This window comes from Silurus aristotelis (genome assembly GCF_946808225.1).
Source record: "Silurus aristotelis genome assembly, chromosome: 19".
NCBI classification, from domain to species: Eukaryota; Metazoa; Chordata; class Actinopteri; order Siluriformes; family Siluridae; genus Silurus; species Silurus aristotelis.
In genome coordinates, this window is record NC_139592.1 from 19,078,337 (window position 1) to 19,366,694 (window position 288,358).

Genomic DNA, 288,358 nt, shown 5'->3' on the forward strand with positions numbered 1-288,358 from the left:
TATGGCTGTGAAAGAAGAAGATCAGCAATTTCTAATACAAGCTTAGCACCAAAAAAACATATAGAAGGTCCATTCTTTTTCCATTCTGATGTTTAATGTGAACTGAAGCTTCTGACCTGTAGTTCCATCATCTAATGGATTGTGCTGTTACAGTATTATTGGCTGATTGAATTGTATGGATGTGCTCAGCACATGTACTAGGAGGCGGTAGCTCAGTGGTTACGGTGTTGGCCTTTGGATCGGAAGGTCACATGTTCAAATCCCACCACCAAGCAGCCACTGCTGGGCCCCTGAGCAAGGTCCTTAACTGTACTAAGTATTTTAGACTTTACAAGAACAGTAACCTGTCATGCACATGTATGATTTTCCTCAGTCAGATAAAAATCAAACATTTCTTTATTATTATTGTTGTATGTAACACAAGAAATTAGTTTTGGGAAAACATGTCACAATTTCCCCCTGAAATTATATAACATTATAATACAAAATGACAATGTTTGCATACATTATTGCACTTTAATAAATTACAATATCAATAAGAAAAAGCTCGGAAATCCGTTCACAAATGCAGTAAATAGGGGAAACTGCGATGAGCCTCAAATATAACTAGGGTCCATGACTGCAAGGTAATTGCACATTTCGTCTGCAGTGACATGTAAGGCACAATGTTACTCTGACATATTTATTTATTTTAATTGATTAAATACTAGCTTTATACATTAAATCAGTAATTCCCAATTAAGTGTATATGAGCATGGTCAGTTCAGTGGCGGCCCGCTAGGGGTGGTCCCCAGATGGAAAGTTTATTTTTTTGTTGCTATTTTTTACTAATAGTATTTGAATACTATTCAGGTATGCAATTCATTATTTTAATATATTTACTGCCATTTACTCAGTTTCCCTTTTGGTTTGTGTTAACTGTTACACTTCTACATCAACAGAAAGCGATAAATGATTGAAAAAGTTGGCTGCAATTTTTCCAAATAGTAGTAAAACTCTAAATTTAAACTCTGGAGAAACCTTCAAAGGAAAGTAAAAAGAACCAACATCCAAACATCAACACTTTGTCAGGTACTGATTTAAAGTGTGGAGGACTGAGGTGCAGTCGGTGTTCCAATTCATTCCAACGGTGTTCGGTATGGTTGAAGTGAAAGCTTTATAGCAGGCCACTACCACATCAAAAAAATATCTCATACAGTTGTGTGCCTCCATCTTTGTGATAATAGTTAGAGAAAGAACTGCATATGGCTGGAAAAGTCAGGTGTCTCAGTACTTTTGTTCATATAGTGTATGTCTGAATGGATTCTTGAAGAAATTCAATCTGTGACAGAGAAGATGTGAAGATGGAAATGTAAGTTTTTTTTCATTGCTTGACAGCTTATGGACACTGTCTTAAGTTCGAAAATGCAATTTGCATGTGGCCTCTTTTCTACCAAAGTGCTGATGCAGTTGATAGATATGATATACAGCTGTCTCATTAAGTTCTCAATGTAAAATACATTTAATTAATCCATTATTTCATAACCTTTTATTCTTTCATTTAGTCTCAATGAAGGGACACTTGATAAGGTTAATGATGGAGTAATGGGGTACTTATTGCTAAAACAAAAATATTGGGAACCACTTCATTAGATTATGTTTACAAAGGCTGCATGGTCCAATAAATCATACAACAGAGAGTGTATGTGAAAGAATATCCCACAGATGTCTTCAAAACAGTCAAGCTAAAGATCCCGTGTAATACTACATGAGATAAACTGGTGCAACACTGGTATTGTGTTTGTTAAATAAACTGTGATTCAAACCCAATTATCCCTGATGTCTTCAGTGTGTAGTTCTTGTGTAACTTGTATCTTACGCTGCTTTCTTTTCTCTCTCTATCCATATTCCATGTGCATTCATTTCTTGTTTATTACATCATTCATCGCCACTTTCTCATGTCTCTTTGATGGAGTTTCCAATGCCGGAGTCATTCTTCTCACTGATGCTTTCCATCAAGCTCAAAAGTGAGAGTTTTTTTGTAGCAGAAAGACTGATAAGGAGTAACAACAGAGTGATAAATGATGCTCGGGAATGACTGGGGCAAAAGACTTGGTAAGGCATGATTTCGCTTTTTTCCATCAAGAATTCTTAAGCAGTCTTCACATGCTCTTGGTTTAGGAGTTTTTTGATTTGATAAATATATATATATATATATATATATATATATATATATATATATATATATATATATATATATATATATATATATATATATATATATATATCTAGTTCTTTTAAAATGTAGTGTTTAAAAAATAATGATATGCTCTTCATATGTTCAGAGTGAAGTGTCTCAAGTATCTCCATGTTTTTGTAGACATGACATAACATTTATCTTATTGTTCCCATCATGACTATGTTCTTCACTTCATGTTTGTGTCCTACTTGGCCTTTGTGGTAAATTCCACAATGCGATTAGGCCAATCAAGCACGATATCTCCCGACAGTAAATCTCTCGTTGCATGGCTCATCTTCTTTTGTCTGCTGCTTGGCTCTAATTTGTAAATCAGCTCACCCGTGTGTGTGTGTGTGTGTGTGTGTGTCAGTGGCTCAGAACGGGTAGTCCTTGGTGGTGCTGGTAGTGTGTATAGCACTAGAGTCATCAGGTACAGAGCCCCTGCGAGCCATTAGAGGCCGGCAATGCAGAAGGGAAACGAGTTCATGAGAGACGCTGCTGGAAAAGGCGGTGTAGATCCAGGGATTCGTGCAGGAGTTCAAGCTGGCCAGCAGCATCAGGATAGTAAATGCCACCCCTGAGAGAGAGAGAGACAGAAGCAGAGAGATAGATGGGTTGTATGCAGATACTGAATTTATATATTTATATATTTTACTATAAAAGACAGGCACTTTTTTTACTTGTTGTCTCAATTATCATTTTTACAAATTAAATTTCCCTGGATAGGGCATTATATTATTATTGTATAAGTCCTAGCTGTTGTATGGAGCTAAAAAGGTCATTTAAAAACCCAAACAAGACCCAGTCTTGTGATCTGGTGTGGGTATAGAATTTCAAGCTAGAGAAAACACCTGATTCCACCAGATGTCTTTCACTAGACTTTAACATGTGTCTTTTGCTTGGTTGGAATAAATAACCTAACCTTTTTTTTTTCTTTTTTTTTTTTACAAGGAACACACCTTGGTACTGGGTCAGATTAAAAAAAAAACTTGGCCAGGGAAGACTCAACATGCTGTCAGTGCTGTCTTTCAAGATAGCGCTTGTTCATATTGCATATGTTAGGCTGAGAGGGCAGTCATGGCTCCATGCATTGGTCCATGTGAAGCAGGATGGTAAGAAGAAGCCCTGCTTAGGTTTCTGCTCAGGACTCTATTATTACTAATCTGTCCCTGAAACAACATATTGCCAAATGCATGGTGATTTATTGGCTCTGGTATGCATTGGAAAAGGGGGGGTGGGGTAATGCATTGCAGTATTAACCAATTATTGAATGTATATTTTAGGTGACATTAATTTGGTGGGTGTATATTTGACTTCACATTCAGTGAATCATCTTGCAATATTTTGTTATACACTATACTGCCAAAAGTTTGCAGACACCTGGTCATAAGTACGGTATGTGCTTTTTGAGCATCGGATTATACATTTAGACCCAATTTGCTGGGAATTCTTCTGGGAGGATTTTCCACTAAATTATGGAGTGTGCTTGTGGGTTTCCAAGTTACAAGTTAATGAAAATGTGTGTCATACTGCATCCAAAGACGTTATAAACTATTGTGTGCCTCCAGCATTGTGGGAACAACCCACAAGGTTTCGAGGTTTTGAGAAGAACCACATATGGCAGAAAAGGTATGTGATGAGATTTAAAGGTTCAATTAGTGGACTCACCTTGATCTGGTGGGTTTGGGTCCCAAGCGGCCCAGAGCTGCACTGTAAAGAAGGGTGACCAGCACATGGTATAGACCAGCACTATGACTAAGGTCATCCTCAGTGTTTTGGACATTGCCCTGGATACACCCGGAGGGGGAGGAGTCACCGGGCGTGAAATGGACACCGAAGCCCTGACAGAAGGAACTGAATTACAACTCTTCATAGGGGTCTCAAATGACTTGGCGTAGGGCTCAGAGTAATCCATGGAAGTCTGATAACAATCAGCAGCACCTTCAGGAAGAGGCCCGTGAACTGCTGAGTTGCTCTGATTTATGGTAGAGTGTGTGTGGGTGAGTGTGGGATGCAGTACATCAGGGGACTTAGTGTTGTATTGTAGCTCATGTGTACCCTGACTGTTCTGAAAGAGACAGTTGCAGCAGTCTGGCTGCAGTGTATGCTGGGAGTCACGAGCATTGCAGAATGACTGGGATGAGTCACTTTTATTCCTCCGATGGAATCCTCTTCTGGAATCTTTCAATGTGGATCCTCTTCCTCTTTCTTTTTCTCTGCTTTTGTCGTTCTGATTTCGCAGACTGGGTATTCTGAAGAGAACTAAATTTCTCTTCGAGTCGGCCGACACCACCCGCTTCGACTTCAGGTAGATGTTGTCATGGATTTCCCTAAAAATTCGCACCTGGGAGGAACACAGTTGCGTCAGTGTTAGCTAGAGGATATGACTTTTTATTAGATCAATTAAAATATAAAGGGTGTCTTTTTTCAATGTTTTTATCTATTCTATTTTCCATTTGACTTTCGTAGGTAAAATGCTTCTGGGAGTACTTGGAAGTTGCTAGGATGTCACACGATAGCCCGCTTAGTCACTTGGCTTTGTTTAACATGCTTAGAGATTGTTTACCAATGTTGCGAGGAGGCCTGCATGTTTTTCCATTTACATGTTTTTTCCTGGAGATCTCAGATTTCCTCCCATTTGCAAAAAAAAAAAATTCCTGTATGTATAGATAAACTACTGTACTGAAAATTGCCCGTAGGTGTAAATAAGCATGTAAATGTATGTGTGCATGGTTGCCCTGCAATGGACTCGAGTCTCATCCAGGGTGTATTTCCAACTCACATCCAATTTTCCAAGGATAAGCTCAAGATCTACAACAAGTCTGACTGAGATGATGAGAATAAATGAAAGAACAGTATGTCACTGATCAAATCAATTTAACATTAATTGCAGTTGGGAATAAAAATATGAGGCCAACACTTTTTGTTTTTTCCTTATCAAAACAAGTCATGAATTAAATAATATAGCCTTTACATAAAATAATCATAAAATGGTCAAAAGATATTTTAATGTCTAGTTGCAACAACATGAAAATATCATTAAAAGAAATAAGTCTAAAGAAATAGCAAATAGCTATTTAATGTAATTTAATGTATATTTAGAAAATGGCTAGTTTTCTCAAAAATGAAGATAATTACAAGATTACAAGATAAATGTTATGCCACACAAAATATTTGAGATGTTTCAGTATTATAGTTATGAAGGTCTTGAAATAAACCTTGCTAAAGAAAAAGGAATATGATGAAAAGCTAGTAACGTATTCAAGCACTCTGTTTTGCCAGTATGATTTTTCGCTAGATGGCTAATACCAAATGCGTTTGACAGGCTGGAAAACAAAACAAACACAGAAAACCATCAAGCATTAGAAGTTTCAAGTATCTACACTCCTTTTATCTAGCTAGCAAGCATTAGAAAGTTTGATTACTTCTATACTTTGGAGAGTGACAAGAGGCTAAGGGGCTTGTACATTTTAGCTAGCTAGCAAACCGTAGCCAAATAGTTTGTTCTGTAGGTTATTTGCAGTTCACAATGCTGCAGAATGAACACAATAAGGTCATGCTACTGTAGCTGGACAACAGGCTAATTCTCGCTGAAAGACATGCTTTGGTTGAGATGTGTTGCTTTGTATTGGATACTCTTTAGACTTCTAACAGTTACATCCATATGTTATGTATAGTCATTCTCACAGAACTTCTGAAATATTGAGTTGGCAATAAAACACTTTTTGTCCTCACAACACACGACTACTAAGTAGTATGTTGAGACAATGTAGTACAGTACATTATGGGTTTTATTATCATACATTAGTGTGCATGATGTGCTTTGAGACACTGTCTGTAAAATCCTGTAGCTTTATCTTTAATTTACCTGCCTGTAAAGCAATCATTCCTCTGTGGATAATATAATTATGGTCAAGTTAATTACCTCATTAGATACCTCATGACTGTATTATCAACACTTAAGTTACAAATCTATGGAGAATGGTTTTGCCCTCTGACAGCAACCGCAGAGGATTCAAGAAGAGTTCTATTACCTGGCACACTGTGATGATGAAGGTAGGAAGGATGAAGACAGCCAGAGTCATCCATGTCACATAAGCTTTCAGACCCCATGGCTCGGCAAAGTGTCCCCAACATTCGAATTCCCCTTTCCCTACTTCAGACCTGGAGAAAATGAACACCTAAGGAAAGACAAGTGGTTTCATCAGCGAAATATGGTACTAAGTGCAATAAAATGTAAGGCTAGTGTTACCCCAGACAGCAACTGTTTTCTGTAGTCAGTATTACATTACATTACACCTTCCACTGATTCAATACCCCGAATAAAAATATAGGACATTTTTATGTGCCAATTATGAGCTACTATATAATAATATTTCGAAATATTTGTCATAATAGCAATTAATACCAAACTGAGAATATACGATGTATGCATTTAGACATGTTTCTCAATTACGTAGGTCACTAAAAAGTCGAGTGCACTCACATACCTGCGGTACACTAAGTACAAGAGACAGACCCCAGGCCACCATGATGGGTGTGTTCCAGCGTGAGATTGCCCCTAGTCTGTAGGCCTGAAGGGGGCAGCATATGGCGTAATGGCGGTCTACTGTCATAGCCACTATCATGTAGGAGGATGCAAACATGCCCACGATTTGCATGTACTTCACTGAGCGGCACAGTGCATCAGGCCCCTGGAACCTCTCTGTAATGTCCCATACCAGCTGAGGGAGAACCTGGAGGGTAGGAATGTAAGAGGGTGAATCTTTATTTTATTTGTTGTATTTTTTTTTTTACAATATATTATTTGTTCAAACCATATTTTATTGTATTTGGTTACTATTTCAGATTTTTTTGTAGATGGCATGAAGCTGCTAGAACATTAATTGAGATTTTTAATTTATCAAAAAATTTAAAAACACAATTTACTCCAATTTATATATAGTATGTTAAATACCTTGTTGCAAATTTTTAATAAAATACCATACATAGATGCCACAAATGTCCTGTAATGTACTGTGATGACTAATGCAGCAACATCTTGACCAGTATAGCATACAAATTCAATTATTTCTGAATTTTGTTTAAACATATACATTAAATATAGCATCATATATAAGCCTACATGAACATGTACATGAACTTCTTTAGTTGATGCATTACATAAGACTAGTAATATATTAAAATGTGTTTTTTTTTCTTTTAGAAAAAAAAGTTTATTATGTAATATTGCTTTCTTCAAGAAGGGAGTCTCAGGTATCGTGGCATTGGAACAGTACACTTTCCACTTTGGGGAAAAAAAATGGAATAAAATGTTGAATGTTCCACAGCATCGGACGTATTTATAAAAGGAGAGATGGAAAGTATGACGTGTTGTCCGTCAATTAAATGAGTGTAAACAACCTCAGATTGTTGTGGTGTAAATAATTTTTCGTGGCATACACTTAAATGTGATGGTAACAGCATCACGCCATCCAGATGTTTTTTTTCCTACAACAGCACTAATGCCATTGTGTTTCATCCCCTATGTATTCCATTCTTTAAAAATGAGAACTCTGTGGCCATCAAAAAAGTCTGAGCTTAAATTAAAGAAATCTGTGGTTTAAACCAATATTGTGGTTTGGTGGCGTATTATTTGATGGTGTATTAAACACCAGAACAAACAAACAAACTTTTGCTAAGCAATAGACCTTATGACTCACTTTACCAAGATGATTTTTTCTTAAACTGACGGTTTAAATTAATGGATTTGCTGTCTTAATTTGTCTGATTCGTGGCCCAGAGCGGGCGCCAATAATTTTGTGCAGGCCACAATTATTACTCTCCAGCTTGAAAGAAATGAGATTATTCAAAAATGTGCTAAAAAACTATCCTGAATCAAATATGCTGACATATATGTGTGTGAGTGTGTATTATGATGTATTCAAGAAAAGATGATCTCTAGTGAAGCCCACCTGAAAAAAGGCCACTACCAAGTCAGCTATACAGAGGTTAACCATGAAAAGGTGCATGGGTGCATTGTGCTTGCGTCTCCTTAGCAGAACCCACAACACAAAGCCGTTGCTCAGCGTGGTGAGCGCCAGGACCAAGCTCAGGATGCCGATTTCAGCCTGCGCCAGTGCCATGTTCCGGACCCTGGCTGGAAGCGGGGCATTAGTGGTCCCCGCTGAGCTGTTCTGAAGCAGCCAGAAATACGATCCGCCACCATACGAGCCGTTTTGTCCACTGTTTTCACGGGAGGGAGTTGTATAGGAGTTCCACGCAGATTCTGTGCCTGCTTCAGGTCCATGCCAAGTTGGTTCTGCTGCAGCATTCTCCATGCCTGTGGGACAAATGGCAATTTTACATTGCTGGATTTATGGAACATGCAACAGATCAGCTGCACTGGTGACCGCTTGAAGCTTTAAGAATACAAGTGGCAGTTTTCGGTCTGGCCAGTTAGTTTGATAGCTTGGTGTATCTGGTGTATCAAAGTTAAACAAACCCTTATTGATTAAAAAGTGTGTAAGTAGTGTTACATGAAGTAATGTCTGATTTCTGATTAGAAAAGATTATAGATTGTTGTAAGAAAAGCCTTTTTTACAAAATGATCCTTAGCTATCATTGGATTTGTGCATTTGTTATGATGTCCTGATGTCACAATAATCTCTCTCTCTCTCTCTCTCTCTCTCTCTCTCTCTCTCTCTCTCTCTCTCTCTCTCTCTCTCTCTCTTATCTTTCTTTCTCTCTCTTTCTCTCTCTCCTAATTTCCAAGGGCCTCCTTCCCAAAATGTTACCATCTGTGGAAGACTCACAAATCTGCCATTATGAATATGCAGGAAAAAATTGCCCCCCTGAGGACTGACTTGAGTTCTCACAAAGGCTTAAACAGAGACAAACCTCCTCTTTATATTCCCAATTGAACCTTCAGCACAAATTTAACCCTCCACCCATGCATTTATATTAACTGTGTTTAAACCAATCTTGATTTAGACATGGGAAATATGATATGATTTTTCCTCTAGATCAGGATAAATAAAGCCTTTATATTCTCGATTTAACAGCAAGAGCAGACATCTTTTTCAGTGCCGTAGATGCACCAAAAAAGTGTTTTGAAACAATCAAGCCTATTGAGTGAAGAAAAAGTAGACGCACTCAATATTAGCCAACTATTGGAACTATGATCTTTACTGGCGGTAAACTCAACCAAATGCTTTCTGTAGCTGCTGATCATTCCTGTGCTGCAATTAGGAGGTATTTTGGCACGTTCTATTATACAAATCTGTTTCGGTTTGTATATAATTTTAGGACGTCTTGCTTCAATGGCCTGCTTCAGATCATGCCACAGGATGTCAGTGTGATTGAAGAAAGAACCCTTGGCCATTCATATATATATATATATATATATATATATATATATAGATAGATAGATAGATAGATAGATAGATAGATAGATAGATAGATAGATAGATAGATAGATAGATAGATAGATAGATAGATAGATAGATAGATAGATAGATAGATAGATAGATGACATAACGATTGTGTAACGTTACACAAAATTCAGGGTTCGGTACCTACCTCGGTTTTTAAGTTATAGTTCAGTTCAATTTCGCTATGGTTAGGGGAAGAATGCTTGTCATTTTTTTACTAACTTAATTTATTCTTATGAATTTATTATTATTATAACTATTTTGAATAATTGCTCGGTTAAATAATATATAAAATTATGTTTAATACAATTTTATAAAAATAAAATTGTGTAAATCAAATTAATGCAATACACTTCATTATATTGATTAAATTGAGTAATCATTTAAATTGGCACAAATTGAATTGATCAAAATAAATTAAATAAATAATAATAATACAGACATGTAAGTATGTGTGTGTGTGTGTGTGTGTGTGTGTGTGTGTGTGTGTGTGTGTGTGTGTGTGTGTGTTTCTCATTTTAAGCGAAATTCTTGAAGCTGGATATGAAAACGCTAAAGAATCCATAGCTGTAGCCACTTCCTGGTTAGCGGCTAACACTAGCGCTATGGGGATTTCATGTATGCACAAAACAAATGTTATTTCCGGTATGGAGTGTGTAGCCATAGTGACACTGCGCTAGTTAAGTTTTTATACCCCTGGCATTGTTGGGTATGTTTACAAGTTGAATAATAATTTAAAAACACACCTAAAGTGCGGAAAGGAGAGTGAACAAAGTTGCGGTCTGCCACTTAAAGTTCTCTTAAAACTCATACTTACAAAATTCTAATATTTAACACTTAAAATTATGTTCTGCAAGTTAAAATGATTGCATTCGCATACAAATGTGTACTGAACCTGTGTGTGTGTGTGTGTGTGTGTGTGTGTGTGTGTGTGTGTGTGTGTGTGTGTGTGTGTGAGTGTGTGTGTGTGTGTGTAAACCTTTTGTTCTTGAAACACTCTGGTGTTGATTTACCCCCTGTGTTTTGAATCTTGCATGACAACTTCTTTTGTTGTAGTTGTAGATAACAGACCGACTGCCTGCTATAGAACTTTATCTACTGTACATTTCAGTGGCCCCCCGGAGTAAGGTTTCACTCTTGGTATGCATTGTTTATTTCTGCACATATATCTTTCTAAGAAGTCTGTCTCATCAACGCACACAGCACTTTGGACATTCTACTCCCTTAGCTGTCAGTCCTGCATTCTTGATGGAGTGCCTAGAAACCAATCTGGGTATGCATGCCTATTATTATTTTTAGGAAGTTGGTGATTTACTTTCTAGGTTTTCTTTGACAGACAATGCAGCAGTGGAATAAAACAGTAACTTGGATTCCTGGAAAAAGCCTTTAGTTTTTCATTTACACTCGTCTTGGAGGTAAAAGAGTTACTGCTTATGAACTTTACCTTGATACTGTAACTACAGTTCAAGCTTCCAAATATCACCACCTGCGATATTGAAAAATAACCTTTTCAGAAGCAAATTCTAATTTTATTTGTCACTACACGATATAAACAGTATTGGGACACCTGACTTTCCCAGCCATATATGTTTTTTCCCCGACGGTTACCACAAAGCGGAAGACACACACGTTTATGCTGTCTTCACTTGAACTAGGTAACTCATACCTGTTACAGCATCACAACAGCCCTGTGCACAGTGCACACTACATGAAGATTTACTTTACATAGGTTGGAGTGGAAGATCGTGAGCAGAGTGATGTAAAGTTCTAACATTACCCTTTGGGATAAATTGGAACACTGACTGCACCCCAGATGTCCTCACTCTACATACATTTTTGCTAATACCCTTGTGGCTGAATGAGCACAAATGTCCACAAGCACAGTTTAAAATCTAGTGGAACATCTTCCAAATAGCAAATGGGGACTAAATATAGAATGGGATGAAAATTCACAACTTATTGTCAATTGTCCACAAACTATTGCACATATAGTGTACATAACTATACACAATACAATTACAGACATATTAACAGATATATAATAGAATATAAAAATGAAAAGTTGAAATTAACAGGTTGAAGAATAAAAATTGAATAAATAAGTTAAGTGTAAAGACTTTATAATATTATACAAATGAAGTAGAAGTTACAACAAAAATGCAGATAGAATGACAAAACTAGAAATTGAATTATAAAATGATTTTGCTTGACACAAAGCCTTTTTTTTTAACACATTAAAAGATATAAAACAAATATGGCAGCCTCAAACAACATCTTTTAAGATGCAAGCTGAGGACAGAACAAGCAAACACACTTTTTTTCAGTGACTTGTATTTTTTGATCGATGGCGTAAAGACGGTTTCTTGTAGTCTTAATTAACTCCCGTAACTAGCGAAGAATTCGCTTACCATAAATTATTACATCACATTTGATCAGCTACCACTTTTGAGTCATCAGGTTTCCAGGCTACAAGACACATGCCATGTCAGGATATGGTACATAAGGAGCACTTATGGATTGGAGTGAACGGTAAATTCAAAATCTGTAAAACACAAAGCAAGCCAAAGGCCAACCCTAAAGATGTTACCGAAAGAAGAAAAGGCTACACATGAAATCCAAGGTCAGTAAAGGGGTTAAGGAATGAAGGGAGGCAAGAAAGGTCAATTGAACTAAGAAACACACAGGAACAGCAAAACCAAGAAAAGAAAAAACTGACTAGGTTTGAAACACAAAGGCGCAGTTAACACACAGACCGAGCGCATTCAACAAACAGCTCAGTAAATTTTCATCAGAGCCAGACAAACAAAGTGGGATAAGTGTAGAGACTGATGAGGCCAAATGAGACAATTAAACACAGGCGCAGACAGAAAAATCATGGGTGTGCACAGGAAGGGTGAGGAGATGAAGAAGCGTTAAAACCCAGAAGGCATACAGGAAACGTCAATGGCACTGGTTTCTTGTAAAGTCGTAAACCCTTTTAAACTATTGTGAACTTCAACTTGTTCCAAAATGTTTTTCTTTATTAGAACAAGTATTAGTTCCTTTTTGTTATCAATGGCATTGTTTATACAGTTTGGAAGCAATTTCTGAAATTTCTGAGTCGCCACCGGCTTGCTCATCAGGGACAAACTTACCTATAAAGAACATATTCCCTTTTAATCACTGAAATGATTCATCTTCACCATTCATGTTCAATAACTGCTTTAAGTGAAGGGTTGTGGTGTGTCCAGTGGAAGAATATACCCCTGGACTCACACTCAGGGTGAATTTAACATAGCCAATCCACCTAACTGTGTGTTTTTGGATTTTTTTTTGTAGGAAACTGGAGAACTGTGAGAAAACATACAGTAACATGAGGAGAACATCCAAAACTTTGCAGATCTTAAATCCATGATTTCGATCCTGAAGGTGGCCTATGAGGTGACAATGCTAAAAACTGCACTGTTCACTGGTCTACAAACCTGGCTGGCGTTCTGCACGGGTGCTTTCCCTTAAAACTGCCAACTATTACATATACATTATAACTTACTGGCTTGCTCATTACAGATAAGCTTACAATTATGTGGAACAAACTTACAGTATAGGCACTAAACCTATACACTATGTTACAGAACTTCATAACCACTTTAACTCTGTAAAGCTTCTTTGAGACAATGTCCATTGTTAAAAGTGCTATATAAATAAAAATAATTGAATTGAACTGAATAGAATTAAATTAAACTAACTAACAGGCAACAGAAGAAGACGATCCTGGACACCAGTGGAAGATTGGTTCAGAAAAGACAACTCCTTTGTTGATTTTGTTGTTACCCTTTTTTTGTTGTTACCTTTTTTCACACAAATAACAAAGAAGAGCTTCACAGGAAAATGATCAGTTTCCAAGGGATCAAAATATTCATTCATTCATTCATTCATTTCTTCTCCAAGTTCACTTTAAACAGCATGATCAAATATATTTTTATTTTTTCATGCGATGATTAAATTAGCCAGTGTATAAAATCATGTAGATTCGGGTCAAAAACTTGTTGTCTCTATTTAGCTAGACTTTGGTTGTTGGTTCCAGGTTCATATTTTTGGATTTAGACAACTGTCTGTAGAGTTGAAACCAAATGGTGTGGGAAAAAAACATTCAAAAAAAAAAAGAATGCACAAAAGAGAATGCACTGGTTTCAACTCCTGTTCGGCAAGAACAGGAATCTGAAGACTACATTTGGTGAAGTTTCACTGAAACTGAATTGATTAAAGATTTGGTAAAATTTCTGCTGGTCTGATGAATATTATGAGAATTTTTTTGCAGTAGCTACATGAATCCATAAACACAGGCTTTAAGTATAGCATTTGACGCTTTGTGTACTTCTCATCAGATGTGCTAAATTTCTTTTCAGAAAGTTTTAACACAAAAAGGTCCAGATCCTGTACATGCAATGCTTTGCATGTCGAGCTCTAAGCAAGTAAAATGGTTAAACAGCCACAATAGTTACCTTTTAATGCTGAACCATTAACTGTTAGTTTGTGACTATAAATACACATCGTTTTGATGTGGTTATGTTTTTGTCTCCCGACGGAGCCTCATGTTACACAACACACTTTCTGTTCTGAATGAGAATCGGAGAATAAACAAAAAATAAATGCATAGTTAATTTTCTAATCATGATTCAAAATAATAATCGAAGTCAGTGCTTTTAAGTAATTTTGAAAATAATAATAAAAAAAAATCTGTATATATGAAAAGTAATAATAAATTGATAAATTGCCCTGTGGTATATAAAAAAACACTTACATAAATAAGCCATAAGACAAAATGTTAAAAATGTTCATGTTTTAAAAACCTGAATCGTTAAACTATTACGTAAAAAAGAAAATGTAAAACAACTCCAGATTTTTTTTCAAGTTTTCATTTCGATCTGCCGAAATATTTTTCTTGGTCCAAACCTTGGTCCAGCAGCTGATGACTGGTGACTTAAACCATTTGTCCAATAAAAATGGTGCATAGGCTGTTTATTAACAGAGGGTTCACAAAGTTTTGGTCACAGCTGCATCTTTTACCCTTCAGTAAAGCCGTTTGTCGAGTCAAATGGCTACAGAAAGTAGTAAACAAAGTCTGCGTTCAGAGGCAGAGCGCTGTCTGAACATAACAAATGAGAAGTGTTTCATTAGCTGTACAGCAGAAAGCTGTTCGGCTCTGCAGCTGGACCATCTCACGGTTCTTCTGAAGGACATTTGCTAAGAGCTGCTGCATGCAATGTGAGTTCCTCATGTGTGTGCTGATTGTTTCTGCTCAGTGTCTGACTTTTACCTCAAAGTTTGGAGTGATGCACCTCCGTCTGCTTTCTTTTCTTTTTTCTTTTTGTAGTTCAGATGACTTATTCGCTGAGGTCTCTCAAATACGAGCTCTCTGAACGTTTCAGCACAAATGACAACACACTGAAGGGTTTTACTTAATGCTCTGATAAAGCAACTGATACGGTGGCACAAGGCAGTGTGGGAAACGATTGGGTCACGGTTCTTGCCAGTGTTTGAATTGGGTGTGACAGTTTTATAAAGGCAATATAAACACGGCTTTCCCACTTAGTAGCAAGTAATTATATTTGAATCATGATAACGATCTTGATATTCAATATTTAAGCGTAATACTGTAGATTAGGCAAAGTTTATCAAATGAGATTATTGGCTAACAATACGGTGCAATACATCTTTAATCAGTAGTTAATCATTAGTGCTCTATCTCAGGGATTTCCCAGGATTGTGATGCGTGAAGACACCCTGGATAGGACATCCGTCTTTCACAGGACATGCATATGCGCATTCAGGCTCTGTGATATACCGTGATACATTTTAGACATTATCTTTCAGCCTGACCCAACCTGACCTGACCGCCTGCTTTAAGTGCCGCTTCTGAACGCTGCATGACTGATGACATAGCACTCCAATGCACCCGCTCAGCGCAGAGCATTAGCACAAGCTGTGTACACATGGTCAAGACAGGGTTAGACAAATATCTGTCCCTTCCCTGTTTTTTTTTTTTTTGTTGTTGTTTTTGTTTGTTTTTTTTACTTTACTTAATGCTAAATCGTACTCTGTCTAAGAACATGGCATAAAAAATTAAAATTCATAATCACACATTAATTAGAATGAATAACATCTTTACAAAAAATACTAATTAGTTTTTTTTTTTCTTTTAGACAAGCACGTGTCACGTCAATCTCCTACACGTGAGTCATACAATACAGCTGGCTCGAATAAGTGAACTTCCTCAGACAAACTTGTTAAAAATTCACTGAAACCTTAAAAAATATCACATGCTTCACTGTCAGGTAAAAAGAATGCGCACTGCGATGCCACCCAGCTCTTGTTTATCTTCCGGTAATAACCAGCCTATTTTCTTTTTTTAGGTTAGAAAGTAGAGCAGGTAAATACATAAGTGTCACAGTGACACTAGCAAAATAAAAAAGCTGATTAGATCTAAAGCTTTTACGTAATGAAGGTTCCCCTTATGAGCTGTTGTCATCATGGGTCTGTCTATAGGTCATGTCTTAAAACAGATAAATCAATAGCACAGAATGTCACATCCAGGAAGATGAAGTGTATTTTATTCCAACCTGGTTTATAAAGCATAGTTACGTTTTTTTTTTTTTACTCAAAATTTCACAGAGGTGACACGTAAAGGTATTTTGAAACAATAATTCTCACATTTGGACCAAATTTGCATTATTGTGCCAAGGTTTTGCCATGTTACGGGTTAATCTTTTGTTATTTTTAATGCTTATCTAATTTGCACCTGTGACTATTTACTGCACAGTAATTACTTAGTAATTACATTACTCAGACAGCATTCGACAATACACCCGGGATGCATTTTTTTGAAGTGCATGCCGGTCTTTCAAAAACCCTTGAAAGGACATTGCATTTATTTTTTTTATCTCCTTTTAAAAGAATCTTTAATTATTGTCCTATTGTATTTCAGGTCACCAAGGATTCCTATAATATTATACAGTATAACCACATAGTCACCTGTCATACTACATATGCATTTACTCACCTGTCCACCAAAAATTTATGAGTTTTTGAAGTGCATTAAGAATTAGTTTTCCATTGTTAGCCTACAGAAGACAAAAGCAAACTTACCGTTTGTGCTCGTCTTGTTCCGGGATTGTTGATGGTTACCAGGTATGACCCTTTTCTTTCTCGCTCTGTCTACCTGTCCAGCCTTATGCAGTGCACGTGATTTCCACAGGATTGGTGAAGAGAGGTGTGTTATTTCAGCAGTCTAACAGAAATATCAACCAAAAAACTCGTTGGGTCATGTTCTGATTCAAGCTTTTGCGAATCCAGTTGTCATCCCAGATTATATCAAATCAAAATATCCTTCAGTTGACTGGAGTGCTCGGACAAGTCCTTGGGCTATATCCCAGTCGAAATGGTACTACTGCACTAATACAACTGAATTTGAGCTCAGACTGCACTCTCTCCCTCATTCTCTCGCTCTGTCTCGCTCTCTTCCCTCCCCTCCCTGGTTCTCTGAAAGGAAATAGTTAAAAAAAAAAAAAAAAGGTGTACTATTACAAACTCTCCAGCATCAAACGTCCTGACAGCTATCCTAGGTATAAGGTCAAATATATTCTTAGGTTTAAATCTGCTGAGAACACAGTGATTTATGTTTGCAGTGTATACTTCCTTTAAACCATCTCAGGTGTGAACTACATACCTGATCTGTGAGAAGAGGAGGAACCAGTAAATCAGCATTACACATTATGTAATGTGGGATTGCTGATTTGCATGGTTAATTTTAAATGAATTTATTCGGAGCTGATTGATTTCTTTTAGCAAATGAGCAGCCACTTTGGAAGAAGGATGTGTTGTGGGTCTGAAGGAGAAAACAAGGATGAGAGGAGATGTAAATCTGGTTCAGAGCCGCCGTCATATCCTTGTCTCTGGCCTGGATCAAGAGCATAATGGCGTGTTGTGCCAGACAAGTGGAATATGTGATTCGCTACAGGAGGTGACACATGTAACCTTATGCGCAACAGCTCTCTTGGGGTAGAATAACACATAGCGCCTATTGTCCTTTCTCCACAATCTGACAGATATGTCTATGACATAATACTGCAGTGTTCGCATGCACAAAGTGACATTACCCAGCAGTCCACGATCGTTTGCCAGCAGGTTTTTTTTGAAAGTCTACCAAAATGAGAGTAGAAGATGCCAATATTGTGTCTTCCTAACTCTTTTTTTTTTTTTTTTTTTTTTTTTTTTTTCAATGAAGATCTCAAGCCATCTTGAGTTAATCCACCACACCAAGCCAAATTTCCCAGATGTTCTCACCAGTGGCTAGAAATAAAACTGATTTCCTTAGGGGGAATGAAAAGGTTTCTCTGGTGATTTTTTTTACTACCCTAAGTTTGCTACATGGGATGCTGAGTGACCCAAAGCACATTTGCAGGCAGCTTTTGACAATTCATAAGAAAGTCATTCGATTAGACAGTTTGCCAGGAGGGACATAGCGCAGGCTTGTAGATCTTAAATGTCAGTAATTTTAGAAACTGGATTCCCAGTGGATTTGGCCATCCTGAAGAGATTTGAAAATTGTACCCATTGTATAAGGGTTCCGAACAAACACAGAGATGTCATGAAGTTGCTTGAGGCTCAAGATATCAGATATCTACTGGACTCCGAAGCTTAACACAAGGAAGAAAAAACACAAGGCATCATTTATTCATATTCATTCATACTATCCTGGTGTAAATATTTCATCCTGCTCATTGTCAACAAACCCTGGGTGGTATCACAGGGACGGAATCGTACACATATACACATTAATTTACATTTTTGCATTTTACTTGAAAAAAAAAAAAAGCACACAAAAACACACATGGACATGGGGAGCGAGCAAAACGTTTCAGTGTGTGAAAAAAATACATGAGCACAATGGATAGTATAATGCATACAGCAGATTGTGAAAGAATTATTAAGTTCACACAATGATTGGTCTCAAAATAGAGAACAAAAGTGTTACAAAAGCATTGTGGTAAAAACAGGAACGGCCATGTAACCAAAGTTCCCTATGCGATCAATAAAGTTCTACTCTACTCTGCTCTACTTTACTCTACTCTACTCCTATAGATATAGTTATAGATTTCGGTGCCACACTTATATAATGTTAATATCTTGGGCAATTATGTGCAATAATTTTAGTGCAAAAACAATAATAATGATTGTTACATGTGCAAAAACTTGCATATATTTCATACAGTACATCTCAATAATATTGGAAATTCATTTATTGTACAGCATCTATACTTGATATATAATATAATATGTATATTTACTTTTACATTTCGTATACTTTATTTTACTTTAACCTGTCAGCAACTTCAACCCAACAATTTCCTTGTGAGAACAATAAAGTATTCTGATTTTGATTCTGATTCTCAACACTAATCTTTTATACTCTACTTTTGCTTTATGAAACATGGACTTTTCCTATGTTTTTATTCTGAAGAATACATTTAAGACCACCGAAACCTTAAAGACAGCAGAAACACTAAAAGGGTGATCAGAGAAACACGCAACATCCCATGCTGTCGGCACACGCTCTCTCTTTCTCTTATTAAAGGTATACATATGATAAAGTTACCTGGCATATCAACAGTTTCTTCGTGAAGGAGACGCTCTGGAACAATTAGCACTTAAACCAAGATTCATAGGCAGTTTATGCACATCAATAATCTCAATAGGAACACTTCAAAACTTTCAAACACAGACATCTATTATTATTGTACTGCGCTGTTGGACATATGGCACTTTTTAAAACATTACACAAACCAGTTTTTACATTATACAGTACATGAAATCTTTGGAAAAAAATCTTTTGCGGTTGAATGGCGAATGAATGGTGTGTCAGGAATTGTTATGTGTAGTTTCGAGGCATGACAAGTAAAAATTTCATGATACTGTACACTGATGTGCCCATGACAGTAAAGAACTTTAATGTTACTCTAAAAATGAGCTTACTGGTAAGAACTCGCACAGAAAACATGCATGAAGCATTATGCTCTGCCACAAGCTATGATATTCGGGAAGATGTCCTAAGCCAGGATTTGTATTACACATTAATAATGCATGAATGATACACAAAACCAAAGGAATCTAAGCAAATAGGGCATTTTACTCTCGAAATAAATGTCATCAGTCTCATAAGGTTAGTACAATTAGCACACATCCTTTGGTTATCATACCGAAAATATTGTATATATTAAATATTTTGAATAGGTTTTTTGTTTAAAAACCACCACAGAGCACCACAGGATATAATTTTTATAAACTATATAACTCCCACCTCTGAGTGTTAAACAGCTAGTCTAAGGTATAGATATAAACAATGTAGTTATACATTCCATACAGTTAAAATATTAATATCTTTGGCAATTATGTGCAATAATTTCAGTGTGATTATAATAATTGTTATATGTGCAATGACTGGTATACTGTATCAACGTATCATAGACCGTTTTCTGCCATCTGTTTTACTGCTGCTACACATTTTATACAGTATATTTCAATAATATAAAACATATATTTAGTGTACAGCATATATATTTAATATATAACTTAATATATAATAAATATATGGTTTTTAACATTACAAGTGTATGATATTAATATTATAAATGTATGGCATGAAAATGTGTATAATGATGTATATTTTATTTTACACTTCTTATATTATATTTTACTTTTTTTTTTTTTTATAATGTACATCCTTTCTTATTGGAGTCTTCGTTCAAAAATACTGAATATCAAACTCCTACAGAAAGCTGGACCACTCAAATAATATATCCTTAAAAAATGGCCATGTACGGCGTCTGCTATGTCACGCTGTTACTATGAACACGATAATTTATTGTAACAAGCAACAAATCCTATAGCAACCACATAAAAAGTGATGTGTGATGTAAACTTTCCGTATAAATGGATTGGAAAAGAAAAAGCATCTCAACGTTGATGTGGTGGAATTCTTTCATTTGACATTAACACCGATCATAGAGTCAGGGGTCACTGTATATGCATCTTTTATTTAATACTGACCAGTCAGATTTGAGAAATCAGCCCCACAGTGTTATGATTTTTTTTATTAAACAAAGTCTTTAAACAGCACTCTATTTAGCTAGACAGACACTTAGACATTGCAGCTTACACTGCTTGAATGTAAACATGGGAAACATGGCATTCTCCTGTCAGCCAAGAAAAGGAATTCTAAGGCTATAGTTAACATGGACTTACTGAAAGCTATGTTTTATTGACAATGCACCATTATTTACGGGCTGATGCTACATACAATCCATGATGCTGGTTTAATTTTAGCACCTCCATCCAAACACAATTCAGTCTAGAAAAAACCCCACATGAGGCACTTGATTACCAAGTTTAGAAATAAACGAAAAACCTAATCTATCCAAGGTTTGATCAGAGAAACTCTGTTAATAATGAAAAAGTAAGTCAAGAAAGACAAAGCACTGTCCTCAAAGAAGAAATAGAAAGAAACTAACAAGAGAGAGAGAGAGAAATACTACAAAGGGCTAAAAAAAAAAAAAATAAAAAAAAAAAAAACCATATATTTGACTAATAGTTCTTGTGCCTGTATCGCATTGCACAGAAAGTAAAACCAAACACAATCGCACAAGCACAGACCCAAGAACACTAATCAAGCAATGCCTAAATCTGACATGAATAATTTGACTGAATTATGTTCATGTTTCACCGGGCAATGCGAAACAGACCACAGCATTAAGTTTGAATCCAGCAACATAAAACAGATTAATTTCTGTGTGTAGAATCATGTGACGCAAGATTACACATCATTTGACATGAGGGTAAGTCAGGTAATAAAAGCTTGTTAGTAAGCAATAAAACAAGCAGACACATTGTGTGTGTGTGTGTGTGTGTGTGTGTGTGTGTGTGTGTGTGTGTGTGTGTGTGTGTGTGTGTGTGCTGTAGTTAGAGGCACCCAATTGCAGTGTTGGGCAATAACGCGTTAATAGTAATGTGTTACTGTAACGCAGTTACTTTTGACAGTAACTAATACTGTAACGCATTACTTTTTAAATAAAATAACTCCGTTACCGTTACCGTATGGTGCGTTTGCCTGCTCATTATTTCACTTTAGTTGAGCATAAAGACAAAAACCTTTTAGTCAAATGTAAGCTGTGTCTTTCTGGTTCGAAGGTCGTATCTACTGCGATAAACAGCAACTCCAATCTGTCGAAGCTCCTCCAGAAACTCCATGCCTCGACGAAGCAAGAAGCTAGAAGCTAACCCGGTGTTCTGTTCTACATTGAGGATAGTTTTCATACTTAAGCTGTAAGAGAAACATTTTTAAGAGCTCAACACAACAGCTTTTATGATGCAGAAGCCACTTTAGTTTTTAAATCTGAATATATTATTCAGCTTGTTTTGTTATTTATTTCAGAAATCCTTGTGATATATTAAGTTTGTGCTGGTCTGACTTAAATAAAAGTGTTTAAAAATTACCTTGTGTTTAAGTCAGTTTTGTGTTTGTATAGACCATAATACATAAAAGGGCATTATTGGGAACATTAAAGAACGTTCTTTAAAAAAGTAACTAAAAAGTTACTTTTAACGGTAACGCATTATTTTTTGGTGTAAGAAATCAACAAAGTAATTGAATTATTTTTGAATGAAGTAACGAGTAACTGTAACTAGTTACTATTTCTTAGTAACTAACACAACACTGCCCAATCGTATAGGATGAATTCAGTGACTCAAACCAGCATGACAATTGACATTGTCCCAAAGCAGTCCCCAACTGTGCACAAAGCGAGCTACATAAAGATATGCTTTACATATGTTGGAGTGGAAGATCTTGGATGAATTGGAACACTGAATGCAACCCAGACCTTTTCACACTACATCAGTAACTGACTTTACTAAGACCCTTGCTGCTGAATGAGCACAGATCTCCACAAGCACCCTCCAAAAGCTAGTGGAACATCTTCCCAGAACAGTGGAAGTTATTACAAAAGTAAATAAGGACTATATGTGGGAAGGGATGATCAGAAAGTACATACGAATCATTTAGACAATAATAATAAGCACAAACCTCCAAAATCTCGAAGAAATTGGGGGTATTATAGTATAATGCTCTAATGATCAAGCCAAAAAATATATCTACCGTATGTCATACAAACTACAATTTATTCTTGAATAAATGCCACCAAACAAACGCCAGTTGGTGTGATGGTAAAATGGACATTAGAAATTAGTTTTATAATTATTCATGTAAAAATCATGAAAATGAATTGAATGTTTTTAATGTGGCAATATAACCTAATTCAGTAATTCATTCATTAAAATTTGTTGAAATGTTTGTGCGTTTTCTAATATGTTATTGTTTCCAGCAGCTTACAGTGTGGTGTGTATGGTTGACTTTTTATATAAATGGATTAAAAAATGTGCGAAATCACTGATACAGTGACCTACTTTGGGGAGTAACCCTTATGCCAAAAGCAGAGTTAATTCACAACCTGTTCCTGGAAAACAAAAGAATCGAGTGATGGATTTGTTTTTATTCTGTGGTTATTCTTTGCTCCACTATCAAAGTTATTTTACATTAGTAAAAAGTAATGTAAATGATCTGATATGCTTGGGAGACTCACTGCCCTTGACCCTGTTCCTCAAGGGCATCCTCCAAAGAAAAGTAAAGGAAGAAAGAGAGAGAGAGAGTGTGTGTGTGTGTGTGGGGGGGGGGGGGTGTCATATGATTAAATAGATTTCGGAAACTCGTATAGTTTTCTGCTCATTCAGCCTCAAAAACATTAGTGAAGTCAGGTACTGATGTAGGTGAGGTGAGGAGGCCTAGGCTGTAGGATTCTTCCAGTTCATCCCAAAGGTGTTCAATAGGCTCAAAGTCAGAGCACTATAGCAGACCAAGATATTCTCAAGACTCAAGATATTCCACTCCAACACTTGTAAATCATATCTTCCTGGAGCTTAAGGGCATTGTCATGCTGGAACAAGTTTGGGTCTCATATTTCAAGTGAAGAGAAAATGTACCACTATGCATCCAAAGACATCCAATACAATTTTGTGCCAGTTATGAATTGTGTGCCAAGATTTTTTATACACACTTTTAAATTACAAAAGCCCTTCAAGAAGATGCATACATATGATTTTCTCTAGCAGTCAGCCTGTTTGTGACCATGTTACAAATTGCAAACCCACAAAAAGAGGCATTTTATTATTAATCCAATCGCAACTGATTATACAGTTAAAGCTGTGTCTTTATTATAAAATTTTCCAGGAAGGAGATTTTGATGTAGCGCAATCGGCAGGGTTGCCGTATGTTCAGGGTATTGGAGCAAGAGCTGTCACCGTGCAAATAGGATGCTGACAAAGATGTTTATTTGTCTTCAGGATGTGAAAAGGTATGGGTGAAAGACATCTCAGTGTATGAACAATGGATGAAGAAAAGGTACAGGAAGAGCGATGAAAGAGAGGTGAATAGGTCTCTGTGATAAGAAGGAATTACACAAGAGAGGGAGCCTTGTGGTGTGTTTTAATGTCAGCATTTTAGAATAATCGTGTCTGGCTGGCCTGATGTGTGTGTGTGTGTGTGTGTGTGTGTGTGTGTGTGTGTGTGTGTGTGTGTGTGTGTGTGTGTGTGTGTGTGTGTGTGAGAGAGAGAGAGAATATAATAGAAATGCAACACAATGATTACATGATGGAGTGTTGAACATCATTCATCTTTGAGCATTAAACATCATTGAGCATTTATTTCTATTGTCGTAATTAACGGCCATTATGCATCCGAATGAATCAAAGTCATAGACGCCACTCCTGACTAAAAAAAGAACGTGATTCAAGGCAGTGGTGATTAAGCATTGCCAGCATGCCCAGAGAAAAGGGAGAAGACATTCGTTTTGTATTTTAATATATCCCGAGGTGCTCGCCATGATCTCATGTGTAATATGGGAACAATTAATGCTGGCCTTAACTAGATGTGATGGATTCCTAGGAGCAGGGCATAATAGCGCATGCTTTTCATTAGTTTCCCTTCGCATTAAGAGAAGGACGGAGAGATAAACACGATATATATATTTTATTTCTGTTTTCCACATTTTTGTAAAGGAGCACATTGAAAGAGCGAGTAATAAGAAGGTCAATGCTGCCACAACTGAGAACTGTCTGAGATTGCATGAGATGGCAAGAGCTTTTTGATTGCACTGAATTAAGCAATCGGTTCAGTAAAAATAAACCGTATAGCAAAGCCGGGATAATGTTGGACAAATTATGTGGTGAGTGCCTAATAGATGAAATTGGAAAACATTGACAGTGGCCTTCAGCTCGTTTGCATTTTTTGGTCTCTTGTTTCTCATTTTCCTCTTGACAATACTTCATAGATTCTCTGTGAGGTTCAGGTCTGGTGAGTTTGCTGGCCAGTCCAGCACACCAACACCATGGTCAACATTTGGTGCTTTTGGCAGTGTGGGCAGGTGCCAAATCGTGCTGAAAAATGAAATCAACATTTCCATAAAGCTGGTCAGCAGAGGAAAGCTTGAAGTGCTCTAAAACTTCCTGTTAGACGACTGTGCTGACCTTGGACTTGATAAAGCACAGTGGACCAGCAGATGACATGACTTCCCAAACCACCACAGACTGTGCAAACTTTACACTGGGCCTCAAGCAAATTGGATTGTGTGCCTCTCCTCTCTTCTTCCAGACTCTGGGACCTTGATTTCCAAATGAAATGAAACGTTCCTTTCCTTTCAACTGAAAAGACGACTTTGGCCCACTGAGCAAAGGTCCAGTCCTTTTTATCCTATGTCCAGGCAAGGCACCTCTGACATTGTCTCTGGTTCAGACACAGGGAAAGCGTCAGTTGTAGCCCATGGATATGTCTGTGTGTGGTGGCTCTTCAAGCACCTACTCCAGCTGCAGTCCACTCTTTGTGAACCTCCCCCAATTCTTGAATGGGCTTTGTTTCACCTTTTTCTACCACATTTCTTCCTTCCATTCAACTTTTCATTAATGTGCTTGGATACAGCACTCTGTGAACACCAGCTTCATTAGCGATGACCTTTTGTGTTTTGCCCTCCATCTGCAGGGTGTAAATGATCGTCTTCTGGACAACTGTCAAGTCAGCAGTCTTCCCCCATGATTGTGTAGCCTGAACCAGACAGAGACACCATTTAAAGGCTCCGGAAACCTTTGCAGGTGTTTGGATTTAATGAGCTAATTAGAGTGTGACACCACGAGTCTCCAATATTGAACTTTTTCACAATATTCAAATTTTCCAAGATACTGAATTTTTCATTAGCTGTAAGCCATAATCATCAAAATTAAAAGAAATAAACACTTAAAAATAGATCAGTCTGTGTGTGATTAATCTATATAATATATGAGTTTCACCTTTTATATTCAATTACTAAAATAAATCAACTTTAATGATATTTTTATTAATTGAGATGCACTTGTATATAGATTGGAGTGGAAGTTCTTGAGTGGTCTGCTATAGAACACTGACCTCAACCCTATTTAATACCTTTGGGATGCATTGGAACACTGACTGCACCCCAGGCCTCCTCATCTCACCTACATCAGTACCTGGCTTTACTAACACCTTAGTGGTGAAATGAGCCCAAATCTCTACAAGCAAACTCTCGAACATCTTCCTAGAAGAGTGAAAGTTATTATAACAGAAAATTGGGACTAAATATGAAATGGATTTTCGAATATGAATCTTCTGATCAGGTGTACACAAACGTTGGTTCATGTAATGTATACATGCATGGAGGAACAGAGAAAGAAAGAGAAAGTAAAGCATTTTGTTTCTTTTTCTTTCTTTTGCCTGATGTAATTATTGCTATTAGCTTTGTTGGAAGGTTTAGGATTACGACAACAAATCTCAAGGATAGATGGAGTAGAAGGCATAGTGCCGAACACTGATTAAGACATTATAAGTATGCCATGAAAGGTGCTGTATTAGTGACTGAATGTGTGTGTGTGTGTGTGTGTGTGTGTGTGTGTGTGTGTGTGTGTGTGTGTGTGTGTGTGTGTGTGTGTGTGTGTGTGTGTGAGAGAGAGAGAGAGAGAGAGAGAGAGAGAGAGAGAGAGAGAGAGTATAGTATAGTGAGCCTGGGTGGAGGAGGAAATGTAAAACAGGGAAGAAAAAGGGTTCTTATCGGAAACATTGTCATTGGTTCTTCTCGTCACTTTGACATAAAAAATTTTTTCCTGTATCTGTGTGCAACACACATGCCACACTGCACACAACTGTTTTCTTGTTCCCAGTTTACAATGCGAACATTAAAACCTCTTTCTTATATTCAGCAGGCACATGCTCTTAGACCTTGCACTCTGACTGAATGATGGCCTCAGTGAATCTCAAACTGGCTACATCTAGCTGCTTGTATTGTAGCCTGGATGTCATGATGTATCAAATGTATCAGATAAGAAAACAAGCATTGGTCAGTCTATAGCTGAAAGTAGCCAGTTTAAAAATATATGCAGGGACTTAAATAGTGCAAGTCTCGTTGCAGAAACGTTATTAAATAGACGTGGGTTCACAAGAAGTGCACACGAAGTTTCACTAAAATAGCTTTAAAAACCTCGAGAAATATCGCATGTCTGCAAATTAGCTTACAATAACAGGAATGCTGAGAGGCAACCGGAAGATACTTTCTGACAGGTCGTCAGTCTTAAATGGAATTTCAATAACAACACAGGGTATTAAATTTAGTAACAACATTTGGATGTAGTTGAACAGAATAAAAAAGCTTTTTACGCCAAGGTAAATTGTGTCACTGTACAGACGGATTAAGACTTTTTTTTGTTTTTTATTCCACTGGAAAACAAAAGAGTAAAAGAAAAGTGACTAGCTGACATTTCTTTACATAACTATTTTTCCCATTATTTTTTCCATAATGAGTTTATTTGAATCAGATTTTCTTGTGATTTTTGCATAATATTCTTTCAACGACGTTTTTCGAATTTATTTTATTTATGCGTGATTTTGTTTTTAGTGAGCCTTGTAAGAATAAAAGGTGAGGTTGGTGGTGTTAATCATCCTTTACACCACCAGGCAATGATTTTTCATCCTATAACTTTAACGTTTATTCTTTATTTTAAGTTCTTGTAATCACAATGACTTCAAATATGATTCAATGACTCAGCAAGGTTGTAAACAAGAACTAAGAGAGAAAGACAACAAGTCTGGAAATAATAAAATGATTCTAAGCAGATGATTAGAAAATTGTTTGTAATTATTTATGTGTTTATGAATAATTAAATATGAATATAGTGTTAATGAGGCTGCCTTTATTGTGCCTGTCAAAAAGAAGCATCTAGTCTGGTATGGTTTTTGAGACACATGCATGTTCCAATGTTTTATAGAACAAAAGAGGTAAAAAGACACACAAGAATTGGACAGTAAATGAGTGGAGATGAGTCCAAGTTTTACATTTTTGCTCAAACAAAAAAACTTGAGATAAGATATATAAAATAAGAGAAGATACGATATAAGATGGAAAACAGGAGAGAAGACGTTAGCTGACCGCCTCACCCTCGCATTCAAACATGGAGGTTGTTAAGGAAGTTAAATATTTTGGAGTTGTTTTGGGGCAGGGAAGGTTGGAGGTCTATTCTGAGAAAAAAAATAAATGGTTACCATTCCAAATTTCAAACCATGCAATCAGGATTGCGGCTCATTGGAACCGACTTCACCAAACAATACAACAATAACCCAAAGCTAAAGTCCAAACTCTATTAGCATTATTTAGAAAGCAAAAAGTCTGCTGGAGTGTCATCTATCATGGCATGGCCTGTCCAGTCACTACATCTAAATCCTATTAAACTGCTCTGGGATAAACTGGATTGCAAGGTCAGAAACAAATATCCAACTAGCGACTTGGAGAAACGAACTGTACAGATGCCTAGATTGTGTAAAGCTGTTTTTCATGCTAAGGGAGGATTTTTGAATGAAAATAAAGTTGAATATCTGTACATGTATACGTATGTGTTTGGTCAAAGAAAATCGTCATTCTATTTCATTGCCTATTCTTAAGCAACCGTTATAGATTATATTATATTATATTATATTGTAGATATTAGAACTTAAACTGATGTAAACAGAACACTAAAAGTGAGATAGGAAATATGATACATTCAATCTACATGTTTTGTTGTCACCCTGAGAACACGAGAAACTGACAGAAAATTGACTATAAGACACATATGTCCACGTTTAGTCCCCATTGGCTGTTCTAATAAGATTTTTTTTTAGATCTTTAAGTGTACTTGTGGAGATTTGTGCTCATTGAGTAACAAGTCTTAGTAAAGTTAACTACTGATGTACAATGAGGAGGCCTGGAATGCAGTCAGTGTTCCAATTCATTCCAAACCTTTTCAATGAGGTTGAGATCTGAGATCTATAGCAGGCCACTCAAAATCTTTGACTCCAACCTATGTAAAGCAAATCGTCATGGAGCTGGCTTTGTGTACAGGGGTATTATAATGCTAGAACAAGTTTGGGTCTTCAAGTTCAAGTGGAGTGGAAAATGTAACACTACCAAATCCAAAGACGTCCAATACAATTGTGTGCTTTTAAATTTGTGGTAACAGTTTTGGGAAGAACCACACATGGCTGAAAATGTCAGGTGTCCCAAAACTGTCCATATAGTGTACATCCAGTTTAGCATTATCGTTTATAATGTACATGGGGTGGCGGTTCAACTAGATGAATCATGTGGGAGAGGGGTAGGTGTTGAAATTAAATGAATCAAGGGTCGAATTCAGATGTGAAAATAAATGACTCATGGTGGAAAAAACATAAATGAACCGTGTTGAGGAAAGACTTGCATAAAAATCACGTTTGTAAAAGCATCATAGAAATAAAAAAAAAATTATAAAAAGAAATTGTATGAAAGTAATTATGGGCACATAATTTATAATAATACAAATCTGTGTAAAAAAAAAAAAAAAACGAAGACAAATTTATTCGTGTTGGGAAAAATATGAAAAGAAACCAATCATGAGTTTAAAAAAATCACATGATAATAATCAGTGTGAACATAAAAGGAAAAAGGACCAGATTTTCACAGTAGGTCCACAGAGGCAATAAACTCCAGTAAGTAAAGTTAGTAAAGCTCAAAGATTCCCAGTGTGCTCAAATGAGGAAACATGAGATGGACACTAACTAGGACCAGAAGGAACAGACAGCTGCCGGACATGTTGGCTAAAGCACCTAATGTGACTGAAGTAGGACTGGTTTCCTGAAGCATTAAAGAAAAAAAAATACTTTTTTTTTATTTTTGCTGTGTGACATACAGTATTTAAGAAGAACCAGTTGGGATGTATATTATGTAGACCACACATTTATTTCTCAGTTGTGCACAGAATCCTAAACAACTGTTGACAGCTTAATAAAGCATGTAAGTAAGGAGTGTATTCTAATTTACAGTGGTTGTTGGGAGTCTATTCGGGGGAAGAAGGTGGGAATGCGATAAAATAGGATGTTTTTGACCTGGGGCAAGGAAAAGCTGTCAAGTTAACTCAGAAAACATTCAAAAACATATGTCCAGTCACTGTTAATTGTACCACTGTCCTTGCAGGAGCTTTTGTTCCAAATTGTCTATATTGTGTGCATTTTAAATAAAATGTCTTCTAATGTAATAAATTTTCGTTGTACCATTGTCATATTAAATAACTGACACTTTCATTGACATTGGTTTCCATTCATTCGTGTATACATAAAGTTTTTTACACACCATTTGCAATTTTTTGATTTTAACTTATCATAGAGTGCATAGTAGAATTGTGGACAGACAATAAAAAAACATTTACAAGCAAAAACAGATATTGCCATTGATTTTATGTTCAAGTTTCAAGTCTATTTTTCATATGTACAGATGTCAGTTATATTGGTAGAAGAATGCTGAGGATGGAGCCACCAGGAAGGAGGAAAAGAGGAAGGCCTAGGAGGAGGTTTATGGATGTGGTGAGGGAAGACAGTTGGTGTCTAAGATAGTTGGTGTGAAAGAGGCAGATGTAGAGGACAGAGTGGGTATGGAGACGGATGATCCGCTCTGGCGACCCCTAATGGGAGCAGCCAAAAGAAGAAGAAGAAGAAGAAGAAGAAGAAGAAGAAGAAGAAGAAGAAGAAGAAGAAGAAGACAAATGCCAGTTACAGTTTGTTCAATGAAATGCTTAAGTGAGGCTACAGTCGATCTACAGGAAACTACAGCAAATATTATACATTAAACAATATTATATCCTAAAGAAAAGAATAGTAATACTAATATTGAGGCATAAGAAAGCTTTTTTAACATTCCATTTGACATTAAGTCCCCATTTGCTGTTATAATAACCTCCACTCTTCTGGGAAGATGTTCCACAAGATTTTGTAGTGTGGTTGTGGACATTTGGGCTCATTCATTCACAAAGGCATAAGAAAAGTCATACACTGGTGAGGTGAGGTGAGGTGAGGTGAGGTAAGGTGAGGTGAGGTGAGGTGAGGTGAGGTGAGGTGAGGTGAGGAGGCCTGGGGTGCAGTCAGCATTCCAATTCGTCCCAAAGGTGTTCAATAGGGTTGAGGTCAGAGCTCTATGGCAGGCCACTCAAGATCTTCCACTCCAACCCTTGTAAACTATGTTTTCTATGTATCTCGCGTGGTTCACAGGTGCGTTGTCAGTGTTGGAACAGGTTGGGTCTCCCAGTTCAAGTAAAGATGCAATTCTACTTCATCTGAAGACATCCTGTACAATTGTGTGCCTTCAACTTAGTGATAACAGTTTGGGGGGAAAAAACACATATGGTTGAAGAAGTCAGGTGTCCCAATAGCTTTGTCCAAGAACAGCAGCTACACTAAGATCACAGAGCAATGAACTTCACTGCAGTCATCTCCATGCCTAAGAGCCACTTAAAATTAGTTTAAAAACTAAGCACAGAGATGCATGTTTAAAGGAATTTAGACAAATCAGAATAGAATTATGGTTAGAATTTAGCTTGTCATGTTTGGAGACAGAAAGATTGTGTGAGTATGATCCCATGAACACCACACACACACACACACACACACACACACACACACACACACACACACACACACACACACACACACACACACATACAGAGTGTACAGAAGTACAGATGCCAAAATAACTTGAGAAGGCATGGTCTAGCCAATCTCCTGCCTTGATTTCCATTGAAAATTTATGGAGAATTTTGAAATTGTGAGTCCATTAGAAAGAGCTCTCATATCCTTGTGTAATTGAAGATGATTTGCCAAAACGAATAGCCAAAATTAAGCCACAGTGCTTCAAGAACCTGATTACTTCTTACCATAGACATCTTGAAGCTGTAACTGTCAACAATAGCTTTCAACTAAGTACTAACATTATTCATTCATGATGTCCAAATGCCCTTTTCCCTATCATTTTCAATGTTTAAAACATATCTGTTTGCACTTATGAATACATAGTTTTCAAAAGTCAGAATATATCACCATCTCCAAAGGTTGTTTCAATATGCAATATTAAAACTGCAGTTTGCATGACCTTTAGAGCCATTAAGGAAAAAGTCCTTACGACATCACAGGCTTCACGATTTTTATGATCATCATGGTGCACCAAGACCCCCGTAAAAGCATATGTTATTTACGACCACATGTAAACATGTCAGAATGTCACCTTTTGAAGGTTGCACTTGGAAATGAAGGTTTTGATTTACTCTGAACGTGCGGTGGAAGGAAAGCCAATGCAACTGGACTTGCAACATCATTTTTTAAAACATTTCAATACTCGCCCAAGAGACTTCATCAGTTCTACTGAGTAGTAAATCTTCTTCTCTCTCTCTCTCTCTCTCTCTCTCTCTCTCTCTCTCTCTCTCTCTCTCTCTCTCTCTCTCTCTCACTCTCTCTCACTCTCTACCTTACACAAAAAAAACCCGAGAAAATAGACATAAACTTAAATGTAAGTAAGCCAACTCAAAAATCATTTATGACAACATCATCTGAACTATTTTTACCAGTTCAACACTCCAAATAAACTGACACAATGTGAGAGTGTGAAAGCAAATATTTAAAAGCTGGATTTAATATTGTATCTTTTTGTTTAATATTTACTGCTTAGCTTTTATCCCACCATCATCCTTTATAAATCCTCTTTTCTGAAGTAATTCAATAAGAAACTACTAAGAGAAAAAATACAGTAATCCCCCGTTTATCGCAGTGGTTACGTTCCAAAACCGCAGACGATAAACAAAAAACCGCGATAAACGGACGCCACCTCTTAATGTTTAAGCCGTAAATCATCCCCCCACACACTTTAAACATACAGAAAACATTTGCAAGAATATAGCGAGATAAATTTTGTGTAAATTTGAAGAAATACATGTACAGATGGTCCCCGAGTTACGATGGTCCGACTTACGATGACGAGAGCGATACAACAAAATTGTTTCGTTTTCTCCCGCTTATCCGTATTTCGGGTCGCGGGGGCAGCAGTCTAAGCAGTAACCCCCGCCTTCGACTGCTGCCCAATCCTCACAGCACCGTCCCTTACGGTCCCTCCTGCAGGTGGTGAGCCCACGGGAAGGCGGCCCTACGTCACTTCGACGTTACGGACCTTGATGTTTCCCTCGCAAGGGACCCCCGGAGCATAGAGGGTTAAGGGCCTTGCTCAAGGGCCCAAGGGTGGCAGCTTGGCGATACCGGGGCTTGAACCCCAGACCTTCCGATTGGCAACCCAGCGCCTTAACCGCTGGAGCCACCACTCTCACAACAAAATTGTAATAATATAAATTATTTTGTGCAACAGGCATCAGTGTACGATGAGCTGGGATGAGCGTATCTTTCGCCCTGTGAGATGCCCCTAGTAAAGTTGTCTCAGTGTGTATTTTTTTCTGTTTCAAACGGTTTCTAACTGCAATTTTAGTGATAAAAGCATGCCTCCAAGCACCCAAGTATGTCTCCTGCTTGTAGTAAAAAAAAAAAAAAAAGAGGAAAGCGAACAGTTTAGAGCAGAAAATGGAAATTATAAATCAGCATGAAGCAGAAAAGACTGTCACAATCATAGTACCATCTTTGACTTACGATATTTTTTACTTACGATGGAGTCGTCGTAATTAGAGGACCTGTACACTGTATCACATTTATAGTGAGTACATTTACTGTACAGTACACAGATCTGTAGTAGCATAGCCTATGTGTAGTTTCTCTGCTTGTTTATTGGTTGAAGTGTCCTATGATGTAAAAATAATCGGCTGAGTTAAAGATACACGTCACCACATTCTTTACTTACTGTACTGTAATGTTCATACATTTGACTTCATTTTATAATAAATTATTGTATTACTTATTTAATAAATTTTACTATTTCAACATAAAACTCCATAAAAAGTGAGGGACCGGGAAAATCAGATAAACAAATAAGTTATTTAGCAAATGCATTTCCACGATAAAAGCAGGAGATTACTGTATTGCATCAGCTGCTCAGTGTCCTGAGTCTAATGCCATCCTGATAGCGTTCACATTTGTATATACTGTCCAACATATACAATATCCAAGACTTACATACACTGTAGTCTGTAATGGAAAGTTACCTTAGGATAACTTGCATCTGTTGACATCCTTTGCTCATAACTGGAAACAGCTCAGTACTGACTGACTGAATACCAATTCCTGCTAGGAAAGATTTTGGCCTAATTACCCAAACAGGTAGCACCAAAGCAGTGCATAAAAGCATGTAAATATTGGTCAGAAATATAAGGTTTTTTGGGCTGAGTATTCCAGAAACCTGCAATTTGTGAATACACGAGTTAAGATTAATTGTTTGCACAGAAATGTGTAGACTGAGCTACTGAGAACTAACACAAATTACTACTTTTTACAGCTGTGGTAAGCAAAAAAAGCATCTGAGAATGCACCACATGTGAAACATTGAAGCAGATGTTGGGTTACAACCGCATCGGATTCTACCATGTTAGCCATGAACAGGAGTGAGAGGCTTTAGTTGGCCAGTTGAAACTGGACAGTTGCAGGTTTTAAACAAGAGTACTTTGTACTTAGCAAACAATCAAAGAAACAAATTTTAAAAAGGTACAAAAAAACCTTTGAAAATAATATTTTCTTAAAAGTGTCAATATTTTTCAGACTTTCCACTGATTCTACATGTTTTACTTATATAAACTTTATGTAACGTCGGTAATAGTGAAAATCAATAAAATGCTCTCAGTGGCTTAATTGTTCAACTAATGTTTATAGTATATTTATTTCTATTTTCATTTGGAAAACTCACATCAGTTTTTAAAAAAGTAGTGATGGTCAACAGCTGTTGCAATACTTTTTGTTATTATTAGTTGGGATATAGTAGGCAAGAGAACGTCACATATTCGTTCTCTCCTTCTTGTTCTTTGGGGACTCATCATGGCAAACAGCATTTTACCATGTGCCAAAATCCCTCTCTATTACTTAACCGCTACAACCTACAAAAACAGAAGGCAACCTGTTCTTGTAACCAGGCCGTAGCTGCAGTTGGACTTGAATTCGCACTAGTGGTCGGACACAAAAGGCTGCGGCACAATTTTATTAACTTTTGGTGTGGCTTGTATACAGTCAGGTGTGAAAGATTCTTCTCAGTGGGAAAATGCAGAGGGAAAACATAAGGGCTGAAGATACTTTTGGAAAGTTTGGAAAAAGCCAAGCTATTCCAAGATTCCAAAACAAATCAGCAGAGTAAATTCAGATGGGTCAAATTACTACAATTTAGCAGAACAAGTTTATCTGCTCTCTAGTATCCTGATTATTTTGTAACATTATTCTATTTCACTACTTTTAAATGCCAGCAGCTGAAATATCCTGAATGTTCTGATTAGCTGCAGCTGGCAAAACAAAGACCAAACTGGTCAAGCTGGTACCTTTGCTGGATAGTTGGTGGATTTAGTTGACACCAACATGTCTGTAAAGTGTATTCTTTATATTCTCGTGTCCCAATCTACATCCTTCATTTGAGTAACAAAGCAGTCAACACTTAAAATTTGTAGAAATGAAGGCATCAAAATGTATTTTTCTTTGTCTATTGGGTGGTACCATTTTAGTATATATTTTGTGCCTTTCATCTTGAAAATACAGTGGTGAAGTGAGACAGAAGCTTTGAGGATGGATTTGGACTGTAGTTAATGTCAACAGTCTGCTTCACTGACTCAGGACTTCAGTTTGCATCTGATCACCATCACTGCACACCTCAACATCATTTAGCTGTAAAATATGGACATTCGGTGCAGCCCAGATGAGGATATGTTCCCTCTTGAGTCTGGTTCCTCTTAAGGTTTCTTTCTAATGCCATCTCAGGGAGTTTTTCCTTGCCACAGTCGCCACTGGCTTGCTCACAAGAATAAACTTACACTTATATATACTTCTGTGTGGAGTTTCTGTGTCAATGTTCTCCTCATGTTTTTGTGTGTGTATATATATATATATATATATATATATATATATATATATATATATATATATATATATATATATATATATATATATATATATATTTTTTTTTTTTTTTTTTTTTTTTTCCTAGAGGTATTCTGGGTTATTTCATAAGGTGGATTGGTTAAGATAAATTGCCCCTAGTTGTGAATGAACTTGGGTGTAAATGGTGCCTTGTGATTAAATAGATTCCCATCCAGGTTGTTCTTTTGCCTGGTACCCAGTGTTCTAGGGATAGACTGTGGATTTGCTGCGAATCTGACAAAGGTAAAGCAATTACTGAATATGACTGGAGTATTCGTGTGATACATCTTTAAGCTTTAAGGTACATAACCTCATGTAGCGTCAAAGCCTTAATTTAAAAGCCAATTAACAGTACAACAAATATATCTAAACACCTGTGAATCGCCTGTGAATTAAGTCAAGCAATAAAGACCCTAAAAATAATTAACCAGCTGGCAAAGTTGATCTACCAGCTTGGCCAGCTTGGCAGCTGGTAGCTAGACTGGAACTCTCTGCCTCACACAAACCATGGAGATGCATGGAGAGTCACAAATGCCCCTGGTAGGCCCCCTGAATGGTGTGCCCCAGACACCCTTTACTTCATGTGTTCTGGTTGGCTTACTTCCAAGTTTATAAGGGTAATGGTTTTCTTTCAAGTCTAAGTCTAAGAGGGTTAAAAGTTGTTTTTTTTCACATTATGGGTGTCAGATGCTGTTTAATTACAGGTCTGGCTCACATCAGTGGATGAGTGCCATGCTTATTTTCCTGTTCCTATCCCCCTCGGAAGACAGATGCGTTATAATGTTTGTCTTCCAAGAAAAGACATTCCATTTTCAATTACTACCATTTGTTCCTGTTTTGAATAGGGAGTTTTTTGGAGATGTATGCAGGTAGCCTATACCATGATAGGCATTGACCTCAAAATATTGGCGTTCCTGAACAACTAGCTTTTATGTCCCCCTTCAGGGAAAAGGACAGTTTGCTTAGCTAGGTTTTAGCCTCATAGGGATTTCAGAAAAAAGCAAACATCAATGCAGACCAAAAAAGTTCAAAATGGGATTGTTTGTTTGGGGAGTAATTAGTATGCTGATTAAATAAATAAGGAGGGATAACTGGATTGACCAAAGTACAGAAAGGCTGCAGTGTATACATATGGTCCAAGCACCATGGATAGAACCTCTCTGGGGACTTCTTATTATAGCCTTTCAGAAAGGGGCAAGGCTCACGATCTGCCATGGAGATCTCCATCTCCATTTGCCCTGATTCTCTTGAAATCTGAAACCACCCCAGTCATGTATGCTTGGGGTGATACTGTGGTGCAGTGGGTAGTGTTGCCTTCTCCCTGGTTCGACGCAGAGCTCAAGTTTATGTTTCTGCAGAGTTTCTGTGCATTTTTTTTTCAGATTATCTGGTTTCATCTGCAACTCCATAAAAACATGTTATTTAGCTATGCTAAATTGCTCCAGAATGGAAACGTGTGTGCATGTGTGTGTGTGTGTGTGTGTGTGTGTGTGTGTGTGTGAGAGTCCTGCGATGGACTTGTTTCCCTTACAGGGTGTGTTTCGATCCACTCCCCGCGATCCTTCGCGTTCACCAACACTCTGAGCAGAAGGAACACTCTGAGCTCTGATAAATAAATTAGCATGTTTTCACTCTGCGATGAAATTAAGCAATAGTAGTGTGTAAGCAGTCACCAAAAAAAAGGTTTGTGGACAGTTTCTTGCAGCAGGCCTACACCGTGATTTAAAACCTTCTTGAGAATGGTATTTAGACAAACTCAGCATGAGTCCTGTTTGTAGTTTGTAGTTCCATGCTGAAAGGAAAAAAAACTTTGAAACTTGAAAGCACAAGAGTTAGTGAGGATGTAGCCCTAAAATGATGGCCAATACTCTGTAGGGAAACAAATGACCTTTCATCGTCCAAAAACTGTGAGTAAACCGAACTGAGGAAGGATAGAATTATACTGCTCAAATGACGTGTCATCGGTATTACTACCTCGTCTTGCTGTTATATCGCCTAAAAGCACCAGGGGGACCAGTCAGTGATAACATACAGGATTAGGTGTAAAACATCTCCAGCTGTGTGCAAACCTGTTAGAATGTGATGAAGCAAACCTCTGGGCATGTTTACATCTGTTTTAAGATACTTGATAAATGGACTGTAGTATATGGGTTTATGAGCCTGTGACACACACACACACACGCATTATTTATACTTCTTAACTTTATTGGTATTGCTGAAAGCATTACAATGCCAGCAGTGATGTGCCAAGTGATTGATTTCCCAATGTTGTTACTAATCATTTTAATGAATAACATAACACGGTGGTCTTTTAAAAAATGTGGGGTTGATTGTAGCTCTTGCAATGATGGGTAATAAACAAAATAGCAATTTACTGACATTCACTTTACCCTGAATCGATATAAAGTATTTGCATGGATGGTTGCTGTCCCAATGCAGGATTATGGTGCTTTGCACAAATATTCAACCCCTGAGACACCCCAAGTCCTTTTCAACCTTAGAAGGATGAGGTAACTGAAGTGAAATGGACTCAATTTGAATGATCTGCATTAAATACCAAAAATGATAAGTGTGACTGCATAAGCATTGTTGTCTTCAATCCAGTTCCAGGCTGTAACTCTAAATTCTGTCAAAGGTGGTGAACTCATGTGCAAGCGACTGTATCTCCCAGTGAAATCCTAATCCTTTGGTTGAAATTTAAGTAGTAAACTGAGCGTTTAGTACTGGACTTTTACGGCTTAAACTGTGATGTAACATGGAAATGGATTATAAACAAAGTCTTTGCAAATGGGGCCTAATCACTGAACAAAAGATCAATGTGTGGGAGCCAACGATTCACCTCTCAGTGACTTGCGAGTTCCAGGAAATGAAAGCCAAAACACTTGGTCGCCTCCTAGCAGTCTGTATATTCTTTACTAACCTGATGTCTCGAATACAGGCTTCCTACCTCAAAGTTCCACCGTCATAAATCCAAACAAGTTCACAACATTCAAAACAAACTCAATGTCAGTTGGACCGAGACCAGTCCATGTTCTCCTTTTGTAAGTGTTTGGATTACTAATTCATATTTTGCTTATGATATCTACAATCTGACAAATTTTATAATAAAAAAAACTTTCCCCCATCCTGATAAATATTCGAAAATTGTCGAACTCCCGATCGACAGCTCAGAAACGCTAAATAGGTCTATAGTGTCTTCCTTGTTTTCCACCAAGAGGTTCACAACCATTAATTTGTTTTAGTGTTAGCCCATGTTAGCAGTTAATTGCAGTAATTATGTTATGGAGTTTCACTTTGGTAAACTTGGCTGGCGTGTGTGGAATTGTGCCATTCATTACTGGCGAAAACAGAACCGCATTCATCAGGCTCGTAATGGTCGCCCCCTGGTGAGGCGTTCGAAAACAAACACTTCAGTCTTCTTGTTACGGTTTTGTCATAAGCTGAAAATTGCCAGCGATTTAGTTCCTTTTGCAGCACATCCTCCACATTTTTAATCTTTGTGCTTTGAGCTAAAACGGAATTACAAACCGTACTGGCACCCTCGCCCTTATTAGATAAACCATGTTAACCTTCAAATAAGCACTGAATAGCAGGAAAACTGGCAGCGACGCAAGTAAACCATTGCAAATGGAGGTATGTTTGGGGGGGGGTGATCCTCCTGCCTCATAGAGAGCTATTTCTCAAGAGCAATCGAAGCGAGTACAGAAAACGTCAGCTCGAATTTGTCCTGTGATTAAACTTTACCCCACGTGCTCTATCCATGTGTTAACAACTTGACAGCTACTTGCGATTTTTCACAGCTTATGAAGAACAGCGATCATTAAGAATACGGAAGTTTATAAACCACAACTGATGCAAAATGTCAAACCTGGTCTTTTTATTTATTTTTTTTTAATGGACTTGTGCAACAGTGGAAATACAATAAGATACAATGAATCAAACAACACTCCAGTTCACAGATAAATATTCTGACAGAAAGGCATTAAAATAGTAAGCATAAGATTTATGAATGTTACTGTACTAATAAAGCAAATAAGGTCACTTGGAATTGGGAATTCCAGTTTTACATTATGGAAACATAATATTCTACATTTTATTGGCATACACATTGCTTTTTTTGTTTTGTTTTTTAAATACCGAATATTAATAAGTGCAATAAACAAAACAAAAAAGCAATAATTTTTGCTTGTGTCTATAGTTGGGACAGAACAACAGAATCAGGAATGTTTATAGAAAGCGCTCCAAAATGACTTGCATGCATGAAACGTATTCTTGTGCCTCAAAATTGTTTAACTATGAAACATTTTTAACATCATAAACCACACTTGCACAATGGCTCTACATAAATATCATATTAACACATAATATAACTGTTATGTTGAATGACTCGCGAATGACCCTAGATGGAGGCACCAAATAGGACTGAATCCAAACAAAGTTCCAGGTCTTTTAATACAACCTGCTCACAGCCTAAATAAATCTTGATCCGCTGTCTATATGTTGGAGTGCTGATGTTCGGGATTCTGTGGAGAACATGAAAGCACAAAGCCATGCATTATGTAATCAAACTCCACCTGTTCATGCACATTATAGGAATTACTGTTTCTATGCAATGATGGATGTTGCAAAGGGTTAATCGTAGATGACTAAACCTCAAGCCAGCTCTTCCTCATTACAAAATGATTAATCATTTTAGACAAGGTTATGACACAGAGCTTCTTTACCTTTTATGGCTGTTGTGCTGTCCAGTTACGACATTAGAACTCTGCAGTGAGGGGGCCGCAGCTCTTGATGTTCCTCATGATGGACTGCACTACCTCGGAGGTAGTGCCCTGCCCCCCGATGTCTGCTGTATGCAACTACAAGACGACAAACATTGAAATTTGACACAAGTGCCATCTTACTTCTCAAAAACCTAATATGCCCAAGATGTACCTTTTCAACCATTTTTTAATATTCCTATAATTGTTCATACAGTCAATTAATCCTGTCACGATTTAAAAAATATCCCGGCATTTCAGATCAATTTAACCTTGACCTAAAAGGACAAGCAATACATATTCAGTTATTAGTAGTCTAGTCTCAACAAGCCCCAGCTGGAGCCTCAGATTCCTCACTCTTGGCTGACAGGAGTGAAACTTTGTGGGGTCTTCTGCTGCTAAAGCACATTTATCTAAAGGTTGAATGCACTCCAGAATTGCTTTTCTGCTCACCACGGTTGCAAAGAGTGCTTATTCAAGTTCTTATCAGCTCATCAAACCAATCTGGCCATTCTACTCTGACCTGTCTGAACAAAGAGTTTCGTCTACAGAGAGACTGCTCCCTGGAATTTTTCTTACTCCCGTTTCTAAAATCACACCCCATCCCGATTCGGATGTTTTATTTAAACATAGACTAAAGGTCTTGACCAACATGATTTTACATTCTTACACGTTGCACAATTGCATGAATGACCTGGAAACAAGTGACTGGTGAACATATTTCGATATGCAGCCTTTTTTTTTTTTTTGCCTATGACTCATTTGTACAGGACTTTGGATAAAAGTAAATAAATGTACTTGCAAAATCCAGTGTGATATAAACATTACCGAAACAGAGTATCCAATTAACTCGACACAATTTCTAAAACAAATGGAAAGGAACCAGTTTTCTTACATTTCGCAGTTACACTAACGATTTCCTTATGTGCCATTCAATTTCCCAGACAATAGTTTTGAGCCGAATCTCAGTGGGCCTCATTAATCACAATAAATATGAATGGAAAGTCATTTGCTGGAGCATTTACACAAAAACTAAATGAATAATAAGTTGATAGTGTTAGTAATTAATTTCAAATGGGACAAATGTTTTGAGAGACAAAGTCAATAATTCAGTATGAATAATGTCAAAGAAAGTATGTATATACTGTATATATATATATATATATATATATAATGTGTGTGTATGTATGTAAATATATATATATATATATATATATATATATATATATATATATATATATATATATATATATATATATATATATAACACACATGTATGTGTATATATACACATGGCTGCATTGGCTGAGCTGCATTACTAAGTTGTCGTTTTGAACTTTTCAGCACTTTGTGTACTTGGCTTCTTTTAAAGAAAAAGAGAAAGAGAAAGAGAAAGAGAAGAGAGAGAGAGAGAGAGAGAGAGAGAGAGAGAGAGAGAGAGAGAGAGAGAGAGAGAGATTTGTCATTGCATAGTACAGGTAAACAGCAACGAAATGCAATATAGCATCCATTAGAAGCTGAAATGGTAGTTAAGCTTAAAAACAAATAGAAAGTCTATGGCAGTGAAAAATGTGCATAAGCTGTTGAGTAAGTACAACAGATAACTATAAAGGCTTACAGGTGCCTACGTTAATCCGTATATGTATAAGAGAACGAATGCCAGTCAAAGTGTTTACACTCTTATTTTAAAGAAAGAACAATCCTGATTATCTATGATTTCTGCCTGAAACTTGTTATAAAAGTCCGGCCGGGTGGCTGATTAAGGAAACAGAGCAGTGGAGGATATTTAGATATGATAGGGGATAATATCCTCGGCCTGTGTTTCATGAGAATACAAACCCATATATAAGCCATATATATACCTGGGTCTCGTTCATAGTGGTGAAAATGGCATTCCGGATCATGCTGGCATACTTGTGAAGCCTGAAGTGAGAAAAGCGAAGAAGACATTACACAGGTTCATGCCATTTATACAGCACTTTTTGATAAGTGGTTGTTATGCAGAATTACACATTAGCCCGACTACAGTTTACATAGAATCATCGCAGTACAAGTGCCTAAATATGATTTGATGATAGTTGAAGGCTTAGTAAGTTGGAACGAGTCCAAGTGCAATATAAACAAGTCAACTCTCTATGGAAAATAGCCTTAGACACCACGGTTAGGCTTAATGCGTAGCTATGGCTGGGCAAGCGCCACCTAATGTTCTTAAATGATTGAAAAAGTCAATAAATCAACAAATCAATAAGTAACCGCCATACAGTAGCATGATTTAGGCCCCAAAATGTCTGGCTCCGGTGTTTGCGAGAAATGACTAACGTCTCAAACGGAGTATTATGTCAAACCACCGTGTGTGGTGACAGCTGAAAATAACAGACGCAGTCAGTGTGACCGATGTGCTGAATTTACTTGACATGATCCAGCATGAGACAGCTGGCCAATAGCATTGCAGTCGGGTTGGCAATGTTCCGGCCGGCGATGCTCTTCCCAGTGTTCCGAGTTGCCTGTCAGAACAATAAATCCACAAATCAGTCTAATAGTTTAGGATAAGAAGAATCATTAACAACAATATAGACTGGGTTAAGTGTTTTTTTGCACATTAAAAACATCCACACACAAAAAAAAAAAAACAGATGCAAACATCTGATTTGGGCTTTTTTTTTTTTTCCCTCACTAAAAAAAGTTTCCTCTTCGTTTCAAAGATTCTCAGCTAACGTGTACTCACCGTTTCAAAAACGGCATAATTATTCCCGTAGTTGGCTCCAGGTACGAGCCCGGGTCCGCCCACTAGCCCAGCGCACACATTGCTGACCACGTTTCCGTAGAGATTAGGCATCAACATGACATCAAACTGGTAGGGCTTGGACACAAGCTAAAACAAAACATTAAAAAAAAAACACCAATAAGGCTTTTTTTAAGGGCAGATTAGCGAATGGCTTTTTCCAGGGTGACTTACAAATGTCCTGTGAAGTCTCAATCAATAATTGCATTCTGATACTAGTTCATTAGGGCACAGACTAAAAATACCTCAGTCTAAAACTCTGTTGGAAGAGAATATGGCTTGTATTGCTGTTGGGATCAATTTAAGCCACGTGCTGCATGTTATATTTATATAATCCATACCTGCATTGTGGTGTTATCTACAATCATGCTATCGAAAGCAATGTCAGGGTATCCAGAGGCTACCTCCTTACAGCACTGGAGAAAGAGGCCATCACCAAGTTTCCTTTTAAGTCAGTAAAAGACAGGGAGAGAAAGAGGGAGGAAATCAGAGAGAAAAGAAAGAACGTGATCAAGAATGCCACTACATATCGAGTTATAAGACTAACTACACAATGACTGACAGCTGAACACTGACACCAAAAAAAGAAAATATCAATTACGAGGTGCTCACCCCGCTCTTAAATTCAAGAGACAGCATGTTTTTTTGATTATCCTATTAAAATGATTTGTAGTATGATGATATTTCAGTGAGGTAAGCTCAGATTACACGACAGGCTCAAGTTCATCCTCAATTCCACGAGTGCCAGGAAAGCACTTACACTCCTGAAGTGTTGTTCAGGAATAAATTCGGTTTGTTTATACAAAAAACATCTGACACTTCTCAAGTATTATAAGCTATTTATGAGTCAATTCAACCTCCAAACTGGACAAGATTATTTTTTTTTTTGGTTTAGTATAAATATTGCTGGAAATAATTAGACAATATACAGAGTAATCCTTGAGAGGACTCTCCTATCTCTGTCCCTACCAATTATATGTATATATTAGGTGAAGCCAAAATGTTGTACAATGGGCCTCATTTGAAAACCTCAACTGATCGGATTAAAATTGTATAGTCTTCAATTAGATACTGCATTTTATTTGCATTTTATCTAATTGTATATATTTATTATATTCTATTATATATGTGTGTGTGTGTGTGTGTATATATATATATATATATTTATTTATTATGTAGTCAAGCTCAAATCACTTATTTATTTCAAACACACAAATAGAATATTATTTAGACCAGCCAATTCAAACAGGCCTAAAAGCTATTAAGAACATATTACATATTAAATTTACATAGATAAAAGTACCCTGCCTCCACCAATTCAATAGGAATAAATAAAGCCAGGATATTGATTGTCCCTCCCATGCAACAACAAATATGGCCACGATAATGAAGACAGGACACTGACTTTATGCTCTCTAGACTCCAAGGCAAACAAACTGGGTCAGTTTTTGGTAGGAAACTCAGACTTTAAAGTGATGTTCAAACACTATGAAGTGAATGAAAAAGTCATGCTGGCAGTGAGGAAATGTTGACACATCATGCATTTCCATGAGATATTTATAGGAACTCACATGATGTTGGCCTTGTGCACAGCTGTGACCCTTCGTCGCCCTTTCTCTCTGGCCAGCTTGAAGGCGTACTCGGCGATACGCAGCGAGTTGTTCCGGGTGATGATCTTTAGGCATTCCACCACACCTGGTACACTCTTATACAAACACACACACACACAGATGCTTTGATCACCTTTATAATGTGGACTAATTATAGTGGCGGGAAGGTGGTATAATAAAAGAGCGTGGCACTTGGCTTGTGGCAGAAGAGCAGGAAGGGGACGAGACAGCAGTGGAGACTAGTTGAACAGTATTATTAAAAGCAAAAGAACAAGCATGAGGGCACTAATAAACAGAAGAATAACTGGTGTTTACCTCATGCTCCAGGCTGCTGTACTCGCCCTCTGTGTTCTCTCTAATGATGATGATGTCAATGTCCTTATGACGGGTCTGAACCCCGGGCAAGGACTGGCAGTGCATTACATTAGCATACAGGTCCAGACCAGTGCTAAGAGAGAGAGAGAGAGACAGAGACAGACACAGAGAGAGAGAATCCAAATATCAAGATAAAACATGATGATCAGCAAAATCTTACAGCCGACTTCAAAAGAAAAATAACAGCTCATGTCCTTTAATGAATGGTTAATTAGTGTCTCCAAAAGCCTTACCGGAGAAGATTGTTCCTCGACTTATGTGAAGGGGGCAGCGTGTGGTTTGTCTCAATGTTACCTACAACAAAAAAAAAGCGATAATCACGGCATGATTGAATTTTGAGGTTAAATACTGAAAAGATTTACTTTCCCTCTAAGTAAAGCTTTAGTCCATAATCAATTCAAAACATTTTCCAAGTAATCAGTGGGTTGACGGGGGGTTTTATGATGTTCGACACTTATACAGAACCCCTAATACAATCCATTCGCTACGGAGTGAATTACAAATCAAAGTGACCTTTTACATGACTATTGTCCTTCTATTCAATCATCCCTCCACCAGGGACAGTTTGGCTGATCATTTTATTTTATTTTAAACTAGAAAAGTTCCCAGTTTGTAACCGTTCCAGTGTGGATGTGAAAAAAAATTCTCTTTTTCCCCTAAATCCTGTTCTTGCTGTTTTGACCATCTCAAAGAACGACTATAGCGGATTCGGTTATCTTGTCTTCCGACATGTATAAACTCAAGTGCAATGGCATGGCTGTTTTGCTGTGCTTTGGTAACAGGCGCACAGCAACAGGGATGGAGTATGCTTAAGTAGAAATGTGTTGGTAGGAGGCTGCAGTTCCATTGTTCAGTCAAAATCAAGAAGAAAGCAAACTGTAATGAATCACGCATCAAAAGATAAGTAAAAGAACGTCCGTTATAAACAAGGGCGCCTCACGAACCCTTAAGGGCGACCCCGTTTCGGCGTATAGCTGTGATGGCGTTGTTGATGTCGTCCTCGTTGGTTAGGGAGGAGTTGACATTGACCACCTCGAAGTCCACAGGAACACAGCTGAACCTGCAATGCGAAGAAACATGTTCAGCCTGTATATACAGTGTATTACTATTTACACAGATGGATAATTGTATTGACGGATAGCGCTTTCGAGACTGACCTGAAGAGTTCTCGCACGTGATTAAGCAGCTCGGGGCCGATCCCATCTCCGGGGATCAGTGTGACCGTGTGTCTACCACCATATCTAGCAGGGGGAGGCTGAGGACATCAACACGACGTCATGATCATGTGATGACACTCACGAGTGCTCATATGTTTGAAATGAAGTGCAGGATACTTACTATGCTTTTTCCCTTGAAAAAAGGGAAAGAGGTGAAAAAGACAAGAGGGGTAACAAGAATGTTAGAAACAATGACAGAAATTAACAGGTCTTTAAGGCTTGCTATCAGTAAGATTATTATGTGCTGCATGGAATGGACTTCTAATTTCTATTAAGTTTAAGAAAATAATAAATTAATAGAAAATTCAAACAAGCCCACATTCACAAGTAATGTTTCAATGAACTGCACAGATGTTAGCTTTACATTTACTACATTTTACTTGTCACCCACAATGTCGCATGCTACAATCGCCTACCTTCTAATCATGGCATCGGTGTCAAATCATTTCTACATATCTGTCTAGCCTTAAAAAAAAAGAAATTATCTACCCATTTAGTGCGGTTCAGGGAGATAATAGATGATCTGTATTCTACATCAGCCACGTGAAGCAATACTCACAGTGTAGGTAGACTTCTCCCTCTGGTTGGAGAGTGCTGCTCCAAATACCTACAAAGGATACAGTTAGGTGCCCATTTAATCACAGCACGATCATAGCAGGTCAGTCTTATTGGACAAATTAGAGGCATATATAATAAATTAGTGGCACACTACACACATCTATCTATCTAATTATCATCTTCTTTCAGCTTCTCCCATTAGGGGTCGCCACAGCGTATCATTCGTCTCCAAACTCCTCTGTCCTTTACATCTGACTCTGTCACACCAACTACCTGCATGTCTTCCCTCATCACACATCCATGAACCTCCTCCTTGGTCTTCCTCTTTTCATCCTTCCTGGTGGCTCCATCCTCAGCATTCTCCTAGCGCCGCAAGAGGCTGAGGACTCACCTGGATTCTCCGTCTACGAGGTGTAAAGATCAACCAGGATTTGGCAATGCTAGAAGATCGCAGGAATGCTACCGATGGCTTCGGCAGGTTGGCTCCAACACAGATGTTCTATTTTCGTGTCCCCGCCGTGCTGAAACATCCACCCGGGGTTGTGTTCAAGAAAACCTCCGTCCAATTCCTCGTGTGACATCGTCGCCTGCCAACCTTTCCACGTTCCGCATGGCACTTTGTAACACCAGATCGCTCAATAACAAAACATTTGTCCTCAATGATGTCATCTCCTCTCACAATCTGGATCTGTTTATCCTCACCGAAACCTGGCTTCCCCCAGATGACGTCAATGCCTTTTCAGAAATCCTCCCCTCTGCTTACCTTTACCTAAACACGCCTCGGCAAACGGGTAGGGGCGGGGGGATAGCCACTATACACAGACAGTCCCCAAAGTGCCGCCAGCTGTCCACTAGAGGGTATTCCAGCTTCGAGGTACAAGTATTTGTGCTCACACTACCCTCTCTGATCCTATGTGCAGTAATCTACTGGCCGCCCAAATCAAACAAGGATTTTTTAATTGAGTTCTCAGAGTTTCTGTCAGAGTTTCTAGCAAAGTTTGACAATGTTCTAATCTGTGGTGACTTTAACATTCATGTTTGCTGCCCCGCTGATAAACCTGCTAATGATTTTAAGGCACTTTTAGACTCTTTAGATCTGGCTCAGTCAATTTCCTGTCCCACCCATAGGTTAGGTCACACTCTTGACCTTATTATCTCTCGTGGGGTGATTGTGTCAACTTGCGAGGTCATGGATTTTCCCATCTCTGACCATTCTCTTATACGATTTGACATTTGTGCTGTTTCACCTGTACCAACGTCTACTGCCCCTTATCGCCGTCGCATTATTACCTCATCTACAGTCGAGGATTTTATTGCTGCCTTCTCTGTTTCTGATCTCGCCTTTATTGATGAATTGGCATCGCCTCCCTGTCCGGACTGTTTCCTCGCCTCCTTCCATACCATCTGCTCCCAGATTATGGACTCTGTTGCACCCTATAAGGTAAAGTCCACCAATGTTCCTGCGGATCCCTGGCTCAATGATACAACTCGGGCCCTCAGATGGCCCTCAAATGGAAGAAGGATAGGCTGCAGGTGTCACTCGAGATGTTTAGAGACAGTCTTGCCACCTATCAGAGTGCACTGAAAGAAGCTAAAGGACAGTACCTCTCTGCTCTCATCAACAACAATAGCCACCGCCCTGGAATTTTATTCACCACTATCAATTCTGTCATTAATCCGGTGTCTGTCGCCTTGAATGACGTTTCTGTAAACACGTGCAATGCTTTCAAGCAACATTTTTTGGACAAGGTTTCGTCTGTTAGGCAAACCATTACACAAATCCCCGATGTTGCCATCTCTACTCGTGCAGCGCAATGTGTGCTAGAGAACTTTGATGCAGTCACTTTGGTGGACCTCAAAAAAGCTGTCCACGAGTTGACGCCCACCACCTGCCCTCTAGACACTGTTCCTGCCAGGATTTTGAAGGAGGTTGTTGACACCATAGGTCCCATCCTTGTCTCTTCCATAAACAACTGTTTTAGCATGGGTACTTTTCCCGCTGCTTTCAAACACGCTAGTGTTAGACCGCTGCTCAAGAAACCCAATCTTTATCCCTCCACACTATCCAACTTTCGCCCTATATCTAACCTGTCATTTCTGTCGAAGTTGATGGAGAAGCTTGTTTTCCCTCAGCTTCAGCCTCACCTTCGACTGCACGACATTGGTGATATATTTCAGTCTAGCTTCAGGTCGAGACATAGCACTGAATCAGCATTATTGAGGGTCCACAATGACATCCTTGGAGCCCTGGATGGAAAAAGCTCTCTGGTTCTGGTGTTACTGGACCTGACCGCTGCATTTGACACCGTGGATCATGCCATCCCCATCTCTCGTCTTCAGCATGTTGTCGGTCTGCAGGGTGCGGTGCAAAATTGGTTTTCATCGTACCTCACTAACAGAACTTTCTCAGTTGTACTTAATTATCATTCTTCATTGGTTGCGCCTCTGTCATCTGGTATGCCTCAGGGATCTATTATTGGTCCCATTCTGTTTTCTCTCTATATGCTGCCACTTAGTCAACTCATTTCCAATCACAACGTTCAATTTCATTTCTATGCTGACGACCTCCAGATCTATCTTCCTGTGATATAAAGGGTGTAGGGTATAGGGTGGAGTATAAGTTCCTGCTATTCCTATTCAAGGCCATCAATGGTCTTGCCCCGGCCTACCTCACCGAATTAATAACAGTTTACCATTCAGCCAGAACTCTCCGTTCCTCTGGACATACCTCTCTGGTCACTCCTAAGTACAGATGTAAAAAGTTTAGTGGCCGGTCATTTGCCGTCCAGGGACCAAAGCTGTGGAACGCTCTTCCAGCTCACATTCGATCCATCACTGTGCTGAGTGTTTTTAAATCGCAGTTGAAAACTTTTTTATTTATACAAGCTTTTAACACGTAGCCCTGTTTCAACTGCTTTTTTACATATATATTGTGCTCTTATATTTTTTATATTTCTTATATTTTATTGTCTACTGGCTATTTTTTATTTTTGTTATTTTTTTACTGCTCCTTTTGGTTGCTGTAAGGCGCTATATAAATAAAATTAGACTTGACTTGACTATACCCCATGTCCCTCCTCTGCACATGTCCAAACCATCTCAATTGCACCTCCCTCACCTTGTCTCCAAAGCATCCTACATGCACTGTCCCTCTAATAAACTCATTTCCGATCCTGGTAATCCTCGTCACTCCCAACGAAAACCTCAACATCTTCTGTTAGGAAGTTTCTCCTATCCGGCTCGAAGGACCAGATGTTAGGAAATTTTACTCTCTAGCTCGAAGGATCATATAAGGATTTTCACTATCTGGTGTGCGCTGATCAGGGGATTGTACTCGCCCCAGCATGTCAGTAAAAACACGATACAGGATTCAGAACACTCTACTTTACTGGGTATAGAATTGATTGTATATGAGGTGATTCTTGCTGTCTTCTGCTTGCTGCTGTTCAGTGGGTTGCATGATGCAGAATGCAATCTGAGGTGTACTGAGGTCATAGGTAGCTTGTCATTGCTTGGTAAACTGTATGTCTGCCTCTAGTGGTGAAGTGTGGAAATACAACTAAATAGGAATCCTTTCTTACATCTTCAGTTCTGCTACTTTCCTGTTCCTGTCTTTTACTCAATGCCACTGTCTCTAATCCATACAACCTCACAGGTCTCACCACAGTCCTATAAACTTTCCCTTTCACTCTTGCAAATACCCTTCTATCACAAATCACTCCTGCTATCACTCTTCTCCACCCACTCCACCCTGCCTGCACTCTATTCTTCACTTCTCTAACACACTCTCCATTACTTTGCACTATTGACCTTAGGTACCTGAACTCCTCCACCTTCTTCACCTCTTCTCCCTGCAACCGCACCACTCCACTGTCCTCCCTCTCATTCACACACACGTACTCTGTCTTACTCTTACTGACTTTCCTTCCCCTTCTCTCCAGTGCATACCTTCAGCTCTCTAGGCTCTTCTCAACCTGCTCCCTACTCTAAGAGGTGGAAGAAATACATGAACTAACTAGTTTACACGGCTAATGTAATAGCACAAGGGTTTTATTTCTACAAGGGTTTTTGAAAAGTGTTTTTATTCTCATAATCTTTTTATTATTAGCATTACTCATTTCAGGATTTTTATACCAAACGTGCTATTGATATGTGTCGATTTTCTACCGCACCTTCTGGCAAACTGCCATGCTGTAAAAAAAAATTTATTAAAAAAAACAGTATGTAAATTATAACTTTAGTATGGCAAATAAATGCATTAAAATAATTGATTTTTTACCTTAACCGTGTTTCTCAGTCCTATTGGGTTTAGGGTTTTGGAGAGCGACAGCACTGCTCTGGAGGTCGCCATCTTAGATTTAGTGTTCCCAATGACGGTTGAATATCAAATGACTCTTTGCTTCCTACATAAGTGCCCTACATAGGCTTTACAAGACTCCCACTGTAGTGCGCTATATTTGGATAAGGACCCGTTTGGGATTTAGCCATTTTCGTGTCCTTTTCCAGCATGTGCTGGGAGACTGATTACTAATATTTAACAAAAATATTCAATCACTTTTAACCTGGATGTATTTATTTACATCCCACATTAAGGAAAAACGAACAACATTTTTTAAAGTAAAACGTAACAACATATGGCTAGATATATAGTAAAAAATATGTACATATACAGAACTAGTGTATACATTTTATATTGAAATTAATAATAAAATACATATTTACAGTGTTTATGATTTTTTAAAAAATATTTGGGAGACTAAAAAAAAATAGGTTTTTTTTTAAAGAAAATATATGAAATAGCAATTATTTCATTTATTTATTTTGTATTTGGTCTATGCCCTAAAGAAGTCAATTTGCACATGTAGCAAAATCCATAAACTGGTGTTGATCCTTGTTATGTGATGGCGATAGATAGATAGATAGATAGATAGATAGATAGATAGATAGATAGATAGATAGATAGATAGATAGATAGATAGATAGATAGATAGACAGACAGACAGACAGACAGACAGACAGACAGACAGACAGACAGACAGACAGACAGATAGATAGATAGATAGATAGATAGATAGATAGATAGATAGATAGATAGATAGAGTGAGGAAAATAAGTATTTGAACACCCTGCTATTTTGCAAGTTCTCCCACTTAGAAATCATGGAGGGGTCTGAAATTGTCATCGTAGGTGCATGTCCACTGTGAGAGACATAATCAAAAAAAAAGTATCCAGAAATCACAATGTATGATTTTTTAACTATTTATTTGTATGATACAGCTGCAAATAAGTATTTAAACACCTGAGAAAGTCAATGTTAATATTTGGTACAGTAGCCTTTGTTTGCAATTACAGAGGTCAAACGTTTCCTGTAGTTTTTCACCAGGTTTGCGCACACTGCAGGAGGGATTTTGGCCCACTCCTCCACACAGATCTTCTCGAGATCAGTCAGGTTTCTGGCCTGTCACTGAGAAACACGGAGTTTGAGCTCCCTCCAAAGATTCTCTATTGGGTTTAGGTCTGGAGACTGGCTAGGCAACGCCAGAACCTTGATATGCTTCTTACAGAGCCACTTCTTGGTTATCCTGGCTGTGTGCTTCAGGTCATTGTCATGTTGGAAGACCCAGCCTCGACCCATCTTCAATGCTCTAACTGAGGGAAGTAGGTTGTTCCCCAAAATCTCACAATACATGGCCCCGGTCATCCTCTCCTTAATACAGTGCAGTCGCCCTGTCCCATGTGCAGAAAAACACCCCCAAAGCATGATGCTACCACCCCCATGCTTCACAGTAGGGATGGTGTTCTTGGGATGGTACTCATCATTCTTCTTCCTCCAAACACGTTTAGTGGAATTATAACCCAAAAGTTCTATTTTGGTCTCATCTGACCACATGACTTTCTCCAATGACTCCTCTGGATCATCCAAATGGTCATTGGCAAACTTAAGACGTGCCTGGACATGTGCTGGTTTGAGCAGGGGAACCTTCCGTGCCATGCATGATTTCAAACCATGACGTCTTAGTGTATTACCAACAGTAACCTTGGAAACGGTGGTCCCAGCTCTTTTCAGGTCTTTGACCAGCTCCTTCCGTGTAGTTCTGGGCTGATTTCTCACCTTCCTTAGGATCATTGAGACCCCACGAGGTGAGATCTTGCATGGAGCCCCAGTCCGAGGGAGATTGACAGTCATGTTTAGCTTCTTCCATTTTCTAATGATTGCTCCAACAGTGGACCTTTTTTCACCAAGCTGCTTGGCAATTTCCCCGTAGCCCTTTCCAGCCTTGTGGAGGTGTACATTTTTGTCTCTAGTGTCTTTGGACAGCTCTTTGGTCTTGGCCATGTTAGTAGTTGGATTCTTACTGATTGTATGGGGTGGACAGGTGTCTTTATGCAGCTAACGACCTCAAACAGGTGCATCTAATTTAGGATAATAAATGTAGTGGAGGTGGACATTTTAAAGGCAGACTAACAGGTCTTTGAGGGTCAGAATTCTAGCTGATAGACAGGTGTTCAAATACTTATTTGCAGCTGTATCATACAAATAAATAGTTAAAAAATCATATATTGTGATTTCTGGATTTTTTTTTTTTTTGATTATGTCTCTCACAGTGGACATGCACCTACAATGACAATTTCAGACCCCTCCATGATTTCTAAGTGGGAGAACTTGCAAAATAGCAGGGTGTTCAAATACTTATTTTCCTCACTGTAGATAGATAGATTCATACATACATACATACATACATACATACATACATACAAAGTTGGGTAGATAGGTAAGAGTAAAAATAAGTATACAAAAGCAATTTACATTATAGATTAAATATATCAAGAGAATAAATTTATAGGTATCCATTAAATAAAGAACTTTATAAGTATAGAAAGCAGAAAAAAAAAACAGGTAGAGCATGTACAGTACATATACAGTGTGAGGATGTAATGTGGTAGTGCAGTTTTATATTTTGTGTAAACATTGCTCAAACAATAGCAGTATTAAGATGAAAAAAAGGGCCAGTGCAGTGCAAAAGAATCAATTTGTATGCTGTACGCCGTGTATCAGCAGAACGGTGAGTGGAATTTAAATGCCATACATTTAAGTGTGTATAGGTTTCAGCAGTAGATGTTTGTCAAGTTCAAATATTGCTCAATGTGTTAGTCCTAAAACAGTTTTGTACAGTGTGATTGCTGTTGGAACAAACAATCTCCCGTTGCACTTCTTTATACAACAGAGCTGAATGAGTTTTCTGCTAAAGGAGCTCCACTATTTTGTCGTTAGGTCATGGTGGGGGTGCGGTTTATTGTTTTTCAGGCATTTTCTTAGTAACATGGTGAATAAAAAACATGGTGACAGGGAGTTGTATTTCATAATGACCTTGTTTAAAGCCACAGCAGTTGCATATTGGTGGTTTTTTATTTAAACTCGTGAGCTTATGATCAGATCAACATCTCAACCACTGACCAACCACTTCTCCCTGCTAGTGACGTGGCGTGGTTACGAGGGCATCAGGTGGTGCAGTGCCAATGCTTAACTAAGAACCAATCCAAAACACCCAGTGACGGCTGGTCCTTATAATAGCTGGCATGCAAAAATCTTATATCTATAGCAATATAGTTGCTTATTTATGAAACTATTAGGATTGAGATATGAATTATATGACAAGATCTCAATATTGCACACTACTGCTGAATTCTTAAATTAGAATCTGCTGATCTGGAAATGTACCTGAATATGTAACATATTACATTATACTAATGCATTTATTCGAAAACATTTCCTTTCCTGTTACAGTTCGATCACATGGACTTCTATGATGGACACTAGAATAATTTATTCAAATGTGCCTGATTTGAATAGATTTGAATAGAAGAGTGTATAATCACTGGTATGGAGACACTTTCCTTTTAGGCAATGCTTATTTCATGGAAAAAGTGTTAATGCTTTCCAGCAGGAACAATCAATTAGTTTCCTGACACAGGAATCACTTGCCGTCTTGCAGACTTTACCCAGATGCTCTATAACATTATATATATAGATAAGAGCATAAAAGTGTATGTCGTTCATTAATATATCTATGTGTATTTATTGACAAATTGCTGTGGAATTGAAGGGCAACAAACTACTTAAAATAACGAATTTATTTACACTTTGCCTACAGTCTGGAGAGAAATCATCAACTCTTTCATGCCATCTTGTTTATTTTTCAGGTGAAAGTTAGTGCTGTTGTGCTTGGTGCCAAAATCAATCTATCAATCAAACAATGAATACATAAATAAAATATACAATAAATCACGGAAAAATACATAGATGGCAAATATACATTGAATCGAAAATAAGTGTCTCCATAATGAATGAGCCAGAAATTAATTAGAAATTTGGGAAAAATGCATATAAATATAAACATTTCCTTTGGTCTTAAGTGGACATGCATGTAAAACTAATACAGATTTAGAAAAATAACACTTTGGACTTTGATTTAATTGTAAGTATGATTTTGTTGCATAATAGTTTACACACAGTACAAAATAGTTTATATACTATTTATGTAATTTACTTGAATAATCGCCAATATATTTTTGGTGTGTGTGATTCAAGAAACGATCTGTTGTGAAGAAATGCACAGTGCCTGTATGAGGGTATGGCCTCAGTTGCTTTTCTGTAAGTGTGCCGTGTCTGTGTGTGTGTGTGTGTGTGTGTGTGTGTGTGTGTGTGTGTGTGTGATTGAGGAATGTGAAGGGTAAAAATTCAACTGAAATTGCATTAAATCTGGTTGTATTATACTGCACGATTTTTTATTTTCAACTACATTTAGGTTCCCTGTTATAGGCTATCCTGCAATTTTTGATATGCCCATTTATTCCCATTATTTTCAATATAAATTTCCATGAAAAGTTTCCTGGAAGAACTTTGCAACCCTGGTGGCAAGGAGCGAGGGAGAAACCTTGAGGGGATCCAGACTCGAAAGGGAACGAATAATCACCTCCAATGTCAATTAATTCCACCAAGTATCTCAGATGAGTCTTGTGTTGAGGTGGTGGTCACAGCTACATGGGCTGGATGAAAAAAATATGATGGTAAGAGATGCAAATGATGCACATGATGTCCTCACTGAAGTACATTGTATACTATGTAGGAACAGAGACAGAGGAATGAAGTGCATTTATTATAATTAGGCTACTTGTAAATGGGAAAAAAAAGTACGTTTTTGAGTGTGTAGCGAAATACTACGCAAGTGCATGTGACATTAACCCTGCCATAGTCAGGACAGATAGTAGATGCACTACAGGTGTCTCTGCCCCAGGTGATCGCGTGTCACGTGGTCGGTGACGCGTTCCTCCGGCAACACAAACCGGAACTAAAAGACGCTCATGCTCAGACGCGATGTAATTCCGTTCAGTTTGCTGTCCGCGCTTTAACACCTGGTTTCTTTATCCTGAACGGTGTGCTTTGAGTCTAGGATCAGGAGGTTCACTCTGTTTGTGAAAAATAGTGTTTGTTTATTTTATTTTTTGTGGCGATCATGGAGTTTTGATCATGCGCGGCGAGCTGCACGGCGGGGCTCCGGTGCACAAGGATCGGTCGCGCCCGCGCACTTCCTCGCTCTGCCATCGCTGCCTCCAGGCTACTTTCTGATTAAAACGAAACAACCAGCATCCTCAACCTCAACCCCAACGGTAATTGGAGTGTTGTTTCGCCATTCCGGCTCGGTTGACGCGGCATCAGTTAGCTAGCAACGCGCTTAGCTGAGTAAGTAGCGTTGGAAACTTAGACACGCTTGCGAAATGGCTCGCGTACAAATCATGCTATCGCGGAAGTCGTGCGCGTTTATGACATGCTGATCGCTGCAGGTACGTTGCTCATTTGTGTCCCAAGGGACTGGGTGTTGGCGAGGTGCATCTCCATAGTTCCGCTGCTTGTATTGTATTTCAGTGTTGTCCTGTTTCTTACATATGCAGTATTCTGTTTACGATCTAAGGTGACACACACACACACACACACACACACACACACACAGCTTTTGCATTGCGATGTAGGAGTTTGTAAGTTTCTTTAGGACTCATGATAATTATGCATGCCCCAGATACAAGAGTCTGATTGCTGGTTTTCCTGTAATTGGTTCTTATCTTACAAGTGAGCTCTTCTTCCAGTTCCCAGATCTTGATGGTTTGTAAGATAAGAGGAGGGGAAAAATGTGGACTGTCAGGGATGCTATTCAAAACCGGTTTTGTGAGGACAACCAGTAAACCTTTTTTCTCAGCAAATGATTTTGATGTGTTCATTTCTAACAGGAGACTCAAGAGACACATCATCTGTGCTGTTCACGATCTGCAATCTGGATACCATGAGACTGGCAGGTGTGTATACTTCCTATTTGTTCGCTTGTATTCGTAGAGCTTGAGTACTATAGGACAAAGATTGATATGATTGAGTAAACTGTTTGGATTTGAAATGGAAGATTGAGGTGGAATACGTTTTTTTAAATTATTATTTATTTTTTTATTTTTTTTGTTGGGGGGAAAGGGCGAACAGAGATCTAGTTGTCAGACCAGAAACAAAACCAATAGACCTACAACTAACGGATGGATGGATGGATGGATGGATGGATGGATGGATTCTTTGTCATTGCACAGGATACAACGAAATTGTCAGTCCTTATGGTTCATACAAATAAAATATTAAAATGAAAGAAACATAAGTGAGCCACTAAAATATTATGGTTTTGCACATTAAAAAAGTCTTCATACAGAACACTGTGCATTCCAGAATTTTATTATACAACTCCTGTAATCTGTAATAATAATAATAACAAAATAAAATAAAAAGACAATTGTCAGCAGCTTACATCTGTGTAACACAAATGATCACAATCCAAATTAATATTTCCTTCCACAGACGTCCCAGTCTAGTGGGAGGTGTTGTGATGTTTTAGGAAAATGCCTTGCAAACACAGGAGCAGCAGGAACTTGAACAGTATAGTTCACACACACACACACACACGATGCATATTTTATGTACATCCGAAAGATATGTGGATGTCTTTGCCGTTTTTTTCTCTTTTAAAAAAAAATTTTTTTTGTAGGCTCATTCTTTCTCAAAACATTCCCGCTGTCATCGCGTTTGTCGTCACGATCCGCATTTCAAATCAAAATCTTCGACCTTCTATTTACTAGGGGTTCATAACATCATAAACATCATGATTTAGTCAGTGTAACAATGTAATTACCTGTAATGATCTCTAATCATACAAATGCATGTTGTTTAAGACACCATTAGATTAGACATTAGATAAAGATAAATATTGGTTGTTTATCCCACAGTGTGTGAGGATAAAAGCCAGGTTCATATTTATTGAAAATTCATACATACATATATTTTGTGGAATCGTGTGGTACAAACCACACGTGTTTTTCAATGACATGAAACAACATTGAACAAGTGAAAAATGTAGTTGTTCTACATCACAGCACTTCCAATAGAAGGAAATTGAATTTAGTCCCCCAAAATAAAGTCTACTTTTTATATGAATAATAATTCATAATTAACTATGGAACAAGAATGTTCATTATCATTTAGAAATTGTATTTCCTTGTTTATTAATATATAATGAAATCTGGTTAATCTTCTATAGCAGCAACTCTGACATTATTAAAGCTGCCAGGCAAATCACAGATATATTTTATTTTACTTTTCATGCAATTTACAAGCTACAGGTGAGCAAATGCTGCACTGCATTTAAAACAGGTATTGTACTTCAATGCAAATCACTGCATAAGGCTCACAGACACCTCTAGTTTGTGAATACTGTTTCTTGTGCTGTTCACAAATGCAACTTAAAGCTCTTTTATGCAAAGAAGAAGCCATATGTGAACATGATCAGGAATTGCACCTGTCTTCTCTGAGCCGAAGCTCGTTTAAAATTGACTGCTCCAAAGTGGAAAACTCTTTTGTGGTCAGAAGAAATGGAAACCGTGGATGCCATGTCCTCTGGGTTAAAGAGAAGAGGGACCATCCGGCTTATCATCAGCACTTAGAAAAGTTCACATTAATGACAATGAAATAAGCAGTTTTACATTTGTAAAGACTACATCAATGCTGAATTCGATATTCAGGTTTTAGAGCAAAATATGCTTCCGTTGGGACGGTTTTTTTCTAGAGGAGGTCTAATCCACATACTAAATCTATTTTAACAGCATGGCTTTGTAGTAAAAGAGTTCTGGTGCTGAGCTGGCCTGACTGGAGCAAGGACTATTTATCAATCGAAAACATTTGGTGCATCATGAAATGAAAAATATGATAAAGAAGACCCTGGACTGTTGAGCAGCTAGAATCTTGATTCAGACACATGGGGCAACATTCCTCTTAAAAAACCCAATGTATCCCAGACTGTTCCATACATGTTCCAGATGTATAGGGGATCCTGCACAGTGTAAATATGACCCTTTTGTTGCAACAGTCAACTTCAAAATGACTGGATTTCTTCTTTAAAATGGTACATTTCCTCAGTAAAAAAAAAAAAATTATGGTTGATTTATTTATTTTTTTATTTTTTTATTTTTTGGGAAAAAAAATCTATCTTAAAAAAAAAAAAAAAAAAAAAATCCTAACTTGTTTCAAAATTCAAGTTGTAATAATTGTTCTTTAACAAATTTGATTGTGCGATTGAAAATATGTTGAAACTGTCTGGAAGGAAATATTTATTCAAAAGTGTGAGGTGATGTTTATTTAAGCTTGTCAGATAGAAGTGCTAGGGTGTACACAATAAGCACGAACTTAATTGGTGCCACATTAAAAAAAACATAAAAAAAAAGAAGGTTCTTTAAGAAAGCATTATAGTCAAAGGTAAATTGCTGAGGCATAAGTGAACTCAATTGTCACATTGATTATTTTCCTAAAACATAATGTCTTGTCATGTTTTAATTCTTATGATGACATGATTATGCTTTTTACATTGTGTAGTGTTCTGTAAAGAATTTAATCTCATAATAACCTAATTCCTTTCTGCTCAAATATTCAAATGTCCTGGTGAAAGGTGCTGGACACCTGATATTCCTGTCTCATATGCCACCCGGATGTGTAATTATTCCCCCCCCCCTCCCCCACACACACACACAAAAAAAAATCATGTACCACAGACTTTACCATAAGAAGCAAGCAAACGCACCTTCTATAGACACGTTAAGCATTCAGGTGCTTGTGTAGTTGTGTTCAGATATTCCAGGGTCATGAATCAGAATGGGATTCCAGTCCACCGCACATATGTACACACACTTATTTACATCTAGGTGTGAGGTCAAGCCTTCACAATGTCTCTGGGGTTTCCTCCTGGTACTCCAGAATCCTCCTCACATCCCAAAAAAATGTGTTGCAAGCTGACATTTTCAAATTGTCAATATGTGTGCTTTTGCAGTGCAACACACCAACCCAGGGTGTCCCCCTGTCATGTGCCCCAAGTTCCCTGGTTTAGGTTACAGGCTTCCCAGAACCCTATATAAGATAAATGTTAAGGAAATTAAATGGATGGCACTCTTTTTGTTTTAAAGTAAATAAATAAACTAAAAGAAACCAACTAGTTCTTGAACCTTATTTCGGGTGATACTTTTTACCCAATAGAAGGCGCACACTTATGGCGCGAGCTTTGGAAGCGCCTGCAGGTAAAATCTCTGGAATGGAAATAAGCACCCTATGCACCCACGTTGTGTTCAGGTTTCAATGCAAATGAGATGCGTGTTGTGGACCCGACCTCCTGCCTGCCTCTCACAGTGTTCATGGTTTAATGATTACTTTTATTTCTATTCACCTCACAGGGCCACTGCGTGCCTTCGCCATCGTGTTCCTCATAGGCTTGACCTGGCTTCTAGCAAGTTCCATACTGGGAGGAGATGGAGGTTCTGTTATGAAAATGTTCTTTATGGGTGAGCAGAAGAAAAACATACCCTTATTATTTTCTTTATTGACTATAGTGTTATCTCTTTGGTTTGTTTGGCGATCGCACTGCAGAACAGTAAATGTACTGTATGTTGAAGCACTACAACAAAAAAAGCTCAAATTTAACGAGGCGTGGTTCTTGTAGCCAGCACACACATTTTCATACGACCTCACGCACCAGTGTTGAAACACACCATCAGTTCCTGTTTGCTGCAACACCACAAACCAGGCTGCTTCCATTTCGATGTTCTTTTGAAATTGTGTATAAAAGTGTGATAAAATCAGGGTGGTGTGACATTGCTATAATCAGTGCTTCCTCCATCTTGTATTTTGGCAAGAGGTCACACCAGAAAAATATCGATCGTGCATAGGTCTTCGCATGATAGGAATGTGTAGAGTTTACCAAGACTGTTAAACTTAAAAACATAGACAACAATGGCAGGTGTATAAAATGAAACTAGAGTTAGCGCAGTGTCACTGTGGCTACTCACACCGTGATAAGATTTGTTTTGCGCATGCACAGAAAACGCTAAAGAATCCATAGCATTAGCCGCTAACCAGGATGCGACTAGCGGCTAACACTAGTGCTGTGGTTGTTTTTATGTCCAGCTTCAAGAATTTCTCTTAAAAAGAAGAAAATCCTGACAATTCCACAAAATATAGGAGTGAATGAATGAAGGATGGAAGGAATAAAGACATTTATTAAAGTATGCTGAAATGAGTAGAACGGTTAAGTAGATCATATCTTTAAAAACACAATGAAATATTAAAAGTAAAACACACACTTGCATACACATTTGTATTACCCAAATGGTTTTCTTTTATTAATTTTATTTAATCAATTTAATTTGTGCCAATTTAATTGATTACTCAGTTTTATTAATTTCAAATAGTGTATTGCATTAATGAGATTTATTCTATTTTATTTTATATATTATTTAACCAAGCAGAAATTTTGTTTAAAAAATGTTGATTACAAATGTTAGTAATAATAAACTGCGTTAATTGGAAAGAAAAAAAAAAGAAAAAAATTAATTATATTTATATGTTTATATTTCTTCTTCTTTCCCTTAACCGTAATACCGTAATACCCAACCTAAATAAATAGGTAGATAAATCAGGTCATTGCTCTTTGACTCCTCGACTAGGTGTAAATCTGACACTCCTACAAAACCTCTTTAATGCGCACATAATTTTCCATATAATAAACCATATTTAGTTTGTGCTGAACTCGTGATGTAATTACACAGATTTTTTATTTCAAATATTCATACAGTTCTACTAGTGTTAAACCTCTTCATCATTCACTAATCGTTTTCCATCATCCACAGGTACACAAGAGGAGCCCACTCCAGGTACACACTTTTTACCTCTCAGGAACATTATATGTGTTTTATTTGTGAGGCTTGGTTTAACAGTGCTCTCTATCTCATTTGTCACAGAACCGTGGCCTCACAGGTACAAGTGTGGCCTCTCAGCCCCATGTCCTCCGAAACACCTTGCGTTCCGTGTGATTTCTGGAGCGGCAAATGTTATTGGGCCCAAAATCTGTCTGGAGGATAAAATGTAAATATATTTGTCTGCTTTTCCGTTGTGTATCGTCCGAATGTCTCAACTTTTTGTTTTTAGCTTCTTTCTTAATACTTTATGCCGTTTTTGGGTATTTTTTATTATTATAATTATTTTTTTTTTCAAGATAAAATACTAGTATGTATCTTTTATAGAATTTGTGTACTATTTTTAAAATTTTTTATTTAATTTATTTAATTACTTAAATATTACAGGGTATACCGCTATAGGGAGCATGAGGTTTATTAATGTTTGAACCCCCCGATTTGTCAAAACTAATGTCGTACTTTTTTTCAATTTAAACACTACAACGTTAAACAATTTAGTTTGATCATAGCAGGTATAAACATCTGTGTCATCAGCATTCTCTCCTTTTTTAAAATTTTTTTTATTGTTTTTTTTAGCTTAGTTAAAAAACAGGAAATGGCTAAATTGGTTTGTGCTGACACTGACAGTTTTTGCTTCTTGTAAGTGAGCTGTTGGTATAAGAATCATAACATTGAGAACCTGTTAGAAATTTGGAAACAACTAGTCTTTATGGTTTTTTAAAACGTTTTGTTTATATGAAACAAACTAAATCAAAGGCAAAAACAGACAGGAATTGGACAGGGAATGTCTGGAAGGAAATTTAGTCGACAGAGGAGTGCAATATTTGACATTTTTGGCTCAAACAGAAGAACTTGCTTAAGAAGGGGAACAGGAGGGAAGATGTCAGCAGACTGCCTCACACTCTGTCAAACATGGAGGTGGAAGCTAAATGGTATTGGGTTGTTTTGGAGCATGGAAAGTTGGAGACCTATTCTGGGTGAAGTTCACCATACAACAAGACAACGACGCGGAGCATACGTCTAATCTCTGTAACGGTTATTAACAGAGCAAACAGTCAGCTGGAGTGTTATTTATATTATGGTCTGCTCAGTCACTCCACCTAAATCCTATTGAACTGCCCTGGGAAAAACAGGATCTCAAGATTATTTTTGCAAAGAGGCATAGCAAAGTATTTCTGTTTGATCAAAGTAAATTTTCAAATTGACATTTTCAGAAATCCTAGGCGTTTCCGCACTTTTAACAGGCCGTGTTTTTAAAGTAGCATTATTAAATGTTTAAAAATGCTGTTTGCTGTTTGCAGTAATGTAATTGTGTGGATAAAAAGTTTTGCTTGTTCAGTATTCGCCAGTTATACAATTATAAATGCATGCATACACAAAGGAGTTGTGAAACTAAAGGTATATTTGACCTATATAGCCAAGTCTACACAAAGCAAATGTGCCAGAGTTAAAACCTTTTGAACACCTACCCAGCGCAATATCCTGTTGTAGACAATGCAACTGTTTTATTTATGTTTCATTTTACTGCCTGCTCGAAGATCTTTCTCAGCCTGGAACTACTGTGTCTGCGGTATATTAGGAAGCACACATTGAGACCTAATGACTATGTGTGTTGCTCTTTTAGCCTCATCAGCAGTGTGAAGAATAATGTCGGCAGAGGACTTAACGTCGCCTTGGTAAATGGTAAGACTTCACGTGCAGCTGTAATTGTACTATATTGATGATTGCAAATACAATCTATACACTATACAGTTTGTGGATACAGATTTGTTTTGAAAACGGTCTTAGTCAGTATTATAATTCATCCCAAAGGTGTTCAACAGGGTTCAGATCTCTATAGCAAGTCATTCAAAAATTTCCACTTTAACCTATGTAAACCATATCTTCATGGAATCTCCTGAGTCAAGGGAAGGGAAAATGTATCCTATATACAGTGAGGAAAATAAGTATTTGAACACCCTGCTATTTTGCAAGTTCTCCCACTTAGAAATCATGGAGGGGTCTGAAATTGTCATTGTAGGTGCATGTCCACTGTGAGAGACATAATCTAAAAAAAAAAAATCTAGAAATCACAATATATGATTTTTAAACTATTTATTTGTATGATACAGCTGCAAATAAGTATTTGAACACCTGTCTATCAGCTAGAATTCTGACCCTCAAAGACCTGTTAGTCTGCCTTTAAAATGTCCACCTCCACTACATTTATTATCCTAAATTAGATGCACCTGTTTGTGGTCGTTAGCTGCATAAAGACACCTGTCCACCCCATACAATCAGTAAGAATCCAACTACTAACATGGCCAAGACCAAAGAGCTGTCCAAAGACACTAGAGACAAAATTGTACACCTCCACAAGGCTGGAAAGGGCTACGGGGAAATTGCCAAGCAGCTTGGTGAAAAAAGGTCCACTGTTGGAGCAATCATTAGAAAATGGAAGAAGCTAAACATGACTGTCAATCTCCCTCGGACTGGGGCTCCATGCAAGATCTCACCTCGTGGGGTCTCAATGATCCTAAGGAAGGTGAGAAATCAGCCCAGAACTACACGGGAGGAGCTGGTCAATGACCTGAAAAGAGCTGAGACCACCGTTTCCAAGGTTACTGTTGGTAATACACTAAGACGTCATGGTTTGAAATCATGCATAGCACGGAAGGTTCCCCTGCTTAAACCAGCACATGTCCAGGCACGTTTTAAGTTTGCCAATGACCATTTGGATGATCCAGAGGAGTCATGGGAGAAAGTCATGTGGTCAGATGAGACCAAAATAGAACTTTTGGGTTATAATTCCACTAAACGTGTTTGGAGGAAGAAGAATGATGAGTACCATCCCAAGAACACCATCCTTACTGTGAAGCATGGGGGTGGTAGCATCATGCTTTGTGGGATGTTTTTCTGCACATGGGACAGGGCGACTGCACTGTATTAAGGAGAGGATGACTGGGGCCATGTATTGTGAGATTTTGGGGAACAACCTCCTTCCCTCAGTTAGAGCATTGAAGATGGGTCGAGGCTGGGTCTTCCAACATGACAATGACCCGAAGCACACAGCCAGGATAACCAAGGAGTGGCTCTGTAAGAAGCATATCAAGGTTCTGGCATGGCCTAGCCAGTCTCCAGACCTAAACCCAATAGAGAATCTTTGGAGGGAGCTCAAACTCCGTGTTTCTCAGCGACAGGCCAGAAACCTGACTGATCTAGAGAAGATCTGTGTGGAGGAGTGGGCCAAAATCCCTCCTGCAGTGTGTGCAAACCAGGTGAAAAAGTACAGGAAACGTTTGACCTCTGTAATTGCAAACAAAGGCTACTGTACCAAATATTAACATTGACTTTCTCAGGTGTTCAAATACTTATTTGCAGCTGTATCATACAAATAAATAGTTAAAAAATCTTACATTGTGAATATATATTGTGTATAAATAATTTCCAGTAATAATGCCTGCATATACTGCAGCGCTTGAGAGCCAAATGATCAAACAAATGCCTGGCTTTGTTCATTTGCCTCAACCATGCACAACAAGCCACATTTACATGCATAAAGTGTGTGTGTGTGTGTGTGTGTGTGTGTGTGTGTGTGTGTGTGTGTGTGTGTGTGTGTGTGTGTGTGTGTGTGTGTGTGTGTGTGTGTGTGTGTGTGTGTGTGTGTGTGTGTGTTCTTTTATCAATTCAACCAGTAAGTCATACGTTTTATCTGTTTATAGTCATTTCATCGTTTGGATTATCTCCAAGACAAGCTAGTTTCTTTTTTTTTTTTTTCTTCTTCTTCTTGAAGTTTATAAAATGAAAAATGTTACCAAACCTGAGTGTCTTCTGTCCTGAAGAATTTAGTTCAGCTGTTACTGTTTATAAGAACTGAAACTAAAAATACCTTGCAAAAAAACAATGCATACCTCCATAAAGAAACCTTAATCAACCAACACTAATTTTTTGTTGTTGTTTTTTTTATCCTACATCTGTTATTGCTGAAACTATAAATTAGTGTTAGATTTAGTGTTTTTAATATAGACCTGTGCTGGTAACCAAAATGAATTAAAAGATTCTGACCAGTGGTGAACAGTAACTAAGTAAATGTAATTTGTTACTGTACTTGAGCAGCTTTTTCATGTGTGTGTATATATACTTTACTGAAGTATTTCCATTTGGGGAGACTTTTACTTTAACTTCACTCAATTTTGTTATTTTTGAGTGGATAAAAATGTAAGTGGTCAAGCACGCAGCAAGCCACCAATCAGGGTAGAGCGCACGGTCTGTTCTGAACTTGTTTTGATTGGCCCTTGGTGATATCTACTGGGCACAAACATATACAGTTCAGCATCAGTTCAACAGCAAGCAGTGAAAGTAATCAATGATGGAAGACTCTACTGACTCTAACTTGCGACACAGCCATGGTCGGATTTGCACTTTTATTTATTTATTTATTTTTAAGTAGGTTTTTTTGTGCTTTGACTCAAGTAAAGGTTTAAAGAGAGAATGTACTTTTACTGTAGTCATTATTTTCCAAATTTTATTCAAGTACATGTTTTGTGTACTTCAACCCCCCCCCCCCCCCCCACTGATTCTCACCAATCAGATTCTTCATGCCACTGTGATGCATATATAATTAGAGGTATTGGTGAATATACTGTATTGTAATTTAATACAGTGTATATATTGCTCAGTTGTATTAGCGTGTTAGTTAATCCTGTTTTGAATTGTATTCGCATGATTTATGTTGCTCATCATGATATTAACACTTTGTTCCTTTTGTCAGGGGTCACTGGAGAGCTTTTGGAAACGAGTTCATTTGACATGTGGGAAGGAGGTTGGTTTTGTCAAATCCTATCTGTATTCATCAGAGTCTGAATGCTGGCGTAACCGTTTTTCTTGTGGTTTCCACAGACGTATCCGATCTGCTAAAGTTTCTGCGGCCTCTCCATGAAGGAACCCTAGTGTTCGTGGCATCCTTTGACGACCCTGCCACTAAGTAAGCGCATACCTACTGCATCACCGCTCCCTCTCGTGATGCCCAAATCAATCATGTAATACACGGCTATTCCTTAGTATCAGGTCCCTACGTGAGCTAATTATTGTGCGGATTTCAGGATGAACGATGAGGCGAGGCGGCTGTTCGAAGAGCTCGGCAGCACGGCGGTAAAAGAGCTGGCATTTAGGGACAGCTGGGTGTTTGTGGGAGCCAAAGGAATAGAAAACAAAAGCCCATTTGAGCAGGTAGGTGCAGCATTTACTATGAAAAAAATATATATTTTGACCTTTTTTTTTTTTTTTTTTTTTTTATTGCTAAATATAATGCAATAAATCTACAGAAATCAGGTATAGAAACTAATTAAGAAAACTACATAGACTGAAATTGTTTCTAATTACCTTTATTATATACCATGTATATGAATATAAATTTAAATCAGAGGTAATGAACATCAATTAACTTAATTTTTTACTTTCTAGTGTTGATTAATTTATTTTACAGCTGTGTGTGTGTGTGTGTGTGTGTGTGTGTGTGTGTGTGTGTGTGTGTGTGTGTATGTATATAACTACTGTAATTATACGTCATAGCAGGAACCTACATATTCCACAAAATATTAAACCTTAAATTTAATCAGAATGTTGTAAACTGTTTTATTGATTCATAAAATAATTTGTGGTTGTGGTTTAAGGGGAATAAACCATGTCAGGATCTTTTGGTTGCATCACACCACCCTACTAATGATTTCTTTTCTTTATTTTTTTCCTTCTATAAAGACACACCCTCTGTTGAATGAATGATGTTGATATGTGTTTATTCCATTTGAGACATGTACTAGATGGAAACACAAGTAGCTTCATAAAGTCTTGCATATTCTTAGAAGAAAATGCTAAATTTCTGACATTGCTAAAGATTAATTATTTTTTTTATTGCCTGTCAAGACTGAGGAAAAAGTAAATGTTCCATGTTAAATCTGTCAATTTAAACCCCTCTGTTTCTCTGTTCGTTTTTCTTTTCCAGCGAATGAAGAACAGCAAAAGCAGTAATAAATACGAGGGGTGGCCCGAGGCTTTGGAGATGGACGGCTGCATTCCTTTACGTGCCCCCCTTGAGACCTAAGCTCTCGATCAAACGTACAAGGAAATGCACAATGAACTTTACCACTAATTCAAACTGCTTCAGTCAGACACTCAATGAACTTACACTACCTAAACCGTTTCAGAACGCTGGAACACTTCGAATCCAATTCCTGGAGATAATTCGAACAAATCTTTCTCTTGTAAAAATGAGCAAACACAAATGTATGACTTTAAAAGATGGTTAAATATTAAAAGAAGAAAAACTAATGTTTGATGAGGTATGCAAAATACCAGATAAGTGTGAGAAGACTAAAATATGTCAGTCAGGACTGCTGTATATTAGCCCTAAACACTTTTATATGTAAAGCGTTAAATTAACGTTACTAATCCATGCCTCTGTTGACAAATGGCGCTTCATAGATAGACTTAGAATGTTTTCGAAAAGTTCCTGGTACCTGGTGTTAGGGTGTACTAGTGTTCTGAAATAAAGAGTGGCTGTCTTTTTGATACAATTTTACTTAATTTAATTTGAACCAAGATGAGTGTGCGCTGTATGATAAGTAGAATTGGTCAAATAAAAAAATGTGATCATATATAAGTTTAAAAGGTATCATGCAAAAAAAATAAATAAAAAAATAATAATTCACCAGCTTCATAAGTAGGTGTGTTATTAGGCTATGCCCAGTAGAGGGCGACAAAGATTCAAGAAAGCATACAGCGTGGAAGTGGCAAAAAAGATTTTAACAAAACCCTCCTTAATGAAAACTAATGGTTTCTATGGCGTTTCTACTGGTTGTTTGTTGCCTCCTAGTGGTAGTATAGTTATGTCTAGTGGACACCATTAAGGACCAGTACCATTAACTCTTAAAATTCTGTAAAGCTGCTTTAAGACAATGTCTGTTGTGAAACGCGCTATAGAAATAGACTTGACGACTTGACCAGTAGAACACCTGTGGCAAACTACTGGACACTTCAAGACCATTAGAATCACGCATTCTAATACGTTTCTAGAATGCTTTCTCTGATTTGATAAATATGATTTAATGATGTGCACAATTAATTTATTGGTATTAATGGTTAACTGTTAATGGTTTGTAATGGTGTATGTAGTGCAAATGATTGGACTGAATGATTGGACATGGATTTTTTTTTTTCTCAGCAGGGTTTTTATATACAGCACTATTAAGGGAAAAAATGATTGTGATTGTAGAATTCTTAAATAGACACACGTCACATTATTTCGCAAAGAGGATAAATGGAATGCATTTAATCGAAGGATGAGGATGAGTTTGGTTTATAGTGGAGTAGCTTTCACTTACTACACATGCTCTTCAGATTCCATATTATTATAGCTATAGGAATGCGTATTTAAATGTTCAGTGAATTAGTGGCATTGATGTATGAAGACTGTGTGTATATACTGTATATGCAGTGTTAAGTTTACTCAAGGATTCCTGAGAAACAGCATGTTTTAGACAATGACTTTCATTAGTTGCGCTTGCAAATTGTGGGCTGGGTGGACTTTTTTTTGTGTCTGTTACACACCTGGATTTGAACAGTTTTCTCATTTGTTTTGGTTTTTTTTCTCATCCTGACAGACTTTTTGAAAATCAGATTGGATATGGTCTATTTGTAAATCCTTAACTGTCTACACAGCTGTTCCATACAGTTCAAATCTGGGTATAGAGCACTAAGAGTCCTAATCCACCATCTATGATGTATAATTTTGCATAAGGGTAATGAAGAGTAACCTCTCAGACTAGTATGACTTTTTGGGCACTTCAGAGCAAGGTTTTGTCAAAGACCTCCCTGTTTTCGGGTGCGTTTATTTGTTGTTTGATTCTGACCAGTCTCGGAGGAGCAACCTCATAGCATGTGCCTACTAACTGTAAGATAGTTTGTCTCATTAGATGTGTCGATCATAAAATCATACTGATACTGTTATCCCTGCTGTGATCTTCTGAAGCTCAGTTTGAAAGGCCTTTAGGATTAAAACCCCTTCTAGTCAAGTCAAGTTTATTTCTATAGCGCTTTTCACAACAGACATGGTCTCAAAGCAGCTTTACAGAAATCAACAGTTAAGGTGAATGATGTGTGTTTATCCCTGATGAGCAGCCGTGGCGACTGTGGCAAGGAAAAACTACCTTAGATGTTATTAGAAAGAAACCTTGAGAGAAACCAGACTTAAAAGTGGAACCCATCCTCATTTGGGTGACATCAAGAGTGTGATCAGACATTTTTTAACAATACAGAACACTGGAGAGTGAGAACTAACATGAGTACTGGAGTATAAGATTATAAGTCCAGTTACTGAGTTTAAAGAGATGACCAGCTTTAAGAATCCTACCGATCCAAAATCTTTATTTCACAACAGTGGAGCCCAACATTCTCCATGGAACATTAAAAGCTTTAGAAAATATTCTAGCCCCTTGCTGAAAAAATGTTATCCCTGATGTATGTGGAATGTCCTTTCATGACCTGGTTTTTGGTCTGACATTATTGTGAATTATGGGACCTTATGAATGTGGGTGTGTGCCTTTCTAAATTATATCCAGTCGGTTGAATTTGCCGCAGGTGCACCCAGTCAAGTTCTGAAAACATCATAAGGTAATCACAGCAAATGCAGTTGGAGTTCTTTAGATTTAATAAAAACCTAAAATCTTACATTCGACTGTCATATTTTAAAAAGAAAGGCAAGAAGATGAAGGGGAAACACAAAGATGGAAGAAGAGATAAAAAATGATAAAATAAATGGAGAAAGATGGATGAAGGAAGACAAAAAAAGACAAGAAATTTAAAACAGATGAGGGAAGTTGATTATTGTATGTCGATTGATGATCAAAATATACATTTAATTCATTTTAAATAAAACCTAGAAGACAATTACAACAACTACAACTCGCTATCAACCAGAGGTACAGAGTTTCCTTTCGAGACTGCTGCCTCTGAAAGTTCCCTCCTCGTGTCATCTCGGGGAGGTTTCCATCGTACTTGTTGCTGATAACGGATTAGAAATGGATCCTCTTAAATCCTCAATGAAATCTAGTGTGTCAACATACAAAGTACAGGTTGTGAGCTTCTCTTTTAATGATGTGGTTCAATCCACAATGCTAAAGATTTTTATACACATCCTGCTTTGCTTTAGTGAACCTTTAAAAAAATGCAATGATAGAAGAACTCTTCCAACAAAAAAAAAAACAACAACCCATTTCCAGATATTAAGAAGTGATCTCTACAAAGTGCCATTTGTTATCCAAAAGGCCACAATGAATTTATTGCTTTGAGGCTGCATGGTCAGTTTATGTACAATGACGGGATAAAGTTCACAATCCAGGCTTCCTTAAATAACCGTAAATAGAACACCACCAAATCATCTTGTACACAATCGAAAGGAGATTTTTAAGTACACCAAAACCTGTAGTCTTTAAAGGCAGGAATTTGAAAGTCAGCTGATAAAGGTGGAGAAGAGAACTTCCTGATACCAGCTTTAATAGGCATATTGACACTGATATCATTCTGCACTTCCATTCAATATCGAGTTAAATTTTGCTAATGCTATTTACATATTGATCCTTCTTTATCTTCTCACAAGATAACTATAAAATCCCCAATGTACCCATTTTTTTATCTGGCACTAAAGATGGAATAAATTGTCTCCCGCATTTTTTTGTACACATACATATACTGTATATATTCACATACACACGTACATTTATGGCATTTGATACATACCCTTATCTAAAGCGACTCACATTTATCACTTTTATACAACTGTGCAGTTATGGGGTTAAGGGCCTTGCTCAGAGTCCCAGGAGTGGCAGCTTGGTGTGGCTGGGAGTTGAACTCATGACCTTCAGATCCAAAGTCTAATGTCTTGGACTGGTCTGGTCTCTCAGTGTGAAAGTGTTATTTAAATATGTGAAGTCAAGTCCAATTTGTGACTTGACGATACTGCATTTTAGTAACCGTGCCTGAATTAAGAGGCTTTGCAACAGCACTATAAAGCTTTTCTTCGTGGGTCTAATTATGCGTCTAATTGGTTTGCGTTCCCGAGCAGGCGTCTAGACGCAGGAGCGCGCACCTTCAGCCCTCCCCGTTCCTAAACACAGTGGCATGAGGAGTGGCACAGTGCGTGACAGCACCGACTACAATACAGACCCCTCGAACGCCTTGTATTGGTTAAATAGGTTAAAAAATGGACATGCATTACACTTGGGGGAAAATAATAGCAGTTTCCGCTCAACGACATTATAGATAGTACTGTACGAGGCCCAACACTTCAGGGCATGCAGATCTTGGAAACTAATAAATCTCCTGATTGTTTTCCTATTACAGCACTTTCAATAGTATAGCTTATAGTATAGTATGCGAAATCACAATGCTTTTTTTTCTGCACATTTACACACACACACAAAAAAAAAAAACGCTTATTTACTGGCGTGCGCGCTCCCGAGCAGGAGCGCGCACATTCAGCCCTCCCCGTGCCGTGTCTCCCGTCCAGAACGCGCATTGAGGAGAGACGCGGTCCGTCACAGCCCTGCCACAGCGCAGACACCATCACCACCATCTCCGGCTTGTGAATTTATGTAAAAAAAAAAAAAAGAATGAATAAGCAAAGGAAATATGAAATTGTGCACATGTAGGCTTTATTCGGCCCGGCATGGAAAGCAGCAGCGGTAGCAGAATTCGTATGGGAATCTGTGTGTGCGCGCTCCCGCTCCTGCGCCCGCGCCCGCGCCCGCGCTCACTGGGGGATTTAACCACGGCGCTCGAAACAGCCTGACGGTAGACGTTTTATAGCCAAGGAATATATATATATTTTTTTTAAAGAGCACACATATTTAATTCTTTGGTTTCAGGTGTCTAGTGGAATGTCAGCAATTAATTCATTGGGCTGTTTGGTGTTATGAGGAATAAATAGTAAGCAGCTTTTGTTCGCAGCCGCCGGTGTGTACATACAAAACGACAGCACGGCGGCGGAAGATGCCTCATACCGGGTGAGTAGCATATAATAATAACAACAATAACGAGCTCTATAAATAATAAATGCGCATGAACATGAAATATATTTGACAGGATAAACACATTAATGCACAGGAATCTTTATCTGGTTAATGTGAACGAGGGTTTATATAAACAAGATGCGTTTAAATGTGGACGTCCAGGTTTTCTTCCGTGCTTTTCCGGACTTTTTTTACTGGAGCACAAAATCCGAGTAGTTTTTTTAAAGTGATATTTAAAGAAAATGACTCAAACGCATTGTTGTTGTTTTTTTTTTTTTTTTTTTTTTTTTGGGTTGGTGTAGTAACAGGTTGGCATCATCCATATCTCCAGGTATCCAATCATCACTATCTCAGGTTCAGGTGATTATTTTAATGTCCACTATAGCAATACAAAAATACTGACTCCGGGAAACGCCATGATGGTGATCATTTGTCTGTTTTCCATCTTTATTATATTAGACAATATTTACCAGCATGCACTCACACCTTAAAGCAAACATTTTGTCTCCTACAAACGAGGGAATCGTGAACAATATATGAAAAGTTGCTCCATGTGTTGCTTGTGCAATGTTTTTCCTTATAAAAATATTCAGAACATGATCTACCCAAATAAAAATGAGATGAGGGAACATCTGGACACACAAATATTATTTGGAAAACTATTGACTTCCGGTCCGGAAATTGTGTTCGTGTTTGCTCTAAAGAGCCGGTGTGGATCCTGGGGGCGGAGCTATAGGAGCATGGGCGGGGATGTGGGAGGGGCTTAGGGAGTACAAATCATTCAATTGTTAAGTAATCCAGCTAATCTTTGGAAGAAAAAAACAACAAAACAAAATACAAATCACTAATCCGATCTAGTTAATTTGAGATTGTGGTAGATTGGAACGTAGGCAGTATATAGAGCAATTGTTTCATGCAGTTTTTGTATTCAGGCAAATTTCAAGTGAAGTAGGTTTTTATTGTCATTCCGTACGGGTGTAATAATGCACAAAATTCGGCACAAAATTCACGGTCCGGGACGTACCTCGGTTTTTATGTCACAGTTCGGTTAATTTCAGTACAGTTAAGGGGAAAGAAATGCAAAACACAAAACTGCTTGTTTTTTTTTTATTGTTAATTATATTAACATTTGTGATCGTCTACATTTGTACAGTTTACATTTTGAAAACAATTTTAAATAAAATTAAAATTATTTAATAATAAATTAAATTAATTCATTAAATTTGTATTATATTCATGATTCGCACGTTCGATTTGGCACATGTTTTTACGCTGGATGCCCTTCCTAACGTAACCCTCCCCATTTATCCGGGCTTGAGACCGGCACTAAGAGTGGCTGGGGTTGGTTCCCTGACCGGGGATCGAACCCGGGCCACAGCGGTGAGAGCGCCGCATACTAACCACTATGGAAAAATTTAATGTTAGACCCCATTTGGGTAATACAGATGTGTATATGTGTGTGTGTGTGTGTGTGTGCGCGCATGTTTGTGTTTTACATTTAATATTTAATTTTCTAAAGATATGATCTACTTAACTGTTTTACTTATTTCAGCATACTTTACCGAATCTCTTCATTCCTTCCATTCTTGATTCTGTCACTCGCTCGACATGTGGAATTGGTAGGATTTTCTCCCTTTTTTAAGAGAAATTCTTGAAGCTTGACATAAAACGATAAAGCCACAGTGACACTGCGCTAACTCTAGTTTATTTTGCATACCCCTGGCATTGTTACGTATGTTTTCAAATTTAATAATAATAGAAAAATGCACTCACAGTGCAAGGCAGAGTCTAAACAAACATCCGGTCCGACATCGAATACGTTCCTGAGAGAACTCAAATCACATGTACCAAACAGAAAGCCTTGTCCCGGAAAATTTTGGTATGAATACATGTACTGTTACACCCCTAAAATACGGTACAGTAAATCCTAAAACAAAATAGCATTCACCCAGAGCAAATGTGCTACACAAGACAACATAAATTAACGAAAAGATGCAGAGCTACACACACAAATATGGGGCAAAAAACCCTAAATAAGACACTGAGACAGTAGCCACAATGACGGTGTAGCACCGAGCAGTACAGAAGATTTGTGTTAATGCACATGAATCGTCTATATAATAATGAATACTGTAGATCTACATTTAAGGGATAGACAGATGTTATATAAATCAGTTATGCAGGCAAGTAAAAGATCCAACCTGCCGCACATTCTCGTGTTTGAATTTGATCCTAGTTGAACTAAATAAGTTCAACTGAACCTTTGGCTATGAGTTGTGGTGTTCTGTCCTTGTGTTGAAGTCTTGCACGAGTCATTATTGTCGTTTCGTGATATCTTGTGTCATGATGCACTAAGCTTGAGCTTTATATTACCGCTTTGTCTCAAGCTTTATCTTCCAGTCAGAATTGAATAGAATTCGGCCGATGTTTGTAGTGCAGCAGGTGGTGATAGCTTTAGCATTTAGCAGCATCTCATTAGTTCACCGTTTCTTTTCCACCTCCTCAAGCTGCAAACCGGCAGAGGACGTGGATCGAGTAGCAACACGCCGCATCATCCGTAGCATGCACACGTTAATGTTTTATGTTGCGTACTTGATCCGATATCCTGCGTATGCTTAAACTTCTCATGATATCATCCTTCAGTATCCACATATAATCATTTCAGCTGGAAAAAAAAACCATGCAGTATGAGCTTGTGTCAAAAAAGACTCCAGTGTGTTATTGAGTATGGTAGTCTGAAATTGCAATCTGCAACAATTCTCTCTTTTCCAGGAGGAAATATGAATAATAACCAGTTGTTGGACTTCTGATCAGAAGTTTGAGAGTTCAAATCCCACCACCACTAACCTGCCACTGCTGGGCCTTTGAGCAAGGGCTTTTTAAAACCCCTTAACTGCTCAGTTGCATGAATGAGATAATTGTTAGTCGCTCTGGATAAGGGTGTCTGCCAAATGTCAAACGTAATGCAGCAGTTAAATGCCAGTTCATTCACTTGCAGTTTGCTTTATAAATACAAATCCAATCTCATTTGACCTCTTAAGGGAACAACATGAAGTGCTTTCATAAAAAAATATATATTTATTTTTATTATTATTATTTTTCTTCACGATTACATATTATAAATGTTCTTGCCCCAGTATGGACCTATAAGCTCAATTGGATGCTTTTTAATTATTGTTGTTGTTGTTGTTGTTGTTGTTTTTAAAGAAATCATTGGTTAAACTAATTAAAAGTAACTGATAAAGAAAATAATAATTATAAAAAAAAATGTAAGCACGTACAATTTGACGCATTTATACCTAACAGAAGAAGAAAAAAGTCCCAAAATCGTATTAAATGCAAAAATGAAGGTTTCTTTTTCTCATTACAGTATAATCCTGGCTCATGGGTCATCATGCCATAGTGACAAATCTGTAAATAACCCATAGATTCGTTTCAACTCCTAGCTAAAGTAAAAAGAAAAGAAAATTATGTTCCAAAAGTTCTAGAATGATTTGACAGCATGTGAGTGTTTAGACAGTTGCAGAAAATATCTTCAGATAAAGATTTAGATTTAGCACTCACAGACAACTGTAGGGAAAAAAAAGACCAATGCCTGAGCCATCACTTCACTTTTGTATCCAGGGACATCCAAAATAGACTCTGTGGAGCCCTCAGTATGGATATGCAATACAGAACTCACTTTGGGGAGAAAAAAAATACTGCCTGGGCTCCTGATTTGTCCAACACTGATTCTGTGTTTAGGAATCTCAGTGTTAATCAATCACATACACGGTATGGATGAAAGATCTTTGGACACCTGACCATGAGAAGTCAGGTCTTGATGTAAGTGATATGAGAAGGCCTGGGCTTCAGTCAGCATTCCAGTTTTTTCCAAAGATGTTCAGTAGGGTTGAAGGCACAGCTCAAGCGCACACCACTCGAGATCTTTTCTCTCCAACCTATGTAGACCATCTCTTCATGAAGATGGCTTCCTAAAATTGGCCATTGTAATGCTTGAACAGGTTTGGGTCTTCTAGTAAGGAAGTAAAAGCAATACTACTGCACCCAACAACTTCCTGTACAATTGTGTGCCTCCAATTTTTTTTGCGGAAACAGTTTGGGAAAGAACCACACGTGGCTGGTAAAGTCTGGTGTCCCAATACTTTTGCCCATATAGTGTAGCTTTGAAGAAGTGGAATTTAAATGAGTTCAGAAAAGCATTTGCAAAATTCAGAAACGGTAAATTTAGTAATTTCTTATGGATTTGTATTGTGTACAATTATAATGAATTGACTGATGGCAAAGCTGCTTTGCGTGATTTGCATCCGTCTGTGAGACACTCCACTATTGTGTCAACACACGACTTCCTGTTCTTTAAAATTGCTTTAGGTAAATACCACATTGACACGTGTAGGATATGCCCTATGTAAGACGTCTCCAAAAGTCTCCAGTTGTACATTATGTATTTTATGTATTCTACTGTTTTAATTGGCAGCCACCAATTATTTATTTATTTTGTATTTGTATGCGACTAGTTCCCAAATGGTAATTGCTTTTATTTTGCCTCGCCGCTCCCCCCCCAACCCATTGAGCCATAATCAATGCTTTTATTCACATACAGACCCCCACAGCATATTTTCTCAGGAGAGAACTCTTTTTTTCTTTTTTCTTTTTTTTTTTTCTTTTTTTTTTGTCTTTGCCAACCCCCAACCCTAATGTCATGCTGTTGTTTTCATTCACACAAATGCACACCTTTTTCACACCCTCTCCCCTCACCCATACACACACACACACACACACACACACACACAAATATCCTGTCAGCCTTTCCTTCTCTGTCTTGATGTCCACTTTCTCTTCCTAACCATCATCCAGTCTCGTTCCTTTTTCATCAAGCTACATTATGTCTCAGACTGTTCTACTGCCTCCCCTTCACCGTCCCAAAACTAACACACACACACACACACACACACACACACACACACACACACACACACACACACACACACACACACACACACACACAGTGTCCCCCTGGCTGCCTCTTTGTCTGCTTCAGTAGAACAGCACAGCCTGCTCAGGCCTAGGGGATTAACATGTGTGTATACCCATGAAGTGAGCGATGATTTGAAAGGAAAAAAAGTGGGCAGAAGAAGGGAGGGCTCATCAATCTGTAGCTCCTGTCGTGTTAGGTTTTTTCAGAGCTCTGTGGGAGCGGCCGACACTGCGAGAGCGAGATGATACGAGCCACGCTGAGCGCTTTTAAAGTGCCAGGGAACATCATGAGCTGAAGAGAGCCTCGGTTGATGAACGTGTGCTGCAGAGGCACCTGTTTTACTTCTTGTAAGAACAAGTTAGAAAAAGTGTCAATCAAACCAATCTGGCACAGATGTTAATCACATTTCAGAGACACCCATCATTCCATTCCGTACCTTCCTCTATCGAAAGAGATGAGTTAGGTAGGGGTGTGAATGTCATACCGATCATGCACGGTAAGCAAGTCACGCGTGTGTAGATAAAAAATCTCTTCGAAGTACGACGGTTGTTTCTGATTTTGATTTAGTTTTTCTTTTGCAAATCACACAATCATGGACTTTTGGTGATTTTTTTTCTTTCCTCGACGAAGTACTCGAGGAAAAAAAACCAAACACTCTCAACACAGCTAATTTATTGAATGCAATGTTTAAATAATCTCAAATATTCCTTGTTGTGTTAGGAAGTGTGACGGATGCATTCGTTGGACTGAAAACGAGGCTTAACGTTCGCACTAACTCTGGCAAGGGCTTTTACGAGATCTCTTTGCCACGAGGGCATAAACAAATCAGCTCCTGTTTAAACACGAACTTCCTTCTTTGTCACGTGTTGTCGTTTGCCTCGTGCCCTTTTACATGGAAGGAGGTTTATGTGCTTTCTCGCGTGCGGTTCCCCCCCCCAATGGAGACGGTCATAGATATACAGTATAACAAAGACTGATTCGCATTTTCAAAATCTTCATATTGTATCCACAAGTAGGTGCCTTTTAAATTTACATAAACGCAACATTCATACCATTTGTGGGCGACACTTAGCTACCTAATAGTCCCCGAGTCCTGACCTCAGGTTACTCTCTATAGAGTTTCTGTGCATCTTTGTTTTCGACATGTAGTGCTAGGCTTCCTGACGGTTCTCTGTTTCCCTTCCAATTCCCAAAACCAATCTAGTAGTTAGTTGTGAACGAGTGCGTCAATGTGTGTGCATGGTGCACTGTGGTAGATTGGCGTCCCATTCAGAGCGTGTCTCTGAGCCTCCCTCTTCATAGTGTTCCCAGAACAGGCTTTAAATCCACCACAACCTCGAGTAGGATAAAACTGTAGAAGAACGAATAAATACCAATTGTTTTTTATTTTTTTACGTTGTAATTGGAAATTGATACAAATGAAATGCTAAGGCATTAAGAGGCATTTTTATATTTATAGAGTTATATTTACTGATATGATAAAAGGGTGGTCAGATGGATGCTTAGATATGCAGCATCTCGCAACATCTGTGGTAACAATTAACAAATCGATCTGCCATACTGTCACGTCGATTGTACAACAATGCAGTAAAGTGCAACAGTCATTAGAGTGCCATTAATGTCATAAAACACTATGACACAGTAAAGTCTTTAATTCTGACTCATATAGTTAGCATGAGTTATGAGAAGGAGCCCACGGGTTTCACACTTAAAAAAGGCCAAACTTTTATCAGCTAAAGCACTATGTTTCCTGAATCTGTGAACAGCTGAGTGTTGTTGACTTTGGATCATTTTCACAAGCTGTAATTTAGTCTTCTTAATCACACTCTGCAAAGTCCAGTTTGGGAAACACTGGGCAACATGTTTTGGTTTCTGGTTATCTTTATGAGGATGCTTTAATGTAAAAACTAGCTTTTAAATTTTTTAAGTTATGATCCGAATTTTGAAATTTTTTTTTTTACATGTAAGTGCCATTTGATCTGAAGGTGATATCTGAATAAATCAAGGCTTAATCGTTTCTAGTAGAACCAGAATTGCTGCATGTCCTAAAACCTGAAAGCCCACAACAGCGAGTATAGTGCTTGAGAAAGAGAAAGCAAGTGTGCGCTTGATGTGTGGTATGTGTACCATAGGGAACAGCAGTGATACTTGGTAAATGATACTTGGGCATTGTGGTGAGCCTGATGACATAACCGCAGACAGACAATATATACCCCAGACTGGCTAGAATACTTAAAATATAATTATAGCTGATAAAACCAACTGAATTACTGAAACGCAATTGTGTACAGGGACATCATCATCATCATCATTTTTATTATTTTTTTAATTATCGATAGCGGTCGACCGATTAAACGGTTTTGCTGAGTTACTATCCGTACCGATAGTTTTTCCGGGTTGCGTCCGTTGTTGCAGTGGCTGAGTAGGTCCGCTGTCATTACGAGAGCAGCCTCTAGAGGCGAATCACTGATGCCACGTGCCATTTTATTTTGCATGAGACTGCGCGCTGCACAGAGTGCTCTATATTATATGTATTAATAATATAATTATATTTATTAATGAATAAAATAATGTAATGCTTATTTCATTTAGAACATTTTCATTATCCAGTACTGGTTTTCATCTTTGTATTAAAGTTCAGTTCTATTTTAAATGGATGGATTTTTTTTTTTTTTTTTTTTTATAGATTCTGGATGTATATATTAAAAAAATAAATAAAATCAGTTGATTAATTGGTTATCGGTAAGTACGATCCAACCTAGCTATCGGTCACCCTCCAATTATCGGTTTAATGTTACATAATGGATAAAGGTATAGGGGCACCTGCCTTTTCCATCCATATGTGGTTCTCTCCTAAATTGTTACCACAATGTTAGGGGGTGCACAATTGTATAGGATGTATGTCTTTGGATGTGGTAGCAATAAATTTGCGCTTCACTTGAAGTTGGAGACCCAAACCTGTTCCAGCATGACAATGCCAGCTTTATTAAGCTATGGTTCACATGGGTTGGAATGAAAGATATTGAGTTATTGAATACCTTTTTTGATTAACGAAACGCTGACTGCACCCCAGGCCTCCCTACTCTACATAAGTACCTGACTTTACTAAAAACCTTCCCAGGTTATTTATTATTATCCATATGGAAGATATTATAAGAGCAAATGGAGCCTAAATGTGGAATGGATGTTCAAAAAGCACATACAAACCTTTTGTCCATATAGTTTATTCTCTTTTTTCCGATAATATCTCGAGCGAACCATACACGGTTCAGCATTATACTTTAATTATATTTGCACATTGGTATCTGCAACCTTCCCAGGATTCGTAAACCTACTATAAACATCACATGACCTCCAGTCATACTCTTCCCCCAATCAAAATCAGTTACAACACTCACTTGTTTGCAAACATTCTACTCACTTTGATTAATTTGGACTCTCCATGTTATTGTGCCAGGGTTTCTGAACACAGCCTGGTTGACAGATTTTGGCCAATCGCCTGACTATTTGTTCATCTCTCATTTCTGAGTATTGCCTAACCCACTGGCTTGTTTTGGCTCCATTTTTTTCTTTTTCGTAATAAAACAGAAATCTTGCACCGGCATCCATCTGTCCACTTCATGACACACGAGAGAGGCCGTGAGCATTTTCACAACAATAATAAAAAATAAATAAATAAATAAATCACACAATAATATTTCTCCCAATAGTATCTTAGAAACCACTCCTGGTCCAAATATGTTCTTTCTAAAAAAATAATCACCCTGCATTATATTATCAGAGCTCCGAGTGAGACCACGAATACATTCATTTATTCATCCATTTCATTCATTTATTTGTTTGCTTGGTAATTGAAAAACTTAACGCAGAAATCATGTTTGTTTAGCTGGGCTAGACAAATCATTTTGTCTGCAAGTGCGCATTCATTTCGTTTCACATCTTAGCATTTGAAGATCATGTCTTCTGCGGTCACATGGTACAGTCGCTTTAGTTACTTTTCCAATTGAAAGAGAAGGTGAAATCGTGATTTATTTTTTTATACCGAAACTGTTTTTACCCTTTAAAATACAAGCGGTGCTCTCAGTCTGAACTCTAGACTTTCCTCTACGAAGGAGGGAAACTGACAGCAGAAAACCGCATGCTGTGTGAAAAGCTTGTCAATCGATAACTTTTGTTTGTCTCACAAATATTATTAAGCCAACGTGACCAAGCGCTCAGACCAAACTCCACTCGCATTAAAAAAAAAAACGTGTTGAGCAAAACCCATGCAAATCACACACTGAAACCCTGCATAGGTCATACATTATATCGCCAAAAGTTTGCGGACACCGGGTTATAAGTATGGTATGCGCTTTTTAAACATCGCATTCCACTTTTAGTGCCTCTTATAATCCCGTCCACTCTTTTGGGAAGATGTTTCTCTAGATTATGGAGTGTGCTTATGGAGATTTGTGCTCAATTCTCAAAGGTGTTTGTCAAGTCAGATACGGATGTAGGTGAGGTGAGGAGCCCTGGGGTGCAGTCAGAGTTCCAGTTCATCCCAAAGGTGTTCAATAGGGTTGAGGTCAAAACTCTAAAACAGGCTCTAAAAAATATGAAATGGAATCTAGTTCGGTTATAAATTTTTTTTTGACCAAATAGACACTTGATGATCTTATTCTAAAATGTTGATCATCATTTCTTGAAGTCACTCCCTTTCCCTTAGGAATCTTTGCTTCTGTTGTTATCTTGCTAGCATGTGACATTTTTCTATATCTCCAGCTGCCTGTTGGTTCCCTATATCTTCACCAGATCTAGCCCCAGTCCCAGCAGAAGAGAAGTAGCCCCAGCAGCATGATGCTCTCACCCCTATGCTTCACAATGTTTTTCATTAGACGATAAGCTGTTTTTTTTTATTTCATCTCACTTTTTTTATATTCACTGTAGTCAATAATGGCTTTTACTTTATTTTCTTGGTTTGGACATGTGCAGAGGAGGGACATGGGGTATATTGGTAGGAGAATGCTGAGGATGGAGCCGCCAGGAAGGAGTAAAAGAGGAAGGCCAAGGAGGAGGTTTATGGATGTGGTGAAGGAAGACATGCGGGTAGATGGTTTGAAAGAGGCAGATGTAGAGGACAGGGGGGTATGGAGACGGATGATCCGCTGTGGCAACTCCTAACGGGAGCAGCTGAAAAAAGAAGAAGACTTGCATTATTTTCTTGCATATATCTAGCTTCCAACAGCATGTATTTGATGACCACACAGGCATTAGATACGGAGGCACTGGCAGCTGTTTGTTACCTTTTTTTTTTTTTTTTTTTTTTTTTTTTTTTCCGAAAACAGCATGGATCTGATTGTAGTTTGAGCTGTAAGGCAGATCACAGGTTTACAGCAATCCACTTAATATAACACGTCCTTGTTTCTGTAGTAACAAAACATTTACAGGGATGAAATTCCTGCAGTATAAAGGTTGCACTGCAGAAATGGTCTGTAAGGAGCCATTTATGTGCAAGGAGTCGTGCTGAATATACACATTACATCATTTAGCAACGTCACAAGCTCTTTGCTCATGCTTTAGCAACTTTTTATTTTTATTTAAATGAATCACTTTTGTCATATTAACATATTCCATGCTCAGTGGTGATAAAAGTATGACATTGGTAAATGGAATAAATGACAGAAATTGATTTGATGGTTATATAGATATTTAAAGATATGTCTTTTATTGTCCTGACCCACACTCACTTGTTATTGTGTTGTTGTGTGTTTAATACAGGCTAAATGTTACGGGCGTCTGTTGCTATAATTAGCCCCTTAGTTGAACATTCATCTGAGGTTGCACACAGGTCAGCCTGATATGTGCTGTCAGTGTGGAGGACTGAGGCACAACTGCCTCGGACAGATGGACAGCAACAGTAGAGAGAGTCCACCAGAGGGGAGAGAGAAAGAGACACACACACACACACACACATACACATATATGAGGGGTGAAAAAAAAAATTGAGACACTAAATAGACTATCAGAGGCAAACCTAAGATGGATTTACGCTGCTTTTTAATGACCAGCTTATCGCTGAATCAGTTTTTTTCAAGAAAATGATGATTCAGTGGAAACAATCATTCAAATACAATGCAGCAGGTCCTAATGGACGTGGCGAGTGGCACGGATAATGATGTCGACCATTTCTGAGACGGGTGCTAGACAGCACACAAAGTCTCCAGCCTTGCTTCATGTGAGGATTTTACTTTTGAATAAGGAGGCTTCCATTATGTCTAAGTGGGACTCAAATATTGCTGACCACCTTTAATATTCTTATTTACCTCACGCATTCCCCTGACAACGATCTATTCCTTTTTGCTTCAGGTCAATTTGGCATTTCTTGTGCTTATGAATTATTGACATCTTAAGGGCTTTAACTGCAGCATCCATTTTGCCATTCTTAAAAGGCATCCTCTGTCTTAGTGTCATGAGGTGTTTTAGCTTTGTTTCAAAGCTTGTGGTTCGAATACTACCTAAATGTGGACTATATTTTAAAGCTAAGCTTCTGACATGATATGATTGCCTAAGACTCCTGAACTATTCAGGGGCTTTCTATACATGCCTAAAGTCCATTTATACTGCTGTACATTCAATTGAACTATTGATCTGCATTAGTATCTCTCTCTCTCTCTTTTTTTAAATAATTTAATTAAATCGTCAGTGATGTGTCAGGTTGTGAGTAGCAATTTTAAGCCATTAGGAAGTAAAGGCAATGCGAAGGGAAGTGGAAAGCTGTCTCCTGCAGGTGCTTTAAGAGCAGCAAGGCAGTACCTTTTGACTCATAGAACTGAATGCTAATGGGTTAGAGGAACAGTCTGTCTAAATAAGAGAGATACAAAAACAAAGGTTTGTGGATACCTGACTATAAGATTCGTATGTTATTTCTGTGCATCCCATTTCGCATTTAGTCGCCGTTTGCCGTTATGATAACCTCCCCTCTTCTGGGAAGTTGATCCAATAGATTTGTAGAGTACGCTTGTGAAGATTTGTGCTCATTCAGCCACAAGGGTGTTAGCAAAGTCAAGTCAAGTCAAGTTAGGTACCGATGTAGGGTGTGGAGGCAGTCAGCTTTCCAATTCATTGTTCAATAGGGTTGAGATCAGAGCTCTATAGCAGGCCACTCCGGATCTTCCACTCCAACCCATGTAAAGCATATCTTCATGAAGCTGGCTTTGTGCACAAGGCTATTATCACGCTGGAACAGATTTGGGTCTCCTAGTTCAAGTGAAGGGAAAATTGAATGCTGCCAAATCCGAAGACCCGCTATACAATCATGTCCCTCTAGCTTTGTGGTAACACTTTGGGGAAGAACCACATTTGGCTGGAAAAGACAGGTGTCCCAATACTTTTTTTCATATAGTGTGGAATTGCTGTGCTCTGATGGATATATACAGTGAGGAAAATAAGTATTTGAACACCCTGCTATTTTGCAAGTTCTCCCACTTAAAAATCATGGAGGGGTCTGAAATGGTCATCGTAGGTGCATGTCCACTGTGAGCGACATAATCTAAAAAAAAAAAAATCCAGAAATCACAATATATGATTTTTAAACTATTTATTTGTATGATACAGCTGCAAATAAGTATTTGAACACCTGTCTATCAGCTAGAATTCTGACCCTCAAAGACCTGTTAGTCTGCCTTTAAAATGTCCACCTCCACTACATTTATTATCCTAAATTAGATGCACCTGTTTGAGGTCGTTAGCTGCATAAAGACACCTGTCCACCCCATACAATCAGTAAGAATCCAACTACTAACATGGCCAAGACCAAAGAGCTGTCCAAAGACACTAGAGACAAAATTGTACACCTCCACAAGGCTGGAAAGGGCTACGGGGAAATTGCCAAGCAGCTTGGTGAAAAAAGGTCCACTGTTGGAGCAATCATTAGAAAATGGAAGAAGCTAAACATGACTGTCATTCGCCCTCGGACTGGGGCTCCATGCAAGATCTCACCTCGTGGGGTCTCAATGATACTAAGGATGGTGAGAAATCAGCCCAGAACTACACGGGAGGAGCTGGTCAATGACCTGAAAAGAGCTGGGACCACCGTTTCCAAGGTTACTGTTGGTAATACACTAAGACGTCATGGTTTGAAATCATGCATAGCACGGAAGGTTCCCCTGCTTAAACCAGCACATGTCCAGGCATGTCTTAAGTTTGCCAATGACCATTTGGATGACCCAGAGGAGTCATGGGAGAAAGTCATGTGATCAGATGGGACCAAAATAGAACTTTTGGGTCATAATTCCACTAAACGTGTTTGGAGGAAGAAGAATGATGAGTACCATTCCAAGAACACCATCCCTACTGTGAAGCATGGGGGTGGTAGCATCATGCTTTGGGGGTGTTTTTCTGCACATGGGACAGGGCGACTGCACTGTATTAAGGAGAGGATGACCGGGGCCATGTATTGCGAGATTTTGGGGAACAACCTCCTTCCCTCAGTTAGAGCATTGAAGATGGGTCGAGGCTGGGTCTTCCAACATGACTATGACCCGAAGCACACAGCCAGGATAACCAAGGAGTGGTTTTGTAAGAAGCATATCAAGGTTCTGGCGTGGCCTAGCCAGTCTCCAGACCGAAACCCAATAGAGAATCTTTGGAGGGAGCTCAAACTCCGTGTTTCTCAGCGACAGGCCAGAAACCTGACTGATCTAGAGAAGATCTGTGTGGAGGAGTGGGCCAAAATCCCTCCTGCAGTGTGTGTGCAAACCTGGTGAAAAACTACAGGAAACATTTGGCCTCTGTAATTGCAAACAAAGGCTACTGTACCAAATATTAACATTGACTTTCTCAGGTGTTCAAATACTTATTTGCAGCTGTATCATACAAATAAATAGTTAAAAAATCATACATTGTGATTTTTGGAATTTTTTTTTAGATTATGTCTCTCACAGTGGACATGCACCTACAATGACAATTTCAGACCCCTCCATGATTTCTAAGTGGGAGAACTTGCAAAATAGCTGGGTGTTCAAATACTTATTTTCCTCACTGTATATGGTGAGCTGGTCATGGTGTGCGGAATAAACGGAAGTATTTGCTTAAGCTGTTTTTAGTCCACAGCACTACTTGATTCGGAACGCTCTGAAAGTGTTCATTAATTTTCCTCGGCAGCAACTGGGACATTGGTGCCAACTGCAAAGTTTATATCAACGCACTCATTTTTTTTAGCAACAGCTTTCACGGGCGCTTGCATTCGCAGACGTTCCACATAAACGAACTAAAAATATTTGTATCCGTTCAAGTCGTGTCTTTTTCTCCGAAGTGGTGCTTGTTTAGGAAATTTCAGTGTCAGCGTTTTTTGTAACAGTCTGAAGCGGTAACTTAAATTCTCCGAATCGGGGAAAGTCTTCAAGAAAGCTGGCTTTGAGGTTTCTAATGACAAGCTGTTTGTTCTAATTATGTAAGTGATATTATGTGTCAATTTGCAATTTTGGATGTTTGACAATATTAAACATAATAAATGATTTAAAATGATGGTGTAATGTTAATTTATTGAAAAAAATGACAATAGATGAAATGGTAAATTACTGTGGTATAAAATGAAGCAGTTCAGGATGCACTTCTCACCATGTCTATTTCTAAATAGCTAATTATGTTTGGCGAGCAATTAAGCAGTATTCGTTCGCATGGGACCGTTTTTCACCTTCACAAACAACCATATGATTAAGTCCAGATTATTGCATGATCAATTTTATAACACAAAGACCTGCCTGTACTTGACACCTACTGAAATTGAATGCTTTGTACTTTTTCTTTTTTCAGGTTTTACCTGAAGCTGTTTTTTTTTTCACCTTGAGAGAACGGCTTTTTCACCTGCTGAATCTTTATTACAAGACGGTTAAGCAGAGAACAGTTAAATGGAGATGGATAGAAGAAACATACTAACTAAAAACTGACATAATCTAAAGACACCAGCAAGTGTTTTTTATGTGCCTGTAAACCAGCCCAAAAAAAGGGACCCGAAGGGGAGTATATTGGTCATGGCAACCGACCCAGGAGAGCCAACCGGCACGGAGGAGTCATCTGGAGAGAAACCTGACGGAGAGAGGGTGAAAGGGGACGAGTGGACAGGGAACCAGTCAGCGAGCCAAAGGGAGAGCCAGACACAGGAGAAAGGGTCTGGACATGAGGAAGTCTCAGGAGCAAGAGCAGCAGAAGTTGTTGCAGAAGAAGGTAAAGTCAGCAAGGCGCAAGAGGAAACATCTAATCCGAAGCGTGAGAACAAACGCTTCTTTCGGAAGAGCGTGGAGCTCTGTGAGAAGGATGAGCCCGTAGAGGAGGATGGCATCCCTCACCCTGATGCTTCAGACTGTGTCTTTGGTGGTGGAGCTCAGCACGGGGCGACTGATGGAACTCACAGAGGTGGCCTAGAACTGGTTAAAGGTGCTTCATCTGTACCCAGACGAAAGAGAAAAGAGGATGAGTCTGAGCAGGAGGAAGAGGCTGAGATGAAAGCTGTGGCTACGTCACCTGGTGGCCGTTTCCTAAAATTCGACATCGAACTTGGCCGGGGAGCTTTTAAGACGGTTTATAAGGGCTTGGACACAGAGACGTGGGTGGAAGTGGCCTGGTGTGAACTACAGGTAAGTGCTGCTTTGGAATAATTTTATTGATTACATGCTTGCACACAATTGAATTTGGATGCAGTAGCATGAAACGTTTCCTTCAATTAGGAGACCCAAAACCCTTTCCATCATGACATTGCCCCTGTGTGTAATGCAAGCTCCATGAAGACATAGTTTACACAAATTTCCAGTGGTCTTAAATGGCCTGCTGTAGACCTCAACCCCACTGAACACCTTTGGTTATGAATTAGAACGCTTACTGCACCAAAGCCTCCTCACCTCACCTACATCAGTACCTGACCTTAACACCCATGTGCCGAAATAATCCCAAATCTCCTCAAGCACGCTCCATCTAGTGAAACCTCCTTCCAGAAGGGTTGAGGTTATTGTAACAGTAAATGGGGACTAAATGTGGAATTGGATGATTAAAAACGGCATACGAACATCATGTTTAGATGCCCACAAACATTCGTCATCTTTTCCAGCAGGTGTTTTATGTGCTCATAATGCTGGCTGCATTGTACAATGCGGTTTTTTTTTTTTGTTGTTTTGTTTTTTTTATGTGATCCTATCAAAATTGTATATTTGTATTTACTTTTTAATTTCTCTTCTGTTGCTGCCTTCATTCAATTGTATGTTTTGATCTTTGATATTCACACTTCTGTAAGGCTGCTCGGTTTCTAAACGAGAAACGTGTATGTTGCAATCAAATCTGGTGATCTGTTATACTGTGTCTCTTTAAAAATGTCTCAACAGTGCTAGACCTGAAAACAGCTTTGCACAACGTACCATGTGGCTTCTTAGTATTAGCACTGCTGCCCCCCACTGTGATACACTGTGGTTTTTCCTCCTAGGAATAGATCTCTTCAATCCAGTTTGCTATGTTGATCCTGTTTCCATAAACATTATTACTAATTATTCCAATTAGTTTTGCATCCTTAATAGTTTATATTTAAACTCGCTGTCTTAACCAGAAGCAGTTTTGTAGCTGGAATGAAACCTCACATTTCCCAAAATACACTTTGTTGGATTTTTCTTGGTATTTAAGTATCTTTCTCAATCACTACTCAAGCCAGATTGATTTAATATTTCATTAGGTTTGGTAATGTACCTGGTAGGAAGTTTAAGTAGCCAGTTTAGATGTGAGGAACCATCTGTCTAATAAACCAAATGAAAAAACAGAAGCCCAGATGCATTATACCAGTGTTATACAACGAGTATTCAAGTAATAACAAGACACTCTGTCATGTCTGCTAAAATGTTTAGTCAAGGGGAAGAAGAAGGTGCTTTATAGTTGTGGCATATCCTTTACAGCACAATGAAATTCTGGGACAAAAGCAGAGCAAAGGGGCAGCCATGATACAGCACCCCTGGAACACTGAGGGATTAAGTGTCTTGTTCATGGGCCTCAAGAGTTACAGCTTGGCGATGCCAGAGCTTGATTCTCCAACCTTCCAATCAGTAACCCAGAGCCTTAACCACTGAGCTACCACCATTGGAACGGGGCAAATATTCTTTTTTTTTTTCATCATCACATTTCATGGCGAAAATAATAACCTCCAATGGATATAAAAAGTCTACACACCCCTGTTACAATGGCGAGTTTTGGTGATATAAAAAAAACCTGAATCAACTAAGATGAATCGGAATAAAAGTTATGGATCAGGAGAAGTGTACAAAGGATTTACAAAACATTCATTGTAACATATTATGAATGGATTTTCATCGTTACCCAGTTGTAGAGCGTATCTCAGGAAGTTTTTCCTTTCCGCTGTCAACACATGCTTGCCCATTAGGGGTTAAATGGATAGGCACTAATTTATGGGTTTAAAATATTTATTTGTAATCTACCGTATTTTCCGGACTATGAGCCGCTACTTCTTCCCACGCTTTGAACCCCGCGGCTTAAACAATGAAGCGGCTAATTTATGGAGTTTTTCCCGGTTTCACAAACTTTAGGCCAAAAAACTGAGCCCCATAACATTAGACCAATGAAATTGTCGAACGGGTTCAGGTGAACCAATGAAACTCTTTATATTAAATCAGATGCGCTCCCACTGAATCGGGCCACACCACATCATAATGATGATGCTCCTCTGACGTTTGACCTGACTGTCTACAGGAAATGCGCATCATTCGTCATGCTGAAAACAATCGGGCATGAAAAAACACTTCACCTGTGTTCTGAGCTGCACGGCATCGAGAGAAAAACTTCACCGATGGTGATTTTTAAACGCACGACGATGCCAAAAGAAAAACTCTTGAAGGAAATTGTTGTGAAAGGAAGGAGAAAGACAGTGAACAATGACTTTCTTGGTAGGCTACTGTTTAGATACAAGCCGTGTAACAGTCACGGTGTTTCGTTAAAGCCTTTGTAAAGTTCATTAGTTTCAGTGTAGACAGGCTTATAGACAGGTGCGGCGTATTTATGTTCAAAATACAAATCTTTGTCAAATTCAGTGGGTGAGGCTTATATTTGGGTGCGCTTAATAGTCCGGAAATTACGGTATTTCTTTCTGGAAAAACTGCTTAGCAGCATTGTTAAAAGCGCTTTAAAATATAATTGAATTGAAACAAAGAAAGCTTGGAGGCCATGGATAAATAATAAAAATGCAGCGTTTGTGGGCACAATCACATTTGAAACTAGGCTATTGTTCGTTTCAAATAGTTTTTCAGTCATTTTTACACATTGAGGCAGGAGAAAGTGAAAGGTTTTCCATCATAGAAACCTGCCATTTCAGCAGGGTTGCATAGACTTTTTTATATCCATTGTATCTCAATTGTAATTACTTAAATTGCAGTACAATAGTGGCTAAAACTAATCCAAGCCGAAGTTCAATTAGTCTGTCCCCTGAGGTTGCTGAGAAAATATATCCTACTCTTAGACGTTTTTCTGTGTTGCTGTGTACAGCTTCGTTACACAAAGTAGGCCGCATGGATTTTGGAGGCGAAAAACATCATACAAAATATAGTTTTATTGTCAACTCACTAACGGCTGAACAGTCTGCAAGTAAACAGTATCTGTCAGCTGTATCATGTTTTTCTTCCCAAGTGCTCTGGTCCAGCCAGAATGAATCAGGATGCTGTTTTTTGGGACTTATCCTGGGCCTTTTGGAGAAATCTTAGCCTCTTGTATTGTTGTTATTCTTTCGAAAACTTTTTTTTTTCTTCACAGTGGGGCGCCCTGAGACGCAAAGAGAAAAGAGCTTCAGAACTCTAGCTGAATGGCTCCATAGTTTACACGTCGAAACTATCCGTGGGAGAGCGGAGTGAATCCCACTCAGCACGCAGTGAAGTGCAGAAATTCTGTGGTCAGCACAGTACAGCGTTTGTCTTTTTAATGTAGCTGTGGCTCTCTGTTTGAAAGCATTGTGGTACACAATACGCTATTTTCCGGGAATACCGTATTGCATAATGGATTCAGAAGACAGAAGCCGTCGTTGCCGTCAGCGCACGCATGCACACAGCTGTTTGCATAAAAATCTCTATCGCAGTAGCTCATCAAGCGTGACATAGTCAGGACCGTTCAGAGGTCACGTGAACCAATGTTGAGTGGCAAATTAAATGAGGTGTTATAGCAGCATTCCGAATTTCAGTGGGATTTTACTTATACAATCCACGCATGTCGATTTCGGGTTCCAGGGATTTCGAATGTAGTATGTATAAAGTAAAAAAAACTATTTCTCATATTGAAAATGACAAAAGCTACAAAATACGAATGAAACATTTCGCCAAATAAACATACAGCTGTTTGTTTATACATACGCTCGCCCTTTAGTTTTATATGAACCCATGTACAACTCCTTGTATACGCATTTACACAATCAGCAAGTAGAGGAAGTCTAAAGTAACTTAAATATGTACTTTTTTTAAAACCACAGACAAAAAATAAATAATCTAAGAACATATCAGACTTTGAGGTGGGAGGGTTCTGACAGCTAGAAACCACATCATATCAGGCAGGAACAGCAATCTGAGGCTATAATTATTTTAATTTTTTTGATGGGCCTGTGCATATTATAGCTTTCAATTCGTCTTCCTGGCTGACAGACAAGGAGATCTGAGCGTTTATCTGCTGTTGTAGGCAATCTCTTATCTACAAGGAATTTTCCCTCTCAGAACTGTCACTCATTCAATATTTTTTTGTTTTATCCAACTTTCTGTCTGAACAGTTATGTGTGCAAAATCCCAGATCAACTTTTTCCACAATACTTAGTCCAGTCCATCTGACACCACCAACCAGGCCACAACCAAAATCACAGAGAGGACACCTTTTCTTCATTCTGATATTGCACAGTACTCAGAGCTCTTGACGTGTGTTTGCATGAATTTATGCATTGCACTGCTGCCTTGTGATTAGCTGATTAGAAGACATGAATGTGCAGGTGTACAGGTGTTCATGTATATTCGATGTTGTATACAAAAACACGTGTTCAAATATAGACCTTGAATAGAAAACTGGTGGAACACAAACACACCACGTTCATGTTTAAAAGTCATTTTCAGAAATGAATGCAGAAGGAGAAGCGATTGAGTACCAAGCTGAAACTGTGTTTAAGAGATATAAGATACAATGTGTATAAGATATAAGATACACTTGTTATAATGGTGAAATTATCATTGGAAAGAAAACTGGCATCTATATAACGGCGACTTTTTGGTCCATAATTAGAAGCTGTAAAATGCTGTTTGTGAGTGAAGGCAAGTAAAGCAATTACTGTGGATTTTGTTCGGTTTCTCAGCAGGTTTGGTTTGCTTTGTGTGCAAGGCGTAGTCTGTCATGTGTTTAGAGCTAAATCCACACTGTGGACCTGGCTAATCTCTGCATTCGAGTGCCGTGCCAGGCTCCATCCTCCTTCCCCCTTCGCTCCGCCTTGAGCTTAACCAAGTCATAAGGGAGGAAATTGGCCTGTTAAAGTATCTCTTAACATCTATTAAACCTTGAAAGCCTGAAAGTGTTCATAATTCAGGTCTTCATAATTTAGTAAGTACGATGTAGTAAAATTAATAGCAAAAAGAATACATTTACAAGAGTAGAGAATGCAAGGTTGGACAGGCTGACTTAGGCCATATATAAATAATCCTTTATATCCACATGACTTGGATTAGTCACAGTTGTCATAACTATTTCGAATCAAATGTCACTTTCACTGTAACAGGAACGGTGGCGTTGTGACACAAACTTCAAGCGAAAATGAACCCTGGCTTGTCAGACTGTTAGTGTGAATGTACAGGGCTATGGTTTTAGAGAGACCCATGCAAGTTGATTTTGTTTATATACAACAAATTAGGTAATTTAATGGTATGGAGATTTACGTAAAGATGTTACACTTTATTTTATTGAAAAATCCTCCCTAAGCATGAATAATAGCTTTATATTCTTGGCTTTGAGACAGTTCTCCAGACATTCAGCTGAAATTCTTTGCCTCTTGTTAAACTTGCCAAAGGTGATCTTCTCTTGTTGGAGATTTGTTTTCCAGAGCAGTTTAATAGGATTTAGGTCCGGGGACTGGGCAGGCCATTCCATGACAGAGAACACTTCCGCCAACTGTTAGCTCTCCAAATAACGATTACAGAACTTGGACGTATGCTTCGGGATGTTGTTGGTTTCAATTAGATGCAGTCCAGATGTAATTTCATGGGGTTGAAGTATGGAATGGTAGCCATGTTTGTTCAGTATTCCTTACACCCAGAATAAGTCTCCAACCTTCCCTGTTCCAAAACAACTGCAACGTTCTTCCAGTCATTCACTTTCCAATTTTTCTGTTTTTGCCTTTTACCTGGGTTTTTTTGGATATAGACAAAGTAACTAGGTTTTCTTTTATTTATATAATAGAAAAAAACCCTTACCTTTATTCTGCTGTGTGGGGAAATTCATTCACATCACATCAATTCTTCATGGCACCTTCATGAAATATACTGTAGCATCACAAACAAGTGAAATCTACCTGATGTATGATGTCTCACAGCCTCCACCAGGAAGAAGCGCAATACTATTTCTTCAGTCCCCTGTTGCAAGAAGTAATGATAAACCGTGACCAATAGATTCGTGATTTTTAGGTTATTTTGGGTTTTTCTTAGTTCCATTTACTCCCACACCCTCACACATGCACACAAAAAAAAGATTATTTATTTATTAATATCTTCTAATGAAAATATAGCATATTTTTTCAAAATATTTACAAATCTGTCGTTTATTGCTACCAGAATAAATCATGGATGACCGATGAATGAAATCTGTGAAAGCAAATACACTCTTATGGTAATGAATGTGGTTCTTCTTAGGCTAGTTGCTTCTTAGATTTCTATCCTGCCTATAAGGAAGTAAAATAAAACCTAGCTCAGATTATCTACTGGGAGGTTTGATACCCTGAGATTCCATGTGTGCTTTCATATAATATGACTGAATAAATTTTTAAAAAGTGCAGGGGAGGTATTATCACTGTGTCAAAGCTGCAGTAAGGGAACCTGCCATGAGCAATAGGGTGTGGAGAGAGAGAAAAGAGAGAGAGAAGGATGAGCCCTACAGAGGATTATCATGACATCACTTAGTGTGTGGTTAATTCTAACTTTCCACAAAAAAACGTTTGTGTTTTCATGCATGCATAAAAAAAAATGTATTTAGAGTACAGAGTGAGTAGCCACAGTGACACTGCGCTAACTCCAGTTCCTGAGGGAACTCATATTGTAACTATGTTCCGCACGTAAAAAGGATTGCGTTCAGTACCGAACCGAAAGCCCTGTACTGAACATTTACGAAACAAATACATGTACCGTTACACCCCTAATTTTAAGCCGATTTTCATATTATCATATATCTAAATAAACAGCTAAACTGGGAAAATTCACAAAACTATGACCGTCACCCAACATTAATCTATCGTGTAACACAAATACTCCAAATGGTTACATCAATGACATGTATGAAGTGAATTAAGTAGAGCCGAGGAGGAGGTTAACGGAGGAGAATGCTGACCTACTAGAAACTTCCATTTCGTAGACTCTCCAGCTGAATGAATACATCTAATCCCTGACTGCGGAAGTCTGTTCTCAGTACTCACTATGCATAGCTGTAGGTGTGTGCAATTAGTGACAGCAAAAGCAAGCTCTTGAATTTATACACAAGCAGGAGGAAACAGCACTGGGCCTGGTCTCACTGATTATCTTACTTAGTCATGTTCACATTATCGCCTTTTGTCCTTGTCTCATATTATCTACAGCTAATTTACGAGAGACACAGACATGCAGACATCTTGATATTTTAGTATTCGCTCATTATTCAATTATAATTAAACTGTGAAGTGTGGGGTGTATACATACTAATATATATATATATATATATATATATATATATATATATATATATATATATATATATATATATATATATATATATATATATATACACACAGTGGAACTTTGATACTCCTGACCTTGACACTCGCGACCTCGATAGTTTAATAGACACTCGCGACTTTTCATTTGAAACCGGCCCAAGAGTAACTCGCGAAAAATCTAATAGCTTTCGAGAAGCCGCGAGTGGCTCGAAAGTTCGGAGTAACATTTCAAAACAGAGTTTGTACTAATAAATCACATAATAATGTTTGAAAACCTATTGTATTATTCATTTAAAGTAGTAAATAAAACATTTATGACAAGTAATCCACAATTTTTGTTGAGTTTACAGTACAGAACATGTACAATTCCCCTTGAAAACCATCAAAAGTAGTCAAAACCTTGCGATTCTTTTTTGTTACGCGTGAGGGTTCATAGGACGTATCCCCCGTGAGTATTGAGGTTGCACTGTATATGTATAATACATAAAATTATAGCATGTTTTATTCTATAATTCTGTGTGTGTGTGCGCGTGTGTGTGCGCGTGTGTGTGCGCGTGTGTGTGCGCGTGTGTGTGCGCGTGTGTGTGCGCGTGTGTGTGCGCGTGTGTGTGCGCGTGTGTGTGTGTATACACACCCCACACTTCACACCTACACACCCCTGTGTTATAATTAAACTTGAATAATGAGCGAATACTAAAATATCAAGATGTCTGCATGTCTGTGTCTCTCGTAAATTAGCTGTAGATAATATGAGACAAGGACAAAAGGCGATAATGTGAACATGACTTAGTAAGATAATCAGTGAGACCAGGCCCAGTGCTGTTTCCTCCTGCTTGTGTATAAATTCAAGAGCTTGCTTTTGCTGTCAATAATTGCACACACCTACAGCTATGCATAGTGAGTACTGAGAACAGACTTCCGCAGTCAGGGATTAGATGTATTCATTCAGCTGGAGAGTCTAAGAAATGGAAGTTTCTAGTAGGTCAGCATTCTCCTCCGTTAACCTCCTCCTCGGCTGTACTCAATTCACTTCGTTCATGTCCTTCATGCTAGCATTTGGAGTATTTGTGTTACACGATAGATTAATGTTGGGTGACGGTCATAGTTTTGTGAATTTTCCCAGTTTAGCTGTTTATTCAGATATATGATATGAATATGGGCTTAATGGGGCATTTGTAAAATGCTGTGCTTTTGTTTATGTGTATGCACAAATGCATGAATTTATTTTCTACTCGTTGCAATGGCAGACTCTGTTGTCATGTGTGGAATATTTGTTAGTGTGTGTGTGTGTGTGTGTGTGTGTGTGTGTGTGTGTGTGTGTGTGTGTGTGTGTGTGTGCGCTCATGCAGGTCAGGAGAGGCATGAGTGAAGGTAATTACAGTGGGTGCCTGTCAGGCCAAAACAAAAGGTCTGCATAGGCAGCACAACCCATGTAGAAAGACAACTGGCTGAATGCATTCGACCCAGATTAGACTAGTCTGGCCCAGTTCATCCTCTGACACAACATATACACATCCAGGTTTAAACACAGAGCACACAGCAGTCAGTGCTCCAGCTACATGGGCTGGAGGGAGCCAAAGGGGTCCAGCCAGGAGTTAGTGATTTTTGTCATTTGGCAACAGTAGTGGTTCACCATTCAATATCAGTTATGGGTTCGTTCCTATAGATTTTTTTATAAGAGCATTCGACTGGTCACTTCAAATCAAGTAGGGCTTTAAATAATGGACTAATGGAATAATGGTCAAGATGGACCTGTTTTTTTGTCGTTGTTGTTGTTGTTGTTTTTAGTAAAGTTTATTAATAAAATATTTTTTTTGCATTTGTCATCCTGTGCATAAAGTTTATTTATATAAAACATGCAATTCTATTAGATTGGCTATGTTCTTATGTCAAGTGTTGCCATTATGCTCCTCATAATACAGTTCAATACAAAGTATTACAAGCAAAGTAAGATCACTAAATATCATCCATGCAATATTTAATTTACATTTTTTTCTAATTCATGTTTTTATGTCCTATAAGGGAACTTGACTGCCTTATCGTGCATTTCACACCCAAGTTTCCTAAGCGATGAAACGGTTTGAAATAAAGAGATGATAGGTAAATGTGAAGGTGAGCTTCCACTTCAGCATATTGCATCAGTGATGATCAGCAACAGAAAGTAGTTTTATTCAGAATTTTAATACAGTAGTTGTCGTTATTAGTTATACCACATGATAGTGGGGTTTTGATGGAGGTGTAAAGTGAAGTGTTTCGTTTTGAAAATGTCACACACACCATGCCTATTGACCTTTTTATAATTCGCTTGATCTTCAGTTTGTTTTGCATGAACTTCATTTGGCCTATTTTTCACTTTATTTGGTAGCTTATGTTTCCAGCACAGCCCACAATGCGGTTTCAGTACCTGCTGATAGCGGTTCAGAGGGACACACACATATCGGCTTGCAAAGATTCAAGTTTCACGCTTATACCGACATCAACGCCGTCACCCTCAGCATGTCGCAGATTGCTAAGTAACCAAGCCAAGGCACCGACTAGTTAAGCCGTAGATCCGCGTCATAAAGCCGCAATGCATTCTGGAATTTGGTGTTGAAAGATTTGCTGGTTCACCTGCTTTTACTCGGGATTTCGCAGTGTAATCTTGTGACTTCAGCGTACAGATTTGGTAACAATATTAGAAATATTTTACAATAAATGTGTCTGCAGGAACTAGTAACTAGGACATAGTGCAATGATGAAGGCAAATAACGAAAAATAATATATTGTGTGTGTATTTTGACATTTGTCTTAAATGGAAATTCTGTTGTCATCGATACCATGTTCATTGCTGAACGATATCTAACTAAAAACAAAACAGTCTGGGAGGTAACAAATATAGTACAGCCTTTCTCAACTTGTACCTTGTTTGTCTGATCGCTCATAGATTATGCCAATTTAATCTTGGAAACCAACTATTAAATTGCTAAGGGACTGTATGCACACGCACATGCTTACACACACATACACACTTTCACTGTGGATGCAAAGTGTAGAGTTGCTCATGCCGGTTGATATTGTGTTGCTTTCACGACTGCAGCATGTGGTTGTAATGTGAGCTCCATTCACCCCTCCTTCTTTTTTCTGCAAACCCCTGAAGACATATAGATATACAGTGATGAAAGGACACAATTAACTCAGTGATCCCTAAGGAGCCAGGCATTCCATTAAGCCCGAGTGTTTACTGTAGAAGTGAAGATACAAGATCATATTTGAGTGAGAGCAGGAAGTGGGCAAAGTTGCTAAATGCACACCACTCCAATTTTCCTCAGGCTCTCCGGCGAGATCAGTGAGCCAGCTCTTTTAAAGAGCACCTGACCACCACAGCTCGACTAAATGCTTTTGTTAAATCATGATGCATAGCATGAAGTGCTTGACTTTTTTTATTTGCATGGGCTGTGGATAATAGTCCATCTCTTTCTAAGAAGCCATGCATGATTCGGATCTGAAATGGTATCATTAATGGGATCTTGCTCTGCATGCACTAGTGACCGGAGAATTTTTGTTTTCACTATGCACCTTATGGTACTATTTGAACCACACAGCAGCTATTCTTTTCAGTCCATTTCTCAGTGCAGACACAGGATGATTCTCTGTTTCAACCAAGAGCCCACAGGGTGAAACAGGTCACCACCACAGCCCACAATCGGACTGCCTTTAGTGTGCCTGCCTTTAGTGTGACCTGCCATTCCACAAGAAGCCGTCTCATCTTCATGGGCTTTGCTATGCTTCAGGCCTTGAGCAAATCCAGAGATTCTTTGTTTGCTTTGTATTCTTTGTTTACAGTTGCACCCATATGCAATGCATCAATGAGACACCTGACTTTTCCAGCCGTATGTAGTTCTGTTGAAGGTACACAATTGTATAGGATGTCTTTAGATACGGTAGCATTACATGTTACATAAGACATCTATCTATCTATCTATCTATCTATCTATCTATCTATCTATCTATCTATCTATCTATCTATCTATCTATCTATCTATCTATCTATCTATCCATCTATCCATCTATATAGATATAAAAGTGCAAATTATATGGAATGTAATGGCATGACAATAGCAAACCCAAAAACAGAACACCTGGGATAAATTGGAAATGGAAATGCTGATTGCACCACAGGATTCCTCACCCTACATCAATACTTGACTTCTTTACTAACACCCTAATGGCTGAATGAACACACATCTCCTCAAGTACGCAAAGCTTTAGTGCCGCATCTTCCCAGAATAGTGGAGGTTATAACAGCAAATAGGGACTAAATGTGGAATGGGATTTTTAAAAAGCAAAGTCAAATCTCGTGGTCAGGCCACAAACTTTTGTCCATATAATGTGTCATTTTCTGTTCTTTTCTCAGTACAAGAAAATGTTTAAAAACTCCATGAGTTTTGGAAATCACACACACAAAAAAACAAGTCAGATGAAGCCCTGGTATGGCTTTTGGTCTTTGAACCTTTGTCTTGATCCTGGTCCTTCATTTCTACAATAAAGAAAGAGGGAATTGGGAAATGAGTTTTATAATGTGTCACATGCGAAAGCTAAACCTGGCTTAATGTAAAAAACACAAACAAGAACCAAATAACACCAAGTAATTACTTTTATATTTCTTTCGAATGCTGTTTTAACCCTATAATTATAATGGTTTCATAGAGGTGAAAACGTCGAGCCATAGACTTCTATTATCTACAGGAAACGTGACTAAAGAAATCCGACTCTCTGGCCGTAGTTAGCTAGTTTGCTGATGTGGATTTTTTGATGAGCTGCATACTTTTGTGGGAGCAATATAAATTAGGCATGTTTACTAGCTAAGCTAAGCCTGTTACATTTTTGGTTATAATTGATATGATAGTTAGCTTGGCTAGTTTGTTGGCTTTGAAAGGTCTGATTCAGTAGCATGTGTTTTTAAAAACATGAGCACGCAACCATTTCTGCCACCCAGTAGCACAACAACTCCGCGTTGCATGACGTCTTTGACTCGCGGGCCTACAGACTCGTCAAAAGCAATTCATGGCTATACGCGATTGCATTTCTTATTCACCCTGAGGCATGTCCTAATTATGTGTGGGAACGTTATATCCATTGGTCTGCCACAACAACCAAAAAAAGCCTTATTCCTTGTTTTTCCTCACTTCCTCAGTGCACCTACTCTATCATTCTGTTTTGTTCATTCTCTGTTTCGTCGTCTTAAAGGTTAGCCCTTCATTTCTCTTCCTCTGCTGTCTTTGCCTCCATTCATCCTGTCTGTGCACCAACACTTTTTTTTTTTTTCTCCCCCCAACCATTACACTGAGTGCATGATGCGTAATCTAATTAAAGGCCATTTGAAAGCAGGGGCCATAAGGATTAGGACGGATTTAAAGATGTCATCAGAAAGTGTCGGTTGGATTCATGAGGATGCAACGATTTTTACTTAAAATCGTTTTCCAGAGATAACGCTAACATCAAGTAATCATGTTAACTAAGTGCCTTATGATGTCATGGATGATGAGTATGCGTGTACGTTTGCCTTCATTGAAAAAGATTGATAAACAATACTGAATTTGGTTTGGCAAGTGGACTTTTTTTTTTTTTTTCTCAGACACCGAACGCTAGGACAAGTTGCTGAGGATGGACACGCACGCACACACAAAAACCTAGACACAAAGGCGCCATTACATATATATTCACTGAGTGTTGGGATTGCTCTCACAGGCACTGATAGGACATAACCTTAACGCTCAGATAACCTTAAGCTCAACACACACTCATACTTATGCAGGAAAATCTTGGTAACACTTACCGTCCTTGAGGAACCTTAAAGAGACAATAGACGTCACAGGATGCAGAAATAAATGAAATGCACAAGAGTCATGGAAACTTCTATAAGGGACTGAAACAATGCCATACTTCCACAACTGGAAGTAAACCGAGATGCTGTAAAAACAGCATATTTTATTGGATTTTAGTAGAAAACAAGTAGAATAAGGGCCAGCAAAATGTTACAGTGGGACTATTTAGAGCATGGTTGTGCATCCATGATCTATTTTAGGCTCATAATTGAAGAAATAAATATAGTCACCCATGAGTAAAGGAAATTACCTTTTTTTTTTTTTTTTTTATATACATATATCTAAGGTCCCCTGGTGGTCTAGTGGTTAAGATGCAGCGCTCCCACCGCTGCGACCCGGGTTCGATTCCCGGTCAGGGAACCATCCCCAGCCACTCTTAGTGCCGGTCCCAAGCCCGGATAAATTGGGGAGGGTTGCGTTAGGAAGGGCATCCAGCGTAAAACATGTGCCAAATCAAACGTGCGGAGGATCCGCTGTGGCGACCCCTAACGGGAGAAGCCGAAAAGAAAGATATACATATATCTAAATTTTACTTTTTCATATATAACTTTTTTTCCCCAATTTGCCAAACGTATTGAAATCTTTCTCATATCTGGATCAGGAATGTGTCCCAAGGTTGCAATGGACTTTTAACAGGAAACCTGGCAAGCACTTCACACCCTATGTAGGCTGCCAAATTGGGAGCCAAGGTTGGGAAAAAATGACTGTGTGCGTGTTTACGATTCCTGTCTGTTCCCCCCCTACAAGACACATGTCTAATAAAAAAATTATTTATTTATTCATTTAACTAATTTTATATAAAGCAGCAGTTATAGTTTCTAATTAGGATAGAAATAAATAATCGAGAGATTCAGAGACCCATGGGAGTCCCAAGACTGCATTTAGAGAACCACTATTTTTGAGACTACAGGAGATTCAGATGGAGGATGTAGCATTTTATAAATCATTTTATTCCCTCCTGGACCACAAGCAGAAACCAAACTACTTAATGCAGTACATCACTAAACCCATTGTCCATTTTTCCCCATGTGCCACAATACAGAGTTTGTTGTGTTCTTCCTATTTATTCTTGGTTTTACACAAGGTTTGTCATGGTTATTAGGTTGTGACCTCTTCATCCTGTTGACCTACAGAGGTCAGACTCAACCACCGCCAACCAATACTGAGGGAATAACAGGGTCAAGTAATCGCAATACATTGTGTTCCTTGTATAAATTTGCCAAATGTCCCCTAGACCCCAACAGATGGTATTCACCGCTTTATAGTTCACTGATGTATATAGGATGACCTTGTGCTCAGTGTTTATGCTAGCATCCATTGTGTGCTACTTGATGTTTCTGGATGTTTTGAGCAATTATTCTCCATCAGATGGAGAAGATGGAGAGTGGTTGGTTCAGAAAGAACATCCAAAAAACATTTTTCATCATCCATCATTTCCATTTCAGTCAAATCGCAAAATGATTCTGTTTGTCAGTAAAACATGATGAGGAGATTGTGCATGGTAAATATCATATGATGAAGCAATGAAAATGCATTCATAAATTTAAGGATCGTGAAGTAGAAAACAAGGAAGCACCTGTTTTAGGTTCAGTTCGAAAATATTATTAGAAACTATACTTAACCTTATTCGATTGAGGAGTTCTGTTATTAACTTGTTATAAAGGAGTTAATTACTTAGTTCATTAGAAGTTAGGAGATTTCTTCAAATAGGCGACTAGTCGTTTTTTTACTTACTAACTAGGTATCATTTAAGTAATTAACACACCACTTCGTTAAGCCCAAGATGTTTTCTGGTTTTTCATCATTCATTTTTATGACCATCCATTATCTGGATTGGACGGATGAGAGTCCTTGGAGAAATTCTATCCTTTCATTGGTGTTATGGCAGTTTCTCTCATGAACAAGTTCAAAATTGACATTCAATTCAATTCATTTTTATTTGTATAGCGCTTTTAACATCGTCTCAAAGCAGCTTTACATAGATAATGTGGTGATAAAAAAATGAATGTTCTTTATAAGTGTAAGTTTGTCCATGATGAGCGAGCCGGTGGCGAGTGTGGCAAGGAAAAACTCCCCGAGATAGCTTAAGGAAGAAACCTTGAGAGGTACCAGACTCAAGAGGGAACCCATCCTCATCTGGGTTGCACCGAGTGTCCATTTATTGCAGATATACGATGGGATGCAGTGATGGTGATCAGGAGCAAGCTGTAGTCCTGAGTCAATGTAGCAGACTGTTACCATTAGCTACAGTCCAAATCCATGACATGACCCCGAAGCCTGATGAGGGTCCTCTGCCATATTGTTCTGCTATATTATAAGTAAATGTCTGATTTAATTTGAATGCATTGAAAACATCACAATTGATTTGTCTGTGATTTTTGTTAAGATAATTACCATTTTGTGGAATTTACATCACCCAGAGAGGTTTTCAGGGTATATCTCTAGTGATAGGAAAATATCATCACGACTGGCAAAACACATACATGCATCTACCTGCTGCGGCTGGGTGTTGCCTGGCCGCATGACTTTACACAACTTTACTCCATCTACTGGTCAGAAGCGGTATGGAATGCAGAGAGGAATACATGGCTTTGAAAAGCATGCACTCTTCCAAATGTTTGAGCCCTCTAAAATCGCCCCGCTCCTACCCCGGGCTGCCTGCATAACCGAGCATATTTTGGAGGGTTACATTCTTACAGAACAAAAGAATTGGTGCAAAGCATCCAACCTTCGTCACAATAAGCACATTTTTCAAAGGGCAACTTAAAATCTCATGCTAATCCATGCTGTTCTATCCATGTACCATGATTACCACAAATTGTTTAATTATGATTTGCTTCCTTTAGTTATTGTAAGAGAAAAAAATACCTGACCTCACGATATCTTAATAAATTTAAGGGCTGAATTACATCTAATAAAATGCCATTAAATAAACATTATAGTGTCTCATGTGATGCCATGGCCCAGTCTGAGCTGTGTGTGTATGTACATGTGTGTGCCATGTTCAGGATGGAAAGCTGACCAAGGCTGAGCAGCAGCGCTTCAAAGAGGAAGCCGAAATGCTAAAAGGCCTGCAGCACCCAAACATCGTGCGCTTCTACGACTTCTGGGAGTCGACCGTCCGAGGAAAGAAGTGCATCGTCCTCGTCACGGAGCTCATGACCTCCGGTACACTTAAAACGTCAGTATCCACACGTCGCAATGAATCAGACACTCATGTTATTTATACTCTAAAGGCTACAGCGACAGAGTCGGGGACCTTGTCTTCAGCGAGTTTAGTTTCTATGGTGACGTGCTGTAAGCTGTTCTGCTATAAACCCATTCTTGATCACATGACTGACTAACACTTGCCAGTTCAAATTCATTATAAACATCCGGATATTTTTTTTTATGTAGGTATTGTGAAAGAAAAAAAAAAGGTGTTCAAACAGGATGTTAAAATGTTTATTATGCTGTAACCTGTTCTGCCTGATTGCTCTGTGCTTTTCAGGTACCTTAAGCGCTTTAAGGTTATGAAGCCGAAGGTGTTGCGCAGCTGGTGCAGGCAAATCCTGAAGGGTCTGCATTTTCTGCACACGCGTACGCCGCCCATCGTGCACCGTGACCTAAAGTGCGACAACATTTTTATCACAGGCCCCACAGGCTCAGTGAAGATCGGTGACCTAGGCCTGGCTACGCTCATGAGGACCTCCTTTGCTAAGAGTGTGATCGGTGCGTTCCCGGTTTTACTTGTGACGTAGATTTGTTTTCATTACTGCTGTTGTAACAACCCTACAGCTGTAATCACTGTAGCTGCCACGTATTTAATCTGCGGTGATTATGCGGTGGCTTTGCTGCCAATTCGTGTTTTGTTCGCACGTCTTTTCTGTTTAAATCCAAAGTCCTCGCTCGTTGCTTTTTTTGTTCAGCATTTATTCCAGCTCGACATTATCGATTTTTGTGTGCTTGCTCACACTGCTGTCAATAACTTATTGATTTTGAAGCTAATTGTTAGGGGTAGTTCAAATGTTCACAACAGAAAAAGCAATAAATACTTGGGTGTGTATTGTCCATTTCCTAATATCATGTGGAATTGCAAGCTTTCACTTTCAACGAGCGATAGACAAGTATCTGATGTAGAGGGATGGGTAATTGTGTATGCGAACGCTATATTATATTTGAATGTGTTCTCACTGGAATTCAATATAGTACTGCTGATCTCAATATAGTACTGCTGCGAGTACATGTTTCGTATTCAGCAGATATATTTCTTATAAAAGGACTCGAATTCTAACTATGGTTTCGTTGCTCAGGTACCCCAGAGTTCATGGCCCCAGAAATGTATGAAGAACACTATGATGAGTCTGTGGACGTCTATGCCTTTGGCATGTGCATGCTTGAGATGGCTACATCCGAGTATCCTTATTCTGAGTGCCAAAATGCCGCTCAGATCTACCGCAAGGTCACCAGTGTAAGGCTCAATGGAAGCAAATGGTTTTCATTATTGCTTTTGTACTGAATGTTTTGATTTGGTTTAAAATGTTTGTACCAATTCTGCCTAATTCTTGATTACAAACGGACGCCTTCTACCGAAAATGAACGACAGACTTCATGTTTGCAGGGGATCAAGCCGGCTAGTTTTAATAAAGTGAACGATCCAGAAATCAAAGAGATCATCGAGGGCTGCATTCGGCAGAACCGATGCGAGCGGTAAGCGCATATTTTTAAAAAATCTCTTTTTCTTATAGCATGCAGAAATGTTACGCATCATATAAGTAATGCCGTTCCATTATGGCTGTTTTCCACTTAGGCTTTCCATTAAGGACCTGCTCAACCATACTTTCTTTGGCGAGGACACAGGTGTGCGAGTGGAGTTGGCGGAAGAGGACACGGGCAGTCAGGATTGTTTGGCATTGCGCATTTGGGTGGAGGAGCCTAAAAAACTGAAGGGCAAGCATAAGGACAATGAGGCCATCGAGTTCAGCTACAACCTGGAGAATGACAGCGCAGAGGAAGTTGCATTAGAGATGGTGAGGGAGCCATGAAATAAATAGAAATTGCTTTAGTAATACTTTTGAGATATTCGATTTAGCAGCAGCACATTTTGGAGTTAGCATTTATTCTCCTGCACTTTCTAGGTCAAGTCTGGGTTTTTCCATGAGAGTGACGCAAAGGTGGTGGGAAAGTCAATCCGAGACAAGATAACTCAGATTAAGAAGTTCCGGGCAACGCGACAACAGCGAACCCTAGAGGAAAGGCGGGACTCTGCTTTGGCTCCTGTTTCCGTCACCACTAGTTATACTTCTTTCCCCTCTTCCTTGGGTCCTGGGGCTTCTGTAGTTCCTACTGCTGCCACTCTGGGCATCACTGGGGGGCACAGGGAGGGAGAGGACCTGTCAGAGGTGGAGCAACACACCCGACAACAGATCCCCATGAACAACACACAAGGCCTAATAGGTGCTGTTTACAGACATCTCACTTGTCTTATGAGACCTTGAATGTGCAACTTTATATGACGATTATTTCTTTTTTCAATCATATGACATCAAGTAGTTGTTTTCCATGCATTTTTCAGAAACGGAGAACCTCTCTGCAATTAGTGGAGAACCATTTTCTTCTGCAGGAGACTCTGGGATCTCTTTTGCTAACACACAGACCAGCTATCCCACTGGAACATCTGTACGTATTGCCCTAATAAAAGTCACAACACAGGTCACGTCTTGTACAATGCAGCAATTTTCCCTTGTAATTGACTTCACTGTATCCAGTTGTTCTTACTCTTTATTTGCTTCAATTGGAGAACTGGACACAGTGTACTTCAGATTTATGTATTTGTCCAGGCAGACTTGATAATGATGGAAAGGTACATTCATTAGTATATTATAATATATACATTAGTTGTTTTGTCATATGGGATATATGGTGCCGTTTGTGCATACAGTATAAAATATATATTATGAAGTAGTGCTAATGTTACGCATACAGCCACTGTGTTTTGAGGGGTGTATATAATATTAGTAAAACACAAATTTATTCCATTGAATTTCCATATTGGTATTTTGCGAACTCTTTGCTGCTCTGAGGTTTTCCGTCATGACACAACGCTATGCAATGCAAAAGCGAATCACGGCAGTGTGTGATGCACACTGTGAAAAACAGCATTCTATTAATTATGCATTTTAATGCGTTTTCACTGTGTGAACACCAGAGGTCCCACTCTGCTCAACCTTTAGAATTCAAATATCCAACGAGCACTCTGGGTCTGATTGCTCTGGGTCATAATGATTGTCATACATTATGCTATATTTGGTTACACAACCATGTTATAACACTTAAAAAGAACTCTATCTGAAGTCTAACCCCAAGAAAAAAGTTGCAGAACTTTGGTATTTTAGACAGCTTTTGAGTCTCTTTCAGAAATATCAGATATTTTCCCTGAGTCAAAGACTGTTTATAAAATTTAATCTATTTTTAGTTTATTCAAATTATTTTCAAAGATTTTGGATAACTAAACAGAAACTAATCGAATCGTGAAGCCAATATATTAATCCAAATTGATCAGAATGTATTGTTTACACTTCTAATAGTGTCACTTTATTATATATAATGGTGGGATTTAAGAGCATTCATGTTTAAGCAATCCAAACCAAGCCAAATAAACTTGGTATAGTGATTTTAAACATGTATTGACACTGTGCAAGTTCACAGCATATACAGCCATTCGAATTTATTTTATAATCCTTAAAAATATATTAGTTTCTTATCTTTTATACAGCATATGCAGCGTTTCTGCAGGTTTCACTCAAATTCAAGACCTTTTTAAGACCATTAAGAATTAGAGGCCTGAAAGTAAAAAATTTTCCAATTTATTTTTAAATTGTAAACTTTTTTAGACTTAGAAACCTTTTAGAAACCCTGACATATTTTGTCAATTGTATAAAACGTTTATTTTATTGGGTTTATTTGTTTATTGATTTATTTTTTCGCAATTTTAAGTTATCTAAATGATCATGTACATTCAATTTGTACATGCATCATTTAGAGGCCTTGGATTTGTTTTCATTAAAAAAAAATTGATGATATGCACTGTTTTTGACGCATTTTGATAGCATGCACTGAGCCTTAGGTTCTACATTGTCCTCTTACCCTTGGATGATTAATGATCCATACTAATCCGTATTCTTACATTTTTCCCCTTTCCTTTCCACATGCTGTCTCCAATGATTGCCATATTCATACTTGCCTGCAGTCACTGGCCCCACATCCCACAGATATAACACAAGCGGCACTTCCCCAACCAGGCGAGGCAGTCACTTCTCATGCTCCTCTTATACACACACAGTCATACTTAAACCCAGTTTCACCCCAGGCCTCCATTAGTATTCTTTCTGCAGACCCAATAAGATCATCTTTAAGCAACTTGATGCCACAAAATAAACAGAGCCAGCATAACATTGCCCCTCTGCCACAAACTGAAATTTTGCCCCAACAAATGGCAGTTCAACCACAACATCAGGTAGTTTTGGATCTGCAGACTACATTGCTACAACAGCCACCAACATCATTACAACAGATGGAGCAAATTCAAAAACAGGGGATATCAATTCAACAGCCCCCTACTTCAGCTGGAATGTCACAACAGCAGATAGAGAATGCACAGTTAGTTCTGCAGGAGCAGCAGCTGCAGTCAAGTGTCTCACAGCAACAATATATACTAACCCATCAACAGCAGACTTTGGTGCACCCTCAGCAGATAGATCCACAGCAACAGGTATATGCACAACAATCAGCAGGAGTACCAAAACCACAGCAGTCTGTAATTCAACAACAGGTCCAACGGAAAGCCTCCATTCAGCAACTCTCAATGGAACAACAGCAGGACCTGCAATTGTTGCAACACCACCATCAACAATTGTATGTGCAATGTCATGCTGAACCCCAAAATGTAGCCATGATGCACTCAACTCCCCCACAGTTACCACTTGCAGAGCAACAACAAACAGTTCAAAGTATACAGAATATGGAGCAGCAGAACCAACATCAAATATATTCACAACAACAGATAGGGCAGCAAGAGAAGCCAATTCCAATACAACACCAGAATTCTGTAGTGACGCAGCAGATGGAGCAACAGAATCCACCATTGTTGCAGCAAGTACAGCAGCAAGCTATTTTACAACCGGCAGGGGAGCAGCAGCAGCAGCAACAACAGCAGGCACTAATGCAGCAGCACTTGGAGCAACAAGAAGCTATGTTGCTACAACAGCAAATAATTCTACAGCAACAGCATTTTGAACGGCAGTCTTTATCACAGAAAAATCAACCATATTTAGAATATCAGAACCTGCTATTACCACAACAACAGACAGAACAACAGTCACAACAATTAGAGCAAGAGGCTTTATTACAGAAGCTAGAACAACAGCAAAATCAAGTTTTTTTACAACATGTTCAGCTCCTTCAACAGCAACAGCAATTAGAGCAAAGTCAAAAGCAGCACCAAATAGATCAGCAGCAGAGTTTACTACGTCAGCAAAAGCTTGAACAGCAGCAGCAGTCTGTATTGCAGAACATTTCGCAACTTCAGATGCAGCAGCAATCTGAGCAACAAGCATTTCAGCTACATATTGACCAACAGCAGCATATATTGGTACAACAACAGAGAGAATTACAGATGCAACAGCAGGTTCTTATACAACAACAACAACAACAACAACAACAACAACAACAAAATACAGAGTCACAGCAGGCACTACCCAACCAAAACCAGGAAAAGGAACGATTTCAGCAAGCTTTATTTTTACAAAAGCAACATAGGGACCAGCAAGCTGTAATTCTTGAGACGGTTCAACAGCAGCAGCCTGCTTTAAATGAGCAGCAACCAGATCAGCAGCAAGCTGTATTTTTTCAACAGCAAAAACAGTTGAGCCAACAAGTACCTCTTGGGCAACATCACGGTGGACAACAGCAAGCTTCTACTATTGACATTGTTCAACAGCAACAACAGAATCTACTTAAACAACAGCAGGAGCAACAACATCTTCAACAGCAACCTTTATTTTTACAACAAAATCAACAGCTGGACCAGCAAGTAGCCCCTGTGCAGTCTATTCAGAAACAGGGTTTGCTCAGTCAACAGCAGGATCAGCAGCTTCAACAGCAAGCTTTGTTTTTACAACAGCCAAGCCAACAAGTAGGCCTTGGGCAAAATCACAGTGGACAACAGCAAACTGTTACTCTTCAGTCTGTTCAGCAGCAGGCTCTACTGAGGCAACAGCAGGACCAGCAGCACCTTCAGCAGCAAGCATTGTTTTTACAACAACAACAACAGTCAAACCAACATGTAGTCCCTGGGCAACATCACAGTGGACAACAGCAAGCTGCTACTATTAACATTGTTCAACAGCAACAGCAGAATCTACTTAAACAACAGCAAGAGCAACAACATCTTCAACAGCAAGCTTTATTTTTACACCAGAATCAACATTTGGACCAACAAGTAGCCCCTGTGCAGCAACATAGTAGGCAACAGCAAACCGTAAGTCTTGAGACTGTTCAACAGCAGCAGCAGATTTTACTTCAGCATGAGCAGCAGCAAGCTTTGTTACTACAACAGCCCCTTCAGTCGGAAAAAAATGTTACTCAACACAAAGCAGAGCAACAAACTGTCCTTTCTGGGCAGCAAGATGGAATTTCGGTTATAGAGTCGCAAGTAACCACTGGTGCTCAGTCATCATCACAAATGATTACTTCCCAAATTTCAAGTCAGTTACAAGCCCCTGTACACACTGACCAACATGCACTGACTCTGTCAGCACCTCAGGCTCAAGGTCCAATACAACAAGGTGATGCATTACAAATGCATAGTCAAACTCCTTTACAGCCCCACAGTCTCTCAGCACCACAATCTGCAAGTTCATCCGTAGCACAGACTAACGCGATTCACATGGCGTTTCCGATTCCAATACAGAGACAGGATTCAGCTCAGCCACAAGTACATTCCCAGGCATATGTCACAAGTGAATCACAGACTCAAATGATTGTACAGGGACAGAATCTTCAAGCTCAAGTTATGCCACATCACCCTGTTCTTTGTCAAGTTCCAGGGATACCAGCATCAACTCCAATATCAAACCAAATTCAGTCTCAAGTTCAGGCCCCTTCTGCCTTGCATACAGTGCAGTATCTTCATACCCCACAACTCGGTCAACACACTATTCAGCCAGTGCAAATTGATTTTACACAAGGTGCAAAGCATCAACAACATCAGTATCGGCGAATGGTTTTGTCTCCAGTAACAGTGCCAACTACCATTGCTGTGTCCGCAGGTACTGTAGTTCCTGCCACAGTACCTACCACACAGCAGTACTTACAGCAGACTGGTCAGGCTCAAAATCAAGTTCAAGCACAGACACAGCCTGCCCTGCAGGGACAGCAACAGCCGAGTGGCATCACTCTTCAGACTGCCATGCAGCCTATATCCCATGTGCAGCCCAAAATGATTCAACAGTATGAACAGCAACCACACCAAATCCAACAGTTGCAGCAGCAACCAGTACAGCTTCAGGTTCAGGCCCAGATTTTGTCGTCTATTCAGCAACCTCCACCATCCCACCAAACTGCTGTGGCTCTAGATCTCAACCAACAGTCATCTCCTTTATCATCCACTTTGCACCCTGGTGTGGCATCACAAAACTTACAAAGGGAAGCCTGTCAAACACAAGTTCAGACTGCAGCACTTTATAGTCATGCTGTAGCAGGCCTACCACCTTCCCCACAACATCAGCCCCAGTCAATCTTGCTTTCCCATTCTCACAGCCAGACATGTACTCAGTCACAGGCACATCCCCACATACAAACACATGTGCAATCACAGGCTCAATCACATGCAGACATGTACACTGAGACTGCAGGCACATCTGTGCAGCCACTGTATTCTCAGGTTGCCCTGCAATCCCTGCAGATAACCTCCAGCCCATCTCATACGTCCCTCAACAGTACCAACTTATCAGGCTCCCACCTTGCCCCCACTGCTTCAGAAGTCCTCGTGCCGGCTGAAACACAGCTAAGCCAGGCTGGGCTAAACAATATAGTTCCTTCCCTGCCTCCTACCAGTGCTTCACAGCTCCCCGGTTCTAATGGCACTGCCCTTCCCTCAAACTTACTGGCAGACTGTGACCCTGCATTGTCGGGCATTGCACAGGTACAAATGCTTATCCTTATCAATGTAACATTTATTGTAACTGTGCTTTAAGACATCCTGTACCAGCAAATATTATAAACAATTATCTCAATTTAAATTATTTGAAAAGCAAATTAACATTTCTGTTTGGTACCCTATGATTTTAACTTAACATCCACTAAATCAAACATATACTTACAGATTTAAGCTTGCTATTTCTCAAAGCTTTGTGTCTATAGATTTTGTAGAGTTTTGCTTTTGCTTTTTTTAATGGAATTTTTATATTAGCAGTTTAGCTGATTGCCTTCTTTTCTGTTGGTATTTTTTTTCCCCCCTGTATTTATGTTTGTTTGTCTCTTCAACTAAACGAATAGGAGAGCCCAAACCAATCTACCAACCGACATTCTTTAGTAGGGTATGTTTCAGACACTTAAGTTCCTATCTTTTGAACTCATGTGTTAGGAACTTTTCTTTGATATCTTTTCAAAGATTTATATAGAGTTGGTTTTTTTTTGTTTGTCAATTTTTGCTTCCAGCTCTACTCTAGTCAGTAAAGATGACTCTCCATTACCCTTAATTAATGGAAAGCTGGAAAAATTAAAGACTCAACGCAGGTCTTCTTACCAACGGCCTGAGAGAGCCACTCACTTTCAGCTGACCATGCTGCAGGTAAACATTAGTTCTTTTGAAAAAAATTTTCCTGTATTTTTCATTGCAGAAAATTTATTAATTAGCTATAGCAATTATCAGAAGAAAAAATACTGTTTTTGCATTTTCAGGTGTCAAACACTGGCGAAAACATGGTGGAGTGCCAGCTCGAAACTCACAGTAACAAGATGGTCACGTTCAAATTTGATATCGAGGAAGATGCACCTGAAGATATAGCGGATTACATGGTTTGATTTGTATACATTTTGGTTTATGTGGTTTTGAACATATTGTTATTGAGCATGGAATTTTAAATAAATGTTTTTCTCTTTGCTCGATAAATGAAAGCAATTTTTTTTGCTATTTCCAATAAGTGCAATAGAAAAAATGTTTGCTACTCTTCCCGTCAAGCCTGTTTTGCCTTCTTGGTTCCTGGCCATGAACAGCTGTTTCATCAGATTTGAACTTGCAATCTTGCAATGATGCCACAACCATCTGTGATTAGGAGCTAGAAAACAAATTGGGCTCCTCCAAAATTTCTTCTTTGCCAGTCACAGCAACTTTAGCCATTTATGGAGATGTATTGAGCAAATGTCTGTAAAAGATATACTTATAAAAGTTCTTATGTATAAGACTTCTATAAACCCTTAGAATGTGTTATGTTGCCATTTAATGCTGTGTCTGTTTCTGAATTCACATGTTCACTATCACTGACTAGTATCTGTCATTTGATTGGGAGAGCTGGCTGATGAAAATGAATTAGCAGGTGACTTATTTGGTAAAGAAAATGGAATAAAAGTGCGTTAATGAGATTTTTTGTGTGGATGTGCTCCATAGGTCGAAGAGGACTTTGTCCTTGAAACAGAGAAAGAAAAGTTTGTAGAGGACATGAGGTCTATAGTGAAGAAATCCCAGGAGATCCTTAGCACTCAGTCAAAGGTCTGGGTTGTTTCATTATTGTACAATTATATAAAAAAAAAAAAAAAAAGTGTGCACTCTTTTTAAGGGGCACCATATGAGGAAAGAGAATGGAAACTATGAAATAAATAAATTCTATGCTTAGTTCTTTTCTTGATTATTAAAATTCATCTAATACATTTAGGTTTGTTGAGGTCAAGTTCCAGTTTTCTTGCAATGCTCCTCTCTTTCTCTTTCTTGCCATCACTTTCTCTTTCAGAATGGATCTTCAGAGCAGCTACATGTAAGCACTCCATCAAGTTCTACAGGTGAGTGTATTGAATGTCCGTTGTAGATTGGGTTGATAATTCACTTTACTATTTACACTTTTGTTAGGTTGCAGCCTAATACTACACTTTTGAATTGAATTTTTATTCTTAATCTACACTCACTTACCCCATATCTGGAAATATCACATTTGAATAAGTATTTGGACCCTATGCAACAAAACTTGAAAATGTAATTAGGTGTCCTGTTGCCTCCTATTAATCTGGATTGTTGCTGAGATGTTTCTAAACCTTCATTGGAGTCTATCTGTGGAGAAGTTTTTTGATTGGTCATGATTTGGAAAGGCTCACACCTCTCTATAGAAGGCCTCACAGCTGACATTGCATATCAGAACAAAAAACAATGGTCACTCTGACTGGGCTTCAGAGATCCTCTTTGGAAATAGCACAAACATCCAGAAGGACAACTATCACTGCAGCCCTAAAACAATCTGGGTTATATGGCTAGTGGCTAGACGGAAGCCTCTGCTTTGTTTGGAACTGGCACCTCTCATCAGCTCCCCAAAACCATCCCAAAAGTAAAGCATTATGCTGTGGGAGTGTTTTTTTTTTTGTAGCAAGGACTTGGCAACTGGTCAGGGTCAAGGGAAAGTTGAATGGAGCAAAGTACAGAGATATTCTTAATAAATACCTGTTCCACAGCATTCAGGACTGTGCTGAAGGTTCACCTTCCTTCATAACAAAAGCCCAAGCCCAAAACAATACACGAGTGGTTTAGGAAAAATTCTGTGAATGTCCTCCAGCAGCCCAGCCAGAGCCCTGAATTAAACCCGATTGATCATCTCCAGAATGATCTGAAAGTGGCTGTCTCTCGACGGTCCCCATACAACCTGACCCATCTTGAGAAGATTTGCCATTAAGAATTGCAGAATATCCCCCAATCCAGGGGTGCAAAGCTTGTTGCGTCATACCCAAAAACATTCCGAGGCTGTAATTGCTGCCAAAGGTGCTATAACTGAGTATTGAATAATGGCTCTAAATACTTTATTTATTTTTTAACAAAAATATTATAGTTTACTAAATAATATTTTAAATGTCGAATCTAAATAAGAAGCTGAGTCCTCTTGGGCAGGTTTTAATTTAGAAATTGGTTAGATTGATTATGTTGCTGCATTTTTTCTTTTCCCATTTGTGGTTTTCTGTCTCTTCTATTATTTTAGACTCTGCCCCTCAGTCTTCTCCAGTGGGTCGCTGGCGATTTTTCATTAATCAGACAATTCGTCATCGTGACTCCCAGTCTAATCGTGAAGTCTCCACTCCATCACCAGCAGAGGAGAACCAGGGCCTGATTGAGCGAGGTACAGAACTAGCAATTTTTCTTCTTTAATTGGCTTTGAGTTTGTTTTATAGGACAAGGATTAAAATTATTTAAATAAATAATGAACATGTACAATTTCAAACATTCACTTAAGCCTTAAGTTTTACTGTGTGCAATTCACACTGTAACAGACTGTACAGTAACATGTATGTCTTTATGTCAGATTAAACAATAAAAATAGATTTGTTTAATATTAATTGCCTTAATACTGCTTGAAACCTATTTTTCTCATTTGCTGTAGCTTCAGACCATGAGGATTCGCAGTACTCAGAAGCTCTGCCTGGAGTACGTTTTTCTCCATCCTTACTTCCAGTGTCCTCTGTTCCTCCCTCTACTGTATCTGTACAAACTTTGGGTCCTGCTGTCTCTGTTCCTCCCTCCACTGTGTCCGTCCAAACCTCGGGGCCTGCTGTCTCTATTTTTGGTACGACTACCTTGGACTCCACCATCTCTGTTCCAGCAAAACTAAACATGTCTCCAGGAGATGCAGTCATGCAAGACATAGGTTTTGCAACCACTAACCAAGCCACAGCATCCAATCAAGCCTCTTCATTTCAAGTTACAGCCCCTCCTGTAGCTGATCATATCCATCCCTTTGCATCTAGCAAGGATATGAGCTTTGGATCCAGTTTTGGTGTAGGTTCTGAGGATGCTGCTTCTATAGTGCAAAGCATGCCTGAAGATCAAACACCACTCTCTGACAATTTGTCTCAGACCACTATGCCTTCTTGCATGTTAAATCAAGGGGAACAAGTGCAGCAACTGCAGCATTTATCCCAATTACCAACAATGCAGAAACCTAAAATGCTGCAGCATGGACTGCAAACTCAACCACTCACAGAAGCCTATTTGCTTCAGCCTCCGAAGGGAAACACTGATGAATCGCAGATGCAGCAACAGCTTCTGTTACAGCAACAACAGTTGCTACAGACAAAGCCGCAGGCATCACTGCCTCAGTACACCGCCTATAACAAACTTTCTTCAACCTCAGAGCAAAAGACACAGCTCTGTCAAGCTGAGCATCCAGCATCTCATTTCCATCCAGTGCAACAATCAATTCTACAGCAAATCCCATACCAACAGGCACAGTCAGACCTTCCAATGGATTCACTATGTCAGCAGAGTGTCCACTTACAGTCACAGATGGAACAAATACAGTTGCCTGGTGTTGTGCAGCAGCAGGCAGTTCCACTGCAGCAGTATGTACAGCAACAGGAAACGGTGTTGCAGTCTGAAGAACTGACCCTGCAGTCGCAGCAAAAGTCAGAAATGCAAGAACCCACACTAAATAGAGTACAGGTGCAGTCATTGATTTTGAATCAGGCTACTCTTGAGGAAAAACAACCTCAGCCCAAGCTAGAGCAGGTGCCTCAGCCTGCATCCCTGCTTGGCCAGAAGCAGCTCTCTATCCAACATTTTGAATCGGAGCTCACTTTGGTCCAGGGCACTACCACAGATGACACTTCCAGCCAGTCAGCTTCTTTGCAACAACTCTCTGATGCCTCTCTCCCCCCTCTGTCACTCTCGGAGACAGCTTTGCCAGCTCTGGCTCATGTTCTCTCCCCTTCTCCTGCCCAGCCTTCTTCAGTAGCTGAGTCAGACAGTGAGGGCCCCCCAAAAATTGAGTTTGTTGACAACCGTATAAAGACACTGGATGAGAAGCTGAGGAATCTGCTCTACCAGGAGCACACCGGTAGTGGGGCCACCATCTCCACCCACACTCCCGACCTTCCTTCCTCCACATCTACAGCTGCTATATCAACCAAGGGAGAGGAGTCATCAGAGTCTTGCCACACACTGCCACCCTCCACCTACTCACTTCCTCCTGCCTGCTCTTCAGAACCCTCTCCACATTCCTCTTCTAGCACCACCTCCACCACCACTTCTTGCTCTTCCTCCACTTCATCAGACAGAGAAAGGGAGAAAACAGGAGATGATTTCCTCAGCCAGAGTGCTCCAACCCACTCCATTGCTGTGGAGCACCAGCCAGCCTCATCCTTCTCCTCTACATCCCCACCCTGCTCCCTCCTTCCCTCTCCACAGGAGACTGTGCCTGGACCTATAGCTCCACTCAGTGAATCTACAGTCCTTGTAAGTTTGGTCTGCTACAGAAAAAAAAAATAAAGAAGCAGTCTGGTCTGGTTTTGGCTGCCATCTGATCTTATACTATATATAAACAACAAATTCCCTAATTGTTTGTTTGTTATTGAAATTAATTCACAATTTGGATTAGTGTACATATGTCACTCTTGCTATGCAAACTTCATACCAATGACTATATATGGGTGGATATCCTAACTGGTTTAAACTGAATCAAACATGTCTCTGAAGCCCTCTAGTGGCTGAGTGCAGTACTATTTTATTTAAACTCATCCCATATTCTCCTTGGGTGAGAATACTTACCCAGATACTTTAATATACAAAAAATTGTGTTTTTCGCATTGTTTTAATAGATATATTGTAGATGTCAACTATTGTATTGGCAAAGTGTTGGCATAAACCAGAGCAGCTAACACTAACTGAATTTTATTTAAATCAGTTTACAATAGACTGTATTACCTTAGCTAATACTGGAAATTACCTTTTAATATTAACCAGTCACTCCTTTTTTTTTAATGAAGCACAAAGAGCATTAATTAGAACACTTCTCCATTCTAGATGAGAGCCATCACTATATGATGCTGGCATGAAACTTGTGTGTACATCCTGCAAGGCTAACTTGTTTTTGTCCCACTGTGCAAACGCAGTCAACATTTCGACTTTTATTTTGATTAAGTTTAATACTGTCAAATAGTACTATGCTGTCCACCCATATATTAATATTAGTCATTGATTTATACTCTTTATCATGTGCATGTGCTTCCCGGATTGTATTTCTGACATCACAATGTCTTCCTCTTCCACCCTTTTACCGTGTATACCCAGGCTGTCCCCTCCCCTTCTGACAGTGTCGCCGTAGATGCCCTCCAGCCTTCCTTCTCCCAGCAGTCCCTTGCACCAGCAGCCGGACAGCAGCAGCACAATGAAGGAGGTGGATATTTTGGCCTAAACCTGACTTGTCCTAGTATCAGAAATCCTGTTAGCAAGAAATCCTGGACTCGCAAATTCAAAAGCTGGGCGTGCAAACTGCGCCACTCCACCAGCTTGTTCAAGAAGCCCAGAGTCCAGCAAGGTAGCGTCTGTACAGAGTGCAAGCGAGAGCGAGTGAGGGGTGTGGGTGGGCTACGCCATTAACTGAATGTGCAGATAATATAGCATATATAACTGACCCCTTACCTTGCTAGATAGGGATTGTCTAATTTAATCATTAATATTCATTAATCCTAATGACTGTCTAGGATGTGATGTGATTGTCACTGTTTCTGGTCGCACTGATACCACTAAATTAATTTAAATTCCCACTACATATTAAAAGAGATTTTCCACCTTTAGAGCCACTGTCCTGTACCTTTTCAAATTTACCTAATCTGATTTCTCAGCTCAATGACTTCATGAATTCCTCATGAGCCAGATCATGTTTTAGAGCTGGGCTTGAGTATGTACAGGGCAGTGGTTGCCCAGCCTATAGCTCCCAACTCCATAATTTATAGATGCAAGTTTGGCTTTTTAGCTATTGCTTATTTTTAAGTTGGTGTATATTGAATTTTTTGTTGAATTTAACTTCTTTTAATTTGTTTGCATGGGTTACCCAGGTGTAAAAACAGTACAGTGTAGGAACCAGATTGAGTATTCAAGTTTCAAGTTCAGCCCACCTCATCCTGCCCCTCACTTGCCTGCACAGTTCGGCTACCCATCTCACAGGTTCTACTATTCCCCCCCCCCGTACATATGATGACACTGAAAAGTTTACACCTGTAAAGAAGCTTGGCTTTGCACCGTCCGTATTTGGTGCCTAAGCGAAGCTTTACATGAACAGCAGCAGGTGTAAACTTCAGTAGTACAAGTAACATTGTAAGTTGAAATCAGTAAGTAAAATCATTTTGGCACAAGTATGTAATAAAACAGTCAGTTCCTCTGTGTAGCACTGAAATATTCATATTTGCTGTGGTTCACTTTCCGTCATTTATTTTCAGTTAACGCAGATCATATGGGATACTACTTCACTGCATGTCTGGTTTAAGACACGCTTGTAAAGTCAGTAACATGGTGACATAAGGGATCGCATCAGCTGTATGCTTTCCATTTATGTGATAAAGCCACTAGCTATTTGCGCTTCTTTCTCAGCCAGCAGATTTTTGTCTAAAAAGTCTCCTAGCTGCATTTAGAATGTTCATTTAGTATAAACGTGTGGTCAAGTCTTTGTATATTATATACAGTATATTGGCAACCAGGCCATGTTTTTATCAAGGCAAATCACAATGCTTGCCCATTTGTCTTCAAATGTGCATACTGGGTATGCTGAAATGCAGCCTGGATGCGTATTAATTCCTTTTTGGATATTCATACTCTTTCATGGAAGGTGAAGGCTAAATGCTTCATTTTTAAAGATAATTTTTAGGAACCAGAGGGGGAGCATAAGCAATTTTGATTTCTCTCCAGAGTAGCCTCTCACAATTTTAATGAATGACCAAGACTGTCGCTTGGATGGTAAGACCCTATTAGAGGCTTACTCTGTTTTTTTTTTACTCTGTGCATTATTCTGCCCCCTTAGTTACAGCTCCAGAAGATATGAATATACTACATGTTCCATACTACCATACTACAAGTGACTACTGTAAGGCAGATGGTGTTGATGGAAGTTATTTAGCTGAAATCACACAATTTATTGAGTCTTACAGGCCAAAACAGATGTTCATCCAGACATGTAGAGGTGTAATATCCCATACTACCTGTGTTCTATGTTGTACCTCTCTTTCAAGCTATGATGTTCAGTTGCTAATGCCTTAAATTATTGGCAGTAGACTCTTTACTGATCTGCACAGTGTGTAAGTCCTTACTTCTTTGACCATCAAAGGATTGCTGACCAGATATTATGTATTAGCCCAAACATTAACAGAGCTTTTTCTGATTTGAATACTCCATGTGTTAACATGCAAACATACATTATATGAATCCTTGTATATGTTTAAGGTATGTACGTGTGTATAGGTGATACTCTATCAAGTAAAAAAAAAAATCAAGGGGCAGTTTAAGGACATAGATCGGTATGATGCAGTATATACACACAGCCAACATGCTTTGGATCTGTACTGTTTATAGACATCACGCACTACATTCGGTTTCCATTTAGTGTTATTTACAGCTGCCATCCCTGTGTGTGTGTGTGTGTGTGTCTGTGGTTGAAATGGGAGGAGAAGGGATACATACTTCTCTTGATGCTTATACGTTACTGCTTTTCATGAATTTCCTACACTAATCATATTTTCTGTTTGAGCATTTTACTTTTCACAAAGCAACTTTTCAGCATGACAATCTGTATAACCTCAATATTCTTGTAGCAATGTTCTGTGTGTAAAGTACTATATAGTCATTTTTACTGCTTTGAAAATTAATCGGTGGTGGTGGTATTGTGCATTTGAAAAGAATTCACAGCACTTCCCTTTTTCCACATTTTGTTATGTTACAGCTTTATTCCAAAATTGATAAAAATGTATTATATTCCTCAAAATTCTACAATGATCCCTACAAAATCCCATAATGACAACACGAGGGAACGGGTTTGAAATATTTGCCTGTGTATAAAAATGTAAAAAATGTACATGACTATTTACAGCCTTTACTCAATATTTTGTTGAAGTACCTTTGACATCAATTACGGCCTCAGGCCTTTTTGAGTATGATGCTACAAGCTGTAGCTACAAAATGTGAAAAGTGAAACACTGTGAATACTTTCCAGGATGCACTGTACATGGTAGTTCTCATGCTAAAAGTGTGTGCTGAACTTCACAGTTTTTTCAACATATACATATATATGTGTGTTGTTTATGGATTGTATGTATTTGTCCTGTTCCACTGTTTTGTATCCATGTGTGTATTTGTTAGAATTAGAGTGTGAGTGTTGGGATTTTTTTCCATCAGGCCAGAGATGGCATTATTCTTATCACTTCATATTCTTTCTTTCTCTTCTGGGCAGATGAGAATGCTGGCAGAGTGAAAGAGGACAGCGAGACTCCCTCGGTTACACAGCCTTGTTTGCACAGAGGACGTTTCCAGGTGCCGCCTCTCTCTGCTGTCCAATTTACACATAAATAAGAGCGATGATTAATAATCATGTATTTCCAACTTATTACATTTTTTAATCAGCTTGCCAGTACAAAATTATGAAATTTCTTTTAGTGTTTCACTGTAAAATACACTTTCCCGTCCTGATAAAACCTTATTTCAATACATTTTCACCTAAATAAAGGCCAAATTAACTATCACTATGTCATTCAAATACCGCTTTGCTTAGATGGCAACAATAAGACTTGGCTAAACAGTTCACAGGTTGCAAAATCCAAACACAGATTCATGCCACACCAAGGAAAAAGAAAAGCCAGTTTTTCTAAGATGCCCATATAGCAACAGGAATTCAAGCTTGGGCCTTTATGCTGTGTACTTTGTGTCTCAAGCTGCAACATGTCCAGCCTTGCCAGACTTCTGCGAATGTTGGGCACATCCCTCCCTGAAAAGACCAAGGCGAGGCTAAATTAGTTTGTCGTCTGAAAGCTGTTGTTGGGGACGCCAAATACACCATCGCGTGTTGTTTTCTATCAGCTGAATGCTGGCACAGCACCCTTGGAGACAGTTCCGTTGGACACTATCCTATCCAGATGTGTCTCTGTGAGGTTTCGGGTGCCACTCATGTAGGCATGGAAGTAACTGGAGTATAGTACTCACATGCAGTCCAACCAAAGAAATGATTTAGAACTCCTGGTACTCCTCCTGGCCTTGAAACAGTTTCTGGAACAAGTGGTGGTCTATTTAACCCACAATGGGAGGATGCAGTCTCATTATTTGTACATTTTGGCACACAGTATGATAGTGTGGGTCCAGTCACTTATAGGTCTGGGATTCTCAGTCACTGCTGTTATCAGTGGGCATTTTAATTAAATGAAAGTGAAACAGCACAGAAAGGTGGTGAATCATAAATGGATGCCCTTTGCGAAAAGCACCGTGTTCGCCACAAGGAGGAGTTCTTTGTTTTGTTTTTTTTTTTGCTCTATAAGGAAGAACTAATGGAAGTGGACGCACTAGCCCACTCATAAACATGAGTTCTGTCATCTTTCAGACTTTTGGCCAGGGTAAGAGACAGGTGGGTTTCAATGCTGACCGAGATCGATTGTGTTTTTCATTGAACCATGTATTGGAAGTTCAATACTCCCCTAGTGCTAGTGCTAACTTTTAAAGAATTACAGAGAAAAACTCTGTTTGAAAATGCAGGCTAAATATAGGATTAAAAGATAATAAGCTGCAAAAATCACATTTTAGCCTTGAAGATGGCAGAAAAAGAGGTGCATGATGTTTGTTCTTCTTCATCCAGGTGACTCCAGTCACTCAGCCCGAGGACCTGACTGCTACAGCAGAGCAGGATCATAAGAACGTTCCCAAGACTGTGGGACGCTTTTCCATAATGAAAGCAGAGGAGAAAGAGGAGCAGTTCACTGACAGCTCGCCTGCTTCTCCAGACCTGGAAAAGAATAGGAGGAAGACAAAAGCGAAGGACGGAGTAAAGGAAGAAAGAACAGTGCCAGTGGGCTTCCACCACCCAACACGTAGCCACACGCACTCTCCGACAGGAAGCAGTGACGATGAGAGTGAGGTGGAGGATGAGGGCCTGAGGAGGGAACTGCAAAAGCTTAGAGAAAAGTAAAGCAGGAATTGTAAAAATGGAAATGAATGTAAAATTCTTATAAATTACATTTTCATTTACATTCTTTACAAGGATTTGTCTAAATAATGTTTTCATTTTAAGCCAATTTTGTATTAAATATGGCTTTTCTCTTGCCTCTTGTGCTCTTCCTGGTTCTCTCACTCTTCCACAGACATATTAAGGAGGTGGTGTCGTTACAGGCACAGCAGAAACAAGAACTACAGGAGCTCTACAGGCAATTGCGCAGTCTCAAAGATTGCTATCATTCCCCTTCAGCTCCTGCAACATCTCTGACCATTTCCCCCCGCCGACCCCGACCCCCAAAGCCTAAACCTCGCACACGTCCTCACTCCCACATTGACAACAACGGTGTCTCGCACCAAGGTGCTTCTTTTGGAAGATTGTGGTTCATGAGAAGTACAGGTTTAGAGTAATGTCTGGACTGAGAATATCCATAAGCAATAACTTTAGGCTAGTTTGGAATGTTACTGTGATTTTCTCTGAATTAACCTAACACGTGATTACTTATTACTCTCAGGTTCTCTTCAGCATTCGAGCAGTTACTCCGGTGAAGAGCCGAACCAGTTACTCTCTTACAGCAAATCTGAGAAAACAGCTGCACCGACCTCAAAAACAGGTAACCAACAGAAATCAGCACAACACTAAAAGCTCAGCTGAGCTCAGTGCGCAGTAAAAGTTGCCCAAATGCTAATTTTTACTACTCGACCAAAAATAAAATAGTCGAATTACAGTAAAGATTTGTTACAGTATGGGCATTTTATATTAAAATGTATTTACAAATACATTTACTATACATTTCCCAGTGCAGTTTTGGGCAGTTGATTTTGTGTGGTGGGACGTTTGACTGTGCAGGTAGGACGTTTTGAATACAAGGTGAGAGAGGCTATATTAAGATGTGCAGAGGGACATGGAGTGTATGGATAAAAGAATGCTGAGGATGGAGCTGCCAGGCAGGAGGAAAGGAAAGGAAGGCGGAGGAGGAGGTTTATGGATATGATGAGGGAGGACATGCAGGTGGTTAATTTAAAAGAGAGAGATGTAGAGGACAGGGGGTTATGGAGACTGATAATCCGCTATGACGGCCCCTAACTGGAGCAGCCGGAAGAAGAAAAAGCTTTAGGATACATGAGAGTACTCGGGTGTATTCAGCTGCTTTCTTCACCACTGTTGCGGCCACATCATTGAGTCTCAGCACGGCGGTGACTAGTTGACTAGTCTATACAGCCGCTAGTGTTCAGTATATGGTAACAACGCCATAATGGTATGATGTTTGTCTACTTTTCTTGCAGCCCAAGGTTTAGCCAATAGAGAAAGCACCTTCACAGATAAACTGCACAAGCTTGTAGATGATTGGACAAAGGAGGCCATTGGACCTGCCATCCCCAAACCTTCGCTCAATCAGCTCAAGCAAATTCAGCAAGCACAGGATTTAAGTGGCTGGAACCAGCACAATGAGGTAATCCATCCATTCCACCACACTTTCTTATATGAGCTCTCAGTGTTGTAATAGAAATAGAAATGAATAAAAATTCAAACCTGCCCAGCTGTTGGAGATCTAAAACAAAAAAAACCCCACCTTATCGTACACCGTTTATCATACAATGATATTTACACAGTATGTTGCGTATGTTGTTCTTCAGGCTTCACCTGCGGCCTGGTTCCCCACGACCACCCTGAACCCCACAGGAGGCCCCATTCCTTCAGCCTGCACTCAGCCCTCCATTCCTCCTGTATCACAGCAGAGCCTTCACATGCAGACCCAGCCCCTTCAGCCGCTTCAGTATGGCCAGCCTGGTATGCCCGTCTCTAGTGTTTCCATTTCTCCGGCACCACAATCCACACCTTCCTTTACATCCACAGCAGCAGCTCCACCGACCACCATCGCCACCACCTCCACCACCTCTTGCTCCTCCACAAATGCGTGATATTGCTTCTCTAGTAGGACAACGGTTTCGTAAGGATGGGACAGGAGAGTAAAGATTCCCACTTTTGAGAATGTGAAAGCCAAACACTGAATTTAAATTCTTCTGGGTGTGCACATATATTAAGATTTCAATGAACTTGTTTTTGTTTGGAATTTTTTTCTTTTATTCCATTTGATTTTTTTAAAGAATAATCCTAGAAAAAAAGGACTATTTGAGAATTTTTAAAGTGCAATTAGTAACAGAATTCATCCTTCTGCATCATTGTAAAGTGTGTCCGTATAGCCTAATGAGAGATTTTTTGTTTTGTTTTGAGACTACACAGAAAGCTGCCGTGTTCAGAGAGATTAGAGACCGCACACACGCCGCAAATGAGCAGCGAGAGCAATCGCATGTTCCACAACAAAGCATGAAGAGCGTTACCTCAAAGCCATGGCCTCAGCCATGTGACCAAATTTCCACACCGCTTAACGTACGTAATGCACGGCATGTTCTTTCACATTTCCTCTATTTTCTAACACTTCCAGTAATGGATTTAATCAGATGTCAAAATTGAAGTGATTTGCAGTTCTAGAGAAATCTCTTCAAATCGCCCAGTTTACTTGAAAGTCAAAGCAGCATTGATTGCAGTATTTCCTCTTTTTTATTATCAAACTGTGAGTCTTTGCATTGGTTTTAACATGTAAGCATAATAATAATAAAAAAAAGTATATACAGTATCTTCTTTATCAGACTTAATTCCATTTGCTCTCACGTTATAGTTTGATGAGTGATATTTGAGAGACTACGGGGTGAATTGAAAAGATGAAGATTTGCACCTGTTTCTTTCCTGAGTAGCACTAAACTCTTTTTTTTTTTTCATTGAGATAAGGCCAGCCTTAAACCGTAACTGTTTACATATATATTTACCCTATATCTCAAAACTGAGTAAATCAGATTTTATGGACACACAAATCCGACACCAGGAGGGCCTGTTAGCGTGCGCTTGAAGTGTTCGGTTTCCCTGGAAAGTAATTTTTTTTACATACATTCTGTAGACAGTGAACTGACCAGCGCCTTGGGAGTCAGTCACGTGGTTTGAAAATATGTTTTTACCATTAGAGGAGTCATTCGTATTGAGCCGAGTGTAATGTACAGTAGGATTTTGGTTTTAAATGTTTTTTGTGTATTTTTCCAAACGGACGTCGTGTAATTTTAGTAAGGACTACAGGATAAGGGGGAGAGAGGGAAAAAAAAGGTCAGGAAAAGGAGAGAAGTATGTTTTGTAACGTTCCTAACTGTTGACTTGTGGATGTTAAGTGAACATAACTGTTGCACATGATTACTGCGATGATAAAATGTCCAGTAAATCTGTGTCGATTCTCTGTTTTCCGGTGGTGGTAAGTTTATGTACCGTCGAATCACTGACTTTTTTCCGTCTCATGCCATTTGCTCTTTCTATCCTGAAGTGTTACCAAAATGTAATCTAAAAAGAAAGCATTATTTTTGTATTTTGAACCAGGCTTGTATGAAAACAAAAGAAAAATGTACAATGATATACTGATTGGTGTTTCAGAAGCTGTAGTTGTCTTATTATGGGTCACAATGGTTCTCAGCTCTGTTGCTGGTGTTCCCCTGCTTCAGTTCCAAGATTTCTCCATGTGTTCGAAGTTCGCTGAAATTTAGTGTTATTTCTATGAAAAAGTAAATAAATCATTTTCACTGATCATGTTTACCAGGGGACCCCAGATTACTGTAACTGAGTACCAACAATTAAAGGTTTGTGATCTAGACTAAGACTAAACCTTTATTGCAGGTTATTTAGCTACTGTAAAACCAGACCTAATGCAACTGTTGATTTTCTTTGTTTTGTAACTAATCTGATTAAATGATGGTGTTAAACCCCGACATGTGATTCCCTTTTCTTTGTGGTAAATCGGCAAAGCAATGCAAATGCTGTGTAATACAACATATTACCAGCAGAGGGCAGAATACAGTTCAAGGCAGGCAAATAGTAAAACTTGCTTAAAATGTATTAAAAGCATTCAAACCTTTTTATTTTTCGACAAACTAAGGTTAATGAGCATGTAATCACGACGAATGGATTCAATTTGGACATGATACAAGTCATTGCATGCAGAATGAACATCTGGAATTTTGTTTTGACTGCTGCAATTGTGTTTCGGTCTAATACAAGAGACCCAATCTGTAATAATGTCATTATGATCACCTAAATAAAACCAAAGAAAAGCAAAAGAAAGAACCACAACAACGATTCCATCCCTGGAACAAAGCTCTTTTGAAAACATCTCTCATTTTGTCTGTGTTTAAGGTGTCAAAGCTCAAAGCGTGCCATCGGAGCCCAATTTTGTGGAAAAGAACATAACATAATTGTGACTTATTGTCGCTTGATGCAGCCAGTCAGTGATTTCAGATGTGAGCAAGAGCATGTCGCCTGCTCTGGAATATACAGTGGCCAGTTTGTTGGTTTCAATCATGTTCTATAGTGGGTTCAGAAGTCAGCTCGTTTCTTGACAATGTACCCATTGTGACTGATGGGTCTATATGCATCCATCAATGGGGGGATTTAGCAGTTCGACATGGCTGCAACACAATGATGCTCTTCACAGTGAACAAGAAAGCCATGCAGAAGCTCTGCAGCAAGCAGAGGATTCACTGTACTCTCTACAAGGCGAGCTGCAGACAACCCTTCTGCATCTCTGGGACGCTTCTGTTTTGCCACTACAACTGGCTCCAACCGTACCTGTTCTTATATACATATATACATATGTTTAGAATTGGTACCCAATTCGAACTTTTACTATAGTGCCATTATATGCACTAATAATGCGAATAATGGCGTTATGACCCCGATTCACACTACCATTTCATTTTCTAATAACCCTTTGTTCTTCATGGTCAGTGGACATCTGTAATTATTAACACAAAAGCAAGCAACATTAAAGCTTTCACACACTTAGTGGTCTGTTCCACATATAGAAATGTCTGCATGTTTGCATGGCACATGTTATATTGTTCAACTAAAAGCATCTTTTCAGCTCGATGGCAAAACTGATAAACAGGCAATGAATATAAGCAACACAGCACTGAATAATATCCTCTAAGCAAGCAGAGGCACACTAGTGTGAATATGCACGTTCTATAAAATGCACGTGTTTGGGTGCAATGTGCCGCCCAGTACAAGGTTTATAGCTCTGGGACTTTTCATCTGACTATCAACTATCAACTCGGCAAGTGATTTTTAAGTCTGAGGCAGTTGCAGAGGATCTATAAATAAACCTTTTTTCAAAGCACTACCCAGGGGTAATAATAATGATGCAGATATAAAGCTAAACCTTGTGTTTTGATAGTCAATGAGGGGACATCCTAATGAAACGAGAACAGGAAGTGAACAACTGACCTTAAAACTTTGCACCCTAGTGCCATTAAAATACGGGCCTATTAACGGGAGGCCTTCGAAAACAACTTTTATCAGTAATCAGTTTACTGACAATAAATATTTAAGAATCAGTTACTAGCAGAATAAATATTCAAGGTTGGCTTGAGTTTGGTGCACCTTCATGTGTTTACTATGGGTGTAATGTATCTGAGTTAAACCCGATGCACATTGATTATTAATTAGGAATTTGAAAACCTAAGAACTGAAAAACACTGGCACACATAGAAGATAAACTCTAAGGTAGAAATAGCACTCTCTGACAGAACTCAAACTTCACAGTCTGTTCAAGCCTCTGCAACCAGGCAGGAGTTTCTGAAGCATCAGGACCCACACTTTATGGTTCTGCAACAGCTTCTTCCCCCAAGCTGTCAGAGCCCTAAACATCCTGCTGAGCTCCCACCTCCTTAACTGTGCACTATGGAGATTAACACACATTCGCACAAAAAGCACATCTGCAGTCTTCTGCACTCGGGGACTTGAACTGTTTACTATAGACATTCACTCATTCTGTTCAAATATTCACATTAAGCATTGAACACACATGCACTCTGTTCTTACATTACTTACATTTCATCCTTATATCTATCACATCTACCTCATATTCTCTGCACCTTAACTCCGCTATGTTTAATGTTTACTCCTGCTGTTTACTGCCTATGCACCTTGGTCCGTTAGTAATGCCATTTCGTTCTTTTGTATACTGTATAAGTGGATGAAGAAATAAAGCCCAAGTTGAGTTGAAATACATATAATGAAAATGAACGCTACACCCCCACACGTGCACCTTCATATAAACAGCTCACGACATTTAAATCAAGTAAATCACAACATGCAAACTATACATCAAGTTCTTTCCAGTGTAGAACTCAAGAAAGATGCAGCTCAGCTCAAAAGCCCATGGTCATTTCATTTCATTTCATCTTCTCCCGCTTATCCGTAATTCGGGTCGCGGGCCCATGGTCATACTTGTTTTAATTTTTACAAGAATGAAAAACTCATATGGCAAAGAACATTCATGTAATATCATGTCTTTGTTTGGAACCTATACAAACATCTTATTCGAAATACTAATGACGGTCAAAACTTTCATGTAAGAAGGTTTGATTTCTTCTTTCTGGTTATTGTTCTAGTTGTCTTCCTTATAAAAGGTATCAGAAGTGGTAACATTGGGTGATTAGTATTTCCCTTAATTTCACCCAAACATATAGATAATGCACCTGTGCATAAAGTTAAATCCATGAAGATATTCTTTACACGAGATGAATTGTCAAATCTAAAATAGCCTGCTATAGAGCTATATATAGAGTACGTAACAAACAGTACATTTTTAGTATTATTACACCCCTTGTAGATAGATAGAACATTAAGCGGGATGAAAGAACGCAAGCACATTTTTTTATTGAACCTGGAATAGCAATGCAAATGTACTAACCAATACCTTCACCACTGAATATAAATTGAACTGGAACTAAGCACAGACCCCTTCAAACCCCTTGGGACAAACTGGAATACCAAACTGTGCCTGTATTCACTAATGCTCTTGTGGCTGGATGAACCAAACACCCAACTCCAAAATCTAGTGGAAAGCTTTCCCAGAAGAGTGCACCTTGTTTTACCAGGTGGTCCCAAAAAGTTTAGAGCCTAGCGATCTACAAAGTGTATGGAATTCATCTCAACAAAAATTACAGCCTGTCACAAAAAATATTTACAGAGTATGCTGACCTGTTTTATAGGCACCCTATCTGTGACTTCATACCCAATGAAAATCAATCCAGAAATCTCTCCAGTGGTCTGGCCCCCTTTGCCAAATGGAGCAATGCTTCACAAAGTAGAAGTGGAACCAAAAACATGACACAACTTTTAGTTAACCACTGAGGATGGAAACTGAAGCAAGACTTTTCTGTGCACGGTATTCCCCAGAAGCAACAACTTTTTCTTTCGGCTGCTCCCATTAGGGGTCGCCACAGCGGACCATCCGTCTCCATACCACCCTGTCCTCTACATCTGCCTCTTTCACACCAACTACCTGCATGTCTTCCCTCACCACATCCATGAACCTCCTCCTTGGTCTTCCTCTTTTCCTCCTTCCTGGTGGCTCCATCCTCAGCATTCTCCTACCAATTTAACTCATGTCCCTCCTCTGCACATGTCCAAACCATCTCAATCTCGCCTCCCTCACCTTGTCACCAAAACGTCGAACATGCGCTGTCCCTCTGATAAACTCATTTCTAATCCTGTCCATCCTCATCACTCCCAACGAAAACCTCAACATCTTCAGCTCTGCTACCTCCAGCTCCACCTCCTGCCTTTTACTCAATGCCATCCTAACCACTAGACTACCAGGGACCCTGGTATTCCCCAGAAACTAATCACTGATAATGGTTCCCAGTTTACAAGCCAGATCTTTAAAGACTTTGCAAGTTCATGGAACTTTGGTCATATCACTAGCAGTCCTGAGTCCTCCAAGGAGCCATTTGTAGTGCAAAGCACCTCTATTAAGAGGGATGGGAAAGACTTGTTTCTGAATCTGTTATACATTCGTCACATTCCTTTAGACAACGTATTGGTTTCACCAGCACAGCGACTGATGTATGGGGTAACACGTACCAACGTGACTATCAGTAAGCAGATGCTGAAGCCAAGGTCAAAAAGAGACGAATGCACTGCGTGAATCCCAAGTGGTACGAATGCAAACAACAAAAGGACACGACAAGATTGGGGTTGTTAAGAGCACTCTCACTGAGCCCAGATCGTATGTTCAGATGGTAAAGCGTACAGAAGGAATCGTTTGCATCTACTTCCTGCAATAGAACAACTCCCACACTACACGCAAGTCGATCGGAAGGACTTGTGGTCACGATTCAAATGTGTGTCAGACAGCAACAACGATCCTGAGGATATACCGCACACTGATGAAAACATTCGAGCTGAACTCCAACTGCTCGAAAGTTACTATACCATACCAGATGTATGCTGTTTAACCGTTTCGTGTTTTTGAAAATACGACGTATAGAATGGTAGTGCAAGGAGTTCTTTTTTTAATATATTTTGCTTATTCATTTCAGTTGCAATTTCAGTTCTGCATTATATAGATGTTACATATGTTTAAGATGACTACTTTTTGTTAGAGGGAAGTTCTAAGGAAAGGTGGTGATGATGTGCAGTCCAGTTATGATATACTTGGGGTGTGTTTAAGGAATGCTATACTTATATACAGTTCTTCTTTATGTTGAAATGTCCCTAGTGGTGAGATCTACAGTTTTGTCATGCATTGTTTTTTGACAGCTAATGAATGCACGGGTTTGACGTTTTCAGAGGGAGTGGCTTCTGACTTAGTCACCCTCACACTGTCTCCTCTCCCAAATTACCCTGAAACTGTCGCTGTCACTAAACCTTCACACACACTAGCTCTTCTAGAGGAAAGTTAATTGAGATATTTCACGTTTTTTTCTAAGCCATGTCCGGTGCATGCTGCCGGTCTCCCTGTAAATATATCCGAAATCCAAAGGTCGCCTTTGCGCGCGTGAAACACTTTTAAACTGGGATTAAATCAGATCAATTTGGACCAAATCTGGAAAACTTGTGGATATTATTGTGCATTGGCGGATTCGGAGATTTTCCTTCTGGATCCCTTCCTCCATCCGTGAAGCACCTGGACTGAAGAAGGGCTCGTGGGGTTGTGAGTGATTGAGTGCGCGCGCGCTCCGCTTCGCTCCTACCGCAGGACGAGATGCGACTGCAGGTGCTCGCGCTTCTCCTGCTTCATCTGCAAGGAGCTCCTGCTCAAGCTCAAGAAGGTATGCATTCAATAGTGGAGAAAACAAAACGTTTTATATGTAGAGGTGGAGGAAAGCAGATGCCTGCTTTTGCAAACATGCAAAAAAAAAAAAAAAAGAAGAAGAAGAAGAAAAGACTGATCCGTTGCTGAACGTGGTAGATTTTTGTTTTGTAAATACAGTTTCACTAGTGGTGACGTTTTATTATGTAAAACTCATTAGATGTTGTAGGATTGGCTGGGTTAAAACTCATCACCTTCTGCACACTAAAACATACATGAAAAGATGAAGCAAATGAAATATTCTTTTATTTAAAAAAGTGAAACTAAGGTTCAGTGAGACCAGCAAATGTCTGACTGGCAGGCTGAATTGAATTAGATCTTGCTTTACCACCTTAGACAAACAAGAATGGTGAAAGTCGGTTATAGTGAAGAAGTATGGATTGCTGTGCCAAAATTGTGGTTAGAGGTGCTGAAAGTGATGAAACTGTTGATAGAAACTAGGCAGAATTACACACTCATAATCAAACAGAGTCAAAACAGTAGGCTGTGAGTGAGAGCTTAACAATCTGTACTATAAACACTAGACAGAGTTCAAAAATCACCTAGAAATAATATTATTCAGTGTGAGACACAGGGCATCTATAACCTCCATTATATTCTATTATATTTAATGTACTATCATTCTAGACCTGAATACAGTCAGAAGAAAGAGCTTTTCATCAAATACATCATGGTGGGTGTGATGAAAGTGATTTTTATTCCCCTACGTTATAAATCATACCTATGATTTTTACTCCATTAAATCTCAGATTTTTTTATTCAGGTTCACAAATGAACTTTTACCGGATTTCTTTTTTTTTTTTTTCTTTTCCTGCTTCACCTGAGTAGGTGTGCCATGGTATTCTTAGCACTGACTCATGATCCGGAGAATCTACAGAACATTTCCCACATACCTTCCTTTAGTAAACCCGTCCGGAAAACAGGTTTCTGTTGTTTTTCAATGATTAAAGATAAGCGACTGGCATGTTCTTGATTTTGGAAACTTTAGCAAGTTATTTATTATATATATCTGTTCAAAAAATAATTAAACCCAACAGATCTGGAGTGAAGTCAAGTGCTGAAGTCCATCTGATAAATAACGAAAAACACAAACTTGTAGAAATATATACATTTATTATGTATATATATATTTTTTGTATGTTTTGTATATTTAATTATACAATATATACAATGCATATTAATAAAATGAAAAAATGGACTATATGGCTGAAGGTTTGAGGACACCTGACACAAAATTTGTGTTGTTTTTGAACATCCCATTCCACATTTAGTCCTTTTTTATAATTATAATATCCTACACCCTTCTCAGTAGATGCTCCACTTGATTTTAAATGTGCTTGTGTAGATCCTATTGATGTAGGGTAAGGAAGCCTGGGGGCATTCCAATTTTTCCCAAAGGTGTTCAGTAGGAATGAGGTCAGAGCTCTATAGCAGACCGTTCGAGATCTTCCAGCCAAACAAGTGTAAACTATATCTTCATTGTGCTCGCATTGTTCACAGGGGCATTGTCATGCTGGAACAGATTTGGGTCTCCAAGTTGAAATGAAGGGAAAATCTAATACGGTGTCATCCAAAGTCATCCTACACAATTGCATGCTTTCATCAACTGTGGTTTGGGAAAGAACCGTATATCAGCTGGAAAAGTCAGCTGTCCCAGTAAAATATAATACAATCATAGTCCCATATTGTCTATAAGCACATACAAAATAGTTTAAATCAAAAACTATTGTGGGGTTTTTTTTCAGTGAGTTTTTTAGATATAGAACTATAGATCTTTCAATATCCAAAGTATCCTTCAGGAAGTTAGTTTTTCGCTTACAGTGTAGGTTTTGAGTCATTTTTGTCCTCGCCTCAAGATAACAGACACAAGAAGACTTTGAACAATGATACAAAAAAAAAAGAAAGGAATGCAATAGCTTCATTTCCTAATTCCTAACAGAATTTGACTGATACACAGATTTAGGAGAAATCTATTTTTTAACACCCACTCAATTTGCATCAGCGTGCGAGCAAACTACGCTGTAGGGTTCATTAGCAGAACCACCCAAGAGTGAGTCACTTCCAGTGGATATATTGACAGCTTTGGAATGATTAACCAGTCCTCTCCTTAATTGTTCCTCTCCTTTTGCACACAAAACCTCTAGTTGGTTTTTTTTTCTCCTAAAGAACTTTGCCTCTTAGAATCCTGGTGGGTATTAATGCATTGTAATCAGTGTTCCTGATTGTGCTAATGTGTAACCTATTTTCCCGGTGGTTGCAGTGTGTCAGCAGGGTAGTAAAGTTGTTCACTATCAGAAGCTAGGTGTAAGAATATATTGCCCTATCATAAACCTTTAATTAGATGTCGCACTACGACGCTAAAGTTCATTGGGTCTGTTAGCGAGGTAGACACTGAGATGATCGTTAAATTCAGAAATGATTAATTAAGACTTTAACCCAGGAGCCTATATGGTTGGTGTATTTCCATCTTATAGAAAAACATCAAGTTTGGTCTCACAATAACAAGTCATTGTGACTGAACTTGTTTTACAATCTTAAAGAACCTATAGGTGAAATAGGACGAGTGGCAAAACATCGACAGTGTTGCGACACACATATATGTTCAAAGCTCAGAAGGAGAAATCTTACGCTTGTTTACATTTAGGGAGTTTACATTTTTTGTCTCCACGCTCCTACTCCAAGTTTCATTGACTATGCTGTTCCTGTTACAGTGATTCTTGATAAGATGAGGCTGAAGTTGATGTATGTTCATGTTTAAAGAAACACAGATTCTTTTCATGTCTGGAAAAAAATATACCAGTAGTGAACTATATACAGTTATTAATTATGTATTTGTATTATTTGTGTAGAATGTATATATAGTGTACAGTCTAAATAGATATACGTATATACAGTATGTAATGACCTGTATACAGACAGGTTGTTATATTTGTTATATTAGTTAATATTTGGCCATTTACAACTGTTGTTATTATTGTTATTTTATATATATATATATATATATATATATATATATATATATATATATATATATATATATATATATATATATATATAATATAAACCATATTTTTTATTTTATTTTTTTTATTAATTTTTTTAATATTTTTTAAAAAATCCAGAAAAAATAATAATTTAAAATTATATATAAATTATTTCGTATTTGATGGAGTGGTGAAATAAGTATTTGATTTCTTACCAACCAGCAACAATTCTGACTTCCACAGACCCAAATTAGTCCTGTCCCTTTAAGAAAGATCTCCTAATATCAACTCATTATGTGTATAAAAGACACCTGTCTCAGAATCAACCTCTTCCATTCAAACCTCTCCACCTGCATGGGAAAGACCAAAGAGCTGTCAATGGATGTCAGGGAGAAGATTGTGGACCTGCACACGGTTGGAATGGGCTACAAGACCATCAGCAAGCGGCTTGGTGAGAAAGAGACCACTGTTGGCACGATAATTAGAAAATGATAATCTCCATGAAGATAAGCTCCATGCTAAATCTGACCTCATGGGGTAAGGATGATTCTGAGAAAGGTGAGGAATCAGCCCAGAATTACACAGGAGGAGCTTGTTAATGATCTCAGGGGAACTGGGACCACAGTACAACTATTGGTAACACACCAAGGTCACTCTGCATAAAAATGCACATGAACAGGCCCAATGAGCACCTAAATGATTCAGAGACGGTTTAGGAGAATGTGATGTGGTCAGATGAGACCAAAATTGAGCTCCTTGGCATCAACTCGACTCGCCGTGTTTGGAGGCAGAGAAATGCAAAGTATGACCCCAAGAACACCATCCAAACTGTCAAACATGGAGGAGGTAACATTCTCCTTTGGTGCTGTTTCTCTGCTAAGGGTACAGGAAGACATTAATTCGTCTGTAATGCACTGTAGAATTTTTGGTGAGAACCTCCTGGCCTCAGCCAGAACACACAACATGGGTCGTAGATGGGTTTTCAGCATGACAATGACCACAAACATACAGCCAAGGGAACAATCAGATGGTCTTGTAGCCCATTCCAGCCTTGTGCAGGTCTACAATCTTGTCCCTGGTGTCCTTTGACAGCTCTTTGGTCTTGACCATGCAGGTGGAGAGGTTTGAATGGAAGAGGTTGCTTCTGTGACAGGTGTCTTTTATACACATAATGAGTTGATATTAGGAGTTATTTCCCAAAAAGGCAGGACTAATTTGGGTCTGTGGGAGTCAGAATTCTTGCTGGTTGGTACAGGATCAAATAATAACTTTACACGATCAAATACAAATGAATTTATAAAGTTTCTTCAATGGGTTTTTTCTGTATTTTTTTTATATTCTGTCTGTCTCTGTTAAAATAAACCTACCATTTAAATTCTAGAATGTTCATTTCTTTGTAAAGGGGATACATTTACAAAATCAGCAGGGGATCAAATAATCATTTCCCCCACTGTATATATACAGTACAGACCAAAAGTTTATATATATTATATATACAGTACAGACCAAAAGTTTATATATATATATTATATACACAGTACAGACCAAAAGTTTGGACACACCTGCTCATTCAAAGAATTTTCTTTATTTTCATGACTATGAAAATTGTAGATTCACACTGAAGGCATCAAAACTATGAATTAACACATGTGGAATTATATACATAACAAAAAAGTGAACTGAAAATATGTCATATTGTAGGTTCTTCAAAGTAGGCATCAAGAGAATGCCAAGAGTGTGCAAAGCAGTAATCAAAGCAAAAGGTGGCTACTTTGAAGAACCTACAATATGACATTTTTTAGTTGTTTCACACTTTTTTGTTATGTATATAATTCCATATATAATTCCACATGTGTTAATTCATAGTTTTGATGCCTTCAGTGTGACTCTACAATTTTCATAGTCATGAAAATAAAGAAAACTCTTTGAATGAGAAGGTGTGTCCAAACTTTTGGTCTGTACTGTGTGTGTGTGTGTGTGTGTGTGTGTAGGAAATGCAGCTCTTATATATACTGTATTCAGCACTATACTATATTGAATTTTATAATATATCAAAATAAGGGCTCATGAGAAGACAGTGAATAGTTAATTGAGAGTCCAGTGATCACAGCTTTCAATTTGCAGGGTTTAGCTGATCATTCTGGTTTCACAATTAGCTGTTTGAAAGCATTACAGGAGTAAAGCCTTTCCTGAGAGCATCTCCTGAACTTCAGCATAAATCATTTAAACTATAGCTGGAATAGTGTGTCGTGTTCCGGTAAAAATCTCGATCATGCACACCATCACCATATTTGACAACAAAATGATGATTGTTGGATAAAACTGCCTGAAGCTTTAGGGCTGCATTGTTTATAGTGATTGGTATTTAATGGTTGCTTATTATTTGTTAGCGTTTCACTCTAATTTCTCTGAAAGCCTTGTGGGTAGACTTGTAGGCAGCTTTTTACTGAAAGAAGAATGTTAATCCCTTTAAATAGTTAATAAATTGAAAGAAAAATGTGTAAACACTTTAATAATTGTCAGGATCTTTATGTTTGCATACGAGATGACTACATACATTAATTTTTTTGTGTCCAGCATTACGTTTTCGGTCTCAGGAGTGTATCTGTTCAATTCCTGCTCAATTTCTGACCAATGATTTGATCAAAGCTTTAATCTTTGCGCTTTTAGACTTGGCCCATTGTTTTTTGCACAGGAGTGTATTTCAGCACAAAACCTTGTTGCCTCATCCAGGCTAGACCATAATTACAGCTTTAGAATCTTTCACAAGATGATATCCCAAACATACTTCTAAACCGACACAGTTATAGCTAAGAAAACAAAAATCAGCATTGACCATCTCATTCTCTGGATTGAAACCATACCAAAAGCCTGTAGTCTGAATTAAAAGCGGGAAGTAGACATGCATAAACATAATGTAATGGAGCGTAACATTTTCTGAATGGAGTCATGCAACAAGATCTCTCTACAAGTGATGCTAAAATTACTGGAATAGACTCTGTGCTCACTTTTCCTTCCACTTAATTGTAAGAATGCAGATTACTTTTATACAAAGATTTTGTAGAAAAAAACTCAAACAAATCGCTTTGTTTTCCTGAATGGTGGCAGTGAAGGGTAGCACAGGATCTGAGCTGCTTATGGTAAAAATAAGTGGCAAAACATCCAAGTGGAAATAGAAAAGTAAGAAAAAATACAGGTATGTAGAAAAACAATACCTGTGTAAACATTTAAAGTTAGCTATGCTAACCAATATTGCTGTTGACAGTGTTCGGAGCAAGCAAACAATAGAGATAATTAAGTTGGATTGTGTAAAACCAGGGATCAATTGCTCCTACAAGCCTGGTGTATTTCATGACCCTTTTATGAACCTTTTCAGGTGTTGATTCAGAGGTAAAAGCAGTTACATGGGTCACAGGTACCCGAAGCCTAGCTCTGAAAACCCCTCACTATTATTAACGCCTAGTAGCGAATTGAAAACCTTTCAAATAAAAATTCACAGAGCTCTAATTATCTGTTGTTTGCTGAGAACAAGAGCCAAAATGTGCCGGTTGAAATGAGACTACTGATTATCATGTCGTGACATGGAAGACAAGGTTGCTTTCAGATTCCTTACATTCAAGACTAGATTCCTGCACCGGGCTTCATTCCAACAATAGATCCCCTGCAGAGTGATTCATGAGCCGGTAAATTATGGGCGTTGCAGACTTCAATGCTTGGTAAGTGAAATATTAGAGTAGCCGCTACTACACGCGGGGACTGAAAGAAAGGCCGTAGTGTTGACTATGAGTAGTGGGAGCCTGGAGAGAGAGAGTGGCCACTCATAGATAGTGTCCCTATCTCTTCCTGTCGCCCGGCCCTCCTCCCTCTGTTGATAGACTGCTGTGTGCACACTCACCCTATTGTGCGCTTCTATGATCTCAGCAGTGCTAATGCGGACACAGACACATGCACATGCATTCTCACACACTCACACACACATACGCACACACACCAATACCAGTACACACGAACAGAGTTCACATTTATAGCGTTGTGACAATCCTGAGCTTTGTTTTTTAGGAATGTCTGTCTGAGGAAGCTTTACTCCTTCTAACAGCCACATCACGACCTCAGATGTGTTTATTGAAGACATATCCATAAAACGTGTGAACGAATATAACTAAATGCTCGATCAATACAAAACAGGAAATTGTGGTTGGAGCTTTTGTGGCGTTTTTTTCTATGACCTAAGTAACAATTAGGACTAGTTTTGTTTTAACCCTGCTAATTATACAAAGTGGGGCAGGGACACACTGTACAGAGTAAGGTTGATTATATCATTTAATTATATATTCACCTAAATATTTAATTTGTTCACATGAATTCGTTCAGCTATTCAAAATATCCAACATAATGAAAAAGTATAGTTCTAATTAAAAAAGCTATTTATTACATAAACTACATAAATTGTTCATTATAGGACAAGGTCAAACATTTTTATGACATGGTCATATAATTTGTTTGTTTTTTAAATTATATTTAATTGTAATTATAATAAAAATAGCATGTATTGCAGAGATCTTGATTGAGATTTTTGTCATATCACTAACCCTCCACTAACACTGAACACAATTTCTTCATTAAAAATAACCAAATGCTTTATCAAAATGTAAACTATATCATTCGCATGAACATTTATTGGCCTTTGATGTACATTTACACACGTTTTCTGTACTTCTTTTAGCACAGGGAAATTCCCTTGTGTGGTATTTACAGATGTGCGACAGGTGCATTGGACTAAGATTAGGTTGAGCAAATGTTGAAATTTCCTGGAAAATCTGGTCTGTACACATGATTTCCTTTTTTCCTTTTAAAACTGATATTTCAGGAAGTATTTGTAACAATCTCTAGTGCAAAGAAAACGTCGATCTGTTGATTTATAGGTGTATTTATGTGGATATACTGTATAATCAGTCATTTAATGCAGCCTTGCTGTTACTCTAGTGATTGCTCCATTGGGGAATAGTGATTTCAATTTACAGTAGTTGAATACAATAGCAGTATATAATGTATTAAAAAAAGATATATAATGCCACTAACAAAATAATATCAATAGATTCTAAGCCACTAGTTCAGGAACTGTTCCTCTTTAAAGATGCCGTGTACAACCTCCTCGCTCTTATCTTCTCACTATTTACTTCCTTGCTAATAAGCTCGGGACTGTCACATAGCTATTAATGTGCTAATGTGTGCTGCTAATGAGGTGTGTGCTTCTGGGTTGTTCCATTGTAATGCCACACAGCTCGTCGATAGCGTGATACGTAGTCATTAACACACAGTACACGCTCGCAAAGGTCTGTGGCACACGCCAACGCACTGTGGCACTCGCAGGAATTGTGGTTACCCAGTTGACTTCTGAAATGCTTTCAGAGAGAGAGAGAAAGAGAGAGATGGAGGGAGAGTGCGAGTGACAGTGTGTCTGCTTGTATGGCTTTTTTGGTCTCTCGGTTTAGAGGACGGTAAATTAGCGCTAATTCCACCCTCAAGCCAGTGACCCTGCTGAGCTTCCATTGCAGATTGATGCTGTTTCTCGACCCTCCCTCTTCACTCGAATTCATAGCTACGGGCACATTACAAGCCCTTGTACTACCAGCATTAGCCTGTAGCGTTCCTGTGACCTCATTCACCTTTGACCTCTCCTTCACAACGCCCCCGACTTTGCGTCTGAGTGTGCGCATGGATGTGCTTTGTTCTGTGTTCATGGCCTTTTATGATGCCATTTGAGTACAGGGGGTTTACAACTGACCCTTAATTTCTGCTATTATTTAATTACTGATTGCTCAATGTGGTGCTTATATAAGTAATGGTGTATATAAGTAAAAATTATGTTGATAAAGTTTAGGGATTGGGGATGCATGTGATGGCTCACAAGCGGTGCCTGATGCTGCCTGTCTCGAAGCCAAAGTCTATAAAGTTGATTATTTTCCTATAACAGGGAAATACATTTAACATTTTAAATAGAATTGCAATGGGTTCAAGGGCCTAAAAATATCACATCAAATAACGTTTAATTATTCCACAGTAATGCTAAATTCTCAAACCTGATTGGTCAGATATTGTTGATAATTTTATTTTTTAATTTTCATTGGCTTGGATGAATACCTAAAATTTGCAACTTACATATCAACGTTTTTGGCAAACACTCAACAAATATATACAAAACTGTGTATAAATGGGGGTCAGACATGAATTGGTAAGGATTGCTTGTGATTTCCTAACATGAGTTGTGTTTTTTGAGCTTGCTTACTTCAAGAGACCGAAAAAGCTAAACTGTTTATGCTAAAACAAAAGTGTTCTATGTGATATATGTGTTGCTATTGGGCAGGTGTACAGTTTTGCTCACCTTTCTAGATGTTGCACAATCATTGGGCAGGGCTCTTACTGCCCCAATGAACTTCATTAGAGATTTTATTTCACCTACTGTTTTTGAGGTACTAATAAAGGTCCATTGGAATTCATCACAGGGTTGCCAGACAGGTCTGAAGGAAAAAAAAAAAATCTTGTTTTATAACAAATAATCAGATCAAATCGAGTAGTTTCATGAATAACAGTATACAAGTTTTAATAATAAACCAGAGTAAAAATACAGACAGTGTCTCAATAACGCATTTCTACTGTAACATAGCAGATTGGACAGAGAGAAAGGTGGACTATTCTGTAATGTATGTACATAAGAAATGTGGGAAACAAGTACTTTCCACACTGAGAACAGCTGGGAAAAACAAATAAATATCTCCCTTTTTTTCAATGCACAAGTTTTCTTTTGTGTGGTTTTTGAGATGCAGTTGGGCAGGGATTTTTACTGAAAGCTGTCTACACTAGTTAGTAATAATAATACCTTGACCACAGTTACACAAAGGTTCTTTTAGAACGCACTCACAAAGACTTGCTAGTCTGCGTGCTGGACGCATTGTGTGTCGTCATCTCTCATCTGCCTATTACAGGGTTTCACTGGATTCACTGTAAAAATTCACTGGATAGTAGTGTATAGCATGCATCATTAATAGATTCTCAATTTTATTTTTATTTAGAGGTTTTCTCATAAATAAAGTTGTCATGCCCACCACAATCTAGGATCATGAGATACTGCTGGTAATACTTAAATTTGTTTTATGGATGCTCCTCAACATTACATGTTACTGTAAATGGACAAAAAACATGATTTGTTGCCATTTATTAAGTCTTAAATTCTTTGTGCTGGCAATTGTTGGCAAAAAAAAATAAGTGTCGGTGACTTTTACATCATTTAGCAGACACTAATATCCAGAGCAAATTACAGTTATCTCATTAATACAATTCAGCATCTGAGGATTAAGGGATTCCAGCAGTGGTGCCATAGTGGTGCTGGGATTTGAACTAACAACCTTCTGAGGAAAAAAAAAACACCCTATACACTGAGCTAACACTTTCCTATCTTTTAATGTTGAAAGCAAGGAAATACAATTTTGAACAACTTAGACATTAACATGCGATTTCTAGCAGAGAGACAAATAATCAGACAGACATGGCTGTATGTAATAATCATTTATGCGATGTCTCACCCTATGAGTATTCATTTGCAACTTGTTGTGGTATAAGAGGAATAAAACACTTGATTGTGCTGTTAGATATAATTAATGCACTCTGGCTAATAAGAGGCAGGGATTGGGAGTGGGGATGTGGTTTATGGATGATAAGTTGGATGATGGGGGATTGGGGGGGTCAACACATTATTTGCATTATGTTTATATAACAGCATAATTGTGCAAACCAAAATGATATGAGAACATTTTATCCTCTTTTTTAGTTTGCCCAGGGACGAAGAATGGTCTCAGTTCTACAGGGAGCTCTGTGCAGCACTACAGTAACTTGAAGGAACGCTACAATGGCTGTGAGATCATCATTGGCAACCTGGAAATCACCCAGATGGAGCAGGACTTCGACTTCTCCTTTCTAAAAGTAAGAAAGCATTGTTTTCACATATTTCATTTTTTTACCAACTGTAATATTCCATTGCTTTGAATGGATGTTAAAATTCCTTAGGCACAGTCTAAATGTTTGGTAGACTTGGACTAACATAACTTCAAGACTCACATTTACCTTGAAGCGAAACAATGATTAATATTTAATAGAATTTTGGTTTTAGTAGCTGCTACATTCCAGTGCATTTCATCACACCTCTTTTTTTATTGTCTCTCCTCTGCCTACAGAATGTTCGAGAAGTGACGGGCTACGTCCTCATTGCCGCAAACCAGTTTCAGCGGCTTCCTATAGATCAGCTGCGAGTGATCCGTGGCAGCACGCTTTATGAGAAGAAATGGGCACTTTGTGTCATCTTAAACTTTGAAGGCCAGCATGGACTGGTGGACCTGGGGTTTACTCATCTCACAGGTTAGGACAGCTGGAGTGAATATGTCATGCAAAACTGATGGCAGCTAATTATGCATCGAAGGAGAGCCTAACATGTGGAGTCCGTGCCAGCTCAAGTGCATACAAAATAGAAGCATGACTTAAAAATAAAAGACTGAAATTTGGATCTCTCTCTCTCTCTCTCTCTCGCTCTCGCTCTCGCTCTCTCTCTCTCTCTCTCTCTCTCTCACTCTCTCTCTCTCTCTCTCTCTCTCTCTCTCTCTCTATATATATATATATATATATATATATATATATATATATATATATATATATATATATATACATATATATATATATATATACATTTAGAGTCTAAATCTTAGGCCCAAACTACTGGTAAGGCATGACAGCAAAATCGTGGGAAGATTGAAATTTAGAACTCTTCGCATTGCATAGTGTGTGGATACTCTGGTTTTGTGTGTGTGTGAATGTGTGTGTGTGTGTGTGTGTGTGTGTGTGTGTGTGTGTGTGTGTGTGTGTGTGTGTACATTTATGTTTGTTTGTGTTTTAATACATGCTATCTTTACAGAGCTCTCAAGGCTTATTACGTGTTCAGACTAGTCAGGACAACTGCATGGTAAAGAGATGATAGTCTGAGATTTTCAAGAAGCCTAAGTTTTCACCTTCTCTTACTCTATCTGGGCTACCTTGAAACAAAAATATCCATTCGGGTTGAATTTGGTGTTGTTTGAGCAGAATTTGTTAGACAATTCACTTCAAATTATAAACCCAACTACTGAGATTACTAGCAATAACTAGATACTATACTATATTTATACTATATAATATAGTTAAGATAAATTATATATATATATATATATATATATATATATATATATATATATATATATATGTGTGTATGTATAGTTTTAATTATGTAAGTAACTGAATAAAGTTGCTCTTTAGAATAGTTATCAGTCACTGACATCTTACTAAATGGATATTTCTCACCCTGCTGTAATTTAAAAGATGTTTTGATGTCTTGCATAAAAAGCTCTTTTCAGGTTCCCCCACACATCTCAATAGGGTTCAGCTTCGTGCTTTGATTTAGCCATTTCATTACATGCATCTACTTCTTTTTAAGCCATGCTTTAGTGGATTTATTTGAATGTTTATGATGGCTGTCCTGTTGAATCAGTTATGTGTCCATTTTCTGACATTTGTCTTAAGGAATCCATGATATGTCATACAATTTGTGATTCTTTCAATGCCCGGGGTCAGAGTAAGAAAAACAGCCTCATCCCATGTTAGACTGTAGCGATAATATTTTGTTAATAGTAGGCTGTGTTGGCTCTTTGAGAAAGCATAGGCCTCCATATGTACTCAAAGACTTCAATTTGAACTTATCTATCAAGAAAAACAGACTTCCAGAACTTTTCAGGCTTGTCTAGCTAGTCTCTGGAAAACATCAAGCAAGCATCTTTGTTCTTTAAAAAAAAACAGCTTCTTCCTGAGAACCTTTACATGAATGCATTTTCTGTTCAGGGTCCTAACTGTTGATCTACACTAGATGACCATATGGAAGTGGACACGTGATTATAACACTAATACGGTCTTCCTCAAACTTTTCCCTTTGAAACACTTCATTGTCTATAAAACCATTGTATGCTATAGTATTAGGAATCCCTTTTAATTATCTAAAGGGCCCTTTGCCCCATTGTGCAAAACAAATACTAGGAAAACATGGTTTGTGGCTGGTGTGGAAGAATGTGTGTTGCCTGCCCAGATCCTTGACTTTAACCTGATTGGAACATTCAGTTTGCCTAAGGCTTTCTTGATAGACCATCACTGGCCAACCTCTTTTGCTCTTGTGGCTGAATTCGCACAAATCTCCACAGCGCCAGGGTCAAGTGAAAAGTCTTCTCAAAACAGTGGAGGTTACAATAGCAGCAAAGGGGGAAACTACTCTATTTCTATGAATTTTGATTACTATAGGATATTAAATACACAAGTGTCTTCATAACATGCATGTAGGGAATGCAGGATTTATCTAGACTAGAACTATGGAAGCTTTGTGGTTGAATGAAATTTAAGGAAGGTTTCTTGACAAAATTAGCATTGTTCTAAATGCCCTCCATTTGTGTACTGTTTATCTACTGGTTATCGATTTAGAGTCCAAAGGTTTTTAGAAATGCTTTGTTCCGGCTAATAAACATCTGTGAATATTTCCTCAACTCTAATGACATTTTTTATGACCAGCCAGACTTGTAGGACAAGCAACTGACATGCTTTCTTGTAAATAGCTATTATTTGTTCCTTCCTATCACCTCAGTTCAGTTCTTCAGATTCATTGCTTAGCTCTATCCTATGTTTATCCTGCTGTTAATAACTTACGTGATCCTGTTTTAGCCTAATGTTACTGATAATGTTCCTTTTTTTCTGCACTTGAACAATTCCTGTATGCGTTACTTTTCCGTGTAGACATTATCTCTTTAAAAAGGACACACGGTTTCAGCCTAATGTTAATCTTGAGTAGCTATAGAGTTGTATTGCATCCTTCACTGAAGAGTCTTTAGTTGTATCAAATTTATAAAAGATACATATAACTTTACGATTCTTTACGAAAGCAGCCGAGCTTTTGGACGCGTGCAGTGGGCAGGGATAATGAAATGACGGAAACAAACAAACTGCATCCATTGTTCACAGAATGCTGGGTTCTTTGGGAATCTGAACAAGGTTATCCTTCTCTCACATCCAAAAACCTTTTTAAAGACATTCTTTACGAGGAGCCTGTGCAGGGCTGCCAAGATTTCCATAATGAAATGAAGCATGGTGATGGGTGTGCTCTTTGGTTGCTGTGTGTGTGTGTGTGTGTGTGTGTGTGTGTGTGTGTGTGTGTGTGTGTGTGTGTGTGTGTGTGTGTGTGTGTGTGTGTGCACGTGTCAGCACTTCAGAATATTATTTCAATGCGAAAGAGACAAATTTCTGATTAAGTGTGAGAAAAACAAGCGGAAAAAGTCAAATTATTATTTATATACTGCTCATGCCCATGCTAGTCTTTGAGTTAAGACTGTAAGAGATGGGTTAGTACAACAATTTCTGTTGTGTGAGTAGTATTTCATTTTTAATTTTAAAATACTGATAACCCGAACAATTGTGCTGTGTGTGCACTACAGAGATCCTGGTTGGTGGAGTGCAGATTGTTAACAATAAATACCTGAGCTTTGCTCCCTGGATCAACTGGCAAGACATAGTGAGAGACAGCAATGCTCACATTGAGATCATTGACAATGGTCAAAAAGGTGGGTGTGTCCGAGAGTGACCTCATTTGTTTCATTCTTTTTCTTCTATTGGTTGGAATGTCAGTCCACACATATTAAGGCTTTGTGCTGTTTTTGTCTACAGTGCCGTGTCATCCTGACTGTGGTGGTTACTGCTGGGGTCCAAATAAAGATCAGTGTCAAATGTGTGAGTTATACAGCTATACATATACATAATAGAGACATAAATATAACCAATAGACTGTTTACCACTGCCAGTACTTTAATGTTAAGTATTTCATGGTTTAAAGACACCCAAACGCATACAGCACTGTGCTTAGGCACATGCAAAGAAAAGATGTATAATAAAAATAATGTTCAAAAGTTAAACATATAATTTACTATTTAGAATGATCTTGTTACACGATTTAAGTAGGAAATGTTAAACACCTTAGTATTTTTTATTAAATATACCATTTAAGCGTGTTTTCTTGTCCAGGATAAGGTCTAAGTCCAGATATTTGGTGGCAAAAGAACATTAAATTAAACATCTATGCTTTGAGTATAATTATTACAATTAAAAATGTTGTAATGAAATTATTACTTTTTTAGCAAAAATATCTAGCAAACTATATGTTTTATAGTATATCAGAATCAGAATCAGAATCAGAATCAGGTTTATTGGCCAAGTGTGTTGACACACACAAGGAATTTGGTTCCAGCTGTTAGTGACTCTCGAAAGTACAGACATAAATAAAACCTATACATGACAAAACAGACAAGACAAGACAAAAACAGCAAATACAAGACAATACAAGACAATACAGACAATGTGAGACAGTATAGACAGTCTGGGTATATAATATACACACCGACTATACAGATTATTATACTCATTAAGTATTTGTATCATTGACACCTACTGCAACATTTCACTTTTTCTTCACTGTCTGTTTGTTTCAGTGACTAAGACGGTGTGTGCACCACAGTGTCACGGGCGCTGTTTTGGTCCCAGTCCTCAGCACTGCTGCAACACTGAATGTGCAGGAGGCTGTACAGGGCCTAAGGAAACTGACTGCTTTGTAAGTGTCACTTTCTTCTGCTTTCTTCTTAGAGTTTCTTCAAAAGACAGTGTAAAATTATTATACACACTATTCCATACACTATTTGGACAAAGGTTTGTGGACACATAATGTGTTTTTGTTTCTTTTTAAACACATTCAACATTTAATCCCTATTTGCTGCTGTAAGAACCTTCACTATTCTGGGAAGATGTTCCACTAGATTTTATAGCGTGTTTGTGGAGCTTTTGCTCATTCAGACACAATAGTAAAAACAGGTACTGATGTAGGATGCGGAGGCCAGCTAGCGTTCATCCAAGAGGTATTTAACATGGTTGAGGTTAGCACACTATACCAGGCCACTCCTAGTTCAAGTGAAAAGAACATTTAATGCTGCCACATTTACAGACATCCTATATAATTGTGTGCCTTCAACTTTGTGGTGACAGTTTAAGAAAGCTAGAAAAAAAAAAGCAAGAAAAGCTAGAAAAAAAGCTAGAAAAGTCAGGTATCCCAATACATTTGTCCATATAATGTACACCAGGAGTCACGGACCTTTTTGAGGCTGAGAGCTACTTCTTGGGTACCGATTAATTTGAAGGGCTACTAGTTTGATACACACTTTTGAAATAACACATTTGCTCAATTTAACCTTAATTATATGTTATTATTAATAATTAATGATATTCATCTATGTGAAGGCAATGATAAGGTTAATGATTTCTCACAATAATTTTCAACAATGATTTAACAAGGTAGGAAACAGATAAATATCATTATGCAAAACACTTCTACGTTGCACCATGTTTGTACAAATGATCAATTATGTAACATACAAAAATCAACTTGGATATTGTCATTTTCAAATTCACACCAATGCAAGTATCATTTTAAAAAATTTGATGCAGTTTACTGGTGGCGCTATGGTGAGCTATTTTTAGAAAAGCCCCGCGGGTGACTCATGTGGTCCTTGCGGGCGATCTGGTGCCCGTGGGCACCATGTTGGTGACCCCTGATGTATACACTATGCTAGCCTATTTATGCACAAGACCAAAACATATTTAAAGATAGATAGAGACATTTATAATTAAACTAATACAAAACCAGTCAAACTGTTAGCATAATAGCGAAGTGGTCTTGGCCTGTGTACATGCAAACTCAATTACAGTTTTATTACAGCGAGAAAACGGCGGACTAAATTGTAAGAAGTGAACCATGCATAATGTGTATTTACAGATTTTCCTGCTGCAAAATGTGATGAATTCTATGTGATTTTTGTGTTTTGTTTTGCTTTGTTTTGCTTTGCAGTGTTATTTTTTTTACACACATTTTTGCTTGACTATGTATTGTCCACCCTAAACATGGCAAAAATTAGAAAATGCTATACATGCAATTGGCCTAAATGTCCTTGTCTACACCTTGCTGCAGGCATGCCAGAGTGTGAACTATTCGGGAGCATGTGTGCCTCACTGTCCACAGTCTCACATTTACAACAAACACACCTTTCAACTGGAACCCAATCCAGATGTCATGTACCAGTACGGGTCAATCTGTCTGCACAAATGCCCTGGTGAGTACAGACACCAAAGTTATATTTCCTAAACTAGTATTTTTCATTTTGTGCCATGAAATCCATGTCTATTCTTTTTAGCCAACTGTAACTTTTGTGCTGTTTACTGGGAACGTTACACAGTGTTGTTATGAGAGATGAGTTCTAATGGATGGGGGCAGTTTCATTTGTCTCCTTTTACAAGAGGATGACATGTTCAGACTCGTTTACACATTTAACTTTGTCAAACTAAATCAAACATTTACACATTTAAATATATATGAAAATACCTAAATAACAATAAGATGCTGCATTATCCAAGTATTTAAGAAATTGTTTCATTATTCTTTTCTATTTATAAAGATTTTACTTGTATTCATCATTTTCAATCATTAAACCTCAAAGGGCTTAATAATTGGTCAAGGTTTCTTTGCTGAAAGAATGAGTAGCATCGCCACCATTGCATACTTTTTTTAGACAAACCTTGTAACCTCAGTTATCATCCATTTTATTTGCTGTGGTAATTATAAAGATCATGCAAATGGCTTCAGGTCAATGCAAACAAATCACAGCACTTACTACCACCCTAATATTCCATTGCTGATGGGTGGAATGGATAAATTTAACTAAATATTAAAAGTTTAATATTGCGAGACAATATTTACACACTGTTATCTCATACATTGAAGGATTTTCAGCGATTTAGGAACGATTCCAAAAAAAGCTATATTTGATAGAAAAATTACTTTAACAGTAAAGAACAAAAATGAATCTGTAACTATAGAATTTTCAATATTGAACTTTATATAAATATGCACTGCATGGCTGTTTGCTGTTTGACTGAAAATGGTATTAATAAAATATATACTATATATACACTGACTAAATGTATAACCTTATAAAATACATCTAAAGTAATACACTGTGTATTGAAATTATAAACACTGTTATCTGTTATCAGTTAAAGAAAGGAAAATGACATAGCTCTCTGGGTGAGAGGGATGACATAATCTGTCTCCCCTGTCAATCACAGAGACACTAGCCAATTGTGAGCAATCTCCTATGTGGAAGAGGGCAGATAGTGCTTTCCAGCAAGTGTGTTACACTGACGCAGCATGGACTTCAATTTGATGAGATGTTATTCGCTGGCTTCACTTCTCTTGGAGCCTCCCAAGAGAAGTCTTCTCACAGTTCTCCTGCCAAAACCCCACCTCAACCCCCACCCCCAGAGACAGGGCAAACCACATTATATACATAAAGTAGAATAAAGAAATTCCAGATATCTCTTTTATAGGCTTGAGTCAAGAACTAAAGCTCTTTATATTATATATAGACTATTACGCATAGATTTCAGGTTTGCCAGATTTTCATCATAATTTGTCAACTGTTACTGATTGTCACCTTATACCAGTCTCTCTTTATCTGTATCTCTCACACACACAGATCACTTTGTGGTAGACGGCAGTGCGTGTGTAAGTGCCTGTCCTCCTGATAAAATGGAAGTTGAGAAGAACGGTACAAAGCACTGTGAGCCATGCATCGGACTCTGCCCAAAAGGTGAAACACTTTACACACAATTAGATATTCTACAGCTGGCAAATGCCATGTTATGTTTTTTTTGTTAATTTATTTATTTAATTTATTTACATTAGAACTAGACTTAGACTAGAGCATGGACTCTTGTACCCACACCTACGGCCTCACATTTTGAACACACATACATTTCAAAAACTACATAACTGCATTTTAAAAAGTCACACAGTATCTGCCATTCGAAATAAATGCTGCCACATATGTACATTTTATATTCGTTTTCTATTTTTTGTATATTTTATTTAGTTTTATATAATTGCAATGATAGTTTATATCAAAAATTGTTTTTTTATTAAATTTTTATTAAAACACTATTCTTTACATTATTGATTTATTAATTGATTGATTGAAATATTTTACTGCGTGTTGTACTGTGTCTGTTCACTGTGCAGAAAAAGTAAACTTTATATCTTCTCCTACCTCCGAACCCCTCTATTTGTATCTGCAGTGTGTGAGGGTACAGATCCCAGTAAAAGCAACAGGCAGACGGTGGACTCCAGTAACATCGACAGTTTCATCAACTGTACTAAAGTCCAGGGCAACATACATTTTCTTGTCACGGGTATTAATGGGTAAGTCTTTTTGCCTACCTATTCATTTTACTTTTTTATATATATAATTTAAAAATGTTATGTTATATACATATACACATAATGTATAAACACTGCATTAAATATATACTACATGGACAGAAGTATTGGACCCCTGACTTTTCCAGCCATTTGCATTTATTCCCCAAACTGCAACCACAGATTTGGAGCCACACATTTATATAGGATAACTGTGGATGCAGTAGTATTAAACGTTTACTTACATTTGAGCTAGGAGACTCAAACCTGTTCCAGCATGACAATGCCCCTGTGCACAAAGCGAGCTGAATGGAGATATGGTTTACATGAGTTGGAGTAGAAGATCTTAGCCTGCTCTAGAGCTCTGACCTCAACACTATGGAACATATTTAGGATAAATTGGAACCCTGACTGCACTCCAGGCCTCATCACCATAAATCAGACTTTACTAACACCCTTGTGGCTGAACAGGTCCAAATCTCCACAAGCACGCTCCAAAATCTAGTAGAATTGTTCCCTGAAAAGTGGAGGTTAAATTAGCAGCAAAAAGAAACTAACTGTGGAATGGGATGTTCAAAAAGCACATAGAAATCTTGAGGTCAGATGTCCATATATTTTGTTCATATAGTGTTCGTGAGACATTATTGCGCAAAAATAATGCTTATGTTGAAATTGTATTTGTGTCCTTTTTAACTTTATTTATGAACGTATGGCTTAATATTTAAAATTTACATAACTGTCAAACTGCAGCTTTTTAATCTTCCAATTAGTAAAGTAAACCAAAGCTTTAGTCAATACTTTTATAAAGCATCCATTTAGTGTGAAAGTTGTTGCGATGCCGCTATAGCGTTTTTTTTGTTTTTTTTATGTAAAAAAAAGGAGCTGAAATCTAAGTTACTGTTGAACATGGTATGGGCAAGTGGAATTGCATTGTTAAATGTATGAGCTAATCAAGTTCAAAACCCTTGATATATTAATCGTTCATTATTCAATGTGCTCTGTAATAATCTCACAATGAATGTCTTTATATTTTTATTACAGGGATCCTTTTAATAAAATACCTCCACTCGACCCAGAGAAACTCAAAGTCTTCAGCACTGTAAGAGAAATAACAGGTAATATAGATACATTATTAACTCTGTTGTATTACAGTATGGCAAAAATGTTACTAAATATTAAGTTATATTGTAAAGTATCAGTCAGAATTTGAAATAACAACGTAATTTCTTTATTACTGCATGTAAATATATTTTATCCATTTGCAAGCTTTTTCTTCCTTTTCTTCTTTCGACTGCTCTCGTAAGGGGTCACCACAGCGGATCATCCGTCTTCATACCCCCCTGTCCTCTACATCTGCCTCTTTCAAACCAACTACCTGCATGTCTTCCCTCACCACATCCATAAACCTCCTTCTTGGTCTTCCTCTTTTCCTCCTTCCTGGTGACGCCATTCTCAGCATTCTCTCATCGATATACCCTATCTATCTATCTATCTATCTATCTATCTATCTATCTATCTATCTATCTATCTATCTATCTATCTATCTATCTATCTATCTATCTATCTATCTATCTATCTATCTATCTATCTATCTATCTATCTATCTATGTGGACACCTGATTATTAGTTTTGTATATGCTTTTTAAAAATCCAATTTCACATTTAGTTCTCATTTGATGTTATAATAACCTCCACTCTTCTGGGAAGGTGTTCCACTACATTTTGAAATGAGGTTATAGAGATTTGTGCTCATTCAGCCACAAGGGCATTAGTAAAGTTACGTATTGATGTAGAGTGAGGAGACCTAGGGAGCAGTTGATGTTCTAATTAATCTCAAACGTTTTCAGTATGGTTAATGTCTATAAGAGGCCACTTATGATCTTACACTCCAAATTTTATTTATATTGTATTTTTATATACTATCCATAATTATTCATTTTTTTCATTTCTTATTTACTGTAGGGATTTTGAATGTTCAGTCTTGGCCTGCAGAGCTGAAGGATTTGTCATTTTTCTCCAATCTTACCACTATACGTGGAAGGTCGCTTCACCTGTAAGTGTTTCTGTTTCCGTGTTCCTAACATCAGTAGTTTTCGAGTCTAACTGCTACCTGTATGTTTGGCTGCGTGCTAAATATATTAAATTACATCCGTTTTATGCTAGCAATGTGTCACACTTAGCGCATGCATCTCATTTTTGCTCTTTGTATGTGTTTTTTTTATTGTGCATCCCTTCACCTTACCTCACCCCACCATACCCACTTACCCTAACTGTGTACCCACAACAGCACAAAAAGGTATGTAAACCAAGCCAACTGCCCTAAACCCATGAAACTGCATGGCTTCCTAAGAAATTTCCTTTTGTCTTTATCTTTCCTTGTTTCACCCGTATGCACACTTTCACACACTGGTGTCATTTTCGTCTTTGGGTGTCACATTAAGATAGCAATGTGAAAATGGAGCCATGTGCCTTTTTATGGGTTGCAAAATATAGCTGATAAAGATAATGGCTCATGTTGGGGAAGAAGTTTAGACTTGCAGGATGCTTTTTGGGAGGTTTTCAGAAAAGTGTATCTGTGACTACGTTTTCAAATTTCATTTCTCTGACAGAATTTAATTCAACTTTTGAATTAACTGCTTCTTTGTGTCCTAAACACTGTGATCTGTTGAAAATCCCGGGTTCGATGTAATCAGAAACATATTTATGTGTACACAAAGACTGGCATTTAGTGCAGATGTTACCATAGTGATGAGGAGAGCATTCGATGCAGGTCATGTTTTCTAAATGGTCAAATATTGAATAGAGAATTTCAAATGAATCCAGCTCAGAATTCTCACCGAACATAAGTTTGTGTCCCACCGCATTCCTCCTTGAAGCGTGTGCGACCGTTGGGGAAAATAAAAACCCGTGGTGGATTCTGGCAAATAGCCAGAAAAAACAACAAAGAAAGTTTTTGCAAAACTTTTTACTGCACTACTATGCAGTAAAATATATAGTAAGTTGTCAGATGCAAAATAAATAGATACATGCTATGCAAAATATTAAAGAAATTGAGTTTGTAATTGGGGTTGTCTATATGTCCATGAGTTTATGATCATCTTCATCATCAAAACACAAAAGTACACACTGTGTAGGTTTAAATGTCTCAATAAAAAGACAAGAAAATCAGACTGCAGAATAGAAAACTCTGTCCACATCGGTATGCATATAGAAATAGGCAGTGAGGATCAAAACCAGGAAGTTTTGTTACTAAGAAATAAAACACTAAGAGCCCCAAAGCTCAGACTTTAGAAATGCAGGGGGAAGATTTTGCAATGCGAGAATGAAAAAGGAGAGTAATACAACAGGCATTGGGTTGACTGAAGAATCGATGATAGATTCCAGCTGTAATGATGGCTAGTATCTAGGATGTGTTTTCTTTTTTCAAAATGTGTTTTTTTTATCTAATTTATATCCAAAAATTGCCAATGTAATGATTGCATTTACAGCATTTAGCAGACTTTTGGCAGCTTCCAGATGACCACACATTCCGAGACCCCACCTTAAAACCCCAATTGTACCATGAAAATGAGACTACCATTCTATTTTGATTGAACAAATGACAATATTAATAATAATCTTCTTTATATACAATCCTGATCAAACCAATTTGCCTCTCTTCCCCCTCACTTTCTCGTGATTTTCGCTCCATCTTTATCCATCTCTTTCTCTTCACAAGCAGTATTTTCCTTGCTTCACATCTATGTTTTCTGATCGATCACCATCTTTCTCTTTTAGACCCTTCTCTCTGTTGGTGATGAAGGTGGACTCGCTAACCTCCCTGGGTCTGCGTTCTCTGCGTGATATCAGCGACGGCAGTGTGTACATCAGCAATAACACTAACCTGTGTTACCAATACACCGTGAAGTGGGATAAGATTTTTACGGGCTCCCAAATCAGGCGCCGACGCAACCTCAACGACATCAAGTTCAACAAGCTGCCGAGCGAATGCGGTAAAACAGCATTTCTTTCCTTTCTACATGTACATACTTTTGCAAATTCTTGCCATGTACTCAGCAGTACGTTCTGCCTGTGTGTATGTTGTTCTGGGTTTATAGAGGCTGAGGGTTTTGTGTGTGATCCACTGTGTTCGAGCGCCGGTTGCTGGGGTCTCGGACCTGAGCAGTGTCTTTCCTGCAAGAATCACAGTCGCCACCATATCTGTGTGGCCCAGTGTAACATCTTCTCTGGGTCAGTGGATTGAGTGTGTTTCTCTCAGTATCTGATTCCTGCTGCTGATTATTTTCTATAACTGAACATTGGTGTCTTCTGGTTTTTATTTTTGTATGACATCTCCACATATTTGCAGGGAGCCGCGGGAGTTCGCAGGTCCAACCGGGGAGTGTCATGCCTGTCATCCTGAGTGCCTACCACAGGAGGGGAGAGAAACCTGCAGAGGAGAGGTATGGACTTATAGGGGGGCATTCAGGGTATTTTCTGTTATACCATGATCCGTCTGGATATTTATTTCTGATTGGCTGGAGGGTCTACAAAGGTAAAGTACTTCCGGCCAGTTTCTGAATCACCATTTTGTATTAATCCACTAGAAAAATACAATTAAAATGTAGACATCCTATAAAATGATGTGCCTCTAACTTTGTAGTAACAGTTTGGGGAAGAACAAAGCTAAAAAGGCCAGGTGTCCAGTTATTTTTGCTTTGTGTATCTTTCTTTCTATTTTGTTGCTTTCAATCTTTGCATCTCTCTCTTTATTTCTCTCTCTCCCCCTCTCTCTCTCTCATTCTCTCTCTTTTTCAATGCATTTTCTCTCCTGCAGCTTTGTTTATTCACCGAGAGTCTATTTTTCCGCTTTAACACCGTGTACCTCATAATACTTTTTTTTTTGCAAAAACCATTGCTACGTCCCCTTTACAACATCATCAATTTTCCTAAATGACTCAGAAGGCGACGCTGGTGATATTAAACAGCTTAGTGTTAAATATACATATAGGAGCGTATTTACTCTTTGTCCCTTTTGTGCATGATGAAATATGACCTCCATTATTTTTTCCCTTTCATGTGGTGACAATAATTCAGATTCCATACACGCTAAAGCCTGCGGATTTTCCACTGTTTAGATGAGCACTTTAATGTCAATACAGAAACACCCTGAACTCTCACGATCGGATCGTGCTTGCGTATGTGTTTTTTATAGTCGTTTTGTCCTGCTCAATGTTGTATGTAGTCCATCTTGCAATGAGTTTTTCGATTCATAATTTAATGAATGTCTTCTTTTGTTATTTCCTCTAATGGTTCTGGTTCGATGTCAGATACCTGAGTTGTGTCGTGTCTGTAAAACTGTCGTATTGTATTGCGTTCTTCCTGATGTTGATTATGACGCAACCTGAACTGATTCAGGATGAAATGTACACACGTATAGGAGGATGCAATTTAAATAGGCATGTGATGCTGGAATATGTAATAGCAACGATTATAACAATGTCATTTTAATATTCCATCTACACCCTGTGTAATGTCTTCAGCAAGCTCTAAAGTCCTGCCAAACTGGATTTGCTGCCTCTTGGCTTCAACCTGCGTATTGTGTAATAAGGCATCACTAGCACGCCAACATGGTTACGAAGTTCAGCTTTAGATATTTACACTGGTACAGGTGCTGACAGATTGAACTGTCATAAATGTTCTGTGAAATAATCGCTCTTTCTTTCTCTCTCTCTTTGTCTTTGTGTTTGTGTGTGTGTGTGTGCATGTGTGTGTGCGCATGCGTGTGTGTGTTTGTGTGTGTGTGTGTGTGTGTGTGTGTGTGTGTGTGTGTGTATGTGTGTGTGTGGCTGTGGCTGTGGCTGTAAGGGAGCGGATAAGTGTGAAGCATGCTCTAACTTAATGGATGGTCCTCACTGTGTGTCCTCCTGCCCTTATGGAGTGACAGGAGAGAGGGGGCAGGTCATTTATAAGTACCCAGATAATACAGGACACTGCCAGCCCTGCCACCTGAACTGCACAAGCGGGTAAACACACTTTATATATCCTTATTGGAGCTGCAGCACGAATGAAACAAACAACTTAAGAGATTTATTGCTTGCGCATAAGATTCTTAAAATTATTGATACCCCTTTAATTTTAGCCTGAAGATTTTCAGTAGGAGGCTGATGTTTAAGGGTTTTGTTCAAAAGTCTATCAATAAGATTTTCAGGTTTTGTGAAACAACATCCTGGTTCTTATCACAGTTGTGACGACATTAACCTATACATTCAAAATGAATCAATTTAGCAAAACCACCTCTATTACTCATAAATTCTCCATTTTACATTGTGTATCAGATGTTTTTTTCCATATATGCCATCTATATTTTCCCACAACATCCTTAAGACTTCAAAGATGTTAATTCTTTGCTACATCTGTTTTTAAAAGTATTTGTTTGTTTAATCGAATAATTATCTTTAAACAAATCTTCACACTGTCTTTCTACTCTTGTAATTATGACTTAAAAGTAATACTGGTTAATGAATTCTTTTTCAAGATGCACCGGTCCGTCTTTGAGCGACTGCATGGATGCTCGTCTAACAGCAGAAAGGTCAGTGGCTCCCTCTGCTGGTAGGAAATCAAGACTTCATGCATACTGTATTTCCATACATGCATCTTAAGTCCTTTGTGTCTCACTGGCTGATGTGCCTGTTCTCAGTTCACATGTTGCAGCTATAGTAAGTGGAGTGCTGGCTGGTCTCATCGTGTGCTTGGGTGTCGTGGTGATGGCGTTGCTGTACCGCCGCGGCCTGGCCATCCGCCGCAAGAGAGCACTCAGGAGATACCTGGAGAGTGGCGAGGTGATGACACACATTAGTACTGTGCCTTTTGGAGCATATTGTAAAATACCGGACAGGACATGGACACTACACAGGATTACATAACTTGTATGAGCAATGTTTAAGTGTAATGACAAATGCAGGATAATTAATACACAGAAGATTGTGGATAACTGCATTTGTGTAATGCAACTTATTTTAATATTGTTGTCACTGATTTTTATACAAAACACTGTAATATTTGGATTAATATTTACACAAATATATCACATTAAGCCTGTGGAGCATGAGCCAAGCCACAAGTGATGAGGGTCAAAACCAGAAAGTAGAACTAGGAACAAGGAAACATGGGTGAACAATCCACAAAAACATGCAATAACATCGACAAGACTTCACAACCAGAATATAAAGGCATCTGGGCATAGACAGGAAACATGACAATGACAGGACAGGAGAGATTAGAAGACGAAAAAAAACATCAGAACAGCACTGAATGGAGGTGACATACATTCTGTTAGTGTAGCTATCAATAAATCTGCCTAGAGTAGATAGTCAGCTGTATGTAGCTGTCCAGACTGATGTAGTCATGGAACATACCATCCAACATTCATGACAAGGAAACATTTCTACCAAGTAATTCCTCACATTCACTTGTGTGAATGTGTTTAAAACGGTCTTCAATAGCACTTTTTTTATTTACATTTCTACCAAAATCACAGACTATACCTACAATGCACATATCAACATGTATTGAAGTAAAAGCTAAACAGCCTGTAGCCTGACATTGGGTTTTCTCTCTGTCCTGTCGTCCTCTTCTATAGAGCATCGAGCCACTGGATCCAGGCGAGAAAGGCACAAAAGTTCACGCTCGCATCCTGAAAAGTTCCGAACTACGCAAGAGCAAGCTTCTGGGATCAGGTGTCTTTGGTACCGTACACAAGGTCTGCATATTTTAAATGCGATCTACTATCATGTGTTTTTGTTTTTTTTATCATGTGATCCAACACTATCTTCTGTATTAGACTCTGGATTAAAATGTAAATATGTTCTGAAAATAATCTTCTGTCCTTTGCTTTGTCCTTAGGGTTTCTGGATACCTGAAGGGGACTCTGTAAAGATCCCTGTTGCTATAAAGACCATCCAAGACCGCAGTGGGCATCATGCTTTCACTGAGATTACAGATGTGAGACACTTTTTCGTATACTTTTCATTAAAATGGAGGATGTTGAAAGTGGCAGCGTTTATTGACATGTTAATGTTTTATCACAGTCTGAGGTAAAAGTATGGTTCAATAAGTTAAAGCTGCTATAATGTATGTAAATAATATTAATATAAAAGCCTTCTTACTTACCTACATGTTATCTCGGAGTTTAGCTTAGCCTTGAAGCCCATGCTTTCTGGTTGCATAGTAACATTGTTCTAAGAACTTTAACCATGTTCCTGTTTGTTGCAATACATTATTACTCTCTTATATAGAAAATAAATGTCTCTGTGTACACAGCACATGTTGTCTATAGGCTGTCTGGATCACCCGTATATTGTGCGTTTGCTCGGAATCTGTCCTGGACAAAGCCTGCAGTTGGTCACCCAGCTCAGCACTCATGGGTCGCTGCTGCAGCACCTGCGGCAAAATGCAAACAACCTGGACCCCCAGCGCCTCCTCAACTGGTGTGTGCAGATAGCCAAGGTGAGACTCGGCAGCTCAGTGTCATATCAGAGTGGAATGAGTATGAAAAACACTTTGCTGTATATCTGTTAGTGCATATGAATGGTATAGTAAACATTTGTGTCTGTGATTTAGGGCATGTACTACCTAGAGGAACATCGCATGGTCCATAGAAACCTTGCTGCTCGGAACGTGCTGATGAAAAGTGACTACATTGTGCAGGTTTCCGATTTTGGAGTTGCAGACCTGCTCTATCCCGATGACAAGAAATATGTCTATAAGGTATCGATCGGTTGTCACTGTCAGTAGTTTGTATGTTGTAAGTTTGTATGTATCTAACTGGCCATGACAGTGCAGCTAAAATTGAGAAAATAGGATCAGTTTGCTTGTAGATCTACTTATTATCCCATTAACAGTCTGCTCATTGTGTTTAGACTCCAATAAAATGGATGGCATTAGAGAGTATTCTGTTTAGAAGATTCACACACCAGAGTGATGTCTGGAGTTACGGTAAGACGTGACACACTGTAGTGTACAGATAAATCTCTTTAGTTGTATGAGTCTGTCCTGGATATGAGACCTATTGTTTCCCTGTGTTTTGCTGCTGTCAGGTGTGACAGTGTGGGAAATGATGTCCAATGGGGCTGAGCCATACACGTCCATGCATTCTAATGATGTGCCGGGTCTGCTGGAGAAGGGCGAGCGCTTGGCCCAACCACAGATCTGCACCATCGATGTCTACATGGTCATGGTCAAGTGTAAGTCACATGTTGGGAGGTGCTAGACATTATTCCAACTTTATCTTTCTTACTTGACGCATCCAGACATAAAGAATCTCATACGCCCAGTTTTACGTACTGGTTTCAGTCTTTTGATGGCTGTCTGCATTTGGAAAGGAATACAATGATTAGTGCTGTTATACAAAGAAAAATCAACAATGTGGAGAGTGGAGTTACTCATCCCATACCACAGTATATCGTTTTCCTACAAATACCACATTGTTTTGCCACTTTTGATCCATATATAGTTATATTTGATATTGTGGAACATCTTTGAAACTAGTTAGTTCCAGTTATCACTTATGTTATAGCAGCTATAAGTAGTCAATGTCTAATCTGCCTCTCATTTATTCTCACTGTTAAAGTTAAACTAAACTTTCTTTCGGCAGTCGCCACAGCGGATCATCCGTATTCATAATCCGCATGTTCGATTTGGCACGTTTTACACTGGACCCTCCCCATTTATCCAGGCTTGGGACAGGCACTAAGAGTGCACTGGCTTGTGCAACCCTAATGGCTGGGTTATTCTCACTGTTAAAGTTAACAAGGCAAAAAAGTGCATGTTGTCACTGTTCTCCCCATCTTAAAGACTTTACTGTGTTGGAAAACGTATTTCAGCTTTACCACTGTGTATTACAAGCGCTAATACTGTAGACTCTATATATAAAAAGAAACAAATCAGATTCAGCAGCACTAAATTTGCCCTTTTTACAAGTTACAAACTGGAACTTGCAGTGAGTAGAGTAGGTCCTTTGTTTGTTAGGGTTGTTTTTAACCTTTGGATCTTGGTGCTTACTTCTTCCAGGCTGGATGATTGATGAGAACATCAGGCCAACCTTTAAAGAGTTGGCTAATGAGTTTACCCGAATGGCGAGGGATCCACCCCGCTATCTTGTTGTCAAGGTTAGATGCTAGTGACCTTCAATGACCTTTTATCAAAACCTTCTGAGTGGATCCGACTTACAACAACTTGTCTCTTTAACTTAATGCAGAAAGATCAAAATAGTGCTCCGGCAGAAGAGGCCCATCTGCGAGAACCTCATCTAGTGAAGGTTGACCTTGAAAGCGAAGATGATGAGACATTGGATGATGGCTTTGCCACTCCTCCTCCCCACACGTCTCCTTCGAGGAGTCACTCTCGCATGCGAATCAGCTCCTACAGGGTAAGACTTTTATGACCTCTGATTTGTCTGTCTGTGTGCTTTTTAGATGAGGATGAGTTGCCAGGTTTGAAAAATAAGATAACTGCTCTTTCTTTTATGCTGTAGAGAGCCTCAGACCAATCTGTACCAATGGGATATCTGCCCATGAGTTCGAGTGCTGGGGATGATCTCAGACAGGTCAGATACTACATGTTCCACACTTCACTTCACTTTACAGGGAATTTGGGCATCATTACCAGTTAGGACGTCATGACATTATCTCGTCTCCTCACGTGATTGATTTCTTCTCGCTAAACTGTTTCTCAAGAGCTGCATCTTCCTGGAGACAGAACAGGAAAAGATTGAAATCTTCTGGTTTTATTTAATCTTTTTTTTTGTTGCACAACAAAGGCCTGTTTGTGAAAGCGCCATGCATTAGAAGTCATAAGTCTTTTAAGTAAATTTATGATTTGCTGTCTGTCTGAACCAAAGAAATGAAACAAAATCTGTACCATAATAAATTGCTTAGCATCACGTTTTTTCCATTGCATCGTATTGCATTGAATCGCATTGTGTTGAATCAAATCGAAATCAGATTGTAATAATAATAGGAGTGAATCGCATTCATATGTATCATATGTCTCTTTAATGTATCGTATCGTTGGTCATGCATCAAGATGCGAATCATATCGGCCTCAGTTATAGAGATGCACATCCCTAATATGTAAGCAATATGAAATTATTCATTATCTTTGTGTTTGTGCTTCAGCTGTGGTCCCAGAGGAAACGTCTAGGCTCGGCGAGAACCACGTCTGAAAGCTCAGAAGGCAGGGGCACAATGCTGGACATGGACATGTGTGAGGTCACCTCTCAATCTGGAAGTTTACGCAGGGGACACAGCCGATTAGACAGTGCCTATCTGTCCAACTGTGTGTCTGTCACATCTGAGCCCCTTTCACCAGGAATAGAGCTGGCTGAGGAGGACCCAGATGGGTATATTCTACCCAGAAGTGCTCACAATTCAGCAAGAGGTGACGTTTGATTTGTTCTTATGTTTGGAGAGTGGTAGATTCTTTCCTCTGTTCTAAATGCCCATTTCTTTTTTTTTCATTCTTTTGTTAAAGATGCTCTGGTGAGCCGATCCAGTTCCAGAGCCAGTCTCCGACACAGCAGGGCATCCAAAAGCAGCAGGAGTCAACCAAACACTACGGCAGATTCGGTGCAAGAGTACGAGCTGATGATCAAACAGCCTGCTACACTCCCTCGATCACCAGGAGACGACAATGGCAGCGGTTCGGCCAAATTTAACGTCTCCCAACAGTCTTCCTGTGCTGATCCGGTGACTTGCAGTAGCAGCCTCTTACCGCATGAGGCTCAACAAACACAAAACCCCACTGATGAAGACAGTGAAGACAGGCCTGCACTCGTTCCACCAGATAATGCTGCAGCATCTGAAAATGAGCCTTGTGGAGACAGTGCTGACGGTACAGCTCAGGAGGACAGACAGCCACAGCAGGCTGTGGTTGAGTATGAATACATGGACATAAGAAACGATTCGATTATAGAAAATGCCAGCTCACGTGAACCCAGAGAAGAAGCCACCTACCAGAACATTAATGAGCTCTCTTCATTTAAAAAAAGGAGCTGCAGGTCAAATGAGGGCATAGATGAGACCGAGCAGCTGGACGAATACGAGGACATGAATGCACGAGGGAATGCTTGTGCCTCAGGTGTTGATTTCGAATACCAAAACTTTCCAGCCAAGGGAAGAATGGTGTCAGGAGAAGAGCCACACCTGGTTAAAATAAGGGCCTTCACAGGCGCATGTGCAGGTGTGGATGAAAAGAACAGCAACATGTCTTTTGACAACCCAGACTACTGGCACAGCAGAATGTTCCACAAATCAGATGCAGTATGCACATAATAAAACATCAATGCATGAAGTCTTGAACTGTGGCAGCTGGTTTGCTCACCAGAGATCTTGATTTTTTTTCTCAACCATACATCAGGATTTAGAAATTGACATAGAAATGAACATACATTCTCACACATACTCATTAATACGCCTGTCTATTGTGTGTAATTTAGCATGTAAAACTGTTTCTTTTTTTTATTCAATACATTTGTGATTAAAGTCAAATGTTAACAATATATTGATACTCTAATCAAAGTTCAAGTTGTATTGAGTGATTTCACCACACTTTTTGGTAATACGTGGGAAATAAAGGTATTCTCAGATTTTGGTAGCTGTCAGTAACATATCTACTTAGTGGGGAAAAGCAGGTATTTCTCACATCCTAGAGATCAGGACAGCACTGCTTCCCTTTCAATCATGTTTTTAGAAACTGAATCACCATTTACACTTTAAGCCTATTTATTAAGTATCAAAGCAGCTCTGTTATGTTAACTTCCATTCAGGTGTAGTTTCTTGCTAATAATTACATGTGAGTACCCTGTTCAGTAAAGTTTTATGTTTTTGTGGTCTTAAAAAGTCATGTATCCGTGAACCTGGACAATTGACAATGAATGTCTTGCTGTTTTCCCCAGATGTAGCTCTGCATTTTAAAGTGTGAAATGAAAAATAATTATGTATTTTATTCTGAAAAAATGACTCAGGCAATAGACTGTAAGGATGGACTTTGGTGTATCCAGCAGGATTTGTACTCTTATACATGATGGATTTACAGGATTTACAATAAATGGTTACTTTTGCCTTTGTGTGTGTGTGTGTGTGTGTGTGTGTGTGTGTGTGTGTGTGTGTGTGTGTGTGTGTGTGTGTGTGTTTGTGTGTTTGCGTGTGTGTGTGTGCACTGTGACCTAGTCAAAAGTCAGATGTATCGATGAAGACGGCATTTGAAATGGTGAACAGAAATGAAAATTTTGCCTTTTATGTGATTGATGCTGATATAATTTGTATTATGTGTCCAATTTCATATATATATATATATATATATATATATATATATATATATATATATATATATATATATATATATATAATTAAAAAATATGTTGTATGATACAAAGCCTTAATTAGAACGATTACAATTAAGCTCAAACTAATTCCACAATAAAAAACGGTTTTCACAAACTTTTCTATTCCACAATTGGATTTTTGGATTCTAGAATGAAGATGCCAAACTAGTGACAAAGTGGGTCCAAAGTTGTCCCGCGATAACCTTAGATTAGGCCCGCTATGCCATATATAAAAAGAAGAAAAGTGTGCCAGTGAGAATTTGAATTCCAATTTAGCATGTCATTTTGTTATATTTTTAAGCTGCATAAAATTGATATTTGTCAAATGTAAAGAATATAAGTGAATTTGTATCTATTTAATGTACACGTTTATACATTCTTTAGCTTTCTCAAAGAATGAAAACAAGAACCTTTACTTCAATGCAGCATTTATTTTTAGCCTTCAGCCTTCAAGGTTGATTTTCTTCCCTTTACAGGAAAAATCCGGGCACCTCTAAACTATGGTCTTATCTTGATCCCTTTTCTCAAGGGTACACCAAAATGTAAATACCAGTTGGTCACTCTTAAATGGCAGTGTATAAATATATACAAAAAATATATTTTAAAAAAAATACAATTAAACATAGTAAACCAATGTATGTAAATATTTATGGATTACACTCACATAATGTTTGTGCTGATTGAGTTACATTAAAATTGGTCACGGGACACGACACATATTATATGATAAATGTATACCTAGCTAGAATCACTCTTTCCACTTGTACGTGTGCAGTGTTCAACATGAAATCAATGCAAAGTTTTATACACAAGACCACAGGTATTTACGGGTTTATCAAGATGTATGATTATTCATCTAATACTGCAGTAAGGGCTCATGTTTTGTGAAAGAGAAAGCAAAAAGTCCAGGTCACAGGAGCCCTAATGTATGTGTGTGTACATAGTAGGCATGAAGTGTAATATTTTTACATTTTGTAAGCTATGATATGTTCAATATGTAATGAAATCACATATGTGTTTTGATAAAGTATGGAAGTATTGCTCTTTTTGTCTTTGTTTTCCACACACAATGCCAATATATTAATGAATGTTTGACTATGTTTTTAATGTATAAAGTTAGCATTTCTACACATTTTTAGTTGAAAAGTAACATATGTGTGGGCCTGTACATCCAAATAAATACAATGCTAATCTCGCCTCATGCATTGTTGTTCCTTTGTTCCATTGTTGAACTCAAAAGACTGTTGTTTCTCACTATGTGACGTATTTGCTCTTCACTGCCTAATTGTAATTACAAGAAAACAAGTAGCAAGAAATATGGATCTGAAAAAAGTTATCAAATAACACCTATTAACACCTATTAACAAAGCTTCTCCAATTTCACTGTCCAGTGTAATAGCTTATGAAACTGAAAACTGCTAGCATGTAGGTAGAAAAAGGCACAACTCAAGCTAAAGATTACTGCTAACATTTCCCTTCAAGTTGTTTCTTATAAAATAAACTCCTACTAATTCCAAGGAACTGTTGTATTTTTTTAAAATGACAATTCACACAGACTTTTAGGGCTCTATTTCCATGCCAGGACATACAAATCTTGTTTTGTATGTGCTGGTGTATTGCTGTTGTTATGCCTCTATCACTTCATTTTGGCACTGATCCAAAAGGAATTCTCAATATTTATGTCACAAAATTCATCACAAATTGACTACTCAAATACTTCTTATAGACTCACAATCGGATTAATGAATTTATTGGGACATTCTAAAGTTTCTGGTTTTGAACCAAACCAGTATAGCTATACTTATGGTTGTTATTGGAAGATGAAGGTAGGCCTCTGTACCAGTCTCAATTCTCTAGCATTCTCTAGCATTCTCTACCAGGTTTTCTTTAGGGATTCCTTTCCTTTAATCCCACCCTTTCAAGGCTATTGTTAATAAGTTCACAGTGTCTCACATCTAAGCATTTGGTCTCCCAAGCCTCTTTACCTACACTTGCCATTGCTTTATTGATTATGGTCCCTATTACCTATTAATATATATATATGTGTTGAATAGTGTTCTATTATACTACGTCTATGTATAATATATATCACAGACTGCATCACAGACAGGTATCTCATACAGTGAATGGCATTACTAAAGCAAGATGAAAACTATTCAACACGCCTCCTTTCACTGCAGCCGCTGCTGCACTGCCTGAATACATCGTCTCTAACAGAAGCATCAATATAAACTTCATAGAATGACCTCAGGTTTTCCATGCATTTTTGCACGTTTTTGTCTGTGCATTACTTTTTTTCTGTGGATTTGAAATGAAGGCAAATTGTGTGTTTTTGTTTAAATTCTACAGAAAATAAAGCAAAAAACTATAAATGTTTCATTACAAAAAAATTTTATTTGTCCTTGTTGATGTATCTGCAACAAAATTATTTTTTTATCCTCTGTCAGCTTGTGCATTTTGCTACATCTTTTTGCAATCTCTCAAAATCTGATCAAAGGATGTAAAAAGCAGAGGTGACTAGACACCTGCTAGGGGGCCTTGGAGTGACCAAATAGAAATCTGATTGTTAAAGCTGCAGCTGATAGTACAGAAATCTGATTGGACAGAAACAACAAAGTAAATTAACACCTGGTAGCACTTCTCCGTGCAGAAGGGAGAGAAATTAGGAGAATAGACTATTGGGAATAATTTAATGCCTATTCATGGACAAAATAAAATGGTAAAATGCAAGTCAGTGATTCTGATAGAGTTTCGTCCAGCAGAGAAGGCTCTGTTGGCCCTGACAGCCCACAACTAGTAAAATTTATTAAAATCTAATTTAGCAAAATATGGCACAACATGTTTATTTTCAGCTTCCAAGAAGACTGAATAGAGTATTCTGCTTGCCTGTTATATTGCTCATTTATAATTTATTCTCCGAATCTAGCCATCAGGGTTGCACAAGCCAGTGCACTCTTAATATCGGTCCCAATCCCGGATAAATGGGGAGTGTTTGTTAGGAAGAGCATCCAGCCTAAAACATGTGCCAAATCAAATATGCGGATTAGAAACCAGAATTTCATATTGGATCGTTAAAGGCCGGGGTTGCCAACGACCGCCACAGGTATTGTTAGCCAACAGGGTACCAGTGGAAATTGGGCTACTGTTGGCCAAAGGAGGAGAAGGAGAAGAGGAAGACGTCTACAAAAACTGCAGGGAAAGGAGAAGTGGAGGAGAGTGGAGGTTAGAGTGGGCACTTTAAATGTTGGTACTATGACTGGTAAAGGGGGAGAGTTAGCTGATAATTGTACCGAGTATGTACCGATTGGCCAGACAGATGGACTGAGCTGGGAAGGATGTGCTGCAAGTTAGAGCAATAAAGGATGGAGATGGAAATATGTTAACTAGCAATGAGAGTGTGTTGAGAAAGTAGAGGAAGTATTTTAAGCAGCTAATGAATAAGGAAAATTAGAGAAAGAAAAAGGTTGGATGATGTGGAGATGGTGAAGCAGGAAGTGGATAGGATTAGTAAGGAGGAACTGAGAGCAACCACAGATGCATTATTTGCTTTGAGAATGTTGATAGATAAGTATAGAGAAGGTCAAAAGGGGTTGCATTGTGTGTTTGTGGATTCAGTAAAAGCGTACGACGGGGTGGAGAGAGGAGTTGTGGTATTGTATGAGGAAGTCTGGTGTGGCAGAGAAGTATGTGAGGGTGGTGCAGGACATGTATGAGGACAGTGTGACAGCAGTGAAGTGTGCAGTAGGAACAACAGCCTGGTTCAAGGTGGAGGTTGGAGGTTGGACTGCATCAAGGATCGGAGTACACGTGTGTAAATAAGAGGGAAGGCAGTGTAATATGTAAATCTTGGCATTCTGTGCATATAACACATAATTTTGCATTCATTAGAAAGTGAAATCTAAAAATGCACTGCATATGGACAAATATTTTGCTTTTCTGATATTTTTTTACATTTGTTTTTACAAGTTTTACATGGTTAACATTGCAGAATGCATCTACATTTCATCTTTCTCAATGTTCTCACATTTTAGAGGAATGTAATAGTGATGGGTAGTTCATGAATGATTCGTTCATAGTCTTTAATGTGACTCAGAAGTCGTTCGTTCTTTTGTCAAGTGACTCCCATATTTAGTTACATATACATATAAATTATTGCAACTATAGATATTCTATATAGAAGTCTTGGGGGGGCTGCTTATTGAATATGTAACGTTTTCTTTTATTTTTGATTAAAGAAACGAAATTAACTTTACAGAATCGTTCATTTTGATAAACGAGATTCGAAAAAGAGATTCTTCCCATCACTAAAATGTAAGCTCTGGGTTCTATTCGGAATGTAATGGTGACCGAGGAAGCTACTTTTATTCGAAGACTACCGGAAGTACTTTTATTTTGAAAACGGCCGTCGGCCATCTTGGATCTGTAGACAGAATCGAGCGTGGTTAGAAGTGAAGGGGGGAGAAAAGTTCCTCGCCGTGCATCTGTCGACTGGAAGAAAATGTCAGGGGACGACGAGCAGCAAGAGCAGACCATCGCCGACGACTTGGTCGTCACCAAATACAAGATGGGCGCTGACATAGCGAACCGTAAGTGCGGCTGGAGGGGACGGAAGTGAAGCTTGGCGGCCGAAACGAGAAAACAGCAAAGTCTCGGTGGAAACTTAGCTTCCCGCCGCTGGTGCCTGGCTGGATCCCAAATGATTTAGTAATCCCTATACTAGTGCGCTACATAGGAGGACTTAATGGCTCCCAATAAGGCGTTGTGCTTGGCGGTTTTATTTTTCGAAATATTACAGAATTGGGTTTGTTTGCACGTGAACACGGGGTACAACGTGAGGGATTGCTGTTCCTGCTGCCATTAGACATGTCAGTGTTAATATGGGCTGTCTCAATCTTCAAATTCACCCTACACTCTATCTAGGGTAGGGATAGTTTCTGTTAGACCTCATGCAACTCGCAGTCTAACATTGAGCTGCAGAATATATGAGATGCCTGAAAGTCATGGATTGGTGTTAAAATGATCAAGCAAATGTCTTCTGATTGTCCACAGGCACAGTCTGATCAGGATCTCAGCTTGACAGCTTCCATATTGAGCACGTGTTTCATTGTGTATCTTGTTTAACAGCAGGTGGTGAGAGTGGACTATTACAGGCAGGAAGGATTAATCATTTCATCTTATTTCAAAAGGTTATCGGTTATAAAACATCAATTTATATGTTAGTGCCTGTACGTTTGTCCCTAATGAACGAGACAGAGGAAAGGAAAAACTCCCTGAGATGGTATAAGGAAGAAACCTTGAGACGAACCCATCGTCATCTGGGTGGCACCGAATCTCCATTTATTATTAGTTACAAGTCTACTGTTCAGCAATTAATATGCAGAAATATGCATGCAAATTGTATTCCTAAGCCATTGTAGTAGACTGTGTATAGTCGTTTCAGTCCAAATCCACCCTCATAGTTCTTGAGTGGTCAGGATCTTTATGGATCTTTAGGTTGTTCATGGGGAACCTTCAACAGGTGCACAGAGGGGTTTCCAGTTGAGGAGAAGTCCATCCAGGATGAATCGGGCTGATTCAACAAGTACCTCAGGAGAATGTTTGAGTCGAGAGAAATCAGGATTATTAAGTATCCTTAGTGATACAGTATTTGCCACCTTAAAATTATCTGCATTTAACCAAAGTCTTTATTTTGGATGATAAGTGTAGCCGCACCACCAGTGGGCCACAGGGTGGCTGAGAAATATCCTGAAGAGTATGAAGAAATGAAGCCGGGGCTGATTTTGTTCCAGCCCAGACTGCAGATTCATGCAGACTCTCAGTGACGGTCCTAACCAACAAGGTGGATCTTGTGTCATCTCCATTTACAGCATGTGTTCAGACTGCCTTATTCAGAGCAACTTAGAATTCTTAAATACTTTGCGCTAAGGGCCTCGCTCAAGGGCCCACAGTGGCACGCTGACCTTCTGAGCCAAAATCTATTACTTACTACTGTTTATAATCACGCTAAGCCATAATAAATCTTATTTGTATTAACACTGTGTGCGTGTTTGTTTTCTCCACCAGTGGCTATGCGGACTCTCATCGAGGCGGCCAAGCCAGGAGTCTCTGTGCTCAGCCTGTGTGAGAAAGGAGACGCCTTCATCACTGCTGAGACGAGCAAGGTGTTTAAAAAGGAGAAGGAGATCAAGAAAGGTGACGGCGCTCGTACGTTTGCGCATGCTGCCTATGCGACCTTCTTTTAGAAAGCTTTTAACGGTTGTGGTATTGTTGTGTGCCCAACAGGTATCGCCTTCCCCACCTGCGTGTCCGTTAACAGCTGTGTGTGCCACTTCTCTCCTCTGAAGAGTGACCCTGACTACACACTGCAGGATGGGGACTTGCTTAAAATGTAACTTCCCTCATTTTCTTTAAGAAACCAGGTTATTAGCATTGAATCTAGATGACTGGACTTCAGTGCTAGTGAAGTTGTGAGGCTCTGCAGAGGAATGCTAGAACTTGTTTCTTTATGTTTTGAGTATAACTGAAAACATTTCTAGCCATGAGCCTGCTTTAAAGGGTGTGTGTTTCGTCTGCGTTTGCAGTGATCTTGGAGTTCATGTGGACGGCTTCATCTCCAACATAGCTCACAGCCTCGTGATTGGAGCGACCAAGGTTTCTCCCTTCATTTCTGTTACTGCTAGCTGTCGGAGCGATTTAACCGGTTTCGTGCAAACAAGCCGAATCCGTGTGACTGTTTTTTTACGCTTTTTACTCAGGAAGCTCCAGTGACGGGCCGGAAGGCGGACGTAATTAAAGCTGCCTACCTGTGTGCTGAAGCAGCTCTGCGGCTCGTTAAGCCTGGAAACCAGGTGAGTGGACCGGTGTTATGGTCTAGGGGTCATCACCTAGTGGACAGTCTTCCGGATACAAACTCTGCAAACTATTCCAGTGGATGGATTCATGCACTCATCTAATTGTGGCTTGTACATTACATGCATTTCATGTAAATCAAGGAATGGGCAATAGTTTGCCTAGATTTATTTTATTTTATGATTTAATTGACTATCTCTGGTTTAATTAGTGGGCAGGTTAATTCCAAATTATATAAAAAAAAAAAAAAAAAAAAAAAGTTTCAAAAGTGCTAACACGACGCATCTATAAAAAAACGAAACACTCCCACCTCAGATTTATTTCTAGCCATAAGTTAAATACTAATGGTCAAGCATTGAATGGTAATGTTCTGCTGTTACTGGACCATTATTGTCGAATACCATGAATGTACCATGTTATTTGAGGAATCGTTGCCTTTAGGGCACAGTCTTTGTCCAGTTTTTTGTCTCCAGTCTTTACATTGGGGCTCAATGTTTGTTTTTTTTCACTGCCGGCAAAAGGGGTCAGTTTGTGTACTGTCTTGGCATTAGTGATCAGTCTGTGACCTGTTCGACAGCTGGATGTCATTTTCAGTAGCATTGACCTTGCATTTGTTCTCTGTAATCATTTGGATGCACAAACCTTTATTTGTGTGCTCCGTTCTTATTTGTAATTTGTTCAGAAGTTATTCACCTTCTCAGCCACATCGATGGATTATTTCCTGTCTCCCTGTTTCAGAACACTCAGGTCACCGAAGCCTGGAATAAGATCGCAGAATCCTTCAAGTGCACAGCCATTGAGGGTAAGATGTGCACCAGGTGATGGAAGAAACTCAAATGACTGCTGTGCTGTAGTACAGTTGTCTTGAGTGCTATTTAAATAAAAGGTGACATTTTTACCATTATTATAAACATGTGCCTCTCTGTTGTCTGTAGGAATGCTGTCCCATCAGCTGAAGCAGCACATCATCGATGGAGAGAAGACCATCATTCAGAACCCTTCAGACCAGCAGAGGTGAAGTGGTTTGCGTGGCACATTTTGGGAAGGTTTCCTGTTAAAGCAGGAACAAAATCAATGTCCTGTGTTCGCTAATAAAAAAATAAAAAAAACCCCTGACCCACAGGAAGGATCATGAGAAAGCTGAGTTCGAGGTGCATGAAGTCTATGCTGTAGATGTACTAATCAGCACAGGAGAGGGGAAGGTGAGAACCAGTTTTTCCTCCCAGTCCAGCACCTCTGTTAAAGGTTTCTCCAGCATATGATCCTAAAACCCGAACGCTGTGCTTTTGAACTAGGCTAAAGACTCAGGGCAAAGAACCACCGTTTACAAGCGAGACCCAAGCAAGCAATATGGCTTGAAGATGAAGACCTCGCGGGCGTTTTTCAGCGAGGTGGAGAAACGCTACGACACCATGCCTTTCACTCTCAGGTACTTTTGGCCTAATGTTGAATTACTTAGAGTCTGAGTATCTCTGATCTTTGGCAGCTTTTTCTTTTTTACTGCAGGTAAACCTTTTGTATTTTTGCTTAACACGCGTGCATGAGTGTCACAATCATTTATGGATTATAATGGGTTAGAATCCCAGCAAAAGCGAACCGTGATGATCCTTGCTGTCCAGGCAACTATCCAAATCTACTATCCAAAACTCATACTAATAATAGCACTGTTGAAGAGATGCATAGACTGTGTGACCTGGGGAGAAAAAAAGAAAGCACATATTTACACATACTAGACTTTGTCCTGACAGGTTGGTGGTTATTCTGTTTTAATTTCGATTTGAAACCATTTATTAAAACTACATAAAGCATCATCTTGCACCTTTCTCCTAATGGCTGAGCAGAGCCCAGTTTGTGTTATGATTTAGCCGATTTAGCAGTTAAACTTTTGTAATACGTGTAGTATTTAAGCTCAAATGGCAGCTACGGTACGCTGTGACACCGTCGGGTCATCCTGTCACGGTGATGGTTTTTCAGCATGCAAGGACAGTTGCCTGGACGGTGTCCTTTTTGCTAACACGAACAAGAGCTATCTGTGGTACGAACCAAATCCAGTGTGTCCAGTTTATTTCCAGTTTTACTTCCTTTTTTTTTTTTTTTCTTTTTGTGGTTGAGTGTCCTCTCTCTAAACTCCTCTGTTTCTCAGGGCATTCGAGGATGAGAGCAAGGCTCGGCTGGGTGTTGTGGAATGTGCCAAACATGAGCTGCTGCAGCCTTTCACCGTCCTGCATGAGAAGGAAGGTGAGTTACACCAATTAGATTTTTTTTACTGTCCTCGATAGAAAGACCGTCAGCGCAGAGAGATTTCAATAAAAGAAACTTCGAGTAGAGTTCAGAAAACCATTACGGTTTTGGACACTGGACTCTGATCTTTATAAGACTTTACACATTTCCGTCCGATTTTTCACATTTGTCCCTCTCCAGGCGAGTATGTGTCGCAGTTCAAATTCACCGTGATGCTGATGGCCAACGGGCCCCTGAGAATCACCACCGCTTCCTTCGAGCCGGAGCTCTACAAGTCCGAGCATGAGGTGCAGGATCCTGAGCTGAAGGTAGGGGGGGGTATTATGTCTTCTAATACATAGTATTATGTTGTATCTTGTATCATCATCTTTTGGTGTAATTTAACACTATTCTCTGTAGCAGCTTCATGTTTTCGGTTGATTGAAGCCTCTTTTCCCCTCCACTTTCTGCAGGCATTGTTGCAAAGCTCAGTCAGCCGGAAGACCCAAAAGAAGAAGAAAAAGAAGGTTGGTGTTTTTAGCTGTTCAGAAATGTCCTAAACTACAGGTGGAATTTTTTTTATTATTATTTATGTATTTTTTACCAATTTATTATCAGCCTTAAATTGTGAGGAGTGCCTGCTGTAAAAAGTGTAAGTCGGTTACTATAGAAACCATATTGTGCACGTTAATGTGGTTTGCAGTGCCGTCAGACGTGACGTTATAGGCAGTTAACCAACACCATCTGAAACAGCACTGTAATAAAGCCTTGTAACGCTTTATAAATAAGATTAGAGTTATTGTGACTTTTTTTTCTCAGGCCTCCAAGACAGCAGAGAATGCCACAGGACAACCGATGGAGGTGACGGAGACTGCCAAGTAGAAAAAGCCTCCTCTGCCCCCTACTGCCAACAATACTGACCAACGGAGAATAGAAGTGTCCCAGCCTGCCCCACTGAGAAGCCTCCAGCCTAGCCTTCAATCAGCCTGTAACTCTGTATGACAGCTACGAAGTCCAAACCTCAGCTTTGAGTTCCCACAGCTCGTGCACTCTGGTGACTTTAACAACACTGGCTTCTGTACAGGAGGTTACAGATGGGGAAGTGCTACATACCAACTGACTGCCTTTATTTACAGGAGTGTATGTTGAGTGGGGTTGCCCCTCTGATAATAATAATAATAATAATATTTTTCTTATTATGTCAATGTAAAACCAATCTCAAAAAATAAAAGCAAACTGGCGGCACCAGCGAAGTATCATTACTCCAGTGTGCCGATTATTCTTTTGTACCCGAGACTCCTCTTTGAGTGATTTTGCTTTTGTGATGTGTAACTGATCAATTGAGAGAACTGGGCTAGATTGTAGCTCCTCAAACTTCAATATGATCTCTTGTTCAGCACTGATTAAAGTGTTAGGAGCTGAAATTTGGTGATGGCTTGTGGGTAGCACTAGAATAGAATGGACTTTATTTTGTAGACAAAAAAAAATCTAAGAAAGTTGTTTTAATTTTTACATCTGACCTGTGTGTCTGACCAAAAGTCCTGAGGAGCCCTGTTAATCTTTTATAACTTCCAAAAGAAGAAATAACCTTGGACAAATATAGTTACCATCATTTGATTTCTCTAAGTCTGCTATATAGGAACGTATTACAGTAAAGAATTTTGGGCTATATCTTTATTTTACATGAAAAAAATTCTAAGTAACTTGTTTAGTACCTGCAGTTGTACAGTAGTTAGACTATGTAACAAAAGCCACCAGGATTAGCAATAAAAAAAATTTTAATAGAGAATTTTCATTAACTCTTTTTAGTTACACTATATTAACTGTAGTTTGTACACTAACATTTTGACATTTTTATTATTGGACATAAATTATTACATATTATTATTCAATATTCAAAAGCAATACAACCACTGCACCCAATTTATAAAGAGAACTCTCTGCAAATATAAACATATATTTGATCATAAATAGAACAAATGAAATAGCAATAGTGGAATGTGACGAATATAAAGTCAGGATCAGGGAAAAGTTGGACATACTTCCAGTTGGTCAAGCAGGTGAAGAACTGATATTAGAAATAACATTTCCAGAGCATTTTCTTTTTCTGTTCAAACCTTGTGTCTGCCTTCAACAAATATAGGCACCTTGGGATCTGGACATAAAGCAAATTGTTTCTTGCAGAGGAAGGACATACAAAGCTACCCAAGCACTTCAGATCATACTTTTTACTGTCTGAAATGTAATGCAAAAGTCAAGGGAGGATCTGGAAGTCCAAGATTTGTTTCATGTAATTCATAGGTATAAAAAGGTGCAACAATATGAAATGCAGCATCTCCAAAGTAATAACACAAAGTATACAGATGACCAAGTCAGGAAGAAGAAGGTCTGCTTTAGCTTCTCAGTCCTGGCCGTGTGATTTCAGAGGTGCTTTCCTGACCATGGTCATGTGTGGTTGTGAGGGGGTTTTTCTCTGAGGTTTGTACTGGTTGGTCTTGCACTGCCTGATGTAGATGCAATCAGAACCGTGCATATGCAGGCCAGTAAGCACAAGTAAAATCCCCATAGGACACTAAGAAAGGGTTAACTGACACAGCAATGCTAGTGCAGGAACCTGTACCTGGGGCCTTATCACAAAAGTGAATGTCTGGCGTATGTAAAACTATAGCTAAGCAAGCCAGAGACACTGTGAAGACAAATGCTGTGGACTATTAAAGTAAACAAGAAATTCTTAGGACACAATATTTAATGGCAAGTGCAATTTGCTATTGTTGTTTCTTAACCATTTCCTACTTTATAGTCAGATTATATTTTATTTATTTTACTTTATTTTATTTATTTTTTATATGACTTTACTCTTTTAATTTTGTATCTTTATATTGTATTTCTTTTTCATGTTTACAGCTCTTATCATTCCCTCCACTCTTCTGGGAAGATGTTTCACCATTATAGATATTTGTGTTCATCAGCCACAAGGGAGAAATTTTTTTTTTATTATTATGAAAAGCAGGTACTGATGAAGGTGAGGAGGCCTGAGGTGCAGTCAGCATTCAAATTCATCCCAAGGTTTTAAATAGGGATGAGATCAGAGTTCTGTAGCAGGCCACTCAAGATCTTTCTCTCCAAAGCATGTAAACCAGATCTTCAAGGAGCTCACTTTGTGCACAGAGGCATTGCCATGCTGGAACAGATTTGGGTTTCCAAGTTCAAATGAATCCAAAATTATATTATAGCGCATCTAAAGACGTCCTGTACAATGAAGGTACTCCAGTTTGGAAAAGAAACACATATAGCAGAAAAGGTCAGGTGTCCCAATTCTTTTGGAAAGATAGTGTATTTGGTCACTGCGTAGTAGTTAAATTACGTCACAGTAGTTTCAGATCAGAAGTGGGCGGAGCTTATAGAGTCAATATAAGAGCGTTGTATAGTTGTATAGCAGCGTAGTACAGTGTTCACAATCAAGTCTCTGGTTTTGAGTAATACAACATTTCTATTTTTACGATTCTAACATCTAATCAAGGTGAGATTTCATCCTGAGTAACCTGTTTGTTCTTTCAGCTACAGTATTTAGCCCCTCATTTTGGCACGTTACCCCGGTTGCATAAAAAGTCAACTTCCTGTGTCATAAACCGTCATTTTTTTTTTCGTAATTTGGTTTACAAAAAAATATTAAGAATTTTTTTTTTTTTAAGTAACGCTGATCATTTAATTTACTTCATTTTTCTACCTGCACATTCATCCATCACATGCACCCACACACTCATAACCAACACCCCCCCCCCTTCATCCACACACCCTTACTGCAGTGACGCTGAAGCCACGCCCTCTACATGCACCGTCCATTTCTCCGTAATGTAACAGATTTCTTGAATCCTGCACACAAAATAATGTCAAAAAAATGTCTATCTTGGCAAATATTCACGTAAAATGACAAATATTACATACATTTTATTTAAGAAGTTAAAAACTTCCTTGTGCTGTGTGTAAGCTATTGTGCAACACAATTACAGTAACAATTAAGTTGAAAATGTATTTTTTGAATCTGTAAATTGCATGCATCTCATTCGTATTTAGAAGCCATCTATTAATCTTTTCACCTTCTCTTTCTTTACAGAAACGTCTTTAACATGAGACAGAAGGTAAGTAGGGTTTTGGTTCATGTTTATTGTATAAATGTGAATTTGTATGTTACATTGTTCTAATGTGGGTAAACTCATAATATCCATCAGTGTTGACATTAGTTGTTGAAACTCCAGTTGCTGAGCTTGTGTGTGTGTGTGTGTGTATATATATATATATATATATCTCATCAGTGTATATATATATATATATATATATATATATATATATATATATATATATATATATATATATATATATATATATATATATATATTTTTTTTTTAATAATACTGTTTTCTTGCACTTGTGTTTTTCCCCCTTATAGTGGAAGAAGAAGCGCTTGCGCAGGTGTGTACTATGCCTTTCATTATTTTATTCATTTTTACTAGTCTTTTGCAATTAAGGAGAAATCTGACTATTTTAATATCCCCTCTTTCACCAGGCTGAAGCGCAAAAGGAGAAGGATGAGGCAGAGGTCCAAGTAAGCAGCAAGCTGTAAACTGCTGCAGCTGAGATCCTGGTCATCTGTGATCCAAGCCCTGATCCAAAGCACAGTCAATCTCCTGTTTAGCCAGTCGAGCAGTGGCAGAAGCGTATGTGTCCAGCCTGTCTGGCTGGATGTTTCACCTGGTCAGACATTCCTGTGCAACATCTTTTTAATAGCTGCTCATTAAAAGCCTGGTATAATGTTCTATTGTGTGCGCTTGCTGAATGAATAGTCGTTGATATAGAGGCAGGAAAGAGTAAAGATGCATTTGTGTGTGTGTGTGTATAAACTTTTTATAAATTGTCCTGGGATATGTCTAATGATAATGTGTTCCAGATAATTGGTGCATAAGGTATGTTTTATTTATGTAATGTATGAAGAAGTATAAAACCAAGTTATTAAAATGTAATTATGTTAAACCTGATTTTGAGAACTCTCGTTTTTCATAAGCATGTCTAGTTTTTATCTGTCCAAGTCTTCTCAACCTGTGTTACAGATAGCATGTGTGAACATTATCATGAAGTGCAATCTAAATACACAGAATTTAGTTTGCACTTTACGCAAACTAAGTGCAAGGTGGACTGATTCCACCTGATGGTGGAATCAGTCAAACCATCAGGTGCTTTTGTTTGTCACTCACTTTACACACTTTGTGGCAAAATTAGCAAAAGCTTTTTATTGGTCTGACAATAGCAAGTCAAACGTACCGGTTGGCACGGGTTGCTTTTAAAATAAAATACATACACTATATACACTTAATAAACAACAGTTTATGGACACCTGACCACAAGGTTTGTAATTGTTTTTAGTTGATCCCTTTCCACATTTAATCCCTGTTCGCTGCTATAATAACCCCCACTCATCTAGGAAGATGCTCCACTAGATTTTGGAGTGTGCTTGTGGAGATTTGTGCTCATGTAGCTGCGAAGATGTTAGCAAAGCAAGGTACTGATGTAGGATTAGAAGGCCTGGGTTGCAGTCAGTGTTCCAATCTATTACAAAAGTGTTCAATAGGGTTAATGTCTGAGCTCTGTAGCAGACCACTCAAGATCTTCCACTCCAACCCATGTAAACCATATCTTCATGGATCTGCAGTTGTGCACAGGGGCACTGTCATGTTTGGGCCTCCTAGTTCAAATGAAGAGAAAAAGCATTGCTAAATGATGAAGAAACGATTGATTTTAAATTGCCACAACACCTGTGTTTTTATGTATTTATTTATTTTTTAAAACAGTTGCAAAGAAGATTTTGAGCTCATGATAAGTTTAATAGCTATCAATCCATTTTTGACAAATTAATACCATCCTATTAATAGATTGGCATGCTAAGGGTAACATAAACTGAGTTAATTAAACAAACATTATAATAGGACATAATATATCATAGTACTTTGGAAACTTAAGCACCTTTGAAGGATAATACTCTTGTATTTTTACTCAAGTGAAATTTTAAAGGGAGAATTTGACATTTATGAATATGAGAACATGAAAACATGCACACGTTTCACGTTAAGCGTTTCACTAATATATCACACAATTAAAAACATATTGTTTTTATCAATATTATTCTCATATCCAATCTTCCCATCTCTCGTGCACAGTCCGCCGCTGCTCTCGCTCACGCGCGAAGGTTTCTACTATCGCGAGAACGTGACGTGTGCAGTAGTATAAAAGACTCCCTCCGCACTCAGTGCGCTCTCTTGAGGTCGTGAGCTTCACTTTGCGTGGTGAGTTTGAGAATCTCTTTTGACTTGAATCCGATTTAATCGTTTGTATTTAAAGGCCATCCATTAACGTTTTCTCCTTCTCTTTCTTTACAGAAACATCTCCAACATGAGAGCGAAGGTAGGTGCTGCTTTTGTTTTGTGTTTATTGTATAAATGGGAATTTGTATATTGCGTTGTTCCGATGTGGGCAAACTCATAACATACGCCAGTGTGTATTTTTTAGTGTTATAATAGTTCCATAGTAGTTTGCTTAATCCTTAATTGCTGAGGCATTAGTAATTTTTAGGTTTTATATACGTTTAGTTCTTATTTAACGTTTGTATTGTGCGGGTTAAACTGTAAACGAGCATGGAGAACAAAATGGCGGCGTTCAAGGAAGTGACCTCACTAGACAACGTGCTGTACTGAATTTTATTTTAGCTAGATTAGATCATAGAACATGAAGGTAATGCTATTGTTGCGGTAAAAATTAAGGATTATGTATTATGGCGAATTTGCTGAGTAATGGTGACCGGTGCTGTTGGTTTGTTAGCATGAGCCGTGCCGCAGCGTGGTGCTGTTTGGTGTCGGGCGTGTGGATGGATGCATCTTAAAAATAGGATTCTTAGTATTCAGAATACTATTGCGATTAGATAATAAGAATACATCATGGAGAATTTGCTTGGTAATAGTAAATGGTTGTGGTGTTTGGTGTCGGGCGTGACAGTTTGAGAGGATGGATAAATAATCGATTTTTGTCCTTGTTTCTCACCCCCCCTAGTGGAGAAAGAAGCGCATGCGCAGGTGTGTATTATGCCTTTCCTTTTTATTTATTTATTTATTTTTTGTAAAAGACCTCAATAGTGAAATCTGACTTGATCTCCTCTTTCCTCAGGCTGAAGCGCAAAAGGAGAAAGATGAGGCAGAGGTCCAAGTAAGCAGCAAGCTGAAACTACTGCATCTGAGATCCTGGTCATCTTGTTCCCTTTTGGCGAGTTACGGAAAAGTCTAATTGAAGAGGCACAGTCCATCTTCCATCAAAGATTGAGTGCCGGCGAACACGAGTTTCCACACTGTGTCCAGCCTGTCTGTTTGGATGTTTCAGCTTTCCTCTTTTGGACTTTTCCAGACATTCCAGTGCAACATCTTTTTGTTAATACTCGTTCAATAAAAGTCTGGTAAAATGTACTAGTGTGTGCTTGCTGAATGATTAGATGGTTCTTTGGGTCTAGGCAGGGAAGAGCAGCGTGTACTTTGGAGTCACTTGAAACACATGGCTTTTGGAGAATTACTGGAAAGCTTGCAAAAGTTAAACCTTAGTTTAATGTCTTGTACTAAACTACAGGTTCTGTAGTTGCAGTTCTACCAGTACAGAGTAGTCAGAAGCAGCCAGTTTAATTCAAGCTTCAGACTAATTTTTATTAGCCTTAGGGCAGGTACAGATTTATTTTAATAAGTGGAGCTTGAAGCTCAACACACTTCAGTCTGTTAATCTTTCCTCTTGTGTGAAAGTGATTTGCATTGGCTGTATTTAAACTTAACAAATATGTGTTCAGTAGTTAAGATCAATCACAAGAGCAAATCTCTTTTAGTACCAAAAAATAAACTAATGTAGTCTTATTGGTTCCTTTTTATGCTTTTTAAATGATTCTGTGCCCTCCTTAAATGCTTTTAGGAACAAGTCCAAAGGCTGGATTTAAGGATTTTGTAGCATTTCTTTAGCCTGTTAACTGTAGTCCCATAGCTTGAAAGAAATTGGGTGACTCCCGGTGAAGCTTGTCTCCACTATTGGTGGAAATGTGATTTACAGAACACCCAAAACAGGCTGGCCCGTCACTAAACCCTAAAATTTTCTTCTAGACATCTTTTGTTTAGTTGAAATACAGCAGATTAAAACATTGTCCTGTTGGTTTCCTAAAGCAGCCTTTTTTTTTTTTCTTTTTTTTACATTAACCAGTATTTAACCAGATGTAGAAGTTTCTTATGACCCCAAAGCTTTAGGTCTCCTTGTTCCATCCTGCACGTTTGACACTTTTTAAGCCATGTTCTTGCCAAGGAACTTCTATTGTGGGGTTTCCTCCTATTCCAACCCAAAAAAGTAGGTGGGGTAATGTTTACAAAATTTGGTTTGGATTTAGTGTGGTCTGCAGAAACTATATGAATGGAGCAAATTATATTAACGTTTAAACATTGTCTAGGGGAGTGGGTGGGGAAATACATTTTTAGGCACAGAATTCCGTTTGCTAAGGACTAGCATGGAAGAATGTATGGCAACCTTGCTGCTTACAAAATGTGATCACAAGAGGTCAGTGCAGACACGTTTAGATCACACAACCAGAGCCTTTTATGTTCAAATCTCACTGGCATCACTTAATGTGCAGTCATTAATATACCGGTTATACATTTAATACAGCTCAAAGTGGTTCACAGTGTGAGTTTAATAAATAATAAATATATTAATGTAATTACATATGAAATGATGTGGTATATGAGTAATGGAAGCAAGGGAAAAATGAGAAGTCTATTTAAAAATGTGTTATGAGTCATAGGATCAACTATGTACATATACATTATATATCCATTCATTAGAATCAGCATTGGTTATAGAATATCAGAAATTATATATATATTGTTAAAAAGATTGTTCTTGCATATGTCTAATGGTAATGTAATCCAGATATTTGGTGCATGAAGTGTGTAGTATTGAAAAGTATTAAACCAAGTTATTAAAATATAACTATTATAAAAAAAACTTCAGAACTCCAAGACTTCTCAACCTGTGTTACAGATAGCATATGTGTTCATTCTGGGATAAAAACCTAAATTCTGTGTACTCGGAAGGCTTGCTCTTAAAATAAAATACATACACAGTATATAGTTTGTGGACAAAAGTTTGTGGACACCTGACTGCAAGGTTTGTAAGTGCTTTTAGTGCATCCCATTCCACATTTAATCCCTGTTTGCTGCTATAATAACCTCCACTCATCTAGGAAGAAGCTCTACTAGATTTTGGAGTGTGCTTGTGGAGATTTGTGCTCATGTAGCTTTGTTACTAAAGCCAGGTGCTGATGTAGCATCAGGTGAGGAGGCCTGGGTTGCAGTCAGTGTTCCAATTCATTCCAAAAGCGTTCAGTAGGGTTAATGTCTGAGCCCTGTAACAGACCACTCAAGATCTTCCACTCCAACCCATGTAAACCATATCTGCGTTATGTTTGGGCCTTCTAGTTCACATGAAGAGAAAATGTAATGCTCCCACATCTAGAAACGTCATATACAATTTTTTGCAACTTTGTGGTAACAGCTTCTCGAAGAACTATATATGGCTGGAAAGGTCAGGTGTCCCAATATTTTTGGCATTTTAATGTATACTATTAAAAATATATAAACAGATATAAAATGATATCTAAATTGTAAAAGGTGAGAGCAATGTTGTCTATTAATCATTTAATAATTTAAAGAAAATTGGTTTGTAAACCTACATGCAGTGTCCAGAATTTCTCATAGCATTAACAGACCTTCCAGATGTGTTTTTATTTATTCACCTCCTCACGCACACTTTCCACCCACTGAAAGCATTAACGGTGCAGGTCGTCACATGGTTCCTATTAAGTAAACACCTCCAGGCCACTTCTAATGTGAGGGGAAAAAAATGGCCTCTATTCAGTGTTTCCTGAGGAACTGACAGATTTTCAGTAGGCTTGTTTACCCTTTTATTTACACAATAACCGATGCAGTGTCCCTCAGTGAGATTTCACACATGTTTGGGCTTGGGAAGCTGGTAGGCATAAAAATAGGTGTTGATTTGACGGGGCTGGACTTGTGAAACATTGCATCTGCAGGCTGGCAAGGATCCAAGCTCAATGATTAAGTGAACACACTGTCAGGTTCTTTACAAACTGTACAGAAGTCAATATATAATTATGTGGGAAATTGTGTCCTTTGGGTTAAACATTTTTTATTAGTCATTGAGTTTAGTAAAAAAAAGTCTCATTACACTGGAAGTCACATAGAAGATGGTTTTCTGTAACTTTTCTAAAGGCCCCTATAACAAAAGAAGCTCTTGTACTGGACATTTTTACCCAAGTTTTTACATGTTACGGCATTTATCCAGAGTAACAATTATCTCATTTATACAACTGAGCTGTTGAGGCTTAATGGGCGTGCTCCGGGGTCCAGCAGGTCCAGTTTGGCGTTGATGAGATAAAAATTGTAACCACTTCCTCCTCTACTGGTCCTTAATCTAACTATAAAACCAACACTGAAACCCATCTGCAACAGACCTTTTAATCAACCTGCTCTAGCTTCTTCTGAAAACTCTGTAAACTCAACAAAGAGTTTAGAAAAGAAAATATAGGCCTGTTGATGCAAGATCTGTGACCATTCTAAAAAAAAAAAAAAAAAATTCTGTCTATCTAGTTGTCTATTACAAATCTGATCAATAATTATTGATCATAATTCTTTCCTCAACACTTGAGCATTGCCATCTCACAGTATCCCCTAGTTGGCACCCAGACTTGGGTTAAAGTCTGTTTGAAGGCATGTTTTCTGTTACTAGGTTTCCTCCACTATCTCCAGTTTCCATTCACTGTCCAAAAACATGCAGATTTTTTTTACTCAAAATTGCCCTCGGTTGTAAATATGTGCGTGTGCATAGTGCCATGTAATCGAGTGCCACCATATGCCTATATATTCCTTCTTGTGCAGAGTGCCCTGGGATTAGAACTGAATTCTACACAAAGAATCATTGGATTTTCTAATAGCATATTTGGCTACTGATGAGTTTTCAGTGTTTAAAATGTGTTATACCTTTTTTTTTTCTCTCACGTTTTTTAGATGTAAACAATAGAATACTTCTACATTATAGTTGGAATCTAATTATATTATACCTAATGCATTACAACTGTGACTTACTTATAAAATATTGCCTGTTCTTATGTCTTAGTTGAGGAATTTGAACAGTCAAATTTGATCCATATCTTGAAGAGATCTTAGAGGTCTATAAAATACATATAATATAAATATATATAAAGTTATTTGCCCAAAATATATATTATATATTAGCAGGAGTCCCTTAAATCTGGTGATATACAGCAGTAATATACTACAGCTCACCAAGCAAACGTAAACAGATTGATATTTTAATGCACACATGCTGTAGTGTACTGTATATTAAATAGCACTATTTAAAGCAAGAACTGCCTGTTGAACAGACATCAATTCGGTGAGTAATCTGAGTGGTTTTTGCTTTTATTTGATTATGGTTACTGTGCAAGTATTTTGTTATGGGTTTTGATATTGCTGCTGTCTAGGATAATGTCTTGTTGTAGCCTCGCTGTGATAGTGTTGGATCTGAAACAGGTGTAGACTGTGCTACTGGCCAACACTGGACTATGAGATTTTAAAGGGTGTGGAAAAAATGCACATGCAAATGCTGCAACTGAAAATTAATTTGCATGTGCCTATAGAGGTTCCAGAGCCAAAGAACAGCAAATACAATAAAAACAATAAAAAATGAACAATAAAAAAAATTTAAGCCCAAATCTAAAAGAAAATTGGGATTTGTATGTGATGTACATAATCTCCAGTTCAGCATGTTCCAAGATGATTGCAGGTCGCTAATCCCCCCAAATATCCTCATCCTGGCTTTTAATATCTACAACCTGATCTCCAGACTACACAAAAGACTGGGAAATCTTCATAAGTGATTAAAATGTAAGTATACACCCTGAGTAATACACATTCCTGTACACATACATCACATCAGAATCACTTTCACCTCCAGATTGCATAACTTGTTCATAAACTCCTAGGGTTTACTGCATTCGCTCAAAGTAGAACCATTTCCAACCAAGAGGAAACTTCGGTGAAGGCATAATTACCCCAAAAGCTTGCCAGGTATCCTATCAGTAAAGCTAGCTTTCTAATTACCAATTTAGCATGCTAGTTAGTTCATTTATATTGCGTTGAGAAACCTATGGGACTAAATTTCTTTGCCTCTAGATGCCATTAAAACGTTTGGCTGGGAAAATTTGTCTTTCAGAGCCAGTGATAGTAAATAGTAATAGTTAATCGGAATCAGAATCAGGTTTATTGGCCAGCTGTTAGTGACTGTCAAAGTACAGACATAAATAACACTATACATTCAGCTTGGACTATACAAGAGAAAACAGACAAGACAAGACAGACAATGGAGACAATAAAGACAGTATGAGTATTAAATAGGGATACAGATTATATGACAGATCAGTAATGTACATAAAATGTGGATGCATGGTGTGCAAGTGGATGGAATGTTTTACATTTCCATCCACTTAGCTATTTAGCTAATGATCGTACACACACAGTTTTTTCATGGTCATTTATAATAGTACATTGATAACATTCGACTCCTGAATAAACTTCACTTGATTTAGAAACACGGACTGTAACACTGCTGGGCTGTGAATAGAATAGCCTTTATTTGTCACATATAAATAACAGCACAGTGAAATTTTGTTCTTCGCATATCCCAGCTTGCTTAGAAGCTGGGGTCAGAGCGCAGGGTCGGCCATGATACGGCGCCCCTGGAGCATAGAGGGTTAAGGGCCTTGCCCAAGGGCCCAAGAGTGGCAGCTTGGCGATACCGGGGCTTGAACCCCCGACCTTTTGATCAATAACCCAGCGCTTTAACCGCTGGAGCTACCACACAAAGTGTTGCTTTTTTTGTCCTGATTGCGTGCCATAAACATTGTGCAAAAGATGCTTTCGTCCTGATCTTTGGTTATGGAGTTTGGTGCGTTCGTTCTCTCTGCCCACATGGGTTTCATCCAAGGCCTCTGGTTTCCTTAGACCTCTCAGAACATGCTTTTTCCACTTCGGGAATAACTGTGTTTTGAAATTCACTGCGATGAACACAAAATATATACAGTATATATTTTTAAGTTCACATATTTGATTTATATATATTTTTTTATTTAAACCTTGATTATTATAGTTTTGGAAACAGCACCCCTTTAAACACAGGGCAAAGCCATGTTGCATTTTTAGTTAAATGATCTGAGAAAAGGGAAACTTTATAGCTGAACACCAGAAATATAAAAAAAAAAAGATCAGAAAGATCAAGCAACTGCTTGATGAACGGATTTCAACAGATTGTCATATATTTTTTTGGTAAACACTGGAAAGGAAGCAACAAGCAACCAGAGCTGACGCGCGTGAAAACCCGCCCCGACACGCCCGCGCGCAGAAACTCCACTCCAAATGACTCCTGCGCGGCCACGTAGCGCTCGAACCGACTCCGACTCCGTGCATCAGTCGGGTTCTGTTTATAAAAACAAAGTCCAGATGATCGCAAGAGCGACCCGATTTTATTTGTAAAAGGCAACGCTTTTTTTTTCTCTTTTTTTTTCCCGGTGAAGGATTTGTTACGGCGATGCAGCAGGAGGATGCGGGGCCGCGCACAGGCGCAGAGGACTCCGGTTCTCCCGATCGCGCGGCCAGACAAGCCGTTTCCGTGCTCATGTCGTTTGGAAAGTGCCTCGGCGCACTGCTGCCTGTTTACCTGGCTGGATATTTCGGCTTCAGTCTGACTTTGGTCCTGGTCGGCCTCGCGGTCTACATGGGATGGCAGCAGCACCGCGACAGGAAGCTCCACCGGCTGCACAGCGCTCTGTATTTACAGGAGAACGAGCAGGATTTCACCACGACACGAGTGTTCAAGACCAAACGCGAATTGCCGGCATGGGTAAGGATATTAGAAGGCTCTTAGAAATGCTGGAAAGAGGGATTCGACTGCATATGCATGCGCTTTCCACTTTGTTTATTTGGGGGATGGTGAGATGGGGGTTTGGGGGTGGGCTAAACATCTGCCAAACATCTCCCAGACCAACATCTGTACTGACTAGGTCTTTATAGCCAGTGATTTTTCTAAGATGCATGCTTCTATAGATCTGATCTCAGGGTTACACATTGAGGCTATTAATGCATACATTTTAAGAAGATGAAGCTTAATAACACAGCATTGGTTGGAATATGAGCCAAAAACCTCTTGGACCACCATTTGTTTATTTAGTTCAATTTTATTTTTATGGCGCTTTTAACAATAGACATCCCAAATCAGCTTTACAGAGATGACTAGGTTATAAAATTGGATTTTTTATAAATTTCCCATTAGTTTATCAATTATAAGATAATCCCTAATACGCAAACCAGTGAACAGATGTTCCATTTGGCCTTCAACTCATTTAAAGCCTTATAACACAATAGTTATGAACTTATGGTTATTTTAAATCTATTAATACGTCTCGAAAAATGATCAACTCATAATAAGTGGTGCAAGTCTTTTTTTTGGGTAAAGTTTAGAAACCCATAGTCAGGTTAGTTTACATTGATAGTACAACATCATCCCTGAACTGTGTATCAGAACAGCTTGACATAAAGTTGAAGGTGCTGACTGTGCACGAAGAGAGCACGCTTTGGTTCAAAACACTAAATTCTACACCTCCATGTCCTCTCCTCCTCTCTGTACAGGGTTCCTGTAAATCCTCCCCCATTCCACATTACATTCCACAGCCTGGTCAGATCTAAGGCTATATTTGGACATCTAAGGTTTAGACCTCTGGGGATTTATTCAACGGCCTATGAGATGCCAGAAGGGTTGTGCATAATGAACAAATCACAAAATTCTGCTTTAAGAAGGGCGGTGTACCAATTCCTGAATATCTAATACCCGAATATAGGCAGGATTTGGCCAGACTGTGCAATGTGATGGTGTTAATGTAGAATGGGGGGAAAAGGATCAGAACTAAGAATACATTTCGAAGAGCTAAATTTTGAAATAAGAATACATTTAGAAGAGCAGAGCATAGTAGGATCTGTGCCACAGTGCCACTTCCTTTCTCTAACCATAATCCACTTCTGGTTTCAGTTCTAGTTTTATTTTAAAGATGGGTGTTACAGTGCTACTGATTGTACGATACTCATAGAACAAGGATTAATTTATGGTTTCATTGTATAGTTCTAGTCTTTCACTCGCAAATATACACTGCGAAGTACTATATTTTATACTATGTTGTATCTTTAAGGGCTGCCGAGAAGGTTTCAGACATTCTAGTGCAGTTCAGAGAAGTGCCACTTTGGCTCTTATCATGCTTTCTTACATTTCTGTAGTTTGGTCTACACCTATTTCATCTACTTGATCCGTTTTCAGCGCCATCGATGAAATTCGACTCGCCCACTGAAAACTGTGCCAGGGTGATTCAGGCCCCGCTTTATCTCTACCTAAAGAGGCTGACGTAGCAGCACTTTAGTGCTTTTACCCCCTCATCTGTACACTCTGCTCAAACAGTTCAGTCTTAAGGTCAGATGATTTCCAAACCCATGGAGGTAGAAGACTGGATTAAAGTTTTGGATGATTATTAGATTCGGTTCACAAATTTTCATGAATATACACAATATGGGTAACTTGTACAGTGGTTGGTGAAGCATAGCACCAAAATGGAGTTAATCACAACCCAACTTTAGATTATATATTACATTTATTACCTTTTTTTAAATCCCAGTGAAGTGAATAGGTTTCATCCAAACCTTTCTAACCCTAAAACAAAATGAAAGTGACCTATTATGTTCTGTTAATGAAAAACTCGATGGCTCTTATAAAACAGTAGGCAAAAATCTTGGGTACACATTAAAATAATGTCCATGAAATAAATCTCTACTAATCTATTCTCCTGTTTTGGCTAAGAAATTTCTGACTACAGAACAATTTGCAACCTCCTGACTTGAAGGAACTAGTTGTTATCTCAAGATTACCTCATGACTTCCTGAGAAACAACTGAAGCTCATCTGAGAGTGTTTATTTACTTTGCTTGTGCTCTGACCCTTTAGTTATTTGACTGATCACCAAAATACAGTACTTTTTTATACGATTTGATGACACAGGAATGCTTATTTACGAGTTTGCTCTTGTCGTTTTGTACAGGTGAATTTCCCAGATGTGGAGAAGGTTGAATGGCTTAATAAGGTATGTTATACCAGATGAAATGTACAGAAATATGTTAATATATTTCAGTCCTTTGGTAGAGTTTTAATGTCACTGTAGTACCCTTGTCGTATTTTTTTCCATTATATTATAATAACCAGCACTCAGAACACATCAGTGCACAGTCAGAGCTCTTTATTTGCACCCACACTCTATTGCTCTTGTCAGAAGATAAAATTAACTGTACAATGCAGTGATTGTTGCAAGGTCTGGTTTTTTTCACCAGATTGCTCTAATCCTAGGCCAGTATATCCTTCTCTCTCTCTCTCTCTCTCTCTCTCTCTCTCTCTCTCTCTCTCTCTCTCTCTCTCTCTCTCTCTCTCTCTCTCTCTCTCTCTTCTCTGGCACATGATCTTTCCAAAATGTCTCTGTAATATAACTGTTTATAGTCCAGCTGCTGTTTATTCCCTACATTTGACACACAAAATACATAAAATATGAGTATAATTTAAATAATTATACTAAATTAATCAAGGCTCTTTTTGAGGATGCAGGAAATCAGCAGCGTAAATGTCACAAGTGGCACGTTTCTATGTGGAATTATACCACTGCACTGTTGAAATCGCAGTTCATATTGACCCAAAGGCATGGTTGAACCTTTCTATTTCATCAGCATGTGCTCACTGCTTGTTCTTTTTTTATCATGAGGCTGCCACTGAAATTCCCATTTAGCAGTCTTAAAAGTTTTGACTCCAGTCATGGTCGAAACTGATACGCCAGTATATTTGGCATAACTGGATAACGATTAAAGAGCAACACTCCTCAGAAAGTATGAAGGCCATGATTTTTCAGTTCTGTGATGGCATGTGTAGTATGTGGTTTACTGGAAATTTCTTAAAGTTGTCAGTAAGGAAGTAGTCTTTGAGGTTTCACACTAGATATGGCAGTGTTGGTGGTTAAAAAGATGCACAAGATGTGCACTCTTTCTGCAGCACCATTGAATATAGGGTAGTTTTTTAAACGTTATTATGCATTTAGTAGAACATTTATGCAGTTATACAATCAGCCAGTTATGCGGCTGAGGTATAAAAAAGGTTGGACAATTGTCCAGTTTTGTGAACATCTAGCTTCAGATTCCAGTTTCTGGCTGACAGGAATATAACCCTGCTTTTGTAGCCTGTCTGCCAGCATGTCTTTCAGCATGTTGTGTGTTCTGAGGTACTTTTCTGCTTAGCATGGTTCCAAAGAATGCTTGCAAAACTCTCGCATTGACCGCTCTGTCTGCAGAACTGCTACTGCGTGTGTTTTTTTTTGCTTTCACACCATTATGTGTAAATTCAAAACATTTATGTGTGTGTGGGAAAAAAAAAACGGATCAGCACTTTCTAGCTACAACCATGCCACTCGAGTCACTGAGATCATGCTCTACCTCAAGCGTCTGATCATTGGCTGTTAAAATGATTTCACCACAAATGTAAACATCTTTTCAAAGCCGCAAGCTTCTCAGAGACTTAGATATGCCTACATGTACTGAATTTGTAGAATCAGGGTGTGTAACAGCTAAGCATACTATATACTGCTAAATATTTACCTTGACAAAAAGCTGATCTCTATTCATGACTTGTCTATCAGCAACTCCACTGTAATCCCAGGTTTATTTCCTACAACATCAAGCCAGCATTTGGTCTCCTATGCATTCCTATTTAATGTCAGTTCATGCAAATGTTCATAAGAAACCAGTAGCTGTTTCCTGATAAGCTAATATAATTAAATGTTGTATTACAGCAATGATATTTTGGACTTTGTGATGTCCATAAGTCAATCCTGAGCTCAGGTCAGGTCTGTCTCTAAAAAGTTTGGAATATTCTCCTTTTGTCCATGTTGTTTCCTTTTGTCCTGTTGTCCCCCCCCCGCCCCCCCCATAAATCATCACAAAAACATGCACTGCTGCACTGGTGACTCTAAATTTCACCTAGGTGAAAAAGAGATGTTTTAGACTGGTGTCTTGTCTAAGATGTATCTCTGCCTCACCTCACAGTGTTCTTGGGATAGAAAATGAATGCAAGAATAAGCAAATTATTACAGATTCAGCAGGACTCACAGATATATACAGCCAAATGTGGACAATTGACCCATCACGTCAATATCTGGGGCATCTCACATATTGAAAGCACACAATTGTATAGAATGTTGATGGATGCTGTACTGTAGCATTACAGTTTCCCTTCACTGGAACAAAGAGGCTTAAACCTGCTCCAGCAATGCTCTTGCACACAAAATGAGGTCCATGAGGACATGTTTGGCCAACACATTTTGGGATGAAATGGCACACCAAATGCAACCCGAAGCCTCCTCATCCAAATTCAGTGCCTTGCCTCACTGATGGCCTTAAAGGTATAAGTGAGAGCTCAGATCTAAAACATGCAAGACTAAAATGAACACTGATGCATGCTGCAGTTTCATAAATTATTTGTGACTCCATGACAGTGCTGCTACTACGCAGGTTCTATTTCTTGTTTTTTTGTGTGCGTGTGATTTTTAGTCTTTTCAGAGACATAGTGGTTGGGCTCATATCTTAATCCAAATACAGATACATAAACAAGCACTGAGCAGATACACATACAGATAGTGACACTGTTTTACACCCCTAATTTATATAACGATGTAAATATGTAACCAATGTAACCAAAGTGTTAATTAAAACACTATTACAGACCTTACAGACAGAACAAATGATGGAAACGATGTTTTAAACGCATTTGGCTGACACTGCAGCGTTGCACATCTTTTAATAGCATCCTATCTTAGTCTTAAAGTTAAAGTCTTAAGCTTTAATCTGATATCATGTGATGCAGGAAGCCAGAATATTAGCCAATTTTACTGATGCTGCAGTATTGCAACAGCAGTTTCCTTTTCTCTGAAAATCTCTTTATCAGATATTGTGGTAAACAGAAAGTTGCGAGATTAATTATTATTATTTTTTTTTTTAGTAATCTTGATTGCTTCCTTTTCCAAGTTACTGAGATCACATTTTGTCCTAAGATTTTGTCTCCAATGTATTACAAAATACATTATTTCTAAGTAGCCCTATATCTAACTAACCAGTGCTGATGATATCGTGTAGATCCTGAAGCAAGCCTGGCCTTTTGTCGGCCAATATTTAGAGAAGCTTCTGGTGGAGACTATTGCACCCTCGATCAGAACCTCCAGCGCTCATCTTCAAACGTTCAACTTCACCAAAGTGGACCTAGGTGACAAGGTGCCAGTCTTTTATTGACTCATCCTGCCTTATAATATACTCATTCTTCTTTAGAGTCATGGCTATTCATTCAAAGTACATCTGACTCAGTCATAGTTAATATCTAAAATGATGTAATGCTATTTATACAGCCTGTGAAGGTGGTTGGAGTAAAGGCACACACCGAGCAAGACAGACGTCAGGTGATGCTTGACCTTTATATCAGGTATGTCTGTTTACTGACCTTCAGTTGCTAGAGTGAATTATGTAGAGACTGTGTAGGTGTAAACTGCTGTTGCTGCTGCTGCTCTATGTTTTTGTTGTAGCTATGCTGGCAATGTGGAGATCAATGTAGAGGTGAAGAAGTACTTCTGCAAAGCTGGAGTGAAAGGAATTCAGGTAGGAGTCTGGGGAACTGGCAGAAGAACAGACCTTTTATTTGCTCTTTATGAAAGTGCATCTCATAACCAGGATTTTCTCTGCTACTTTAGCTGCATGGAAAGCTGAGGGTGATCCTGGAGCCGTTGATTGGAGATATTCCCCTTGTTGGCGCTGTCACGTTGTTCTTTATTCGGAGACCTGTGAGTTTTCACAATCAGATTTTTGTCAAAATGTAAACAAACAAGAACAACATAAATTATGTTTAAGAATTATTGGAAATAATAATAATAATAAAAGGAATAAAACTCAAGTGGTTGTTCAAATAATATACATCAGAGCGGTGTAAGAACAGTTACCACCTTAAAGTTGATTATTGATTATTGCTCAGAAGTGTTGTATTGTTTTTTTTTCTTGCTCTTTCTGCTACAGATGCTGGATATCAACTGGACAGGACTCACCAACTTATTAGACATTCCAGGACTGAAGTAAGTGTTGCATTTCCTTTTCTTTTTCCATTTTTATTTAAACCTAGGACAAATACCATAAGTTTAACGTTCCATTTACGTTTTGTCATCTGTGTGTCATCTACCAAGAATCATTGGGAAACTGGCCTGATTATTTCAACTCCGCTGAGTTCACTCTGGTGACTCGCAGATAATCAGTGTTGCTCCATTTTCCCTCCTTGCGTTCATTTACAGTGCCATGTCGGACACTATGGTAATGGACGCTATCGCCTCTTTCCTGGTGCTACCCAACCGCCTCACTATCCCTTTGGTGGCTGATTTGCACGTAGCGCAGCTCCGCTCCCCTCTGCCACGGGTAATGCAGTATTCAGCAGCTATGCTACAGTCAGACAGCACCATGACATATATTTGTGTGTATTCATGTCTCATTTAACACTAGTAAAGGAATGCCTCATTTTCTCATCAAATCAGAAAATAGCTTCAGAAACCTAGATGTTGTTACTAACATTGTCATTTTGTGAATTCTCTACCAAAAGCAGGGATTATTCAAAAAAGTTTGATTGTATATTTTTCAGCAAGTATCACACTAATAGTTATTAGTTTGAGACAGTGCTGCACATTATTTAGCATAAAATGAAGCCAGAGATTCAGGGACCATATGATCACTATCTATAATCTGCTTATGAAACTTAACTTTCCTCTGTATTTCACAATCATGTCTTATGACCAGCTATCAAAGTGTTTACACGTTACAAATAAATGTGACTATGACTATTTTATTTTAATGGCTGGTGTTCTAGAATGTTAATTCACTAGAAGTTACTAATAGCAAAAACAGATATTTTTAATACAACCTAACTATTCTTATATACAGAAATGTAATGAGTTCAAGTAGTAATATGTGATAATTAGTGCAACCCAGACAGCTTTTGCTTTTTTAGTATAAACCAAACCAACTTGTTCTCATTCTATTTTCTTTATTTAGGGCATCGTACGGATCCACTTACTGGAAGCCGAGAACCTGGTCGCCAAGGACAACTTCATGAAGGGCGTGATCACTGGCAAGTCGGACCCGTACGCTGTGGTGAGGGTGGGCACGCAGACTTTCACATCGCGCCATGTGGACAACAATCTCAACCCACAGTGGAGGGAAATGTATGAGGTGAGAGAGTGTGTGAAATATCACATCTTGGTGGCCAGCGGAATGTTGAACACAGCAAAATATACTTTTTTTTTTTTGGCCAAAACTGTTGCAGAAATTTTCTGCAGAAATGTAGGCGAAGTTTCTGTACGGATACGGATCGATGTTTCGAAGCATACATAAAATTCATTTGTGAATATTCATTAAACAGTAACAGTCACTGTGGAGCTAAAATCTGAATCTGTGCTTGAGGTAGGTATTTGCTTAGTACCTTGTATGAGGACTGGTTTGGAAAATCCTGTTGTTCTGGACTAGTGAATGGAACATCTTTATACATGCAATATCAATATATTATTTGCTTAGTACCTTGTATGAGGACTGGTTTGGAAAATCCTGTTGTGGGCTGGCTGAATTCAGGTGAACACCAAAGAAGACATGAAATCTTAAACAAGCTTTCAGTAGTGGTGATTGAAAGCCATTGTCCATGCAGTCACATTGCTAGCTATGTGTGATTTTTCCAGCATAACAAATGTCAGTTGCTTTCACACCATTATGTGTAAATTCTAAACATTTATGTGTGTGTGGAAAAAAATCCAGATCAGCACTTTGTAGCTACAACCATGTCACTCGAGTCACTGAGATCATGATCTACCTCAAGAGTCTGATCATTGGCTGTTAAAGTGATTTCACCACAAATGTAAACATCTATCTATCTATCTATCTATCTATCTATCTATCTATCTATCTATCTATCTATCTATCTATCTATCTATCTATCTATCTATCTATCTATCTATCTATCTATATATATATTATATATATATATATATATATATATATATATATATATATATATATATATATATATATATATATATATATACACAGTGGGTACGGAAAGTATTCAGACCCCCTTAAATTTTTCACTCTTTTTTATTTTGCAGCCATTTGCTAAAATCATTTAAGTTCATTTCTTTTCCTCATGAATGTACACATAGCACCCCATACTGACAGAAAAACACAGAATTGTTGACACTGTTGCAGATTTATTAAAAAAGAAAAACTGAAATATCACATGGTCCTAAGTATTCAGACCCTTTGCTCAGTATTTAGTAGAAGCCCCCTTTTGATCTTATACAGCCAGGAGTCTTTTTGGGAAAGATGCAACAAGTCTTTCACACCTGGATTTGGGGATCCTCTGCCATTCCTCCTTGCAGATCCTCTCCAGTTCTGTCAGGTTGGACGGTAAACGTTGGTGGACAGCTATTTTTAGGTCTCTCCAGAGATGCTCAATTGGGTTTAAGTCAGGGCTCTGGCTGGGCCATTCAAGAACAGTCACGGAGTTGTTGTGAAGCCACTCCTTCGTTATTTTAGCTGTGTGCTTAGGGTCATTGTCTTGTTGGAAGGTAAACCTTTAGCCCAGTCTGAGGTCCAAAGCACTCTGGAGAAGGTTTTCGTCCAGGATATCCCTGTGCTTGGCCGCATTCATCTTTCCCTTGATTGCAACCAGTCGTCCTGTCCCTGAAGCTGAAAAACACCCACACAGCATGATGCTGCCACCACCATGCTTCACTGTTGAGACTGTATTGGACAAGGGATGAGCAGTGCCTGGTTTTCTCCACACATACCGCTTAGAATTAAGGCCAAAAAGTTCTATCTTGGTCTCATCAGACCAGAGAATCTTATTTCTCACCATCTTGGAGAACTCCATGCGGGTTTTCATGTGTCCTGCACTGAGGAGAGGCTTCCGTCGGGCCACTCTGCTATAAAGCCCCACTGGTGAAGGGCTGCAGTGATGGTTGACTTTCTAAAACTTTCTCCCATCTCCCGACTGCATCTCTGGAGCTCAGCCACAGTGATCTTTGGGTTCTTCTTTACCTCTCTCACCAAGGCTCTTCTCCCCCGATAGCTCAGTTTGGCCGGACGGCCAGCTCTAGGAAGGGTTCTGGTCGTCCCAAACGTCTTCCATTTAAGGATTACGGAGGCCACTGTGCTCTTAGGAACCTTTAGTGCTGCAGAAATTTTTTTGGAACCTTGGCCAGATCTGTGCCTTGCCACAATTCTGTCTCTGAGCTCTTCAGGCAGTTCCTTTGACCTTAATGATTCTCATTTGCTCTAACATGCATTGTGATCTGTAAGGTCTTATATAAACAGGTGTGTGGCTTTCCTAATCAAGTCGAATCAGTATAATCAAAAATTTCTGGACTCAAATGAAGGTGTAGAACCATCTCAAGGATGATCAGAAGAAATGGAGAGCACCTGAGTTAAATATATGAGTGTCACAGCAAAGGGTCTGAATACTTAGGACCATGTGATATTTCAGTTTTTCTTTTTTAATAAAGTTTCTTTCGGCTTCTCCCGTTAGGGGTCGCCACAGCGGATCCTCCGCACGTTTGATTTGGCATATGTTTTACGCTGGATGCCCTTCCTAACGCAACCCTCCCCAATTTATCCGGGCTTGGGACCGGCACTAAGAGTGGCTGGGGATGGTTCCCTGACCGGGAGTTTTTCTTTTTTTAATAAATCTGCAAAAAGGTCAACAATTCTGTGTTTTTCTGTCAGTATGGGGAGCTGTGTGTACATTCATGAGGAAAAGAAATGAACTTAAATGATTTTAGCAAATGGCTGCAATATAACAAAAAGTGAAAAATTTAAGGGGGTCTGAATACTTTCCGTACCCACTGTATATATATATATATATATATATATATATATATATATATATATATATATATATATATATATATATATATATATACACACATACATATACATATTTAATACATTATTTTGGACAAATATGGTTGCTTTATGCAAATGTATGTTTATTATTAGTTAAACCAAACTCAACATAGAGCATGAAGACAAAATATTCGGGTAGAAGTAATTATGGTGTTTTAAATTACGTAAATCATCATGACACCAAGACACGTATCTTTTGCTATGTTTCCACACAGACGGTGTAATTGTCGGATGTGTGCACCATGGCGAATTTTGGTCACTAGGTTTGAGACTTATATATGTATGTATATATGGGCGTGAATAAAATAGACATAAGCCAAATGAATTTAGTTTATAATTCAAAATTTCTCCATCTTACTTCAAATGCCAGAACTTGTGATTACCACGCGTAATTGGCAGTAAAGTCTACAGTTTTCAGAATCAATTACTGCAATCTGTCAATGCTGCATTTTCTCTTTAAATTAAAACCCACTGTTTGTTTCATCACAAAGAATTCTCATATGTTTAATTACCAGACTAATCCCTACTGACTACTGTCTTTGTTTCCCTTTTATTGTTGCTGTTGCTGGGAGAATGTCATGGTTTTAAAAACTTGTAAAGTTTAACAGTAGCTTTGTTTACAGCAACCATGACTTTTTTTTTTTTTTTTTAAGATGTGATCATCATGTGCTTACATCAGATCAACAGAGGTTGAGGTTAGGTTTTCAGAAAATGATTGCCCAACATAAATGTTGTATGTCAGGGTTTTCTTCTGTTTCTTGTGTGTGTGTGTGTGTGTGTGTGTGTGTGTGTGTGTGTGTGTGTGTGTGTGTGTGTGTGTGTGTGTGTGTGTGTGTGTGTGTGTCAGGTGATAGTTCATGAGGTCCCAGGCCAAGAACTGGAAGTGGAGGTATTTGATAAAGACCCTGATCAGGATGATTTCCTAGGAAGGTATGACTGTTTTGCTTTAAAAATGTTTTATCACCACTTCCTGACTCAACCCTCCCAGTCTGCTGACTTGCTTTTCACTGACTCCACTTTCTTTTGGTTTTGCTGACAGGATCAAGATGGACTTGGGTATTGTGAAGAAAGCACGTGTTCTGGATGATGTGAAGACCTTTTTTTTTTTTTTTTATTCCTTCTATAACATATCTGAATTGTGTCAACTTTGTTGTCCTTCTCTGTTTTCATGTGAATCTTAGTGTGTTCCGGGAAACGCATGACTCACTTTTCCCACAGTTAAAATAAATAATCAGTGGTTTTGTCCGTCCTTTTTTTCCCCCACCCCCTATTCTGATTTTAGACAGTTCAGCCTGATAATATTTCCTAACTTCTACACCCCCATTCTTTTATTTTAGTGGTTCAATCTGCAAGATGCACCAACTGGAAAGGTTCATCTCAAGCTTGAATGGCTTTCACTGCTGCCCTCTGCAGAGCGCCTTACTGAGGTTAGAGTCCACTCATCAGTCCAATTTAACCCGATGTCAGACGCAGATTAGATTGCCTTCTAGTGGATTGACACAATTTCCCATTATGCATAGAACATTCAATGCCATCTGGTTTATGAGGGTCATGTTTTGTTCCACAGGTCCTCCAGAAGAACCAAAACATCACCAGGTTTGGTAAGACTGCTGATCCTGCTTCCGCAGCCATCTTGACCGTATACCTAGATCAGGCCCAGGATCTTCCTGTAAGTCCCACTGTAATTTTTTAAAGCAATTATTGTCCTACAGCTTCTGGAGTATCTGGATAATCTTAAATGATTAAATCATGTTTTAAATGTAATTGTAAATGTTTTCATACAGATGAAGAAGGGCAATAAGTATCCTAGTCCTTTGGTACAGCTTTCTGTGCAGGATACTACCAAGGAGAGCAGGGTGAGTTTTTTAAACATAGCTGAAAATGAAATATGTTTTAGGAAAACAGAACAGATAATATGTCCTGAACTGATATACAAAATGGTACTTCATTTCATTCCTACTCTACCTACTCATTTTTTTTTTGTTTCTTTGATTCAGACTTCTTATGGCACCATTAACCCAAAGTGGGAGGAAGCCTTTACCTTTTTCATCCACGACCCACGCAAGCAGGACCTTGACATTCAGGCAAGTTGTAATTATTTCTACCTCCGACGACAGATTGCATTAAAAAGTCTTTACTTGCTCAGCAGCTAATGGTGCAGCAGACTTGCTGGTTCCTTAAGACTGTGACGAAGAAATGTTCTCACCTAAGTGGTTTTTGTTTCTTAGCTAGTCATTAATTTGCATTAAGATGACTATATGTCTGCCACACGCTTTCTGCCACAGTGACCTTTTTTTTTTTGCTTGGGCCAAGCACTGTCACTAATCTTGTATGATATAAAACAAAATTAGGGTTCCACTCAAACTATCCATGCGGCAGGTTGGAAAGTAGCCAAAGTAATGTCAATAAGAAGGTAGACACCAATTTGCATGATGCAAATTGGCACATCAAAACCAAAGGTCACTGGCTGGCACTTGAACTTTTCCCCATTTTGTAGTGTAGCAACATTTAGCTGAATGTGGAATGGACTTGCGTGGGATTAAATGTCATGAACCTACACAAAGTAGACCATTATTGTGAAGTTGTGAGGGAAAATGTGATATACAGGATTTTACCAAATTATTTATAGTTATTTAGTTGAATGAAATGTCCATGTCTCTAAATTTCAATTCCAGTGATAGTTAGCATTAAAAAGAATGAATACAGCAGAGTTTGTGACTCCAACTAACGGTTTTGAGTAGAATACAAACTCTTGTGAGGTAAAGATTAAAAGGTAGAAGAGAAGTCTGGTCTTTAGATGCACCTTCAACAGTAATGTACAATCAATGAACGCTTGCTATAGCTAGCTAAGCTAATAGGCTATACATTGAGTGGAGCTTTTATTAGGTCTGAAATGTGGGTTACTGGTGATTAATTTCTTGTATATAGAACTGTTGTATAAAAGTATTATATGGTCGTTGCATTGCTGTATTGAATATTAGTCCAGCAATGTCTGAAAAACATATTAGTTATGATTCTATATGCATTCCTCCTTGTGGTTGTTATGACAGTCGTAAATTCTTTCTGGAGGAGGTAGTTAACATGTAACCGAAGTTACATAATTAGTTCCCTGATTAGTTTAGTTTCTCTGTGTGCATTTTAAGTATCACGTGGTCTCAATGTAAATATTGTCTTTGTGAGTTTCCCCACAATTTGTTTGTTTTACACCTGGTCTCTCTCTCTCTCTCTCTCTCTCTCTCTCTCTCTCTCTCTCTCTCTCTCTCTCTCTCTCTCTCTCTCTCTCTTCTTTCTTTCTCTCTTGCTCTCTTTTTCTCTCTTTTTAGGTGAAAGATGATGACAGATCTCTGTCTCTGGGCAATCTATCCATTCCTCTGTCTCGCCTGCTTTCTGTTTCCGAACTCAGTATGGACCAGTGGTTCCAGCTGGAGAACTCGGGCCCTGCGAGTCGCATCTACATGAATGTCATACTGAGGGTAAGATCTTTATATCCAGTTGCATGGTGAAATGTAGATTGGTGAACATTTTTTGTATTGCTGCAGATGTTTTCTAAAACTTGTAAGGTGGTATCAAAAAGTGTAGAGTGTAGTTTTGTAACATGCCAGCAGATGCCAGCACAAGTATGCACACACAGTCACAGGAAGCACCGACCTTCATAAGTCAGTCTGCCAAAAGACATCATCCTGTGTGCATCAGTAGCTGTGCAGCTGGTGCTATTACCTGACCATGTGCGCTACCACGTCTGCAATTTAATCACGGACAGCAAGTCAACAAAGTGCATACGTAAAATTCTGAGTAAAACTGGGCAAAACTGCCACACAAAATTCGGCTCTTTATAGTGATTTGTTTAAGGTGGCACACGCTTCAAGGGCGGAGGAACATCCATTCTGCCATTTTGACACAAAGTTGCTTGACAAGCTTTGAAAATAAGACTTTCAGGACATCTATTCAAGAAGTGGCAGGAATGCTGGGAGCACTGTATTGCTGTGCAATTGGATTATTTTAAAGGTGATAGTGTGTAAACTTAAAAGTACTTTTTTGCAAACAGAGCTAGTCTCTAAACTTTTTGATACCACCGCCCCAAGCAAATAATGTTTTACAGTTCAATGATACAAAATGTTATTTTGACCAATCAGAATTTGAAAACGGTGAAAACGATAAAATAATCTTCGACACATAATCTACAAGGTGTTTGCTTTGTACCCACATCAGGTACTCTGGGTTAATGAAGATGCCATTTCCACCTCACCTGTATCCCCAATTATTACCGACCCATTCTTTGGAGGAGGTGAGGAAGGGATCCCAGACATGACATCAGGAGGAAACAAGACATTACCCCCACGTCCACAGCACACCAGCTCAGATGCCAGTTTTGCCTCAGAGGTGAGTGTTCAACACAAAAAGCGTAAAAACAAAATATATGGATATGTATGCATTTTATTAACTTAGTAGTTTCCAGTGATTTATATTATTTCTGGAGAATTTCCAAAAGATGTGTTCCTTTATTTAATATAGTCTAAGAAAGTTTGAACAGATATCAAAAACTAATATGTACATTCAACAGCTTGATATTTATCTTTTGAATCTATACTAATTATTGTTTTCTAACCTTGTTTTCTAGGGTGTTTTGAGGATCCACCTGAAGGAGGCACAGGCTCTCATAGCTAAAGATAGCTTTATGGGTGGCATGGTGAAGGGCAAAAGTGATCCCTACGTGAAGATCCGTGTGGGAGGGACGACCTTTAAGAGCCGTGTCATAAAGGAGAACCTCAACCCAGTGTGGAATGAGCTTTATGAGGTACATTAAAAACATTTAAAGTTGATCACGAGTGTTTTTTTTTTTTTTTTTACATAGGAAGGATTTTAGAACGCATTAGTGATTTTGAATGTCTTAGCTTTCTTAGTATAAGTCCACTTATAAAAAATTTGAAATTGTGATGGACTAGGGATAAGTTGTGATAGTCTACAGATGATCTGTTAAAAGGCCAAGTAAAATTAAAGGCAAAAGGGATGAGTTGATAGCCCACAGTGTCGTCTGGTGGGCTATCACTAATGGTGGCCTAATAATGAAAAGTCTGCATTCAGGCTTTAGATTGAATTAAAGAGTTTAGCAGACATTTGCTTAGGGGGTAAAGTAAGACGAAAGCTTATATCAGTTTTGTAAAGATCTGTCCTTGGATTTCAGCTCATTTCTTGCTGCTTATTTTATTCAATTTCAAAACGAGCTAGGGAGGTTGGGGAAATTGCAATATACATCATTCATAAATCAATTAATCATACTAATATTCTTTTTTTAGATGTCTAAATTATCCTCTGTTTTATGTTTAATTTTACTACATGCTATTTTTTGTTCAATTAGCAGTTTCAATCCCATTGTTTGGGGCTTAAATACACTTGTGCTTTGAATGCTTCATTCAAGAAATATATGGCAACCTCAGAGGTGTAACCAAAGCCCATTTAAATTGTATAATTTCTTGTTTTTTTGTTTTGATTTTACATAATCAAGCACTGAATAATAAAAAAAAATATTTAGCATGTAAATGTTTTGTAGTTAGTCAATCATTTTATTCACCAACGCTTAATATCAATGTCATTTAATCTGCCCTTGCTGGATTATAGATCGTTGGTTGAATGCTTGCCTATTTGTCTCAGTTTTATTCTGTACTTTGCCATCGATTGTGTTCATGTTCAATTCCTTGCTTTGCATCAGTTTATCATGGCTGTGTGCGCTTACTTACTTTTGCAGGTGATTCTCACAGCACTTCCCGGCCAAGAAGTGCACTTTGATTTGTTTGACAAAGACATGGATCAGGACGACTTCCTCGGCAGGTAGCAGAACACCAGTCCTTTCTGTTTAACGTGATTATGCTCCAGATATGTGCTTAAGATGCTCATGTTTTTTTTCATGCTTGTGTTTTTTAATGCTGTTGTGGTTCTACTGACTTTTACAATCATGGTAATTATATGTATATTATTATATAAAGACCCTGATATATCATATGTATGTTATAGATACATTATATTGACACTTACAACGATAACAACTGTTTTTGGATTTTGTATGACTTTTGAATCCTTAATATATATTGTTGTTTGGCAGATTTAAGCTGAGCCTAAGTGACCTCATTAGCACCCAGTTTAAAGATCAGGTGAGAATTACTGCTTAATATTTGCTTGAAAGTCAAGTCAAGTTTATTTTTATAGCGCTTTTCACAATGGACATTGTCTCAAAGCAGCTTTACGGAATATAAAGAAAAACACCCTTAAATAATCCCTTAATACTGTGTGATGATTGAAATACAATACAAATGAATACAATGAAAGTATTGTAGTGGAAACATGGTTGAAATATATGTGTGATTCACAATGATGTAAAATTAGTACTTCCTGTATATTTCAGGGAAATAGTTCCCTGAAAACAACTAGTTTTATTCGCTACACATATTAGTAGTAGAGAGGCACACAGCCTTTTGTTGATATTTTATGAACAACCTTTGACTAGTTGTGTGCAAAGTAGTGTGTATTAAAATAGCAAGATAAAGGAGTTCAATTTTGTGTGTGTAGTGGTTTGACTTAAATGACGTGAAATCAGGACGGGTTCATCTGACGTTGGAATGGGTGCCAAGAGTTTCAGACCCGACCAGACTCGACCAGGTGAACACCAAATGCTTTCTTGCCTTATAACACTTTTCCAGAACACTTTCTCTGGGCAATAAAATGCATCTTGCTTTAGGACACTGTGACATCATGGTCATTTGGTGTCTTTGTGTGACAGATTTTGCACTACCAGTCTCAGCAGACGTACACGAATAAAGCAGTGCCGGCTGCAGCCCTCCTCTTCATATATGTGGAGCGAGCCCATGGTCTGCCTGTGAGTCTTCTTATCTTTCTTTACTAATTCTAAACTGTTTACGATGTTTGGATAGAAGTGGTAGCTCAGTGGTTAAGATGTTTGGTTGACCATGCTCAACTGCTCAGTTGTATAAATAAGAATTTTAAGTCGTCCTGGATAAGGGCGTTTGCCAAATGCCGTAAATCTTGTTTTCTCATCTTAACAAGGTTTTTTTTAATTATGTGATGGCGTCCAACACTAGTCACTACAATGATAGTACAAACCCCATTGATAATGACAGCGAATATTTAATTTAACACCATTTGGTAGATTTCTGAGACATTTTATTCACACAGAATTCATTGACATTATCTATCGATTAGAGTTTTGACATCTCTAGACTAATAGTTTTAGGGAGTAATACCACTTGAAGTCTCAGAGTTTGCAAAGTAACACAAATTTGTATTTATTAAGCCTTAAGTCAAATGTTTGAGTATGAGTGTAACTGTACATGTCATAAGGCCATCAGAAAAAGGAAGTATTTTTTTGTTTATATTTTTAACAGTTAAAGAAGAATGGACATGAACCTGTGGTGGGAGCTGAGCTGGTCCTCAAGAACACTGCTTTCAGGAGTAAAGTAAGATTTAATAGACACAAACTATCTTTTACTGCAGTTCTATAAACAAAAACGTGTATGAAGTATGTGATATTTCATACAAAATTTGATACTTATTTTATAACCTGCCACAGTAAAACGTTCCAGTGTTTTTACACTAAATATAGGCACTCTTGGGACACTGCTCGACCAATCAAATTAGTGGACTGGAACTAACTACTGTATATTAAAATACATGTTTGTCTTATTGTTGTTGTTGATTTTTTTTTTACAGCTTGCTGAGCGCTCTACATCTCCACGCTGGGATGAAGCCTTTAGCTTTCTGGTCCACAATCCCAGAGAGGAAATGCTTTCTGTTAAAGTGAGAAAATGAATATAATAAATAATAAGTGAAAAATCAAACTACATTCATTTATTTGTAGTGGACATTGCATGCTAATTAGTTTCTTTCCTCATGACGATGAGTGATGATCAAACAGCAGACTTGTGTTTGTGTGTAGCTGTCTCACAGCTGGGGCCAGTCTCTGGGTGCGTTGGTGCTGCCTGTAAAAGACATACTGAAGGAGCCGACCTTGGTTCTGGATCGGTGGTTTCCTATGGATGGGGCCCTGCCTGAAAGTGAAATATTGTTAAGGGCAGAGCTCAAGGTAATGACAAAACTTTAACATTTGGGGGGGTACAAGCGCAATGGCAGTTCTGCTTATTTGGGTTTAAAAAAATTTTTTTAAATCTGTCATCCAGATGCTTCACTCTAATTTGGTGGAGGGTGCTGATGCTATTAGAGGCATTGAAAAGGTGGAGCATGGAATTACCAATGCTGAGACAGAAGTTGCAGCAAACCAGCAGCTCAGACTCAGGACAGCGCCCTCCCATGGGTCGGTCACTTATACTAGCATGACTGTTACTGTTTAAATACTAAGACACACAAATGCTGACAGTTTTGTATGTGAATGTGTTTGTGTATGTGTATGTGTGTGCCATCTATGTGTGTAGAGACAAAGAAGCTGAAGCTAGTGGGGGGAGCCAGGTAAAACTCTCTATTGCTTACTCAACTGAAGAGGACAGACTGGCCATCACTATTCATGGCTGCAGGTTTGTTTTAAACACATTTACACGAGCAAATATAGTCCAGTATAATCCTGGTTTTGCATGCATTCCTCTACAGTGGTAGATAGATTTTGCATGCATTCTTCTATGGTGGATTGTCTACTCTAGATATGAATGCATTATGCCCTGAAATTGACTGGTATCCTATTCCTAGTGAGTGCCCACCATTCCTAGGATAAGTTTCCATTTGTTAGTGATTGTCACATCAATGCACTGTATAGATGCCCAAATAAAAAAATGGCCCTGCTAGTTTAGATTATAATGCACATACCCATTAAATGTACCACACATGGGTTAGATGACCAACAAAGGTTTTTCTGAGTATATTTGCTCTCGACTTATTCTATAACTATTCTATTCTATTTTCCAACAAAGTATATTTGCTCTCGACCTATTCTATAACTATTCTATTCTATAACTATTCTATTTCTATTTAGTTATCCATTCCCCGGTTATAAAAATCACAGATATGTTCCTATTACTTAATTGTAATCCAAATATGAGGTCAGTTGGGCCTGTTTAGGGCATGGGAAGATGTGAATTACCTTATTGTATCATGTTGTACACCTGACTGGAAACAATGACAAACTGTTATATTCACTAATAACAAATGCGTTTTTTCTTTGGTCATCTGGCTGTACACATTGAGATTATTTCTCAGTCATTTCTAAGCAACAATGACAATTGATCTCTTCAAGGATGTGGAAGATTAAATGATGTTGTTCATTTATATTTACATTTAATGTTATGGAGTGTCCTGAAAAAAACATACTGTTATCATTTCAGAACACCAGCCAAATACAGTTAATCCCTCACTCACACTGTGGTATGAAAGGATCTTACTGATGGATTATATTATAAATTACTATCAGAGTATTTCCGAGACTGTATAAGCCATGCCTTAGGTCACAACTCAGGACACTCTTTCAACAAACTTCCTCTTTCCGTGTATGCGGATTTAACTTGTTAAAATGTGAATTTAGAAACAGAAATTGGGGAGGGTCTGAGGAACTTTCTAACAAAATTTTGGCTGTGTTCTACCAAAGTGCCACCATGAGGTCCATTTCTGTCCTTTTGTATATTATAGTCAGAGAACTTTACCATTGTCCGTGATCAATATATATATATATATATATATATATATATATATATATATATATATATATATATATATATATATATATATATATATATATATATATATATATATATATATTTGTGTGTTGCTCATCAAGTCTGGGTACTTGGGCCCCCGAAAAAGCTAATTGAAGCTTTAAATATTATTTGAAATATTATTGTTAGTATAATTAATGCTCTTTTTTATGTTGCTTTTTATGTAGAAAGTTGCCTTCATGCTCCAAGGATGGCTCAGATCCCTATGTGTCCTTCATCCTCCTGCCTGACAAGAACAGAAGCACCAAAAGAAAGACTTGTGTAAAAAAGCGGGACCTCAATCCTGAGTTTAATGAGAGGTAAATTTTTCCATCACAGTACAGCACAGTCTCAGGGTTGTAATATCTCTTTGGGGAAAGGGTTTGGGAGATTTTGCTTTATTATTACAAGTATTTAATATTTAAATTTTGTTTCTTCTTTAGGTTTGATTTCAACTTTTCACTGGAGGATGCCATGCAAAGAAGGCTTGACTTGTCGGTCAAAAACAGTGGTTCTTTCATGAGCCGTGAGAAAGAGACCATCGGCAGGGTATGGCAATGATATTATGATATCATCGTATTCAGTACAACAGCATGATTTAGGTCTGATCTTTCCAACACAGTATGTCCCAATAGTACGTTATTTTTGTTTTAGCTGAAATAATTATTGACAAAGGAACCAGAGTACATAGAGCATTGCGTGGTGTTGTACAGCATACCAACTCTTAGCCCGGAGTGTACTAAAGGTTTCAATGTAACGAAGTATTGTTGAAAGATTTATGACCAAACTTTTGATGTCACCCATATGAGGATGGGTTCCCCTTTGAGTCTGGTTCCTCTCAAGGTTTCTTCCTCATATCATCTAAGGGAGTTTTTCCTTGCCACTGTCGCCACGGCTGCTCATCAGGGACAAACGCACACCATTCACCTTCACTGTTGTTTTCTGTAAAGCTGCTTTGAGACAATGTCTGTTGTGAAAAGCGCTATACAAATAAACTTGACTTGACTTGACTTGACTTGAGTATTGCCAAAACTTTTAAATTTATCTCACAAACTTAGACAAGTGGATTGTAACAAATACACCAGTAGTATAAAATAATAATCAGTTACACAATCTTGTGTTTATATTGAAAAAAGAAATTTGATTAAAGCGCTACACATACAATATGCGCATCCATTTCCAAAACTGCCACGAAACAACTGGCACCTGTTATCGCTTACATTATAGCATCATCAGACTCTTTTTCTTCTCTTTATAGTAAAGAAAATTGTCATGTAATTGCAAAAAAAATAAGGTACAGCTTTAGATTAATAAATACATTATACAGACAGTATAATACAGGTATGGAGGGATAAGAGTAAGTACAGATAAAAACTAGAGCATTAAAAACACACCTAGGAGTATGTATGTATATATATTTATATGTTTATGTATGTCCGTATGTATGTATTGTTACAGTAAGCTAGCTGTCAACAGATTTAGCTTGAATCTTTTGTTTTGTTAGCTGTTTAAATGCACATTTTGTTAGCAAACTTCACTATTCTTAGCTAGCTAGCTAATGTGCTACGTCAGCAGATGTTTGACCTGTAATACATTTGAGTACTTGAATTATAACATTTGAATCCTTTGTATGAAACTCAAGCTTAATAAATGTTCCAGACTAAAAGCTGAACGTTTATACAAAACAACTTTGGACATTTCTGTTTGCGGATTTGTTTGCTAAATACTTGCTTGAGACCATGAGGCATTAAGCATGGCTGTCTGGATGTTCTAAGATTTTTATTTTGTTTTCCAGTTGCAGTTAGATCTTAACCAGATTGACTTGAACACCTGGCTGCCTCAGTGGTAAGTGTTGTAGATCACCCGAGTCTCAATTTCACCTGATATCTCAGCTATTCTTTTTATAAGAATAAACTATACTCTGAGACAGATTGGATGTTAATACTGAAATATCTGGTGCTGGTTTTTGAGATTGATGATGTCTTTGCCGTTAAACTGAGAAACATTTGATAAAGATCCCAAAGATACAAGACTAAGAACCCTTTTTCTCTCATCCACCATTTTCCAGAGATGTTAAGTGTCATGTTAATAGGAAATCCAGCATAGAAGTAACAGACCTGGTATGGTGTAGGGTTTAGTGATTAGACTTTCCTTTTTTTAATCTTTAAACGCGGGTGAGGATGACTGTTGCGAAGATAGTAAACACTAAACAGTTCCAGAATGCAGCGCAGCAATGTATATTAGGCAGTTGCACTGAGTTACGGCAGAGACTCGGCTCGGCGATATGATATTGTCGACTGTAGTGTTGAAAATGAAAAGTGTAGTTTTAGAGGCTGGTTTGTTTGAGTATTTCATACAGATAAAAAGGTGAGTGAACTGGAAATACTAAAGTATTAAGTGCTGCTGCATCACTCGATTAGTGATTAAGGTGACCACTATATCCCACTGGTGGCATTTAGAATACATAAACCAAGATGAAAATAAAAAGATGTTTGTGAAGGAAACAAAACACAGTTAATCACAACAAGGTCACATGATGATCAAATGCCTATTCATGGTTCAATATTTTCTTTACAATCAATAGAATCGATATTGAGTGTTCAGGCTGGTTGTGCCCGATGAGATCTGTATAGATTGACATTTATTCTCTCTCTTTTCCTCCCTTTTTCAGGTACGATTTAACAGAAGAGACCAATTAACCAGGCCTTTGTATGCTTACGTGACCATGCCTTCGCACCTGCATCCGCATGCTGCTAATGTCAATTTCCCTGTATAGCACAGTGCAGTTGGGCAAAAGAAGAAGAAAACGTTAATGTTATCTTGTGCTACGTTATTTGCTGTGTTACGGTCTGTACTTGCTGTCGTTTTTCAGGAATACCCACAGCATTTTTGGATGGGTTTATAAACTCGTCAGTGCACGCCAGCAGAATACATACGTGCCATTTCTTTTTTTTACGTTTGTTTAAAGTTTAAAGTATGAACGAGCCTTGATAGAAATGGAAAATGCTTAATTACGCCAGGTTAAATGGACCGAAACTCTGTTTCTTTGTGGTGGTCTTAAACAAAGAGGTTTGTTATTTTAGCATCAAAGACACATTCTCTACATGTTCTTTTTCATATTTTAGCAAATCTCATGGGATTTGTTGTGTAGAATGGCCTGCATTTTAACTTAAAAATATTTGTAAAGCTTTATTCCTCAAAGGAAAAAAAAACGGGTAAAAGTGTAGTTGTTTGAAGAATAGAACAACTTCTGTTTTAGAAAGAGTCTCATTACTGTTACTGTAATTTGAAGAAGTTGGATAACAATACTTTTCAAATGCACACTCAGAAACAATACAGTGTCCGGAAAGTCTCCATACTGTAAATGGGGGGAAAATGAAAACTGTTCAGTGAAATATAACTATATGCACAAAACACTCTCTCTATATATTATATACTATATTGCCAAAATAGTGTGGTAAGTGCTTTTCGAGCATCACATTCCACATTTAGGCTCAATTTGCTCTTATAATTCTCTCCACTCTTCTGGGAAGATGTTGCACTAGATTTTGGACTGTGCTTGTGGAGATTTGTGCTCATTCAGATACAAAGTCGGGTAGGTGAGGTGAGAAGCCCTGGGGTGCAGTCAGCGTTCCAATTCATCCGAAAGGAGTTCAGGAGGGTTGAGGTCAAAGCTCTATAGTGGGAGATCTTCCACTCCAACCCATGAAAATCATGGCGTTTGCTTTGTGCACATTGTCATGCTGGAACAGGTTTGGGTCTCCTAGTTCAAGTGAAGGCAAAATTTCAATTTCTATACAATTGTGTGCCTTCAGCTTTGCGATAACAGTTTGGAAAAGAACCACCTATGGCTGGTTGTCCATATAGTATTCTGGAATACAGTGGGAGATGTGTAAAATGGGAATAGACCATATAAAAATAAAAACAGTATCTTCAGTTGTCACTGGGATGCCCTTAGTGTGGTCCCGTTTTGTACCTTGATTACATATCCTTCACATAGAATCATGGATACAGCATACTATAAATAGTGGTTACTTGAGATTTACAGATACACAACACTGCTTTCTTAATAAAATAGAAATACCCATGATGTACCCACCCCAGTGATGAGGAAAAACCTAGTACCTAGTTTACTAGTGTTTCTTTTAAATGTATTTGTTCACTTCACTTTGTTAACCTGGATTGTCTCGCTTTAATTGCCTTTGTGTTCGCATATTTCTTTGCCTTAAACCTATTTTCTTACAGCATGTGATATTTCAATTCACTGTGCATTGACTTCTGGACAAAAGGAGTTTCTACATGTGTGTAAAGTGTGTCCAAAGTGTTGAAAAGATTAAGTTGTGGCTATTTCTGTTTTTAAATGCTTTATCACAGAGAAAAAAAAAAACATATCAGAAACATATCACTGTGCTTTTTCAATCCATTCCAACCTGATTTCAGATCATCTTATAGAAGTATATATTAAGTTTTATATTTTTGTAGACGTGCCAATTTATCACAAAATGCTTTGAAAAAAAATTGTGTTCAGTAACGGTTCTTTGGGAAGAGGCCAAAGAAGCAGAATGAGCAGATTTGCAGTCTGTTGATGCAGTCAATGAAAATCTATAATGCAGCTGTTCTATTAAAGAAAATCTTTGCACTTTCAATGTTTCGGCTGTGTCCAATTCTTTTTGTTGAGAAATATTTCAATTGACAAACTCCCAGCAAAACATTAGCATAAAATTAGCATATTGTTCCTAGAAAGAATTCTGTGAACCAAATAGCAACATTCTAGGAACATTCCAGAACATCACTTGGATCACTTTTGTAACAACCTAAAAGAACCTATACAAGACATTCTGTAAAGGTTGATTTTAGTTTGTATTTTATACCCATAAATGAACCAGAACATTTAGGGAACATTATGAGAACGTTCTGTAAACCTCTAAAAATACAACTTTATATTTCCTGACAGAAATTTTTATTAGCTAACAAAAAACTCAAAATAATGTATGTCCGGAAGACCAAAACAATCCCAGAACAGCTAGCTAGCTAGCAGTTCTCCAACTTGGTGTTAGGTTTAATAAGAACGTGTCTAAGTCAGTTGATGTTTCATATGTACTATTTTGGAATACTTATCAGGTGATGCAAAAAGGGGAAGCCTTATGAAAACCTCCCCAAAAACAAAACAATTTAGGAAATGAGAGCTAATTTTGTCATGACACTTTAAAGAGTTTTTCTTTTTTGTTTGCTTGTAGGCGAAAATGAAAGGATTCTTTTTATTAATTAATTTTTTTTAAGTGTTTTTAATTTATTATTCTAACGAAATTTATAAGAAACTTGGGAAAACACAGTCCCAAAATTAATTTACTCAAATTGTAGCAAATTAAATATCCATATCCATTCTTTTAAAAGCATAAATGAATTAATTAATTAAGCAAAAGAAAAAAGAGATATTGGTATTAGATTATAATCTATATATATATATATATATATATATATATATATATATATATATATATATATATATATATATATATATATATATACCCTATATATATATATATATATATATATATATATATATATATATATATATATATATATATATATATATATATATATATATATATATATATTTCATATTTGCTTTACTACAGTAAGATAAATATTCCTATATCCTACACATGTTACAATGTAAAATCCTGCACTGGGAAAAAATTGTGTTGAATTTGTGGATTTTTTTGCTTGCAGTTGCAGCATGTAGCCAGCAGGTGTAGACAAACCGCAGAGCACGAAGCAGTGATGGGTTTTTCGAAATTAATTGTATTTATTTTTATTTTATATATTTATATGTGCTTCCAAAAGCTGAGAAAGCAATATACGTGATAAATGTTTTGAATATCTGTTTTGTAGTTCTTGTTATTAAATAAAATGTACACATTTCACGCTTCTTTATTCCAACCTTGAATTAGTCAAAATGTCTAGGAACATGTTTACTGGGAGACAATATATTTGTTATATATTTACTTTATAACCGGAGAGAGAAATATTTGTATATACTACACATATTAGTTACTAACAAAGTAGAGTGTTACGTCCTGACTGTGAACTCAAGCGACATAATTCCTGAATGTGGATTCCTGCATTTCCTGCAGTTGCATCATATAACCAACAGGTGGAAACAAAACGCCGAGCACGAAACAGTGTTACTATTTAGAGATTTAGAAATTTGGATTGTAACAGAGATTTGCCCAGACTGACAGATGAGCCGCAGACAGACCGCCTCTGCAAGAAAAAAAGAAAAAGAAAGAAAGAAAGAAAAATGGGTGGGTCGATAGAGAGCACGGTGCGAACTGCGCACGGTTTGTTTTCACATTTCACATCAGGACTCAAATGAATGGAGGCTGGAGTTTAGGAGAAGTTTATGAAGTGGGGACATCAATTTCAACAACAACAACAACAACAACAAAAGTTTAGAGAAGATCTGGGCTCTGGGTTTGAGATGGATTGGCCAGATACCTTTGAGGCAACATTGTGGAAAATTGATACATGATCTCTTTTTGGAGTCTGAGGCTATTTAACGAGGAACAGATGCTTTAAGAAAGTCCATTCACCCATTTGGAGATCTGGTTTGGGAGAAAAGATCACAGATTACTGCTTGTGGGACTTCTGGGATGTGATCGACTGGTGTGGATTTACTGGGAAGTAAATAAAGAATCTTCAGGGATCTCAGAGAATCTCAGAGTGTGTGTGGATTTCAGCTGTGGATGTTGTAGCTGTGTTTTACAGTCATGGGGAATTTGGAAAGTGTGGATGGACAGAATGAGATGAAGCATCACATCATGCCATTAAAGGTGCCCATGCCGGAGCCTGCGGAGCTTGAGGAGCGCTTTGCTCTCGTTCTGGTGAGAACAGACACACACACACAATTTGTCAAAAATATATTACTTCTTCAAATAATGAAGAGATACAACTTGTTAGATAAAACTCCAACATGTCCACACAGCATCAGTGCTCTATCAGTAACTAATGCTCTGGACTGAGATACATTGTACAGGATGTTGTTTTATTATTGTCCTGCTGTTTGTGGAAAACAAATGTACATCTTCGAGACTCATCAAAGGTTCTCTGGTACAATAAGACATTGGCCTTGGTATAAAAACACTACGTTCAGCAGAAACATGACACTGTTCCCGAGTGAAGCATGGTGGTGGTAGTGGGAATGGCCTACATCAATCCTGTACTTGAATAAAAGTACAAATCCTCTGCTTTAATATGATTTACTTTACATCTTTATTTGAGTACAAGGCATTAAAAGCAATAGCACTGATTTATAAGAACTATATTTGAATCATTGATGTCAGTTCCTTTTTCCTGAGCATCATACCACATTATGGAGAGAGTTTTCTATAGTTTCAGACACACAAGCTCTCCACCAGAACTGCAGGATTACACTTGAGGTCTCACGACAGGTTCCATTTTTCTCTGTTCTCTTCAGAGTAGTGAGGAACTACTAGTTTTTCTGATTTGTAGTAATCAAAAAGATAAAACATAACGATTGTGGTTGACACTAAACTATTAGATTTGTGTGTTTTTTGAACATCCCATATTCCACATTTAATCCCTATTTCCTGCTATAACAACTTCCAATCTTCTGCCAAGATGTTCCACTAGATTTTAAAGTGTGCTCGTGGAGATTTGTGCTCATTCAGCCACAAGGCTGTGAGGTCAGGTACTGATGTAGGTGATGAAAGGAGGTCTGGGCTGCAGTCAGCATTCCAGCGAATCCCAAAGCTGTTCAATAAGGTTGAGATCAGAGCTTTATAACAGGCAAGAGCTTTCACTCCAACCCATGCAAAGCATGTCTTCATGGAGCTGGCTTTGTGCACATTGTCATAACAGTTTAGTGAAGAAACACGTATGGTTGGAAAAGTCAGGTACCCCAAAACGTTTGTCCACACAGTGTATGTACAGTTGGCTTGTTTTGATTTACTGAGGGTGTTTTTGGTGCTATTGCATAAACCCCTTTCGTCCTTCTGTAGCTTGATAGTAATTTTTTCATAGCCTGACTTATCCATATCTTGATGATGATTTGAAAGCACTACTGTAAGTAATATCAAATAAAATCTGTACAGCTCAGTAGCCTTGGTTTTTACTACCCCGACCTTTTCACGTCACACTCGTCACGGCCAAGTTTTCCACCACTGTTGGTCCCATGGAGCACCACATTGTCTGAATTCCCCTAAAACTCCTACGGAGAGAGATCACGAAAGATCCGCCCCCTCTCTCTCTCTCTCTCTCTCTCTCTCTCTCTCTCTCTCTCTCTCTCTCTCTCTCTCTCTCTCTCTCTCTCTCTCTCTTTCTCTCTCTCTCTCTCTCTGTTTCCCCAGCTCACTCTCTTTCTGTCTGCTCAGTGAGTTGTCCGATATCAGTGACTGTGACTAATAGCAGTGTAACACAGGCACTGCAGAGAACTATACCATAATAATCGTGCATTACAGTGCGAGAATGTTGACTAAAGTGGAAAATACCACATGAAGCGAAATTAGCATGTTCATTCTAGGGCCCAAAAATATACATTAAAAAGTGACTCGCCATGCAAGAAAACTAAACAGTCACGGTAGATTACAATTATGCTGTCTAGTTTAAAAACTATACTGATGTTGTTTTGTGTTTTGTGTGTGTGCGTGATGTGGAGTTTAGTCTCTAACACTGCTCCTGTTGCACCTTTGTTATTTGTCCCGTGTATGGTGCTCCTGAATAGTCCTGGAGTCCTGTTTCCTCTCTTTGTATATACATCTGTACGAATAGAACATTCATTTCAGATAATTACATGCAGGAAAAAACACTATCCTCTGTGGTGGAAAAAAGAAACCTTATAATGATAGCACCTCAGTCTTCATTCAGGCATCAAGGACTCTTCTTGCTCAGCAGTAGATCATCCTTGTGTCATTCATGCTGTTTGTGAACTCGGGCCTTGTGGTTGTTCGAGTCCCCGATAATTACATTTGCGTCGGGTTGCTGGAGTGTACTCGGCTTGTCCTTTGTCGTGTTTGGACAAAATAACGCATCAAAGTGATTCCTTTCTCAGGATGAACTCTGTGCCCAGGAGAGGAAGGATCCACACCTCAGCCTTGATTACAGTTCATTGTGTGTTTTCAGTGTGTGAGACTTGCCAACTGACGGCCTGGCCTTTTCTTAGTAAGGCTTAACGATGTCCTAACAGTCGTGCTCTGGTCCCTGATAATGCTTAATTTCTCTTTAAGCTAACAGTAAAGTTGTAGAAGTAAGAAAAACACATCATGATTAGGGTGTGTGTGTGTGTGTGTGTGTGTGTGTGTGTGTGTGTGTGTGTGTGTGTGTGTGTGTGTGTGTGTGTGTCTGGAACTCTCCCTTCCAGAAGAGTTTTCCATACAGGAAAACATAATTGTGACACTGGAGACTCCTGGAGAATCCTGTGACTTAGTTGTTACTATGGAAACAATAATTTACACACTAATATAAAAGTTGCTTTTTAAATATTAGCATTGTTGTGAGAGCTGCTGTTCTAGCACTCTGGTGTAACTGATTTTTAAATGCATTAATATCAGGATCTTAGTCAGCAAAACCCCTGAAGTTGGTTGGAGATTTTATTTTATAATTCCATTCAAATATCATCATTCTGATATAAATGCAATAGTTAATAATGAAATTATTATTATAAATTCTAAAGCTTACACATAATGAATGAAAACTTGGGTTTAGCAATTTTTGTTATCATCAGCAATGGCAGTGTTCCAGGAAGTGATGTCCCAGTTTCTGCATTTTGCCAAAGAAGACATCTGCTCAGTGTGTGTGTGTGTGTGTGTGTGTGTGTGTGTGTGTGTGTGTGTGTGTGTGTGTGTGTGTGTGTGAGTGCATGGTCGCTCTTCATGGAAGTGTAGTAATACCCACAGACTAATTACTTTAACAGGAACTATACATATATATATATATATATATATATATATATATATATATATATATATATATATATATATATATATATATATATATATATATATATTGTGTGTGTGTGTGTGTGTGTGTGTGTATTTATGTAGCTATGTATGTATGTATGTATGTGCATACATAAATTGTGAATGTGTGTGTGTGTATTTATTGAGCTATTTATGTATGTATGTATGTATTTATGTGCATACATGCATGTGTGTCTTTGAATGTGTGTGTTTGTGTACGAGTGTGTGTGTGGGCTGGAGATTGGGCCTCTGGGTTACATCAGTCTGCTTCAAGCACTTCTCAAATAAAACGCCCAGGTTGGAGTATAGCGTTGCACATGTGCTTACTGCACCATTTCCCCTCCTTACATCAACTACTGCTTGGTTTTTTCTTTCTCTCCCTCTTTCTCTCTCTCACTTGTGGGAGGAAGTTGCATTGTGGAGCTCACAGAATGTAGCTGTGCATACAGCAGTTGGCCTGCTGGCCCTTGGGGCTTTTCATCCATCTGATGATTCCTTCAAATCCATTTGTATAGATCCATTTGTAACCTGGCTTTTTCAGCCATATGTGTTTCCCCAAACTGTTACCACAAATCTGAAGACAAACCATTATATAAGATGTCTTTGGATGTGGAAACTTACTTTTGACGAGGTCACAGCACATTTTGTAATGTGTGTGACCGCTTTGGGAAAGAATCCTCATATAGTCAAACTTGGGCATTTTGTACTATATATAGCTCTGAAACCTGCAGACTTCCATGAAGTGAACATGTTGTATTTGTCTCAGTCACAAAGTTACAGGAATTTAAAATCTGGTTATTCCCACAAGAGAAAAGGAGAACGAAAGGTGAAAAGGTTCATGTTTATTGTACTGTCACGATGCTTTTGTAGTGCTTGATCAAAGCTTGGTCATGTTGTGAAAAAATGTTGGTCTTCGAGGACATTTTTAGCAGGCAGTCTGTTCAGACAGTGTTGGTTAACCTGGTTTTTCAGCCAACAAGATTTTTTTTTTATAGGCAAGGTTAAATCCTAGCCTAAATAAAAAACATTCTCTTTTTTCTTTTGCTGGGGGGAATTTTTTTCCCTCGTTTTTTCTCGAATTTTGTTTTGCCTATTACCACCTAACAGCCAGCTTTCCCTTATTATACCAGTGGCGGGCGGTCAGGGCCAGCAAAGCCTTCTCTGCTGGCCTAAACACTATCAGAAGCACTGACCTACGTTTACAACCTAAATTCTAATATTTGTTCCATGAAATTGTATTCATTTATTCCCAACAGTTTATTTTCTTCATTTCGTAGCGTTTCTCTTGGCTACACTGATTCCAGAACGTGTATGTGGCTGTTTTGTCCAATCATATTTCAGCCTCTATGTGCTGCCATGTCAATCTAATCTGCCCAGGGCCTTCAAAGTCAGTACTGCTGTCCCTTTTACCATAGAGAATATTATGAATCAGATGAATCTTTCATAAAAAAACGATCAGATTTCATATTTCATATTGGCCTCACAGGGCAGCTAGCTAGCCCAAAATAGAGTCAGCATTTTTCAATTTTTTTAGTTTTCATTTTTCCCTCCTATTGGTTGGTCAGAGGGAAACTGTTACAGCCAAGTTCCACTGGCAAAACACGTGTGTAGCGATCTGCACACATTAATACACCTGAGTTACACTTTACGCCTACGGAGGAAGGTCTCGGACATTCTTAAAAATACATTTTCAAGAAAAGCTAGACATCGTGAGGAGGTCGGCCAACCCCGAAGCTAGCTAGCTTGTCTCAGCCCGGGAAAGGGTTTGTTCTCCACTTCCAGACCAGTGAATACGAGCGGTACCACTGGATTACAACCTCTGAGGAGCGGTGCAAATTATGAGTCTGGCTGGATTTAATTAAAATGTTTATGTTTTTGTCATTGTTATTAGACAAATATTGAAATATTGATTTTGAACTGCTCCAGATGATGTAGGTGGCACAGTTGCGGTGGTTGTGTAGAGGTTTTGGAGTTGTCTTAACTGGGTTTCTTGGTTTAGTAAAATGGTATTCACCCTCCATATGTGAAATGTCTCTCTCTGTAATGCCACATGTTGTTATATTGTGTTTTTGTACTAGTATTGGTGGTTTCTAAAATTGCGACGTGATAGTGGTGGTATTAAGACGTGGATTAAGTCGGGTCCTCACTGAAGGCCCAGGTACCAAATGCACGGCACGCCACTGTATTATACGATATCTACCAAGCCGCAAAGGAGAAAATTAATAGATGCTTTCTTCAAGACAAGTAAAACCAGCCAACATCGTTTCAAACTGCTTTTCATGCAGAATAACACACAAATTGGTATCCATCGTATTTCACTTTACATAAGCTTTTAGATAACCACAAATGACTATTAGCCTATGATTGACAGGAACGGAGAGTATGCCATCCCTCCCACTTAGAAGACAAATTGGCTTCCTTATCTTGTGGCCATGGATTTCTGGGGCATTGTCAAAAGTTTCCATATTGCTTTTGCTGAATGAGATTTATGAGGTGTCCAAATGTGGTGTAGGAAAAAATAAACCCCTCAAAAAACGATATTTTGTCAAATTGCCTATTGTTTTTTAGAATGTAGCCATTAGTACATTTTATGAGTTTTCCTAGATGACCACACACATATGATGACGTTCTTCTGAAATCAAGGGACCTACCCAAAATGAGTGGACACATCCATTCTTCCCAAGAAATCAGGGGTTCTCGTCTAGGCAGTAGCTGTGTGTATGTTTTGGGGGTTTGGCTTTAGAGTGGGAATGCTGTTGCTGCATTTATTTGGGTTTCAGGTTTCAAAACAGCTCTAGCTTCAACAAAAAAATAGGAAAATCTCCTCATAATTTCACGGTTGTCTGCTGTTTATTCCAGACGTTCCGAGCCTAATGCAGGAGACGTAAACTTTTCTGATTCATAACGAATGTGACGCACAAACCGTGCACGTTTACACCATGCAGGCGTTATTAGCAATGACTTTGCAGTGTAACATGATATATCCGAAGCACTCATTAGACTCACATGACGGTGGAAAAATGGCTCGGTTTCCTGACTATCAAACGATTGAGATTTCTCAGTTTTTCCATTTTTTTCAAAAATGTATCCTTGAACCGAATGGAGCTATATTCCAAATAGGCCTTCACTCTGTGGAAGGTTGGAATAACACACTCATAAGCGAAACAGTATGGACTGGAACTTATTACTCCCCCCTGGCTCACATGCGTCTGAATCTGGAGTGGGGGGATTTGGATTTTCAGCTAAACTTCTCCATATGAGAACGAAGCTGGAGGCGGTGGTACAGTTTTGCAGAGATGGAGAAGAAATGTGTGTGTATACTGTATGCGTGTGTATGTGTGTATGTGTGTATGTGTAATATCCTCTTTCAAAGTGCCCCCGCTCGGCTGCGGCACAGCAGATTCCTGCGGTCTGCTCTCACCAGAGAACTTTAAAGAAGGAAAAATTCCTGGTTTGAAATGGCCGGATGCCACCGCATTATGCCTTTACGACTTTACCAATACACATTTTTCCTATTGCTTTGATTATTACTATAATTTTTTTAATTATTATTAATTTGATTGGTGTGAAGGTATTTTCTTCTGGAAAGTGTCAGTTGAACTTTTTTACATCATCACATTATCTGTGTGCAGTGTAAACCGATTTTGCTTTTCTGTCAGGCTACAGGAGAGTACAAACATTGGACGCTACAATTGTTTTAGAAGCATCATTTGGGATTATTCAGGTTGTTTCAGAAGAAAAGAAAGGTGATCCAATTATTCTTTTGGATATCCACTATCCAGCATTTAAAGCATAATCATTTTAAAATAAGATAATAACCAATATAACCAACCAGTAATAATTGTTTTGTAATATTACAATGATTATTTTACTGGATCCAGTAAATAAAAGCTGCCAAAAAAGGGAAAACTAAAAATCGTGTAGGCTTCGTGGTATTTCAGTAAGGGGGCGGGGTTTCCCAAAAGGATTACAAACCCGGCAAAGAGCGAACTTCACAATAAACACTCTCTGCATCTTAGTTTTTTACAATTATATTATTATCGTACACTGTATAAACAAAGGTTTGTGGACACCAGACCATAAGATTTGTATGCACTTTTTACCTCCACTCTTCTGAAAAGATGTTCCCCTACATTTTGAAGTGTGCTTGTGAAAATGTGTGTTCAATCAGCCAGTTAGTTAGTAAATGCAGGTACTGATGTAGGGTAAGGAAGCCTCGGGTGCAGTCAGCATTCCAATTCATCCCAAAGGCGTTCAGTATGGTTGAGGTAAGAGAGTTGTAGGGTACTTAAGATCTTCCACTCCAAGCCATGTAAACCAGATCTTCATGGATTTTTGCACAGGGACATTGTCATGCTGGAACAGGTTTGGGTCATCTAGTTGTCCCTAAGTGAAGGGAAAATATAATGTTGCTAGATCCAAAGGAATTCTGTGCAATTGTGTGTCTCCAGCTTTATGGTAACAGTTCTCAGGAAGAACCACATGTGGCTGGAAAGGTCAGGTATCCAGATCAGTTTGTCCATAGAGTATATATTTCTTGTTGTTAAAATAAGATAGAGATAGTGCTCATTGTGGGAGTTTGCGATTTGATATTAAAATAAAAAAAAAATCTGAAGTGGATTTTTGGCATCCTGCTATATGTGTGTGTGTGTATGTGTGTGTGTGTGTGTGTTTGTGTATATGTGTGTGCATGTAAATCACTCTGGAATGTATGTGCCTTAAGTCAAGCAGACAGTGCCCCCCCAAAACCCAATGCGTTTTAAGCTTGTCCCCTTGACCTCCAAGGACACCACTGGTGTCACAGCGTTTAGATCCCACCCAGCTGAAACCAGTGCAGTCAGTCTGGAATCTCCATTTATTTTACAATGAAGTCAGATCCACCTTCTTAGGGCGTTTTGATGCTCTTTGTGTGTGTGTGTGTGTGTGGAGGGATCCACCTTTGGTTGTTTGCTTTGTCAAAACTACAAAATAAGAGCTGCGAGAGGTAACGACTGTCTGCCCAATAATACCAGATCAGCCAGCATCCTCTTATTTCATATACACACACACACACCCACAACCAGACAACACACATGCCTGCTGTTTATGTTTGAGCATGGAAGGTCTTTGAGCATGGCGCCATGCTAAGCTCAGGTGTTAAGGCCCTGCTTGGGGTTTAACTGCGTCAGTAAAGCTCAGTAAATGAGGGAGGTCTTTTTTTTAACTGATTCATGTGGTTTATACTTCGAATACTTGACTGTGAGGCCTACACAATCTGTTTTACTGTTAAAAGGGGTTGAACAATATGAACACTATTCCGCAATGCCAGTGTACAGCGTATACATTTTTAAATAGGAAGACGCTAACTAGCATAAGACATATTCTGGATTGATATTTACTTCATCGGGTAGCATGTAGTATAATATAAGGGAAACTAGGAGAAGCCATTTTTCTCTGATTTGTGCCTGCTGTTCTTGTTTTACTTCAGGTGCTGTTGAAAAGCCAATAATCTGCAACGACACACTTCTTCTGTTAAAATGAAAAGTCCAGGTGCCTGAGCCGATTTTATATCGTTATTATTCGCTGTTTGCTTCACAGTTCTTGCTTCTACAGTTTCTTGTTTGAATGTTAAAATACAAACTACTGCTACCTGCTGGTATTAGAATATTATGTTCTCTTATGCAAGCGCTAAACGTACACGCACGGTTGGTGTTTTAGATGCGCCTGCCTAATAATAATCCTAATTTGCAGCACAATCGTCCGATGCCGATAAATTTTTTTTTTTATGCCAGAAATCGGCCCGATTAATCGGACGGACGATCAACCGGTTGACCTTTACGCGCAAGAGTCCTCTCCTGTAAGCCAGGAACTGGGACCCAGGGCTAGAGGGGGCACAGGTTGAGTCAAAGTGGACAACTGGAAAAATGTCTGCAGGATTTTATACACTTCTTAATAAAAGGAATAAAATGAAGACTGATCGCGAATAGATAGATCATTTGATTGCTTCAGGAATAGTGTAGAGTAGAGGAAGGAATGATCCCGTGTGTATGTGCATGCCAACGCAGCTGTGTTCTGTCTACTCTGAGCACAGCTTTACTTTTCAGCACAATAGTAGCTCTGTCGTTGTGTTGTTTTAAAGCCTGGGCCTCATCCTCTCCGATTCATTTGTGCTCTACTCGCTCACTTGGACCGGCTGTGAAGGGTCTTAATGGCCCGGGCAGATAAGAGCACGCTGATTTACACAAAACCTGAAGGAAACGGCTCCTGCTAGACATGCCAAAATGATCCACTTGTCACGATGATTTAACTTTTCCTTGCTGCTGTGCGATAACGTGATTACGTAGTGCAGAACGTCCGCTTCTTTCTTTCACTCCTTTCTCTTGGCTGCTTTCAGTGTCGTGCTTTTACCAAGTCAGATGTGCTGCTCTTGACACACACACATACGCTCATGCACACATTGTGGGCTTCCTGTGGTACATGAAATGGAGACATGAGGTGCTCGTACCAGGAGTTTCAGTTCTCTAAACACAATGCCTTTTTATTTGTCACTAATCTAATACAGGATGGTCAGAAAGAATGATCATTATTCTTATTCTCATCCTAAAATGGCATTTTGCATTAGTGATATGTATATAATAGTCATTATATTAGTCTCTTTTTGATCTCTAACATGTGTACGTGTGTTTGGTTGCTCATACGTGCTTTTTTTTTGGTATGTACATTCCTGCCATGCTTTGTCTAAGACTTGCTGTCTGCTTGTCTCCTGTAAGGCTGTCCGAGAAAACAAACAGGACATCCTCGTTGTCCAGAACGATGGATCTGATTCATCACCAATTGTATGAACGCTCTGTTTAGGTTCGATTTGACGTCCTTTGCATTCCTTGGTTCCAAAAGAATCCAAAAATAACCTCATCTTGGTCATTAGGAATGTATACAGTGTTCGTAACATTGACACACATGATAGGGGATTCTGTAGTGGCAGAAATGTGTGTACAAACAGGATGAATATTAGAGACTTGAGTGTGACCTTTGTTTATAGCTAATTTCTGATTATTCATGATTTATTTCACTTCAATCCCACTTTTTTTAGTGTCCCAAAATTGCACCTGAGCATTTAAAAGTTAATATCCCTTTAAGCAATTAAAGTAATTTATGTCTTGCAAGCGTTCCAAATGGCCAGGTGAAAGGGAAGCTGCGATGTCACTCTTTCAAAGCCTGACAGATTTAATGCCTTTTACATCTGGTACCCATGATGTGACCTTGAGACGCTGACACGCCTGAGATCACGGCACTTCAGGAAGCCTGCTTCAAAGCGCCCTCTCCCATAACGATTACGGGGCTTCAAATCGGCCTTGCCTTAGTGACAAAAGGGGTGGAGGTTGACCGTGATCTACACTGTGGACAGTAAACAAGTTCCTTCTGTTTAGAGGGGAAAACGTGTGCTGTAATTGCTATGTATTTGCTCTCAAGTAGACAAGAAAATAACAGGCATAGACAAACCGGCTCAATAGGCACCTGGCCTTGAATGATAATCCAGTGGTAAATATCTGAAAAGCCAGCAAGGAGTTTTATTTTTATTGTCTAAAAAAAATGGAATCGGTCTTTCAGCTTCAGCTAGAAACAGTGCATATGATGAGTACAGAGATCGTTTTGTTTCCTGTGAGAAAAATGATACTCAGAAGTCTGCGTAACTTCTTTTCCATTCTAATACTATAGTGGAATGCGTGCGTGCGTCGTCTGGAGCTGGACCTCCAGGCTTGACTTGATGGCTGCTTGATGAGCTTGTGTAGAGGATAGATTATAAAACCAGCCTGGAGGACACACACACCACAGCTGCACACCGTGCAAATGTTAACAGTCTAATGTTTCACAGGGATTTAAGAGGCCGTTTGCATATTAACAGTTTTCCCAGCCGTGTGTTCGAGGGGATTTGTGCAGTGGACAGATTTTAGGCATACATTTGTTCACCATTCCAGTGTAACTCCAAAACTGCCAGGGTTATTTATGATTCGGGTGCATCATTAGACCTTATGGTTTTATAAAAAAAAAAAAAAAATTTTTTTTATTTTTTTGTCACGATTAAATAAGCAAAAACACAATATTTAATTACCAAGCATTCATGTCCCGAAGGCGGTTGGTATCGCCATTTAATTGAAAATAAATAATAAACATATTGGAATGTTCCAAATATTTCACAGGGGTAACTGGTTTTTTTTTTTTTTTTTTTTTTATAAACACTGCCACTAAAATAGACATTTCTCGTCCAGAACCTACAGTATAATGGATGATTCTAGAATATTTCATGCAGAATTTGTTAGATCGATTCAAAAGATTTCTGTGTTTCTTGAGCATCCAATTCCACATTTAGTCTCAATTTGCTCTTTTAATAACCCCCACTCCTCTTTAAAGATGCTCCACTAGATTTTGGAGTGTGCATATTGAGATTTGTGCTCATTTAACCACAAGAGCATTAGTAAAGGGGCAGTCCATAGCAGGCCATTCAAGATCTTCCATTCTAACCTATGCAAATCATATCTTCATGGAGCTGGCTTTGTTGACAGCAGAATTGTTATGCTGGAAAAGGTTTAGATCACATAGTTCAAGTGAGGGGAACATTTAATGCCACCGCACCCTAAACCATCTAATAGAATTTCGTGCCTCCAACTTTGTAGAATGAGTTTTTCCACTTATAGCTGGAAAAATCAGGTGTCTCAATACATATAGTGTAGATATGTTTTATATATCATTTAAATGATTTATCTGAAGCGTTCAAATAAATTGTCATGAACATGCACTTTACTCGTGTCTTTACCTTTTAATCTCTATATGTATGATATAGAACACTCCAATCCTAGAATCACCAACGCCATATTTACGTGGCATGAAAGGAGTTTATCCTTGTGTTTATGTACTTTGAAGTAGTAGTGTCAGTTTGCTAAGGGTTTGGTGTGCTGGGAGAGAAAGCAAGGCCGACTAAAAGCCTAGGAAGAAAATTTCATAGTTAGCAACTGAGAAACAGAAAAAAAAAACGAATGAGATACCATTAAACGTCATTTAATATATATAATAAAAAGGAGTTTTTAAAGGAACTCTAAATGTTGTTAATAGCCCAATGTTCTTCGTCCTTCTCAAATACACTATATGGACAAACGTATTGGGACACCTGACTTTTTCAGTTATATGTGGTTCTACCTCAAAAAGTTACCACAAACTTAAAGACCATTGTATATAATGATTTGAATGCGGTAACATTAAAGGTTCCCTTCACTTCAACTAGGAGACCTGTTTCACAAAGCAAATGCCATGAAGATATGGTTTACATGGGTTGTGGCTGAATGAGCATAAATCTCCACAAGCACATACCAATTTTATGGCTAGGTGTCTACATAAAAATCTTCATATTGTGCAGCTAGTTATTTAACGATCTGAAATTTCAAATCTGAATCTGGGTGATCTTACATGATTGTATTTTTAGTGATTTATTTTACATGAGTAATTTTTTTTACATTTTCAAAGGGTGTTAAATCATTTTCTATGACAGCTGGAATTAGTTCAGGTTTATATGAACAACTTGTTCTAATGCGGTATCGTTGCTGTAGTAACAACACGTTGATGTGGTTGATATCAACAAATATACTTGCTGACATGGTGAAACGTCCTTGAAAGTCAGGACAAAAGTTTTTAGTTTTTTTTGTTTTGCCAGTTAAAGTTGAAGTTTAACTTTAAAATGATAAGCTGCATTTGTTTGGACATAAATAAAATGAGAGAACTACTGTTTTTAGCTGCTATGACATAAGTAGCGAACGGGAACTACCTCATCTCATTGATGCTGATTATTTGCTATTTTTATTAATCCATAAAGTTGTAATTGTTGGCAAATTAATATTCTATACGAGGAATTAAAGACCTTTAAAATACTCCTAGACTTGTTAAAGTTTGAGGACAATAAGATTTATTTGTGCTTTTTAAACATTCCACATTAAGCCCCAATTTATTAAAAACTTCAGTCTTCTGGGAAGAAGTTCCACTAGATTTTAGAATGTGCTTATGGAGATTTGTTCTCATTCATCCACACGGGTTTTAGTAAAGTCAGGCACTGATGTAGTGTACAGTCAGCATTAAAGTTCATCCCAAAGGTTTTCAACAGGGTAGAAGTCAGATCTCTATAGCAGTCCAAGATCTTCTACTCTAATCTATATCCTCATAGAGCTGCTTTTGTGCAAAGGGGCATTGTCATGGTGGTACAGGTTTGGTTCTCCTAGCTCAAATAAATGGAAAATGTAATGCTAAATTATCCAGAGCTTTGTGGTAACAGTTTTGGGAGGAACCACAAATGGCTGAAAAAGTCAGGTGTCCCAATACTTTTGTCCATACAGCGTATCATAGCACCCAACAACAGCTAAGATAGTATGTCAGCTGGATAACGGCTAGTTGATTAGCTTGGACTTGTCAGATTGGACATTTTTTCCAATTATTTAACAATAGCCTAGCATACCAAAATATACTGCACCATTTAACCTGTAACCCAAATTAGCTAAGTAGCTGCATCCAAACATTTCAAGCTCCTCAAATCCACACGTAAGCTCAACTTTGCGTATTTAAAAAATGCCAGACTATATAAACTCTAATACGTATCATTCGCTGACACAGATGGGTTGCAGATGTATTGAAAACGTCTGCATAGCAGTCTGAACCCAATTAGCCACTGAACCGAAATTAACCGTTGATGATCAGGTTTGAGTTAGGAAACGTTGTGTTTGGATGGTGCGACTTGGTCTAGATGTAGATTTTGGAGCTTTTGGGTTGGTAGTTCCTCGCTGTTCTTCATTCCCTAGTAGTTAATTTATGAAACTTCCTGTCGCATAGCAAAGGAAATCAGGCCCAGGTGAATGGGCACATCTTTACTAAAGCAACGGAAACTCGATTTGGCTAATACAGCAAAAGAAATTGAATTTCATATCATTTAGGGGAAGCTTGTGAATAAGTTTATAGAATAAACTACATATCATTAGATATTTTAGGAGGTGTAGCTTGTAAGTGTACGTTCATTTAAATTAGATTAGCATGTGTGTGTGTGTGTGTGTTTGTGTGTGTGTACGTGAATAAAGCACATTCCACGGTCGTTTGTCATGGAGATTGTTTGTATAAAGAAGCAGTGGGGGGAGGTCCTGCCCTCGAACACCTCCGACCCTCTTCCCTGTGTCGTCTCTCTGCAGGAGAATTGAGTGAGGCCCTTTTTTGTGGAGCCACTGCTTTGTTGTGATTGCCTGGTTCAGGTTACGCAATTAAAGCCTGCTGGATCAGGTATCGGTGTGGTGAAAGGAGTACAACTTTTTCACACACTTCAACATTTGACCTGTCTAATGGCAGGGGACCGGCTTGAGAACAAGCAAGATCTTCAAGCCTGCGTCTCAAGCGTGACTGTACGAAATCCTGTCCTTCCTTACAGTGACCCCATTCCAAACATCCAAACAGCTTTTCAGCACTAAGTTCATTCGCCATTGCTTCGGACGAGGACGCGAAAATCATCCAAAATCAGAGATGAGAATGAGGTCATATGAACATGTGACACGAGTTTCCCGTTTTTTTGTGCAGTTCTGAAGAAGTGAAATCATGTATGAGATTAAATACAATTTCATTGAGCTCCATCCTTTTAAATCACTCATAGAATGACAGTCATCTCTTTTGTAATCTAGGCCCAACTTGGTTAAACTTCCTAGTATTGTTTATGATCTTGTCTATTTAAAGCCACAGCTGGAGAGTTCTCATAACTGGTCCAGAAACAGAAGCCAAGTCTACCTCGTCTATAAAAGAAGATAAACATCTTTATTGACCACAGATCATTGTGTGCATTGTAACTCAAATTGCTGGGGAGGGCCAGATGTGCTCACAGACCCTTTCCCTTTTGTATTTAGGGGGGTAAAAGCAGGATGTGTTGAGATTTATCCAGCCGTCTTTGTCAGCAGGCAGCACACTCCAGCGTCACTCAACACAATTTGCCCTCTCTTGCTGCCCCTGGCCAAAATCCGCTGAGTAAAAATGCACAAAGAAAATATACTTTGTCTGGGGTTTGAGACGTTACTGTGTCCTGTGACTGACTTTGTCTTTACTGGCAATGTCCCTAAGACATGTCACTAATGCATCAATATTTTTTATATAGTTTTATTTCATTTTCAGTGTATAAGTAATGCGAATTTAAGCGTGTAGACTGGACATTTAAACATTTAGACTGGATTTTTCTCCATCAAAGTAAAATTTATTATGAAGTTCACAATCAAGCAATAAAGCCTATTAGACCTATAAAGCAAAAACTGCAAATACTCTGGAAAAAAGGATTTGGCCATGTGGTTATTAAATGCCTTCTTTCTTTCCCATTTACAGATAGAAGAGCATATCTGTGTTGGCTGATTTTTACTCATATAATGTTTGAAGGTTTTAAAAATTTTTTTTTTTTCGGAAAACAGACCTAATAAACATAAAAAGTCATTATTTGCTAAATAATATTCAACCAAAATGTTTTTATAATTACAAAGTTGGATCATATAATACAGTCAAAGCATTTACATTCGCCGTTGTTTAATTCTCTTTGTTTTAAATTGGCTAGGGTAAAATATTTGCCTTAAAAAATTAAGCATTTTAAATTATAGGTTCCAACTTCAAAATAATAAAAATGGAATCCTAAACACAAATCTCAAATATTCAAATTGTAAATTGAACTGTCTAAAATTCCCAGGGAATTTCAGTGGTAAAAATCTTCACCCGTTTGCCTCTCTCATGCCATGAAGAGACTTAAAAAAAAAAAAAACCCACAGTAATCCCCCCGTGGTTACCAAAACCTTCTGCGATAAACGAAAAACCGCGATAAACGGACGCAAAAAATTCAATTCTATTCAATGAATTTTTTTTTGTATAGCGCTTTTAAGAATGAACATTGTCTCATAGCAGTTTTACACACATAATGTGGTGATCAAAATGAATAAGATGTTCTTTATAAGTGTAAGTTTGTCCCTGATGAGTGAGCCTGTGGCGACTGATGCTATTTTATGTATACAGTACTGTTTACATTATTAACATTATTATTAACAGTATTAACATTTTACTTCCATTTTTTAAATTGATAATTATATTTTATTGATGAATTGCATTATTTCAACATAAAACTCCATAAAAACAATTCCCTGTAAGTTTTGGTCTATTGTGCTATCTGCGAGAGACCGGGAAAATCAGCGCAACAAATTAGTTATGTGGCAAATGCTAATCCGCGATAAACCGGAGGTGCGAGATTACTGTATATATGAACCATTAAAATCAATATTTTAGTTTTTACTGAAACATTTAAATTCCAGTTAAGCATTTAACGATGTACCTGTCTAACCAAGTGTGCTTGTCTGCACTTCCACAGACCAATAAGCATTAATTTGCTGTTTTAAAGTTATTTTTTTAACAGAATATGAAACCAGCAGTGAAACTGTATGTAAAATGTTAAACTTTTGAAATTCAAATAGGAAAGGAAAATATCCATGGCATATACTTAGATGCAGTTTCTTGGTAGTTGATCAAAGCTGTCAATCTCAATTTGGCCCAAAATATGGAAGGCTGTTTCATTTAATTTTGTCGGTGCTAATAAGCAAAATCAAACAAACAAAGTCAAGTCTTTGTTTACAGAATTTTTAGAGTTAAGATGAACGATGTGTGTTTATACCTTATGAGCAGCTGTGGCGACTGTGACAAGGAAAAACTTCTTTAGATGTTATGAGGAAGAAACCTTGAGAGGAACCAGACTCAAAAGTGGAACCCATCTTCATTTGGGTGACATCAAGAGTGTGATTATAGTCTTTAAACAGTACAGAACACTGGAGAGAGAACTAACATGAGCATCGGAATGTAGGATTATAAGTATTGTTCTTTCAACAGTCTTTTACAGTCATTTGTGGTTATAAAACTAGGAGCTACTGAGCAACTCATAAAATAGCTCCACATTTGCGATCATCAAACATCAGCTTCTCTATGCCAGAGCCTTTAAACACTCAAGGAGGTCCAGTGTCCAAACTCTACATGAAGTGGGATCCAATTGGCACTGGTACGTCTCTAGATGGTTCGGGATTTTTGCGGGGTCGGCATCTACTTCTTTAAAGGTCCACAATCTTCATGAGGTGGGACGTGACTGGGGCTGGAGCAAACAAACACAAATAAAATTTAATTCCTTATAGTACATACTACCCAGCATTTTCATGCTAAACCAGTAATATCTACAGTTTTACATTTCACACAGAACCTTAAAAAAAATCAGATCTATGTATAAAAAATGGTTCAAAAACACATTTAATTTCGGGCTTCAGTGTGTCAGTGATTGACTTCATATCGTGAAAAATATTACTCAGGGAAGGATATGTTAAAATAAAGAAAACTTGATGGAGCATGAAGAATAAAGATGGGAGACTTTGAACATATATATTGTCAGTTCTTCGATGTTTGTACAGGTTCTGACAAGCTCAAAGCTATAAAGATATTTAGTACGATTGCACTCTTGCTAAAACAATTTTCTGGCAACCTGTAAACAAAGACAGCTGTTAAATTTTTAACCATGCAACATGATTTATCGCAGAAGTCCAAAAAACTAATTCCAGAGCCGTTTAATTGATATGCATAGAGTTTTATTAACATCATGTCAACTGAGCGTTAACTGCAAATCAGCTGTTGTACTTATTATAAGATATGCATAGATGTGCTTTAGTTCTGCCTCTGTATTTGGTCATGTAGGGTGTTTTTGCAGGAATATTTTAGTTGCAATTTTTAAAGAGGCCTTGAAATGCTTTATGCTGGACGCAACCCAGTATCTGGACCTTGATCATGGGAGCAGACGCACCATGCAGCAAAAACGGGGGGTCCCCAAACAAACCTCAAACGTGTTGTTTGTGTTTTTAAATGGAGGACTCGCTGACCTGAACTCCCACTGGCCTCACAGAGACGACATAAAGCCAAATACGGTCTAAGGAATGCAATGTTCTGTTTTAGCAGCAGTATGACTAAATCAGTGGTTTGTACTGTAAAATAATCCCATGTAGAAAAGCTGTATGATGTTATGGTACTATTTAATTCAGCCTTAAGCAAGCGATTGCTCAATGGTTTGAAGAAGTTTGATTGTCAAAAAAAAAAAATAATAATAAAGGGGGAAAGTACTTGTTTTATTTAGGGATTTCCTGCTCAGTTGTAAACACAACAGAAATCAAGAAAATTATCCCTATTTCAGCTGATCCAACTTCTCAAATGAAAAACACCTTGTTGGAAAAACATCTGTGGCCTATGAGAACTCTGTGTAAATATACCAATAAGAAGACTGATAATTTAACCCAGATATAAAAGGTGATGAGTTATTATGTAGTGTAGAATACTTATTACATTATTTATATATATATATATATATATATATATATATATATATATATATATATATATATATATATATATATATATATATATATATATACAGTATATATACACTAGAAACTAAAATTCAGTCATTTCTGTGCTTATTAAAAAATGATTAATCAACATACTGTTGAGTACCAAAGAGTTGTAAATCTGTCACAGATTAAAAATAAATTGAAACACACATTGCTATATAAAAAGTATTGGCACGCCTGACTATTGCTACACCTGACTCTAAACTGTTACCACAAACTTGGAGTCACACAAGGATATCTTTGGATGTGGTAGCATTACTTTATCCCTTCACTTGAACTAGGAGACCGAAACCTGTTCCAGCATTACAATACCCCTGTGCACAAGGCAAACTCCATGAAAATATCATTTACATGGTTTGGAGTAGAAGATCTTGAGTGGCCTGCTATAGAGCTCTGACCTCAACCCTACGAGACACATTTTAGGATGAATTGGAACACTGACTGCACCCCAGGCTTCCTCACTTAACCCACATCAGTACATGACTTTAAAGAATGGAGGTTATTATAACAGCAAATGGCAACTAAATATAGAATGATTTTCAGAAAGGACAATCGAATCTTATTCATATCTTATGCATATATTATGTATGTCTAAATCATTTATAACCATATCAAGGATTCCTCCTTGTCTTTTTGACTTGCTTAACCGAGTTATAAACAGACTCTTTGATTTAGTTTTCAGTTCCACTTTAAAATTTATTTTGCCACATTAATGCTGATCCTTACGCTTTATTGAACATACTTCTTCTTTTGTTTTAATTTCGTTGCACTTTCTGTCTCTGCTCGTTTGTCACAGAACAGCGAAAACACGGCTGAGTGCATGGGAAAGTTGTAATGATGAGTGATGTGGAACTTGCATCAGAGTGTTTATTTGATTTTATTTTTTTAATCTGAAGGAGCCAGAAACTCTAAATATTTATGAATGATGGAATGATTGACCAGATGTGTACCCTCAGATGTTCTTGCCTTTTTTTTTTTTGCACTGTTTTTGATGCTTATGTTTAACCAGTTAATAAAATATTTCTATTTGTAAATAGGAATCGTATATTTTATATCTAGTATTTTCGTTTCTGCACAGGATTATGAGAGTATTGCAATTTTGGATTATGGATAATACACTAAACATCAATTCCAGTGAAACTTAATCTAAATCTAAACATTACAAATAGATATTACAACGTTTCATTTTAATATTATGGGAACGTATTACCAAATAAAATATATATAATAGCTCTTATGCAAGTTTTTCATTACTTCCACCCTGAGCAATATTTTAAACATGTTTTCTCGTGTTCATTTTCAAGGATTGATAACGAATAATGATCATTTATTACTATAATGAATATTATGTTTACTCTTACAGACTGACAACATCGCAGCAGATTTTTAGTGCACTCTGCCTTGTTTTCCAGTCTATTATTCAGTATATGTTGTGTGAATGTAAGAAGGGAAATGTCAGATGGAATGGGGCTTTGTTAAACCATTACAGTCTCTCTTTTCATCGTATGAGACCACATCGAACAACAGAAGCCCGTTTTGTCCCCGATGGGTCTTTCGTCATTCTATTGTGGAGACAAGCAGTTTCCTATTCTGAGCTCATAAGAAGTGCTCTCTATTAAAAAAAAAAATAGCTTTTACATGCATTTGAGATTTTTGTTCCTAATCTTGCAAGTGTTGGCTTAACCAGATTTTATTGAAGGAAAGTTCAAGTCTCAAGCACCTCAAGCATTTATTCATTTATTATTGCTTAAGATAACTTCAACAAAACCGTGAGAAAAAACTTTGTATTAAAGTCAGTACATATTTATATTTAATGAAGAGTTTCCAATGTTTTGTGTATATAATAAAATGTGAACAGAAATAGTTTTTATTGGAACCAATGAACATTGTATACTTGGACTTTCCACTGACAGAACACATTTTTATCAAAACTGTGACAATGATTAAAATTAGATTCAAGCTGGCGTTTTTTGCAGACCTACGTTCTTTTTAAGCTCTTGAGGTTTGGAATAAAACCATTCGATTCACATGACCAACAACTATAAGGACTTAACTATAAGTAATAAATTTTGATAATGTTGGGTTATGCTTTCCACTACTGTAACTAAAAAATGTGGGTTTCCTTGGAACCTACTATGAGAAGCAGTATTAATCTAGATGATTTATTTTCCAACTCTACATGGCCTTCTGTGTGTATGAAATCTGTTAGGTCATCATGTAGATTTTAAGATTTTATTTAATGAAATCACTAGAAACCTTCTTTGAGTTTGGAAACCATGCCACCCCTAACGGCTTGAAATCGGGTCATTGAGTCCAGTGCTTATATTGTGGTCTGGACTGGTCACCTAAACCTTTTTGAAATCGACTTCACAGGCCTTGAAAGTTCCACAGAGCTCTGAACTCGAGAAGATCCGTGTGGTTTTTCTCTGTGTGCATGAGCGATAAAAGACAATATTTCAGTCTCTTGCTGTGAATGGATTTAGTTCTTGTGTGCTCCAACTAAAATCCTCTGCAAGCTCATGCATGACCGCAAAAGGCCACAAAAAAAGACAAAGGCGAATAATTCTAGATCAGATAACAATCAAGATCTTTATCTCTTATCTAAAATCCACTTCTGACCAAACGAAAGTTAGACAAAAGCTTTTTTAAGAACTCTAATTCAGTTTAAGGCTCACAAATTGCCTTAAGAGTGGTCATGAGTGGCCAGGCTCTAGCAACCAAAGGTACAAGCAGACGTACAAAACTTACTCCTAAACCAAAGTGATTTATCCTTTTTTTAAATAGATAACAGTGGCAGACAAACAATACATCTATTAGTTAGCATACCATGCAACTAAAGAACTTTGTAGGCTCATGTTTCTGTGTAACTACAAACTCACAGTTATTGATACTGAGAAAGGCAAATGAACAAGTAGCATCACGATAACATCAGCAAGTTTTTAAAGGATGTTTAATGCTGATTTATTTGTTGAGTAACATCGTTCCACTTAAGGATGAACTAACAAACAAACCAAATGTGCGACATATTTCCGAAACTGAAAGGCCGATCATTTTCGAATCAATCAGATGCATGTATATGTATATACATGATTTATATACATATATGTATATGTATATATTAGTTTACTGGTTTTTATTTAATATTTTAGAGCTCATCTATTTCAAATGTTGCAACAGAAACATTATTGCATAAAAATATGAATTGGAAATACGTATTTTGCTTTTCACAGTGGCTACTCAGTTCTGGAATGCATTTTTTTCTCACGTACATATTTGAATGATATAAAATCTGAACTACGTTGTTAGAAAAAAAATATTTTTATTGTGTGATCTAAAATGTGCCCAGTTTGAGTGAAAGCTGGTACACTCTGATTGCAGTACTTTTTTCAGTTTGACCACCTCAACCTTGGAATGATTGCTTTGTTGGCTTTTAAACAGCAAAATATTATCATCAAGTTGCTGGTTGAAGAAAACCAGTAGGACTTTCTTTCACAGTTTTATGGTTATTTAATTTGTGGAAAAAAAATATAAGTCTAGACCTGTCGGGTCTTAAAGGGCTCTTAGTTTAAGTCGCAGCGCACCTCCTACATCTGGGGAACACGACATAAAGCAAGACCCTGAATTGGAAGCTCCTTCAGAGTTCATCTTTTCTATTTGTTCAGACCCTTTGTTGTGCAAAAGTGTTTGGGAGTCGTGAGCTCACCAGCAAGTGGGCAGTAGCAACAGAGTCTACAGAGTGGGAGGTTCTCATGCCATTACTGACATTACATATGGGGGAAAGTTATGTTATAAACAGGACGCATTCCAATGTGTAATACTGGACATCTGGAATTTATGGCGGCTCTCTGTATTTTAAAGGTGCAAAAAACATATTTTGGAAGTGGTGCATTCTCAGGAAATGGTAGCGTAAGAGCTCCAACAAACGAAGGGTCTCGTCTCCGGCAGGTGATTATCTGGCGGGGAGGGAATTGCAGAGTATGTCTTCAAGCAGACGTTGTAATCTCTAGTCATGAAAGACGGTGCGTCTGAGAGATAAATGGGATTTCAAGCTGAGCTAAAAGACCAGAACATATTGTTTTCACTTGTCAATCTTTTCTGACATGGACTAATTTGAAGATTTGGTGATGAAACTTAATTCTGATGAAGGAAGTTCCAGCAGCACGGCAGTTTTTCCTAAAGATCAGCTCGTGTGAGCTTGTGGAAAGAGTTTACCGTAGAGGTGGAATAAAAAAGTCATAGTCTGTACCACTGAAACAATGTACGCGTGTGTTAGAGCGAGTGTGCATGTAGTTGCTTTTGTTCAGCTAACCCCTTTTTGATAACTTGTCCCGGTCATGTCCTTTGGCCCTGTGTCAGCAGGTTAGTGTGTTTTGGGTGGAATAGTTTGAATGCAGCATTGAGGCTGTTGTTCGTGAGGGGGTGTCAATGGCTCTTTCACGATAAACATCAGTTGTTTCTTCAGCCTTGAGTGATCTGTTACATGCTGGGGCACTGTGCCTCAATCCCTTATTTCCCTCCTCCTTCTCCTATCACCACAAGGACTTTATCAGATATAACCAACAGGCTAGAGATAGGATAAGCATGTTTGTTTTACAGCACTGTAGTATAAACCATTTGCTGTTCTTAAATCTGATTGGTTAGAAGGTGTGATTTTTTTTTTTAACAGTAGTGTTTACTCAATAAACGCAGGGTTATAACAGCACGTGTGTTTGAACTAAATGGCAGGGACTTGTATAGTGAACATGCCATAGTATTTAAGCATAATAATAAATACATTAAAACATGGATGTGGTGGTATTTTCTGTAAGGAGTTTTTATTTTCTTATTTTTCAATAGAAGTATTCTCCAGTGTCATAAAGAGAGAGCGAGAGAGAGAGAGAGAGAGAGAGAGAGAGAGAGAGAGAGAGAGAGAATGTAATGCTCTTTAGCTAGCTAAGGCTAGTGAGAAAACTGTTTATCAATGTGATAGCATCAAGCTACAGAAATAATAATGAAAGAATTGCTTTACAGTGTTTATTACTAAGTCAAACTTTATAATTAGATGATATCTGCTGCTATTTAGCTCATAATTAATCCCTGTGCTTCAAAACATAAGGGATAAATTTACCTCAGGTTTGTTTACACAGTGTACGATTTTTCATTCAACAAAAAAGTGCTCGGTTTTTCTACTAAACAATAGATTTGCCGAGCGTTAACCATGTATGCGCTCAGTTTGTTTTCTCATTATCTTAAATCTAACATGCAAACTAGTGGGAGAGACTGTGGTACCTGGATTTCTGTAGCTACAGAACCTGCATGCTAATTTAGCTAACTAGTAAGGCCTGGGGGAGAACTTTTTAATTGCTTCACTTTGGATAAAAAGTGCGATGTTCGTTAATAAATCAAACATTGCAATCAATGGAAAATTGCTGTGTTTTATATAAGTGGAATAACACACTTGAGTACAAACAGCAATCAAGGTTTTGTTTGATTATTTAATACTTGCTACTTTTCAGACATCGGTCATGGCGTTATGAGAAACCAAAAGTGTTTTTCAGCTGTGAAACTGAAGGCAAGTGTGAAAATGTGGGCATGTTCTCTAATCTGATTTTACATTTGCTTAATGTGAGTTCAGGTGGAATAAATACTCCTCTATTATGAGCTTCAATAATCAATTAATTAAACGCTTGCTTTGAGCAAGAGCTGTTGTCGTTAAGAGAAACAAGTGCCTGCTTTGTTTCTCTGCAGCTGATTAGATGAGCAGATGAGTGTAGCCAAGGCCACCTTAGGCTGGGGATGATCTCATGCGACAGGATGCTAAAATTGAGGTCACAGGCCCTGAGGTCGAGAAGGGAGGGTGGACTGTGTTGATCTGAAAGAGGATAGAGACATTTCTGTGAGGTCGTCTGCATTGCTACAAATGTGGGCTAACATTTGTCTGTTTGCTGTCTTTCAGAGCTCAATGAACCTGCCTCCGGACAAAGCACGCCTGCTTCGCCAGTACGACAATGAGAAGAAGTGGGACCTCATATGTGACCAGGTGTAATATTTTATTATGCTACCTCTGTGGCTATATTCTGTCGACAAACACAGTCTGGTCCGAGCTTGCTTTAAATGTTTATAGACATCAAAACAGATTTATAAGTCTAATGCCTAATCCATATAAAGGTCTGCTTGGATTATGCCAGACTATTTCTCAAGCAGCATTTGGCATTATAAAACCACAATATTGCATCAGATCACAGCATTTTGTGAAAATTCAACGTCACAGTGCATAAATAATAATAATAATAAAGGATAGTCTTAATGTATAGTGGACTGTGAATCATGTACAGTAAAAATGATGTTTATCTGACTATCTCATTCTCAATTCCTTTATATTTGGTTTTAGGAGCGCTTCCAAGTAAAGAACCCCCCACACACATACATTCAGAAACTGAGAGGCTTTTTAGATCCAGGAGTCACACGCAAGGTAAGAAATCAAATAATTACATTTTTTAAATTCAGTATAATGTGGCACCAGAGACCAAACCAATTTTTATCTATTATATGAGCTGTTGGCTGATTCAAAATACTCGATATCTGAGGAAGAAGATTACCTCATTGTGCATACACAATTAATCATTTAAGATGAAAATGAATCAGCATGTTGTGTCTTAAATAGCTTGAATGAATCATATAAACTAGTAGAAGATGATGTGCTACTGGGAATCCACACTACAGACCATGCATTCTAATCTAACTAGCTAGTCTACTTAATAAGATAGCTGATGTGAGCAAGAAACTAAGTTGTTATGGTATATTTGCCTAGAGTTTGATCAATTGTTGTATAGAGAGTTCTGTAAACCACAAAATCATGGTTGCATGGTATATTTTGACAGGTCTGATTAATATTTATGACTGTTGAATGCAGAAATTTCATCAACTTTGAACAAATGCTTTCTATTACTGTGTAAATTTTATCAAGGATAAAGATCTAGAGCTAGATATTTAGACTTCGTAGGTACACTATATGGACAAACGTATTGGAACACCTGACTCATCCAGCCATATGTGCTTCCTACCGGAAATGTATAAGTGTATTATGTTATAACCCAATATGTTACTTCACAACAATATAAGAACAAACCAAACATAAAGTGATTATTTTTTAAAAATGGCAATCACTGATTTAAAGAGGAAAAAATCATAAGAATAATGTTTTTGGAAAATAGTCAACTTGGAAGTGGGAGATTGATATGTGGATTATTTTCCTGTAGTAGCACCCATTGCCTTTTTGAAAGTATCTTAAACATGTTGTCGGGATGTAGTGCTCTGTGTTGTTGTGAAACAGGCAAAAAGCGTGATAAAAATCTCTTTCTCTCTCTCTGCAGAAATTCCGCAGGCGGGTTCAGGAATCCACCAAAGTTCTGAGGGAACTGGAGATATCGCTGAGGACCAATCACATCGGGTGACTTATCCTCTTTCTCTGCTCTCCTCATCTGCTGACCCTCCCCTTCAAATCTCAGAATTTTAAACTGATGGTCATTAAAAGCAGGCTCTCTCTCTCTCTCTCTCTCTCTCTCTCTCTCTCTCTCTCTCTCTCTCTCTCTCTCTCTCTCTCTCTCTCTCTCTCTCTCTCTCTCTCTCTCTCTCTCTCTCTCTCTATCTGCCTGATAGGGGTTTGATTAGACGAAGGTGTGTTTTTGAACTGCTCTTTAAACGCTAACTATAGTTCTTATAGGGCTTTTCCACTTTTAACAATTTTTGTCCTTTTTTTGGGGGGGAATTTCCTGTAGTAAAGGGTTGGCTGGAGAGTTTTCTGGCTGTTGGCCCTGCCAGTCTCTTTACAAAGCACTGTGTGTGTGTGTGTGTGTGTGTGTGTGTGTGTGTGTGTGTGTGTGTGTGTGTGTGTGTGTGTGTGTGTGTCCAGATGGTTTTCATTGTACCTACCCTCCATCCAATTTCATCAGCAGGAAACACTGCTGTGTTCGCTAGAGAGGCAGGAAGCCCGAGCATCCAACAATGGAGTGTGTGAAAAGACACAAAACACACACACATGTGTGTACACACCCATCCCATGACTCACAATCACACAAAGACAAAAGAGCGCCACTCACCGTAAAACCCAGTGCTTCTCAGTGCAATGGCGAATTCATTCATACGCTGAGCAAACTTGTAAAACGGCAAACAACCCTGGCTTATAGCGGTTATATTACCATTATTCAAGAAAAGCTAATCTATTTTTAGTCTTTTCATAGTTTATCAGTTCTGATGAGAATGTATGATGGGATGGGGTGCAATTATGAGCAGATTGTGAGTAAATGTCCTGGGATGAGAACAGGAGCTTGTTCATGATTACAGCAGCAAGAGCAGCAGTTCTTCAACAAATTGATCCAAGTGAGATTCTCATTCCCAAATCCTAATATTTGCATGGGAAGTACAGATACTTATTCATGTAGGACTATCCAGATAAAGCAGAAAAGTGACTCAGAAAAGTGCAGAAGGCTCCAAGCCACAGTGCGTTTGATTTTTCATCAAAAGGATGCAAAGTACAAGATGTGAGTACCTCCATTGTGTTCCGAGCGGGCCATTAATCATTCACATGCTCTTTTTCCTCATCAGTAAAAGTGAGTTTTAATGCATTTCCCATTGAAGTGGAAAGGAAAAAAAAGAGCACCCAGGCTATTTTCAGACTTTTCTTGCACCGGTGTAAAATGGAACAGAGGTTATTGCACGGGCTTGAAATCAGGCGCCTTTTTTCCCTTGCTTTACAAAACTGGTCTGAAATAGCATCTGGCAGGAAAGAGAGGAGGGGGCAGAGTGAGGGGGGGGGGGGATGTCAGACAGGAAACTGATCAACTCAGCTCACCGACTTTTCAGTCCACAAAGTCTGTTTGTCTCACAGTGTTATACCCTTGCCCCCACCTTCTCTACCTTTGTCTGTCTGTCTTTATTTCTCTCATCTGTACTTTTTCCAACGCCAAATCCAGCATTCATAGATCTCATCTGTTCCCCTCATAATCATTTCAACGTGACTATGGACATGTTCTAGCACCGGGGAGGTAGATTCAATTCAGCCAATGTCAAAAGATCAGCCTCCTCTCCTCAATTCGCTCTCACAGCCATATGTCCTCCACATTCTTGAGCTGAATGCAGGAGAAATTCCTTCAGTTCCCCTCCCTTCCCCCAACACCACCCCCCACACCCATCTCAAAAAAAGTGTAGCTAAACAACTGGGAAAAAACATTTCTATATGTATTTGGATAAAAATCAAATTCTGTGCCTGCCAGGCACAGGGGAAACCCAGATTTTATGCAACCTGCGCTCAAATTTTTTTCTCTTTTATTTGCATGCACATTCTCAATTCCTCTTTTACCTTCACGCTTTCTTTAACTCAGTAGAGTCCAAATCATAGACAGTTCCAGCAACATATATTGTCGCAGCCTTTACAAACTCTGCCTCATCGTCATAATTTGCTGATGTGGATGTAAATTCTCACTCATATACTGTTGTTATACGTGGTAGGATTGAAGAATTTGTCTCTAGAATAATAGTGAGAGAGTTTTAGGGGTGGACAAAACCATAGCCCAAGAAGAATGTTTGTCTGTCAATCTTATTTATTGATTTTTTTAATTGCAACATAATTTCTCACGGTTCATGATGGCATGTACGCTTGTAATTCTGAATTGCGCCGGCTGCTGCACTACGCGCATCAGCTGACATGATCTGTGTCTTTGCCTTATTAGAAAATTGATTTCTATAATCTGAAGTTAGTATCTGACCTCCTGTAGACTGCCATGCTAACCTGTGTGTGTGTGTGTGTGTGTGTGTGTGTGTGTGTGTGTGTGTGTGTGTGTGTGTGTGTGTGTGTGTTGCCAGGTGGGTGCGTGAGTTCCTGAATGATGAGAACAGAGGACTGGACATTCTGGTGGAATACCTCTCCTTTGCTCAGTGCGCTGTCACGTAAGTCCACAGCTCAACACACACATATTGTCAGTTTACATCACAGACAAAAACACAAGTCCTCTTAGGACATCTTTGAGATTTGGTTAAATTCTGAACCTAGCATCTCCACAATAAATCCAACACTCCAGGTTTCCTCTTGAGCCAATAAGGATGTTCACATTGTGAATGTGCTTATGAGGGTGAGACATGGTTTTGCTGATAATAATGTTGCATTGCAGTAACTCAAGGCTTTTGCGGAACCCTGCTGAGCTGTAATACACTCAAATTGTCCTTAGCTGCTATGCAAAATAACCCTTCATTCTTACCGAGCTCCAAAGCTGCTGCTCCCCAACCTTACCCCTATGCTCCTGTATTTGTGCTTTTGTGCGTGTGAATGTGTGTACGCATGTGTGTGTGTATGTGGACAACCCAGGTTGGATTTTGATGGTCTGGAGAACGGGGAAGAAGGCTCACTGGACAAGTCCTGGAGCAGGTCTATTGAGGATCTGCACCAGAACGGTTTCAGTACCCTGGTGCGCTCAGTGCGCCAATCCGTCCCTCGGTACGTATTGTAGGTAACGTAGATGTGTTCGTGCTGCTCTGCTCAACTTCATTTTCTTATTGCTTTCACAAAAAAAAGCCAGCTGGCTTCTATATGTGCTTGTGTGTTGTCTCACCTGATAAAGCCTATGTAGAAACTCTAATAATAATTTGTTCCAAACGACCCCAAATATTAATATAAAAATAAAAATACAACCAATATGCACTAATATTATTGAGTATTTAGCATTTATTAATGGTGCCTTAACATCTAAAAGAGGAAAACATCTTTACTGGGTACTTTACCTTTGAGAAAAGTGAATGCTGGCATGATGGAGATGACATTCAGAGGAGAAGGAAGGAGAATTATTGTTTGGAAGGAGACGAATCTCCTTTCACTATGATATCGGCATGCGGATTATTCGTATTCTGAATTTTTATGCGTAAACCGATACGAAAACCTCTATGAATTTCGATTCATATTCTGAATTATTCCCGAATTTGGGGGCATTCGTATTCAGAGGTACATCCATTACCTCACTAAAAACGTATTTTTTTCTCTCTAGAAGATCATAAGAAGTTCTTAACCAAGAGTAAGAGTCATATTTTTTTTAAAAGAAAAAAAAGTGCAAAAGCATCAATCCTGAAGAATTCCGTGTACAAAACTTATAGTTACAAAGTACTGACATCTCTTTACAGAAAGTTTTACATGTGTATGCAATTAGTTTATATTAAGCATGTGCTATAAACGTCCCTGTGAGTAATCTTCTGCTATGAAAACGAGGGAAAAGTGTTAGTATGAGCACTTTATAAAGTGATGAGAGCAAAAAAAAAAAAAAAAAAGAAAGCAAAAAAAAAACTACAACAAAAAAACTAAAACACAAAAAAAATGAAAGCAAAAATTAAACAAACACATATACAATATATGAACAAAAGTATTAGGACACCTGATTTTTCTAGCCATGTGTGAATCCTCTTCAAACTGTTACACACAATTGTATACAATGACTTTCCATGCATATGTTCCAGCATAGCAGTGCCCCTGTGCACAAAGCAAGCTTCATGAAGATATGGTTTACATGAGTTGGAGTGGAAGATCTTAAACTCTGACCTCAAAACTATTAAACACCTCTTTAATGATGACCTGCAGGCCTCCTCCTCACACTACATCAATACCGGCCTTTGCTAACACCCTTGTGGCTGAAAAAACAGAAACCTCCACTAGCGTACTCTCAAAATCTTTTGGAACATCTTCCCAGAAGAGTGAAGGATATTCTAAGAGCAAATGAAGACTAAATGTGGAATTGGATGTTCAAAAAAACAAGTTGTCCACAAACTTTTGTTTATATATTGTGCGAGATTATATTGTACTATTACAATAACTTGTCAGTCTACATGATTTGGTACTTTTACATATCTGAGAATTGATTGTACCCTCCCCCCCCCCCCCATCCCTACAATGTTTTGTGAGTGTATTATTTTCATGCTTCTTTTGTCGCAGCAACTGTGTTACCCTGAAAGTAAGTATCGAGAAGATGTTGGTATCCTGTGTTCTGTGTACAGGAAACATGTTCTAAGCTTCTTCTATATTCAGAGAAGATGAATCTTACAGAAACCACATCACCACTATACTGCGTGACATTCAGCGTAGACGAGAGCGTGCGTGTGCTGAAGCAGGAAAGTGTCTGACTCACTTTTGTGATTTCCGATATGCGACCCACATTGCTGAAACGGCACATAAGGAGAGCAGCACGCATATAACACAGTAAACTAAAGGAACTGAAGCATCTGTTTTTAATGTAGCATACTCCTGGCATAATCTACTGATAAATGATCACGTTAAGGGGTGTTAGAACGAGCTCGCATGGCTCCCTGTTTCATAATTCGACTTCACGTTGTCTTTTGCAGGTATGGTTCAGCAGCAAACAGCAAAACGATAAAAAACTCCAGGATAGTGAGTCAAAAGGATGACGTGCATGTGTGCATCATGTGTCTCCGAGCAATCATGAACTATCAGGTACTTTACTCAACGGGAGTTTTTAGGTGTATAAAATCATGTAACACTGCATCTCCCTCTAGTGGTTTAATAGCATATATTATCCACAGTTATACTACACAGAGCAATAAAAGTTTACAATATTTTTTGTGATATTGATATTGTTTTTGTGAGTTTGAACAACGCCGTGCTTTAGTATTTTGCCTCTGAAAAATGTCTTCAATTCACACAGACGGTGCAATCAGTTATTGTGATGCAATAGATATCTACTCAGAGGAACAAAATGATCTTCAGGATCAAACCAAATGATGTGCATAATCTAACCAGGACAATAAATTGTGTTGGGTTTGCTTGCTTGTCTATCATGTTTCCTGTCAGGTCAGAAAGAATCCATTAGTTTACTGACATTAAGGATTTTTTTTTGCCTAGACAGAATATATGGAGATGTTTTGGGATCACAGCTTTCAACGAAATGCTAAAATACATTTGTTTTACATTTGAAAGCAGCTAGCTTCGGCTTACAATATTACTGACAGATAGTCAGGTATATTACATGGTCAAAAGTATTAGGACACCTGCTATATATATATATTTTTTTTTTACCAAACTGATACCACAAAGCTGGAGGTACACATTTTTATAGGATATATAAATTTACCCTGCATGTTAAAGAAGTGAAGGAAAGAGTGCAGGCAGGGTGGAGTGGGTGAATAAGAGTGGCAGGAGTGATTTGTGATGGGTATTTGCAAGAGTGAAAGGGAAAGTTTTAAAGTTCAAAGTAAGACTGTGGTGAGACCTGCAATGTTGTGGTTTTGAGACAGCGGAATTAACAAGAGGCGGAGCTGGAATTGGCAGAGCTGAAGATGCTGTGATTTTCATTGACGAGGATGGACAGGATTAGAAATGATTTTATTTGAGGGGCCGTGCAGTCAGGACGTTTTGGAGGCAAGGTGAGAGAGGCGTAATTGAGGTGGTTTGGTCATGTACAGAAGAGGGATTTGGGGTGTATCCAGAGAAGAATGCTAAGGATGGAGAAGAAAGAGGAGAGATAAAAAAGAGGAAGGTTTATGGATGTGGTGATGGAAGATATGCAGGTGGTTGGCTTGGAAGAGGTAGATGTAGAGGACCGACTGATATGGAGACAGATGATCTGCCAACAGGAGCATGCCAAACATCTCCGCACATCAATACCTGACTTTACTAACACCCTTGTTGCTGAATAAGCACAAATCTCAACGTGCACACTACTAAATCGAGTGGAACATCTTCCCAGAAGAGTGGAGCTTATTATTACGGCGTTTATAATCAGGGCTTATTGTAAACCATAAAGAGAATAGCTCTGTGTTGTGCATCAGAAGTCATACAAAGCTCAAATCTAGTAGTGTTTAATCAACCCTAATTATGTACTCTTTTTTGTTCTTAGTATGGTTTCAACATGGTCATGTCCCATGCGCATGCGGTTAATGAAATCGCCCTGAGCATGAACAATAAAAACTCGCGGTGAGTAAAAGCCCCACACCTCCAGTACAAAAGGTTGAATTGTCTGTTGGAAAAATGTTCAGTTCAATGCTATAACCTTAAATGGTTTTATATGTGTATTTTGGAGTAGTTATAATGGTGTATAAATAAACTCTTTGGATTATGGTGGATTAACAAGATGTAGGGTTTGTAAATGAAGCAGTACTGTATGTCTGGATCATAAGATCTTAACATTGTTTCCCACAGATCTGAAATTTGATATAGTGGTTGTGTATAATATTTTTTTCTAGTTATTTCATGTATATGAACAATATATATAATGGATATAGCAAATATTAATGAATAATATGAATTGATCCATTTACATTCATACTTGATATTGAAATTACATTTATTTCAGTCACAAATTATTTTATTCACATTTTAAGATTTTTTTTCTTTTTTTTTTTTTTTTACTCATGATGTTTCATACAGTTTCTGACGCTTGGAGAAAAAAAGAAAAAAAAAGAAGAAATCGTGAACTTGAAAATTAGCGTGTGTTATTAGCGTGTGTGCTAATAATGCGTGTGTTTGTAAGAGGCTAAAAATATAGCCACCCATTGACATCACTGTAAAATTGTATGCCCTTGTATATCTCAGATTTCTTCCACAATATGACTACATGATATTGAAGAAAAAAAATTGCAAACAGTCTTAGTTTATTCCAGTTTGTCATGTATTAATATTAGTATCACCTTTTACATTTTACTATGAATATTAATTCAGCACAGAAATTTGAAGGTAGTAGCTAAATAAAATAATCCAACTAAATGTATCTGAAAATCAACGTCCAAGTATTAATAAGGTGGATGTGTGTGTTTATTAGGTTGATACTCCTGCTTTCCCACAGCCAATTTTCTGGGAATAATGAATGGGAAAAAAATGGAATATAATATACTGTGCTCGGGTGGTCCTCAATGTACTTGGGAGCAGCACCAATGTATCTCTAAAGAAAACAGCTCACAGCTCTCATATTAATTAATGACACATTTTGCGCCAGTCACTCTTACATATCCACATAGCACTATTACCTTAGCGCCTCCTTTTCTCACTAACAAAAATGTCTTGCAGTCTCATCGTAACCCAGTCTGGATATTAAACCTGAGCCGAATACCAAAACCAAACCACAAACAGGAGTTAGCGATCGCCTCTTCAGTTCACGATTTAAAAAATTCTCAAACAATGGACACAAAGCAGAGTTTTTCCCCCGGAAGGACAGATGTTAGACAGGCTAGGTGGATAGGGTTTAGCCTGATATATGACTTGTAACTTAAGCCAGTTGGCTCATTGTGTGGATTCTGCTTTGACCTTCTTTAGTTTTTCTTGAAGGAGCCAAATATTCATGGTTGTCATTGTTTTTTTTTTTTTTGGTGCAGGACAAAAGCGCTGGTCCTGGAGCTTCTGGCTGCTGTGTGTCTTGTGCGAGGAGGCCATGAAATCATCCTCTCAGCATTTGATAACTTCAAAGAGGTAACCTTCCCAGACGGTTGTACGCAACGCTGTATAGGTGATATGAAGTCTGGACAGGAATAGAAGTGTTGACAGTTGATGAATTTGGGTTATTGTGTGCAGTAGGGAAGTTCCAGTAATCTATAACTAACCTTTAATGTTTAGACTAAATGGTGGGAAAGTATTATACTGTATGTGTGTGTCTGTGTTTTAAATACAGGCCAAACTATTCTAAGCTCACCAAATACGAACCAAATGCAGTGTGTGATAAAGATCAGCAATTTGGTGGGAGAGAGTTGCCTGCTGTATCGTTTCTTAACCTTCCCCCTCATTCTGCTAGTCCAGCCTGCTAAATGCCGGAAACTAGGAAATTACTACACGCTGCCTGGAGTGCTCTGAACAATGTGGGAACCAATGCATGATTCACAAAAGCTCTCAATAACCCCAAGCCTCCTGTTTGCACACATAGGCATTTTTCGGGATGATCAGATAATGCGTTCTAATCACTGCCATATAAACAATCATATTTCAGATTTTTAGAGGAAACCAAATGAACATTCCTTTCCTTATTAAAAGAAAGTGTTCTTCTAAAATCATAGTGTGTATTATATAAAAATAATTCCAAAAGCATCTAATTATGACTCTTAATAGCATAGCATCCAGTAGATTCTAGTAGGTTCTCTGGAAGGAAATCTGGAAAGGTTGAATCTTATTCAACCTGAATAGAACGAAAACGTGGCCGAAAAGTGAACGATTAAAACCTCAAACTCGAAGTGAAGTAGCTCAGGAACTTAGTTCAGGAAACAATAATACACAATAATGTACGATTTGAGAATGAAAATTCATTTGGGTTAAGCATTCGTTATGTTCTAAACACCATTTATGTAAACTTTCAACATTCTTGCTGTAGACGCTGTTATTTTGTGACACATAAACACTATAAATAACAAGCCCACTTTGTGTGGGAGAATGTGTTTGGCTTTCATTCCTCATTTCTGCCTTTGAAACTTGTCCTTTCCCACGAATACCAGCCATGGAGCTTGGTTGTCTTAGCTAATGGCTGGAGTTGACCTCTCTGGACCTTCTTTTTGCAGTCGACTATAAAGCAAATACCTACCAAACTATTTGGTTAATCATATCTTGGCTACTTACTGGAGCCACAGAATTTTTTTTTATTCCTCAGCTTTTCAGTGATAGACCAAGTTGGGGGTTTTGATTAAATCCATTCAATAGTAAAAGGACAGAAAACTAGACTTGGCTTTCAGATGTACCCTACATTAAATGTTCTCTGTGTTAAACTGTGAGTGATCAGTTAGTTTTGTTGCAAAAAAAACAAATTTATAGACACCTTTCTATTTGTCCACATGATGTTCTTTGTCTTTTCTGCCATTTCTAACGATCTAACATTTGCCTTTACCCCGAAGGTGTGCAAAGAAAAGTACCGCTTCGAAAAGCTGATGGAGTATTTCCGCTGTGAAGAAGGAAACATTGATTTCATGGTAGGAGAACTCCTCTGCTAAACCATATCTTTAACATTACCTTTGTGATGTGATCTTTAATCTTCGTGATGCTTTGTTTTGGTTTTGGCTCGTATACTAGGTGGCCTGCATGCAGTTCATCAACATCGTGGTTCATTCTGTGGAGGACATGAACTTCCGTGTGCATCTGCAGTACGAATTCACTAAACTGGGTCTTGATGATTTCTTAGAGGTAAGGGGTTGCTTTTATATGAAGGACTTTTCAACATTTGTGCACCAAATCTATGTGCCAAATATTAAAAAAAGATCTAAATATAAATTGTACAGTTCTGTATGCTTTTCACTTTTCTGGTATATCGTTGTTGGGTTTTTTTCCCGTTCATTTTGATTTCAACTTTGGTACGTTTGATGTCTATTATTAAATTTTACAAGGTTTTTATTTTGTAAGGGGCAAAAAGTCATGAATTGAACCTACTTTAAGCTGAACAACTAATGCTGATTACTCCACAGGTCCGCTACAGGTTATTTTCAATACGTTTACATAAGAAGTAATTAAATATTCAATTTAAATCATAAGAAATGCTCCAGTTTTTGTTCTGTATTTTCCATTTGATTAAATAAGCCATTGTGTGCATATTTAATTAGATGAAGAGTCATTTGAATGAATACATTAAAAAATCCAAATGCTACCTTCTATTAGAAGTAGGGATACATTTATTTAGTTCGAACTCAAATTGATTGCGATCTTATAGTTTATGGCGCTAGCAAGAATTCCACAGCATTAAAAAGCAAGTCTATAAATCATACAAACTCGTAGAATCTTACACAAACTGGTTAATCGGCATTAACCTCTGGCTCCATTCTAGTTCTTTTTTGCAACTATGATATTTGTATTCCTGGGGTCTCTGTCCTACAGAAATCTAAGCACACAGAAAGCGACAAGCTGGCAGTGCAGATCCAGGCCTACTTAGACAACGTGTTTGATGTAGGAGGACTGCTGGAGGACGCAGAGACGAAGAACGTCGCTCTGGAGAAAGTGGAGGAACTGGAGGACCACCTGTCTCATGTGAGAAATGACTGAACACTATGCATACAATATATTGGCATGCTGTTTTTTTTTCTTGGTTTGTTAACTGACCGTAAATATGTCTACAAACTATGAGCAATGTTTTATCACTTTTTTTCATTATCCACTGATACATCTATTGATAGAAAGTGTTCAAAAAGCATTAGAACACTTTCTGGTGTTCAAATGCAGTGGGGTTTGAGTGCATCAAGTGGCCTGGTGTGTTATTTGTTTTTAGTTTCACACTTGGCGAAAATAAAGTATGTTTGGAATGGAAACAATTCCCCAGATTGTTGGTACAGCTTGCATCTAAGCAGTATGTCATGCGATGCCCTGAGACTTAGACAATGACTCTCTGGGTCTAGAAATCATGGGGACGTTAGAAAAAAAACAAAGAATTTCCCAGATATTCCCTGTTGTGTGTCATCACATATCTAATTCAAAACTGAAAGTGATCCCATTGACTTTTTCTGCTGCATAAGAAAGAGGGAAAGCTTATTTCATATGTATTGTCTTAAAGTAGAAAGAGAACGAATAACAAAGACAGAAGGAGATAGAAGGCAGATCGAGGCATCATTATCCTCAGCAGCAGTGAAATGGGTATGGGATGGCTGCCCGGACTCTAGGATCAATAACTCACTCTCTTCTGCCTCCCTTCCTGTTTCCTCCTCATCTCTGGCTTCTCTCTGCCATGATTTTCTCCCTCTCTCCCTGGACTAGGTGACCGAGAAGCTTCTGGAAGTGGAGAATGAGACAGTGATGAAAGTCGCAGAGCTGGAGAAGCAGCTCCTACAGAAAGACAAGGACCTTTCATCCATTCGGGTATGACTTTTGTGTTTTTTTTGTGCACCATTTTTGGAAATAGACGTCATTATAAACGATCTGTTTTTATTATATAATCTACAGTTATTTACTTGCAGGAATATACTGTTCTCACATTGACAGATTATAACCATTCATATAACTATTTATTTTGTTATATACAATAGTATAGTTTAGAAGAGAATGACATGCTATTAAATTTCTATCATATTCGTTTGTATGGGGTCATACAAGCTGATGGTTAAGTAATGGTGTAATTAATGTACCTGCAAGTAAATATGAATTAAATGGCTAAATGTTTAGTCAGGGCTCTGATAAGATATTTATTCATCACAAAGGACGTTCTTGGCGCTATGAATGCGATATATATTATGTAACGCCCTGATGTAGCACACTGCATTATACCTTGATCATATGGGGAAGTCCAAGCATGAGTCATTTCCACAAACTGGTCACTGATCAGCAGATTACACCAAACAACAAATCAAAGTACAAAAACAGAACTGCCATGTAAACAGACCTGGAAAAAAAAAAAAAGCGTGTCTCAATTCGTATATATTTTTTAGGGAAGGCCAACGGTTACGATTTTTGACTTCTGGTCAGAAGGTCATTAGTTTAAATTTAAACACCACCAGCCTGTGTCTTTGGGCCTTTAAACAAATAAATGCGATAATTGCAATTCGCTCTGGATAAGGGCATTTGCCAAATGCAATAAATATAACTGTTTACATTGCAATTGTTAAATTTGCATGCAATATAGCGCTCTAAATATAACTGCCTGCCTTTTTAAAACTCAAAAGAACATCCAGATATATTGTGTCCTCCTTAAATTTTCTTCTCGTGCTGTTGTTGTACACAGGAAACGTACGAATCGACGAACTCTCAGGTGCGCACGCTTCGACGTGTTATACAAGAGAAGGACGCCGCCTTCCAGAGGCATACAAACATCGAAAAGCGGTTACTGGAGCTCGAGCAGCAGGGGACGATCCGCCTGAGGAAGCAGCCTGACGGAGACATTGCAATCGAGGCCCTGGGTGGTGGTGGTGGTGGTGTTGGTGGTGGTGGTGGAGGAGGAGGAGCACCAGGAGGAGGGGCTATAGACATTATGACTGGAGCTCCTTTCGGGGAGCTGGGCTCAGTCAGCACCATCCTGGGTGTCAGTTTGCCCGCTGCTACTGTGGAAACGCCTGAACCACCTCCACCACCTCCACCACCTCCACCACCTCCACCTCTCCCATCAGCAGGTACGCTGACAGTATTGTATGATGGTACATGGATAATTGCATAGGTAATTTAGATGCTATTTTGAAATCCCAAAAGGCCAAAGAAGTGGAGTGAGAAGTTGATTTGGTATTTTTTGCTTTGCTATTGTACACTACAGCTAGATGAGAGGAGAAGTTAGGGTAAGCTCCATGGTCCCAGATTTAATTGGTCTGTGTGGTGTTTCTGTGTACAATAAGATTATTTGAAGACATTAGGCATTAATATTGTACAGAAACATGTAAATATAATTTTACACTCAAAACTCACTTAAAATTTTTTTTAATCAGATCTGTTCGTTTATTGCATAAGATCTTATGATGCGACATGAAACTTGTCATTTTGGAAATTCAAGTTATTTTTTCCCAGCATTGTCATTATTTTGGCTGACATCATGAGCAGTGAATATATTCACTGGGGAAATGGGGAAGTGAGTGATTAACATGAGAAAAAAAAAAACTCTGGAAAAAACCCACCGAAACCAAGTGCTTTCAACAGCAATTAAAGGATGTTTTAGGGGGATAAGTACTTTGACATTAATGGCAGATTGAGTATGTGAATCATTAGTGTAGGCAGATCTAATATAAGGTTAATGTAGCAATAGGTCCATACATTCATAATTCAAAATTATTTATTAGTTGGTACAAAAATATTGGGATGTTCAAACATGACAATGCCCCTGCACATAAAGCCAGCTCCATGAAGATATGGTTTACATCGGTTGGAGTGGAAGATCTTGGCCTGCTACTGTATAGAGCTCTAAGACGTTTAGGAGACAAGGTGAGGGAGGCACGATTGAGATGGTTTGGGCATGTGCAGAGGAGGGACATGGGGTATATCAGTAGGAGAATGCTGAGGATGGAGCCACCAGGAAGAAGGAAAAGAGGAAGACCAAGGAGGAGGTTTATGGATGTGGTGAGGGAAGACATGCAGGTAGTTGGTTCGAAAGAGGCAGATGTAGAGGACAGAGGGGTATGGAGACGGATGATCTGCTGTGGCAACCACTAATGGGAGCAGCCGAAAGAAGAAGAAGAAGACTGTATAGAGCTCTGATATCAACCTAATTGAACATCTTTGAGAATAATTGGAAGATTGACTTCAGGTCTCCTCCCCCTACATTAGAATCTGACATTACTAACACATTTTGTCTGAATGAGCACAAATCTTTACAACCACCTCCAGAATCTAGTGGACCATCTTCCCAAAGAGTTTATTATAAGAGCAAATGGGATGGAATGGGATGTTTAGAAAGCACAAAAAGAATTTTATAGTCAGGTGTTCACAAATGTTTCTCCATATATATTTCTATATATAATAATGTTTTTGGCCTACAGTTTGTCACCACTCACAAGCTCTGGATAGTTTCCTTGACTCAGATCCAGTACCAACTCTGTTCATCTGGTCTTTCAGTTTCTTTCAAAGATTGCATGTTTTGTGACCAGTTTAAACTACAGGAAAGGGAAACGTAGGGAGTTTCCTATCAGCTCAGGGGAGCTTAAATGCACACACAAACACACATACACACCCTTTTTGTTGGGGAAACAGCTGTACTGAGGATAAATTTGTGTCAGCCAGAACTCTAACCTCATTGCTGATAATGTCCTGTGCTGGCTGGCAGTGTTGTGGGTTTTTTTATAGCCTGTTGGATGTGAAGCTTTCCGAAAAGAGTTAAAGCGTCATGTCTCTTTTATAACAGAGTGTCTACCACCTCCACCTCCACCATTGGCTCCTCCACTTCCTGGAGCATCACCCTCAGTCATCCTCAGCGTTGGTTTATCAGGTGAGTGCATGAATGCATAAACATTTTTTATTGTAATTTTTACACATAAAAACAGACATATCCCTCCTGGTTTTTTTATTTATTTTTTATTAATTACTTGGTATAATTAAGTGTCTCAGCAGCTGTTTTTTTTTGTTTTTTTTTCCTTGTTTTTTTTTACAGTGACTAACAGTTATCTAATTTATACAACAGAGCGGTTACGCGTTAAAGGCCTTGTTCAAGGGCCCAACAGTGGCAGCTTAGTGGTGCTGGGATTTAAACTCACAACCTTCTGATTTAAAGTCCCATACCCATAAAATCCCACCCACGGAGCTGCCACTTTTTATTTCTCATCAAGTTGAAAGTGTAAAAGAAAGCATGGTACAGAACTGAATGCACAAGTGTGGATTACAAAAATAATAAGTGCTGTATGATACACTTAAATAATACAAATAATAATAATAGGGCTACTACTACTAGTTTCTCTTGTTTAGATTAAAAAGTTGGACCTCTGATTGGAAGGTGGAGAGTTTAGATCCCAGCCCCACCAAGCTGCCAGTGCTGGGGCCCTGAGCAAGGCCCTTAATTCTGAACTGCTCAGTTGTATGAATGAGATAACTGTATTACTCTCTGGATAAGGGTGTCTGCCAAATGCCCTAAATGTATATGTACTACTACTATAACGATACATTTCTCTTCTTTGTATGAATCTGCAGCAATCCGCATCAAGAAGCCCATAAAGACCAAGTTCCGTCTTCCTGTGTTTAACTGGGCGGCTCTGAAGCCCAACCAGATCAATGGCACCGTCTTCAATGAGATCGATGACGAACGAGTGCTTGAGGTGAGTCTCATTGTGGTACGCTGTCTACGAGTTTGCTATCAAGCTAACAATCTGAAATATAAAGAGATGCAGAGACAGTAATCAAACTAAGCAACATAGTGCACACTGAGACTATGTTGTAACTTTAGCACAAAATGCATTGAGCTTGCATTTTCCTTCATCAGATAAAAAAATGTGGATGATGGCCAGACTTAGAAGTCCACTTGTGTGGAGCTGGAGGCTTGTCGAAGCTTAACTCCGACCCTGTTTTTTTTTTTTTTACCCTAGTCTACATAACTTGTACAACACAAATGAACACATTTAATATGCAAATCGTAATAAAGCTTTGGTCCGTCTTCACCTGTTGAATAGTATATTCATAATGTAATATAATATGTTCTGAAAGGGGGTGTTAGACAAAGATAAAGACATTGTACCAGAAGATGGATGAATGAAAAATGTACTAATGAGTCAATCTCAATAATAATTTTAAATTTAATTACAATAGTTGGCACCAGGTTAGCATGTCATGGTATCTGGCAAACACATTCATGCTAGTGTATTTATAATATGTCCACCTCTGTACAGTATGTGTGGATGCACCATTTATTCCTCTGATGAACTGGTGTGTTTTTGGGTTGTGAGTAGGAGCTGGACCTGGAGAAATTCGAGGAGCTCTTTAAGACAAAAGCACAAGGTCCTGTGGTTGATCTGTCTTGCACAAAGAGCAAAACATCCAGTAAGGCCGTAAACAAAGTTCAGCTGCTGGACGCTAATCGCTCCAAGAACCTGGCCATCACGCTACGCAAAGCTAACAAGAGCACGGAGGAGATCTGCAGAGCCATCCAAACGTGAGTAACTGTAACCATTTCCTGCCTGGATTCATTTAAAGGAAAAAAAAGCTCATTTGGTCAATAATGGAAAATGTTCTGAAAACTTTTTGTTTAATGAAGATGACATGAATTTGTCATCACTCTGAACAGAGCTATCACAAAGATAAATGTAACTAAAATAAATTAACTGTAACAAAGCAACCTTTATGTAATCAGTGTTTTAAAAAAAAAAAAAAAAAAAAGGAGAAGCAGAAGTGAAACTAAACATTCTGGACTAAATTATAAGGAGTACTGGAGCTAAACTGAGATAGTTTTAAACTGAAATAAACATAAACCTGGACCTATGACAGGTTTACGTTTTGTCACATAAACACAAATCCAGCATGAAAATACAAGTCAAGTCAAGTCAAGTCAAGTTTATTTGTATAGCGCTTTTCACAACAGACATTGTCTCAAAGCAGCTTTACAGAAAACAACAGTGAAGGTGAATGGTGTGCGTTTGTCCCTGATGAGCAGCCGTGGCGACAGTGGCAAGGAAAAACTTCCTTAGATGATATGAGGAAGAAACCTTGAGAGGAACCAGACTCAAAGGGGAACCCATCCTCATATGGGTGACATCAAAAGTTTGGTCATAAATCTTTCAACAATACAGAACAATTTGTGATCATCATAGATCCAGCATCAGCTTCTCCATGCCAGGGCCTTTAAACACTCGGCATCTACTTCTCCATGATCATCCATAGGTCCATAATCTTCACGAGGTGGGACGTGACTGGAGCTGGCCAAACCTCAGGAAGCCTCGGGATGGGGAGAAAATACAGCAAAAGTCGTTTTGAATTTAAACTGCATATAAAACTGGTTGTAACATTCAGTAAGGAAAGAACAAGTGGGCTATAATTCCATTTCAGTCCATTTTCTTTATCTCTGATAAAATAATAAGATAAAGTCAGGATCCTAATATTGTGTTAATTAATGATGATCTAATGGGCCATTCATGTGACGTATTACTCATGCTTATGACCAGGCTGCAGTATCATCTGATGAGAAAATTCTATTTGTTTTCCATACCTGGTGACATAACATTTCTTCATAATAGGCTTCTTGATCTAGTGTACTTTGAAACAAAGCCAGTTTTCATCTTCCTCCTGGATTACACGCTTAAGTCACTGATATGCATGTATGGATGATCACAGGTTTGATCTCAAGGCTCTGCCAGTGGACTTTGTGGAGTGTCTGATGCGTTTCCTGCCCACGGAGGCTGAGACTAAGCTGATGCGTCAGTATGAGAGGGAACGCAGGCCTCTTGAGCAGCTGGCTGAGGAAGACCGCTTCATGCTTCTCTTCAGCAAGATCGAGCGCCTTACTCAGAGGATGAGCATCGTCACTTTCGTGGGGAACTTTAATGACAACATCAGCATGTTGACCCCGGTGAGTTAGCTTAGTAATGAAGGGCGAAATCGTTTCTATTCTAATTTTTCACATTTTTCTAAAACTTATAATACTACTTTCTACAATTACTAATGCTACTGATGTTGCTAATACTGATACCACCACTACTACTACACTTCTACTGACACTACTATTACTACTACTACTACTACTGATGCTGCTAATTCAAACACTATTACTACTAGTACTACTACCACAACAATTATACTACTAATACTACTGATGCTAATACCAACACTACTACTACTACTATTACAACTACTACTACTACCACTACCACCACTACTCTGCTACTGATGCTACTATTAATGATGCTAATACTGACACTACTCCTGATACTGCTAATACCACTACTAGTATTACCACTGATAATGCTACTACTACTACTACTACTAACACTACTGATGCTGCTGATTCCAACACTACTACTACTACTACTACTACTACTGATAATACTACTGATAATGCTCATACTACTACTACTACTACTACACTTCTACTAACACTACTGCTACTACTTATGCTGCTGAGGCCAACACTACTACTACTACTACTACTACTACTACTACTACTACTACTACTGATAATACTACTGATAATGCTCATACTACTACTACTACTACTACTACTACTACACTTCTACTAACACTACTGCTACTACTTATGCTGCTGAGGCCAACACTACTACTACTACTGATAATGCTAATATTACTACTGATAATGCTCCTACTACTACTACTACACTTCTACTACTACTGATAATGCTAATATTACTACTGATAATGCTCATACTACTACTACTACTACTACTACTACTATAACTACACTTCTACTAACACTACTGCTGCTAAAAACAACACTACTACTACTACTGCTACTACTACTGATGTTCCTACTGATGATGCTAATACTGACACTACTACTACTACTAATACACCTAATTATTCTACTTATGATGCTAATACACTGCTACTACTTATTCTGCTGATGCAGTAGTACTACTATTGCTTACTTGGCTGATGCTGCTATTATTAACTAAGGACTACTTCTAATGGGAATTAAAATGTATACTAATTCTATTACAACTAATAGACTAATGCTACTTCTTTCTACTATTACTAATATTACTCATGCTGCTAATACTACTAATAATAATACCAATACTAATACTGTTGCTACTACTAATACAACTATTACTAAAACTTACTCTACTAATAGCAACATTCTAACATTCATACAACTACTTTTACTACAATTTCTACTCCTCTTTCTTCTACCTTTGCTGTTACTATTAACACTAATACTTCTGTAATTCATATTATATCTACTATAGTACTGCTACTACTAACAATACTATCAATATTAGTAACATCCATAGTACTGCTACTAACAATACTATTAATACTATTAACTTCCATATTACTGCTACTTCTGCTACTTCTACTAATACAACTAATACTACTATCAATAACATTAACATTTATACTGCATACATTCATACTACTGCTACTGCTAGCATGTACACTACTATCAATACTATTAGCATCCAAACTTCTAATAATAATAGTAATACTAACACTAATACTACTATCAATACTATTAACATTCATACTACTAACACTAATACTACTATCAATACTATTAACATTCATACTACTAATGCTAATACCGCTAACATTCATACTACTGTCTCTACTCCTTTTCCTACTAGCATAGTAATACCATGGCCACCATTATTATTACTTTTCCTCATTTCACAACTGTGATACTTTTGCTACTGTTGTAATGTAAAAACTGTTATTTCTGCTCCTACTAATACATTGCTTTTATTAGGTGATAATTTTACTAGTAAGATGATAGTAGAAAGAAAATTCCTTTATCTCTTTACTAAAAAATATATAGAATGACTGTCCATCAGTGGTTACCATAATCTTTCTTTTGTACAGCAACTCAATGCCATCATTGCTGCTTCAGCCTCAGTGAAGTCTTCTCCAAAGCTAAAAAGAATGCTTGAGGTGGGGGATTTTCTGTCATGCATAATACTCTATTAAGCAAATCTATCTTAAATCTGTCATAAATCTGACACATTTTCTCCTATATTTTTACACAGATTATTTTGGCCTTGGGTAACTACATGAACAGTAGTAAAAGAGGCTCGGTCTATGGATTCAAACTCCAAAGTTTAGATCTGGTATGATGAATGACACTGGGATTGTTTTGCTGTGTGAATCTAGTGTACATGTCTTTCTATATTTTTTAACTGCTCTGTGTTTGTGTTGTCTCAGCTGCTAGACACAAAGTCTACTGATCGCAAGATGACCTTACTTCACTACATCGCTCTGATAGTGAAGGAGAAATACCCGGAGCTTGCGAACTTCTACAATGAATTGCACTTTGTGGACAAAGCCGCAGCAGGCAAGTAAACGCACACTGTTTTTATTAGACTCGCGATGATATTATAACATAACTATTAGCATTCGGCACTTTTTGGTTGCTGATATGAGTTAGAATCCCCTTAATGATATGTTTTTTGGGGGAAAAAAAACCCAATTGTGATTCAAGCCCTTAGGCTTGATGAGCCCCACATTTATAGATGCACTGTTACCTAAGCAGTCATAAGAAATCAGAGCCATTACGTTAGAAAAATTGGCATCAAAATGTTTTAAATCAAATTTGGTGAATATTGGTCCTAATTTGGAAAAGGGGTGGCACAGGGCAGTTAAGGATTTTTAGCATGTTATTGTAACTATTAATGGTGATGTGAGCGTGAGGTTTTTTTTATAGCCTCAGGTCATGATCTTGAAGCTGCCATTTAGTTTTTTTGTCAGTGCACAAAGTCTCTGGCTGTGATACAGCCTCACTTCCTGTTTGGTGACTAGATTTGTCGGCCCATTACTGGCAAACCATTTGATTAATTCACAAGTTGCTTTTACAATTTCTGTGAGGTTTAGATGATGTGAGGCAAAAAAGATAGAGGGACTCCAGCAATGACTGGCACATTTAAAATGTAATGGCAACAAACATACTTCTGCTTAGGCCAAATTTGACCTACTAATGGCACGGGATTGTTGGCAGCACTTGCCCCAAATTTTGGAAAGATGTTCCATGAAACCTTTTCAGCCAGTGTGCCAAATTTGACAACTTTTTACAAGACGGTTCTATGGGCTGCCATAGACAAACTATCCAGGTGGAGAAGAAAAATACAAAAAGGTAGAATAGAATAGGCACCTTCAGTGCTTGGCCCTGTAATGATATTTGTTGTGTGTGCAGTGTCTCTGGAGAATGTGCTGCTGGATGTAAAGGAGCTGGGAAAAGGAATGGAACTGATCAGAAGAGAGTGCAGTCTGCATGATCATGCTGTCCTCAAGGGCTTCCTGCAAGCCAGTGACATGCAACTGGATAAGCTGCAGAAAGACTCTAAGACTGCTGAGGTAATATATGTTTCTGTTACGATCCTTGTGAGGACATAATTGTTAGTTCAGTGCTACGCTAAACCAAACCTTAACCTCAGTAACTCAAAAATGTTAAGGATCAAAGTATTTTTCCGAAAGGGAGGACTAGCCAGAAAAGAATTAACCAAAAATGCCCAGAATTAAAAAAATATGGAACATTCCTGTCATGATGTCTATGTCGACCCACCAAGATATAAAAACATGCAATTATTCAAGAATTCAGCTCTCTGTATCTTGCTCCAAACAACTATACTGCTTTGCTACAGAACAAATATAATATTTTTTATGTTGTACTCTTTTCCTTCAACCTTTATACAGGAGGCTTTTAACACTGTGGTGATGTACTTTGGCGAGAGCCCCAAGACAACTCCTCCGTCGGTGTTCTTCCCCGTGTTTGTGCGTTTCATCAAAGCTTACAAAGTATGCTCAGCATTTTTTTTTTTTTACACACACATGCACAAAGACAAGCAAACACAGCATATACTTTTATACAGGAATTATTATTAATTATGCAGCGGATTAAGAACAAGGAAACACCTGCTGTTCTTTATCTAAAAGCATCAGCTGAATGATAGAAACTCCTGGAAGTTTAGGGGTTAAATGATGTTCTGGTCGTGAGTGTCCATGCATCGTGTAGCGTAGAGATATAGTTGTGAGGGTGCGAGAAGGAGAGGGGGAACGACAGATGAATAACAGGAAGATGCAGCTGGGTTTAGTTTAAAGAGCACTGGCTGTGTTTAGGCTGGACTCGAGCACTCTCTGCTCTGACCCGGACACACACTCATACACACGCCTGTTCCTCACATTGTCCTTCACATTGATTTATCGACCTGCGTGAGGAAACGGACAGGCAGCCTCAGGGGCTGTGTGAGTGTGTATGTGTGTGTGAGTGTGAGTGTGTGCGTAATCAGAAGCACATTTACAAAATTCAGGTTTTTCTTTTTTGGAAAATCCGTGGAGACTGTAACGTAAAGTAAACTGTTTAAACCGGACTTCTGTAACAATGTTTGTGTGTGTGTGTGTTTTCAGGATGCTGTTGACGAAAACGAACAGAGGAAGAAACAGGAGGAAGCTATGAGGGAGAAACTGCTTGCTCAGGAGGCCAAACAGCATGACCCCAAGGTATGACATGTTAACTTTCATCAAGTGGAACACACACAGGCACACACACATTATATATATATTTCTATATATATATATTTCTATATATAAAAATATATATATATATATATATATATATATATATATATATATATATATATATATAAAATATATATAAAAAAAAAAAAAAATATATATATATATATATATAAATAAATTGAACCACACTTTAGCCTTTGCCTCTGTTTCTGCTTATTTTTTTCTTACCATGCCTTCAGGCTTTTACCGTGGCCCCATATTGTGGCCTGCGGAACAAGGCGTTGCAACATTTATCTCGTAACTGAGTTATGATTTCCATCAGTTTTTCCAGTCTCATTGTGATGACATTGCCTGAAGCTCTTGTTCTGTTTTTACTTGATTGCATTGCTGCCACATGATGAACATGATGTTCCTGAAAGTTTGGGCTGCTGTATCATTGTCTTTGTAGAAAACGAGTATGGTCTTTTCGCTACAGGTGCAATCTCAGAAAAAGAGGCAGCAGCAGCACGAGCTAATCGCCGAGCTGAGACGGCGCCAGGCCAAAGACCACCGCCCCGTCTACGAGGGCAAAGACGGCACAATTGAGGACATCATCACAGGTGGGAAAAATAGGACTAGAAACCCCATCATTCCCAACTCTAGGATCACCGTGGTGGTGCTGGGCTCCTCAGAGCGGCAGTGCACCGTCTGTTATGCTACACAGTGTCCCCTACAGCCAAGCGAACAGTAGTGAAACTAAGACACTAGAAATTGGGATCAAAACTGTTCTCAGGGAACAAATAGAGATGCAATTTAAGACGAAACATTCTCCTGTCACTGGGATCAAAAGGGAAGAATTTATCCCAGCTAATGTTTTTGTTTGGTTTTAACCAGGTTAACAAGTGTTTTGTCTGTGTCTCTTGTTACTACCTACTGGAATTTAAACATTTACTAAAGGCGGTGGTAAAACAGAGAGCATTCCCAGACACAAATTAAATTAATGCTACAGACACACAAGCTAATTTAAATCTCAGTGCCATTCATTACCACTAAGATGGCTTTTCTAACTATGGCAGGAATCATGATGGTCAATGCTAGTTGCAATTCAATACTAAAATGTACCTTTTTTTTTTTTATTTAGTAACCAACAAAGCTAAGAAAAAACCTAGATTTTTTTTTTTTAGTTTTAAGTACACTATATTGACAAAAGTATTGGGATACCAGATTTTTCCAGCCATATGCAATTCTCCCCAAACTGTCACCACAAAGCTGGAGGCACACAATTGTATAGGATGTCTTCAGATGAGGTAGCGATACACCCGAACCTGTTCCAGCATGACATGGGAATATGTTAGACATGGGTTTTAATTGAGTTCTAGAGTGAACATCATTGTGATGAATTGAAATGCAGACTGCACTCCAGGATTCTAAATTTGGAATATGATGTTCAAAAAGCACAAACGAATCTAATAATAAGGTGTCCACGAACTTTTGTCCATTTAGTGTTGCTAAATAGCTAAGCCATTAACTGGCTGCCATGCTCAGTGCCCACATTCTCCAGTTGCCTTCCCATTTTAAAACCGGAAATTCGGGGTGGTATCACCATGCACATGACCAGGGATGGGCAGTATTTATGCTACATGTATTTTAAATACGTATTTCAAATATGAAATAGGATTTTGTGATTTTTATTCGATGGGGTTGATGAAAAGATTTCATACTTTAGTGTTTTGTATTTTTTGTAGGTTTACAATACTGTAAAATACTTTGTTAGAAGTCTACATGATGACATCATAAAAATGCGGCCTCTGATTTGTGCCTACTCAATAGTTTGCCCAGACTTGAGATCAAAACAGAAAAATGTATCCATATGGAAGATGGTGGTGAAGGTAAGAGATGTGCAGGCTGCCAGCTTTCAAATAGGTGTCCAATGATTGATAAATAAATATTTTATTGCCGAATATTGTACGCTAATTAAAGTAGCTGTTTGGTGGGATCATGATTTTGCATACCATTGCATGAATGACTGCCCGATACATATTATTATATTTATGATTAACAATCAAATGATTAATTAGTTAGAAACTAGTTGAATACAGGTGCCATCAGTTGTCTTCTTATGAATTACTTGTTTATCATTGATCCAGTGTTGCTGATGCAAATGCCCTTCATTACCAAACACCAAGTAACTAAATTAGGATTAGGATATTATAATCAATTATAAATTATTTATTTGCAAACAGTTTATTTTAATACACTTAAAATTGAAGTATTGCGTATTTTCTATTTAAAATACATTTTGATGTATCTTTGCCCAACCCTGCACATCATGGTCATTCCCGAAATCCATTGAAAAAACTGGATATATGCTAAACACCTATAAAAAAATTAAAAAGCAGATGTGTTTAAAAGCCTTTTTTATCTTACATTATAAATGTGAAGCTGCCAATGAAACCTCAACAACACAAGTTGTTATAGGAAGATAAAATGTGGTGGTATAATACGGTCCAGTGTGAAGTAGACTTTCCACCACTCTGAAAATTATTATCCAATAACGACGCATTCCATAATATTTCATACCGCAACAATATGCCAATTATTACAGTTTTTCAGTAGTTTAAGAATGTAACATTGCGATTGTGGCAATCGGTGGCATTCCAATCCAGGGTAAATCGTTACTATAGAAACCATTACCACATAATGAACACATGCAATTTAAATTCAGAAAATTAAAAACCACCAACACTTTCTGTCCATTTAACTGGGAAATCAACAGTGCTGTGGTATAGTGTCAATCGATGCTTTACTGGATGATTATTAACTTCTAGTAGACATATTATCGATGTGAAACGAGCACGTCTATTATTGAACGAGAAAATTTGTATACAAGGAGAAGGTATCGCTCCCTTTCGAAACACATGGTCATGAATCAGCTCGAACATTGTTCTTATAACCCCCCTTCTCTCCCATCAGTGCTAAAGAGTGTGCCGTTTACAGCGCGTACAGCCAAGCGGGGCTCGCGCTTCTTCTGTGACACCAACCTGTACGATGAGTCCAACTGCTAGCCCCTACCTAAACTCCCTCCCAAAATCTGTCCCTTATTCAGCAGGTTGTTTAATTCTTTTTTTTTTTTACTCTCTTCCCTAAAAAAAAATAAAAATGCATGCCAAGGGACACATGCATGAGCCTCCTGTATCTCCACAGAGCACCAGCAACCACTTCTTTACTAATCCTTGGTCTTTAGGGATGAAAAGGTGACGGGCTGGGATCATTTGTATGGATGATGAAGAAACTGATCCCAGGCCATCCCTCCGAACCAAGCTTTCCATCCTTTGGTTTCAACTGGTGCTGCTTTTTACCTAAATATATCAAATAATAAACAGAGAAATCCGGGTCAGAGATTAATCTCAAGACCATGCAGACGCTCTCACTTTTCCCCTATAAAACGTCACGCTGTTGCAAAAACTTACATTGAAAAGTAGCCACTAGTCTGGAACATCTGGAAAAATCAGAAAAAAAAAAAAATAGTATGCAAATTTGTTATATGGCTATCGCCGTTGACATTGGTAGGGCGTTACACATTATACATTAATATTTAAAACTTGCCAGACGTTTGGTGAGCTGAATAAATGTAGAATATGTTGCAGCTGCCATTATGTACCAGTGCACATTTGCCAATGTTGTTCCCAAACTGGTGTGAGTCACCTCTGAGACAACAGAAACCGCTATAAATGTTTTGTATCTGTGAAACATTTGGATGGAAAGCTACGACGTATACTGTACATGAGAAGGGAAACTGGGATTTATCAGACCAGCAAAGCCTTTCCAAAAGGACTCTGGCAAACAGACTGAAGCGCTGGATTTGTTTTAGAAACGATGAATGAATTTACTCATTCAGAAATTTCACATGTAGATAATAAAATACCAAATCATGGAATCTAGTGCTACAGTCAGTGGTCAGTTGTGCGGCTTGGGCAGCTGTCCGTACAGTTTCCCTTCTCCCAGCATGCTAATAACATTTTCTCTCTTCTTTCCCATCTCACTAATGATTTCCTCCTACGTTTCCAACAGAGCAGAGGACCGAGCTGAGTAAATACGGGCCTTTACTAGACGGAGGGTAAGAAGGGCAGCACAACATCCAGCTTCATTAGGCTTTGCAGCTGGTTAAATGTGCTTGATATTTGCAAAGGCCTTTTTTTTAATGCTTGAATATTTTGTGAGGTTGCTTTGTATGTCGCTAAAGATTACCTTCTTGTATTGCTCTGGAATCGTTGAGCACACAAGCTGGAAGTCCCACTGAAAGTCAGAATCAGATTTTTTGCCAGAAACCCTTCTGCGGATCCAAGGAGCTAGAAGCCATTTCAAACGTTGGTGAAATTGGAACGAGAAAAAAAGGACCTCAGTATAGAAAGCTAAGCCTGGTCATGTTCTGTTGCATGGAACACTAACGCGTCTGCTGTGTGTCACTGCTTATGATTATGGCTTGCATGCAAAGTTCTGGTGTTCAGCAAGTTCTGCACATGCCTTCAATTATATGTTAAAAAAATAAATGCTGATTCGTTTCATTGAGATGTTTGAAAAGTCTCAAAGAGTTTGCTGATCACTTGGACATGGTCCACTGCAGTATTGTTTAACTGTGTATTTATGTCCTGTTACAGTTCATTTGATAAAATTGTAATTTTAATGCAGTGTCTCATTGTTTCAGAATATCAGAAATGCTTTAAATATAAAACTAGTTTCCATAAAACCATATTATAATTATTATATAAATATAAATCTAATTGATTTGTAGTTTAAAAAGATACAATTTGACAATTATGTCCTGTTTTCACGATCACAGCTGTACTGTACATTCGTTCTTTGAATATTCGCTCCTTTTTTCCATGCAAATGAAGTAAATATGATGTAAAAACGTAACAAACGAACAAAAAAATGCAGCTTGTAATGTAGTCGAGAAACCTGGAGTCTTTATTATTAATTAAATATCTCCATGTGACCCTGTGGAACTGTTACTATAGCAATAACGGATAATATGGGCATTACTGTACTTAATACTTAATGATTCCAATATATTCTAAATATAATCTTAATATAACATTATTTAAAAATATTCTACATTTAATGTTATATTAAGATATTTAGATTGTCAGAGCTGCTGTAAGAAAAATAATCATCATCCACACCTTTCTACCAATGAGATTTCGGAATTCAACAACGCCAAGTCCTAAAATTTCTTTATTGCTGACTAACATTAAAAGGGTGATTTTTTTTTTTTTTTTTTTATAATTTGTACTGTATGTATTAATGTTTGTCATCAGTAAAGTAATAGGACTTTCTACCATTACGTTGTTAAATATTAACTTTGAGCTTTATGATTGTCACCCAAAAAAAAAGAACAATACAATTATAATTACAGTAAATAATTATTATAGTGTTACATGTTGATACATTATATGGGCAAAAGTATTGGGACATCAGACTGCCCCCCCCTTCCCTTCATTCGAACTAGGAGACCCAAACCTTTTTTCAACATGACAATGCCCCCTGTGCACAAAGCTAGCTCCATGAAGCTTATTTGGGTTGGGGTGGAAGATCTTGAGTTAGCTGCTATAGAGCTTTAACCTCAACCCTACTGAGTACCTGACTTTACTAATCTCCACAATCATACTCCAAACTCTAGTGGAACATCTTCCCAGAAGAGTGGAGGTTATTATAAGCGCAAATGGGGAGTGTGGAATGGGATGTTTAGAACGCACAAACGAATCTTATGGTCTGGTGTCCACAAACTTTTGTCCATATACCATTAGTGTAATTCTAAAGCCAGTTCGATGCTAGGTTTTGTTTTCCTTTTAACCGGAGTGTTTCCCTGCTCTAACTGTGTTCCTTCCCCACCCGCAGATCTCCGAAGCCAGCCGTTCCTGCGAGCTGACGCGGTGATCCGAAACGGGTGGAAGCGACCCTAAAGACCCTCCCTGACCCCTGTCTCTCTCTCCACCCCCCTGCGCTTATCTCCCTGCACCTCACAGTGACGGAGCTTAGGCCAAGACCAAATCAAGCGCCATTCATGTTTATAAGTGGGTGGTCGAGTCCTTTATTTATTTACGGAAGAGTCTCCGTTATTCTCCCTGTCTCTCAACAAAAGCACAGACGTTCAACGTTCCCACCCTTTTCCTTCACTCTCACATGTATCCAAACCCATGCGAAAGCATCGGTGTGTGTGTGTGTGTGTGTGGCCTTCCTGGGGGGGGGAGGGAGAGGAAAAGTCGTTTCCTGAAGAGCGGTGTGTGTGTGGGTGAGAGCAGACACTTACGTCCACACTGCCAGCACAACAAGTCACTTGTGCAATCTATAAACAGGACTCTTGCTTATGAAGAGATATGACCCACATCACCTACACCCACAAAAACTTAAATTTCTTACTTTACCCCCCCCCCCCCAAAGATATTTACAACAGCATGAGAGACCAAACGTATTAAACACATCCCTATTTTCTTTAAAGTGCCTTTAAAAAAAAAAATAAAATAAAATAAAACAAAAAAAACTATTATTTGCTCTTATATTTAGCCAATACAAATGCCAGACTCTTTTGTACTGATCCTTTTTTGTTATTGTATAACATTTATTGAAATACTGTAAATAGACCAGAAATCGCAGTGCTTCACATTGCGGATTTTCAAGGAGAGAGCTTTGCTATTCGGGATGTGCCTTGCATAGTTAATACTAAGCTAACAATTGTTCTATCTGACTGTATATAATGGTTGTAATGATAATGATATATATAATTTTTTTTTGCTCATGAAAGCACTAATGTGCTCTGGAAGGCACCTGGATTGAAACTGCGGGTTGCATGTGGTTATTTTTGTACAAAACAAAGAATTAATATGTAAAAGTATGCCGGTGGTGCCAATATTAATAGTTTAACCATAACAGTCTGACTTTTTTGGAATCTGGATGTGCTTCGTGGATAAACCCCTACACCATGAAGGATACACTGCGTTTAATCTGATTTGTAGGACGATTTTGTAATATTCTGTATCTTGGATTTGTGAGGAGAATGGCTTCTTTTTTTTGCACTAGCCAGTCCCCATGATATGGGGAGATAAAACCGGTAATATTAATACACTACATTACTGCCATTTAGAGGTGTGACTGAAACATGAGCAACACTAGGCCTTGTGCTTTGGGTCTCTATAAATATTTTATTTTATTTTTTTTACACAGAAATCATTTCATGTAAGAAGTGCTGAATGTATAGCCATGTCCTCTCTCTTTCTCTCTCTATTAAGGAAAATACAGCATCACTGTATCAGCTTTAACCCTTCCATTTGTCATCGGAAGCACAAATAAAATTGTTTGAAAAATTGTTCCTGATTATTTCATGCATTTCCTTTTTGCCTATGGGAACTGATTAAAGAAGCAGTTTTGTAAGGTTTGGAGCCCTCTGCTGGTTGTAAAAAAATATCTCGTATTTGCGTTCAAATGACAAAATACTTGGAAAAAAAAAACTTTAAAAAGAAAGAACAAAAAAACGACATTGTGTATGGTAAGCGCTGGTGTGAGGAACGGTCAAATAATTGTACTACTTTTGAGTTTCTAAATAGATTCAGAAGCATGTAGATCATATAATTTAGACATACAGTATTAGCATCGAGAAAGCAAATGCACCTGAGGAATGTTTGTGGACACGTGACCATTAGCTTGGCATGTTCATTTAGTCCCCATTTTTTGTTATAATAACTCTTCCTGGAAAGATGCTCCACTAGATTTTGGATTCACATTCATCTCAAAGGTATTCAATAGGGTTGAGGTTAAATCTTGAGATCTTTCACTCCAACTCATGTAAAAGCTCATTCATGGAGCAGTCGTTGTGCACAGGGGCACCGTCACGCTGGAGCAGGTTTGAGTCTCAGTTCAAGTGATGGGAATATTTAATGCTGTCGCATCCAAATACATCCTGTACAATTTAGGGAAGAACCACATGGGGAAAGTGGTAACTCAGTCTTGGGCCTTTGAGCAAAGCCCTTAACCCTCTCTGCTCTAGGGGGCGCTGTATCATATTGTATTGTATTCTCTACACAGCTGGAAAAGTCAGGTGTCCCAATTTTTTTTGCCCATATAATGTAGATTATAACCTCATGATCACAGTCAGTTGGACAGCAAACGAAACACTTTGTTTATAATTTGTATCTTCAACATGCAGACCTGGAAATTAATTCCGAGTTCAGACTTTCAAATCATGAACAAAGGCATCGTTAGAATCATCTCTGCCTAAAGGGTCTCGAAAGAACATTTCACACTCGATGTCGTTTCTCCTTCTCAGAGGCAGAGCCAGAAGCCACATCTCTTTCTGTACACACGATTTTATTTCAGAATTATAACAATATCTGTTAATTTTTTATTTATTTTTTTCCCCGGTACTTTTATGAAGTTCTCCAGCAAAAAAAATAGTTCAAGGTTTAACTCTCATCTGTCCAAAAGAAGGGCTGAGCCACCATGCATTTCTACTATAAAAAGCAGTTTAATTATTCTGCAGATATAAAAAAGAAAAAGAAAAAAAGAAATCAATTAAACAGGAGTACCGAAACGGCTGTAGCTTTGTGTGTAAGCGGTTTATGATTGATTTAAAAAAAAAAAAAAAAAAAAAGAAAAAAAAAAAAAAGGACTCCAGACTTCACAAAATTACATTGGATGGTTTACAAAAAAAAAAAAAAAAAGGAAATAAACAAACAAACAAACGAAAAATACGAAGCGAAAAGGTGGACGCTGAGTGAACACTGTTAAACGTGTTACCTTTGTGTTACATGCATTAGTCTGTGGGGAAGTTCACTTTCCAACAGCTAGCAGCGAGGCAGTGAGTCTGGGCAGGAGGGCATCAGAGTCTGTAGACTCCACACACACACACACACACACACAGCCACACACACACACACACACAGCAGAATGCACTTACAGAGATTTTAAAAACAGAACACCGCACTATTAAAAGCAAAATAAAACAAAACAAGGTCCCATCAGAGTGAAGTGGTCTGCACTGTTCTCCTTTAAAATTTCTTTAACGATCCGTTCCCCCTTTTTTTTTTGTCCTTGTGCTCCCGGACCTCCTGGAAGACGCAGCATCAGGGGGGACACGTACAACTCGTCTCTACTGTCCACTCACCATTAGTCTCTTTAGCTTCCTTTATCCTGACGACACGCTGGCGTACGCACAGGTCCCGCATACACACACAAACCCAGGAATGTTCTCGTTGAAAAAAGAAAAAAAAAAAAGTAAAGAAAAAAAGGTTTTGTTCGTCTTCGATCTCTAAAACGTTCCGTCCTGCCGTCCCTTTACCTGCTGTGTACTGGTTACACGCTTGTGTTAAAATGTAGATTTATGTAAATAGATATAAAAGCAAATCTGTGCAACAAGTACGACAATCGTAAGCCTCATTAAACACGCATACACATACACACACACACACGCGCACATACACACCTCTCTTTTTTCCAGCAGTACCAATACACATACAAACAGATCAGATCTGGTACCATCATTGGGGTTCGGGTTCGAGCCCCGCCCCCTTCTCTCCCTTACAACAAAAAAATAAATCTTGGCTATTTCCTCGACTTCTATACAATTCATACAAAACAAAACAGAAAAACAATTCCATAACTGTTACGGCTGCTTGCGTTGTTCTCATATAGCACAGAGGTAGAGGCTACATGGAGGGGAAAAGGGGGAGAAAAGAGATAGAGAGGAAAAGAAAAGAGGGGGGGAAAAAGGTCGCTAAGTGAGTAATGATTTTTAAAAAAAAGGCGTAGAAAAATGTTTTTCCTTTTTTTTGTTTTCTGACCGAAAGAATAAAATATAATACTGCAATCACATACAAAAGTAGTCCTTCATATTTTTTTTCTGGTTTTCCCTCCCTCTTTTTTCTTTACATTTTGTACAGTGTTTTCGCTCTCTTGTTGCTTTTCTTCCGGATGTCGTAAAAGGCATGGGGGGTCTGTGGGTGGTGGGCGAGTGGGTGGGCAGACAGGTGGGCACGGCTCGGTGCAAGCAGCTCTATGCCAGCGGGTCACCCATGTACTCGTCGCCTGCGGACAGCAGCTCCTTCTTCTCGTCCGTGCTGGCCAGAGAGTTGCGGCTGTTGTGGGCGCCCATGTAGAGCGTAGCGTACACCGGGTTGGTGAAGTTTGTAGGCTGAGGGAGAAAAAGTGCAGAAAGGTCAATGAGCGCACAGTGATACGGAGTCGTCTCTAGATTCTTATCTAGATCTAGATCCTCATTAGACCAACGCTGTATTCGACTAATCTCCAAACTAATGCAGAAAAAGGTCCAAATGGGTGCTGGTTTTCCTTTCAAATCAAGCCAGAGCCACACCTCAGTCCAGCTGTGTAGACTTTTAAAAGACTATAAAGGTGGAGCTTCTGCTTGGTTGAAATAAAAACCTGCGCGCGCGCCCACACACACACACACACACACACACACACACAAACAGGCTATTTCTGGATAAAACACTGGATTAGAGGTCATAACTGGACAGAATACTTGCTCAACTCCCTTCAGGACTTCAGGATGGTCTCGTCAATCCCAAGTCACAGCATCAACAGTGAACCGGTTACATTGTTTTTATTTCTTTCTGAGATTTTTTTTTCTCCTCCTAAAGATTTCTGAATCTGATTTTACTTCTTGACTGTTTCTTGCTAAAAGCCTAACTGAATCCGTTTTTATTTATATAGCGCTTTTAACAATGGACACTGTCTCAAAGCGGCTTCACAGAGATAAAAACTAGGTCTTCTTTACACTAGAAACCACTGTCAGACTGGATATATAAGAGTTTTCTCCTTCTCTCTTTTGTTTGCACTTGAATTACTTTATTAAAGAAAGAAAGAGGCTTTTTTTTTTGTCGCATGTACTTTTTGAAGCACACAAATTATTTCCTCACATATCCCAGCGATGTGAGGAAACTGGGGTCAGAGCGCAGGGGGCAGGCCCTGTAGAACAGAAGGTTAAGGGCCTTGCTTAAGCGCCCCAAGAGTGGCAGCTTAGTGATACTTGGGCATGAACGCACCATAATCAAATCAATTCAGTTTTATTTCTACAGCACTTTTAAAAAATGCTCAAAGCAGCTTTACAGAGATAAAGAGGTTATAAAGTATACGTTTAGTGCCTACAAGTTTATTCCTTTTTAGTGTGTCCCTGAAAAGTGCACCAAGAAGAAACCTTTTTATATTGTAAGAAACGCACACCAATGGTTCATTTCTTATTAAAAAGTCTAAAAACGATAGCATTATTCGGTATAAAAATCATATACCGTATTTTTCCGGACTATAAGCCGCTACTTTTTCCCACGCTTTGAACCCTGCGGCTTAAACAATGAAGCAGCTAATTTATGGATTTTTCCCGGTTTCACAAACTTCAAGCCAAAAAACTGAGCCCCATAACATTAGACCAATGAAATTGCGGAACGGGTTCAGGTGATCCAATGAAATTCTTTATATTAAATCAGATGCGCTCCCACTGAATCGGGCCGCACCACATCAAAAATATGGATGCGGTTCCTCTGACGTTTGACCTGCCGCTCACTCTGACTGTCTACAGGAAATGCGAATCATTCGTCACGCTGAAAACAACCGGGCATGAAAAAACACTTCACCTGTGTTCTGAGCTGCACGGCGTCGAGAGAAAAGCTTCACCGATGGTGATTTTTAAACGCACGACGATGCCAAAAGATAAACTCCCGAGAGAAATAGTTGTGAAAGGAAGGAGGAAGACAGTGAACAATGACTTTCTTGGTAGGCTACTGTTTATATACAAGCCGTGTAACAGACACTGTCTTTCATTAAAGCCTGTGTAAAGTTCATTAGTTTCAGTGTAGGAACCTGCGGCTTATAGACAGGTGCGGCGTATTTATGTTCAAAATAAACATCTTTGTCAAATTCTGTGGGTGCGGCTTATATATGGGTGCGCTTAATAGTCCGGAAATTACAGTATGTAATATTTTAGGCCATGTGCATTCACTCATACTGATTCCCCGATACTAAGAGCTGATGTCATGAAATGTAATAAACCGCTGTAGAGTGGGTCACGGCATGAATACTACATGAAATATCCGCCGTATTATATCATTTAAACGGGCACAAAGTAGCACATGCTACAGTAACGCAGTGTAGCTTTTATTTCCCCCTTTTCTGACTATTTATTACAATTGACAATGAAATCTAAGTGCAATAAATATATAAATGTTTGTGATCACCTTGTCTGGGTCCATAGTGAAGTCTGAGTCTAGCAGCTCTCCGGCATCGTCGTCAGGTTCGCCCTCGTAAATCTTGTACGCAGGGTTCCCAATTTCTACATTCATCGCCCCGTTGGTCATCCTCTGGTGCTGGAATCCCTTAGCACTGTAAACACACACACAGTTTATCTGCAATAAGAAAATATCTACTAAACAGTTAACCTGAACAAAAAACACATTCCACAATACAGAGATCTGAAACAAAACAAGTCATGAACATCTACTCACACACACATAGACACACACACGCGCACACACACACACACACACACACACAAATCCACACATTATCACTTTGAAGGAGCATCCAGTAGCTTTTAGATGAACACTGCCAGAGGGTGTGGCCACGCTGCTGGCTCAGAAAGCTGGATATCCACAGGACAAGACCCACTACAGTTCAGCTACGGCACACGAGCACGACACCACTACACACTCCCACCCACACGTGTACAGGACAACATGGACACGGACGAACAGAACGCAGCTCAGTGCTGCGTCCAGCCAGTCCATGTATTTCAGCTGTCAGTGCACTGACACTTCTTACACGCCGTCTAGGCAGAAGCACAGGAACACCACGCCACAAACGGAGAGAGAGATAGAGAGAAAGAAAGAGATGGAGAAGCACACAGATAAGCTGGAAAATGTGAAAGAAGGAGAAGGGAGGATGGAGGGATGGATACATGGAGGATGGAGGCCTGCTGTTAAAGAGTTAGAGTTACCGCAAGCATCTGGAGCTGGGCTTGGCCCGCCTCAAAGACCTGAGAGACAGAGACACACAGTTACCCCACACACACACGTGAGAGAGGGAGAGAGAAAGAGAGAGAAAGAAAGCAAGAAAGAGGGAGAAGGAAAAGAGAAGCAAGTAGATACAAGTTAGGGGTCAAATAGATCATTAATAATTCGAAGTCAAAAGATGAACAGTTTAACCAAAAGACTGAAAGACAGAGACACGGAAAGATAGACAGTCCAAAAGACAGACAGACGGACAGACAAAGGAAACTTTTAAGGCTGTAGATCTATTATGTTTCCTTTTCAAAAAGGAGTCCAACAGAACCAAATTAAACTTTGTTTTGGCTTCTCCCGTTAGGGGTCGCCACAGCGGATCCTCCGCACGTTTGATTTGGCACGTTTTACGCTGGATGCCCTTCCTAACGCAACCCTCCCCAATTTATCCGGGCTTGGGACCGGCACTGAGAGTGGCTGGGGATGGTTCCCTGACCAGGGATCGAACCCGGGTCGCAGCGGTGAGAGCGCTGCATCTTAACCACTAGACCACCAGGGGACCTGCCAACAGAACCAAATATCATCCAAAATAAACATCCCAAGAACCCTTGTGGAACTTTTTGCGCCCACAGAGAGCATACAGACAGAGTGCGATCGCCTTTAGAGCAGAACCCGTAGTTCTCTAACTCCTGAAGAACCATTTTCAGACGGTCAAACACAGAGACAGATTGAAAGAGAGAATTGGGAATTAAGATAAGTGCTGAATTAGGAAAACACTGTAGGCTTAAAGAAAGCCCAGGAGTGAGTGTGTGAGTTGTATACACTAGTGTGAATGTATACACTAAATTAAAGAGTATATTATGTATAAATACAATGAATAAGTGGAGTACGGTGAACGAGTGAGCGAGCAACTGAATATATGAATGAGTGGAGCGAGTGAGTGAACAGAGTGAGCAGAATGAATAAGTGAGTACAGTAATTTGTGTCTAATCAGAATACCAAGGCCTTAAAGCCGAGATGAGCGGCGACAGAGAGGCAACTTACCCACGCATTCGCTTTTTGTACCACAAGATGGCGCCAACTAGCAGCAGTGCCAGTAACAGCAGCAGGAGCACAGGGATGATCACAGAGAAGGCGTCTGTGTACAAAGGGAACAGGTTAAAGAGATGCCGCTTCAGAGCTCCCACCCTAGCGGTGGTGTATTACTCACTTTCCCACAAACACACACACACTTACTGCTAGAGGAGTCTCCTGAGCCTGAAGGAGAAGCAGCAAGCTCACAGCGATAGCCAGCCCATCCTGAAGAACACCTGTAAACACATGCGGACACACAGCTAAGAAACGAAGAAATGGCTACAGTTTACACATCTGGCAACCCAGAGGTGCAAAAATAGGGTATGTAATGCCCCTGCATATAGCCCATATCAACACACACAGAAGTTTTCATAAGGAATATTGTGAAAGAAGCATTAAAAATAAAATCGCTGTTCATACACCATATACACACGTGCTTTTAGAACAACTCGTTCATAATATCCTCCACACTTCTGGGAAGATGTTCCACTAGATTTTGGAGGGTGCTTGTGGAGATGTGCACTAGTTTAGCCGCAAGGGTGTTAAAGTCAGGTACTGATGTAAGTGAGGTAAGGAGGCCTGGGGGTTCAGTCAACGTTCAAATTCATCCTAAAGGTGTTGAGATCAGAGCTCTATAGCAGGCCACTCAAGATCTTCCACTCAAATCCATGGAAAGAATACGCTCATGAAGCTGGCAGTCATGCTGGAACAGGTTTGGGTCTTTTAGTTGAAGTGTGTGTATGTGAGGTGTCCCAATACTTTTGTCAGAATACTGCAAAAGTGTGTTTCATGATGAATTGGAATACACGTGTGCAGATTTCTCCTACAGATGTAGTGGATGTAGAGGAAAAGGTCTACACTGACACCAATGCAATTAAATGGTTAAGATCATCAGGGACAGACAGACATCAGTGGAGGAACAGGATGATTGACGTATGGGACTGAAATCGGTGACAAGTGACCGATGAAAAAAATGACCCAGCATGCATCAGAGGAAAGTTGGAGAGTGTGAGATACCGGAAAACAGAAGAGATAAAAGAGGTCTGGAGAATAAATCTGTATACTGTGTGTGGTGTATTACATGGACACGAGAGTGTGCTGTTCTTACTTGCAATATGGCAGCATGGTGCGCTGGTCTACAAAACACTGGCCGTTAATGCAGAAGTCTTTGCAGCTGTAGCAGCTGGGCTGGATACGGTTATTCGCACAACTACACAAACATAGCACACACACATTAGGATTACACATTAAGGTGAATGCTACACAATCAAGAACAAGAACAAACGGAGCTAGATAATATGATTTGCACCTGCATGCCACTCCGTCAGTGGGATGAGGGATGCACTTGCCCTGACCACAGTACATGCACTTGTCCAGGGTGCAGTTGGGGCCGAGGAACTTCGAGGTGCAGCGGCATTGCTTGGTGCCATTCAGTGTCTCCAGGCAGGTTCCACCGTTAGAACACAAACCCTCACAGGTTTCTGGAGCAGAAGAGGCAGTGATCAGGGGGAGCAAAGGTAATGAAATTGCGTATGTGTGGCAGCTTGGGACAACCAATGTCCAGACTGTCACGTGCTTAAAAATGTCTCTCTTTTTAAGACCAACTTTAGATAACTGAAGAGATGTGACTATAGAGCTTTATATCATTTTTTTTGTTGATTGAAAGAAAGGAAGTGTTTTTGCAAAAATAGAGGAAATGGAATAGAAGATAAACGATGAATAGATAATGTATGTGCGTATGTGTTTATACACCCGGCCATCCACAAAAAGTCACCACCTGAATTTAACTAAGCGAATAGGTAAAAGCCTCCCATTGGATAATTACTGCATGGATGATTGTTGCAGCTGGCAACAAGTTATTCAACCCTAACTGGTGCAGTGAGCAGCTTCTTGTTTCTTAAACAACCATGCCGGAAGACACGTCCTGTGGATGTGGAAAACATGTTATTTAGTGAGGCTAATCTGAAAAAAGCTTCAATTTGCTAGGGAGCATAAAAATTGGACTCTGGAGCATTGGAAGAAGGTCATGTGGTCTGATGAGTCCAGATTTACCCTGTTCCAGAGTGATGGGCGCATCAGGGTAAGAAGAGAGACAGATAAACTAAATGCACCCATCCTGCCTAATGCCTACAGTACAAGCCTGTGGGGGCAGTGCTATGATCTGGGGTTGCTGCAGTCAATGGGATGAGCTGGAGAAGACTTTTCAGAGTACGACTCTCCCATCATCAATACAAGATCCTGGTGAAAATGTAGATATGTGTGTGTGTGAAAATATTTTCCTCAAAGTTGAAGTGTTCAAAGCACGAAAAATGGGCAAGCGTAAAGAGTTAGACAAGGGCCCAATAGTGATGGCTAGACGACTGGGTCAGAGCATCTCCAAAACTGCAGCTCTTGCGGAATATTCCCGGTCTGCTGTGGTCAGTATCTATTTTTAAAAAAGTGGTTCCTGGAAGAAACAGTGGTGAACCGGTGACAGGGTCATGGGCGGCCGGTTCACCACTGTTCCTTCCAGGAAGTTCCTGTACCTCAAATTACTGATGCTGTAATGCACAACGGCTGGTCATAATGGTATGCCTGATCACTGTATATTATATATACACTCGGTTTATTATCTATATACATAACGTCATTCGAGATTATTTTGGATGGAATTGGAATAGGACACGTTTTCACCCTAGATGTATATAGTTATTTATAATTTTCCCTTTTTTGTTTTTCTTTGTAAAAATTTTGCAACTAATTTTGAGTATAATTTATACTTACATGACTTGCTTGTCATTGCAACCAATTTGAAATATGCTATATGACTGTACTCAAATGAATGTTTAAAAAAAAACAAAAAAACTCTCATTTTTCAACCTGAACTAACACAACCTCCATGTTAAGAACTGCCTTTGTCGTCATTCACATGATCAAGAATAGTTTTTTTATTTTTATCAGCTTAACTAATGACAAATATTCTTCACCTATGATCTGGAAATTAACACTCACTGTACTGGCACTGATCTCCCAGGTAGCCGTCATGGCACTGGCATGTGGGTTGGTTGCCGCGGCTCACGACGCAGCTGCCTCCGTTCTGACAGTAGTCTTTGCACGTGTTCTGGTTACAGTTGGGCCCAGTGAAGCCTGTCGGGCAGCGGCACGTAGGAGCACCTACACAACAGATACACAAGAGCTGCATGTTCATGTGCTTATGATTTAATGGTGTCTAACATCCATAAAGAAAAAGGTATATAATATATTTCTAAATGAAAGAAAGTGTAGACATACAGAGAGTGTGTGGATAGCTGTGTGTGTGTACCGGTGCGTGATGGAGAACAGGTTCCTCCGTTTTTGCAGTAGTCTCTGCACTGGTCAATCTCGCACCTCTCGCCGCTGTAGCTGGTCGGGCAGCGGCACTTGGGCTGACTGCGAGCGTTCAGGAAACAACTGCCGCCGTTCATGCACTGCACGTTACACGTAGGGGCTGAGAACGGGATTTCAACGAGAAAAGAGGTGAGCTCGAATGAAACATGGGGAAAAAAAACTATACTAAGAAGAATTGCTGCTGATTATAAGTATACAGGACTTACCGATAGGGGCCTGACTGGTCGGAGGCAGTTCCACACATGTGCCATTATCAGCCACACGGTTGTTAGGGCAGGTACACACAGGACCACTGGGGCTGAGAAGACACAACCACTCACACTTCTTCCTGTCACATGGGTTCGCCACTGGAAACACACACACAGTCAAGAGGGTCAGTCAGGGAAGTATAAAGCGAAGTAAGCATACACATGAATCCAAGAATATCTCATGATCCTGCTTATAAATACGCCCTCACCTTTCACAAACAAGCAAAACCACACACACACACACACACACACACACACACTTACTCTCAGGCTGTTTGTAGCGGTGGTACAGCACTATGTCCGTGGCATGGTTGATGCCCGTGGTCAGGTTCTCCATCGTGCCTCTGCCGAATTTGTTGACACGGAACACAAAGTTGTTGATGTATGTGACGCCGTAGATGTAGTCCTCAAAGATATCGATGCTGAACGGGTGGAGCAGATCTGCACCACACACACACACACACACAACTCACAAATCAACCACTGGTACGACATTTCATTTCTAACAGAACAAAACGAGTCCTAGTTTTGCTACTGAACTGTTTTTGACGTTGGATACGGCCACCACGGGGTCTGTGCCATCCAAGCGGACGCTGCCGATCACAGATAGTTTCGCGTCGGCCCAGTACAGGCGCTCGTTGAAGTAGTCGACAGCCAGACCTGCGCACAGAAGGAGGTAACCCGTACATGGGAAAAAATTCATATCATATCCTGAAAATATCAAAACCGCATAAAAAAATAATGACTTCTTCCTATTCCCTTAATAGATAGATTCCCTTAATCAATCAATCAATCAATCAATCAATCAATCAGTCTGTCTGTCTGTCTGTCTGTCTGTCTGTCTGTCTGTCTGTCTGTCTGACAGCACACTACATGCATGATGCTACTACACCAACACCACCTACAGGCAGCTCATGAATCAAATTTTTTTTTTTTCCTACTTTGTATTATTTATTTTATTTATTTATTTATGGGCAGATTTTTTTTTCGAGTTCTGACATTTTCTTTCAGGCTTCCCTTCTTACTAAATGAAATCACTCAGACTGACCTGTGGGCCACTGAAGGTTATCATGCACCAGGGTTTGCCTCAGAGTTCCGTCCATGGCTGCAGTCTCAATTTTGGGGTGATTTCCCCAATCGGCCCAGTACATCGTCCTGAGTTACCAAATAAAACACAACCGTTTTAGAGCATTTTATAAAATCTCAAGCCACAAACAGAGCTATTCGTTATTCTCAACACTGATTTACTGCCATTTGTAATGGTCTCCGTTAGCATTATGGAAACGATCCAAACAACATCTCACCCTCTTGGAGGATCCACAACAATCGCATAGGGCTCATCGATCATGCCCGAGATCAACGTCTTCCTGTTCTGGCCAGTGATCTGGGCTACCTCGATAACATCTCGGCCCGAGTCTGTCCAGTACAGGTTCCCAGCCACCCAGTCCACAGCAATGCCTCTGGGTGTCTTAAGACCTGGGATCTGTGACAAAGAGAGGATTCAGGAACATGTGCACGAGTTAGAGAGTGTACAGATATTCATGTAATGAAGTGATCTATAGGGAGATAATTAGCAGTTCTTAAAAGGAATCTCCAACATGACCGCTTTCTAGAGGCTGTTTTCCGACATGGGAAAATCTTTCAAATCAGAGGGTTTATCCCTTTAGTAAAGATGATCAGCCTTATGAAGTTCTTATGACCTTCAAAAAAACTAATTAGGACTAACTAGTTTTAGGGACATTCCTCATAGTTAAAGGCAACAGATGAAAGTATGGTAAGTTGCTGTTTTGGTAAAAAAAAACAAAGAGAATTCATCTGCAAAATCCCCCGTCATCCACTTTGCTATGATCGTGTGTTATGGCGTCGCGTACCACGAGGTTAGTGACTGTTCCCTCGCTCTGGCGTGTGCTCCGATGAGAGTTGGACAATGTGCCAGATGATGAAGACGAGGAAGTGGAGGGCAGCTGGAAGGATGATATGCCGCTCGTGTGCCAGTTGGTCCAGAAGATGCGGTTGGTCTTGACGTGCAGGTCCATGGCATCAATACGCACGTTTGCGTCACCCTGGAAGGTCTGTTCATATACCCAGTTGGGCATGCCCGGGTCCAGACTGCGGATCTCGTTATCATCGGCGATGTAGAGCACCTGCCTGTTGATATTCAGACCTGACACAGAAACGCGTTTGAGATATTTGAATATGTATCTGGACAATTCTACGGTTTGCGTACATTCATGTAAAGGATATGTATCGCGGAGTAAATCTTTAGCAAACGATACACGTTTACCATCGCCATGTACGTTTTATTTTCATTGTATTTATTGATCTACAGCACTGCTGGTCAGAAATATCATACATAGAATCTATCATGCGTTCTTTAAGCCTACAACTCAAAACATCGTATCGCATTGAATTACATTGCGCTGAATAAAATCGACATTGTAATAGGATGAATCGTATCGCCTCACATCGGGAGCTGCTTCATATGTGTCTTTAATGTATCATATCTTTGGCTATGCATCGAGATGCAAATCGCATCGGCCTCGGTTATGGAGATGCACATGAATCAAAGACCCTTGGAGTAAAATCCCTCCTCGAAGTCCTAATGAAGTGCTTACTGTCAGCCTTGCAGGTGTCGTTTATCTTGGTGAAATACTTGTGGCAGCTGCACTTGTAAGAACCCTTGGTGTTGTTGCAGATCTGAGAGCACATACCGAACTGTCTGCACTCGTTCGTATCTGAAACAAAGGAACCTGTGGTGAACTCGACAGCTCTTGAACCTGGTCTCTGTGCTCGTGTACGAAAAAAGACTGGGCACCTTGGCAGTTGCCGAAGCCGTTGTTCTCGTAGCCGGGTTTGCAGGAGCAGAACGAGTCAGTGCCGTTCGTCATACAGTGAACCTCTTCGGTCTCTCCACACAGGGAGCGGTTACTCTTACAGTCGTTCAGTATAGTTTCTGGAAGCACATACAACACACACCAAATGAGCTTCCTAAACCACCAAATGAGCTTCCTATACACTCTGGGTGTGAATGAATGAGTGTGTGCAAGAGAGAGGTCACACCGGTCTTGCAGCCGATCTCATCAGAGCCGTAGTCCTCGCAGTCGTTGAAGAAGTTGCAGCGCAGGGTGGAGCTGATGCACTTGCCGTTGCTGCACTGGAACTTTTCCTTGCCGCACTTGCTCGCCTTTTTATCGTCTGTTCGTATACAAAGTTCTATAATTACTAATATGGTTATATAGTAAAATAAATGCACCTCAATGCCTCATGCACACTCACATGCTCCGGTTTGATTGCGTGTTAAATTTGTACCGTTAATAACGAGCACAGATTAAAGACCTCGTTTTACTGCCACTGCCCCTTTTCTTACCGCAGTTTATCTCGTCCGAGTTGTCTCCGCAGTGATTGATACCGTCGCAGCGTTTGCCGCTCCACAGACACACGCGATCGTTCAGGCAGCGGAAGTTTCTAGTGGGTGGACACAGGAACTTCCCTACAGGTGGAAGAATACCATTTGTTTATTTTACAATATCTGGTTCTGGTGAGCTCGTTTTGTTTCGGCTGGTGTTCAAACTCACGGCACTCTTCTGGGTTTTCGTCCGAGTTGTCGCCGCAGTCGTCCTCGCCGTCGCACTTCCAGGCCAGTGGCTTGCACAAAGTATTGTTACACTGGAACTCGTCACTGGGGCAGAGGCGCTCCACTGAAAGAGAATGCAAAAGGATGAGGTAGAAACGGACTCGCAGCATCCTGTCTTGAATTCGTTTCTTCAAACTGGTTCGTGGTATCCCAAACAAGAGCCATATCAAGTAGGAACACACTCACCAGTGTCATGGCACCTCTCTTCATCGCTGCCGTCTATACAGTCGGCATCAGCGTCGCAGCGCCAGCGCAGAGGGATGCAGTGGCCGTTTTTACACTGGAACTGATCCGCGTCACACTTCAGAGCACAGCCGTGCTACACGACACACAGACCCAAACACATATATTAACTCCACACTGCTGCCCTCTTTTGTTCAGGTAAGAACTTATTTCTGAATAACAAACACATCAGATTTACTACAGACTGACCAAAGTGCCAGCTATTGGGATTACACGCTTATTCTTAACCATTGCTGTGGTAATGAAATGATACAGAGGAATTCAGATTCCTTTTAGATTGAGCACCTCATCAGAGCCGTCAGCGCAGTCATGGTCTCCGTCACACTTCCATCGCCCAGCAATGCAGCGGCCATTGGTACAGGCGAACTCGCTCTCTGAGCACTGACGTGGCACTGAGGGACACACACACACATAAAGACACACGGTTCTTTAACTGGAACGGCAGCACGAGGAGTCATGTTTAAATTTGTTTTTGTTTTTTTTCAAGTTTGCTTGCCGACCTGGGAAAACCCTTCACGTCATTCGAATATCGAGTGAATAAATAGATATTAGAATTATTATGGAATTTCTATAACTAAAATGTTCTTCTGCGCATTGCGTCTGATAACTTGTAGCTTACTAATCGAGTTATGGAGCAACATTACTGCAGAGTTGCAGTACAAAAAATCACCAGCATTGTTCACGTCGCCTGACGCCAAAATTGCTAATTTCTTGTTTCTGCAGAAGAATAATGGCTTATTTTTTAATTCCCTTCAAATTTCCTGCTACTAATCTTATTATTAGTTCATATTAATTGCTGGTTTTTGTACATTATGTATAAATATTCATCTTTGTTTTGACGATGTTACCAAGTGTCTGGTTTTACTGCTGCTTGTTAAATTGGCTTAATCTTTGCACGAGAAATTGCCGAAACAAAAGTTCAAGTGTAGCCTAAGTTTACTTATATTAGAGAAAATGAATGTTATGTAATTGTTTTCTGAAGGATTTTCCCAAACCGCTACACAAAAGGTGGGGCTACAGAAGGGAAAGTCAAAAAAGCTTAAAAAAGGGCTTTACCACAGGGGGAAAGGGGGGGTAAGTAGATATTAAATATTCATGCCAATTCTTTCATGAGGAAACACACAAATTAACTGGGAAAATTCAAAAACATCAAAGTGGACTAATGAGACAGTTCAAGGAGTTTACACTGGAGAAGCAGACCCGGTCACTGAACAGCAAAGAAACGATACACACAATGCCATACACATTGGATCGTGTCATTTTGGGAAGGGTAAACTAGCACTGATCCATTCCACTGACTAGCACTGAAACTGTTAGCTTCACACGTTACACGGCGAATGAACAGAAAAATGGAGGTGAAAAAGGGAATGAGAATGGGGTTTGAATGGAGAGGGAGGAGGGGATGGAAGAGCAGTGACCTACCTCTGAGTCAAGCCACCATGTCAGTGTGAAATGAAGAACAAACATAAGGTGAAGTGACAAGCATTCATGAGCAATGTGGGCAATGTCGTGCAAGTGCAAACTGAATGGATGTGAGACACACACACACACACACACACACACCCACCCACCCAACACACAAATTCAATTCAGCAGTTCTATCCATTGTACTTGAATCTTAACACACACCCCAGTCTGTGGCGCTCTAATAGACACAAAATGACAGTGAAACCATTACAATTCCACCAAGTTCAGCCCTCACATCAGGGCAACATTTCCCCGTAGATCCGCTCGAGACCACCTACCACATTTCTCCTCATCCGAGTTGTCGCCGCAGTCGTTGTCGTAGTCGCACTGCCAGCGGCCCGGCACACAACGGTTGTTCTTGCAGCGGAACTGATAAGGTTCACACGTTCTCTCATCTGCTGCACAAAACCACAAAAATCTCAACAATCGGCGTAGAGAAAGTTTAAAATCAGAGCCGAGAAAGAGACAATCCGCGTACCGCACTCCTCCTTGGGTTCGTCCGAACCGTCGCCGCAGTCGTCCTCGCCGTCACACTTCCAGCGTGCAGGGATGCAGCGACCAGAGTCCTTACACCGGAACTCGTCCACTCCGCACGTCATCTGAGCTGCAGGAGGAGAAGGCAGGTCATCACCGATTCGCATTGGTTACATATTCGCTTCGGTAAAAAACTAATTATTTATATATAATTCATAGTAGATGAACTATACA

General features: G+C 38.6%; 9 protein-coding genes and 3 long non-coding RNA genes across 32 annotated transcripts in view; 9 read left to right on the forward strand and 3 right to left on the reverse strand.

Annotated features, from left to right (window-relative positions):
* Positions 1–2,220: 2,220 nt before the first annotated feature.
* Positions 2,221–17,274, reverse strand: avpr2aa (arginine vasopressin receptor 2a, duplicate a). Its single transcript, XM_083570531.1, has 6 exons — positions 16,756–17,274; positions 8,173–8,540; positions 6,709–6,954; positions 6,253–6,399; positions 3,887–4,562; positions 2,221–2,795 (listed from the first exon to the last, which is right to left on the reverse strand). Exons 2-6 carry the CDS (start codon positions 8,536–8,538, stop codon positions 2,593–2,595), a joined length of 1,638 nt encoding a protein of 545 aa, XP_083426657.1. The 5' UTR covers positions 8,539–8,540; positions 16,756–17,274; the 3' UTR covers positions 2,221–2,592.
* A 22,748-nt stretch (positions 17,275–40,022) lies between these two features.
* On the reverse strand, positions 40,023–47,157 carry idh3g (isocitrate dehydrogenase (NAD(+)) 3 non-catalytic subunit gamma). The gene is made up of 12 exons (XM_083520742.1): positions 47,014–47,157; positions 46,833–46,930; positions 46,620–46,735; positions 45,909–45,969; positions 45,616–45,748; positions 45,262–45,395; positions 44,032–44,134; positions 43,634–43,780; positions 43,318–43,412; positions 42,771–42,831; positions 40,873–41,007; positions 40,023–40,671 (listed from the first exon to the last, which is right to left on the reverse strand). Exons 1-11 carry the CDS (start codon positions 47,140–47,142, stop codon positions 40,906–40,908), a joined length of 1,179 nt encoding a protein of 392 aa, XP_083376868.1. The 5' UTR covers positions 47,143–47,157; the 3' UTR covers positions 40,023–40,671; positions 40,873–40,905.
* A 7,290-nt stretch (positions 47,158–54,447) lies between these two features.
* fam3a (FAM3 metabolism regulating signaling molecule A) lies at positions 54,448–69,319 on the forward strand. Of its 3 annotated transcripts, none has more exons than XM_083569493.1 (10): positions 54,448–54,514; positions 57,735–57,800; positions 61,251–61,358; positions 62,703–62,726; positions 62,814–62,937; positions 64,393–64,451; positions 67,519–67,569; positions 67,647–67,731; positions 67,850–67,976; positions 68,749–69,319. In XM_083569493.1, exons 1-10 carry the CDS (start codon positions 54,487–54,489, stop codon positions 68,845–68,847), a joined length of 771 nt encoding a protein of 256 aa, XP_083425619.1. In that variant the 5' UTR covers positions 54,448–54,486; the 3' UTR covers positions 68,848–69,319. The 3 variants fall into 3 exon arrangements, with proteins under 3 accessions (XP_083425619.1, XP_083425621.1, XP_083425620.1); XM_083569495.1 differs by lacking the exon at positions 54,448–54,514 and adding an exon at positions 56,764–57,119; XM_083569494.1 differs by lacking the exon at positions 54,448–54,514 and adding an exon at positions 56,792–57,293.
* Positions 69,320–73,248: 3,929 nt separating this feature from the next.
* wnk3 (WNK lysine deficient protein kinase 3) lies at positions 73,249–128,577 on the forward strand. 9 transcript variants are annotated; one of them, XM_083570455.1, is made up of 25 exons: positions 73,296–73,592; positions 73,667–73,804; positions 88,581–89,401; positions 105,593–105,765; positions 106,075–106,295; positions 106,877–107,034; positions 107,185–107,273; positions 107,374–107,593; positions 107,702–108,020; positions 108,139–108,242; positions 109,813–113,766; positions 114,120–114,160; positions 114,282–114,414; positions 114,525–114,641; positions 115,231–115,332; positions 115,571–115,619; positions 116,798–116,935; positions 117,197–119,046; positions 119,881–120,127; positions 123,029–123,108; positions 124,418–124,743; positions 124,920–125,131; positions 125,286–125,384; positions 126,058–126,224; positions 126,409–128,577. In XM_083570455.1, exons 3-25 carry the CDS (start codon positions 88,799–88,801, stop codon positions 126,691–126,693), a joined length of 9,687 nt encoding a protein of 3,228 aa, XP_083426581.1. In that variant the 5' UTR covers positions 73,296–73,592; positions 73,667–73,804; positions 88,581–88,798; the 3' UTR covers positions 126,694–128,577. The 9 variants fall into 9 exon arrangements, 7 of the variants coding, with proteins under 7 accessions (XP_083426584.1, XP_083426585.1, XP_083426581.1 ...); XM_083570456.1 differs by having other exon boundaries at positions 73,749–73,804; XM_083570457.1 differs by having other exon boundaries at positions 73,297–73,592; positions 73,749–73,804; positions 119,881–119,986.
* Positions 128,578–133,445: 4,868 nt separating this feature from the next.
* Positions 133,446–166,452, forward strand: erbb3b (erb-b2 receptor tyrosine kinase 3b). The gene is made up of 28 exons (XM_083570463.1): positions 133,446–133,926; positions 144,777–144,928; positions 145,180–145,360; positions 148,498–148,623; positions 148,727–148,789; positions 149,545–149,663; positions 151,071–151,212; positions 152,635–152,748; positions 153,233–153,356; positions 154,395–154,468; positions 155,316–155,406; positions 157,131–157,345; positions 157,451–157,583; positions 157,702–157,795; positions 159,201–159,358; positions 159,871–159,924; positions 160,033–160,174; positions 160,975–161,094; positions 161,238–161,336; positions 161,655–161,840; positions 161,955–162,101; positions 162,254–162,329; positions 162,431–162,577; positions 163,404–163,501; positions 163,591–163,761; positions 163,867–163,938; positions 164,510–164,771; positions 164,865–166,452. The coding sequence occupies exons 1-28, from the start codon at positions 133,860–133,862 to the stop codon at positions 165,662–165,664; spliced, it is 4,227 nt and encodes a 1,408-aa protein (XP_083426589.1). The 5' UTR covers positions 133,446–133,859; the 3' UTR covers positions 165,665–166,452.
* On the forward strand, positions 155,658–157,064 carry LOC310742050. The gene is made up of 2 exons (XR_014538130.1): positions 155,658–156,542; positions 156,591–157,064. It is a non-coding gene; the product is annotated as an uncharacterized lncRNA (long non-coding RNA).
* Positions 166,453–171,111: 4,659 nt separating the features above from the next.
* Positions 171,112–177,047, forward strand: pa2g4b (proliferation-associated 2G4, b). The gene is made up of 13 exons (XM_083521184.1): positions 171,112–171,302; positions 172,780–172,908; positions 172,999–173,104; positions 173,298–173,367; positions 173,472–173,564; positions 174,304–174,367; positions 174,501–174,579; positions 174,689–174,767; positions 174,861–174,994; positions 175,709–175,803; positions 175,987–176,114; positions 176,259–176,312; positions 176,605–177,047. The coding sequence occupies exons 1-13, from the start codon at positions 171,215–171,217 to the stop codon at positions 176,665–176,667; spliced, it is 1,182 nt and encodes a 393-aa protein (XP_083377310.1). The 5' UTR covers positions 171,112–171,214; the 3' UTR covers positions 176,668–177,047.
* A 2,180-nt stretch (positions 177,048–179,227) lies between these two features.
* Positions 179,228–180,650, forward strand: LOC310741587. The gene is made up of 4 exons (XR_014537985.1): positions 179,228–179,305; positions 179,900–179,924; positions 180,233–180,255; positions 180,350–180,650. It is a non-coding gene; the product is annotated as an uncharacterized lncRNA (long non-coding RNA).
* Positions 180,651–182,024: 1,374 nt separating this feature from the next.
* LOC310715054 lies at positions 182,025–183,287 on the forward strand. Its single transcript, XR_014530218.1, has 4 exons — positions 182,025–182,120; positions 182,214–182,238; positions 182,881–182,903; positions 182,995–183,287. It is a non-coding gene; the product is annotated as an uncharacterized lncRNA (long non-coding RNA).
* Positions 183,288–189,268: 5,981 nt separating this feature from the next.
* Positions 189,269–214,373, forward strand: esyt1a (extended synaptotagmin-like protein 1a). 2 transcript variants are annotated; one of them, XM_083570480.1, is made up of 31 exons: positions 189,269–189,822; positions 192,058–192,099; positions 195,182–195,316; positions 195,448–195,521; positions 195,622–195,694; positions 195,787–195,876; positions 196,106–196,161; positions 196,375–196,495; positions 197,126–197,302; positions 200,871–200,953; positions 201,063–201,111; positions 201,361–201,450; positions 201,591–201,692; positions 201,808–201,879; positions 202,021–202,114; positions 203,354–203,496; positions 204,233–204,403; positions 204,642–204,818; positions 205,767–205,849; positions 206,121–206,169; positions 206,585–206,674; positions 206,796–206,891; positions 207,418–207,489; positions 207,743–207,829; positions 207,969–208,115; positions 208,210–208,343; positions 208,462–208,560; positions 209,916–210,047; positions 210,171–210,276; positions 211,523–211,572; positions 212,399–214,373. In XM_083570480.1, the coding sequence occupies exons 1-31, from the start codon at positions 189,511–189,513 to the stop codon at positions 212,424–212,426; spliced, it is 3,234 nt and encodes a 1,077-aa protein (XP_083426606.1). In that variant the 5' UTR covers positions 189,269–189,510; the 3' UTR covers positions 212,427–214,373. The 2 variants fall into 2 exon arrangements, with proteins under 2 accessions (XP_083426606.1, XP_083426605.1); XM_083570479.1 differs by having other exon boundaries at positions 189,270–189,822; positions 202,021–202,107; positions 203,347–203,496.
* Positions 214,374–215,902: 1,529 nt separating this feature from the next.
* Positions 215,903–288,358, forward strand: part of fmnl3 (formin-like 3) — a 268,194-nt gene continuing 195,738 nt past the window's right edge. Inside the window, exons 1-28 of one of the 9 annotated variants that reach the window (XR_014538115.1) lie at positions 215,953–216,614; positions 241,086–241,169; positions 241,521–241,601; positions 242,503–242,579; positions 244,991–245,074; positions 245,490–245,618; positions 247,505–247,613; positions 249,016–249,092; positions 250,487–250,580; positions 251,984–252,058; positions 252,159–252,269; positions 252,954–253,103; positions 253,824–253,925; positions 254,785–255,169; positions 256,882–256,965; positions 257,661–257,785; positions 258,413–258,615; positions 259,791–260,025; positions 261,993–262,061; positions 262,157–262,237; positions 262,332–262,461; positions 263,317–263,477; positions 263,817–263,918; positions 264,528–264,620; positions 265,114–265,237; positions 267,591–267,726; positions 268,689–268,734; positions 270,516–273,359. Coding sequence is in view for 8 of the 9 variants with exons in the window: in XM_083570481.1 (XP_083426607.1) it covers positions 216,501–216,614; positions 241,086–241,169; positions 241,521–241,601; positions 242,503–242,579; positions 244,991–245,074; positions 245,490–245,618; positions 247,505–247,613; positions 249,016–249,092; positions 250,487–250,580; positions 251,984–252,058; positions 252,159–252,269; positions 252,954–253,103; positions 253,824–253,925; positions 254,785–255,169; positions 256,882–256,965; positions 257,661–257,785; positions 258,413–258,615; positions 259,791–260,025; positions 261,993–262,061; positions 262,157–262,237; positions 262,332–262,461; positions 263,317–263,477; positions 263,817–263,918; positions 264,528–264,620; positions 265,114–265,237; positions 267,591–267,682 (3,171 nt within the window). In the remaining variant the exon portion in view is untranslated. Of the gene's footprint in view, positions 216,615–241,085; positions 241,170–241,520; positions 241,602–242,502; positions 242,580–244,990; positions 245,075–245,489; positions 245,619–247,504; positions 247,614–249,015; positions 249,093–250,486; positions 250,581–251,983; positions 252,059–252,158; positions 252,270–252,953; positions 253,104–253,823; positions 253,926–254,784; positions 255,170–256,881; positions 256,966–257,660; positions 257,786–258,412; positions 258,616–259,790; positions 260,026–261,992; positions 262,062–262,156; positions 262,238–262,331; positions 262,462–263,316; positions 263,478–263,816; positions 263,919–264,527; positions 264,645–265,113; positions 265,238–267,590; positions 267,778–268,688; positions 268,735–270,515; positions 273,360–288,358 lie in introns of those variants that run through there. The other 8 variants (XM_083570481.1, XM_083570483.1, XM_083570484.1 and 5 more) reach the window with 8 other exon arrangements.
* Positions 272,960–288,358, reverse strand: part of lrp1ab (low density lipoprotein receptor-related protein 1Ab) — a 122,939-nt gene continuing 107,540 nt past the window's right edge. Inside the window, exons 68-90 of one of the 2 annotated variants that reach the window (XM_083570453.1) lie at positions 288,129–288,254; positions 287,929–288,048; positions 286,469–286,575; positions 286,127–286,259; positions 285,882–286,004; positions 285,674–285,796; positions 285,367–285,501; positions 285,122–285,259; positions 284,922–285,041; positions 284,178–284,470; positions 283,611–283,789; positions 283,355–283,461; positions 282,847–282,966; positions 282,571–282,747; positions 282,265–282,405; positions 281,994–282,158; positions 281,684–281,845; positions 280,002–280,173; positions 279,801–279,902; positions 278,855–278,928; positions 278,663–278,756; positions 276,857–277,001; positions 272,960–274,800 (exon numbers count right to left, since the gene is read on the reverse strand). In XM_083570453.1, the coding sequence (XP_083426579.1) occupies positions 274,663–274,800; positions 276,857–277,001; positions 278,663–278,756; positions 278,855–278,928; positions 279,801–279,902; positions 280,002–280,173; positions 281,684–281,845; positions 281,994–282,158; positions 282,265–282,405; positions 282,571–282,747; positions 282,847–282,966; positions 283,355–283,461; positions 283,611–283,789; positions 284,178–284,470; positions 284,922–285,041; positions 285,122–285,259; positions 285,367–285,501; positions 285,674–285,796; positions 285,882–286,004; positions 286,127–286,259; positions 286,469–286,575; positions 287,929–288,048; positions 288,129–288,254 (3,194 nt within the window). In that variant the 3' untranslated portion in view covers positions 272,960–274,662. The remainder of the gene's footprint in view (positions 274,801–276,856; positions 277,002–278,662; positions 278,757–278,854; positions 278,929–279,800; positions 279,903–280,001; positions 280,174–281,683; positions 281,846–281,993; positions 282,159–282,264; positions 282,406–282,570; positions 282,748–282,846; positions 282,967–283,354; positions 283,462–283,610; positions 283,790–284,177; positions 284,471–284,921; positions 285,042–285,121; positions 285,260–285,366; positions 285,502–285,673; positions 285,797–285,881; positions 286,005–286,126; positions 286,260–286,468; positions 286,576–287,928; positions 288,049–288,128; positions 288,255–288,358) is intronic. The other variant, XM_083570454.1, reaches the window with a different exon arrangement.

Coding starts and splice junctions, on each gene's coding strand:
- fam3a (XM_083569493.1), top strand. CDS start 54,487: ATGCTGTACGCCGTGTATCAGCAGAACG. Junction 62,727..62,813: donor ACAAGAGGAGCCCACTCCAG/GTACACACTTTT, acceptor CATTTGTCACAG/AACCGTGGCCTCACAGGTAC. Junction 64,452..67,518: donor TAACGTCGCCTTGGTAAATG/GTAAGACTTCAC, acceptor TCCTTTTGTCAG/GGGTCACTGGAGAGCTTTTG.
- wnk3 (XM_083570455.1), top strand. CDS start 88,799: ATGGCAACCGACCCAGGAGAGCCAACCGGCACGGAGGAGTCATCTGGA. Junction 107,035..107,184: donor TCTACCGCAAGGTCACCAGT/GTAAGGCTCAAT, acceptor TCATGTTTGCAG/GGGATCAAGCCGGCTAGTTT. Junction 123,109..124,417: donor TGCACAGAGGACGTTTCCAG/GTGCCGCCTCTC, acceptor TTCTTCATCCAG/GTGACTCCAGTCACTCAGCC.
- esyt1a (XM_083570480.1), top strand. CDS start 189,511: ATGCAGCAGGAGGATGCGGGGCCGCGCACAGGCGCAGAGGACTCCGGT. Junction 195,317..195,447: donor AAGTGGACCTAGGTGACAAG/GTGCCAGTCTTT, acceptor CTATTTATACAG/CCTGTGAAGGTGGTTGGAGT. Junction 204,404..204,641: donor ATGCCAGTTTTGCCTCAGAG/GTGAGTGTTCAA, acceptor CTTGTTTTCTAG/GGTGTTTTGAGGATCCACCT.
- avpr2aa (XM_083570531.1), bottom strand. CDS start 8,538: ATGGAGAATGCTGCAGCAGAACCAACTTGGCATGGACCTGAAGCAGGC. Junction 6,400..6,708: donor TTGTACTTAGTGTACCGCAG/GTATGTGAGTGC, acceptor GTCTTTCCTTAG/GTGTTCATTTTCTCCAGGTC. Junction 2,796..3,886: donor CCCAAACCCACCAGATCAAG/GTGAGTCCACTA, acceptor TCTCTCTCTCAG/GGGTGGCATTTACTATCCTG.
- pa2g4b (XM_083521184.1), top strand. CDS start 171,215: ATGTCAGGGGACGACGAGCAGCAAGAGCAGACCATCGCCGACGACTTG. Junction 171,303..172,779: donor GGGCGCTGACATAGCGAACC/GTAAGTGCGGCT, acceptor TTTCTCCACCAG/TGGCTATGCGGACTCTCATC. Junction 173,105..173,297: donor GATGGGGACTTGCTTAAAAT/GTAACTTCCCTC, acceptor CTGCGTTTGCAG/TGATCTTGGAGTTCATGTGG.
- idh3g (XM_083520742.1), bottom strand. CDS start 47,142: ATGCAGCACATAATAATCTTACTGATAGCAAGCCTTAAAGACCTGTTA. Junction 45,970..46,619: donor AAACGGGGTCGCCCTTAAGG/GTTCGTGAGGCG, acceptor TTTTTGTTGTAG/GTAACATTGAGACAAACCAC. Junction 44,135..45,261: donor GTGCACAAGGCCAACATCAT/GTGAGTTCCTAT, acceptor CTGACTTAAAAG/GAAACTTGGTGATGGCCTCT.
- erbb3b (XM_083570463.1), top strand. CDS start 133,860: ATGCGACTGCAGGTGCTCGCGCTTCTCCTGCTTCATCTGCAAGGAGCT. Junction 161,095..161,237: donor TCTTTGGTACCGTACACAAG/GTCTGCATATTT, acceptor CTTTGTCCTTAG/GGTTTCTGGATACCTGAAGG. Junction 163,762..163,866: donor TGCGAATCAGCTCCTACAGG/GTAAGACTTTTA, acceptor TTTATGCTGTAG/AGAGCCTCAGACCAATCTGT.